This window comes from Amphibalanus amphitrite, unplaced genomic scaffold, assembly GCF_019059575.1.
Source record: "Amphibalanus amphitrite isolate SeventyFive unplaced genomic scaffold, NRLGWU_Aamphi_draft 000014F_arrow, whole genome shotgun sequence".
NCBI classification, from domain to species: domain Eukaryota; kingdom Metazoa; phylum Arthropoda; class Thecostraca; order Balanomorpha; family Balanidae; genus Amphibalanus; species Amphibalanus amphitrite.
Window position 1 is genome coordinate 552,501 of NW_024881510.1, and position 224,871 is coordinate 777,371.

At 51.5% G+C, this 224,871-nt stretch overlaps 11 protein-coding genes, 1 long non-coding RNA gene and 1 other non-coding gene across 31 annotated transcripts in view; 5 read left to right on the forward strand and 8 right to left on the reverse strand.

Annotated features, from left to right (window-relative positions):
• LOC122384143 (regulator of G-protein signaling 20-like) overlaps window positions 1-12,479 on the reverse strand; it is a 58,401-nt gene extending 45,922 nt beyond the window's left edge. Inside the window, exons 1-2 of the mRNA XM_043371190.1 lie at window positions 12,300-12,479; window positions 4,385-4,566 (exon numbers count right to left, since the gene is read on the reverse strand). Coding sequence (XP_043227125.1) covers window positions 4,385-4,563 — 179 coding nt within the window. The 5' untranslated portion in view covers window positions 4,564-4,566; window positions 12,300-12,479. The remainder of the gene's footprint in view (window positions 1-4,384; window positions 4,567-12,299) is intronic.
• A 14,153-nt stretch (window positions 12,480-26,632) lies between these two features.
• On the reverse strand, window positions 26,633-36,165 carry LOC122384155. The gene is made up of 8 exons (XM_043371219.1): window positions 36,032-36,165; window positions 33,485-33,700; window positions 29,986-30,204; window positions 29,665-29,711; window positions 28,372-28,750; window positions 28,039-28,211; window positions 27,456-27,627; window positions 26,633-27,225 (listed from the first exon to the last, which is right to left on the reverse strand). Exons 2-8 carry the CDS (start codon window positions 33,692-33,694, stop codon window positions 26,917-26,919), a joined length of 1,509 nt encoding a protein of 502 aa, XP_043227154.1. The 5' UTR covers window positions 33,695-33,700; window positions 36,032-36,165; the 3' UTR covers window positions 26,633-26,916.
• Window positions 36,166-36,751: 586 nt separating this feature from the next.
• Window positions 36,752-64,490, reverse strand: LOC122384159 (transformation/transcription domain-associated protein-like). Its single transcript, XM_043371233.1, has 30 exons — window positions 64,405-64,490; window positions 62,578-62,801; window positions 62,129-62,239; window positions 61,653-61,841; window positions 61,208-61,402; window positions 60,624-60,785; window positions 60,049-60,289; window positions 59,221-59,425; window positions 58,625-58,795; window positions 57,955-58,249; window positions 55,162-57,684; window positions 53,026-53,918; window positions 50,992-51,136; window positions 50,323-50,577; window positions 49,841-49,987; window positions 49,128-49,337; window positions 48,724-48,879; window positions 46,167-47,855; window positions 45,704-45,834; window positions 45,250-45,409; window positions 44,472-44,699; window positions 43,771-43,974; window positions 43,114-43,281; window positions 42,235-42,486; window positions 41,695-41,883; window positions 41,384-41,480; window positions 40,791-40,999; window positions 40,296-40,460; window positions 39,648-39,807; window positions 36,752-39,322 (listed from the first exon to the last, which is right to left on the reverse strand). Exons 2-30 carry the CDS (start codon window positions 62,755-62,757, stop codon window positions 37,569-37,571), a joined length of 11,484 nt encoding a protein of 3,827 aa, XP_043227168.1. The 5' UTR covers window positions 62,758-62,801; window positions 64,405-64,490; the 3' UTR covers window positions 36,752-37,568.
• Trnal-aag lies at window positions 49,481-49,562 on the forward strand. The gene has a single exon. It is a non-coding gene; the product is annotated as a tRNA-Leu (tRNA).
• A 1,571-nt stretch (window positions 64,491-66,061) lies between the features above and the next one.
• Window positions 66,062-73,587, forward strand: LOC122385115. The gene is made up of 14 exons (XM_043373119.1): window positions 66,062-66,421; window positions 66,725-67,087; window positions 67,334-67,525; window positions 67,895-68,475; window positions 68,638-68,946; window positions 69,152-69,402; window positions 69,846-70,009; window positions 70,321-70,455; window positions 70,830-71,039; window positions 71,403-71,566; window positions 71,908-72,072; window positions 72,360-72,543; window positions 72,791-73,003; window positions 73,271-73,587. The coding sequence occupies exons 1-14, from the start codon at window positions 66,062-66,064 to the stop codon at window positions 73,403-73,405; spliced, it is 3,426 nt and encodes a 1,141-aa protein (XP_043229054.1). The 3' UTR covers window positions 73,406-73,587.
• A 2,862-nt stretch (window positions 73,588-76,449) lies between these two features.
• LOC122384165 (breast cancer anti-estrogen resistance protein 3 homolog) lies at window positions 76,450-80,518 on the forward strand. The gene is made up of 6 exons (XM_043371244.1): window positions 76,450-76,565; window positions 77,580-77,698; window positions 77,925-78,072; window positions 78,343-79,178; window positions 79,521-79,689; window positions 79,879-80,518. Exons 1-6 carry the CDS (start codon window positions 76,563-76,565, stop codon window positions 80,365-80,367), a joined length of 1,764 nt encoding a protein of 587 aa, XP_043227179.1. The 5' UTR covers window positions 76,450-76,562; the 3' UTR covers window positions 80,368-80,518.
• Window positions 80,519-81,900: 1,382 nt separating this feature from the next.
• Window positions 81,901-85,573, reverse strand: LOC122384172 (UV-stimulated scaffold protein A-like). Its single transcript, XM_043371254.1, has 4 exons — window positions 84,972-85,573; window positions 84,079-84,652; window positions 82,903-83,726; window positions 81,901-82,533 (listed from the first exon to the last, which is right to left on the reverse strand). Exons 1-4 carry the CDS (start codon window positions 85,413-85,415, stop codon window positions 82,270-82,272), a joined length of 2,106 nt encoding a protein of 701 aa, XP_043227189.1. The 5' UTR covers window positions 85,416-85,573; the 3' UTR covers window positions 81,901-82,269.
• A 2,031-nt stretch (window positions 85,574-87,604) lies between these two features.
• LOC122384181 (homeotic protein spalt-major-like) lies at window positions 87,605-90,145 on the reverse strand. The gene has a single exon (XM_043371267.1). The coding sequence runs from the start codon at window positions 90,107-90,109 to the stop codon at window positions 87,917-87,919; it is 2,193 nt and encodes a 730-aa protein (XP_043227202.1). The 5' UTR covers window positions 90,110-90,145; the 3' UTR covers window positions 87,605-87,916.
• Window positions 90,146-110,842: 20,697 nt separating this feature from the next.
• On the reverse strand, window positions 110,843-116,608 carry LOC122384186 (zinc finger protein 64-like). 5 transcript variants are annotated; one of them, XM_043371316.1, is made up of 8 exons: window positions 116,387-116,608; window positions 114,810-115,001; window positions 114,193-114,514; window positions 113,603-113,804; window positions 113,210-113,277; window positions 112,798-112,938; window positions 112,240-112,317; window positions 110,843-111,886 (listed from the first exon to the last, which is right to left on the reverse strand). In XM_043371316.1, the coding sequence occupies exons 2-8, from the start codon at window positions 114,999-115,001 to the stop codon at window positions 111,471-111,473; spliced, it is 1,419 nt and encodes a 472-aa protein (XP_043227251.1). In that variant the 5' UTR covers window positions 116,387-116,608; the 3' UTR covers window positions 110,843-111,470. The 5 variants fall into 5 exon arrangements, with proteins under 5 accessions (XP_043227251.1, XP_043227235.1, XP_043227224.1 ...); XM_043371300.1 differs by having other exon boundaries at window positions 116,571-116,598; XM_043371289.1 differs by lacking the exon at window positions 116,387-116,608 and having other exon boundaries at window positions 110,843-110,926; window positions 111,444-111,886; window positions 114,810-115,193.
• A 3,761-nt stretch (window positions 116,609-120,369) lies between these two features.
• On the reverse strand, window positions 120,370-122,978 carry LOC122384207. The gene is made up of 3 exons (XR_006256997.1): window positions 122,790-122,978; window positions 122,225-122,369; window positions 120,370-121,706 (listed from the first exon to the last, which is right to left on the reverse strand). It is a non-coding gene; the product is annotated as an uncharacterized LOC122384207 (long non-coding RNA).
• Window positions 122,979-129,349: 6,371 nt separating this feature from the next.
• On the forward strand, window positions 129,350-154,479 carry LOC122384213 (broad-complex core protein isoforms 1/2/3/4/5-like). 12 transcript variants are annotated; one of them, XM_043371405.1, is made up of 6 exons: window positions 129,350-129,432; window positions 130,571-130,762; window positions 131,056-131,238; window positions 131,485-132,043; window positions 136,581-136,643; window positions 142,823-143,455. In XM_043371405.1, exons 1-6 carry the CDS (start codon window positions 129,430-129,432, stop codon window positions 143,029-143,031), a joined length of 1,209 nt encoding a protein of 402 aa, XP_043227340.1. In that variant the 5' UTR covers window positions 129,350-129,429; the 3' UTR covers window positions 143,032-143,455. The 12 variants fall into 12 exon arrangements, with proteins under 12 accessions (XP_043227340.1, XP_043227348.1, XP_043227309.1 ...); XM_043371413.1 differs by lacking the exon at window positions 142,823-143,455 and adding an exon at window positions 140,583-141,044; XM_043371374.1 differs by lacking the exon at window positions 142,823-143,455 and adding an exon at window positions 144,993-146,334 and having other exon boundaries at window positions 129,354-129,432.
• Window positions 154,480-158,906: 4,427 nt separating this feature from the next.
• Window positions 158,907-221,361, forward strand: LOC122384262 (transmembrane protein 107-like). Of its 4 annotated transcripts, none has more exons than XR_006257006.1 (7): window positions 158,907-158,923; window positions 161,191-161,321; window positions 162,366-162,405; window positions 191,325-191,396; window positions 201,988-202,074; window positions 202,535-202,602; window positions 204,362-204,400. XR_006257006.1 is itself a non-coding variant. In XM_043371463.1 (7 exons), exons 4-7 carry the CDS (start codon window positions 201,988-201,990, stop codon window positions 220,900-220,902), a joined length of 420 nt encoding a protein of 139 aa, XP_043227398.1. In that variant the 5' UTR covers window positions 161,191-161,321; window positions 162,366-162,405; window positions 191,325-191,396; the 3' UTR covers window positions 220,903-221,361. The 4 variants fall into 4 exon arrangements, 3 of the variants coding, with proteins under 3 accessions (XP_043227398.1, XP_043227419.1, XP_043227407.1); XM_043371463.1 differs by lacking the exons at window positions 158,907-158,923; window positions 204,362-204,400 and adding exons at window positions 205,241-205,341; window positions 220,739-221,361; XM_043371484.1 differs by lacking the exons at window positions 158,907-158,923; window positions 161,191-161,321; window positions 162,366-162,405; window positions 191,325-191,396; window positions 204,362-204,400 and adding exons at window positions 200,971-201,219; window positions 205,241-205,341; window positions 220,739-221,361.
• Window positions 182,572-185,766, reverse strand: LOC122384253 (endothelin-converting enzyme-like 1). Its single transcript, XM_043371452.1, has one exon. It carries the CDS (start codon window positions 185,609-185,611, stop codon window positions 183,215-183,217), a length of 2,397 nt encoding a protein of 798 aa, XP_043227387.1. The 5' UTR covers window positions 185,612-185,766; the 3' UTR covers window positions 182,572-183,214.
• Window positions 221,362-224,871: the final 3,510 nt, after the last annotated feature.

Consider the following 224,871-nt stretch of genomic DNA (forward strand, 5'->3'; position numbering starts at 1 on the left):
AAAGATGTCGGAGCGGGTGTATCTAAAACAGCGGCGCTACGCGTCGCCGTTTTTTAGATATTCGCGAAAAACCTAGGGGGGGGGGGCGTAAAAACTCCCCCAGGACGGTGCGGATCAAACGGCCCCTGAGACCTCGGGATGGTGCCCCTGAGACCTCGGGATGGTGCCCCTGAGACTTCGAGATGGTGCCCCCTCAGACCCGGGGAGAGTGCTCCTTCAGACCTCGGATTTCGGAAAAGTGCCGCTGGAAACTTGGAATGGTGCCCCCGGAGACTTCGAGATGGTGCCCCCAGACCTCGCGATGGTGCCACCGGAGACCTCGGGATGGTGCCCCGGACCCTCAAGATGGTGCCCTCTCCGACCTTGGGATGGTGCTCGCGGAGAACTCGGGATAGTACCAGCTGAGAACTCGAGATGGTGCCCTGCGGACCTCGGGATGGAAATAAATGGACAACATTAAACTAAAAACTAAAAAAAAAACGAAAGGTAACTAAAAAACTCGAGGCGAGGGACAGAAATGGGCCTCCGGGAGACCCCGAAAACGGTACCCTATTCCGATAGACCTGGATGGTGCCCCCTTAGGAGACCTCTGGGTTAAAGCTCCCGTCGGTGACCTCCGTGATGAATTAAAAAAAAAACTCCGTGATGGGCCCCGGGAGACCCAAGGGGGGAGAATGGCCCCCATGCCCCCCCCCCTCTAGATCCGCCACTGAAATGATCTGACCCAAGACCTTACCTAAAAACGACCAAAAGCCTTCCTTCATTGTCCGAAAACCGCTGACAGTTGATAGCTCAATGACACCAGAGCCGTGCATAAGGAGGCGTGAAAGCACTCTCCTCATCTCGATCTATTACGAGAGGACCATGTCAGGGCGTGAGAAAGGTGTTCTCAAAATAGATGACACTGTATGAATGAGTAAATAATTCGCGCTCCGTTGTGTTATTGGCGGACCCTACCACCTGATGGGGTGGTGCAGCCGTTTCGTCCTCCACCTGAGATCTCGGAAAGTTACCGACCGATTTTGAAAGTTCGAAGAACGTTCGATAGCCCCACCAGGGAACTACCTTGTTGCCAGGTTTCGTTGACCTAGGTGCAACCCATGATGTCACAGGTCAGGTCAAATGTTGCATTTTTTCACCGATTTAGTCTAAGGAATGCGTTACAGTCAGTTAACACATCAAATAAAAGGCATGATATCGAAAAAATCGATGGAGCGTGGTTGCCCAATACATATGTTGCCTAAAGAGGTCACTGATGCCAGGTCAGGTCACAGAGGTCAGGTCACTAAGCGTCACAATATGAACCCAACTATGCTAATTGCTAGGGTCACGTGATACATGTTTTATGGTCAATTTTACATTTAAAATTCAATGGTGTGGGCTAGACGGCCATTGGGGCCGGTTAAGATTGCGTTCTGGTGGAGGTCAGGTCAAGGTCAGGTCAGAAAAGGTTAAATTTCAGAGTTTATATTTTGCATAAAAGGGGTATCTATTCGATGCAGCTCATCACGGGAAATCCAATGGTGGTCTTTGGCTTGCTCTGTGTGTTCTGTGACGGCTAAAAATTGAGTTTGAAAAATTTACGTAATACATTTTGAGTAGTGTTTTTTTGCCATAACATTGCTAAAAATGGAGCTATCGAGTTTAAGTTTGGCATATCTAGAGCAGATAGTTCTATAACATACCTACAACGCCGCAAAAAAACTCTAAAAATTCCAGCTTTAATTTTGAATGTTGTTGGTATTTTCGGGGTGTTATACTTCTATAGTTTTGATGGTCGAACTAAATTTTTGTTTAGAAATCAGAGTTAACAGTTTTGTGGTGCTGTTTATTTTACATCTTTTTTTCATCTTAAATATTTGTTGTTATCTTCAAAACTGTAAGCGTGACAGCTCTTCCCGCTAAACCTTTTATTGGGTCGAAAATGACAGAACATGACGTCACTCTGACGTCATTTGTGACTAGCCTTTTATAAGAGCTCTGGAAAAATTTGGTCACAAGGTGTAAAAATGATGCCCGGATGGGTCTTGAAAGTTTGGTGGCACTGGCGACCTACGCTATACTTTAGGAGATATGGACTGAAAAGGAGAGGGGGCTGTTTCGCGCCCCCCCTCCCCCCCAACGGGGCTCGAGGCTTTCAGTTGTTGCTCTCACATAACTCTTGGTTATATCACAACGTTGTGGAATTGCAAGTGGCAATATAAGCTTTCTGCCAGCGCCGGACCCGAGCTTAAACATGTAGGCTGAATTTTAACATTTGACTTTAGAATTTTTACCGTTGAGCTTTTTAGAAGTTGTATGAACTGTTCAGCTCCTTTTTTTGGTCCATCACAGCGGGCTTGTGTGTCATTTGTCAATCAAAATCGAATTAAAAACTTTTTATTGGGTCTGGTTATCTCGCCAAATTCTTAACTGAATCGTTTAGTAGCTTTTAATTGGGCACTGCCCACGTTGTCTGTCAAACTTTTTGTGTCAACGAGAAGAGGCTGCTGACATCGTTTGTCGCGGTTAGATAATACCAATCCACGTCCCAGTGTGGCTGCTCGATCGCACTTTCCCTGGCCCACCTCTCCCACCAGGCTAGGTTTTGCCCGGCACAGCCCGCACAGCCGTCGCCTCAGTGCCTCGGGCGGTGACCCGTTCAAAGGGGCTCACAATTCGTATGGTGCCGTGGCTCTCAAACCAACACAGAACGGTGAAACGCACAGGCTAACCTTCCATATAAGGCGAACGGCTGATTCTGGCGCCGGGGCTTCATTCATGCTAAGGCGCCCAATCACAGCGCCGCATTTCAGTTAGTGTCGGGCGCAAAAGCTGCTATGCTCCGCCCCTCCATCACGTGACCCTGCCCTCACGTGGCCTCAGTCACGTGGTGTTTCCACTTCTTGGCGCATGGCGGCGCTAGTCTCGCAAGGGCGGTGGTAGCTTGCTCCCCCGCCGTCCGGGGGTGATGGGTAGCAAGTGCTGGTGACTGTACACATGACGGATCCAGATAAAAAGATTCAGACGCTCTGGGGTTGGGGCAGGCACGCTCCTCAACAAGGGTTCTAATTTCCAAAAACTCCTCGATCTTATGCCTTGCTGTGCACTTCTAAACTTTTTAGTAGGTATTCCATAACCCGCGCCGGGCCAGTGCTCCGAGACTTCCGCGCCGGGCCGCGGAGGGGGTCTGAACACCACCCTTCTAACTCGGCTCCTGGGCCACGTAGCGACACGCAGTAAGCGGCAATCGAAAAAACGTCCAAAATAAGGACGAATACACATCGGTCAATTTTTGGGTCAGGTCAAAAGTCAGGTCACCAGAGGTTACCAAAAGTAAAATGTTGGCTATTTCAACATTTTAGAAACTGCCAACGGCTAACTCGGGAGCCGATAGAGCTACAGCGCCGCAGAAAAGTGCATTCGATAGCTCTTTTAACGCTCTTTCGCCTGCGTGTCCTCAGATTTGACCTCAGGTCCACTGTTAAGCCTCCAGAGGGCAAAAAATCCAAAAATAGCCGTTCTTACGGAACGTGTTTTTTGGGCAATAACTTTTGACTCAAAAGAGCCACGACATTACTTTTGCCAGCATCGTGTTCCTCTCGTCGAGACGCTTCGAATGAACAATGATTCAACCTTGAAATGTCAGCTTGAAAATTTGACCTCAGGTCAAAGTCATGACCTGACCGGAAAAGGCCATGTTGCATATCAGTCGATCCCCATCGTCGAGCCGAACACATCTAAGGCGTTTTCATCGCTCTAGCATGCCTCTATCAGAAGTTATTAACGAAAAACTGTTAGATAGGTATTCGTGACCTTAGATGACCTCGGGGACATAACGAGGAGTCACAGGTGCCATTTTCCGGTTCAGTGTGTCAATTTTACCTGCATCCCGATGTGAGTGTCTAGAATGGCGTTCGTGCAAAAGAGACACTTTTTCAAAATATTAATGGAGAGGTCGCAAAATTGACCTGACCTTAGGTCACCGATATCAAACTTCCGAGATATAAGTTTTGTATATACTGTTAGTCTTATCAATCGCTGAAAGTTTCAAGGCAATCGTTCAGTCGGTGTAGCTATGACGAGCATTCTAATTTTTTTTTTTTCTGAGGTGAGGTCACTTAGCGTGACCTGGTGACCTGACCGTGAGCGACCTGGGTCTGAAATTTTCACAACATGTGCGAAAAAAGATGCACAAACAGGTGTGCCAAAAACCGCAGGGGAGTGTTCAAACATCCCCCAGCCCGGCGCGGGTTAAATGCGAGAAAAGAGTAACACTCAGCATATTTTACGAGCTGCGAGAGAGAGGCAAATGCCCCAAATTCCCCACCATTGAATCCCTCCTTGCAGTATACGACATGCGGTAGATAAGGATAACATCTCCCATTGCCCCACTTGCCCTGACCTGGTACAAGTGCAGCAACAGCACCAGCAGAGGCAGCAGCCACGGCGCGACGACGGGCTTTCCGTTTTCTTCTCTTTCGAATTATTGTGTAGGGGGGCGCGGTCGGCGCCGGTCGGGTCGGTTGACGCCGACCCCGACCCCGACCCCCCGGCCCCACCGTCACCCGGTCGCGACCGCATCGGCTGCAACAGAGGCGCACAGGTCAGGTCAGACACACAGGACAGAGGCGCACAGAACAGAACAGGTCAGACGAGACGGTCAGATGAATTGTACCAGACACCGATGCATGGCAAGGTGCGGACAAGGTAGGTAAGGATAGCAAGCAATATGGACATGGATAAATTGGACATGGAAAGACGCTGTGACATCGATGTAATTATAGACATAAGAGAAATTATCCACAAAGCGTCAACTCAGGTCTCAGGACATGGCTGGAACATGGCAGGAAAAAAGCGTTCTATAGCTCTTGCATCTTTTCACTTTTGCATTCTCAGATTTGGCCAAAAATCAACGACCGTTGATGACCGTTGATTTCCGGTCGAATCTGAGGATGCAGCAGCAAAAAGCTGTAAGAACTATAGAACGTTTTTCCTGTCATGTTCTATTTCGCAAAAAAAAACTTGACGCTTGAGGCCTCTAGTGATGACCGTTGACCTGACCAATGAAATAATTCACTATTTATGATTTTTTATTCTTTTTCAAAAGCTGATCTCTCTGTGTCACGGTAAAAAGGAGGACGTTAACACGTTTTTTTCTGCCCCCAATGCGCTCACCAGACTTGTGCCAAGATCCCAAAAAGATCCGAGATCCAGGATCTGCAAGATCCAAGATCCGGGATCTTGAGGGATCTTGGATCCAGCACTTCAGGTTTTGCCGAGGAATCTTGGGGATCCAGGACTCTGGTCATCATTTTGTGGAGGGATCCTGGGGATCTAGGATCCTGGCTTTTTATTTTGTCGAGGGATCTTGGGGATCTTGGATCCTGGTTTTGGATTTGTCGAGGGATCCTGGGGATCTTGGATCCTGTTTTTTAACAGGAATATTCTACACATGAGTCTATCATGATTAAATGCCTACTAAACCTATCTATTGCTAGCAAATCAAATCTGACGATGAATATCTAGCTAGGAAAACCAATGTGCAAAACATTAGCATGTACAGTACAACTGTTAAAATCACTTTATACTGGAAGGAGGACATACCCTAATAACTAAGGTGCTCAAGGCTTCAAAGTATATATCAGCATAAACACAACTTAGACTTTGTGCGCCGTAATATTAACTGGATTATTTGCCAGCTGACGTCGTATGGTGTCGCTAGCAGAGCTTGCTATATATCAATGATAGATATAAAAATTGGTCGGGATCAGTTTGGCATTGGTTTCGAAAATTTCTGAAATTTACATCACAAACATGTAGGTACATAAAACATTTCTGAGATTTACATCACTAGCATGTACAATGTACCTACAATTATTGTACATGTCCATTTAGTGCTTCTCCATGGGGCTAGTAGGCACTGAGTAAGTTGCAGTCTGCTGTTGCAAATCACAGATGAATCATCCTAAAATTATGATTGTGCGTTGGATCTTGGGGATCTTGAATTCTACAATTTTGATATTGCATGGGATCTTGGGGATCTTGGATCCTGGAAGTCTGATCTTGCGCGGGATCTTGTGGATCTTGGACCCTGAAATCTTGAATTTGCGTGGGATCCTGGAGATCTTGGATCTTGCAAAATGATTTTGTGTGGGATCTTGGAAATCTTGGATCCTGAAATTCTGAAATTGTGTGGGATCTTGCGGATCTTGGATCTTGATTTTTGGTCGAGGCACAAGTCTGGCGCTCACGACAGTAACCCTATCGCAGGTGAAATCCTACAGAAAAAATGTTGAAATCGGTGAAATTCCTGCAATCGCCTCTGCATCTTGCCGCACTCAGCCACCTCAGCGACTCGCTCCAAGGTTTGGCTGGACGAGATATGACCAATAATTGTAACTTAGCCCGATATTGTCCTGGCTAATCCCTCTGAGATGGGTTTGGAGGTCAGGGAACATCAGCTCTTTTCAAAAGCCATATGATAGCCAGTACCAAAGCGCTAGGCAGCTTTGTGCCCATGGTTCTTTTCGGCATATTAAACTCGATTGTGTGCAAATGTTGCCCCATGAACCCCCTCGCTATCTCGCTCCTTATTGAGCCAGAGCCTCGCGTAAAAATACGAGCGTGTGCGCCATTACGAGACGCAGCGACGAGCATACAATTTTAAGGTTCAGGTCAGCTGGTGACCTCTGAGGTCAGGTCAATTGCCCCAAGGTGGGAGGTCCTTTTTGTGAATAACATCTCCAAAATTGTCGTAGACCCGCAATTTTGGCTCCATCGCGTTCTACGTGACCAAATGATAGGCACCTACTTTTAATTTAGCTAGGTTGCCTTAAGGTGCTGACCTCAGGTCAAGGCTTGGTAAAAGCCACAAGGTGATGAAGCTGGTAGAAGGAGGTCATATCGCTAACTATTCAATTCGGCAGGTCTTCCTGAGTTCATTAAGTACTCCCCGAATCGCTAGCTCATATTAATCATATTACACATATATTGCAGCAATAACCCGGCACAGCGTGGCTATTTCCGTACCCAAGGCGCTAAGATCGTGCCCACGACCGCCTGAGGAGGCATTGGATCCCGACCCCCCCCCTTCTCTCTCCCCTCCCAGCTGTCTCGAGAACCAATGGTCGTATCGAGCCCTCCGCGATGCGGCCTTTGAAAGCTCTTCACGAGACCTTCCCAAAACGCCCTTAATATTTCCAGATTGAGCTGGTCAGCTTTCGGGTCAGTATCAGGTCAAAGGTCAGATATTGGGGTACACATGTAATGAATGACGAGGCTTGTAACGATGGAATCCGTATTTTCTGCCTAAGTCTCGGCCAAAGTGATCTCAAAAGCTTAGTGAAAACGCCCTGCGAGCGTAAGGGCTATTCTAAGCACGGGTTTAGGTCAGGTCACCAAAGGTCACTTTGAGACAACCATCAACGAAGGTAGCGATGATGCCTTCTTAGGGATGGATTTTGCGCTTATTTTGATGGTAGTGGTTATTCTTCGTCCTGATCTTACTTGTAAGTACGTACATACATACAAGCATCAATTCGAGGTCAAGGTTAGGTCAGGTTAGGTCAGGCCACGAAGAGGTACCTTTACGTCAGTATGTGACACATGACTTAGGGGTGGTTCTCACGCCAGATCCAACGGTCATAGGACTCTCAGGCTCATATAGGCCCGATGTCTAAACATACCAGAATATGTAAATACATGTAGCTATGCATGACAACATGGTGACAAACACATGTGCTGGAGACATTTTTTACCATTCGAGGGTCATAAATCATGAAAGAAAGCTGAAAAGATGCACAGGTGATGTCCTTGCGTTATGAAATTTTGATTTACTACTTATCCATTATGAAACTCAAGTAAACTTCATAATGAATAATACAATGGAGCAAACAAAAGGGGTAGGGAGTGTTCCAACATATTTCAGGTCTTAACCCGCGACCGCCTGGGGGGGGGTCGGATCCGACCCCCCCCCTCTGTTTTTCTTGAATAACTCACGAACCACTTTCGCTATCTACTTGAAACTTGGCATACCTTCTCCCCCATCAATTTGACGTCTCCAGTGCAATTTTTAAGAAAAAATTTCCAAAATTTTTTGAGATATATCGATTTTAGTGATGTAACTACATGGCGTTTTTAGTCAAAAAGTGGTAAATGTTTAAAAAATCGCCAAAAATCAGGGTTTGAAGCAAATTGCAAATTAAGGACATCAAAAGACGCAGCTCAACGAGTTCTTTAAAATGGCTATCTCGGATTTTCCATAAAATGCGTTTTTCACCCCTAAAAATTCAAAAAACTATATTTTTTGGAAAACAGCTAATAAAATCCAAAATTTTGGAAATTTCCAAAAAACCGGAATATATGTTGTAGAGCTCTATTAGAACATTAGATGCCCCAAATTTCAACTTTCTATCTTGATTTTTGACCCCCAAATTGTAAAAAATAGCTCCAACATGCATAGGGCATGGTGACGTCATAAGCATTTTCGTGAATTAGAGGCACTTCTGAACATCGTATGTGAAAACAAATGGCACCACTAGATTCCTGGGACAAAGCTCGTCTAGAAAAGTGTATTTTTATGTCAAAAATAAAAAGTTGAAAAATTGACTTTTTTTCTTAGCCCTCGTTTAGTTATGTATAGTATAAACGATTTTTTATGCTTTCAATGCACACTTATCACCAGCACAGTGACTTGGGGTCACATATAACCATTACCATCGGATTCGGCGTGAAAAATAAGCCATAAAACATGTGTCGCACGCCCATGTAGCAGAAAGTGAAAACCGTGACCTTTCGTGACCTGACCTGACCTTGACCTGTACCTAGTATGACCCCTATACGCACATGGTACCTTCACTAGGCCTTTGAGGTCATTTTTGGTGAGTTTCGAGCAGCAGCTATCGATTCCGCTGTCCGTAAGCCGATTCATGCAAAACCCCTGAATTTGACCTTTGACCTGACCTTGACCCGAAAGTTGACCTCAATCTTAAAATCTTAAGAGTGCTTTGAGAAGGTCTCGTAGAGACCTTTCGAACGCCGCCTCGCGGGGCTCGATACGACCATTGGTTCTCGAGATAACAGGGGGGGGTCGGATCCGACCCCCCCCCCCAGGCTGTCGTGGGTACGGAAATAGCCCAGGCGGTGCCGGGTTAAAACCCTCGCCCCGTTGGGGGGCCATTTTGCCCCCCCCTGTGGTTTTTCCTGAATAGCAAGAAAACGGCGGCGCGCAACGCCGCCAAATTTTCAGTACCTTCCCGGGCATCAATTTGACACCTTCACACCAAATTTCAAGTCTTAGGTCATCTTAGGTAGGGAGTTATTGAGGTAAAACTGAGGTCATGTTCGAGCAAAAATGAGCAAAAAACATGCAATCTTGAAACGCTCACCAAATCTACAGTTATCAAGCAATTTCAAAGTTCTTTATATGGTCTAGTAGACAAAAAGCGGCGCTACAAAACTGCTATCTCGGATTTTCAAAATTTTGGGTTTTTGACCCAAAAAAATTCGAAAGATTGATTTTTTGAAAAACTAAAAAAAATACAAATTTTTTTCCGAATTTCGAAAAAAAACCGGAATATATGTCAGTCCCTGCGCTCTTCTATATACATACCAAATTTCAGATCGATATCTCGTCTTTTGGCCAAGTTATAGCGAAAAAACTGTTCAAAAATGATGACGTCAAATCTTTGAACTCAATTTGTAGCGATTCTAGACCACGTACGGCAAAACAAAGAGCACCATTGAACTCCCCGTGACGAGTTGCGTCGATTCGATACCCATTTTATGCAAAACTATTAACTTTGAAATTTGACCTAATTTGACCTGACCTTGACCTGACCTTGACCTGACCTTGACCAAAACGTGACCTAAGCTGGCCCCAAAGGCTGCCTGACCCACATAATCGCATTTGTCATGTGAAATGGACCATAAAACATGTATCACACGACACTTTCATATTGTGACCCCCCAGTGACCTGACCTCTGTGACCTGACCTGGTATCAGTGACCTCAAATAGCAAAATATGTGTTTGAAGAACATTTCCTCATCGATGATTTTCAATGAAATGCATTTTACTCGATTTAACAACGCATTTCTTGAAATGCCTGTAAACGGTGAAAATTGGACCTTTGACCTGACCTGTGACGTCATCGGTTTGACCTAGGTCAATAAAATTGGGTCACAAGGTAGTTCCCTGATAGGGCTATCCAACACCGTTTGCCGCTTGTCGCTAGGTTGCGTGGTTCTCGAGATCTTAGGGGGGCCAAAATGCCCCCCCCCCCCAACGCGTTGCTCGGCAGAGCCCAACGGGGCGCGGGTTAAAAAAATCATTTGTTCTATATTAACAAAATATTTGTTGAAAAATACGAGATAACCATTTTGAAGAGCTGATGTTGGAGCATCTTTCAAGGTAATCAGTAAAAGATATGATAAATAGATATTGATAAGGATGAGCAAATATATCTCAAAATACTTTCGATTAAATTTCATAAAAAACTCGTACACAACAACTCACATAGACGAAGAAGAAATCATGATAAGTTTCTCGTTGCTAGTTTAAGCGGTTCACAAGGAACTCAAGAAAAAAAAACAAAGAGGGGCTTGGATGCAGCCCCCTCCCCCGCCGGTCGTGGGATAAGGTACACTTAGAAATTTGAAGAAAGGAAATATCGATTTCAATTCGATGCCAGGCAAAGGACAGGTAAAAAATAGTTAAGAATGTTTGGTTAAAACGTACTAATTTGTTGCAATTGACGTTTAATAATTCGAGACAATTGGCGTTTTTGTCATTGAAACCATCGACATGTAGCTCAATCATTTTGAGTTTAGTTATGTTAGGGTGATTTAGTTATTTTTCTCTCGCTCTTTGGTTTATTTTAGTCGTGCATGACACAATTCATGTGCTAGGCCGATAGGAGAATCAAAGTGCATCAACAAAAGTGGCTGTAACATAGCGGTACACGAACAAATCCCTTTCCATGCTTCTATCCTCAGGATACTGAAATCCTTCTCCTCCACGCCGCAGCCCCCCTCCGGGCTGGACAGGCAACTTTATCTCATGCGGGCTGCTCCCTTGGAGCGGCACCGCTGCTCCTGAGGGAGCGCACCCCGTAGCCGGGTGCAGTGAGTGCCTTGGGGCTGGGTGGCCTGTCCTCTGGACGGGCTCAGCCCCGGCGACTCACTAGGGTGCCTGCCCAGACCAATGTCTCCCCCTAATTCCTATCATCCTTCCGGCTCTGCAATGGTCTTGTCAGACCGAAAGGGCCTAACCCAACAAAACAAACAAACAAACGAACAAACAAATGTATACATTATTTTCTCAATCCATCGAACGGTGGAAGATATTTCCAAATGAAAGAAAGAATAAAAAATTATGCATAGAACCAGGCGATTTCAATAAAGAAGTATTTTAAGTTGAAACTTGTAAGATACTTTGTGAGTAAAAACAAGCTGAATGCTGGTTCCAAGCAATCTACATTTCGGAGGGCGAATACCTTAACGGACATAAAAGAATGAACTCATAAGTTGCCCGACCGACCGAAAATAACATCGACGGCTTATGGTCTACACGTATAATGAATCACTCTTACTTCATTCCCATGGAAGCTTCGTAGATTTGCTTTCAATACAGTTTTGACAAGACTTTCGTTTGACGGTTTTGTGCAATGCTCGTTGCTAGGTGTGTGTATTATTATGCAATGCATGCATATAGGTACACATACGCCGATTCAAATGCTGCTCGGGTCATGGGCGGTGCGCGCGCAATGCTGAGAGCAGCCGACCGCCCCGCCCACATTGGGTCAGCCGAGCCGGTTTTCTCAGCTGAATCACAATGATGCTCGCTGATCAATGCTCAGCTCGACAAAAAGGAACAGCAAATATCAGCTGGGATTATATAAAACACGAGCAAGCTTTTTCGGTAACACAAACCGACTGTAACATCAAAACTGTAAGAAATGTGCATCAACGAAAATGGTTTCAGTCTACCTACATATTTCTCGTTATTTTGTTTTTAAGCTACTGGAGGCATAAGTTACATTTCGATAAATGAATGGCATCCGCCAATAAAAAGCAGAAATCAACAGTGAAGTATTGATCGCAGAAACATGTTTTGTAACAGTTTTGGAACAGCGACCATATCTTCGACAGCATTCGTCCGAGCAGGCGTGCTTTTCTTGGGATTGGACTCGTTTACACGTTCTTACGATTTAGAAATCAGGGAGTCAGAACAACATGTTTAATTATTAATAAAGCAAGCTCATTTAGGAGACAACAGCGACCGAGTTGTTTTTTCATTGGAGCCTGCGCATAGACTCACCTCATTCCATGTTGGCAGAGAGTGCAATCCTCCCGAAAAGTGCGCTCACACAACGACATACCCTGCACCTTTCATAGTGACACGCACACACACGCACACCCAGAATCAGTGCATTTTCACTCGTTCAGCAGCATCTCGGAGGCGCAGTCGTGTCGGCGGCGGCGCGACGGCAGAGCCACCGTTATCGAATGGGGGCTCGGGCGCGCGGCGCCGACGAGGGCCGACAGCGCGCGGACGCCACCTGATCGCGTCGGTGGGGACGTTGCCGTCGGCCGTCGACCACGGTCTAGGTCAATACCTAGTGACCGAACGGCAGCCCGGCGCGGCCGACGTCACTGCTGCCGCCGCCGAAAACACGGCGCCCGCAGGCAGCCAGCAACACGGCACCCACTCGCCACTGACGACCGTCGACAGAACGGCAGCAACACGGCACCCACTCGTCACTGACGACCGTCGACAGAACGGCAGCAGCACGGCACCCACTCGTCACTGACGACCGTCGACAGAACGGCAGCAACACGGCACCCACTCGTCACTGACGACCGTCGACAGAACGGCAGCAACACGGCACCCACTCGTCACTGACGACCGTCGACAGAACGGCAGCAACACGGCACCCACTCGTCACTGACGACCGTCGACAGGACGGCAGCAACACGGCACCCACTCGTCACTGACGACCGTCGACAGAACGGCAGCAACACGGCACCCACTCGTCACTGGTGACCGTCGACAGAACGGCAGCAACACGGCACCCACTCGTCACTGACGACCGTCGACAGAACGGCAGCAACACGGCACCCACTCGTCACTGACGACCGTCGACAGAACGGCAGCAACACGGCACCCACTCGTCACTGACGACCGTCGACAGAACGGCAACCACAGGCACTCACCAATGGCTACCGACAAAAAGACGGCACTCACAGGCACCCACCAATGGCGACTGCCAAAAACGCGGCACCCAGACACCCACCTCTGGGACCGCCAAAAATACGGAGTGGCGTTTTTGGTGTCGTATTATTGCCGTATTACACTCACTACTGGCAACCATCGGAAGAATGACAATTCAAACACTCACTGCCGCAACCACCAGATTCAGGGCACACGCAAACATATAGAATATAATGTTTCAGCAAAATCTGTCGATTTTGGTGGCTTTGCTCTCTGTGAGGCAAACTATTAATTAACCTGAGCCTGGCCATATCTGAGGATATTGAACGAAACTTCGCAACGCCGTCAGTGCCAGAGCAGCTTTCACAGGAAGGCAAACCTCACAAAACCTATATAATTTTCCAAAGTTCTTGCAACTTGCACATATGTACACTCGTATTTTGCCTATGGGCACCTGAGGTCTGATCGGTCAGGTGGCCTCGCCATGGTAAGTACAGGTCTGCGGGTTTTAGCGGTAGGCTTTGCACCTAGAAAATTTAGTATACTTTAGGCTATATCTTCGTCGTCTTAAGCTTTTAAGTGTTGAAGATGCGATCGATTTGTTTGTTCACAAGCCGGTCATGATCGTGTAAAATGGCTTCATCGTAGATCGATTACTGATTAGTTTCTGAGATACCACACCGGAAACCGGAAATGTAAAAGTATAACCGGTATAACCGGAAATGTAAAAGTGCAAAACCTACCGCTTAATCTGCGCGAGAGCCGTAGATGCATATGACTTATATATAAGTCAATGACTTATACAATAAGTCATTAAGGTAATAAAAAACTGCCTTTGACGCCGGAATTGAGTTATAACTACCTACCTGAAGCACATGGAATCGTGATTTCATGCACTCCCTACAAGGTCCGATATCTTACTTTTGCATCGTTGACCTTGCGGATGACATTTAAAACGACATAATGACATCATAAGAATTTTTTTTTGTCAATAGCTCTAAATCAAATGATCTAGGTAGTCAAAAAGTTACAAATAGACTGAGGAAGAGTTGCCCTATTCAAAGATACCTATACACTATGACCTCCTACGACCAGGTTCGTGATCTGAGTGGACTTGGCGTTACCTTGAACTGAGGTCAACATCCTAAACTGACTCTTTTCAAACTTAAGTAGGTATATCATTTTACGTGCCTGAATATGGCGAACACGATGATGCCGAAATGGTGGCTCTGCAATGTGAAGCAATTATGTGCATAGATATACCCACCTACCTATTCATTAAAACGACCCCCTATAATTTGGAGCACTTGCCCAAGAACGCAACTTTTCAGTGCATATATGCAAGATAGTTAAAAAGTCATCCAACGTTGCGTGTTATCTTCTTGTTGATAGAGACATGTCAGAACAATGAAGCACCTTATATTTTTTTCAGGTCGACGATATGGATCAAGTAATATACAACATGTTACATGACCTTTTTCGGTCAGGCCATGGCCTTGAACTTGGGTCAAATTTTCAGTGACCATTTAGGGTCAAATTATAGTACATTCGACGCATCTCAACAGGAGGAAACACGATGTGGCGAAAGTCATGTCGTAACTATTTTGAGTCAAAAGTTATTATAGAAAAAACATTTCGTAAAACGGCTACATATTTTCGATTTTTCCCCTCTGGGGGCTAAACCGTCGATCTTAGGTCAGATCTGAAAACAACTCACATAAAGAACGTTAAAAGAGCCACCGAATGCGCTTTTCCGCGGTGCTTTGGCTCTATTTGTTCTATAGTTATGCGCCAGTTTGTCAAAAAAAAATGTAGAGGCTGGCAAAAATTGACCTGTGATGACCTCTGGTGACCTGACTTTTGACCGGACCTAAAAAATTATCGTCGTACTATCGTCATAATTTTGCCGTATTTTTTCAACGCCGCTTATCTCGTGTCGCTACATGACCCAGAACTCAGAAGCCGAGTTATAGGGGGGGTGTTCAAACACCCCTTCCTCCGGCCCCGGCCCGGCGAGGTTGGCACCAAGCATCGGGCCAGTGCAGGTTAAAATATTATACCCGGAAGACCACTGGGCACTGCACAGTGCACATCGCGTGACTTCATCTCCCTGACGTCTGCCCAGGAAATCCCGTCATCACTTATTCAAATGACCTCATCTGGACATTCCTCATAAACAGAACTGCTGCACTGGCTGAGGGGCCCTGCGCGGCGCGGCTGAGCCCGCTATAAGACCCGACCCGGCGGCCCGGCAGTCACTGCAGTGGCTGCGGTGTACCGTGAGGGCCGCTCCGCCCCGCCATGGCGCTCAGGACGGGTCTGCTGACCACTGTGCTGCTGTTACTCTGGCCGGGGGCTCTCAGCTCAGGCCCGGTCAGTCTGCGGGACATCGTGTGTAACCTGACGGCAGCCGCGGACGGCCCCGGCTCCGGGGAGCTGCAGCTGGTGACCGCCGCCGTCCCCGCCTGCCCGGCCGGCTGGAGCAGCCACGGACGCAGCTGCTACCTGGTGTCGCCGACGGCCAGCTCGTGGCTGGGCGCGGCGGCCGCCTGCGCCGCCATCGACGAGCGCGCGCGGCTGGCGTCGGTGCGCCAGGCCAACCACGGACACCTGGAGGCACTGACTGCGGCGAGCGGCGCCCACTACCTGTGGGTGGGAGGGGTGCGCCTGCGGCCCGGCGGCGCCGACTGGGCCTGGGTGGACGGCGCAGGAGTCGACTACGTCAACTGGGCCCAGGGACAGTCGACTGTGGCCAAACAGGATTGCATGGCCCTCCAGGGACCGAAGAGCGACTATCAGGCGAATATCGGGGAGTGGCATGACGCCGAGTGTAGTCTTCCTGCTCACAACTTTGGCTTTATTTGCCAAATAAATTTGTCTTGAATGTTAATTGTGTATGACATGCCGGTCTTCCTCCCACCCTTAGGTTAAGATATACCATTAGTTTATCGTATTGATATGAGCGCGGCCACGGAAATGCACTTAATTACTTACATATTTTGCTTGCCCATGCAAAGAAAGCACGTTTCCACCTAATTGAGCTTTATCAATCAAACGCGACTTGCATCCTAGCAAAACATTTTAAGTGCACTTATGTACGGCTCTCGCGAGACTAAAGGCGGCCGCACACTGGGCCATTCGGCGTGCGAGATTCCGCAAAAGCGGAATGTCGCGGGCGACATTCCTACAGCGGCTTTCCGCTTGTTTTCAGCAGTTTACAGCAAGGCCATCTATAGAGTTTACAGGACCATTCGGCGGTGCGATTTTCTTCTTAGTATTTTCAGGAACTTTATGTGAAACATTTTATGATAAATATAAACGAATGCAAACTAGGTAAATACATTTAAGCAAATACAATATTTGCTTATTTAATGCGATTATGCTATATTTCTGTACGATTAAGTTTTGAATATCTATTAATTTGACATAATTTCTGGAGGAAGTTGCAAAAAAATAAAGCTCGTGATTGTAAACAACCGTGTTTGTCGACAAATGCAAGAAACCTAAAGACAATTGTGGAGAGGCACATAGTAACCCATTATTGGAATAACCAATGAAGTGTATAAAAACCATTTAACCCGCGCCGGGCCGGTGCGCTGAGATTCCGCGCCGGGCCGCGGGGGGGTGTTTGAACACCCCCCTTCTAACTCGGCTCCTGGGCCACGTAGCGACACGCGGTAAGCGGCAATCGAAAGAACGTCAAAAATAAGGACGAAAACACTTCAGTCATTTTTTGGGTCAGGTCAAAGGTCAGGTCACTAGAGGTCACTAAAGGTAAAATGTCGACTATTTCAACATTTTGGAAACTGCCAACGGCTATCTCGGGAACCGATAGAGCTACAGCGCCGCAAAAAAGCGCATTCGATAGCCCTTTTACAGACCTTTCTGACTAATGTTCTCAGATTTGACCTCAGGTCAACGGTTTAGCCTCCAGAGGGCAAAAACTCCAAAAATAGCCGTTTTACGAAAAACGTTTTTTAGTCAATAACCTTTGACTCAAAAGAGCTATGACATTACTTTTGCCAGCATCGTGTTCCTCTCGTCGAGACGCGTCGAATGAACTATAATTTGACCTTGAAAGGTCAACTTGCAAATTTGACCTCAGGTCAAGGTCATGACCTGACCGGAAAAGGTCATGTTGCATATCAGTCGATCCGCAACGTCGAGCCAAACACATCTAAGGCGTTTTCAGCGCTCTAGCTCGCCTCTATCAGAAGTTATCATCGAAAAACTGTTAGATTCTGTTCGTGACCTGAGATGACCTCGGGGACATAACGAGGGGTCACAGTTGCCATTTTATGGTTCAGTGTGTCTATTTTACCCACATCTCGATGTTTGAGCGTGTCTAGAATAGCGTTCGTGCAAAACAGACGCTTTTCAATTTTCTCCCATTGACTTATAATGGAGAGGCCGCAAAATTGACCTGACCTTAGGTCACCGATATCAAAATTCCGAGATATACATTTTATAGATAGTGTTGCTTTAATCAATCGCTGAAAGTTTCAAGGCAATCGTTCAGTCGGTGTAGCTATGACGAGCATTCTTATTTTTTCTGAGGTGAGGTCACTTGGCGTGACCTGGTGACCTGACCTAAGGTGACCTAGGTCTGAAATTTTCACAACATGTGCGGAAAAGATGCACGAACAGGTGTGCCAAAAACGGCGGCGCTCCGCGCCGCCGTTTCTGAGATATCTGCGAAAAACCGCAAGGGGGGGTGTTCAAACACCCCCCCGGCCCGGCGCGGGTTAATATGGGGAAAGAAGTGCCGCTACGATTTTTTATCAAGTGAAGTCTATTTCTCGGCTGCTCCATCAATAGTTGGTGAGTTTCAAGTTCCAAAATTTCGGGTGTCCGCGGCGTCGCCGCGGAAAAAGCTGAACCGGTCCAGCTTTTTCCGCAACTCCGCGGCTGTCCGCGCGCATGCGCACTCTACCCGCGGACAGCTGGCTGGCAGCGGTCGGCTGGTAATTTTGTCGTTTCGGCAGCTGATTCGGCGTCCACGAAAGCGTAATGTCGCCACGGAATTGCGTTTTTGCGGAATGTCGCCCGCCGAATGGCCTAGTGTGCGGCCGCCTTAAGCGGTAGGTTTTGCACTTTTACATTTCCGGTTATTTCTCAGAAACTAATCTATCTACGATGAAGCCATTTTACACGATCATCATGGCCGGCTAATGAACCAACAAGTCGATCGTATATTCAACTTTAAAGGTTAAGACGACGAAGAGTATAGCCTGAAGTACACTCAAATTTCTAGGTGCAAAACCTGCCGCTAAAACCCGCGAGACTTGTGCCCACGTATTTGCAAAAACCGACTAATTTCGTTGGATAATGGCCTAATAGCGTAACACCCGAGTACTCGTCTTATAGATTCACTATCGTCAATAAACGTTAAACATGTGTTGTTGTTGTTGTTGTTGTTGTTGTTGTTGTTGTTGTTGTTGTTGTTGTTATTGTTGTTGTTGCCACTACTACTTAAACTTCTGCCGAACAAAGCGATATAAATAGCTTTTGAAAAGGAACAAGAACTCGGAAGGATAGGCCGATCCAAAATCGATTCTCCTTCAACTTCCGATGATAAGGCAAAAGTCACAGCGGCCAGTGCTCAGTGGTGCCTGGCGCCTCAACCGAAGGCGGCTTATCTATTGAGATAAGATCAAGTATCAGATGTCGCTGGCGGTTAACTATTGAACTCTGCTCCGAGTTCGAACCGAGTGGACTATCGCGTTCGTGACCACATCCGGCAGGACGCTTCGCCACCTGAAACCCAGCGATATGCCGCTTCACGCATAGAGCTAATGTGATCTGGGGTCGACTAATTGGCGTTTGTACCCGAGGATCACTGTCGAAACGGCCGGTTTTATCAGATATCGCGGTCCGGGGAGGATTAGGACGGCGGGCTGCGTGGGGGTGAGGAGGGGGAACGGGTCTTGGGAGACAGGGTGTGACCGTGGGGCCCCTGATGATCTGACGTCACAATCCTCCCCCTCTGGGAAATGGCCGCGGGGCAGACGCCAGTCTCGGCGACGTCGAGACGCCGCTTGCGCTCTCCAGCGGGTCGCGCCAGTCGCTGAGTGACCGCGAGAGAGAACAGAGTGTGAGAGTGACCGTGCGTGACACCAGACGACAGGGAGCGGACAGCCGTCGTCACCGCTGTCTCTGCCGGAGCCAGTGCTGCCGCCATGGACGGGGCTGGGCGGTCCTGCACCGCCGGCGGCTGTGAGCGGGCTCAGCGTCTGGCCGCGCTGCTGGCGGGCGCCGCGGCGCTGGCCGGGGCGGCGCTCCTGCTCTGGGGGCAGTGTATGCTGGAGCCGCCGCCGGCCGAACGCCTGCCCGCCGAGCTGCTCCAGTCGCCGCGGCCGGCCGCCGCCGAGGTGGCGCGTCTGATGGCCCGGCTCGGCCGGCCGCCGCCGACCGCCGCCTGGCCCTGCGCGCTCAGCGCCTTCCGCTCGCTGCTCGTGGTCGCCCTCCTGACGGCGGCCTGCGCGCTGGTCGTGACGGCCCTGTACCTGCTCATCTGCCGAGTCTCCGGGCACGGCCGGCCGCTGCGGGGGCCCCCCGTGGAGCTGCTGGCCGTCAGTGAGCAGCTGCCGACTCGAGCTCGGCCTCAGCACCTGCAGCCGCTGCTGGAGGAGGGCGTCAGCGACCCGCCGCGCGCCGACTGGTCGAGGAACCTGCGCGGCGGAGCGCGGTACGGCAGCGTCGGCACGACCGCCAGCGCCGTATGACCCGGTACGGCAGTGGCAGTACGACCGTCAGCGCCGTATGACCCAGTACGGCAGTCTCAACACAACCGTCAATAGTGCCGTAAACCGGTACGACAGCATTAGCATGACCGTCAGTACGATCGTCAGTGCCGTAGGACCGCCGACGGCCGCGGTACGGTGCAGCGTCAGTACGACCGTCAGCGCCGTAGTACCCAGTACGGCAACGTCAGGGTGAACTGTGAACGTTAATACGACCGTCATCAGCGCTGTCAGCGCCGTAAAATCCGTCGAGTGTGCGCAGTACGGCAGCTTCAGTACAACCATCATCACCGCGTATGAAGAGCACACAGAGTGCGTTGACTGTGAGCGATAAATTCGACAGCACAGTGCCATATAATCCATCGGTTTTATATTACATCTTTCTATCCACTCGGTGTAACCGGGACTAGTCCCATGATTTCATCTGGGTTAGATCGACGTAGCCATCTTGTCGGCGAGCTCGCCGTTGGCTGAGCGCGTCTCCACCTTGACCGAGCTGTCGGTGACGTCCTGTAGAATGTGACGGATGATGGACCTTTTATCTCGCAGCCACTGGGACAATTCACTTACCCATTGCACCGAATGCGCTTGTCATATTATGCCTACTTTGCCGATTCTGTTGTTTTAATAAACTCCATTCCTAGAAATAATAGTGTTTTGAGTGCGCAGATAAACAAGGAGACATTAGCCGTTTTCACGACGCTTATCTAGCAAAAACACTTCGGGTGATAACAGGATTTTGGAGAAAAGTTGCAAAATTCAAGTCTCTGATTTCAGCTCCGTGTGAGGAAACGTTTACTTCGCCTACCAAATATCAAATTTCATCCGACTTTTACTGTCCATAAGGCTCGTTTAGTACCGTGAGCACAAATGGTCGCTTCGGAGGCCATGGGGGCTAGGTCTCACGTCTAACCACTTGAAGACTCCACTTGCAAGTAATGCCCATGACACAGTGGTTGGGGTCAAGGGCGAACACCCCCTCCCCTCCTGAGGCTACGCATGAAGCGGACGTCAGTCGCCGTTAGTGCGTCATGTCGCACCGTGCGGCGCGGCGCGCTCCGTCACCCCGATTAGATTGGCTCCCAGCAGATACCGGCCCCTATCAGCGCTCGCCCGGGCACCGCGCTGACATAGTGCGCCCAGCAGTGGAGCGGCTGAGGTGTGGGACATACCTGTGGTGCTCGTACTGCAGCCATGGCTACCCTAGAACAGTTGCAGCGGACCCGACTGATTCTTATGGTACTTCTGATCATCAACTCGATCGCGTTGGTGCCGATCGCACTGTATTTGGATCTTTACTGGATCACCATCAACTTCGTGGTGTACCTGGCGCTGGTGATCGCTCTGTTCACTACCACGGCCAAGATGCGGCGCATTCTGATCCAGCAGACTGGCATCATCGGCGTGGTGCCGGCAGTGGTCGTGATGCCGCCGAACCGCGGCGCTCCGGCCGGTCCGCCGCCGCCCGGCTTTGTGCAGCAGGGCACCGCCGGCTACCCTCCGGCCTACGGGGCGCCGAGCGCGCCGGCGGGCAGCGACGCCCCGCCGCCCTACAGCCAGCAGGGACTCTGGAGCACAGAGCAGGCGAGCACCGGCTACGGCCAGCCGTCATCCTACGGCCAGACGGCGTTCGCGCAGCCCTCGCCGGCCGGCAGTCAGCCGCTCGCAGCGTTCAACCAGCCCGGCCAGAACAGCTACTGGAACGCCTCGCAGACCAGCTAGGTGAAGGCCGGCCGGCGCTCTCATCGGCTTACTGACGTACACTAGTGAGAAATATGACAATGTGGTGACTTCTCGGAGGCTTTGAAGCACGGTTGCGCTACACTTTACGATTATTGTTCATATACATAGGTAGTTATCGTGGAGGTATCGCCGAGAAGTGCACGTGTTAAGCGTTGATGCCAGTGTTAAAGGAGTGTGCGTTAATAAGTGCTAAGGTGTGTTAAGTGTATTAGTGCCGATACATAGATGTCTACAAATGGTCTTTGAATTTTGAGTGAAGTGTTGCGAACGTTTTACCAAAGTTTGCTTTATGTAATAGCGCTGTAATTACTCGTATGAACGTCTAAGCTTATTTTGATTACCATTTCGTATCAGTATCCGTAGCAGTAAATCAAGAAATAACATTTTTTATTGGACCAGCGTCAATACAACGTTTTCGAGGCACTGGTCAGTTATAACCGGTATGTAAAACGCCTTTTAAACGACGAACGAGCGAGCGCAATATGCGACCCCGTTATCAACGCATCAACGAGCCCGTCGTTATCAACGGACATACCGACATACAAACCCTCTTTTAGCGTAAATGGTCTAGCCTTTCTTGAAACGAAGCAAGCTCTGCACGTGCACACGCGCAAAAAGCGACCAAAGCTTTAAGCGGATCATCTTTGTAACTGGTCCCCAGCTTTTCTTTTCGTAAGACGATGTCTATTTCGTTCAATCGACAATATAACAGACAAAAGAAAAAGTAGTGTCGACTTTTTATTTTAGCCGAGTACAACTTATATCAAGAGCGAGAACAAAAAAGCTGCACACATTTAGAATGGTCACAAGCGTACGTAAATGTTATACATGCAGTCCGGGTCCGGCCCGGCCCGTTACGGCTCACACGGTGCGGTTCGGTCAACTGCCCGGAGCAAGCCGACTGTACTATTCACACGATCCGTCCCGTGATGTGGTCCGGATCACTCAGTCTGGTCCGGTGTGATCCAGGTCAAGGTATGTTAAGGGTCCCGGTCACCCGATCCGGCCGGTCAGGACCGCTCAGTGTGGTCCGGTGTGGCCCAGCTCAGGGTACAGGGCCCCCGTCACCCCGTCTGCTCCCTGCGCGGCAGACAGGCTGCCGATGATGCTATCCAGTGTGACGGAGCGGGCCGCGCTGGTGACGGGAGCTCGACAGAGCGGACACCGGCGCGTGGAGCGCACACAGTCGGCGCAGAACGTGTGGCCGCAGCCGAGGGTGGTGGCGCGCCGAAACAGCTCCAGGCAGACGGCGCACTCCAACTCCTGGGAGAGCGGGTCCGCCGACTCCGTCAGCGGGCCCGTCTGCCCGCTCCGCCGGCCCGCGGCGCACTGTGAACCGGCGCCGGTCAGACTGCAAGCCAAACACGTACAAAAAAAGATACACGTCACAATTGAGCAGTAACTACTCAACCATAGGTCAACCAAACCGTTAACTTAACGCTTAACTAATTTTTCTAATTGAATAGACGTTATTCAAACACTTGCAGGTAGAGTGCACAACAAAAGTCATTGGACCGCCTGCAGGCTTCAGGTATAGAGTGAACACATGCCGTACCTACCTGGTCTGACTGGTGCCTCTGTGCGGTGCATCTGTCCTCCAGCAGTCGGAGTAGGGCCGTATCCCCCTCCTCGGCCAGGTGAAACTGCCGCAACACTGCCACATTGTGCTCACTGCGCAGCGTGTGACTGAACTTACAGGACGAGCGGAAACACTCCCCGGCCACCCAGTCTCTGTGGACAGGTCACAGGTCACAGGTCACAGGTCACAGGTCGCAGGTCACAGGTCACAGGTCACAGGTCACAGGCCACAGGTCACAGGTCACAGGTCACACTCGGTACAGGTCACAGGTCACAGGTCACAGGCCACAGGTCACAGGTCACAGGTCACAGGTCACAGGTCACCGGTCACACCCGGTGCAGGTCACAGGACAGGGGCAGTGCAGTATACGGGTACAATCTGAACGGGCCATCCTCGGCACGGGCCATCCTCGAATCTCGATACATCGAAAATACATCGATGCATCGATAAGTCTGAACAAAAAAAAAAAAACACCGACTTCTCCTAAGCCTTTTTTCTAAATTTAAATGGAGGAAATTCAGTTGGTCGGTATAATTGAAATGTCTACTTTAGCTTCAAATTCTGATTAGCGTAACACTCCATATTTGTTTCTTATCATCATATCATTTCTTATTTGTTTCTGTTTGTTTCTATCATTATCATTATTGGCATTTTTTTTTTGTCACGGAGCGGCTCACCGGCAGAGGTGCAGTCGGCGGCACGCGCCGTCACAGGCCGGCCGCGGGCAGATCCGCAGGTTGTTACGGTACAGCCAGTCGGGGAGTCGGCCGCTCTGCTGGTAGTAGCTGAACAGGAGCGCTACTCGCTCTGCCTCGCTGTCTGCGTCGGACGCGACCCTGTCCCACACACGCTGAACGAACGGTAACGGTGAGCGGGGGAGATCTCACAGGGCCGCCAGGGGCCAACACAGCGGCCAGGCATCAACATATTGCGGTAAAGAAGCACAGTAATATGCCATATCAGTTGTGTGGCTAGTGCGTATTGCATTTGTTACTGATGTAGACACCCACCTGGTTGTGCGCGGTGGCCAGCGAGTGGCCGCGGAAGCAGCGGTCGCCGTGCGGGCACAGGTCAGCCAGGAACAGCAGGCAGATGTGCAGCCGGTGGCAGCCGGCGGTCTGGCAGCCCGGGTGGCGGTAGCACACCTCGGGCACCTGCGGGGCAGGCGGCGCCGAGGGTCTCCACAGCTGCTCCTCGGGGCACTCCTCCCCGCCCGCGCCGCGGGGCTGACTGTTCTCTCTTCCCTTCGGCTGCCGCTGCTGAGGCTCTCCCGCCGGCCGCTTGCCGTCGAGGGCGTCCAGACAGGCGTCGATGCCGGCTGCCAGCGCGAGGCCCAACGCGGCCCAGTCGACCTTCTTGTCGTCCTTCCCGGCTGACTTTGAGGCCGCGCTGTCAATAGACGCGTGTAGTTATGCATAGTCATGCCTAATGCATATATGCAGATATACGTTATAGGTATATTATTAATACATAGCCGTATACATATCCGTATAGATATACCTAAATATTATCAATATACGGCCGTATACGTAGGTATACGGTCCTCCAGGCTGACTGCCAACTTTATAATGGTTGATCTGCGCTGATGCCAACACAGCCAACTGTTTTCAACAGCCATTTGATGTAGGTATTCATAATTCATCAATACAATACATATCGTTTAGTGTGATACCGGCAACCAAACAATGCCTGTATATGTACCTGCAGGACCGTACATATGCCCGGTGCGAGCGACTTTAGCGAGTGTCATTTGAGCGAACGTCATTTGAGCGAACCATTTTCAGCGACTGGCAACTTAGCGAATATCAAATTGATCGATTATCAAATATAGCGATTATCAATTTTAGCGAAAGCTATGTTTCAGCGACATCTTTTTCGTCGACTACAGTTTGAGCGACTCTCATTTCAGCGAAACACTTCATCGTCCCGTAACGGTATATTTTTTCTCTTTTTTTCTTTTGCGAGCGTTCGTACAACGAGTGTTTCCGGAACTTTTCATGGTTATCCGGAACTGGATGGTGGATGTCACGTTCAAAGTTCAGACATTAAGCTCCAAATTTAATGCCACATTTCTAAAAATTCCAGCGGTTCGATCCCCCCCCCCCCTGCTGTTTGCCAATAATGATGACCAAACGTTTGTTCAGAGATTCATATTGCTTGTGCTGTTTTTCGCGAAATTCCCCCGCTTGAATTTGGATCAGTTCCCCATGTTGTAAAATTTGTTCTTGCCCCAAGCAACGTACGAATTTCCAGATATTTGGGTGAGGTCCCTGAAACATAGACTGGATCCCCCTGTGCCATCCCTCGAGTTTATTATTGGTCCTTGGCATTCCTTCCATCGTCCTATCTCTCACGTTCCACATTTCCAGATCAAAGTTGCAAAATGAGGCCAGATATTTTTGTGGTTTCCAAGCTTAAAAGAAATTTTTTAATTTGAAGCATAACACATACCAAGCGGGTATTCCAAGGGCAAGAATTCCCGAAAAGTAGAAATGATTGATTTCCGTCGCGTTCGGTTTCGCTGTAACTGTGTTCGCTCAATTGGTCCCCCATTGACCTCCATATATTCGCTCAATCTGGTTTCGCTGATTCTGGTCCTCGCTTAAGTTGATAATCGCTGTGATTGAATTCGCCGACTTGACAATCGCTGAAAAAGTCAATCGCTTAAATTGCTAATCGCTGAAAAGGCTTCGCTCAAATGTCGTTCGCTGAAATGACGCTCGCTCAGGTGTCGCAGAACCAACATCCTCGATGAAGGCGACGACCGATGAAGCGCTTCGACCTCCATTTCGTCGCCCTTTCGCAGCTTTAAACGGCGCAACGACTGATATTACGTACCGGGTTGTTACTGAGCTTTGGACCCAACTGGACCCAACAGCCCCCAGATAACACAGCGCAAACGCATTGCTCGCATAGGTACACATATGACGAAATTGGGTAACGAGACAAACCCAGCTATTATCCGGCCAGAGCCCCGATAACTGCCTTACATCATACTCATTTCCATCCTAGTCTGCTGCCTTATCATGGCACGCCAGAAGGACAGGAAGAGTAAAATGAGGGCAAAGGGACGGACTCCTGGGCCGACCCTGGTCTGACCCCGCCCCGCTGCCCAGTCGCCCCCCCCCCCCCCCGTCTCCGCCATTGTCCGATCGCCCCGGCTCGTACCTGGGTGAGCAGGTTCATGATGACAAACCTTCTTTTAGCGTAAATGGTCTATCCTGTCTTGAGATGAAGCAAGCTCTGCACGTGCACACGCGCAAAAAGCGACCAAAGCTTTAAGCGGATCATCTTTGTAACTGGTCCCTAGCTTTTCTTTTCGTAAGACGATGTTCATTTCGTTCAATCGACAATATAACAGACAAAAGAAAAAGTAGTGTCGACTTTTTATTTTAGCCGAGTACAACTTATATCAAGAGCGAGAACAAAAAAGCTGCACACATTTAGAATGGTCACAAACGTAAATGTTATACATGCAGTCCGGGTCCGGCCCGGCCCGTTATACGGCTCACACGGTGTGGTTTGGTCAACTGCCCGGAGCAAGCCGACAGTACCGTTCACATATCGTCCATGATAAGGTCTGGATCACTCAGTCAGTCCGGTGTGGTCCAGGTCAGGACACAAACTCCGGAGTACTGTCTGGTCCGGTCAGGACCGCTCAGTGTGGTCCGGTGTGGCCCAGTTCAGGGTACAGGGCCCCCGTCACCCCGTCTGCTCCCTGCGCGGCAGACAGGCTGCCGATGATGCTATCCAGTGTGACGGAGCGGGCCGCGCTGGTGACGGGAGCTCGGCAGAGCGGACACCGGCGCGTGGAGCGCACACAGTCGGCGCAGAACGTGTGGCCGCAGCCGAGGGTGGTGGCGCGCCGAAACAGCTCCAGGCAGACGGCGCACTCCAACTCCTGAGAGAGCGGGTCCGCCGACTCCGTCAGCGGGCCCGTCTGCCCGCTGCGCCGGCCCGCGGCGCACTGTGAACCGGTGCCGGTCAGACTGCAAGCCAAACACGTACAAAAAAAGATACACGTCACAATTGAGCAGTAACTACTCAACCATAGGTCAACCAAACCGTTAACTTAACGCTTAACTAATTTTTCTAATTGAATAGACGTTATTCAAACACTTGCAGGTAGAGTGCACAACAAAAGTCATTGGACCGCCTGCAGGCTTCAGGTATAGAGTGAACACATGCCGTACCTACCTGGTCTGACTGGTGCCTCTGTGCGGTGCATCTGTCCTCTAGCAGTCGGAGTAGGGCCGTATCCCCCTCCTCGGCCAGGTGGAACCGCCGCAGCACTGCCGCATTGTGCTCACTGCGCAGCGTGTGACTGAACTTACAGGACGAGCGGAAACACTCCCCGGCCACCCAGTCTCTGTGGACAGGTCACAGGTCACAGGTCACAGGTCACAGGTCACCGGTCACAGGTCACCGGTCACAGGTCACAGGTCACAGGTCACAGGTCACAGGTTACGGTCAGCGCGGCACAGGCCACACTCTGGACGGGCACGGGTCATTCTCGAATCTCGATACATCGAAAATACATCGGTGCATCGATAAGTCTGAACAAAAACACATCGACTTCTCCTAAGTTTTTTTCTTCTTCTAGATTTAAATGGAGGAAATGCAGTTGGTCGGTATAATTGAAATGTCTACTTTAGCTTCAAACTCTGATTAGCGTAACACTCCATATTTGTTTCTTATTGTTATATTATTTCTTATTTGTTTCTGTTTGTTTCTATCATTATCATTATTGGCATTTTTTTTTTGTCACGGAGCGGCTCACCGGCAGAGGTGCAGTCGGCGGCACGCGCCGTCACAGGCCGGCCGCAGGCAGAGCCGCAGGTTGTTACGGTACAGCCAGTCGGGGAGTCGGCCGATCTGCTGGTAGTAGCTGAACAGGAGCGCTACTCGCTCTGCCTCGCTGTCTGCGTCGGACGCGACCCTGTCCCACACACGCTGAACGAACGGTAACGGTGAGCGGGGGAGATCTCACAGGGCCGCCAGGGGTCAACACAGCCGCCAGGCATCAACATATTGCGGTAAAGAAGCACAGTAATATGCCATATCAGTTGTGTGGCTAGTGCGTATTGCATTTGTTACTGATGTAGACACCCACCTGGTTGTGCGCGGTGGCCAGCGAGTGGCCGCGGAAGCAGCGGTCGCCGTGCGGGCACAGGTCAGCCAGGAACAGCAGGCAGATGTGCAGCCGGTGGCAGACAGGGGTCTGGCAGCCCGGATGGCGGTAGCACACCTCGGGCACCTGCGGGGCAGGCGGCGCCGAGGGTCTCCACAGCTGCTCCTCGGGGCAGTCCTCCCTGCCCGCGCCGCGGGGCTGACTGTTCTCTCTTCCCTTCGGCTGCCGCTGCTGAGGCTCTCCCGCCGGCCGCTTGCCGTCGAGGGCATCCAGACAGGCGTCGATGTCGGCTGCCAGCGCGAGACCCAACGCGGCCCAGTCCATTTTCTTGTCGTCCTTCCCAGCTGACTTTGAGGCCGCGCTGTCAATAGACGCGTGTAGTTATGCATAGTCATGCCTAATGCATATATACAGATATACGTTATAGGTATATTATTAATACATAGCCGTATACTGGCCGTATACATATCCGTATAGATATACCTACATATTATCAATATACGGCCGTATACGTAGGTAACTATACGGTCCTCCAGGCTGACTGCCAACTTTATAATAGTTGATCTGCGTTGATGCCAACACAGCCAATTGTTTTCAACAGCCATTTGATGTAGGCATTCATAATTCATCAATGCAATACCTACATATCGTTTAGTGTGATACCGGCAACCAAACAATGCCTGTATATGTACCTGCAGGACCGTACATATGCCCGTTCAATGCACAAATTGCGTTTTATTATAAAATATAAACTATTGTCGTCTAATGTGCGGAAAGGCATTCACCTATACCTATAGGTGCATTATAATAGCCAGGGCTGCGGAGTCGGAGTCGGAGTCGGAGTCGGAGTCGGAGTCGGAGTCGGAGTCGGTCGGAGTCGACAGTTGTGACCGGAGTCGGAGTCGGAGTCGGAGTCGATTTTAGAAACCCGAGCCGGAGTCGGAGTCGGAGTCACCGAAAATCTGTCGACTCCGCAGCCCTGCTAGGTCTGCGAAGTCGGAGTCGGGTTGGAGTCGGTCGGAGTCGACAATGCTGCCCGGAGTCGGAGTCGGAGTCGGAGCTGGTTTTTGGAAGCCAGAGTCGGAGTCGGAGTCGGAGTCGCCGAAAATCCATCGACTCCGCAGCCCTGCTGAATACAATACGGTATTGAATATAAACGTTTTAGCGACTTGATAATGGATGAAATACATCACAAAGCATGTGAATGCATCGCCAAAGAACATCAGCCTAACTTAGAGCTTACAAGTTACCTACAAAGGTTGAGTCAGATCATACCCGGATCGTTCCTGGCTGCTCTCCTTGGATTTTAGCAGGTCCGTCAGCTGGAACGAAAACAGTCACGTCGTCATACACACATATATCAATATCGGGATTGGCACCGGATCCATGTCGTCTAGAGCAGATTGGTCGTAAATACACAATAAAACACACCATTTTAACGCATCGCTTTGCTGAGATGATATGTAATAGTTGACTTTTTTACAAATGCAAATGTTTATAAAACAGGCAACAGCTATCGCCGACGCATCACAACGACGGAACACCTGGCAATGTCGGAACAGACGGGACAGCGGGTGGTCCATCTGCCTGTCTCACCGGCGGCGGGTAGTACTGCTGTGACGGCATCTGTCTGGAAGCCTCTGCGCCGATCACCTCCCACTCGTCCGAGCTGGAGCCATCCTCCCTCGGCTCCGTGTCACCACCGCCACCGCTGCTCTGGCGCCGGCGGTCGGAGTCGGAACGACCGCGGGGCCGGTCCGGGTCGCGCAGCCGCTTCTGACGCGCCTTCAGTGACCAGAGGCTCATCATGATCCCCTGAGCGGACGGCAGACAAACTGAGCTTGATGAGCGTCACTGGCAATCGGCGAAAACGTTCGGTGTCACAGCATACCTACTGGCCGACCAAAGTGTGACAGCATACTGACAGCCTGTTGACAATGTACTGACAGTCCGCTGACAGTATTGAGTGCGCTGTGACGGTAGCCTGATCGAACTGTAACAGTAGGTACAGCCCAACGCTAAAGTAATGAGCGGTTTTATCAATCTCAATGGATGGCTTTGACTGGCGATTTTTTTTAATGCGGAGCGATCGAAAAGAAGACGTCAATGGATAAAGTTCAAGCTGCAATGGTGACGATACATGTAAGCAACATTCACAGTTTCATTGTAGTCTGGTTAATCGCCCCTATGCTTTACCCGCGCCCCACTGGGGTCTGTGTATAACACGCCCTACTGGGGGGGGGGGGGGGCTATTCATAGCCCCCCCTCCTAACTCCGAAACTACTGGGCCGATCGTCAAAATTCAAACGGCGTCTGATAGCCCCGGAAACAGGCGCGTAACCACCACTGGGGACACTGGGGACCGGTCCCCAGTTACTTTTCGGTTACTGGGGACCGTCCCCGGTAAAACCGACGACCTCCTCAATGTGTTTAAATAGCCAAATATTGTCTCTAAATTGAAGTGGAGAGTAATATGTAGTCAACGGAAGACAACTGTGGATGTCTTGTTGAGCCCGCGACCGGGTGGGCCCCTCAGCCAACTTCGCCATGGTGGGGGGGGGGGGGGCTTTTTGGTCACACCAGATTATCTCGGAAAGTAAGCAAGCTAGAAAGACGCGGTAAAAAGCAACAGATAGCTCGCTAGAGGATGTTTCGGAATTATTTAGGCCATTATCAGGTCATCGTTCAGGTCACTGGAGGTCACCAAAGGTAAAATGTTCACGAATTTTTGTTCCCGATTTTGACAACTTTTCACAAGTCGGCGCATAAGTCGGGGACTAATAGAGCTGCAGTGCTGCGGAAAGCGCATTTGATAGCTCTTTCAAAGGCTTGTCTGAGCAGTGATCTCAGATTTGACCTAAGGTTAACGTTTTAGCCTCCAGAGGCAAAACTATCAAAAGTTGGCGTTTTTTGCGGAAAAGTATCATAACTTTTGACTCCAAGCTTGTATGATGCTGATTTTACCGGCATCGCGTTTGTCTCGTAAAGAAGCGTCGAATGAACTATAAGTTGACTGAAAAGGTCAACTTGAAAATTTGACCTTAGGTCAAAGTCACGGAGAGGGTCGTATTGCATGTCATTCGATTGGTCTCGTTAAGCTGAACACATTCATGGTGTTGTCAGCGCTCTAGCATGTTCCTATCTAAAGTTATGAATCTGTTGGAGATTTACATGACCTGAGATGACCTCAGGGACATAGAAGGGGTCACAGATGCAATTTTCAGGTTCAGTGTGTCATGTTTACCTGTGTCACGGTGTTTGTGTTTTTGGCCAAAAGAAGAGCATTTTCTTCCATTTTCTCATAATGGGGAGGTCGCAAAATTGACCTGACATTAGGTCACCGACGTGAAAACTTTGATATTCGAATTGTTTACACTGATTACCTCATGCAAAAGCCCGAGTTTCAAACTTCTGGGATGTAAACTGTAGGAATGACAGAGTCACAAAGTTTTTTTAGAGACATGGTTACTTTACTTGACCTGGTGACCTGACCTTTTGTGACCTGGGGTCAAACTTTTCGCACACGATGCGAAATTGAGATATTATAAGCTATACCAAGTTTTGCGGCGGTGCGCGCCGCGGTTTTCCTCACACGCGCAAAAAAAAAACTGGCAGGTGTGGCCAAAAATGCCCCCCTCCCCCACCCACTCGGGCGAAGGCTGATCCTGTAATATAATATTTGGTCTTCGCGGCCCTCCATGTGGTCCCCAGTAACTTTAGACTCGTGGTTACGCGCCTGCCCGGAAAAACTGTCGAGCGAAACCTAATTTCATTGACCTCGAGGTCACCGATGACGTCACAGGTCAGGTCAACGTAAAAATTATTAGCACTTTGGCTTGTTCACATTTTGGGCTCTGGCCGCCGTCTTACAAGTCAGATCAGGCTCATTTTTGGCTTCCACACTCGTGAACAGATGCTCTAGATACCTTGAGGGTACCAAACTTGTACTTTGCTTTTCAGGTCAGGGTCAGGTCATCACAGGTCACGAAAATATTACCTATATCATGCGTCGGTCACGTGACACATGTTTTATGGTCCATTTAGGCCATAGATTTCGAATTTGATGTCGTCTATGTCATTCGAGGTCATTTTGAGTCGAATTTAGCTTAGGTCAGGTCACTTTCAGGTCAAAAAAGGTCAAATTTTGAAGTTGAAATTTTTCAACAAAAAAGGTGTCTATTGGATGCAGTTTGAGCTCAGGAACACGATGGTGCCATTGATATTGGTGTACGATGCCAAATGCGTACTGAAAAATTGATTTGAAAAATTAATAATTGTGAATTTTTTGCAATAATGTGTATAACTTGGCCATTTTTGAAGATATTTAGCTAAAACTTGCTAGAGTTAGTCATAATCATGCGTTCTGTCACATATATTCCGGTTTTTTCGAAAAGTCAAAAACTTTTTGAAAAAATATAAAAATATAAATTTTGAATATTATTATATAAAATTTTCGAAATTTTCAAAATTTTGAAAATCCGAGATAGCAGTTTGATAGCGCGGTCAATTCTGAGTTCTTTCATGCAAAGAAATTGGATCTAGCTTAAAAACTGAGCTCTTGGGAGCGATTGCCGTGGTTCAATGTTTTGCGTCGAAATCGGACGAACATGACGTCACTCTGACGTCATTTCCGGCCGACCTATGGTAGCTACGAAGTTCAAATTTTGACACAAGGTGTCAAATTGATGCAGCCGAAGGTACTGAAAGTTTAGCGTCGATCCGTCAAGAGGTTTGGAAGTTATTGCAGAAAAACGGGAGGGGGGGCTATAAATAGCCCCCCCCCCAGTGGGGCGCGGGTTTGGATTTTAGCAGGTCCGTCAGCTGGAACGAAAACAGTCACGTCGTCAGACACACATATATCAATATCGGGATTGGCACCGGATCCATGTCGTCTAGAGCAGATTGGTCGTAAATACACAATAAAACACACCATTTTAACGCATCGCTTTGCTGAGATGATTTGTAATAGTTGATTTTTTTACAAATGCAAATGTTTATAAAACAGGCAACAGCTATCGCCGACGCATCACAACGACGGAACACCTGGCAATGTCGGAACAGACGGGACAGCGGGTGGTCCATCTGCCTGTCTCACCGGCGGCGGGTAGTACTGCTGTGACGGCATCTGTCTGGGAGCCTCTTCGCCGATCACCTCCCACTCGTCGGAGCTGGAGTCATCCTCCCCCGGCTCTGTCCCACCACCTCCACCGCTGCTCTGGCACCGGTCGGAGTCGGACCGACCGCGGGGCCGGTCCGGGTCGCGCAGCCGCTTCTGACGCTCCTTCAGTGACCAGAGGCTCATCATGGTCCCCTGAGCGGACGGCAGACAAACTGAGCTATGAGCGTCACTAGCAATCGGCGAAAACGTTCGGTAACAGACATCCTGTCACAGCATACCTACTGACCGATCATAGTGTGACAGTATAATGACGGTCTGTTGAAAATGTACTGACAGTCCGCTGACAGTACACTGAGTGCGCTGTGACAATAGGCTGATCGTATATACTGTAACAGTACATTGACCGTATTGTGTCATTATTCTGACCGTCTTATGACAGTATATTGATCGTACTGTGACAGTTGACCGTAACGTGACATTATGCTAATCGTCTCATGACAGTATATTGATCGTACTGTGACAGTACACTGATCGTATGGTATTGTCACATTATGCTGACCGTCTTATGACAGTTTATTGATCGTCCTGTATACTGACCGTATTGTGACAGCATACTGACCGTATTATGACAGTACACTGATCCTTCCGTAAAGGTGCACTAGCCGTACTATGAGAGTTTCCTGAGTTCTGATTCTGACCGTACTGTCTATGACAGTATCCAACCGTAGGACAGCGCCACTGACCGTACGACAGCATACCGAATGTCTTTTGACAATACACTGGCTGCCCCACGCAGTTCGCTGACCGTTACCCGTCTACTATGGACGTCAAACCCCTTGAGACCCCACTTTTTTGCGATAATTTTTAAATGCGTCAACTCTCGTTGACAATATTCTGGCAATGTGTGTTTCAGAACCTGCCGAAACTTTTATTACTAAGGTATTTTGACGCCAAACGATTATGAAAGGTACTTCTCATTCACTCGTAATGTTAAATTTCACGGAACGAATCTGCTGTTTGGGTAGAGGCTACGCGCTCATGGGGCGGAGCCACGTAATGACGTCAGCGCTAAGCTCCGCCCTACCCCTCCGGCGCTCCTTGCCCGGCGACCGGTCACTCGCGTCTCTCGCTCCATTCAGGCTTGATGGTGGGCGGTAGCTGGTAGCGGTAGCGGGCGCTGGTAGATGGCATTTAGAGCAGATGGCGCTGGTGGCGGGGCTCGAGTGTGGCCGAGCCCAAGCCTCTGCCCAGGCCTGGATTGACCTTAACCCTCGCCCTGGCAGGGGGGGGGTCGATGCGACCCCCCCCCCTAAGGTTTTTCGAAGATAGCGTAAAAACGGCGGCGCGCAGCGCCGCCAAATTTGGCACAGCCTATGGGGCAACCTTTTTACATATGACCTGAAAATTTTAGGTCTGGGTGACCTTGGGTCAGGTCACCAGGTCAGAAAAACCGGTACAAGGTCATGGTCAATTTTTAATTTTCTTTTTGCACCTGTCCAACTCACAGTTTTCGACTGATTTCCTTCAAACTTTCAGGATGTGCTAAGTTCACCAAGTTGCATAACATATAGTCCGGTTTTTTTAGGTCACTGACCTGAGGTCAGTTACAGGTCATTACGTCGTAATGTTAAGCCTATGGGAAAATACTAAATTCGGAAAATACTGGAGATATTCGCTTCGTTTGATCTTTTTTGTGCTTTGAAACCACGGTACTTAACAGCAGGTCACTTGGTGCTCCTTTGTTTGGTGTACTTATCCATGGGTCAGGTCAAATGAGGTCAACTGAGGTCAAATGACGTTTTTGCCAATAACTTGGCACATAATGACGCTAGAGCTTAAAAAATGGTATCATTGTGTTCCTGGTGATCAGCCGAATCAAATGATATGCGATATGATGCAATTTGGTTAACTTAAACTTAACTTATTAAGTTAAGTTTACTTAAAATTTAAGAAAAACTTTAAGTACACTTAAGCAAGCTAAAAAGTATATCATTCGACGCGCCTTGACGTGCTGAGTTCACTGGTGCTTTTCTTTTTGCTCTATCTTACTTAGATCAAAAGTTATAAGCGAAAAACTTTTGACCTGTTTTTAGCGAAATTTTTACATTTATACCCCCCAAAACCCCCCTAAATATTGACCTAGAGCAACCAAATTTGCACAGGGGCGAGAACTCCGGGGGGCCCACCTACCTACCAAATTTGGTGTTTCTAGGTGCCATAGGAGCCAATCGCGAGGGGGGGGGGGGTCGCATCGACCCCCCCCCCCCTGCCAGGCCGTGTTATGAAAAATGCCCTGCCAGGGCGAGGGTTAACATTACGAGTGAATGAGAAGTACCTTCCATAATCGTTTGGCGTCAAAATACCTTAGTAATAAAAGTTTCGGCAGGTTCTGAAACATGCATTGCCAGAATATTGTCAACGAAAGTTGACGCATTTAAAAATTATCGCAAAAAAGTGGGGTCTCAAGGGGTTTGACGTTCATTAGTAGTGGCAGCGAATTAACCCCTCTGTGGAAACGCTCACCTGTAGACGAGCTAGACCGAGCTGCCCCCCGTCTGTCTGTCCCGTGGGCCGGCACTCTGCAACTATCCACCGCTCGCAGCGGCTCTCGGCCAGGCAGGCAGGTGGCCTATCGGCCTATCAGCACCTCTGTGTTCAGGCGCGATAGGGCCACGGTCACGACCTCGTCAGGTGACGTCAGCCGCAGCGCAGGTCTGCCGGGGGCAGATGGGTAACCCCAAACGCTTACACATAAAATCCCCATAGACATACGCGGATTTGGCAGATGGGTTGACTTAGCTGCAACGGACACTTGATCATTTCAGGCCTAGCGAAGTTAGAAACGGCCGAATAGGCAAGCCGCTGCTAACTTCAATAGCGAGTAGCGAGTAGCGACAGACCCGAGCTGAATGCTACACGGCGAGTTGGAATTTATTAGAAGCGATGACCGATGAGTCATTCCGTTCAGGTGCGATTCGTGCAGACCTTTGGCCTGGGGCCCAGCTATTCTGCCAAGTAGTGCTCTCTTTCAAGTGCCTTGAACCTTATCTTGAAAGACCGCCAACGAGAGACTTGAATCATAACCGTACGTCAATCGCAGCGATCATTTACCGAATTCCCATGCGTCAATCACAGCGATCATTTGCCGAACTCATACGCCATCTCAGACCTAAGTGATGTTGATTCCACTTGCGAGAGCGAGTTCAAAACTAAGTGCCCCCGAATTATTCCACACACAGGACGTTAGAGAAAGATGATCATGTATTGAGGACAGTACTCAACGCAGGAGATCGTGTCAGGTCGGCTGGTACCGGTCTCTCCCTTCCTGTACGGCGTACACGGCAGGCGGCGGGAACAGAACGGTAACCGACACATTCCATTCAGACACCGGCAGCGCACAAACACAGCAGCTCTCACATGCACACTCACAGCAGCTGCTATCGCGACGAACCCTGCACGGCCGACCACCGGGCGAGCGGGTGGGTGGAGAGTCGGCGTCCTCCCCAGCTGAGGAGGGGAGCAGTCCTCCGCGGCCGAGGAGTCCCTCTCGGCTGAAGAGGAACGTCGAGACCAGCCCTGCGATTCGTCTCGTTGAAGGATACGCACATTTCATTTAAAACAACTCAATGGAACGGGGCACAGCACTAGAGGGGCACCCGTCGCCCCGTAACCCTCACCCAGGACGCGGAAAAGACACGACATAAGCACAACCTCGGGATGGGCGCCCAGCGCTGCCCCAGACATGGAAACGAAGCGACGGCACAATATGTGGCGACAACATACCCGCCATCGCCGACAGTCGCTGCGACTTCCACAGTTACAAACCTGAGCAGCAACGCGAGCACATGATTACAAAACATTCACACACGAGCGACGACTTCAGTACTTCAGTGGCACACCATAAAAACACACAAATACACACAGTCTGATACAATTACACGGCGAAGCAAGGGACGGCGCTCCAACACCGCCCACACGGCAATTCGTGTCTGTCCGTCAGCGGCCCGGCGGTCCGCCCCTGCGTCAGTCGTCACCGGACGCGCCAGCGCGGCCCGAGCGTCTACAGCCACGGGTGCCAGACGGGGTTCATGCGGCACAGGTTGTCGTTGCTGGCGGCCGCTGCCACCAGCGTGCTGGCCTTGCTCTCGGTGCCCTCGAAGGTGGCCAGGCTGTTGAGCCGGCTGCTGATGACGCTCACGGCCTTGGTGACCAGCTGGATGATCTGCTGGCCGCTGATGTCCGGCTCGGCAGCCTCCTGGCGCTTCCTGTGCCACGCGATCAGCTCGTCACGCAGCACCGCGCGCAGGATGGCCGACAGTTTGTAGTTGGGCTGTGAGAGGCAGCGCGCCGCCGCCACCATGGCCGCTGTGAGCGGTCCCATCACTCCCACCTGGGTGACCAGCTCGGCCAGGTTGGGAGTCAGACGGAACGGCACCGGCCGGTTGGAGACCAGCTCTCCAGCCGCGTCGTCCAGCTCGAACTTGAAGTAGGAGACGGCCACCAGGCCCGAGTCCTGGTGGATGTACATCATCTCGGGCGCCAGCCGGGTCAGGTGCAGCACATACTCGGCCAGGCCGAGCAGCGCCAGCTGCAATGTCAGCGTCTTGCGCAGCATCCAGTAGGCGGTGGCGCTGGGGTACGTGAAGGCGGCCCAGTCGCGCAGCAGCGTGCGTGGCACCATGGTCGACTGCACGTCGCGCAGGTTCTCGCGCAGCACGCGGTGGGACGTGCTGCCGCCCTGCGACTGGATCGACGCCAGACGGTCGTAGTAACGCGAGATGGGCGCGTCGTGCTCGATGCCCTTGTGGGTGCAGCGCTGCTTGTAGATGTCCAGGAGCGCCATCGAGGAGGGGTTGTCCTCGATGAGCCGCATGTGCGGCGACACGGCCACCACCCGCGGCACCGTGTAGCTCAGGAAGCGGCGAGACGTCTCCTTCATCTTGGCCAGGTAGTGGTTGATGATGCGCAGCAGCTGCAGGACGCGCTCCTCGCGGCGCGCGTCACTCAGACCGGTGTCGTTCACCACCAGGTACGGGTACAGCTTGCCGTTGTTGCCGCGGATGAAGAGCCGACGCGCCGCCGTGCCATGCTTCTGCACGATCTCCACTCGGGGCATGAAGCGTGCGATACGCACGTAGTAGTGCGAGTGCTTGAGCTGCAGAAACTCGCCAGGGATCTCGATCTCTGCCGTCTGTGCGCTGAAGTTACTCAGCCAGCGGCACTTTTCCTCGATCAGGAACTGCTTCGGCAGGTGGCGGATCTTCACCTCCAGAATCTTGATCCACTTTTTGAGTTTCTGTATGAGGTTGTGCAGCCTCATGGCGCCCGGCTGGGTGAAGTCAAAGTCGGATGTGAACTGGCCCTTCATCCGCTGGAACACAGGGTCCTGGACGGTGGCCTGCACGCGGCGCGCGAACTCGGAGGCCGACGCGTCTCGGCACGAAGACACCGAGCTGCTCACATTCTCCACACCGATACCGAACGTGGCCACCAGCTTTTTGACAAAGTTGAGTGTGTGTGGTGTGATGGGGGCCTCGGTGACGGCGGCGCGGTGGTCGAACGCCAGCGCCAGGCACTTGGTGAGCGCCTGTCGCAGCTGGCGCAGCACCTCCTCGTACCAGTTCTCCCGGAACCAGACCATCTGGTCGACGATGCCCTCCAGACTGGAGAGCACCGTGGGGTGCACGTCGCGCTGGTTGTGCATGATGCGGCTGCAGCGCCACATTGGTGCCGTGGCCCGGATCGAGCCGCTGTCGCCGCCGGCGGCCGACTGGGCGCCACCGGGGCCGGAAGAGCCGGAGACGCCGTCAGTCCCTGGGGACACGGAAACACCGCCGGCGTCACCGCAATGCAGCAAGCGATATTCACGGCACATCTACGGCGCAGTGAGCGGTTCTCAATTAGTAAAAATTACAGCCACAACCTCACATTGTTTGGCAACGGGTTTTCGAGTAAATTATATAAAAGCCCCCCCCCCCAAAAAAAACTCGATTATTAAATGTTTTATTCGGCCTCTCATCTCTGCAAACCATACCAGAAACGCGAACTTGGACTCAATAAGATGCTGCACAAATTACTTGCGAGACATGCATAAGTGTGAGTTTTGCTGCGTATAGACTCGTCCCTGCCGCCCACTTACCGGCGACACTAGCCGCGTCGGCAGATGCCGAGCCCGCCGAGGCCGCGGCCGCCGAGCCGCCCTGGCCGCTGGTCTTGTGGCGCTCCCGCTGCTCTATCTTCAGTGTCAGGTACAGAGTGCGGATCGGGAAGTAGACCGCCTGAGGGAATGTTCTTCCCACCTGCGAGGGCGGGTCAGGTCAGATGATAGGTTACCGGGTCACGACGGTTCATCGGTATGTCAGGTGACATGGCTTGCAGGTCAAGTGTTAAAGTAAGCCGAGCGCTTCGACCTCCATTTCGTCGCCCTTTCGCAGCTTTAAACGGCGCAACGACTGATATTACGTACCGGGTTGTTACTGAGCTTTGGACCCAACAGCCCCCTGATAAGACAGCGCAAACGTATTGCTCGCATAGGTACACACATGACGAAATTGGGTAACGAGACAAACCCGGCTATTATCGGGCCAGAGTCCTGGCACGATAACTGCCTTACGTCATACCCATTTCAATGCTAGTTACTCTGCTCCCTTATCATGGCCCGCCAGAAGGACAGGAAGAGTAAAATGAGGGCAAAGGGACGGACTCCTGGGCCGACCCTGGTCTGACCCCGCCCCCCCCTCCGCCGCTGCCCGATCCCCTCCTCCGCTGTTCGTTCCGCCCCTCGTACCTGGGTGAGCAGGTTCATGATGGGCTTGCCCTCGTTTCTGACGAGGCAGGTGAGCAGCTGGGGGATCCAGGGGAGCCAGTGCATGGGCGGCACGCCAGCACAGTAGTGCTCCACCGCCTCGGCCAAGGTGTTGGCCTCGTCGTTGTACGTCAGCAGCCAGAGCACCTGCGGAATGAGGTAAACAGTCACATATGGACACAATAGACGTCACAGAAGTCACACACACACACACCGATAAGTCGGCGGCCAGAGCACCTAAGAAAGAGACTAACGGTCACACAAGCGGCCATATATAGAAGTGGCATACAGGCCGCACACCGATCAGAAAGTAGCCACAACGAATAAGTCACACAACAGACACCCTACACCCTTCAGCATACAACACCCTGCATCGTAACACATACATCCAACGTACCGCACCTCAGTCAGAGTGTATCCCGCACATCCCACCCAGGCCTACGTTTGCGGGACATCCAGCCCAACACCGGGACCCACCTTGGAGAGGTACTTTCTGCTCTTGTTCTCCTTCTGGTGTCGGCAGGCGTGCAGGAAGCAGGTAATGGCTGACACGCCGGTGGCCATCGAGGACGGGTCGCGGATGAACGCCGCCTCCATGAACTCGCCCCACAGCGCCCAGGCCTTCATCTGGGTGTCGTCCATCTGCACGGCCGCCGAGAACGCCTTGTTGGCGTCCTCCGAGCGCCCTGCCGCCGAGACACAGGGGGACGTTAGAGGAATAAACAACACCGACTACACAGGGGTATGTAGCAGCGCCGTCCTCCGAGCCCAACCTGCCGCCGGCGGCACACACCGATCAGATGTGTTAAGACCACCGACTAACCAGAGATATAACGGCATCAATCACCAATCACCGTCACCGCTAGTTGGTTCTCCACAGAACAGAACGGACTTAATTTCATGACAGTGAAATGTCCACATCAGGCGGACTAAGACAGCAGCTGAGTGTAAATAACTATTATCCATCACAATATCCACGCTACGTTGGGCTGACAACATACCAATGGGGCCACCCCGAACGGCGCTGCTAACCAAGCGCCAGGATGGAGTGGACATTACGATAGACTCACCGACCAGTGAGAGGAACATGCCCTTCAGCGCGTAAAACTCCGAGATCATCTCCTTGGTGAAGTACTTCATGTTGGTGTGCTCGATCACTTCCAGGCCCTGAATGGGAGAATTACACCGGTCAATAAAACCGAAAACTCAGTCCTATGGCCTGTCATGTATGACAGAACGAGGCAGTCGAAAGGCCGATAGAATATCCAGGTGTTGGTGAGCTAGCCTACACTTCACTGCCGTCCTATAACCATTTACGTAGACTAATTTTAACAGATGACACAATATAAGCTGACATGGTGGTTAGTATCGCAGTTCGTACCTCCTGGAGCTCCGTTTTGCTCATGCTCTGTCCGGCGGCGCTCTGGTGGTAGCACTTGACCTGCTGTCGGATCTTCTGGAAGCAGTCGACGATTGGTACCGATGGGATGGTGTGGATCCGGTTCAGACTCTCCAGACACACGCCCAGCAGGCCGTGCTTGCGGCCCATCTTGCCGTAGTGGATGATAGCCTGTGGGGGACACAAGGGGATGAGAGCACGACTCAGTGACAGAAGCCAGAGATGCACCAGATTTCAAGGTTCATCATTCTTTATATAAGCTGATCACATCTGTACACGGTTTATTGAATTTATAATAAAAACTCGTAAAATGAAGGTAGATGGTTACATCATAGCTTGAATCACGTGGAACCAGAGAGACAACATGTTATCAGTCGGTAAGTGCTGTGCTGTATCACACATGGTTCGACTCATTGGAATGTGCGCGGCGGCGGTTCACCCGTGCGAAGGTGTGTATTCCGAGCATACTCTGGTTGTTAGTTGCTGTAGTGGGTGACGATGTGCTAGTAGTGGTACACTCACCTGTGCCGAGGCGTGCACTCCGAGCATGCTCTGGTTGTTGGCGCCTTGCTCGTGCTCGCTGTAGTGGGTGACGATGAACTGGTAGTGGTGCTGGCGCCACGTGAACACGTCGCTCCAGTGGCTCAGGTCGTCAGAGATGACGGGCAGCCGGTTGCGCCACGTCTTGACGATGGCCTTCATGTCGTGCACGGCGTTCTGCCGACTGTGCAGCAGGTTCTGGTGGATCTGTGCCGCCTCCTGCAGCTCCATGATCTGAGAGAACGGGATGAGTGTGTGGTTAAAGGTAGGAGTCGTAGACATCGAGATTCAGTGACAGCAGGGGACGCGTGGGGCCAGAGGTGCGCGTTGGAGTCAATTACACAGCCGAGAGTTTTAGTCACTTCCACGGGGACGTTCAGTCGGAAGTAAGAATCAGAGTCAATAGCAGAAAGTTCAAACCATGCACCCCAATCCACACCTCACAGAAAGACAAAGACAACACACTCTACCGTCCCAAAACAGTACAGTCTGTCTTAAAAGTACCGCGCAAAGTAACGGTGGATCCATCGAGCCTGACCGAGGAAGGACTGCTAAATCTGAGTCACCGAAGCAATGGACATCCTCGTCCATTCCCCAGGTCAATTGGTTCGGTGACTTTCAAATTATAGCAGGCCCTTCCTCGGTCAGGCTTGATGGATCCACCGTCACTTTGCGCGGTACTTTTAAGACAGACTGTACAGTGACACCCTTCAGCACTTCCAAGAGAAGTACAGGGACCCCCCCCCCCATCCATCCAGCCCTTCCAGACGCTAGCCACAATAATCCCCGCCTGTTCTTCTGCCTTCCCGTAAACTTCTCTCGCTTCACCTCCCCTCTCCACTCCACGGCGGGTCACCTCACCTGCTGCGCCGCCTGCAGGTAGGGGATGTGCACGTGCGAGACGATCGAGGGCAGCTTGCGCCACTCCTTCATGCACTGGTTGGTGGCCAGGTCCACCAGCTTCTCCACGTTGGAGAGGTGCGGCTCGTCCGGGTGGCAGATGGCGATATAGCCGCGGTACAGGTTCACCTTGAGGTACAACACACAATAGTTCAAGTTAGTGGACAATAGGCTAGGTACACTAGAGCCACGGTACAGGTATATTCAATGAGACTTATTTCAATGATTCCTATCGTCGTAACTCAGATCGTCATCCGACAAAGCCAAAGGCAACATTGCATAGTACAGTTAGCTGTCATTATCGAGATGCATGGCATGCTAGGTATGACAGCGACAACCATCCACAGCAACAATATTTTGAGCTCCAGTACATAATCGGCATTCTACATGTCTGTTTTTTGTTCATCCCAACACGTTCTGCCCGGTGCCCCGACATTCAGCGCGCCTCTCCCTACCCCCGCCCCCACCCCAATAGCACACGTATTCCCGCATGCCGTCTGAGCCCCTCTCCACCCACCAATGTGCCAGCTCTCCCGTGTTCTACCCTTATTCCACACACCACATCACCGTCCCAACGGCTGGTACTCAGCCTGTTCTCCCGTGTCCCTGACCACTCACCTTCCATCCCATCTCCTTTGGACAGCTGACCTCCACCTGCTGCAGGGCGTCCTTCATCACGGTCCAGCTGGGCACGCGCCAGGCCGAGTCGAGCACCAGCTGAGAGCTGGCGGCCGCCGAGGAGCGTCCGTACTCGAGGAGCAGGTCCCACTGGTTGAGCTCCTTACAGCAGCGGATCCACTGCTCCTCCACCAGCAGCATTTCCTGATGAGAGTGGAGAGAGGAGAGGAATGGTAAATGATCAACATCTCCTGGGAGAGGAGGCAAGAGGGCACGGATAGTGGTCGCCATCACAGGCCAGCTAACTATCACGGGTCAGCTAAATTAAATATCAGCAATCACACTTCTACACTCAGTTGTCAGTGTCGCAAGTCAGGTCATGAGTCACAGATGACCTATCAAAAGTCTGATGCGTCAGCTGGCCCAGTTCAGGTCGTGAACAACCCATCATCGGTCGGGCATCAATGTCACCGGACTGGGGCGTCGGTCTGCTGATAGCTGATGTCAGGGAGTGGCAGCTCCTTCCGTCCAAGTGCTGCGGCTCTGGCAATCGGTCCGTTCAGGGTTCCTAGCCAACGGCCGACTGACCGGCGCGGTGCCAGAGCCCAACCCGACTACCGCAGCTCCCCCTCCCCGCCAGCGCCTCAGTCCGAGATCCCTCCTCAGTCCCCCCCCCCCCGCTCCTGTCCGGCGGCGGTTACCTGCTGCAGCGAGGCCGGCGCCGGGGTGGTGGCGTAGTCAGCCCGCATCTTGCTGGTGGTCAGCTCGTAGGCACCCTGCGCCTGCTCGAAGAAGCCCTGCTGCTCGTAGGCCAGCGCGATGTTGGTCTGGGAGTACTTGGCCATCTTCTGCCAGAGTCCGATCCAGAGGTCCTCCTCCCGGAGCAGTTTGTACAGCTCACAGAGACTCTCCAGGATCTCCAGACTCTCCTGTGGATAGCGCAGAGCGGTAAGGGACAGTCCGTACAGGGACTAGTTACAGCGGTGGTTATCCTCCTCCCGGAGCAGTTTGTACAGCTCACAGAGACTCTCCAGGATCTCCAGACTCTCCTGGGGACAGAGTGGGACGGTAAGGGGCAGTCCGTACAGGGACTAGTTACAGCGGTGGTTATCCTCCTCCCGGAGCAGTTCGTACAGCTCACAGAGACTCTCCAGGATCTCCAGACTCTCCTGGAGGCAGAGCGGAGCGGGCAGTGAGGAACGGTGGACAGCGCGGGGCGGGCGGTGACGGAAGACGGCCACACCGGCAGCGAGTCGTCATAGCGGCGGTTATCTGCAGCTGACCAACGGCGTACAGGTGGGCAATAGCAGTTGGACAACGGAAATCATGTTTTGAATCACGTATTGTTTGATGGAAAAGAAATTAAGAGCGGTAGACTGAAGAGTGAAGGGTCATAGGACATAAGTAAGCTACTGTGTGCGAGCGAGCCACTGTGACGGCCAGTCGACCAATAAACACCACACCCTGTCCCTGACGCACCTCCTTGTTGCTGGAGCTGGGCTCGAAGTCGTACATGTCTGCCGGCTCCTTCTTGGGCCGGATCAGGTGCAGTGAGCCGCTCTCCATGGCCATCTGCTCCAGCGAGAGCGCCATGCGGTACCACAGGTTGTGCGACTTGCCCAGGTAGCGCATCACGCACCTGACACAGGGCGAGGCGGACAGACAAGGGCGGGAGGTCAGCTGTAAACTCGCGCCAAAACAGCGGGAGGTCAGCTGCTTATGCCTTGCGTCAAAACAGTGGATGATCGAAGGTTCTGTACAGTTGATATTCGCACCTAAACACATTCAGATTTCGCGGTACACTAAAGTAGGAACAAGCCGAAATCGTGAAATAATGAAATACGTGAAAAGACAGGCTTTTGAGAATACATTTCTAGGTCCGAAATACTAGTTTAGTCGGTTGAGTAGCGCAGTAGCGACCACCCCGACTCACGGTTTGAGACTGACTGACGGCTGGCACAGCACCAGCGCCTCGACGAACGTGTTGAGTGCCGACGGAGAGCAGTCCTTCTGGATGTTGTGCGCGCCCGAGACCAGGAACGGGACCAGCTCGGCCGACAGCGACTGGCGAGGACATAGGGAACGTCAGGGGAGTACCAGGACACGTCAAGGGACCGCACAGGTAACGTATAGATAAAAATGAAACCAGGTGCATGCGCACAGTTTACAGCTCTTGCACAGTGCACTCCGGGAATGATATTGATGAAACATCGCATGTTTTATTCGAAAATGAAACCGATGATTTTTTTTTTTTTGATTCGCTGGCTCCTGATTCACTTTGATCAGTGATAGGCGATTGACCAATCCAAGAATTGGCCACAAAAACTGAATGACGGTCTGCTGATAACGGAGAGGACAGAGGAGAGTCGGCGCCTCAGAGGACGGGCTCGGCTCACCTGCTGCTGGCGCTCGGTCAGCGTTTTCCAGACGCGCGGGAAGAAGTCGAGCCAGATGCGCTCGGCCAGCGGCTGGTCGCTGTGGCACAGCTGCACCAGGGCGGCCAGGAAGTGACTCGTCCGCACCTCCTTGCCACCCTCCAGGAACTTGGCCTGACGGGCGACGATGAGCTGGAGCGGGACGGCGGGCGGCGCGCCGGGCCGCGCCGCCTCCGCCTGCTCGGCCAGCTCCAGCTCGTCGTTACTGCTGTCGGTGGTGTCCAGGTCAGCGGCTGGCTCAGCGGCGCGTGCCGTCCGGTACTGGTGGAACGCCTGCCGCTCGGCCGCCTCGCCCAGCTGGATCACCGAGCACAGGCTGGGCAGCTGCAGGCTAGCCGACGACAGCTGCATGGCCGTCGAGCTGGCGGTGACCAGCAGCAGCTCCAGACATTGTTTGATCCAGTAGTGGTGGCCGATGTGCTCCCAGTTCTGACTGCACACCACGTACAGAAGTCGCTCGTGCAGACGCCGCTTCATGCTTGTGTCAAACACCTCGAAGAACTTGGCGCGGATGGCCGGCTGGGTGCAGCGGAGACCCGACAGGAAGGCCGGCTCCAGCTTCACCGTCAGCTCGGTGCTCTTGAGCGTGTCGTCGCGGTAGATGTAGTTGACCAGCTCGAGGAACTGCGCCTGCACCTCAGGGTCGTCGGTGAAGCGCTTCTCCACGCAGTGCATCAGCTTCACCAGCAGAATCGACTTCTCCCGCAGCGAGGGGCCCTGGTTGATGGCGATCGGCGACTTGTTCTTCACCCACTCATCCACCATCTTCGTGATGGCTTTCAATACCTTCACCTCGGACGTCTTGTCGATGAGGTTCACCAGGATAGCGCCGATGAAGGATTTCCGCATGTCCAGTCCCATGACTCCCACGCGGTTTTTGACGAGGTCCAGCGCCAGAATAAGCAGTTCGACGGCCACGGGCGTGCTCTCGCCTCCCTGCGTCAGGTGGTCGCGGGCCATTCGCTGCAGCACGCGCATAAAGCTCGAGATGAGCCGGTCCACATAGCAGGGGTTGTTGTGTCCGGCCGCCTTGAGCACGAGCAGCGTTCCGTACAAACTGGAAGTGGTGGCCGCTGTGTTCTTCTCGAACGACACCAGGCCCTCGAATACCACCTTGCTGACATGGTTGTAGAGAGCCTCCAGCTCGTCGTACTTGGAGGAGACGGCCGAACCGGTCGGCTCCGTGGGGAACATGCTCATCAGCTTGGTGAGCAGCAGGTGCACGGCGCGCACCACCTTCTGGTTCTGCGACACCATGCAGGCCGACAGGCCCGCCTGCAGGTGTTTGAAGTTGGCCAGGATCTGGTCGCGTTTGAGCATGCTCAGCAGGTAGGTGAGCAGGTCGAGCGCCGTGCAGATATTGCTGTAGTTGGGCTGCGCCGTGTCCACCGACAACAGCAGCTTGTCCACCCAGGTGATGCGCAGGTCGCCGTGCGGCAGCACGCCCGGCCGCATCGACAGCTTCAGCAGGTGGACGCAGCGGCGGGAGAGCTGCTCGCCCGGCGCTCCCGGCGTGGTCGACGGCTCGTTCACCTGGCAGGCCAGCTTCAGCAGGAAGTTGATGAGCGTCTCGGCGTGCGTCTTGTCGATGCGCCGCAGCGACTCCTTGGTGATGCCCGGCTTCAGTAGACCGCCCTTGGACAGCGACTCCTGCGCCGCGGGACGGGGGCACGGTCAGTGTCAGAACTCAGTAACATGTCAGAGTACGGCGCAGGTGTGAAATGACGGCGAAGATGACTGGGTTATAAGATCGCTTTGGCTGCAATGGTTATTAGACCCAGGCTTTAAGTTAAAGGGACCCTCCCACCTTCAAAAAAGTTTATGAATTGGCATGAAAGTGATGTCGCTCGGTTCAGAAAGAGCGAAAACGAATATCTACCAACTTTTACCGAAAAATATTCACCGGTTTTCCAGATAATAGACTTTTACTTTTGTTTACTTTTTGGGATCTCCGCTGTTCCTAGCGACTTTATTTGGAAGCAATAGTTTGGCAGCTGAAAGCGCGGCACTTGTTGCGCGCAAAGCGGCATAGGTATACCACCGCGTGCTACAAAACGTTTTAGTCAAACATTTAAAAATCGTTAGATATCTGCGCTGACGTCACACATTCAGAGGGGTATTCCTATGCATTTAGCCCCTCTGAATCAAAATGCTGCAATTTTGAAATTCAATATTTCCGATTTAAGGCATTTCTCGATGTTGTGAGTGCCGAAACCGGTAATTGTGAGCCAGGGACCGCATTTTGGCTATCTCAACTCAAATCTAATGTTAAGGTGGGAGGGTCCCTTTAAGCTCTTTACCTAACTACTAATCCAGCAGTACACTAACTGACCAGCCCGAAAGAAAATCAACCAAATCCGGCCAATAGTGAACTGAATGCTCTGCCCGCACTAGCATTACTGACTAGTCCAGGCGGCGGTTTAGTAACAGGGTTGCACATTGCACAAGCCTGCAGTGACATCCGCTCCGGCCAACTAACGTTGACCCACAAAGGCCCGACAGTCCTCATCTGACTGACCTCATCCTCTTTGCGGACGATCTCCCAGCGTATGATGACCTCGGCCAGGTCGACGGCCAGCTTCTTCTGGTCGGGGGTGCCGTTGGTGCTGAACGCCAGCCGCTGCACAGAGTTCACCATGTGCACCAGCAGCTGGTGCCGCACCGGGTAGTACACCTGGTGATGGGTATAGGAGAGTTAGTGCATCATAATATGCGCCAGGAGCATCCTAGAGAGTCTGTCTCTGACCCTAACACTGTCAGCCAGGCTGTCCTGTTCCGATATTGTCTGCGCCTGTCGTGTCCCCAGCATATTCACGCCTGCCGACTCTCCTGGCACTACCCGCGCCTGCCGTGTCCCCCGGTATCACTGTCCACGCCGGCCCTTCCCCAGTCAGTTCCCGCCTGAGAGCTCGGCGTCCGTACCTTGTTGTGTCGCACCAGCAGCTGCAGCATGTGCACCAGCTGCGTCAGCGAGTGGTGGCCCTCCTCCACGATGATCTTCTTGGTCCAGTGGGTGAGCATCGTGTTGCCGTCCTCCATGCGGACGGGCATGGCCGGTGTGAGGATGTCTAGCGCCTGGCGCACCACGGGCCGCGCCTCCATCGCGTGCGCCTTCAGCAGACTGTGGAACACCTGGGCGGCCGCAGACACAGTCACAACAGAGGAGTGGAGTCTGACAGATATAGACCGATGGACACCGCGCTACGTCACGTCATGTCATCTCATGTGAGCGTGAGCTTGCACCCGTAAGCCGGCTCCCAGACCCGTCGCTCAGAGGTAGCGTGGCCGAGCGGTCTAAGGCGCTGGTTTAAGGCACCAGTCTCTTCGGAGGCGTGGGTTCGAATCCCACCGCTGCCAAATCTTTGCTATTGGTCGCCCCCCCCCCCCCAGGCGCAGTCCCGTCCCCCATTCCACCGCTACATCCCACACACCCACCCTGAGTCATGCTCCTTACCCTTCTATCGGCGCCTTGCCATTCAGGAAACCAACGCCAAAATACCCGAAGTAGCGCCCATAGCATGCTTTTATTTTGTCGTACTCCTACGCTCGGCCATCCACGTATTCAGAATCCTACGTTGCGGCTACGCTCGGCCATCCATGTATTCAGAATTCTACGTTGCGGGACCGTTCCTCACCTGCAGCACGATGCGTTTGTGTATGGCGAACTTGGCGATGATGTGCGACAGCAGCAGGTGGCCGTGGTACTTGGTGGTCGGGTCCACGCAGTTCTTACTCATCAGACACGGCCAGGCGAACGTCATCAGACGGCGCAGCTTGTTACCCTGTGGTCGGGCGGATGGGACAGGGTGGGAGGGGATCGGTCAAAGGGTTACCGATGCAACGGAAAACCACAAATGAAAGGGAAGACGGGTGGCAGGGAAAAAATTAATTCCGTCTTAAAAATTAATTCAGCATTAGCCCGTTATCCACAAAAACATCCTTCTATTTTTTAATCAGAGCTAGGTTGAAGTCTATATGAAAAAGCATCAACCACAGAAAGCATCCCATAGCGTGTTGCTGCTGTGTTCCTGTGGGGCAGAGCCTGTCGAAGAGCAGCCTCCGACCACACGAGAATGGAAGGCCAGGATGGAGACACCGGGACGGCGCCGGCTCGTACCTGTCGCTTGTTGTCGGCGTCGTGGATGTGCGGCGAGGCGTGTTCGATGAGCAGACAGGAGAGCTGCAGCAGCAGGATGCGCACGCCGTCATTGGCCGGCGCCGGCCGCTCGGTGTCGATGAACACGCGTATGAACACGCTGACAATGTTCTCTGGGGAGTCGTCCTCGGGCGCGGGCCGCTGGCCAATCAGTTGGTCCACCTCGCCGCGCTCAAACGACACGGCGAAACACGGGATGATGATGTACTGCAGCACCTGGAGAACAAGAGGTGTAATGGGATCAAACACCGGGCAAACACGGGATGATGATGTACTGCAGCACCTGGAGAACAAGAGGTGTGATGGGATCAAACACCGGACAAACACTGGACAAACACGGGATGATGATGCAGTTACTGCAGCTGCACCTGTGTCGAAAAGTAGACATAGTTCAGCGAGCATCAAACAAACACGGGTTGGGGAATGCAAAATGCCAGCTGCAGCTCCAACGCTCGCAAACAAACGAACGAGCGAGCGAACGAACGAAATGAGTTGGTTCATTGGAGCTGACCGACTCACTACATGAGAGAGCAACCAGTGCCGACCAGATTACCACCGCGCCGATCGATTCGCTACCAATAGTTTACCCGTGCTCTCGCCGTGCGTAGCCCACCCTTCATCCGGCCGTACCTTTGCCTTGAGCTGCTGGCTGGTGGTCGGGTCCTGATACAGCTCCACAAATTTGAAGAAGGCGTCCCGCTTCCAGGCCACTGTGTAAGACTGCGCCACGGTGCCCTCGAGGAAGTCCTTGATGAACTGGAAGTCGACAATGTACCTGTCGGGTGCGGAGGGGAATACACTCGTCACTCAATGCGACTCCGACCAAAAACAATATTGAATACTCCGGGCGCGGACCAACCGTCCGCCAGAACAAGGGTATCCAAACAGAGAAACCCGGTATCAGGGCACAGAGAACCCTTTTATTATTTTCGTTATAATCAAGCCGTGCAAGCATACGAGTGACATCGCCCAGAGCCTCTGTCAGCCTTTTGCGCTAAATATAAGAGGGCAACAAGGCTTATTTGCCTCAGATCGGTCTACCGGGCGGAGCCCTGCCTGGCTGCACGGCCCGCCTCTCCGACTGACCTGGAGTTAAGCGGTGCCCCTCTGCCCGCCCATCACTTCGACTGACCTGGATGTGAGCGGTGCCCCCCCCCCCGCCTCCTCTGACTGACCTGAATGTGAGCGGTGCCTCCCTGTCCGCCCGCCCCTCCCACTGACCTGGATGTGAGCGATGCCCCCCCCCCCCCCCTGCCCGTCTCTCTGACTGACCTGGATGCAGTGCTGGAAATCAGGCCGCTTTCTGGTCCCGGCGTTTTATTCTCCTCGCGGGTTAACCCTATTAGTGGCAGGCTCCTGGCTACCCCCTATTAGTGGCAGGGGGGGGGCTGTTTACGACCCCCCCTTGATATCTCGAGATCTAACGGGCCGATTTTCAAAATTCAAACGGCATTCGATTTCGCTCAACGTGATCTACATTTCTAAAAAATAAAAATTAAAAAATGTCAACAGGGGGGGTAGAGGGGGGGGGGGGTAAAAACGGGCAAATTGCAGATACATTTTAGACTGTTTATCACGGCCAGGTTTCTGAACCAATCTTAACGCAACTTTTGCCGATCGATAGAGAATGAACCAGGAATTCACATGGATCCTAAAAATATGCATTTTCAAAAATCATAGGCGGATACAGATCATTGAGATTGGGGGTACACAAAAAATATAGTAAATAAGGTTTTTGTTGGTACTGTTTCTAAAAAGGGTGGTAATGGTCTTGTTATGTTATAATTTTCTTATGAGAGAACGACTAAAATTGTATTGGTAATGCATAGGCGGTGTCAGGGCACCTATGTTGGGAGGTAAAACATAACCCCCCTTTTTGGACGCCTGGATCCGCCTATTATAGCAAAAACGTGTCAAAAGAGGATGCACAATAACTGTATATGTTATCACATGATACCTTTTATTCACTGTTCGTAAAACTGGTGCAGCATCGTGATCTTCGCCCAAATGACTCGCTTCACGAATAGGACCCCCCAATTCCCAGTGCTCTGGAGCCGCCCCTGGTAAAGTTATGAACTTGAAATTTTCAGGGAATGTGCCCAATTTAGTTTTAGGAAAAGTCAGAAAATTTCAGCATCGTAGCTTCAGCGGTTTCGGAGATATTCCCGAAAAACCTGAGGGGTGGATAAAAACAACCCCCCCCCCTGCCACTAATAGGGTTAATCCCGTCCAGCGTTTATCTTTAGCCTTTCGGGACCCAACCAGTGTCGCGGTTGTTTTCGCCGCTCGCCCCAGTCGAGATGCAAAGTTAATAGTCACACAAAGCTTATTTAGGGCCAGCCAAACCAGTCTAGTCTGGGGTTACTGTTAATGTATGCATATAGATGAAAGGAAAAGGTTTTGTAGAATCGATTCATTTCGAAGTCGTATATTCAGAGGCCCCAAATAAACTTCGTGCGACTATCAACTTCGCATCTCGAATGGGCCGAGCGGCGAAAGCAATCGCGGCTCTGAGAGGGTCCCAAAAGCTAAGCGCTAGACGGGCTAACTCACCCGGAGAATAAAACGCCGGGACCAGAAAGCGGTCTCATTTCCAGCACTGCCTGGATGTAAGCGGTGCCTAAGCGGTGCTCCCCCCCCCCCCTGCCCGCCTCTCCGACTGACCTGGAAGTGAGCGCGCGCACCAGCTGCAGCAGCAGATGCACGTTGTCCGGGTGGTGGATGAAGTAGCGCAGCAGGATGCGCGCCAGCAGCCACGGCTGCTGCCAGTGGCCGGCCTCGGTCCGCTCGCCACGCTGATGCTGCTCGTGGTAGGCGTCACTGCACCAGACCAGCTGGTGCGCCTCCACCAGCCGACGCTGGCCAGCCAGCCACTGGTCGTCGTGTTTGGTCAGCAGGTAGACGACGTGCACCGCCTGGTACTGCAGCTCGGACTTCTCCTTCTCGGTCTGAACGGACACAGCGCCCGACACCATGGTCGTCAGACGGTCCACGGACGCCTGTACCATGTCGCGGAAACACTGGCCATCCTCGTGCTGGATGAGGTACTTCAGGAAGCGGCTGTTCTGCGCCTCCTTCAACACGTTCTCCGTCAGCAGGAAGTCGATCGTCTCCTGCGGGTAGCGCGCCAGGAATTTGAGCAGCGGTGCGCGCATGGTGCTGCCGGCGTCCACGCAGAGCTGCGACTCTGTGGTCAGTACGAGCCGTATCAGCAGCTCGACGAACCGGCTGCTGGCCGCCGGGATCTGGGGGAAGATTCCCAGGATGGCCGTGCAGATCTGGTACTCGGGGGTCGCCGTGGGCGCGGTGCGCAGGCTGGCCGTCTTCTCCTTATCCTCTCCGGCGGCGGCGGCGGCGGCCACGGCAGTCTGGCCGTTGCGGTTCTGAATAGCTGTCTCCATCCACTTCCGCAGGTGCTGCACCAGTTGCTCGCACAGCTTCTCCTTGAAGGTGTTTGGGAAGAGCCGCGTGAGGTAGCTGAGACGTGGCACCACGGTCAGGTTCAGAGAGCGGTGGTCGCCCAGTTTCAGCAGCAGCGGACGCATCTCCTGGTGGACCTGCGGCGCACGGCGAGCACGGGACACATCGAGCGTCAGATTTGTGATATCACAGCATAGTGTACAGGGGTGTGCGCTAGAATCCGGAAAAAAGCCAAGGGAAAGAACTGAAGGGTTTATTTGGTATCGCAAGGCTTCATTTCAAAAATTTTACCTTTATAGCGAAGACTGATCCCGCCTCTGTACTAAGGTTCGACTCAACCCCCTCCAGCTCCAATCACAGCCTCCACAGGACGCCGGAACCTGCCGCAGGCGTTGGTGACCTGCTCCCGGGTTAAGTTGGCCACGGCCTGGATAATGGCGGTCCTCAGGGAGTCGAAAATGTTATGAGTTCCTTTGTTGGACTCTCTCTCAAGGACGCCCCACAGATAGTGGTCGCACAGATACAGAAGTTCTTCTCGTAGAGAAAGAAGCGGATCCGGCCGGCAGCTCTGTGCTTCAAAGAAGTGATGAGCAGCTCACATCTCCGAGTCTCCCGGTCTTTATGACTTCTGAGAGCATCTGCCTCACCTCGAGAACGTAGCTCATGATATCGGAGATCCTCGTGAATGGCACGAAGAACTGTTGCCCTGCGCAGATTGAGCCTCGAAGTCACCTTCTGCATGGGCAGGCTCGGACCTTCTCCAATAATGGCCTCGGGCTGCTCCAAGAAGTCCTTATTCCGCTTCTGAACCTCGAATTGGCCCTGTTCCTTCCTCTTGGGAGTCAGAGACTCACTCATCGTCTCTTCAGACTCTTTGAGAAACTTCGCAAAGTCGTACGCGGTCAATTTCGGGAACTGAAAGAAGTCCAAAATTTCCTTGGGCGCGCGGCCGCAGCGGAGGGCCACAAAAATCGCGGTGCGGCGCTCTAACTCAGAGGACATTTCTACTTATTTTGTTTCCGATCAAGGGCGACTGAAGTCACAAAACTATGAGGAAAAGTAGAGTGATATATTAAAAAAGTTTATATGATACACCAAGTTTAAGTTTTTCCGGATTCTAGTGCACACCCCTGTACATTCACACACGCTGAGCGCACCACAGAATGTATGCGGGCTAACTGCAGAGGACTTAATTAACACCACTTGTTCAACCGATTACACTCTTTTAGAAAAAACAACTTAGTCTTAGTCATACAGGTTAGAGCCTTGGAATGTTAGCATCGTTCTCTGGTATGACATGTTACATAATCTATCCATCCACAACTGGATTTTATCATTCTCCTACGACAAAGGACCCCGTACCACGGGCGGAATACTCACCACTTCCATGTCGGGCTGGGCGCCGGCGATGAACTTCTGCATGCACTGGAAGCCGCACTCCTGCAACTCTGCATTGCTCGAGTTGAGCGCCCGGTTGTACAGCACCGAGAAGATCTTGTCGCGGTAGTTGGGGATGTAGTAGCACTCGGCCAGGCAGCGCAGCGCCGACTGCCGGATCGACGTCAGGTTGATGGACTTGTAGCAGGGCAGCTTCAGCAGACTAGCGTCGTCTGCCTCGCAGAGCGAGAAAAGCTCGCTGAAGAAGACCTTGTGCTCGCTGATGTTGAGGTCGATGGTGAATAGGCGCGGCTGCAGGCTGTAACAGAACGTGTTGCCATCCATGATGCCGATCTGCGCGTTGGCCGGCTGCTGTCGGACCAGGTGCTTCTTGGGCGGCACCATGTCGGCCAGAGTCTCCTTGTGCGGCCCGATCAGCTCCGAGGTGGAGCGGCCCAGCAGGCCGGCCAGCAGCTCCAGACTGTGCATGGCCTGCTCCCGCGCTGTGCTGTTGGGACTGGTCAGCTGGCGGACCAGCTCGTTGGTCACGTCGTGCTGCGACTTTGCGCGCACGGCGGCCAGCTCGGCGCCGTCGGCCGGCTGGTCGGCGGCCGGCACCGCACACGTGGTCAGCAGTCTGTCCATGTTCTGCCGCGCCTTATCCACGGCACCGCTGGACACCTCACCGGACAGGTCCGTCATCACAAACAGCAGCGCACGCACAAACACGTACTGGCGCTCCAGCAGCCAGCGCGGCGCCATGAACGACGTCAGCGCCCCGATCGCCTCGCAGCCGCCGAGCTTGCTGTACCAGGCCCGCTCGTAGCAGAGGCCGTACAGCCGCTCCGAGAGGTTCTCCATCAGCGGCAGCTGACAGGCGCGCTCCAGCGAACCCATCACCGTGGTGGCCGTGCCCAGCATCACCTGTATGGCCACTCGGCCCGGCTTACAGAGCTCCTTCTCCTCGTGACCCATGATGTAGGCCAGCGCGTCCACCAGAACCAGCGGATCCATGCCCTGCAGTTTGAGCTGGCGCGCGCTGGCTCCGAACGGTCCTGCCTGCTGCACGCACGCCACCAGTGTGTAGTGGTTGACCACGCAGATCATGGTACGCGTTACCTCGTCACGCAGCTCCCGCACGGCCGCCGCGATGAACATGGCCGTCAGCGCCGTCTGGTGCACAGCGCGCAGTGCCGCGTCCGGAAACCGGCTCAGCGCCGAGTGCGCCGGCAGCACGTCGCCCGTGTGGAAGCTCGGATGCGACAGCAGCTTGTACATGCTGTCGCGATCGTCGTCAAGCGAGATGGACGCCACCAGGAAAGCGCGGATCAGTTTCCACGACTGTCGGCGGTAGTAGGGGTCGGAGGTGGACGACTTGAGCGTGGCGTACGCCGTCTCGATGGCTTTATCGATGGGCAGCGCCACCGGCTGGCGCGTCTCCTGGAACTGGATGGTGACGCACGGGCCGGGCGTCTCGCGCTCGTTGTACTGCAGCGTCTGCGGCTCCACCATCATGCGACGGTTGCCGCCGCCGAATTTCCCCAGCACGCGGAAGGCGTTGTGCGCGATCTGGTCGGTGGGGTTGCGGATGGTGCGCCATAGGGCCTGCATGAGCTCGGCGCGCACCGGCTGGATGTGCTCGTACAGAAAGTCTGGCTGCAGGTTGTCGACGCAGAGCTCGAGGGTACGCAGTCCCTGGCTGACCAGCGTCTGGGAGCCGTTCAGTGCGGAGACGAGCGGGTCCATCAGCATCGGCAGGTAGGGCAGCAGCGACGACAGCCGCACCGGCACCGTCAGGCACAGCTCCACGAACAGGTCCTTCATGTGCTGCTTGTGCAGGCCAGACTGCAGACTGTTGAGGCCCTGCAGCAGGTTGGGCAGCAGCGGTAGGAACTCCTGGTACAGCAGGTCGTGGCTGCCGCCGCCGATCGACCTGAAGAGCGCGCGCAACAGCAGGAAGTAGTTGTAGGGCTCGCGAGCCGTCATCGCCAGCTCCATGGACTTGTTGACGATCTGGTGCAGGTAGGGCTTCAACATCTGCTCGTTGTCGTGCGGCAGGATGGTGACGCTGCCAAAGATGAGTTTGAAGAGTTTGAGGTAGAGGCTGCTGCGCTCCTGGTTGCTGCCCATCTCGGCCATCCGGTTCAGCAGGTACTCGACCAGGATGGTGGCGAAGATGGGCGAGGTGGGCGCGTTGGCCAGGAAGCTGTTGGCGACGATCTGGAGCGCACTGTTCTTGTTGATGCGGTCCACCATGTAGCCGATGGTGGTGCTGAAGATCTCCTGGAATGTGGCCGGGTGCATCATGGCGAACACGCCGGCAAAGTGTTCGAGCACCTCCTTCTCCTCCCTACTGCGGCCGGGCGGCGGCAGCGTCTGGCGGCCGGCCGCCGCCGGCTGCCCGTTCAGAGTGTAGATGTCGAGCGCCAGCAGCGCCCAGTGCACCAGCCGGATGAAGACGAGCGTCTCGGCCGGCGAGAACTGGCGCGACTGCGGCTTCTGCGCCGATACGGCGTCACCGCCCACCTGCAGGGGAGAGCGGAGTCAGAGGAGCACGGCAGCCACCCAACGGGCGGCGAGCAGACAACGGCATGAGACGGCGCAAAGTCGGTCAGCAATCCCATGAGTCCCATATGATGGGATGTTTATTGTGCAACCACTTACATTCATCCCCAGCTTTACTAAGGCCATATTCTACATTTGCTACATATTAAACCATTAGTATGAACCACTGGGATACGCCAACTACGCTGCAATTGTTGCTAATTATAGCTCCCAGCGCCTGTCAGTCCTCACCTTGCACGATGCGCATCCCCAGGTGATGGTTTTCACGCCGCAGATGAGCGTTTTGACGAGATTCCGACAGTCGACCACGCTGTACGTGGTGGCCGGACTGGTGGTGAGGCCGATCCGCGCCGGCGCCGGCGGCCGCTCGCTGATGGCGGCCAGCTCGGCCATCAGTTCGGCGGCCGACAGCTCGGCCGTGGCGGCCGCCGCGTCCGCTGTCGGCGTGTCCGCGCCGGCCGCCGAGCCGTCACCGTCGGCGGAGGGCGAGGTGGAACTGCTGCCGGCGCCGCCCTCAGCCGAGCCGCTGTTGGACGGAGAAACACGGTCAGACGGTAGTCGATAGAGGAAGAGTGCAAGTTCGATGCAAAGGGCAATTATAGAGCTGAGACAACTACCTCTACTTTCGAACACTGCTTTATGAAGAATTCCATTTGTGCTCGGGGTGTTTTAACAGTAGGAAGGAGCTTTTGGTCCATATAATTAGCCTGTCATATTCGCCTTTAACTTGGGCACTCAGTGTCGAAGCTCCCGGCCATAATATTATCTGCTAAACCACTAATACAACTCATCGTAGGTTTTAACAAGTTCATTTGCAAAACCATTCGTACATCAGCCTAAGAAAAGGTGCGATGGCTTGCACCATAGAGCCAACTACAATTCAGAGACTGTCGGTCCCCACCTTTTGGCGATGAGCGCTGGGATCTGTGTCTGGGCGATGGTTTTAAACTTTTGGACGAACACCTCGAGCATTCTCATGAGCAGGGCGTGCCGGTCGCCGTTCTCCATTTCGGTCCTGGTGCGGATGCAGTCCACCAGGTTCAGCAGCAGCTTGCACGACATGGTCTGGATCCTGACGGACGGGGAAGGTAGGTTAGACACGCAGATTAGCCAGCCGAGCGGGTACTGGCTCGTCCAGCCCGCGCACCGTCAGAAGGAGTTCGGGACACAACCCACCCTCAAATAAATCAGAAGGCCTAGTGGCTAGTACTGCTGCACGCTGGACCATTTAAGCTTGCGGACATGTCAACGTCTGCAGCTGCAGTGGATAATGGCTATATCTACACCACTCCAACACGTAAAACATTCAGATCAGTGATCACTACATTTATAGTCCACAGGTCATCGTAATCGGGGCAGCCCGGGCATGACCAGTCGCTGCCGGCCTCCATGACGGTTGTTCCCCTCCGTCCCTTCCCGACCTACTCGGTGACAATGAGCTGGCACTGTTCGCCCACTCTGCGTAGGCCACCGTCGCCCAGCGTCCCACCGACTCACGTGGTGGGCTGCGACTCGTCGTGCACGTTCTTGGAGAACAGGTGGACAGCCGTGGTGAGGTGGTTGAGCGGCAGGTGCTGCCGCACGTGGTGGATCAGGTCGGCCAGCGTGGTGTAGGCCAGCGTGCGGCACGACTCGTTGGCCGTCCAGCCGACGCCCAGCAGCACCGTCTCGTCCAGCAACTTCTCCATGTACGGCACAAACTCTGAAAACACATCGCAGTTCGCACAAACTGTAAAAAAAAAACACTATACAAACTGACAAAGCACACAGTCTCGTCCAACAGATTCTCCATGTACGGCACAAACTCTGTCGGAGAAGGCACACCATCAGACCACTGCCACTTCTCCATGTACGGCACAAATTCTGTGAGAACAAACACACCACGAGTGTAATACCACGGTAGCTTCTCCATGTACGGCACAAACTATGCACGATAAAACACATAACACATATAAAACGGTGAGGACGCCGGAACCGAGTTTGCGGCTTCTTTCCATGACATTTACACGTGTAATGTGCATTCAACCTACATGAAAGTGACGTTAGATGAAAAGGAAACCTCAGAGCAAAAATATTCATCGGCACTTTTGCATATTGATCGGCATATTGATCGCCAAAAGATGTTCATCGGCCAGCAACACTGGCCGACGGTATCAGCTGAGTCCCATACAAGCTAAATAGCTGTATCTAGGACCGGTGAAAACTGTTACACTGTATAAAAGATACGCTACGTCACGTCTAGCTAAGAGGATGCGATCTCTGTTTTGCCACATTACTAACTGAGCAGTTATATCAGTCATTACCAGCCGCTCCACCAGCACTCACTGAGTCGGAGGTCGGTCTGCAGGATGTATCTGGCGGCGATCAGAATCTCCTTGCGCAGGTGGGCCACCTCAGGTGGGCAGAGCATCAGTAGACCGAGCACCCCGCGCACCAGGCTGACGCTGTGCTGGGACACCGGGTCCTGGTAGATCTTGATGATGTACGCCAGGAAACTCAGCGTCTTTATCTGAGCCGCCATGAAGTCGACCAGAATCTCCCGGTTGAAATTGGGCGCCGAGCGAATCTGAAACGAGCGGTTCGTAAAGTAACGCTAAACACGACTGACGCGAGCCCGAATATATTATTTGAATACTGCTATGACCACAACATTGTATAGTTTTAGCTGGTCCTACGACAAACTAGCGGCACTATATTTTTCCTAGGAATCACGTTCATATTACGCATGGGAGAGATAGACATTGGCCTAATGGCAGTGCACCGAACGAGACATACCCCTAGGCCGTAAGAACACTGGCACGCAGTGGCCTGGATGCAGAGTGTGACTGGTGTCACCTAGACAGAAGAAGGGGATGGGAACACTGACGTCCCCGATGGCAGTATGGGGAAGTGACACTGACCTGCTGACTGGGCTGCAGTGTGATGGTCACCATGATGAGCGGGATGAACTCGGCCACGTCCTGGTGCACGTTCTGCTTGTACAGCTGGTACATGAGCACCACGATGATGGGCAGCTCGGCCACCACCTTCAGCGACAGCACCGCCTTCGGCAGCAGGTTGAACTAAAACAGCGAGACGGAGAGCGGAGTCAGAGCGCGGCGGCTGCCGGGAGCGGAATGGACAGCGAACGAGCCGTGATCGCGTTGTGAGTGCACTCATAGGGCACCAACACACACGGGAACACAGTCACTTTCATGGCAGCCAGCAGCCGGCAGCCAGACTGCACAGACCAGCAGCTGCCGCCGTCTGAATCCCCGTCACGAAATAGCCTCTCGGTCCTCCCACCGTGACGACTCGCTTCTTAATCCACTCACTCCCACGACATTACCCCTGGTCGTCAACCAGCCCCGCGTATCCTTTCAGTAAGCTTTACTATCCCGGCGCATCCCTCCACTGTACCGGTGTTCCTTTTCAGTCGGATCAACGCTCAGGCATTATCGCCTGGCATACTACCTGTCCCGGAGTTTCCCTCCCGTTGGCTCACCGTGACGGCGTTTCCCTCGGCGTTGCGTCGCTCCGTGTGCAGCGTGGTGATGGTGTAGGTCTCGCAGAGCAGGGCGCTCAGGTTCACCTCGCTAATGTCCGATACGGGCACACTCTGAGGCCGCTCAAACACCTTGTTCAGGTGGTTCGGCAGCTCCTTGTAGATCGACTTGACGAACGTCAGAAACTGCTGAATCTGTCAGACGAGAGAGGTATAAACGATCAGCTGAGACATATTCACCTAGCTAGAATCTTAAATCGATGAAAATGACATCCAAATGATACTCCAGCAATTTTCAAAATTAGACGGCAGTCGGCAAAACAATAGCGTTTAGCGACGATCCGTCAGGTCATTACATTTAGCGACCGGACGGTGGAGCCAGGAGAGCGTCCCTGGCTCTCACTTCCGTCGCCCCCAAGGCCCACGGACCACTAGCCTCGCTCACCTCGGGTGTGTGCGCCGGCCGGAACTGTTTGTGCATCTCGATGATGATGCGCAGGCAGACCAGCACATTCTCCTCGTTGTCGATCTCGAGCAGCTTGAACATGGCGTTGATGATGCTGCGCGTGTACTGGCGCAGCGCGTCCACGGCCGGCGTCCGGTGGAGCATGTCCAGCACCAGCTTCCGCAGTTGCTGCAGGCACCGGCCGGGTCAGAGCACAAAGCGGGCGGGAGCGGCATGACATGCTCAAAACAAGTGACCTCTTATCAGCCATAGAGCAGATTTCTAGACAGCATGATTCTTATGAAAGTAGGCTCATCTTGGTAAACAGTATTTTTGAGCGCAAGATGTCAACCTTGGGGAAGACTCAGCTCCCTGAAAGAAATCCCCGGACCAGCCACGTGCCGTCTCTGGCGTGCCCGGCTCCCATATAGTCGGCTGCTCCTGGGCCGCTGACGCACGGAGCACTCTCTACTCACCTGCACATTATATTCGGCGATAAAACACGGACTGTCCTCGAGCAGCAGTTTCAGACACGTCTTCACAAAGAGGTCCAGGAATTGCGGGAACGCCGCGTGGTTCACGATGAACTGAAACACGGCACAAGTCAGGTTTACTAACCTGACGGTATACGGTACCTACGGTACCTACTGTATACGGTAAGTATACGGTAAGTATACGGTACCTACTGACGGCAGGGAGCGGGAGAGTGTTGGGTGAGCGGGCGGGCGTCGGTAACGGTATGGCAGACAAGAGCCGTAAATCAGGCGTCCTGGTATCGCCCACGCATAGTCAGTCATTAGCATCGGTCACAACAAGCCAAGAGGGCTCCAAAACTTCCTCACATGACTAATCCCATCACGGCTGTGTCATCTGACCGCACCTGCCCACCATCCCTCCCCTGAGTCGCCGGCCGACGGGCACCCACCTCGAAGTTATCGCTGATCTCCTGTGCGGCCTTCAGTTTGTTCTCATCCTTGGCGTTCGTGTCGGCTAGCAGAGCCACGTAGGAGCGGTAGGTGGCCATCTGGCCGGCGGGGTCGGCGGCGGCCAGCGCGGCGCCGCCGCTCCCGCCGCCCGACTGCGCCGCCGTACCGGGCGTCGCCATCGCCGCTCACACACCCGCGGCCCCGCTACGGCGGGCGGGCGGTCCTGGAGAGCATAGAGGGGAGGTCACTGATTGAGGAGCAGCAGTTTTTATGGTGATGGAGACCAAAGTAAGGTGACATTTGTAAGGGCCTAACCAAGAGGGAATGAAAACTTTTTAGGTCATTTGCTTATGGTGGTTTGTTACATAGATAAATTGAATATTGATCAATCAAAGCTAAATTAATCTTCTTTAAGCAAACTGTTACAAATGTACATGTTAAAAACCTACTAAGGTTCAAAACTGTACAATTAAAAAATGTATGCATGATGATGAATGTCAGTAACACCCACCAATGAGCTAAAATGTGATTACAAATCTTGTGTTACAAGTGTCATGAAACCATGATTTTCTAAAAATGAAATAATCAAGGAACTACTCCCTTCATTGAAAATAGATGCGTACTTGTATGGCATCCACCTTCCTCCTCTGTCACAAAATGTGTAGAAATGGGTTATGTTTATGAAAACTGAACTGTGATTTTCTTTAAATATGTGATATGTATGATGTATGGAAGTCATGTTATGTATGATGTATAGACATGATTATGCATGACTTTTGTTAGGCGAAAGGCAACAAAAAATGTCTGTAAACATGTGCCATTTTTTGGCTCCATTGGAACTTACAACACATAGGTAATTTACAACATCCATTACAACATCCATTGCAATAAAACACACAATTTGAAACAAATAATAGGGGCTGCCAAGTGCCAATAAATATTATTTATATGAAATATTGAAAAGCTACTGATGCATTTTGTCCTCTACAAGCTGTTTGGAATATTGTGTGATAAGCAAACACACAAAACTCAATAGCTTGTATAATAGTCCTCAAAGCAAATCAATATTCTACATAAAAAACAATACCAACGCATTCACCAAACCTCTGTTATAGTGTACGATACTATTGGTACATTTCTAGCAGTGGTTGGCCATCTATCATTCAAGATTCCTTTCTAAATGCCAGGCAAGATTTGCTTCCTTTATTTTTTAGGCCTAACAAGCTCCTAATTTCCAGCCCAGTCAAGTTCCAACAGTTAGCAGAAAGGAACTTAGCAAGCAGCAAGGTGAATGAGTAAGCTGAATCTGTGCCCTGCATGGTTGACAAGGGACAGCAAAGCAATTATATTAACCCTAGAAAAGCACTTGAGATTTTTGAAGCCTCATCTTAAGCTTTTAAGTGTTGAAGATGCGATCGACTTGTTGGGTAACAAGCCGGCCATGATCGTGTAAAATGGCTTCATTGTAGATTGATTAGTTTCTGAGATATAACCTGAAATGTTAAAGTGCAAAACCTACCGCTTTATCTCGCGAGATCCGTACCTATAGCTTACACTCTATATGTATCAAATAGTCATTGCATGACGGTAGAGACAGGTCAAACCCTGAATTAACATTTTTGCAACATGCAAGCACTGTGAACTGAATATAAATATTAATATTATGTACAAAATAACTTTTAGACTAATAACACGTTGCATAGACATTTATGACGCATCCAATAAACCACAATTCTAAGTTCTCCAGACAAAGATATAACTGAAAATGTGTGAGAATGTCACACTGACAAATAACGAGGGGTATAAATTCAAAATATGCTAATTACCTGGGCAAAAAAGAGTAAAAACTTCTATTTAAAACACCACATTCCTTTCACGCAACTCCAGCTCGCGGCAAAACTTCCTGGTGAGTGTTCAATCGCATTTGTATCGCTGTCTCCTTACGTCACTCGCGCTTAGTCTAGCCTTTCTTAGCCAATGAGCGAAGTGTTTGCTGTTCGTGGAAAACTTTGGCCAATCAAATCGGAGCTATTTTTTCCTATCGAATACAATTGGTGCAGCATGCTCTTATTTACATGTACCCTTGGTCTGAAGCCGAGAAAGGACCGCGTAAAGCTCTATCTTCGGTATTTTTCATGCGTCCATATTTTTTTTAACATTCCTGGAAATTCAACATCACCGTTTCAAAGTCCGTATCTATGGTTTCAAACGTTAAAAGTTGTGAAAAGGAACCCATATAGTATACTTTCAAAGTACCTGATCGTATGTTATGATAGTGTTTATTCAAGATTTAGAAAATATAAATCATAATATAGATGAGTTATTTTGAAAGGATTCCAATGACCATTGTTTCACCCTGGTTGGTGAATGATGAGAGGGCCTTGTTTCAGCATATGATGCTACGTGATGCTACTTGGTGCTAAATTGCCATGGAAGCAGCTCCACCCTACTGCTACTATAGCACATTTTGCAAAATGTTCAGCTTTCTATAAAAATCATTAAGACTTCTATTTGGCTGTACTCAGCTTTTGATCACGTCATCTGTCATTGTGATGTGCAGGTATGTGCATTGTGCAGTTGATGGCTTCCAGGTGCTGACTGCTAATTGTTTCCTCTTCCTGTCTTGCTAACCCAAACCAGTTTGTTGTTGGTGCTTTTGATTGGCATGAGAGGCACTGGCTGATACCATTACACCAACTTTCTGCTACCTAATGCATTTGAGCAATTATTACCTGTGCCATTGACTTATTAAGTAGTTGTAAAGTCTAGTTTCTTGAAACCAATACTTTTCAGTCCAATTTGATCACTGCTTTGCTGACATTACCTATGTGGGATGCAATATTTTTTTTTTGTTACATTACTTATTGCTCTGAATGTGATGTTCCAATTGATAATTGCCTTCCCCAACTCAGCAGCTTATGCATTATGAACAAACATGCTAACTGGAGGGTATACGCTGGTTCTGGAGAGACACACTGAAGTCAATCAGTCATCAGAAGCTCTGTTTATCTGAGAAAATATTTCTCAGCAGGTGAACTGATTTACAAGAGGCATCTGTTGTGTACTTGATTTTATTCTCTGGGTGTTTGGAAGCAGCCAGTGGAATGGGATTGAACGGTTTAGTGGCACCCAGAGCATCAGCAGATGATATGAATGTGTGCTCTTGCACCTGTAGCCATGTGCTCAGTGAACAATTCCTGGACACCATGAGCCAGTGAGCTCATACCTGTGCTGCTGTTATGCTGCTGTGTGAAGTGTTGTAGTGTTCAGTGAGCAGCTTATTGATGACATGAAGAGGTGGTAAGCTAATCAGCTCAGAGCTATGCTGTGGTACCAGCATCGTGATAGGAAGTTTGCTGGTGATCTGAGTGCTCTCTGGTGACCTATGCACTGTGGTGCTGGTGCCAGGGGTGGTAGTGCTCGCTGAACGATTCTCCGGTGATCTGAGCACCCCTGGTGAGCTGTGAGCGCCGCACCGGCGCCATGGCCGACGCTCAGTGGACAGTGGACACGGTGACGCAGCAGACCCAGCAGCTGCTGCGGCAGCTGGGGCCGCTGCTGGCCTCCGTGGGCGCCGGCGGCGGCGACAGCAGCGCGGGTGAGCTGCTGCTCTACCTGGAGGAGCTGGACCTGCTGCCTGAGCAGCCCGGCTGCGGCCTGCTGACCGCCCTGCGCGCTGTCGTCGACGCGCAGCTGTCAGCCGCCATCAGCCGCGCCGTGCGCCAGCTGCCGGCACTGAGCGGCGTCACCAGCCGCTCCGCCTGCCAGCAGCTGGGCGCGCAGCTGCTGAGCCGGCTGGCTGCGCAGCCGGACGTGCAGCAGCTGCGGAACCGGCTGACACAGGTTAGTGTTGCGCTCATGTCGACAGCCAGACGACTGTCTCCGCTGGTACGTGGTGTGGCAGCTAAACGTACTCTTCGGAAGTGGTTTTTGTGCACGATGCAGTATCAACTAAATCTTGTATTTCCTTTGAAATGCAGACGACTGTGTTCTGCGGAAGATTGCTGAGTTCTTAGTGATACCTAATCCAGTCACGAGTGTATCCTGATTCCTGATAAGTGTGGCCGAGTGTACCCTGAGGTCTGTGACCGTGTGTGTCCCGAGATGTGAGATCGAGTGCGCCCTGAGACGCCCTCCGTCCGACAGGTGACGGAGGCCGCCGCCCGGGAGATGCTGGAGAACGCCGACGAGCTGCGGGATATGGTATCCGACCCGGCGGCGGCCGGCGGCGTGCGCGATCTGCCGGCGGAGGCGCTCAGCCGCTCGGTGGGCTCCTCGCTGTACGGCAGTCTGAACCCGTCTCTGGTGTTTTCCCCGGCCGACCTGGACGGCCTGGGTGCCGCGCTGGCTCCGGAACTAGAGCCGCAGGCACGCGCCGAGTCTCTGACGCTGCTGCAGACGGCGCTGGCCGCCGGCAGTGTGGGACCGGAGGCCTGGAGCCAGCTGCGGCCCGCCGTGCAGGACGCGCTGCTCGACCCCAGTGATGAAGTGGCCGGTGGCGCGCAGCAGGTGAGGGATAGGTGGACCGGATGGATACGGTTTGAGGAACTGGGCCGGTGAGGCGCCTCGATGGGTGGGGTCGGGCGAGTGACTGGGAGGCTGGGGTCGGGATGCGGAACAGACGGTCGGATAGCTGGGGACGACTGGTGACACTGGCGGTTGGACAGGTGGGTAGCTGGGGACGGGTCGCTAAACAGGAACGGTCGCGCCAGACGCGCTGTGCTGCTTTGACGACACCGCCCTCTCTCTCCACAGGTGCACGCCCGCCTTCTGGTAAGCGAGTCGCACTTCTTCATCAAGGAGGCATACCTTAGCCTGCTTGAGGCGGTGTGTACCATCTACGTGGAGCGGCGGCGACGGACCGGCGCCCACCACCGCGGCCTCAACGTGGGACTCACTGAGACAAAGCGCGCCCTCCAGATTCTGGCCATGGTCAACAAGTACCAGGTACGACTGTCAATCTTTAGTGACAGAGATACCGTCATGAGGACTATGGATGTCCATACCTTCACATCGTGGTCTGAAGTTCATATTTCATTGCGTCTGAATGATGGTGGCTCGGAGAATCAAACTGATCGCATCTCTGTGAATAGATCTGATTGTGCGCGAGTCTGCTTCCACGTATTTCCAACTTCCCTCTGCTTGTGCGCATCTTCCACTATTCGGTGGCAATATGGCTAGGTCTTTTCCCGTGTGGCCTCCGTCTGCCTGCATCGGCCAACTATTGGCTCCGGTTGGTCCGCGTCTGTCCCCTATCGGCTCGATCTGTCCGTGTCGATTTCTGACCGGTCCCGACCGTCGCCCGCCCGTCCCCAGCGGTACGTGACGCGCGCCTGGCTGCGGTTCCCTGAGCGTCACGTGGAGGAGATGATCGACAACACGGTGGACCTGCTGACGCTGGGCGTGCCGCGCGCCGGCCTCTCCAGTCTGTCCGAGCTGTACCAGCTGCCGGTGGCGCTGCTCTGCCTGGCCGACCCGGCCGCCGCATGGTGCCGACACTGGATGCACGCCCAGTTCAGTCGGCACAAGCTGGTGACCGTGCTGCGCAAGTCGCCGCAGCTGCTGCAGCTGCAGCTGACGGTGGTGCAGCTGCGCGGCCGGCCGGACGCGCCGCGCGCCCAGCCGCCGCCGGCCGCCGCCAACGCCGCCCGCGTGGCGGAGGCCGTATCAGAGGCCTGCTACAGTCACGCGCTGCACCTGCTCGTGTGTGTGGCGCAGTACCGCTCCAGCGCGGCGCTGTTCCCCATCGGCGCGCGGCGGGACGGCGGCGCCGGCGGCACCAGCCTGCCGGAGCTGCTCCAGCTGCTGGTGACGCAGGCGTGCGCGGCCGGCGGCGGGCCGCTGCCGCTGGCGGCTCTGGCGCCGGCGCTGCGCCTCTCCGCGCCGCTGCAGGAGGCGTGCGCGGAGCCGGCGCTGCTGGCCGAACTGTGCGAGCAGCTGCAGCGGGCGTTCGCCGGCGCCGCGCCGCGCCGCTGTCCGCCCGTGGTGCGGCTGCTGCTGGCTCTGACAGACGGCGCCGGCGGGCAGCGACTGCTGGCGGCCGGCCGGCGCGCCGGCAGCACCCACCGCGGCTCGGCCGGCATGCTGGCGCGCGCCATCTGCCAGGCGGCGCCGCGCGCGCTCCGCTCTGCCGAGAGCGGCGAGACGGCGGCGGCGTACTCGGCGCTGCTGGCGCGCCTCTGCCGATCCCACCTCGGACTGCAGACCCTTGTCATGTGCGAGCTACTGCAGACACTCAACGAGCGGCTGCACCGACTGGACCCCAACCTGGAGCTGTCCAGTCGCGGTCTGACGGCCCTCAGTGAGCACGTGCTGCCGCTGTGCGGCCAGCTGGCCCGCTACCCTCGCGCCCTCTGCGTCCTCTCCAGGTGAGCTGCCGACTTAGTGCTGAGCTGGCCTCTTCTCTTCAGTTCTGTTCACCTTTTTCTATTAAGATGCTGTCTTCTATCTAAAACTGCCGGTGGATTACGCGTCGACTCCGGGCGTGAGACTGGTGTTGACCCTGGTTTAGTAATGTAACTATCCTGGCCTTGGGCTCTCGGCACTGAGCGGACCGTGCTCCTCCACTCGCAGAGAGCAGCTTCTCTCGCCGACGCTGCGGTGGCTGGGCGGCAGCGCGGCGCGCGGCGGCGCCCCGCTGGAGGGCCTCCTCTGCCTGCGCCGCTGCGCCACGCTGCTCCCCCAGCAGGCCTGGCTGCAGCAGCTGCTGTCGGCAGCTGTCGAGCAGCTGCAGGGCGTCGACGAGGGCTGGCTGCAGGAAGATGAGGAGTCGCCGGCGCTGCGGACGGCGCACCTACTCACCTGCTGGGCGGCCACCCACTGGGGTCAGTACCTAGTTAGTCACTCGTACCGAAATAGACTGGCCTTTTACAATTATACGTCTGGTGTGTATTATTTTCACTCGGCATTATAAGGAGGCATCAAATGCCTTTCCCAAGACACCCTTTTGTCAAAAGTGTAATGAGGCTGAGGTGTTCAAAGATGGACTTTTTGTTGTTTGTCTGTATTGAAGCATGAGACACCCACGAATTCAATTTTCTCTCCCACTACCATTGCATGCAGTTACTGCTCGCCCAAGCTGACCTTGCTTACTGAAGAGGGGGAATGGAGACGACGTCTTTCCAAATTTCATTTTTTCAACGTGTTTCAAGCCTTACGCCGAAGGAAAATTTGCCATTCAATTTCATTTCGATCTTCGACTTCACCCTACCGGCTGTTGAGTGTGCCGCGGTGCCTCTAATCGGCCATATCCTCCGCGCTGCCCCAGGTACGTGGCTGCTGACCCGCTCGTCTCCCCGGCCGCTGCTCCCGCTGGAGCTGCGCTCCGTGTTCAGTGACCCCGGCTCGCCGGCCTGGCTGTGTCTGCTGGCGCTCATGTGTTGTACGCACCTGGATGGGAGGACACTGTTCATCACCCTGACCTCGGGACAGGTAAGGCGCCGACCGGGGAACGAGTTACAGGCTGTAGAGACGGCAGTAGCTGTCAGGTTATCATGGACTCCCGAGATGCCTATTCTCGGAGCTTCCGCTAAATAATATAAGACTTGCACTGCATTTGATCTTCAAAAAGACTGTATACTGCGTAGTGTGCCTATTACTATTGCGCACTGCATCAGCTGTTTTACCAACTTACTCAGCGTAAATTATGTCGCTCTCGCTCATAGTAGCTGTCCATGTTCCTCTCGCTCCCAGTGGCTGTGTTTGTGTGTTTACCTCGCTCACTGTGGCTGTTTGCTTTCCAGACGGATGGCCCGGCGGCAGCCGATGTGCCGGACATCATTGACGAGGCGTCTGTGCTGAGACAGCAGGCGGGAGCCCTGCTGCGCTCTGTGGACCTGCCCACCGACACACTAATACACCAGTACCTGAGACCGGAGGTCAGTTAACGGGGACAGTCCCTGATACACCAGTACCTGAGACCAGAGGTCAGTACGGGACACACTGATACACCAGTACCTGAGACCGGAGGTCAGTTAACAGTCCCTGATACACCAGTGCCTAAGACCAGAGGTCAGTCTCGGAACACACTGATACACCAGTACCTGAGACCGGAGGTCAGTATGGATCACACTGACTCACCAGTACGGCAGTAGAGTCATGTCATCCGCCCCGCGGATGTCTGGGGGCTAGTTTTGGTGTTTTTTTTTTTGCAATAAAAACAGGAAGCATTAATAACCAGATTATTAACCAATTCGGTATTTATTTGCCTGATGTTTACATCACCTGCTGCATCTCCCTCGCGTTCCGTCAGAGCTGTAAGAAGTCGGGCCTGGGCGCGGTGACGGCGGCGGGTCAGCGGGCGGACGGCCGGCGCGCGCTGGCCGCCGCCTCCCGCCGGCCGCAGGAGCTGGCGCGCTTTCTCTCCGAGTCGCGCCACAGTCTGCACGACGCCGCGTGGCTGGCCGCCTGCCGGCGCGCGCTCAAATCGACCCTCACCGGCACCGGGAGCGCCGGCGTGAAGGTACGTAATCAAATTGGACTAGGCTGCCTGAACACGGAAGTCTGAAGCGTACATTGAAGCTTGAGATGTAATAATGAGTCGTGATTTTTTTTAGCATGATAGTGGGTTTGCCGACTGACAGTATCTGGCAACTGGTGGGCGATATGTGAATGAGCCACGTCACTTAGCCCAGGTGACAGTATCTGAGGAGCCCCGCAGAGGCACAGTCTCTGAGCTCGACGCTGGCCCTTGTATGCATCTGAGCCCGGCACATGGGCGCTAAATGACCTTCTAGTGGGTGCGCCCTAAAGCCCCAATAAACAATCGATCCCGGTACCGTTACCTATATCTGAGCCCTGCGCCCCCCCCCCCCCCCGCGTGCAGGAGAGCCTGCTGACGGAGCTGTTGGACCAGCTGCTGGAGATGGACGCCGGTGCGGACGCGGCTCTCTCGCTGCCCGAGCGGTGCGCTCAGCCGGCCGTCTCCAGTCTTACCGAGGAGGATCTGAGCTTCGACACGGACGCCGCCGCCGCCGACCTCGTCATACAGTCAGTAGTAGGAGCAGAACACCGGCGCCGGGCTGAACCGAGCCTACACATGTCCTTGGGTTTTAGCCCCGTGTCGTCGGCTCAGAGCATGACGTGTCCTGGGCTCGGTGAATAATACAGGTCCTTAAGTTCGGGGCCCTTTTCTGGGCTCGGTCGAACGGCTACAACCATGCTACTGGTATTGAGCTTCTATGGCTTATACACCTTCCATTGCGCCGTCTGTTCCGCCAGGTACGGCAGCCGTCACCGGCTGGTGGCCGGCTCCGTGGCCCTGTAGGTACTGTTCTGTAGGTAGGTCCCTGTATAACTGTTCTGTACTGACGCGCCGCCTGTGCCGTCAGGTACGGCAGCCGTCACCGACTGGTGGCCGGCTCGGTGGCCGTCTCGGAGAGCCTCCAGACGCTGCTGCGGCACGCCCGCCGGCTCTGCGGGGAGATCAGCAGCGAAGGAGGCGTGCACTGGTTTGCCGCCGGAATGTTCCTGCTCTACGGCGGAAACCTGGAGCGGTGAGTGGCGCCGGCGCCGTACAATCCTTGACAGGGAGGGGCGGCCCTCTGAAGGAGAGTGGCCAGGCTTAAGTGGTCTCTAAGTGAGGAAGGGGTGGTCAGGCTTTGATGGTTATGTTTCCCTTTCCCAGCGGCCTGTGCCCTGTGACATGCCACAATATGATAAGCGACAGGTTTGTGGGGCAGACGTGCTGTCCTGTCACACAGACCGCACATCCTGTCCGGTCAGCGCTCTGTCCTCACGCCACTGTCTCTCAGCCTCTGACCTCCCCCCGCTGCGCCGCCAGGAGCCGCCAGTTCCTGACGGCCTATTTCCGCGTGCCGAGCTCGGCGTACGTGTGGGTGGGCCGCGGGAACCAGGTGGCGCGATGCCGCGACCTGTGTACTGATGAGCTGTTGCTCTCGGGGCTGCTGCACCACGTGGGCGCGCTGGTGGAACAGGAGCTGCCCGGTCTGCACACGGCACTGCAGGTCAGCGGGGCGGGGCGGAGTGGGACGGCTGTGCCCCCTGACGACTGGGCGACACAGCCGGAAAAAAACCTGCTGGCGCACGTATTTACAGCCACAGCGCGGACGATTTACCACTGATGTGTTATGACTAGCTTCCAGTGTCTGCCCTGAAATATGATCTGCTGTGAAAATCCAGCATGCCCTGTCTTATACAGTCGTCCCGATCAGCTGACTCGCGCCGCTGACCGCGTTTCCTCTGTTCCGATAGGGCGGCCGGCTGCCGCTGAGCAGTCTGTGCGCGCCGTGGCTGCGCCAGTGCTACCTGGGCGTGCTGCCGTGGCCCGAGGTGCGCCACTACCTGGCGCTGACGGTGGCGCTCGGCGCCGACTACGTACTCTACTTCACTGTCTCGGTGCTGCGCCACCTGCAGACGGGCCTGACGCGCGCCGCCGGCCGGCCGCTGCCGCTGCTCGCCGCAAAGGTAAGTCTCCGAAGGGGTGTTTTTAGCTACCAAGGAATGGGCGGGTCGGTACTGACCCGTAGCGAGCGAACTGGGGAATGACTGCGTTCTACTTGTGAGACGAAGTTGTGCGGATGTATGTCGTGAGTCTCTGTAGCACATACAACTTATGTTTGTTTTCCCAGAAGCTGACTGAAACGATGAGAGTGCATCTCCATGACTTGACCGGTGTATGTTTGTGTCCTTCTGGCCTGACTGACGTGGGCGTCTGTGCGTGTTCGCCGCCAGATGACACCCATTGTCGGCTACCAGACTCGGGAGCAGCTGCCGTACATGGAGACCCTGTGTCGCCGCTACCGACGCTCGCTGCTCTCCGACCTGAATGCCTGTCTCAACCAGTACAAATGGGGCTACGAAGTGTGAGACTCACTCGGCAGAGACGCTGTCAGGTCTGCCGGACAGTCTGAGAGTCTGACGGATAGTCGGTCAGTCGTGGGCCCGCGGTCAGTGGAGCCGGGGCGACTTCTCGTCAAGAAGTACAGCCCTCAGCAGACTGCGTGGTATGTATTTTTTGTTTTCGAAAAAACGGTAATAGCTCAAAGACTATGTTAGGGGAGAGTGGGGTAAGATGCCCAGGGTGGGAAAGACGCCCCACCCCCTCTAGCGGGGAAACAAAGAATCGAACCTGGAAATTAATGTTCTTAGCGTAAAGCGGAAGCTTGCCTTGTTAACTGCACAAAAATTTGCGAAGCTCAGTTGGGCAACGGCTGGCTGGTGATTGCATGTTTTTTATTTGCTGCTTTCAAAAAATATTTTGGCGTCAAAACATTGTAAATATCAAAGAAGGTAGATAATTTTTGCGTCCCTTGCTATAGTCGTGATACATTTACATGCTTGTACTGTATCCCAAAGAGTTTGTTTCAGGGTGTAGTTTTATGGCTAAAAAATTGTGCTGATTTAATGTTACTTCGGTACCTTGGGGTAAGATGCCCCCTGTCCTGATGGGGAAAGACGCCCCCCTAAATCCGTAGGCTGTCCTTCAAGCAGCCCGTCAAATCATTTATTACGTACTTGTGATGAGAGACAAAAGCCGATCTGGGGCTATTGAGAGTCCGGTACGGTCGGGTGCTCCCCATGCCGGTCTCTCGGCCCACACAGCGACTTTTTGGGCGGCATCTGACTCTGAGAGCCCTCACAACGGCCTCTGTGGACCCAATTATTGGCTCCAGGGCCCCTCACGACATCCTTTGAGGGCTCCCACGTTGGCTCCACGGGCCGCGCTGGCATCTGAGGTCCCCACGATGGGCTCGAGGGCCCTCAAGCATCATGAAGATCTATAAGGGCCCCGTGGTCTCCGAAGTCCGAACGCCACCACGGAGGCTTGTTTGGCCACGCTGGACTATGATGGCCCTAACGATGACCTCTGAAGCCCCTTACGACTACTTTTGAGGGCCCTTACGATGACGTTTGGTGTCTACTGCAGGCTCGAAGGGACTACTGATTAGTTCAGGCGATTCACGTGCCCATTTATGCCACTTATAGTGCAGGGGGGCATCTTACCCAACGCCAGGGGGCGTCTTTTCCACCCTGTGGGGTAAGATGCCCCCTTTCACTTCTTTGGGAAAATGCTTAATAGCAAAAAAAAGTTATCATATTTCAGGCACGAAAGTGTGATATTTTTGGAGAAAAATCATGTCGGCTTCCGTTGAGACTCCAAGTTTTGGCTTTCCGATCGTCATTTTCGAATAATAAATGACATAGTCAAACCCTGGGCATCTTTCCCCACTCTCCCCTACCAGTCGGTCGGAACTCATTGCACATAGATGCGCCATGCTACACTCCTTCGATTGGGTCTATCACTAAACAAAGTATATGCTTTGCGTGGCAACAAAATGCAAAAGTTTGTTTTGGGGCAAATATAAACTTTTGGGTTTTGTTGCCAAACTGGATGGAAAATGAATACGATGGTGATGCCAATCTAAGGTGCGGAGTCTCGCGTGTCTCGCTGTTACGATTTCCGGGTGACCGATAGCATAGCATCCGCGTTATTCTCGGTTTTGTCGAAAAAAAAAGAATACCTACCACGCAGTTTGCAGAGGGCTGTACGTGAAGGTTACGTAGTTTTGTGCTATGCTTTGTCACGAAATGTAGCTGTGCTACTCAGTGATGACTCATTGATCTCACGTTGTTCATTGTTGTCTAGTCCGTCCATACGCTGTGAGCAACATTCTTATCGTGCCAGTGCGGAAGGTGTCACTGTGTAAACCGTTGTGGTCTGCCGAGATGGTCTCCTGTCTGTGACAGCTTGAAGGGTTACAAACGGTAGCCTGTGGTGACTGTCGGCTGGCTGACTTCTGTCGGTTGCTGTCGGCTCTGTCGACTGCCTGGCTGGATCCTGTCGGCTGTCCAGCTGACCCCGGCTGCTCTCTGGACTCAGGCAGCCCCGGTGGGTCCCCGTTAGATGTTGGTCCGCTCGGGTCCGCTGGGGAGCCTGGGTGGGCTCTACGCACACAGTTATTCCACTGACCGGCAACTGCAGCCGGTCTTTCAGCAGTCTAATGCATTTCTGCATTAGACTGTTGCGTGGAGTGTAAACAAATACCCCACGGGTGTGTAGTCCCGTCCAGTCTGTGCCACTGTCTCGTACAAGCTCACAGGACAGTTTTGAACGACCTACTGGTCACTTGTAATTACCTGTGATTGCACTACTGATATTGTGCTAGTCATTTACCTGTGTCAACGCAAATATTACTAATTATTTTGTGACAAAAGACGCTACCAAAGTGAACGGAGGTCAGTCATGTCGCACTGAACATTGTGATACGGCTTGTGCAGAGCCGCTGAACCCACGATCTCACTCGCATCCGTCCATTGCACTGCTGTGCTGGTGTATTTGAGCCGTCGTACGTAGCCTACAATATATTACACTGATATCTGGCTAGTGTGTAGTGAGAACACTGCAGCGTGACTGCCTATGATGAACTGCTGTCTCGCGCTCGCTAGCTGCGCCCGTCTGTCCACACATGCCAGAGGACATAAAATGCGTGCTGTGTAAGCTCTCAACAACTGCACTATGGAAAGGACTATCCACCACAGTAGTGGAGAAATGTTTGTGGATTGAATATCGGACCATTGTGCAGCATATGCTGTGGAGTGTGGAGTATGGGTTACTTGGAAGTTGGGTCACCATGCAACATGGCCCAAGGGCTGACTTCTGACACAGCGCTCTCACGCCGGTGCGGGACCGAGCCGCCGCGCCGGCGAGACACATTAGCAGGAAATGTTTACTCCGGTTACCTCGACCGGCCGACTCCCGTACCCCCTCTACCCAGACCCCAGACCCTCCCCCTGCCCCCTCGAGCGTTGCCGATAGCGCCGCCGGCGGCGCGGTCATTGTGACGTCATTCATTGATCGATGACGTCACGGACGGCGGCGCGGCGGGCGGCGCCGTATCAGAGGGGGCTGCAGTACGGAAGCGGGCGGCGCCGGGCTGGCAGGGTACGGAAGGCACAGACAGAGTAAAGTGCCGGTTGGCGGTGACTGAGGGACGGACCGCGGCGGTGGCAGCTCGGCTGTAGAATGGTGAGTGCCGGGTAACTGCCAGGGAAGAGGAGAGTGCTGAGGGCCTGCGAGGCTGGGAGAACGTACCCTGAGTAACTCGGGAGAGAAATGATTGAAATTTTATTCAACGTCACATCTTGGAAGCGTTCGACCCATACCCTCAGTGCATCCCCAGTGCATCCCTCAAATCAGTGCATCCCCCGGCAAAGTTCAATCGTGACCACGTCGCGTCTGGCCCAGTCCCCGCCTCGTGCCGTTATAAACTGTGTATATGTCATCTATTCAGTGGCGCCGCACTGTCGTCCGCCCTCCGTGGTCATGCACCAACTGTATCAATATTTACGCACGACCACCGCAGGCTAAACGTGCCCGTCCTTCATTTCAGTGCTCATCACTTCCCATTATCTCAGCAATTACTCTATAGAACCAGGCTGATTTTTCAGCATTCAGCCTTGAATGCCATGAGACCTTCGCTATTGGTCAATGCAACTGTGCATGTGAACCTGTGAATCAATGCATGTGAAGTCTTCCTTTCTGTCTGGTCTCCAGGAAGATCAGGGTTTGGTATCCCACGGCCGTGCCAGCTCACACTCAGTGACTCCGAGCTGTGTGAACACTGACTGCCCGTCCCGTCACCGGCTCCCAGATATTCCCTCGTTGGCTGTACCACTCGATAGTTTGTTTTCAGATAACGTAACTGATACAGCCCCGGCGCTCGGACGGCGGTACGGATAGCACCAGAACGGACGGCATTTGACGGCTGTACGGATAGCCGTACGGACGACTTTACGGACAACAGATAGTGCGGATGGCATTCGACGGTATTATGGACGGATGGACGCACTTGATATTACGAGCAACAGCACGGACTGTGGACTATGGAAAGGATAGCATAAGGTGCCGCTACGAACAGCCATATCGCCAAGAGTACTGACTCGGATGGCAATACGAGCGGCCGTACTGGTACGGACAGTGCCCCGGTTGAATGGACAGCAGTGCGGCGGGCCCAACTCACTCCCGTCCCGCTGTCGTCAGGTGTCACCGCGGTCTGTAGCGCACCATGAGGAGCCGGCCGGGGGTGGGCACGAGCCTACCGGCGTCACACTGGAGTGGGAGCTCGCTCTAGATTCCTCCGACCTGCGCTCACACGCCTGGTGAGTTTATAATATTATCGTGCAACAGGAACAGCTCCGGTCCCAGGTGCGGGATGGCGGAAGAGGCCGTCGTCGGTCTGGTGCGTGAGAGTCACGTGTCCCAGTCATCGGTGCGTCTGAATCTTAGAACAGAACAGTGTATGGTCTGAATAGATCTGCAAGTATCTATACTGTTTAAATAGTGCGCATATTGTATAAATATCATCGATACGTCTGTGTTTGGCAGGTTCCATGGCCGGCTGGGTAGGATGGAAGCCGAGGAACTGCTCTTCTCCGACGGCGATTTCTTGGTTCGGGAGAGCGCCTCCCAGCCCGGAGAGTTCGTCCTCAGCTGCCGCTGGAACGGCAACAACGTCCACTTCATGGTCAACAAGGTTCGTACCTCCGCGGACCATGACGATTCCTAGTTCGTACCTCCGCAGACTATGACACATCTGGCAAGGAAACGTCAGAAAGGAAGTCTGAGACAGCTCATGAGTGATTTTGTGTCAGAGGATGGTGACATGAGGATAATCTCGATATATCGTGGTTGTGGGATATGTCGCAGCCCTTTTCCTAAACACGTCCAGCCCAGACGATGATTCGTCAATCGTCAGAGAGATTATTGCAGACGCGTCGTGACACGACACGAATTCCTCCCTCAGGTGCGGATGAACCCCGACACCATATACGAGACGGAGCAGTTTGTGTTGGAGGACGAGCCGTACGAGACGATCCCGCACCTGATCACCAGCTACGTGGGTGTGGAGCGCGCCGTGTCAGCCGCCACGGGCGCCCGGATCCGGCGCCCTGTGAACCGAACGGCGGCCATCGGCGGCGGTCAGACGCCGGCGCCGGCCGGCGGCCGTCTCAGCTGGCGCCGCTCGCTGACGGGCCGCTCGGGCCGGCGGGCCGACAGCGCCGAGCAGCTGTCGTCCTCGGGCGCGCCGCGGCTCTGCAGTAGTGGCTCGCTGCCGCGCCTCTCGGCCGCGCCGCTCTACCAGAAGCCGGGTCGGCTGCTGGCAGACCAGCGCTCGCCGCCGCCAAAACCGGACCGGTTCGAGGGCCGCGAGTACGCCGAGATCCCGGACATCCCCGAGCAGCCGGCGCCGGCGGCGGTCGGCTCCGGCTCCGGGTCCGGCTCCGACTCAGGACACGGCTCCGGGGACTCGGCGGCTGACCGCGCCGCGGGCAACCGCCCGCCGCCCGCCCCCGCCCTGGCGCCGGTCGAGCTCAGCCCGGCCTCGGCGTTCGACGTGGGCGCGTTCGAGACGATACTGCTGCCGCTGACGCACAACGCGCCGCTGGATCGGACGGCACTGCGTGGCGTCACCATGGAGCTGCTGGAGACGGAGCCGGCACAGCTGGCGGCCACGCTGACCGCCTGGGACCTGCGCCTACTGCATGGAGACGGGCGCGACCGCGGCCTGGGCGTCACCTGCGGCATCGAGCTGCTCACCCTGCCACAGGGCCAGCAGCTGCGCATGGACGTGCTGGAGAGGTGGGTGTAGAACGTGGTGGAGAGGGGGACAGGACCTGCTGGAGGGGCGAGTACAGAGCACGTTCTAGCACAGGTCTCTGCACACCGGTGTACAGCTGCAGCAGTCTGAGATCCGATATTCTCTCTTTCTGCGTGTGAGTGTGCTAGACTGCATCAGTCCCGCTGTGCCTTTCTTTGTTCCAGTTATCACCAGTCACCGCTATTGCAGTCATCAGTCACTACCTCTGCCAATCACCAGTAACTATGTACCTCTCCCCCAGTCACTGGTCACTGTCCCCGCCAGTCACGGTGAGTCACCATCACTAGTTTCACCCAGTCACCAGCCGCCCCTCTCTGTTCCAGATCCGAGTGGTTCTCGGCGTTTGTTATCGCCTCGGTCGTCTCACTAGAGGATGACGACCAGCGTGTGAGGACCATCAACCGGTGGATCGAGGTAGCCATCGAGACCAAAACGGCGCTCGGAAACCTGTACGGGTTCGCCAACGTCGTACAGGCCCTCTGTTCCTCACAGGTGAGATCTTGGCCTCACAAGCTCTGGTCACGCCGAACAAGCGCGGCAAGTCACTATCTCTCGTTCCAATCGTATTGATTCCATAGCCGAGCGGGGACTGAGCACAACCAAGAAGACGAGCGATATTAGAAAACCCTTGGTCGCCCCAGACAGCCCGCGGCTCTGATCAGTAAATCTCCCCGCCTCCAGGTGCAGCGTCTGTACACCAGCTGGCACCAGGTGCGGCAGCGGTTCACCAGCTCGGCGGTGCAGTTCGACGCGCAGCTGGCCCCGTGGGTGCGCCGCGCCGCGCACACCGCCGACGAGGCGCCCAACACGTGCATCCCGCACGTGGCGCCGCTGGCCGCGCTGCTGGAGGAGCCGCTGGCCGCTGAGCAGCCAGTCTCCGAGCAGCTGGACGCGGCGCTCCACCTGCTCTCCGAGGGCCGCCGCATGGCGACTGAGTGCGACACCTACCGGCGCAACGCGCGCGCCGCGCTGGCCGCCCGCCCGGCGGCCGGTGACGGCGACGGCGGGCCGCGTGATGACCTGTTCCGGACTGAGTTCCACCTGCGGCTGCTGGCCGGCAGCAAGGCGGCGACGGCGGCCGACCAGCAGCGGCGCCGCGAGGAGCTGCTGCCGCGCGTCCACAAGGTGCTGGCCGTGCTGGCCGAGCAGCGCGACCCCAGCCCCACGTAGACGGGACCCGAGCCCCCCCCCCCCCCCACAGACCAGTACACACTGCGCACTCACTGGTCCCAAATTCGGCCCACATTCCAACCCCACTTGACTCCGGCCCACAAGGGCTATGCACATATCCCATCACCTCTTCAGGACCGGCATACATTCCGACCGCAGCACCACTGCTGCAAGTGTCGCCCTCCGAGGGGGCTGGGGCCCTTCCGGGCCCCCCATGTGGGCCCACCGGGCCCGACGGCCGGAACAACAACAACAACAACAACCTCAGCACCACTTGACTCAAACCCCAGCCGAATTTAGCTAGTCAGAGATCACTCAGTCTCAGTTCTATAGCACTGAGGTCCCCATCCCACTTACCCCACTCCCGATTATGGACCCACCTCGGTCGACCGCAATCTGCTACGACGGGTTGCGAACAGTGGCGTATTTATTTTGTGATATCTCGAAAAGTGGTGAGGACATGGGAACATGAGTGATAAACGTTTCCAGTCGTGCATGACAGACGGCTTTTGAGATTAGTGATACACGGAGTAAAGTCATTTTGAATTGGTGTGGAGCGGTCATCAAACATTCGCAATGCTTCAATGAATGTTCACGCTGGCCAGTGCTGGCAATGTGATCGATGCTTGTATGTGTACTGTGCAGTAAAGTGTTTCGAAATAGTCAATGTTTTGATGTCGAAGGGATTTTTATTTCGTCCTGCTGCTTCCAGAGCATGCTGTACGGTCAGTGTGTTTAACCTGTTCACCTTAGTCCCAGCAGCGCGCCCCCATCAGCTTGATGAGTAAAGGCCGGTCCCTAAAGTTCCAGTGAGTCTGAACGGGTCGTGCAACTCCCAATGTCTGACCAATGTCCCCCTCCCCCCAGGCTAGGGGCAGGTCACTGGATGGCTGTGAAGCGTGGATGATCATCTTTCACTCGCACAAGGGACGATGTAATCCACCAAAGCCCATTTACAATTAGTCTCGCGGGGATGCTTGCTCCTTTTTACGTGATACGGGAAATACTGACATGGTTCAGAAGATAATATGGCGATGAGCACTAGCAAAGAGCGAGTACACACTCTTCTCCCACGGTAGTTCAAACCTCGACCTGATCTTCAGTCGGATCAAGAAAACGCAACAAACACATAAATGGTGTCGTATGGCCAGCTGATTACGCAAAGTCGAAACACAACAATATCAATGAATGAATTTATTTCATTTGACTTTGGCGTTCAATGTATCACGGTGGCGTTTCAAGCCGGTAAGGCGGTTTTGAAGCGGTTCCAGCCAATGACTCGGTGAACAGTGATGGTACTGTGTGACTGACGGGTACGAATGAATTTTCAGTTTCACAATGCCCCCTCTCACGAGGCAGCACTGCATGTAACTCACTCAACTATATAGTTCAACTACAACTACAATTACTAGCTTAGGCCTGCAATCTCTCGGCTATCTCGGCTATGTAGCCTGTAGAAAATATTCATATCATTATACCTTATACCCGATAAAACTCGGGTTCACGATATCCTCAAATACAACATTTAAAATCATCCTTACAAAAAGCTTTATAGAAGTGGCCAGCGTTAATGAAGTTGAGGTAAAGCATCAGGTATCACAACATTTCAATAAGATACAATGTCAGTGTTTGTCAATATTGTCAGTCAGTCTCGTCAGTTTTATGATGGCGCGACATAAAACGATACACAGTGTCGTGGGCAGAACTCCCCATGACGTGTCAGATGGTCACCCGTGACGCAACACACGTCCGCGTGTATCCCAGCGCGAGACCGACTAACCGCCGTCCCAGGCGGTTACCGAGTGACCACAGGGAATTCCCAGGTGAGGTCACCTGGTCACCGGACGGTCACTGGACTGGAGAGCTGACCGGTCACCGGACGGTCACTGGAGAGCTGACCGGTCACCGGCCCGTCACCTGGTAGTTGAACTGGTCGCCGAACTTGTCTCCGTGCCGGCGCCGGTCCAGCCGGTCCAGAGCGGTCGCCAGCCGGCGCACGGTGCCGGCGCTGAACAGTTTGTCGGCCAGTCGGCGGCGGGCCGAGGCCGGCCGGCGCAGGTCGGTCAGGCCCGGCCCGGGACCGCCGGCCCGCCGCCGCCGCCGGCCGCGGCCCACCGTAAGGTCCAGACCGGTGGTGACGCGCAGCTCCGCCAGCAGGCGCGGGTCCTGTAACGGGCGGGCGGTAACGGTGAGGTGTACACGAACTGCACGCACCGCTGCATCGGCGGTCAAACAACATTTACTTACCCCCAAGCATGTTAACATGAGCGCTACCAAAAGGAGACGAACCACGAAACACTCATGACTCAATATACGCAATGATTAACGGATCGTTCTGTCGTGTTCACTCCTAGGTCGGGTCAGGACTTGGGTCACGTTAGGTCAGGTCAGGGCAATGATGTCTGATACACTAAGGTCAGGTCAGGGCAGTGATCAGCAAAGGTTAGGTCAGTTCAGGAACGTGATGCGCTAAGGCCTGGTCAGGTCAGTAATACATTAAGGTCAGGTCAACGTTAACGGCTCTCAGCCACTCACCTGCCAGTCCTCTCCTCTGGCGCGCGCCTCGCGCTCCTTCTGGCGCAGCTCGGCGCTCAGTGGCTCGCCGTGCTCGTCTCGCGGTACGATGGGCCCGTGCAGCGGACACTTGTGTCGGTCGGCGCGCGGGCACAGTCGGCCGCTGGGCAGCCGCGCGCCGCACCGGTGCTCCACCGGCTCGAACTGGCCGCTGAACTCTGTCACCCGCAGGTCGGCCGACTCGGCCGGCGGCGGAGCCACGTCGGCGGCGCTGCGCCACACGCGCGCCGTCTCGCACTGGTGGGGCGCCGGGCCGGCGGCCGGGCCCGGCCCGCGCTCCCATGTCACTAGGTCGGCGCTGTAACCCAGCCGTGGAGCCTGCGCCAGCAGCCGTGCCCGACGCGCCGCGCGCTCATTTGCCGAGCCGGAGTCTGGCGGCGAGTCTGACCCGACATCGGCCTCTCCCGGCTCCACCGCCTCGACTCCAGCCTCAGGTAGCTTCGCCGGCTTTTCTCCGGTCTCTGTAGACTCTTCTCCGACCTTCGTCTGCCCCACACCGGCCTTTGTCAGCTCTGAAGACTTGATATGCTCGGCAGGCCTGGCCACCGCGGTGGAACTCCGTACGGTCGTTTTCGGTGCGGGCCGAGAGTCTGTACCGGAAGCGGCCCGCGCCACCAGCGCCGACGCGTCCTCGGCATCGGGCACCTCCTCCCAGTCGCTGTCGTCGCTGGAGCTGCCGGCGCCGTCTGTGCGCCTCGAGCTGAGCTGTAGCGCCTCGTACCGGCGCAGGGCCGAGCCGAGCGCGTCCCGGACAGCCATCAGCTGCCGCAGCGAATCGTCACCGCCTGTGGGGGAGGCGGAACAGTCAGCAGTTGGGCACAGTCAAAGCGAGCGGCAGTTACGGTTGAAACAATAGGGCATAGTGTTTGCCATCAAATCGATTTCATTATATTAGAGAGGCACCTTAATTTAAGTGTCGCTTTGCACAAATCGTTTACGACTATCGTTATATGTTAAGTATAGCTTGATGAATTTTCGCTAGGCAAATTACACCAAACTGAACAAAGTCTCAGTTCAGGTCCTTGACATGCAAGACAATAAAAGCACGCCTAGACTCGGTACCGCATGACAATCCGTCTCCGGACACGGTACCCCTCTGTCGCCGGCACCGGCCGGTGGGTCTGTGTCGGCACTCACCTCCGGCTGACTCGGTGAGCTGAATCCACCGCTGCACGGTCGGCAGCTGCGAGCGGCGGACGGCCGTCACCAGGCCTCGCAGCGTCTCCACCACCGCCCGGTTATCGTCAGTGATGGCCAGGGGCTCGGGGCGCGCCGGCAACGTCACCTCTACACGGTGGCGGCCCGAGAGCTGGCCGTGTCCGCGCAGCGCGCTGCCCGCCCAGTTCGGGTCGTAGGGCAGATTGTCGGCCTCTGGTTCACCCGGGTCACCGGAGTCTACTCCTTCCACATTCCCTCCTTCCTTCTCATCGACGAGTCCAGCCACCTCCTCTACCTCCCCGTCACTGGCGTCCGAGTCCTCCCCCGAGTCCGCGCCCGCGTCCAGCAGGGCCACGTCTGGCAGCAGCAGGCTGAAACAGCTCTCCACCTGAGTCATGGTGCTGACGATCTCGTCTCGCCGTTCGCCGATCTCCTGCTGTAGCTGGTCGAGTTTGGCCTGTTTGAGCCGCTCCAGACGCAGCCGCTCGGCGTCGGCCGCCCGGCGCGCAGCCTCCTCCTCCGCCCGGGACGGCAGCAGGTCGCCCGGACGGTTCTGTAGCGACACATGCGTACACATTAGACAGTTAATGAGTGTCAACACGAGAAAACGTTTACCTGTGTGATTACCTCTAGTGATTAAACCTCAGCAAAAAAAAATGTCTGAAGAACTAAAAAAAAAAGTTATGACTTTAATGTCAGTGGATTCCATTGTGTAGATGTAATTCAATGAGGCCGATTTAGAAAGGCAAAGGTCTTAGAACGGTCCACGCCACTTGGCGGCTCGCACGTGTCACAGCTAACGGGCTAGTTACTGCGAATTTCACGTCTACCGGCGCGGCAGCGCCTGCACGGTATCGTGTCTCCTTCCTCACCTGCTGCAGGAACCGGTAGGCCACGGCCAGCTTCTTGTAGCCGTCGGCGTACGTGTCGTGCCAGTGACGGAGCGCGGCGGCGGCGGCGGCCGTGAGGCGGCGGGCGGCGGCCGCCGGCGCCGGCAGCGGGCCCGCCGTCTCGAAGCACAGGTCGATGATGAGCTGGAGGTCTGCCACGGCGCGCTGCCGCAGCCGGTGCGAGCGGCGGAACAGCTCGTCGAGTAGCTGCAGCGCCGAGAGCCGGCGCTCGGCGTGCGGCCGGCGCAGCTGGCGCAGCGTTAGCTCGTAGGCGGCGTCCACCAGCGGCTCCGAGCGGCGGCAGAGCTGGCGCACGCGGCGCGCCAGCTGCGCGTCCAGCTGCGGCAGGCCGGACTCGGTCAGCTGGCGGACCAGCTGTCCCAGCTCGCGCCGTTGCGCCGCCTCCTCAGACGAGCTGGCAGACATCACTGCTGCCCAGGCTCCTCAGATGAGGTGACAGCAGGCACTGGCGCCTGTCTCTTCTATTGGCAAAAATCACAGCTGCCTCACCTGCTGACAGAAGCAGAGAGGCAAACCAATGAGATACATTGTCAACAGCTATGGTTTTTGAAAGTCCCATATTCATAATAATTAACATCACAATCAGTGTTCTGTTTGGTCCTCCATCCCAATCTAAATTAAAAACCAGAAGAACATCATATACAAATAAAGGTTGAACTTCATCAAATGCCTAATTACAAGTTATAGCTTATCAAGTATCTGCTGATTTTAATACAATGCTGTCCTTTCTCATTGTTTAATAGTAGGTAGAGAGACTGTTAATCCAGCACAGTGGTGGTGCAGCAGTGGCACATCAATTGCATGTAATATCATGTTGATGAATGCCCTCAATTTCATGCAAGTGGCACTCCTTGTGATGCAAGGCAGCTCAGGGTTCATCATATTCCTCAATCATTCCTTGAGCGTTTCCCCTGCTAACTGACTCAGTGGATGGAGACCATCAAAGCTACCTAGTTGACAAGGTGTGTTACTTACTAGCAAGTAAAAAAAAAGGTAACTAGCACTTAGTGGACATGCTGGTTACATTCAGAGAACATTTCAAAACAATGACCTGTTTCACAGCATGATTCTATTATTCTAGTCAGTGAATCTGGCATGATTCAGGGGAAAAAGCAGCTGAAAGCTGTGTCAACAATGTTATTCCATTGCTGGTGGATCTGGGGGAGGGAATTTGTTGCAAATCCCAGATCCCCTGCACTTTGCAGCGCCTGAAGGCGGCAAAAATTTGTACTTGTTTGACAATAAAACAAAACTCAAACTTGACAATTCTTATAAGGAAAAGTTTGTTCTAAACTGCAGAGGAGTGCATAAGGAATCAAATCCAGTGACTTTTTGAAATTCAGAATCTTTTTTTAGGGGTATCCCCATCAGCATCCTGGACCACCTTTCTGGATCTACCAGTGCATTTCATAAGGTAATCATTATTAGAGAGGACTAAAGATCACCCTAAAAATGTGTTCAAAGTGTCTGAAATTGTGTCTTATGGGCTAAAGCTCGCCTGAAGCTCTCCATTACCTCATTTTCCTCACACACGCCGGTGCAGCGGCTGCCATTGCACTCAACATCGATGTTTCAGCGCTCTGCCACCAGGGCGGCTGCTTGGTCGCCGGCGCAAGTGTTTGGGAATAGGGAGTAGGTATCCAACATCCATGATACTACCAAGCCTGACTAATTCCATTGCAGTTACTTTGTGTGCAGTTCTTTTAGCTTGTCATTGTTGGAGGCTTTTAAAAAACAGAATACTGGCACTTGGCAGCCTCCGATTTAAGTGTTGATTGTGATAAAAATGGAATGGGACTCAGCCTTTGCTCAGCAGATTTACAGATTTATTGGACTTTGAATTGGAACGACAGGGCCAAGGCCATATAAGTTGACAGGGCAGAACCCAACCAAACTGTCAAACCCAAAGCCACGGTTTATCAATGAGAATTGAGTGCCAAAGCCATCTAGGGGTTACGTTACACATGCATATGCATTTCAAACCATTCTATCGATCAATATACCATATTGTCGATTTATTTAAGACTCACCCAGACTCACCGATAAAAAATACAGACGAAAAATTTTCCTAAAACCGTCAAAACCACACAATGCACACAAGAAAAAAAAAATATTTACACGTCACACAAGCACAGGAATCGCCGCAATCAGCTATCAAGACGGTTTATCAAGAACATTAGGCGCCATCAAGGCGGCGCCATCATAGGCGCCATACTGCAATACTATTCAAAAATAAGATAAAAACTAATATTTGGGAAATAAAAACTCATGAAACTAGTCTTAGAAGGCAAAGTCTGGTTCGATTATTTGCGTTCCATTGGGCAAACAAGAAATGCTGCTACAATATTTTATATTGTCACTCATTATCTATACAAACCACGTAATAACGGTAATAACTGTTGACTCTGCATATTTAACTTCTTGGTTATGAACATAATTGATGATTATGCATGCATAACTTTTCATAGGCGGAGGAACAGAGAGGGGGCACCGGGGCACCGTGCCCCCTTTGATTTTGGCATTTTAACATTAGCCCTATGAGCGTTCCGTTCCGCGTTGCATGATGGTTGCATGCAAAAAAAAAAAAATGGGACCAAAAGTCGGCAGTGCCCGCCCCCTCCCTTTATTGAAGGTGTTCCGCCACCACTGTAACTTGTCGTATTTTCTTACATTCATCAACACTGTAAAATAAACGGGCTATACCATGATACCATGATACACAAAACCACAGTTCCTAAAAGTTCCAATACAAATGAACGGTCTACAAAGTACAATCTAAAAGAAAGAACGTTTGGATGCCTCCAAGATTACTTTGGAATTGATGCCTGAGCCTCTACGTATGCAGTCACTGGTATAGATAAATTTGACTACGCAATACAAACGCCAGCCAATTGCTGGTTAGTGAATTAGTGACGGATACGGTCATCAGTCCCGCAGTCCTCGGCACCGTGCCGTTCGGTGCAGGTAGAGCGGCGGCCGGCGACCTCACCGTGCGGGAGGCTAGTCGCCACGCTCCGGGTCAGGTCCAGCACCGCCGGCCGGCCCGTGCTGACCATCCCACTCGTATCAGCTCGCCGGTCGGACGAGGATGGAACAGTCACGTCTGTTGACCTCATTACCACTCGCGACGGGGTGGTTCGCGGCAGCGACGGCGCCCGTCCCCGGTGCACGCCTACGTGCGTCTTCAGGTTGCCTTTGGTGGTGAAGGCACGGCCGCACACCCGACACCGGTACGGCCGCTCACCGGTGTGTGTTCGGTAGTGCATCTGCAGCGCTGACCGACACGAGAGCACGCGACCGCACACAGAACACTGGCTGCCGCCGGCCGAGGCGACCGGACTCGGCCTCAGTGCCTCCCAGTCGGAGCCGGAGGGGTCAGGCCTCGGTACGGCGAGCGGAGAGCCCCCACCGCACCGCATCACGGCCGCAGAAGCGGGTGCCCAGCCGTACCCAGGCCTAACGAGCTCGGCACGGCACTCAAAGACACGGTGCCGATCCATCATCGAACGGGCACGGAAATATTCACTGGGTTCAACGGGAGTCTCTTCTTGTGGCTCATTTTTTATCGCAAGATCAGTCAGTGTTATCCCGCTCTTTTCGTTGCAGGGTGTTCTGACCCGCTTGATTTTAGCGGTGTCCATCCCTCCTTCTTCGTCCTCCAGCGCATTCGGTCGGAACTCAGTTCGAGGCACTGCGGCGCCCCTCTCCTCTGGTCTCTCCCTCAGCGCAGTGGGCTCTCGGTCCCGGCGTTTTCTCGGTCCGTGGTCTTTCTCCTGGTGCTGCGGCGGCGGCTTCTGCGGCGGCTGCAGCAGACGGCACAGCGTCTCCAGTCGGAGCAGCTGCTCGGCCAGCGGTGGTGGGTTCTCTGCTCTCTTCCCCCGTTGGACCGGCACAGCCGCTCGATAGCTTTCTGAGACTGACGGCAGTGGCTGCTTTGCCGGCTCGTGAAGAGTACGCGCATAAAGCGGCGGCGGGCCGACCTCGAGTGGCGGCGGGCCGACCTCAGGCGGCGGTGTCAGCTGGCCCAGCCGCGCCAACAGCGGCGGGTGCAGCGCGTCCAGGTGCTCCGGTACCAGCTCGGTGCTCATTGGCACGTGCGGAAAGCGCGCCACGTGCCGCTGGAAGTGCACCTTCAGATTGCCCTTGGTGGTGAAGCGGTTGCCACAGATGTTACACTTGAAGGGCCGCTCCCCGGTGTGCGACCTGATGTGGATCTGCAGCGCCGAGTCGCTGCCGAACGCCTTACCGCAGTAGCGGCAGCGGTGCCGGGCCGAGCTGGGCTGCGGGTCGCGCCGGCCGGCCGGCCCGTCGGCGGCAGACAGGGCGTCAGCCAGACTACCGCCGAGCGTGCGAGTGGCGCTATCCAGTACCTGCTGGGTGCTCCTCTGCAGCAGTGCCAGCGAGCTGAGGGGCGCCGAACGACCGGGCTCGGCGAGCGTCACGGTGCTGTCGGAGCCACCGGCCGGCGCCGGGTCTCCTGACCTCGCCTCCCGGCACTGCGCGGCTTCCGACACGGGCGGTGACTGAGCCCGGTCCGCGGTCACGGAGAGCTCGTTCTCTAGTGACAGCTGCTGGCCGGTCGGCGAGGTGCACTCCGGTTTGATATGCGTAATATTTGCCTGGCTTCGTTCGCTTCCCGGCGGATCTCGGTCTGCGCCGACTGACTTCTGTTCCCCGGCACCAGACTCGGTGTTTGCCGGCCGTGCGACTGAGTCGGAGTCAGTGATGCTCGCACCATCCTCTGCGATCGACTCGGAGTCGGAGTCGTGCGCGGGCAGCTGCAGCTGGCTCTGCAGCTGCTGAATCAGTCCCAGCTGCAGCAGCTGCTGGTGCTGCAGACTGAACAGAGTGGACTGGAGCAGCGCCAGCTCGCGGAGAGCTGTCCAGCTGAGCGGCCCGGGCGAGTCGGTCCCGGTCGGTAGTCGGGCGGCCGTCTCCGCGCCGGGCAGGGAGGTAACGCCCATCGGTGGCAGTCCGAGTCCACTGGCCGGCCAGAACATACCGCCAAAACCTGCGGGACATAACAGAGTTACTATAATTACAGCTTCTGCAAGCGAACAACTGCCGTGAGTCAATAGGTACCTAATCCACTCTCCCATTTGGCAGCAGCAAGATATAACTCTGCCTTTGGAAGGTGAGAGTTGTCTCTTCACAGTGGATTGTCTCCAGCCGGCCACATTTTTCCTTCCCCCTCCCCTCTCGCTTGTCCCTAATGCCAACCCGTCAATAAAGATCCTTCTCTCCTGGCTGATTTCCCTCCCTCCCTCTCTGGGAGTCTCTCTGGGAGTCTGAGTGGGAGTCTCTCTGGGAGTCTGCTTGACCCCTCCTCGGATCACTCTCCCTGACCGGCTTCGCTCTGCCTGGATATGCTGGTCTGTCCGCGCCCATATTCCTCTGATCTGACCATAGGCGGCGGAACGGGATGGCACCGGGGCACCGTGCCCCCCTTTGATTTTGGCATTTTAATATTAACCCTATGGGCGTTGCATGGAAAGAATGGGACCAAAAGTCGGCGGTGCCCCCCCCCCCCACCCCCAACCCCTTAATTGAAGGTGTTCCGCCGCTACTGGATCTGACAGTCTGTCCCGCTCTATATGTTAGGTACACTCGGGGGCAGATTGATGTTCCACCACTCCCTGCCCTGCATCGGGTTCCCATGGCTCAGCACTGGCAGCAACCAGTGGTGCCTGCCCTCAGCACTGCTCAGCACTGCCTGCCGTGCCAGTGCTGCCAGTGCTGCCACTGGCAGCAGCCAGTGCTGAGCCATGGGAGCCCGATGGGTAGGGAGTGGTGGAACATCAATCTGCCCCCGAGCCAGCATCGCACGAATGACGAATGCTGCCGCTAAAGCGCTAATTTGAGGGTAATATACTCGATAAATTAGGTACTCACGCATGCTTAAAGATTTCCGTTTATGTGAAGCGATTATGATATCCACTTTTCTAGACGGTCCGGGACTGTACCTACTAAAACCTTATTGTAAACCAACTCATTAGCGGATCCAGCTCAGAGTTTTGGGAGGGGCAAGCCATAACAATTAATTGGTTCGTTCCATGCATCGTTCTAAGCGTAATGTTAAATTTATGCCGTTTGGGAGGGGTAATTGCCCTATTTGCCCTCCTCTGGATCCGTCCCTGATTACCAATTATTAGACTGAGTTTGTGAGAGATCTAGGCACCCAGTGCCCACCTAACTACACATTTTTATCAGTGCTACAGCGAGTGTTGATTAAATCTGTCTCTTTAATACGGTTCGGAATATTAAGTCCCTGACTCCCTGGGGACATGTCCCCTGGGACTTAATATTCCGATGCATCGTCCTCACTGGCGGTGCTAAAGAACACTTACCTACCTATTTGGGTACTAGCTCCAATCGCGTCTGTATAAAATGAATCGGTTCGGGAGAAGCCTCCGACGATTTAGGGACATCTACTTCGTCGGTGAAGGCTTTCGTCATCTGCTGATTAAATCCATCATAGGCCGGTTAACGACAGCCTAGGGCGTCGGCCGTACGCAGTTCCACTGAAATATGGACTTCTCTGATACGATAGATGTTTTCCGCCGAACAATTTGTCTGCTAACGATCGAGCCTGTGAAGTGAGTTGAGAGTCTAGGGCTGTGGAGTCGATGGATTTTAGGGTGACTCCGGCTCCGACTCCGTCTTCAAAAATCGACTCCGACTCCGACTCCGACTCCGGACGGGTCTATTAAAATCCATATCATGATATTGAAGTTCATAATGGAGCTGTTTTCAGCTGAGGTACCTGAGACTATCCCTTGAGCATTCCAAGGCTTTGCGTTGCGAATACATACTCGTATGCTTAAAAATAGCATTCAGAATTAAAAAGCAGGTTCTGGGGAATTCAACGTCTTCTGCTTCATTCGCCGAAAGCATTCGTCTAAAACAGCAAAATGGCCTTTTTTCGACAAAATCTAATTTCGAGCGCAGTATCGTCAATCAAACAGGTGCAGTGCATGACAATGAGCCATGCATCGTTAACTCCGACTCCGGAGTCGGAGTCGGTAAGCTTTTGGCGACTCCAACTTCGACTTCGACTCCGGGCAGAACTGTCGACTCCGACCGACTCCAACTCCGATTCCGACTCCGACTCCGCAGCCCTGGACTTGAGACGGCCGCAACTCGACAGTGATCTGGTGTTGGTGGCCCAGTGTGTTGGGGAAAAAATTGAACTACTTAGCACGCCGACTCGTACAACATTTAGGTGACTAATCAAAATAACAGTGAATTCAATTATAAGTCATTTTAGGACTTAGGTCGTGTCAAAGTCTGGGTAAAAGAGGCCACCAGGCTAATTTCCATGTCTAATTTCCAAGTTCTAACGTTATTTGACGTCTGGCCCATGGCTCGCAAAGTAAAAGAACTAGAACATCACGGAGCCTGCTCTTCTAAGATTTATTTTCACGGATAAGAGCCCACGTTTGGCTAATATGGTCAACGGCTTGGCCTTCACAGCCCACATTGCAAGATCCGTCAAAATTGGCGTTCCATCGCTATGCAAACGCAACCTTTTGACGCAAAGCTTTTACGACATACATTAATTTTACAAGCGTCATCGTCATGTGTCTCTCGGCGAGACGTGCCTATCTGAAAATTGGCCTTAAAGGGACCCTCCCACCTTCAAAAAAGTTAATGAATTGGCATGAAAGTGATGTCGCTCGGTTCAGGAAGAGCGAAAACGAATATCTACCAAATTTCATCGAAAAATATTCACCGGTTTTCAAGATATTATACTTTTACTATTGTTTACTTTCTGGGATCTCCGCTGTTCCTAGCGACTTTATTTGAAAGTGCGGCATTTGTTGCGCGCAAAGCAGCATATACCACCGCGTGCTACCAAACGCTTTAGTAAAAGATTTAAAAATCGTTAGACCTCCGCTGACGTCACAAATTCTAAGGGGGCATACCAATGCATTAGCCCCTTAGAATCCGAAAACTGCAAGTTTGAAATTCCATATCTCCGAATTAAAGCATTTTTCGATGTTGTGAGTGCCCAAACCGGTATTTTCAGGCCATGGCCACCAATTTGGCTATCTCAACTCAAAACTAATGTTAAGGTGGGAGGGTCCCTTTAAAACGTCAACTTAAAAAGATGACCAGCGACCGAAAAAGCAAAAAGGTCCTATTATCTACGTAACATTCGATTCGGTATTGGTGAGCTAAGCACATCCACGGCGATTTTCATTGCTCTAGCATGTCTCTATCACAAGTCATTGTTGTCTGAAATTTGCTGAGCTTTCATCATGACATATATGTAGACCTCAGGAAGTTGAGATGTGAGACGGTCGTTGACTTCAAACGGTCGCAATCCGGCTCTGGCGTCATGGCCCGGTGCGAGAAAAAAAAATAGTGAGCTCAACGACTCGAGCAACATTTAGCTAATGGAAATAGGTACCTACCTACCTACCAGCAAACTTTTTCTACGATAAGGACGTCACTTACCGTCAGCTGATGAACTGGCGTCGAATGACCTGAGGCTGGAAGTTCTTACAAGGTGTGCGAAAAAGACGCGCCCATCAAATGGACTCGCGCCGATAGGTACGAGATATTGGCTAAAACGTTGAGAGTGAGACCGTCATTATCCGTAAACAACGCCACATACCCCTGCATTTTGTAACGGCACATACAAGTGCTGATCTACTACATATTTGTTCCGCGCTGGAGCCGCCCTTGCAAGTTGGCCAGCCTGCTATCCCACGGTTCTTCCCAGCCCGCTCACCTACCGTCGGTCTCCACGCCGCCGACTCCCGGGATGACGCCGTCCCACTCCGGCCGGTCGGGGCGCCGGCTAGGGTAAGGCTGCTTCCTGCGCGACATGTCACCGTCCTCCGTCGCGCCTGTGGAGCCCGGTGACCTCCAGAATACGACAATCGGACACCCAACCCACACCGCGGCGGCCGGCCGACGACTGTTCCCACGCGGCCTCCATCGCCACCGCATAGCGCTGAGAGTGCCGGGCGGGGGCGGGGCGGAATCGCTCCTCCGCCAATCACAGACCAGATAACAGACCACCGCCGCCGGGAGGGCGGGGCCTGTGAGTGCCGAGCAAAATGATTGGCTGAACCAGAGCTGGCGATCAGCAGTTTCCCGTGGGAATATGCCATGATAGGCCTAAGGCCAGATATCAACATTGAACACACAACAATTTTACTGAACGGTCTCGGCGAGTGGAGGGTACATACAATCAAATATTTATGTTCCAATTATCATGATGATTGATGAGTGCGTAGGACTGTGACTTGTAACTTATTATTTAGAGTTCATCGAAGTACTTAGGAGCGGGTACAAATAGGTACACCGTACAAATGTTGCCAACAGACGCGGGGGCCGGGGGGGGAGGAGATTGAGGGAACGTAGGACCTTCCCCAATCCCCTAGCTTCATCCAAACAGAAAATGCACGTTAGTTAGTGATTCACACACGAGTGAACGCCTTTCCAGTTTTGTTGATTTTAAGTTTAAAATTGTTTGAGCCTTCAACACACTGGAAAGTTGTCCACTCTTAGGAAAGGCATGGACAATGGACATGTTAATATATTTATGTATGTTGCGGTTGGCCCAGTCTTGGCCCTTCAATGAACCCCTCCCCACATCTATTTATTTGCCTCCGGTACCTATATCCCACACAGGGCAACTATCACACGACACCGGAGCCGTGTTCATCGTGAACCCTGACAAGGTCAACTTAACGAAATTAAAATGATTTTCAGGAGCCATTATTGAAATATAGCACTAAAATAGAGGAGAGGAGAGTGCGGCTATATGTTGCGCGTCTCGGTTTTCCAAACAATTACCACGCTCCACGAAACTGTTCCTACCTATCAGTTCAATAACTGAGTTCATTCAGAAAGCACATGCAAAATGCAAATCATCATTTCTATGATGCACCTTATTCTATTTTACTTGAAAGACGGATGATCAAAGCATGATTTTCGGAGTAGGTAAATTACGTTCATTGCCCAACCATCTTATGATAGCTGATGATAGCTGGCAGTAGGGGAAGCCGGGGGAAGCCCGGCATAGTAAGCTCTTTTTCATTTTTATTACATACCATACGTGCTGTATAAAATGTTGATATCCTGCTAGCTAGCTAAGTTCATTGGCCGTGTTTTCCCAAAAATTCGGTTTCGTGGAATAAGTATAAGGTTGAGAAAATCGAGTTTTAAAAAAGTGTTGATTTTTCTGGGGTAAGCCCGGCATAGGGGTAACGCCGGCCACCTCCCCAGCGCTTTACAACGAGTTGATGAAACCATTATGTGTTTTCCAAATATTAACGGAGAGTGAAATATTAACGTACTGACTAGCTCTGGACATCTTAGAGTTTATGTCACTACTGGTATTTTAGCTAGCGTCTACTACATATACAGTACAGGTCGATGAAAATCGTGATGCAAAATTGACAAAAAATGTGTATTTCAAAATTCCTTAAAATTTATTTTTCTTTTTACCTTAATGCATCATATTGCATATCATTCGACTCGGCTGATGAAGAAGAACACAGCGACACCATTTTTGAAGCTCTAGCTTCATTGTCTGTCGCGTTATCTGCAAAAACGTAGTTTGACCCTAGTTGACCTTAAAGGGACCCTCCCACCTTAACATTAGATTTGAGTTGAGATAGCCAAAATGGGGTCCCTGGCTCACAATTACCGGTTTCGGCACTCACAACATCGAGAAGTGCCTTAAATCGGAAATATTGAATTTCAAAATTGCAGCATTTTGATTCAGAGGGGCTAATGCTTAGGAATACCCCTCTGAATGTGTGACGTCAGCGCAAATATCTAACGATTTTTAAATGTTTGACTAAAACGTTTTGTAGCACGCGGTGGTATATGCTATTTGCGCGCAACATCTGCCGCAAACGCCGCACTTCTAAAATAAAGTCGCTAGAAACAGCGGAGATCCCAATAAAAGTAAACAAAAGTAAAAGTCTAATATCTTAAAAACCGGTGAATATTTTTCGGTGAAATTTGGTAGATATTCGTTTTCGCTCTTTCTGAACCGAGCGACATCACTTTCATGCCAATTCATAAACTTTTTTGAAGGTGGGAGGGTCCCTTTAAGTGACATGACTGGCTTTGTCTATGATAACATGTTTATTTTCGAAATCTATCTTTGATCTAGGTGAAACCAAACCTGCTCAGTACCTCTTATATCATGGAAAACAGTGGTTTAGTGGCATTGCTCTCGGTTGGGGGTAAGCTTGGCCACTCGCCCGGGGTTACCCCAATGTGCTAATTTTTATTTTAGAACAGCGATAGGTATTCGAAAAAAAATGTCATACTTAAGCCAGCCTGCCTCGTCACCCCTCACTACAAACACTTAAACGGTCCTTACATAACATTCGTATAAATATTAGTACTGTATGGTATAACATTAACAGTGCAACATATCTCACTTTTTAGCTAAAAACCCTTAAAATATCATTTTTGCGCTATAACTTTAACAATATGCAATTTTTGTCAGCCTTAACTTTTTTGCTGGCGTTACCTTAGCTGCCACGCTGAAAGGACAAACAGTTGAGCATTTTATTGTGAATAATTTAGCCGGAAACGGGGTGGCCGGGCTTCCCCCGCGCCCGGGCTTCCCCCGGCTTCCCCTACCTATTAAATATTCTAGGTCTGATATTCTATTTGCAGTGGTTTCCGCATGCGCCAGGATGGCCGATAAACGATAATTATCGCTGTTAAGTAAACCGTTTATCGTTATCGTTTATCGCTAAATTTTCAAAATTATCGCTCATCCACTTATCGCAAGTTACAAAAATTATGAGCGATAAACGATAAAATGTAAGACGGGATGATGGAAAAATAGAAGACGATCGACAGTGTATGCCGCGCGACAGTACATAGGTATGTGTGCGCAGCCTGTTGCCATCTGCGAAGTGTAGGTATAATAGATCTGCAAATAAACTTTAAGTACACTTATTTAAGCTGTATTTTTTATCGCTCTTGTTATCGCTGTTAAAAACAATTATCGTTATCGTTGTATCGTTTATCGTTTCGTTATCGCTGTTAAAACAATTATCGTCATCGTTTAATCGTTTATCGTTTCGTTATCGTTGTTAAAAAATATCGTTATCGTTTTATTGTTTTATCGCTATCGCTGTTCGTTTTTGGATTTTTTTATCGTTTATCGTTTATCGTTATCGCAAACCTTTCTTATCGTTTAACGTTATCGAAGGTCCGAAAATTAGTTACCTATCGCGGAAAGCACTGCCTATTTGATATCCTGATCGATATTCAAGGGTCAAGAGGTCATGTAAAATTGTCTCACGTCACGACGTGAAAGTCATGAAACGCTATGGTAGACGTAGGATCTAGAGGACGTTTACGGATTTCACGGATTACGGTCATTACATTTCGGCCTTTTATTTTTATTGTTTTTCTTTATAAAAACTAAAGAAAAACAATAAAAATAATTCTTGTGTTCTTAAGAATTATTTTTGTGTTCTTCACAAAATTATTCTTGTGTTGATTCTTGTGTGTTTGTATTGTTTTAATTTCCGAGAGGGTGTCGAAAAAGTCATTTAGACGAAACGCGTCCACCCAATGTGCTGTGTAACCCGTCTCAATATATATAAAAACTATAAAAATAAAGCGTCAGTGTATCTATGATCCTCTGACATCTGATTGCCTATTCACGTCAATAGAGCGCACCGAGCCGTCCTCTCGCCCGCTCATCCCGTTCCCTTCCGTCCATTTCTAGATCATAGATGTCCGAAAGGCGACGCCCGCTTACGACCGCGTGACCCCAGGCCCTTCTACCGTGCCGCACCCGTCGACCGCCGAGACGCGACTGGGCGATAGAAACAGCAAACACTTTTAATTATCAAGAACGTCGAAGGGAGCTTCCATTGGGAGATAAAGTAAGAAACATATAGATATAACAATAGGCCCGGGCAGCGCTTGTCGAACAGCACTGCGGATCCGAAGGTTGGGACTTTAATTGTGAAAAACCGCCCGCCCGCCGCCAAACGCAAATACACCGCAAAACGCGCAAAACGCACGCCTAAAAGCCAACGCAAATGCCGCAAAAAAACAAAAAAATCGCCCGCCCGCCCAAAACCACAGAAAAAACGCACAAAATGCCGCAAAAAACGCGCGTCCGCCGCAAAACGCAAACAACGCAAAAAACGCAACCCACGCCGCCGCAAAAAAAAAAACGCCCGCATCGCCCACCGCCAACCGCGAAACGCCGCAAAAAACGGCCGCACGCCGCGAACCGCAAAACGCCGCAAAAACGGCCGCCCGCTGCAAACCGCTAAACGCCGCAAAAAACGACCGCCCGCCGCTAACCGCAAATAACGGCCGACCGCTGGCAACCGCAAAACGCCGTTAAAAAACGGCCGCCCGCCGCAAACCACAAAACGGCCGCCCGCCGCAAACCGCAAAATGCCGCAAAAAAAAAAAACGGCCGCCCGCCGCAAACCGCCGCTAAAACGGCCACCCGCCGCCAAACGCAAACAGCAAAAACACCCGCATCGCCCGCCCGCCCGCCGTCAAACACAAAAACCGCAAAAAACGCAAACACCGCCGCAAAAAAACGCCCGCAACGCACGCACGCCCGCCGCCAACCGCAAAACGCCGTAAAAAAACGGCCGCCCGCCGCCAAACGCAAACACCGAAAAAAACGCAAACACCGCCGCAAAAAAACGATCGCCGTAGGCAAAACGCAAACACTGACGCATTAAGACAAATATGGCGCCCTGCGGCAAATGCGGTGCACTCATATCTGCCGTTTAAGCAGCCATCCCTTAATTACAGCGCATCCTAATCGTCCAATGTTCGACAAAGTTACGCACATTTTGCGCTTTGCAGCAAAAATGGCGCTTTGAGACAAACGTGGCGCACTGCAAAAAAAAACATGGCGCATTCGTTCATGTCGCTTAACAATTCATCCACCCACCAAATTCTAGCCCAATCGGACTTAAATAGATATAACAATATTAAATATTGTAAATTGTTTTGGTCACGCTGCTTTAGAATTGAAGTTCAGAAGGGCGAATTGGAAAATGAGATATGAATGCCATATTCCTGAATTCAAGGGCGCGGGAACTACTTTCAGCCTGGTGGGGCGTTCCACGACAAATCGACAAGTGCCCTGCACCCTCATATTTTATTTTTTGCTTAAAATTGGTCTAATGGGTTGTGATGGGCGGGGAAGCCAGCTGTGGCAAGGAGTTTTTTATTCGAACAACGGTTTCCGAGATATAGCCTCGGGCAATTCCTGGAGGTCACGCTGCAACCCTATGCTTGGCGGCTTATAACTCAGAAGTCAGAAACTGTTGGTTTTCTATGATAAAAACTTTATATGGTTCAACTCACAATCAACCAACAAACATTTTCGCTATCTTATATTTTCAATTTTTGAAAATTTTGATCACGTGACCTTTTGAACTATTTTTCGAAGAGTGACCTTAATATTTTCCCCACTGAAAGTTAGAATTTTGTCTGATGACGATTAAAGCCTTAGCAATTGTCATTCATATGAAATAATAAAAAAGTGGCTATCGCCCTACGTTGACCTCAGTTCAGGTCATTTTTATGACCTGTCCATTATTACGAGCGGGAGCGTCAGCGAGATCTCGAGAACAAAGCAAGATAGCGACAAGCGGTAAACGGTTCAGGGTACACACGGATAAGGTCTATAATTTTTACTGAGGTCATTTTCAGGTCAGGTCAAAGATGACGTCCCAGGAGCAAAAAGGAAGTCAAAATTGCGGCACTACATATACATATGAAGTTTTTCTCGAATAACTTTCAAGGTATCCCAGCTAGGAACAAACTAATAGCACCATCGTGATCCTCTCGTCGATCCGCATCGAAACATATGTACCTATGTTGACCTCGAAAGGTCGAAAGGTCAAAAGTTGACCTTAGGTCACGTGACCTAAGGACAACTTTTGACCTTAGGTCAACGCAGGGCGAAAGCCACTTTTTTATTATCGCATATGAATGACAATTGATAAGGCTTTAATCGTCATCAGACAAAATTGCAACTTTCAGTGGGGAAAATATCAAGGTCACTCCTCGAAAAATAGGTCAAAATGTCACGTGATCAAAATTTTCAAAAATTGAAAATCCGAGATAGCCAAAATGTTTGTTGGTTGATTGTCAGTTGAACCAATTCAAGTTTTTACCGTAGAAAACCAATAGTTTCTGAGTTATAGGCCGCCAAACATAGGGCTGCAGCGCGACCTCCAGGAATTGCCCGAGGCTATATCTCGGAAACAGTTGTTCGAAGAAAAAAATCCTTGCCACAGCTGGCTTTCCCGCCCATCACAACCTATTAGACCAATTTCAAGCAAAAAGTAAAATATGAGGGTGCAAATTTCATTTTTTATTTGTCGATTTGTCGTGGAACGCCCCCACAAATCTAGTTTTCACATCGGTTTTAGGCCACTTATTTTTCATCCCTTGACTTTTTCAACAAAAAAGAAAGCATTTGGATTTTCAAAAAATACGATATTCCGTCTCAAAGTTGTGGGGCACCGACCCCACGGCCCCGGAGTTGGGGGGAGGGGGAGGCAAGCAGCCCCCACTGCCCCCTGCTCCCGCGCCTACGTACATATGTTCCAGATCAGCACCTACGAAATCATGGCTAGCTAAATCCCTATTTGACCCTCGACGTTTCAACAATCAGAAACATCCAAAAGGTCATTTGAGGTCAATTAGGCTAATGTTGACCTTGGCCTCTTCCCATAAAAAATCGGCACGTCTGTCTGTTGTTCTATTATCTATTTACATAATTTAAATATCAAACATTTATCAATATTATAAAGGTTTCGACAAAGGGCGAAAGTTGGTTAAATGTCGAATAATAAAGGGGAGAGACGCCCCCCCCCCCCAAACGGCCACGGGTGTGTCCGAGCGATGTTAATCCGTGCCCTGGTGGGGTCTGTTTATAACGCGACCGGATGGGAGGGGGGATATTTATTGCCCGCCCCCTCGTATATCCGAAACAACTAAATTAAACGGATTCAAGAAACTCGAACAGCATTCGATAGCCCTGAAAACTATCGGGGAAATTTACTTTCATTGACCTCGGGGTCACCAATGACGTCAAAGGTCAGGTCACTGTCAAAGATGAAATGTTTCACCGTTCACGGGTCTTCTAGGGAATGCGTATCGAAAATCATCGATAGGGCGTCAGTTGCCTAGTACCATGTTGCTAATAGGGGTCACTGATACCAGGTCAGGTCACAGAGGTCAGGTCAACAACGGTCAACACATGAGCCGAATTTTACTAGGGCCGTGTGATGCATGTTTTATGGCCAATTTTTCATTTCCAACTCAATGGCGTTGGTAAGACGACCATCAGGGATGGTTTAGGTTACTTCCTGGTGGAGGTCAAGCCAAGGTCAGGTCAAAAAGGTCAAATTTCAAAGTTAATATTTTTGCATAAAAGGTTACCTATTCAATGCAGCTCATCACAGGGAATCCAATGATGATCTTAGTTTTGTTCTAGGTACGTGGTCTATAACGGGTAAAATTGAGTTTGAATGTTTGATGTCATCAATTTTGATCAGTTTTTGTCATAACTTTGCCAAAAATAGAGATACCGAGCCCAAATTTGGCATGTCGATAGCAGACTAATAGGTCTATACCAGACATGTGCATGGATCCGAGTGATGGATCTATGATCTCAGTGGATCTCGAAGCAAAGTACAGGTTGGGATCTATGATCCCACCGGATCCGGCGTGAAAAATACATCTTGGATCTATGATCTCATATGATCTGACGATAAACTAAGAACATGGATCTATGATCTGAGTGGATCCCACCATGCACCACATTTAAACCATGTTTTATAGGGTTTCTATGTCAATAAGTGCCACAAAACTATGGATTATGACGTGCAATCACATAAAATCACTAAAACAGTATGTTTGTGAGTTGAAACAAGTGTTTTGGGGGGATATATGTGTTGACCAAAAATAAGTGAAGATCTATGATCTCACTGGATCTCAAGCAAAAAATGAGACTCGGATCTGTGATCCCTACGGATCTCTCGATAAATTACAGAGCTGGATCTATGATCCCGTCGGATCCGAGATCAGGATCCGTGGGATCAGATCCCAGATCCATTTTCTCGGATCCATGCACATATCTGGTCTATACCATGCATTCGTCATTTGTCGCCAACCTATCATAGGCTCTAGGACAATTTTTTGACACATTGTGTAAAAGGGATGTACGAGAGGGTACCGAAAATTTCGCGACGATCGGCGCAGAAGTTTTAAAGATATAGCGAAAAGACGGGGGAATTACCCCCCCCCCCCCCCACCCGGCCGCGGGTTAAGAGGACTATGCATTCGGCAAGTGGCATGAGTAAAGAAGAATGTTCTACGTCCTTCACTGAGCAAACTGCAGACGTCAAAGGCCCCGAGAGGCTACGAAGTCCCTCCTCCGACTGCCATCGCTGGACACCGGCAGGCATTGTCCGTGTCCCATGATTTAACATCAGCGGCGACGCAGCGAGCAATCATCCACGGAAGGAGCCCGGTGTATTTATGGGCCCGATCGCGTCGCGCGGGCTGCTGATCTCCGCGGCATACCGCGGCCATTAGTGTCCCACGCTAAATCACCGTACAGACCAGGCAGAGTTATTGCGACCGACCCTGTGACTGGCTGCGAGTGCCGCGACTATTGAGTATTGGGGGGTCTGTGCCGGCCTCGCCATGCAATTGGGTCTTGGGAGGGGAGGGGGGCATGGCTGAAGTTCCTCGTCTTATAACTATGTATTAGGGGAGAGTGGGGAAAGATGCCCAGGGTTTTACTATGTCATATATTATTCGAAAATGACGATGGGAAAGCAAAAACTTGGAGTTTCAACGGAAGCCGACATCATTTTTCTCCAAAAATATCACACTTTCGTGCCTGAAATATTATTACTTTTTTTGCTATTAAGCATTTTCCTGAAGAAGTGAAAGGGGGCATCTTACCCAACAGGGTGGGAAAGACGCCCCCTGACGTTGGGAAAGATGCCCCCTGCACTAAAAGTGACATAAATGGGCACGTGAATCGCCTGAACGAATCAGTAGTCCCTTCGAGCCTGCAGTAGACACCAAACGTCATCATAAGGGCCCTCAAAAGTAGTCTTAAGGGGCTTCAGAGGTCATCGTTAGGGCCATCATAGTCCAGCGCGGCCAAACAAGCCTCCGTGGTGGCGTTCGGAGACCACTGTGGGGCTCTTATAGGTCTTCATGATGCTTGAGGGCCCTCGAGCCCATCGTGGGGACCTCCGATGCCAGTGCGGCCCGTGGGGCCAACGTGGGAGCCCTCAAAGGATGTCGTGATGGGCCCTGGAGCCAATAATTGGGCCCACAGAGGCCGTCGTGAGGGCTCTCAGAGTCAGATGCCGCCCAAAAAGTCGCTATGTGGGCCGAGAGACCGGCATGGGGAGCACCCGACCGTACTGGACTCTCAATAGTCCCAGATCGGCTTTTGTCTACATCACAAGTATGTAATAAATGATTTGACGGGCTGTTTGAAGGACAGCCTACGGATTTAGGGGGGCGTCCTTCCCCATCAGGACAGGGGGCATCTTACCCCAAGGTACCGAAGTAACATTAAATCAGTACAATTTGTTAGCCATAAAACTACACCATGAAACAAACTGTTTGGGACACAGTACACGCATGCTAATGTATCACGACTATAGCAAGGGACGCAAAAATTATTTACCTTCTTTGATATTTACAATGTTCTGACACCAAAATATTTTTTGAAAGCAGCAAATAAAAAACATGCAGTCATCAGCCAGCCGTTGCCCAACTGAGCTTCGCAATTTTTTGTGCCGTTAACAAGGCAGGCTTCCGCTTTACGCTAAGAACATTAATTTCCAGGTCCGATTCTTTGTTTCGTCGCTAGAGGGGGTGGGGCGTCTTTCCCACCCTGGGCATCTTACCCCACTCTCCCCTATGTAAGGAGCCAGCGAAAAAAAGTTGGGAACTTTTCAAAGTTGCCACTTCATAATTCCTATAATACCCTCAATATTCATTGACACCAAATCTTTGCACCAGTGCTGCCAGTTTCTGGGTGCGTCCCTCCCGTACCGGACCATCTGCCTGCCCTTGGGATCACGGCAGGTGCCAACAGTGCCGGACACGGCTGATTGTCGACACTCGGCACTCGCGGCGGCCATGCGTCTTCCGCTGTCTCCCCCCGTTCGTGTCACCTATCTCGTTAAAGTGGCGTAAATCAAATCCTGGCGGCGATATGATCGCCAACAGCGGCCGTAACTCAGCGCCGCGTGTCGCCGCCGCGTAATGCGCCGTGTCCGAGACGGGCCTCGGACACGGCCCGTGGATAATGTGGACGACGGTCGACGATGTGGACGGCGGTGGTGGACAATGTGGACGGCGGTGGACAAAGGTGGATGGCGCGGTGGTGAACGGCTGTGGCGATCGTTACCGTCTGTCGACCTTTTTTGGTATCACATCTACTCGCCGGTCACCCTTCATCTGCGCCGGGGCAGTCCATCATGAGACGGCTGTCTGCTCTCATACAGCGGCCACAACAGCTCCCGCGGCACCCAGAGAGACTGCCAGAGCCGTCTCTCCCGTGTGTAGCCACCGCTGCCCGTGTCCATTCCCTATACGTCACCCGTCACCGGGTGTCCATGTAGCATATCGTCCTACGGTACTGTCGTCTGTCATTCCCTGTGTGTATCTATCACTGCAGTGAGGCCGGAGTGCAACTGGGGTGCATCCCTCAGATGTCTGATTCCTGCTGCTGTCAGTGTTTGGACTGCCCTCGCCCGGGTCCCGGCAGTCGGCCCCTCAGCCGCGGCTCAGCCAGGCAGCTTTCCCCGCAGCCCCGGCTCAGCCAGGCAGCTTTCCTGCAGCCCCGGCCCGGCCGTCCGTGTCGCAGCGATCAGGAACGTTACCCGACACCTCTCACGTGGTCCGCCTTGACCTGCGGCCCGGCACCAGCGCATAAACAATCGTAATCACGTATTTATGACGCGGGTTTCGGGTGCTGCAGCCCGGCCCGGCCCGGCGCATATTCACCGCTTCAAAATATTGGGCGTCGATGTGTGGCGCAGGTGACGCGCCGGTGCGCCGGTTTGAGTTAGTGCGTCGCGCCGGCGCCGGGCGGGCATTGAGCGGCGGCGGCGGCGGCGGGCTAATCCCGAGATACCGCCGCCCTCCGTCATAATGGCTGTCCGGGGCGCGAGTTACCTAAGTGTGGAACTACCCAGCGCCGAGCCGGCCGGATGACGTCACACCACGGCCAGTGCCGGCGCAGCGGCAGACTGGCCGAGATTGACATGGTCTTAACTTGGCGAAGAGGCATCGGACGCCAAACTTCTGCTGCAGCTATAAATCACATTTCATGTGTTTCTTCCATGTGTATGAGCTATTAAGTCCTTCGAATACCTAATGTGTAGGTGAGCGTACCTGCATTTAGCAGTGCGTACTATGCTATGTGGATTGAAAACTGGGGGCACATCCGACACACTGCGCAATGGATTCCGATATTGCTTGGCTGATTCTGGCTTTGTGTCTTCGCACGAACCATTGAAAGGGAGGACGTCATTTTTAAAGGTTGTCAGGTGCACTCAAACGTTTTAATAAGCAACTGCTGATTGAATTTCTGGCGAGGGGTGGTGGAACGTTCTGTTCACAATTGAGTATCTACCTACCTAGTGCCTACCGACATTGGCAAATAACTTGGTCGCGGTCAATTAGGCATGATTCACGAAGTCCTTTATCTTTTATTAGACTTATTAAGCCCAATGTGCAACATTTGCGTCTTTTCGCGTTGCATTGGGTAGCAAATGAGAAAATCTGCCTCTTCTCCACAGCCCTCAATTCAAGAAACCGTCCTTTTCCTTATCACACCATTCCATAACATAATTTTCAAACATAGGTATCCTCCCCACAAAAAAAAACTGAAGCAGTTTCCTTCGGCTCCAATGCGCCGCTCGCCCAGGGAGACGGAAGTGTTATATTCTCGGCGGTCCAGTCTGCATTCTGCAGCACAATTAAATTTGGCGGACCCCCAGCGCACGACTGAACGATTCGTATTGTTGTGAGTGACTGTGACGACAGCAAATGAATTCACTGGTGGTTTCGGAATAATTAACAGGCGGCGCAGCCCAGTGCCTCTTACAATGAATTACAGTGGCGAATGCACTATTGCAGAGAAGAAATGGATTGAGCAGATGCCCAACCTCGCTGTATTAGGTATCAACTAAACATTAGATACGCTTTACATTTTAATCAGGCAATCATGGAAACAAACGACTTGCGAGTCGCGACCCTTCCACCTTACATTACTCGGCAGAATGTCCCTGAGTCGGCTAATCTACACTGCATCTCTTCAAACCCTAAGTATTTTACAATTTACCACTCAGCTATGCAACAGGCTTATAATTCACTGCTAAAGTCTCAACTCCTTTTCCCCTATCATCTTTTTGGCACCGTCAATCGCCATCTGCGCTGCCCACTGTCCAGCAAATAATCCGGCCGTCTCCAATCCTCTGGCAGGGGCTTCCAAACTCAAGCGAACTCGCCGAAGTTTCGCCATTCAATGCGCAGGATCTGTACAATTGAGTTTGAGAGCCTCTGGGTTGGCTCGGCGCGCCTGCGCTGCGCCGTTGGTCCGGCCAAGTAGGCGAGTGACGTCATGCTATAAGCGTCATCCCCCGACCAAAGTCACCAATCAGAGCCCTAGAATCGACTTGTAGTTCCACACTTAGGTAACTCGCGTCCGGGGCGGCGGTGGGTCTGGCCCGACCACCCCGGCGCAGCCCGCATGATTGACGAGAGGTGGCACAGAGTGGGACAGAGTTGGGAGAGCGGAGACCGGCGCTGCGCGCGCTCCTCTGTCTCACCGGCCGGCCACCGGCACCGAGGCACGACGTAAAAAGGTGTCAATAACCCGCTTTCCGTGTACCTGTCCTGATTATCTGAATTCTGAAGTAAGCATTCTTTGTCAACATTGCGAGCGCATGACGAAAATGTTGGGAAATAACCCGTAACCGTTTAAGCGAACACCCGACAAATTACGAAGACCGGTTCTCGAAACGATTGGCGCCCACAAAAGTCGAATCAAAGAACCACTTCCTCTCCCTTTTAGGAAGGTGAGAGCGTTGTAAAATGAACTACTGCTTGTCGCCACTCACAACTCGCACACTGACAACTAAGGACCATCCCAGTCTAGCCCAGCGGCCGCGGCTATACCACCTATTCCCGGCCCGATGAACACACACATTTATCAGTGTTTGGACAGACAGCCCCCTACCCGTTCTGAGGGGACCTGGACTGCAGACAGGGCCGTATGTGGAACCACCATCATCGGAGAATCACGGTAATTAATTATCGTCATCATCTGACCGGCGCTCCTCTCTGGCGCCGGGTCCGGAGGGAGGGAGGGAGGGGAGGAAAGACATCCGTCGCATGGAATATCCACACACTCGCACGTCCATAACGAAAAATAAAGAATACGGCAAAAGTGATTTCTCCTTGTTATTGTTTGGTTTTGTTGGTTTAGGCCCTTTCGGTCCAATGAGACCATATCAGAGCCGGAAGGATAATATGAATTAGGGGGAGACATTGGTCTGGGCAGGCTAGGGAGACGCCGGGGCTGAGCCCGTCCGTTAGAACAGGCCACCTAGCCCCCCCCCCTCCCCCAGCACTCCCTGCACCCGGTTATGGGGCTCCCTTCGGAGCTGCGGTGCGCCCCAAGGGAGCAGCCCGCATGGGATAAAGTTGCCTGTCCAGCCCGGAAGGGGGGGGGGGGGGGGGTTGCGGCGTGAAGATAGATACGATGGAACGGGTGTCATTTTAGTGTGCCACCTTTGAAAGATTTCCCATTTTATTTTTCCTAGGATAAGAAGCTTCTGTTTTTACCTAATATCGCAAAAAAAATCAAAAATGGGCCTGGAATAGTGCCTTTTTCGCCTTAAAGTTTATCGGTTTTTAGATATGTATAACAACTGTAGTGGGCTCACCTGCAAACAGGCGTCGGGCAACAATCGCGAATGCGGCGCACTTGTGACAATAAGCAAAGGTCATTATAGTGTTACGACCATACGACGTACGGGAATGAGTTATCAGCTGTCTAATCGTAGACAACACAATGTCGAGTCTTAAACTGTAAGCCCGTATTGGTATTGTTTCTTTTATTTGGCTGTCGAACATAATTTATGGTTTGAAATATGATTTTATGTAAAATAATTGATATGAAAAAGCCGTCTTATAAGTTATGACCCCATTTCACCACACGCAAGTGGCAGAAATGACAATGATCAGCTGACGCATTTTTCTTGGCCGAAGTCAGAGCGCGCAGCCCGACGCACCACCACCGCACCACAAAGTATGAGCAGAAGCCGCGCCCAAAGCCAGGGCCCCGGTAACGTGAGGTAGCCGAGTCGGGGCAGCGTGCGCTGACCCAAGCCGGGGCCGCAGCTTTGGGCGCGGTCTACCGCATCCCCGCGGGCAGCCCCGGGCTATCACATGACACCGGGAGGACGCGCGGCTCCGGCTTGGGTCAGCGCACGCTGCCCTGACTCGGCTACCTCACGTTGCCGGGGCCCTGGCTTTGGGCGTGGTCTACCGCACCACCTAACAGGCGTGTTCGAAACCGCAGGAGCTGATGATGAACGGGTTTATCGAAACTTGATTGGATGAGCATATCGGTAATAGCGATTTCAGTGTGTGCATTTATTGTTCATAGTGGTGTGAAATGTGGTTGGGGTACGACCGACAACCCGTCGGGGCGAATTTCGCACTGGGGTACTCAAAATTTGAAGAATTTAAGACGTTTCCATGAGTTTTGAAGGTATGGATAAGTTCTAAAAATCCGGTTCTCCTTATCTGGGCCATTAACTCCATACGGTCCAAGAAAGCTGGCACACTACCTTTAAAACTCACATATTCATGGCCAAACTTCTCTAGCTGCTGCACACAACAACCGAATCCTATCATGTTCAATGGACGATGCGTTCAATCAAATTGAATTACGTTCCAAAAATTTACGAAAGTCCAGAGTACGAGGTAAGTTTGTGACGAAATGCACCAGTTAGCTATTACCATCGGGTAAGTGCGCTAGTCCGGTCAATTTAGTGGGATTTACGCTAGCCCAAGACGCCGTTCAACAGCTCATTTCGATATAAAAATGCTACTTAATCAAGGCTTACGAGTATGCAAACTACATGATACTCTGCGTCCAAGTCGATATGATAATGAACACAACTTTCCCCGGTTAGTTTATGAATAGTGTGTCAACTAATCAGAAGGGCCTCTTTTGAAGGAGACTGATCCGAGGTGAACCGGATTAAAACGATAATCTCGGGGCAAGGTCCAAAGAAACTGTACATCACTCATCAGCCTCCACCCTGTACCTGGACAGTGGCACCGATTTCTCCTGGGGGCCAGTATTTTTTTCGATGTTCTTCCTATAACTATAGTAGGACACGCTTGATGAACCACGTCGAAACGTTCACAAGTTTTCACAGGCTCTACAGGTTACCTAATTCTCACTTCAGGCAACTAAAAGTTCTTCCATTTTCAAGAAGAGATGCGATGACTTCACAGCCGAATTGTTATGTTTCTTCGACAAATTAAGGAAATGCAAACCTTAGGGTGAGCTTAACCCGCGCCCTGCTGGGGGGTGTTTGAACACCCCCCCTTGTGGTTTTTCGCGAATATCTCAAAAACGGCGGCGCGGAGCGCCGCCGTTTTTGGTACACCTTATCATACATCAATTCTACACATGTTGTGAAAATTTCAGACCAAGGTCATTCAAGGTCAGGTCACCAGGTCACTTGAAGTGACCTCACCTCATAAAAAGTTTCAATGTCTGTCATAGCTACACCGAGTGACCGATCGCTTTGAAACTTTCAGCGATTGCTAAGAGCAATAGCATGTACAAAATGTATATCTCAGAATTTTGATATCGATGACCTAAGGTCAGGTCAATTTTGCGACCTCCCCATTATAAGTCAATGGGAGAAAATTGAAATGCGCCTCTTTTGGACGAAAGACATTATAAACACTCCCAAACACCGAATTACAAATGGTTTAGACACACTGAACATGAAAATGGTGTCCGTGACCCTTGCTTATGCCCTGAGGTCATCTTAGGTCACGAATGATATCTAACAGTTTTTCGCGAATAACTTTTGATAGAGGCGTGCTAGAGCGATGAAAACGCCTTAGATGTGTTCAGCTCGACGATACGGATCGACTGATATGCAACATGACCCTTTCCGGTCAGGTCATGACCTTGACCTGAGGTCAAATTTTCAAGTTGACCTTTCAAGGTCAAGTTATAGTTCATTCGATGCGTCTTGACGAGAGGAACACGATGCCGGTAAAAGTAAGCTCGTACAAGGCTTGGGTCAAAAGTTATTGCAGAAAAACTGTTTCCGAAAAAAATCGGCTATTTTTGCAGTTTTTGCCCCCTGCAGGCAAAACCGTTGAAGTTAGGTCAAATCTGAGAGAATTACTCAGAAAGGGCGTTAATAGGGCTACCGAATGCGCTTTTCCGCGGCGCTGTAGCTCTATTGGTTCCCGAGTTATGCGTTGGCTTCTTGGAAATTTTCGACATTCGACCTGGAAATCGGCGAAATTTTGCCTTCAATGACCTCTGGTGACCTGACCTTTGACCTGACCAAAAAATTGACCGAAGTGATTTCGTCATTATTTTTGACGCTCTTTCGAACGCCGCCTTCCGCGTATCGCTACGTGGCCTAGGAGCCGAGTTACAAGGGGGGGTGTTCAAACACCCCCCCCCCCCCCAGCAGGGCGTGGAAATCCAGGACCCCCAGCCGGGCGCGGGTTAACTGACACCAACCGAATTATAACAAAGATATATTACGGGTAAAAGTATTCCACTCACAAAACCATATATCACAATGAAAGACATTTTGTACTGTATGAAGCAGACATGTGCATGGATCCGAGAAAATGGATCTGGGATCTGATCCCACGGATCCTGATCTCGGATCCGTCGGGATCATAGATCCAGCTCTTTAATTTATCGAGAGATCCGTAGGGATCATAGATCCGAGTCTAGTATTTTTGCTTGAGATCCAGTGGGATCATAGATCCTCATTTATTTTTTGTCAACACAGAAATCCCAAAAGATCACTCGTTGCAACTCACAAACGTTCTAATTTAGTGTTTGTATGTGATAACACGTCATAATCCATAGTTTTATGGCACTTATTGACATAGAAACACTTGGAAACCTGGTTTCAAATGTTGTTCATGGTGGGATCCACTCAGATCATAGATCCATGCTTTTGGTTTATCGTCAGATCCTGTAAGATCATAGATCCAGGATAAATTTTTCACGCCGGATTCGGTGGGATCATAGATCCGAACCTACAATTTGCCTCGAGATCCACTGAGATCATAGATCAATCACTCGGATCCATGCACATGTCTGGTATGAAGGCCATTTCTGGCGGTGGCTAACCATGATCACGTGGCATCCAGCGGGTTGGCGCTGGACGGCACTGACCGAGGCGCGGCGGGCACCGGTAACAGCAGCTCTCCAGGCTGGGCGGGACAGGACGGCACTGAGCGGGGGGCGGCGGGCCCCGGTAACTCAGCTGTGTGGTCGGTGTGCGCCGATAGGTCTGGGCAGGACTGCGCTCCGGACTCCGCTCGCGGCACGGCGCTCGGAGCGGCGATCTCAGATGCCGGCAGGGCGGTCCCGTCGGGCTGGACCGACCCAACAGCCGGCCGAGCCCCGTCCGAATGTGTAGCGAGGTGTACCAGGTATGCCTCGTTTCTGACAAACGAGCAGGTGCACTGGTCGCACCAGAAGTTGGCCGGCAGCGGCCGGGCGTCCCGGCCCCGGCCGCGACGGGTGGCGGTGGTGGTCCGACGCTCACCTGTGAGGGCAGATGGTGGACGGTCAGCTGGGGAGCGAACCTTCCACTGGTATCGGACGGCAGCGGGCCACACAGCTCAGACATCAAACAGCAGAAACAGACACCGATCCGGTCCAACACCGACAGGTGTTGGCAGGTATCGGTGTCCAACACCGACAGGTATCAATGGCGCGAGCACGGCAATAATGCAATCAATGAGTGGTAATGCAAACAGTCATAACAAATTCATAAAAAGTCAACGCTTCTTTAATTCTTGATTCGGAAATAATGTTTCATTGCATAGTTCAGCTGACAGCATGATTCCGATTACCGATACCTAATGTATTTGTTACATATGGGTGCTTTTCACCTACCTGTTGCTGCCTTTTCCGGTATTTTATTTCCGTCCTTATCGATGCCGTGAATGTTTCGCAGATGCTTATAATAGTTGCCTGTAAATAACGACACTTTCAGCAATAGATTAGTGGTATCGGACCTATAATCTGGCGACAGTTGTCCCTAGAAGCATGTGAGACAATACAACTAAAAAAGACGCAACAATAGGCAGGTAAAAATAACACATTGACAAGTAGATCTAACGTTTACACATCAGCTAGGGAGACAATGACATATTTCAATGAATTGAAAATTCCTGTAAGCAATAGTTACAAAATCAAATTTAGAAAGAAAGCACGGCTAAAACGAATTCTGTAACATGCAGCCAGTCGTCCCACCTTTAATAATCAACTGGAGAATTCTACAATGTATGAACTATGAAAGACCTTGCCCTACTGCACCGACCAACGTGACTACTGACAAGGGCACTGCCCCGCCTCAGTGAACGATTCGGCTGCTGACAGGGGCGCTGTCCCACCTCTGTGGCACACCGACTGCCCCGGGTGTGTAGGTGGCGGTGGTGTCCGATGCCGTACCTTTGAATGCCGACGCGAAGCTGCACAGCTGGCAGCCGAACGGCTGGTCGCCCGTGTGCAGCAGCTGGTGGCGGCGCAGGTCCCAGCTGGTGCGGAACGTGCGCCCGCAGTCCGGCTCCTGGCACGGGTACGGACGGTCGCCTGACGACGGAACGGGGAGCCGTCAGCTGATGTGGGACCGGGGAGGCGTCAAATGTGGGACAGGAGCCGTCATATGCGAGACAGGAAGGGGGAATGTCAAATGTGAGACAGGGGACACCTACGAGACGACAGGAGCCTTACCTGTTACCATGTGGAAGATGGCAGGGAACGGTCAATGTTGGAAAGAGGAGACATCACGCAGTCATTTCCATTGCACGACAGGTCAAAAGGAGAACGCCATCCACGGGAGAGGGTTTGCAATGCATCTTACCCGTGTGAGAGCGCAGGTGGACGGTAAGCTGATGTGGGTGTTTGGCTGCGTAACTGCACACCTGGCAGCTGAAACGGGGCAGAGACGCAGACCAGTTAGCGCCCCGGCGTTACCAGCTCATCGGTCAGGACTGGAAACGGAGGCACGCCGAGCCCGCTGGTGAAACGGCGCACAATGGCAACGACCATCTAGCGCGTTTTCGCGAAGAGCTCATGGAACAGTTCATAATGACATTAATTCAGCAATGCCACGCTAATTATATATCCAAAGAGCGCTGTAGGTACAAAATGCGCTACTACTACGGTTTCGGATTTGCCGACAAAGCCCGGGGAAGTAGGAATTCGTGCTCAGAATCCGGCCCGAGTTACTATCAGCAGAGTGCCCTGTCCGTACCTGTGCGGCCGCTCGTCCGAGTGGCGGTCGCGCATGTGTTTCTTCACGTGGTGTCCGCTGGCGCCGCGGAACGTGCAGCCCTCGACGGTGCAGGCGCGGCGCCGGCGCGCCTCCGGCTGCCGGTGCGCCAGACGCTCGTGCTCGGCCAGCTTGTCCGGCCGACTGTAGAGGGCGCCGCACACCGAACAGCGGAACTTCTCGTCTGGCGGGACGGCGGCGGCGCGTCAGGGCGGAGCATCAGGACAGTGTTGGGGTCTGGGAAGGACAGGGCGGCCTCAGTCGCACCGACACTGGTCTCCCACGCATAGACGATCGAAGGTAACCAGTGCACGGCACCGCAGCTTGATGCTAAAACAGGTGGCAGCTCAGTTTATCGAAACAGTTTGCAGCCAGGCCAAGTGCCTCGTTTAGCTAATCGAGTACTCATGCGATACGTTACCGTATCGAAAATTAGCTTCCGAGACCCATCTTTTTAAAATTCACCGCTATCGTTAATCACGTTCAAAGAACATAATCATACTTTTCTCTAGCTAAATCACGACGATTTGCTGCAATTAGGCCAAAATAAACAGTAGCTTAGTGCCACTTACTGGTGTGTTTGAACTTGTGCCGCACCAGGTCCTTGGGGAAGGCGCACCGGTGCCCGCAGATGTCACACACGTGGTTCCGCGGTCGGAGTCGCTTCTTCCGCGGCGGCGGGTCGGCGGCGGCGGCCGTCTCCGCCGGCTGAGTCACCTGGACAAGCAGCTCGAGCGGCGCGCCGGCGGCGGACAGCACCGGTACGGACACCAGCGCCGGGTGGGGCAGCTGCTGGACCGGCGCGGCCGGCGACTGCACCGCGGAGCCCTCGGAGAGCGGCAGCAGCCCCGGCTGCCCACCAGCGTCCTCCGCCGGCCCGCACACCTGCACCTGCTGCCCGAGAAACGGCAACTCAACTGGCAGTGAAAACTAACAAGTTTTTAACCCCCTACACCCAAACAAGATGTCTGTTTATCTAGGCTGAGCATTAATAACATGCTGGATGTTAAGCTGTGTCCTTGGGCCCTGGACAATGTCCCTCTATTGTTACCAAATAGCCAGGACTACAAAAAATCACCCTCTACCTAAAACTCACTACCAAAAGTTAGCTAAACCTAATAAAGAGATGAAACTAAAACATGAAACATCACCATGGCATGGAATGTGTAGCTGGAAAGTAGATACTCACAGCATTTAGGGATACTTCTGGGCTGTGTCTTACTGCCAAGTGGCAGTGATGAATCCTATGGTTAACAAAGGCATGCAGGCTTGAGAATTGCATTTGACATTTGCTGCAGAAGTGTAGATCACCATAGATATCTTCAAATTGGGATCCATTTATCAAGTCCAGCAATGTATGCTGCTGATGTGCCATTTTCATCTGGGGTCAGAAAATCACTTCAAAAAAGGTATAGCATATTCTCTACAGGAAAAGAACAGCAAAGATGATGGCCTCTACATTCTACATCAGTAAATGGAGAATGATAACAACAAATCAGTGAAACAAGTCAGTGAAATCTCCAAATGCTTCAAGTTCTGTTTTCAATTGTTTTAGTGTTTGCAGCTGAATACACCCAGCGTGACCATTAAAAAAAAAATGAGCCTTTCCACTGCAGGACAACAAATGCATAGTGATAGGGATGTTGCTTGTTGCTGTTGCATTCCGCACTCGGAATGGGGCATGTAACCGCAAGCCGGGCGCAAGGCCTATGTCATTTTGTCTCACACGGTAGCATTGTAAGATGGGAACATCTCGATATACAAGGCTGTAAAATATATGCCTAGTACCAACATATAAAGGCAGTAGGGGAAGGTGGGGTAAGACGGACCAGCTAAGGTTTGAGGCCGCATATCTTGCTACACTGCTCTCGTAATTCATATTATTTATAGTCTTCGGAATGCTCAATCTTCCCTCTGTTGATATGTGTAAAGACTAAATTTCAAATTAAAGACATCTAGGTGGTGGATGCTCTTAAAGAGGGACATGTCAAAAACTCAGACAAGAAAAAACGTGGGGTAAGACGGACCACTCAGCAGTGCCTGCTATCCGTTCATGTGTGTTACACTTCTGCTCTGTACTCTTGTAAGAAAAAGTAACCAGAATGGTAAAATAACAAAATGAGCCTTTATTCTTTACTCATGTGTGATGGAAGTGCAGCTAAAAGCTGGGAACATGTGTGTTGATTGTCGTTAGGCATGAATGCATGCTAACTGAGCACTTTCATGCATGGCTCACATGCAACAAAGACTCCTTCCTGAAAAATTAGCTTACTTAAACTTGTGTCAATGTTTTGGGAAAAAATCTTTCCATATGCAGAGTACAATGGACCACCACAGGGTAAGATGGATCACAGTGGTCCGTCTTGCCCCAAATCTAAATTCTGTCATTATCATGAGGTATATGTCAAATAGCCCAGCATTGCAAAACCTTGCCTTTCCTAAAGTGTGATGATAACTATGTTTATAACTTTGTTCTTCACAGTAAAGTGCAAAATAGAAACTAATCATGCAAGAAAGGCGCCGTAATTGAATCACCCGTAGACCTCTTATATTAGATCGGTTTGACGAAAAACAACATTTTTCTCAATAACTCAAAAGCTATGCGTCCTAGCAGCATGAGCTCAAGGTGGCCATTGTTATGAAGGAAAACAAACATAGTGAGTGCATAAAGCAGTAGATACCAGCAGCGGTTCAGCCGGGAGGGCTGGTGGTCCGTCTTGCCCCGCTGGGCCGTCTTACCCCACCTTCCCCTAGGTAGGCACCTACCTACCAACCTACCTATCTACAGAAATTAATCAACAAAACACTCATATATTTATAGTATTTAGCACCAACATGATATTTCTAAGGATTCAAAAATGAAAATATTTATCATGGTTTTCACTTGAACCATGATAAGGGCCTTAAGGGCCTACTTTAAGTAGGCCCTTAAAGTAGGAAAATTACAGACTCATATGTTATGCATTGCATCTGATTACACTTCTGGCGCAAAACACATGCAATATTCCTTGCTTGGGTTGTTTCTTGCTTGTTCCTAATTTGATGACGTCATTGATCCAAATTCGGTCAGAACTTATCTTTTATCACTAGTCAATTTTCGAGGTCAATAACGTTAAAGTCAAATGTTCAAGATTTTCCAATAATCTTGCTTCATTATTCCTGCAAACTTAGAACGTTTGAAACTTTGATAAAAATAAAAGATATTCGAAGGTACGATTCAATGGGGATGTTCGCGCTAAGAGTTCCGAAAAGTCTCGCCAGGTGGCAGCACGGTATGCTTTGGACACAACGCGCCGGCCGGGCGGCATATTTACGTCTGGACAACGAGTTGCGTTGGAGAGGCCGGAAATAGTGGCGATTTCAGGACCGCAAGAATGGACCGTCATTGGAATGATTCTTTTTTAAACCGTGCACTGTTTTCGGCCGGAATTCAATAGTTACTACAAAATATTTTGTAATTACGTTTCCACCAAGAATGAATGCCATCAGGGCTAAATTTTCAATATTATTGCATTTTGTCAAGAAGCATATAGTGCTGTGATATTGCAGTTTTAGCGCGTTTGTTACAAAATATGAAGCGAATAAGCGTCAGTGTAATTCATCAACAGTGCCAGAAGTTAACTTGAGGGAAAGCTATGCTAATTGCTCTTGTCCATCCACTAAAATTTATTAAATATTTTGCTTTGTGTATTCCAAAAGGAGAGGGAACTATTTCATTTGTGCCTTCATGTCAGAATTGAAGGTGGATCATTAAACTTTCAACGCAGTTTACAAACAAGCATTTGGTCTTTCTCGTTTATAAGCAGTGGCTAAGAAAAGGTTGATCAATCCTGAAGTTCAGTCATCGTACCTCAACTTCGCAGCAAGATCCCCCAAGGACAGAGGATATATTGTATACATGTCCTGTAAATCAAAACAAACAAGCATTTGGTCTTTCTCGTATATAAGCAGTGGCTAAGAAAAGGTTGATCAATCCTGAAGTTCAGTCATCATACCTCAACTTGGCAGCAAGATCCCCCAAGGACGGAGGATATATTGTAAACCTGTCCTGTTAATCAAAACATTTTTGTGCCTTCAAAGGCTTAAGTTACCTGTGGTGTGTTCGGAGTTAGGCTATATGGCCGTTTTTGTTGTATGTTTATGTGGAGATTGAATATAACTGTGACCCTGTGCTTGTTTGTATACTTACGGTCAAACAGGGAACAGCACATTCACATAACATACTCACCTAGCACCTAACTCATAGCTGTACCCTGCAGGATCTACTTGTTCATGTCTCAAGCATTAACAAAGCACTAAAGTAGCTTAGTAATCATTTCCCACATTTTCTGAGCATCTAACATGACATACAGCAGTGCAGAGCAGCTTCAGAGAAGAAACACTTTAAATGCACAGACTCACACCAGCCACCCAATGAGCCAGTTCCTCAGTTGACTGTTTCCCTGGACACAGCTTGGCAATGTGAGCTAACTTTTGGCAAGTTGAAGGTTAGCAGGTAAGATTGAGTTAGGGTGAGTACCTACCTATAACTGGGTGCTACTGCCATGCAGGTCTTGGGTAGGCTGCAAATATGTGTGATGATTGAGGTTAGGTCAGCTGTCAGGATAGTCAGGTTCAGGTATGCTCATTGCTCAGTCACATTTTTATGGACATTTGGCAAATTGAAAAACTAACAATCTGATCTAAGCTAACCCGACTAAACATACACAACTACTGAGTACTGACTATAGGAACTGAGCACCTAACTACTTGTGCCTACATCTCATACCATGTCAAAGTAGAGTTCCTTGGTGGAAGATTACCCTCAGTACTTTTTATCCCAGCCCTGTGAAGAAAACTAATACTTCTAAGCTCTGAGTCACTGCTGGCCATCCACAGGAAGAAACGCTGAGACTGAGAGCTTTGCCATTGTATATTGGACCAATAATGACTATCACGAATGACTATGAACACATAATATGATCACATCGTTGCATGGATTGTCACATTGACAATTTTACTACAATCCTTTTTTCAAGAAATATAGTGATGATGATTAACATCATAATCAACATAAAGTGGATCTAGTGATCCAAGCTTTCTCCTCCAGTAGCAATGGAATGATCGCATGTTTCATTTGCCAGACACTGAGTACCTGATGCACATTACAATCTGCATAGCATCTAAGCATAGTAAAACTGCCCAAGTCCATTCATTCTAGATTTTAACTTGATAGTTAGCACTAATTTATCTTGCTGTTGTAGTTATCATTCAATATTCATACCAATACATCAATATGCGCTCATCAGTAAACATTTTCAGGCATGATCCTGCTCAGCGTGCTCTTCAGTATTGCTCCAAGGTCTGCAATATTATAGCTTGTTTTTGGACAATAAGCTCTTTTAATTTTACTTTTTCTTGCTGATATATGAGCCCGATCAACTTGCGTTTATCAACCAAAATTTCATAACTTGTTCAACTTGATATTGATATTGCTCAGTAGCAGGCACGTACCCAGGATTTCGCCCAGGAGGGGGCCACCTGCTTCCGAAGGGGCCCTTAGGTCACCCGGGGCCCCCAGGCCGCCCAGGCGACCAGGGGCCCCAGGCAACCAGGGGCCCCATGCGACCAGGCCCCGCTACCAGGGGCCCCAGGCTATCAGGGGCCCCATGCGACCAGAGGCCCCCATGCGACCAGGCCCCCCGGCTACCAGGGCCCCCTAGGCGACTAGGGACCCCAGGCAATCAGGGGCCCCATGCGACCAGGCCCCGGCTACCAGGGGCTCCCTAGGCGACCAGGGGCCAGGAAACCGGGGCCCTCGGATGACTGCAGGGGCCCATCGGGTCATCAGGGGCCCCTCGGGTAACCAGGGGCACATAAATGAAACTTTAATATAATTTTTTCTTCCTAGTAAAAGACGTTTTATCCAGTGTTTGAAAAAATATACCGGGGCCTGAGGGGCCCCCTGAGCGCCTTCGGCGCTCAGGAGGGGGCCATGGCCCCCGTGGCCCCCCCCTTGGGTACGTCACTGCTCAGTAGTCAGGACCTCTGTCAGCCTCCTGGATACTTCAGATTGTTTTCAGTCAACATGCTTCTAAAATATGATATAAGTCAATCTTAAGGGATTCAAAACATCCAACAAAACGACGTACAAGAGCAAGAAAACCACCAGATAAACTAAAAAATGGCCTTGGAACAGAGCCAAGTGGTGCGCTCCATTTGTTTGTTTACAATGATTGTAGTGCTGATGTATTTTTAGGATTCTGAACGTCGGCTTATAAAAAATGAAACGTTTTTACAAAAGTTGTAAGGCAAGTAATATTTATCTGAAAGAACTAAAATATTCAAAAGCCAAACACTATGAAATACATGAATCAGAACGAAAAAGTAACCCAAAAATCCAGCCTAATCACCGGCTCCTAAAACTGCAACACAATCAGCACTTTTCCCCGCAACTCGTTGTCCAGACGTAAATATGCGGCCGGGCGCGGGCCGGGCCGGGAATAACACTGCGGGCGGCGACGGCGGCCGACGCGCCGCGAACGGAAACTGCGTTTCATATCTTTTTCAGGTTCATCATTTTGCTAAAATGAGTAGCTACAGTTGATTTCGATATTAGGAAGACAATGACGCGTGTGAAAGGCAAACTACTACATCGTCATTGAGTGGAAGGAAAGGGAGCTGATCGAATGGTCACCAAAAGCTACGGAGTACGAAAGATACGATGTTATCACATATTTTAACTTACACAGTTGAAATTAAAAACCTTATTACATTCAGACATATATTCACACGCATGAAACAATCGATTTGCAGTACACATTCCATGACAAGAACGCATACCTACGGTCTTAAGTTGACCTCTAGCGCTCGTCACTGTCAATCACATCCCTGTATATAGTTTGTACAGACTATTGACTTAACCCTTCATCCGGCATGCGTTCATTCTGTAATGATGGGCAACGAATCACCGGCGATTTCTGCGTGGCTCTACATGACATCCTCGTCCGTTCCCCAGGTCAATTGGTTCGGTGACTTTCAAATTATAGCAGGCCCTTCCTCGGTCAGGCTTGATGGATCCACCGTCACTTTGCGCGGTACTTTAAGACAGACTGTACCTTCTACCAACACGACTGACTGATTACAATCTGATGCGAAAGGGACAATATCTCGTCGGTCTTCAGTTAAAGTTTAATATTCAGCGACACAAGTGTGAAGGCTGCCTGGAAAACTTGCAACAAACTAAGTAAACTAAGCTTGGCTTGTAATGGGCACAAAATTGTAATAAAGAGGTACTTAACAAATCCACAATGTTCTGTTCAGTCAAGTAGCCTTCACATATGAAGCATTGCTATGAATACTCTTCTAGAGCTGATTGATAGCTTTTGAAGGAAGGAGCTGAGTGGCTGAGCCCTACCATTCACCACTTATCACCTTCAACAATTGCTTAAGGCATGCAGTTCTCTATCACTAGAAAATATCTGACAATTTGCTGGCTCTCATTTGTGTATGATGCAACACGCTTTACATCAGTGATACTATGACCAGGGCTGCGGAGTCGATGGTTTTTCGGCGGCTCCGAAGTCCGACTCCGACTCCGACTCCGGCTTTCAAAAACCAGCCCCGACTCCGACTCCGACTCCGGGCAGAATTGTCGACTCCGACCGACTCCAACTCCCGACTCCGACTCCGCAGACCTAGCAGGGCTGCGGAGTCGACAGATTTTCGGTGACTCCGACTCCGACTCCGGCTCGGGTTTCTAAAATCGACTCCGACTCCGACTCCGGTCACAACTGTCGACTCCGACTCCGACTCCGCAGCCCTGACTATGACACAAAATGTTGAACACTAGCATAGGTTGCAATGTAGATCCAAGGTGTCCCAGAAGCCAGAGCAAAAATTGACACCTTAATCAACTTCATGATTGTGGCAAAATTCCACTGCTTGACTACACAGAGCACCAACTGTTTGCTCCTCTAAACTTTCACCAAACGAAGTGTTGGTTGCTGATGTCATTTGTAGCAGCAGTGACACTGGTAACTTCAAATCACAGGATCTGGTAGCATCCATGCTCTTGTATCTGGATCTTATCAATGCAGCATTGCACCTGTGAATAAATGAAAAATGGCATTAGACAGGGAAAGATCTTGGCAAGTCATAATGAGATACATATGTTTAGCACGCATGGATAAAAGGACATTATATACTGAAGCAATTAGCAAAACATTGCAGTTTAAGCACAGTTGAAATCTGATATGATGAACTGGATACAGTGACTTCATCAACACCCATGAACTTTACACAAAGTATTTGCAATTTTGAAATGCACTATTATTGCAGTTACCTATACAAATATTCTAGGTGAAACTTTATTTTAAAAAAACAACAAAAAACTTGGCCTTATTTAGTTGCTAAAAGAACCGAGTGAATATTCTAAAATAGTGTTCACTTCAGTGTGAATCAAAACTTAGAGTAAACAATAATTTACCTGATGAAATGAAGATATTATATCAATAATGAGTAGCTTTCGGTGGTGATGAGTTAAAAGAAAACATTTTGCAAGAAAGGCTATCAGTTACTTCTGGATGATATACTGCAGTGCACAAGCTGTTCACCAACTCCTACCTGGTCTTTCAGTGGAATCCCTCTGTATGCACCTCAGAACTTCATCCGCAGGGCTGGTTCCTTCATACGCAGGTCCTCTGCCTTCCTTGATTCCTCGGACTCCATCCTGACAACTCCGCACCAGAAACATTATTGCACTGGGCACCTGTAACACCATAAAGGTTGATCAATACTTGTAACAATTCATAAATAGTAGGTAGCTTAGTGTTCTATTACATACACCTTCTGGTTGCTGGTGTCAAAATAGTAATTTGTCTTTTTCCATCATAACCTTTAGCTGCTTGCAATATCGTTGGTACCAGACAAAGTAGAACACTGCTAAAATGCTTGCAATTAATCTTGAATTTATATAATCATTCTCAGCAGCATGTATCATCTTTTAATGCCTTTCTCAAAGGGTGCAGGTCAATTTCCTATATTGTTATGCCCATAAACTTATACAGGTAAATTACCTTATATGGGCAATACAATATCCAGCTATGAGTTAAGTTAGACTATTTTATACTCTTAGTTATGCTCGCCATAAAAAAAAATGTCGGGAAACGTGTTACATCGATGGAATTACCGTTTGGAGTCGGTCTATCTTCGGCTTCTCGCCTCTCTTCGGCTACGTCAATTGAAGCCTTTCTAAGTCTCCTGTCCTTTGTAAACTTGCCTTTCCATGTTTGTGACACTTGCTGAATATAAATTCACAACCCATCTGAGCAAAATTCAAATCAATTGCTATCAAATTCACCGAAATTCAGTCCCGAGAACCGACACCGCACGGACTCCACACAGTGCAAAACACAGTGGCGCATTCGGGCTCTCTCTATCGTCTGGAGGTTTCGAAAGATGCTCTCCAGAGATGGCGCTAGTAAGTTTGGCTGACATGACGTCATGCTTAAAAGTGATGGGTTTTGTGAGAGCAAATGTAATAATAGTTGAAAATTTTGGTTTTTTGCTTAATTGAGAAAAAATAAACATACAATTGTTCAAAACAGCGTTTTTCTCATTCATCCTTCATTGTTTTAAGAGGAATATAGACAGTTTAAATCTTTTTTCCTGACCGCAATTCGCACACGCACTAAATTAAAAGCTGGAGTTTTGTGCGTTCGTAAATAGTGATTTGAGAGAATAAATTGACAACAATCGTTTGCACTTTTGCTTTACAATCATTTTTCAATGCAGATAAATGCATAAACTATTCGAAAATAGGCATATCTTTGAAATATTATGATTTTCCACAAGCAACTTTTTCCAAAAACTTGAACTACTTACAACTGACGAACGCATCCAATAATCTGGATGTCTTAGGATGAGTTCGTCATTTTTTCTCAAGGAAATACGATACAGTTTAAGCTACTTTACCGATTTATTAGGGTACTTTTGCCAATGAATTAATAAATAAATGACAACAATTAATCTCATTATCAACCATACTCGGAAGAATTTTCTTCGCATAAGCGCGAACACATCCACGCTTTCATGAAAAGTAACGCCTGTAGATGTCAGGACTGCTGCTTTATGTTTCGCAAGGTGGCGCAGCGCGCAGGGTACCGACTACCGAGGCTGAGGTCTCCAGACTCTCCACCACGATTTAGCTTGGAAATGGCCAATGGGGAAGGTCTCACCCAAGAAAAAAACGACGCCCTTTTACACAGCTGCATAACGAGAATGAATTATTGGCATAGCTGACCATACGTCCCCTCCCCCTCTCCGCCCCAGCTCAATTGGAAATATCGCCTTGACTAATTTCTCACTCTTCCCAGTAAACCTTAACATGCATGATGCAGATGTCCACTGCGTAAGTCGTGTGCTTGCGTAAGTGTGCCAACTATATAGTGCTGCCTACACTCTACAGTGCCTACTGCTTCCACCATTGTCGTTATAATTGGTGATTCTCAGGTCAAAAGTTACACAGTGGTCTCAGAGAACAATCGTTTCAACAAATTAACGATTCAAACCGTTGCATTCTACTTATATTCCGGTCAGTTCTGCTACTAAACAACTCCGGCAAAACACTCTTTAGGTTATGTATTAGCGAACCACCACACAAAATTCGCCCAATCAATGGTCAGTTATTACTGCTGGGCTGAACCGTCATACGCTATATAGCCTATTGCAGTCAATATTTTCAGAACGATACCGACTGACGAAACACAACGTATTCGCGGATTCGCACATACGTTGGCACCCAGGTGGCTTGTCAGCAGCCGCACAAATTGAGATGGTACACCGTAAAGCATGCCTTTCCACACAGGCACAAGCACAGGGACACAAATTCTCAAAATCCAAACTTATTCCAATACTGGTCAAATACTAATAGGCATAAAGTTTTGAGGTTTTCTCGTGTTCATTCTTCTTTCAACACACGCGGCAGACTGCAGCAGAACATCGCACAGAGCTGCGCTGGATGCAGTCATGAGCTGGGACACGGTTTGTGACCAATGACCGATCGGGGGTGCCAGCCTCCTCCCGGCACGCGATGCACTGGCCGCCGCGCAGTCGATGTCGGGGCACCGCCGGCATTCGCCGACAGGGTTCCATCCGATTCGGTGTATTGGTGGCAGCCCGAACAGTGACCCACGCGAAGCTGGTGAACGTCGATGGCCGATGAGCGATGCCCTTCCGCGACCGGCGGTGGCAGTCGGTCCCACATCAAGAACAGATACCAGTCATGCGGTCAGTCGGCGACGGCGCGGTCGCGAGCCGATCTGATGGTCGCGCGGTGGGCGTTGCCGACGTCCACCGGGACCGTCGACTGGGGGAGCGCGGCCGCCTCTTGGCCGCCGCCTCTGGTCGGCGCGCTCGTTGCGCTGTGGGACGGCATCCACTGCAAGTCGTTCACTGTGAAGCGGTCGTTTGACCGGACCTGGCAGGCGGAGAAAGGGGGCCTCAGATGAAGTAAAACCATCCCTCAGGCCAGCTTGAGCTGGCTCTCCACCTCACCATGTTAGATAAGCGGACACCCTCGTGATCATCGCAGCGATGATTGCCAATTGGTGTGTCATTATGGGAGAGGATGCCAGCCTCCTTTGCAAGATAGTCTGCCTTTAATATAGTGCAGCCCGATCCATTGCCTGTGGCAGCAGACTGGGCTTGATAATGCAGTGCAGGACACACCAAACGTAAGCGGCCATCTGTACCCCCAGCGCAGTAGGGCTGACTCAACCAGAGTTGCCCTCCCCCCACCATTCTATGCACGTGATAACTGGATGGGACATGCCATGGTCAGCATCTGTTCAAAAGCTGCCCTAAGCATGTAAAGCTCCACTGGCATGCTCGAGCATGGTCACAGTCACTTCTCACTTCTCAGTTGAACTTCCAATGGAAACCCATCACAAAGTAGAGATCAGGGCGCCTTTCACACTGCAGCACACTCAACGACTGAGGCACCATCTCATCACTTGCAGGTGGTTCTTGCCAGGAGCAATGCCAGCCACACACATCACGTGATAACAGCAGTGTACAACTGCAATCTACAAGCATCCATGTTCTTTCTGGTTTTCTGCTGTTGAGATCCACTGCCATGCATGAACTTGATGGGCTTTTGTTGCGCTCCTCCCATGTGCAGACAGGTTTCTGCTGAAACAAAGCAAAGCAAATGTGATTAATAATGGCCCTGTTTCACCATCCAGACACTGTGTGCACTGGTAGCTACGGCATACCATAGCATCACTCAAATGACGTTGCATGTGATCTCTTAGTTTATGATGAATCGCGTTTGGAACAGAGTGAGATGTTCTGAAAAACCGTACCAAGAACAGAGGTTTGAGTTCAAATACTGCTAGCATGCTGCTGGTGCTGGTACCGCAGCGTGCTAGCGTTCTGGGATGCTGTCATATAGCTTAGCGTCACAGTGAACTTTGTTGACACTGCCATGGCAACCCAATGCTCTGACACACGCAGCGCACTGCAGTGCTCTGCCGTGAAACACCACCCATGAACGTTGGTTGCATGACCAGGATCGGAGCAGTCAGTGGCGGATCCAGGGGGGGGCAAAATAGGCATTTGCCCCCCCCCAAACGGCATAATTTTAACATTACGCCTATGGACGATGCATGGAAAGAATCGATAAATTGTTTTGGTTTGCCCCCCCCCCAAAAAAAAAACTCTGAGCTGGACAGCATCAGCATTGACATGTTATATAAAATGAGGTTTAGACTTCAGGTGGTCCCGGGTTCAGCACAAGGGGGCAAAAAATTGTCAAAAAATATTTAAAAAAATACCTGCCTTCAACAACACCTCATCTAATCACATATCTCAATACAATCACAATCAAAAAGCAAAAACCGTTTGAATAACAATGCAATATTTTGCAACCGCTGCACCATTACTGTCACGTACGCTATCCCTAGATTGGTTGCTGGTAAGTAGTGGTTGTCGTCATCAACTCGTCATGCAGCAGCTGATTGGGATGGGCGGGGCCTATTTTTATCCAGACGATAGAGAGAGCCCGCATTCGCCGCCACAGTTTCTGTGTCCAAAGAAGGCAGTGCTGCCACCTGGTGAGGAAATAAGCCGAACATCCCCATTGGCCAAAAATATGACGTCATAGAACTTGATTATAAAGGTATTTTATGTGAAAAGTTGCAATGCAATACAGCATATTTACGTCTGGACAACGAGTTGCGTTGGAGAGGCCGGAAATAGTGGCGATTTCAGGACCGCAATAATGGACCGTCATTGGAATGATTCTTTTTTAAAACATGCGTTGTTTTTAGCCGAAATTTAGTTCTTACCATAAAATATTTTGTAATTAGAGTTTGGCCGAGAATGAATACCATCAGAGCTAAGTTTTTACTTTCATTGTATTTTGTCCAGAAGCATTAGTGCTGTTTTGTTGCAGTTTTTGCGCGTTTGTTACAAAATATGAAGCAAACCTGCAAAAAAGTTCCAAGGTGAAGATGATGCATATCACAATCATATTGACCTCAAGTTCATCCGTTCCTTCCATGATTGACTAGACAGATTTACACATTTCAATTTTATCTTGGATCAAAGGTGTTCGTGTGATCAGTGCCAACTGCCAGAGTTTAACTTGAAGTCCATGTCCCTCCGCTAAGAAGAAGAAGTTATTAAATATTTTGCTTTGTGTATTCCAAGAGGAGAGAGAAGTGGGAGCTATTTTCTTTGTGCCTTCATGTCGAATTGAAGATGGATCATTAAATTTTCAAGGCGTTGATCAACCAAGCATTTAGTCTTTCTCGTACATAAGCAGTGGCTAAGAAGAAAAAGTTAATCATCATACCTGAAGTTAAGTCATCTTACTTCAACTCAAACTTTGCAGCAAGATCCCCAAAGACAGAGGATATATTGTATACCTATCCTGTAAATCAAAGCATTTTTGTGCTTGCAAAGGCTTAAGTTATTTGTTGTGTGCTCGGAGTGAGGCTATGGGCGTTTTGTTGTATGTTTATGCGGAGATTGAATATAACTGTGACCCTGTGATTGTTTGTATATTTACTACAGTCAAACAGCATATTCAAATAACATACTCACCTAGCTCATAGCTGTACTCCCGCAGGATTTGTACTTGTTGATGTCTCAAGCATGAACAAAGCACTAAACTAGCTTAGTTATCATTTCCCACATTTTTCTGAGCATCTAACATGGCATACAGCAGTGCAGAGCAGCTTCAGAGAAGAAACACTTAAAATGCACAGACTCACAACACAACAGCCACCCGGGTGGCTGTTTCCCTGGATGTGGTTTGGCAAGGTGAGCGAACTGTTATCAAGTTGAAGGTTAGCAGGTAAGATCGAGTTAGGGTGAGTACCTAGTACCTATAACTGGGTGCTAATGCTATGCAGGTCTTGGGTAAGTTGCAAATAAGTGTGATGATTGAGGTTAGGTCAGGTTAGTCAGGTATGAATTGATCAGGTCACATTTTTATGAACACTTGGCAAATTAAAAAAAAACTAACATGACCTAATATTAGCTAGCCCAACTAAACCTACATAACTACTGAACTATAGGTACTGAGCACCTACCTACTTGTGCCTACATCTCATACCAAGTCAAAATAAAGAAGTTCCTTTCTGGAAGATTACCCTGGCAGTACTTTTTATCCCAGCCCTGTCAAGAAAACTAATACTTCTCAAGTTCTGAGTCCCTTCTGGCCATCCACAGAAAGAAATGCTGACAGCTTTGCTTTTGTATATTAGACCAATAATCACCATCACGGAACACATGATATGATCACATCGTTGCATGGATTGTCACATTGACAAATGACAATTTTACTGAAATCCTTTTTCAAGAAATGCAAAGTAATGATGAACATCAAATTAAACATTATAAAGCTGATTTAGTGATCCAAGCTTTCTCTTCCAGTAGCAACAGAATGATCGCATGTTTCATTTGCCAGACACTGAGTAATGCACATTACCATCTGCATAGCAAAGTAAAGCTGCCCAGGTTTGTTCATTCTAGATTTTTCACTTGGCAGCTAGCACTCATTGATCTTGCTGCTGTAGCCTGTAAGTAATATTTCAATATTCATACCAATACATCAATACGCGTTCACCAGCCAACATTTTCTGGCTTGATACTGCGCGTGTTCTTCAGTATTGATCTCCTGCAATATTATAGCTTGTTTTCGGCCAATAAGCTCTTTTAATTTTACTTTTTCTTGCTGATAGGTGAGCCAGATCAACTTGTGTTTATCAACCAACATTTCCTAACTTCAACCTGATATTACTCAGGACTCACAACTCTTAGCCTCCTGTATACATCAACTTGGGATTGTTTTCAGTCAACATGCTTCTTTAATATGATATAATTAAGTCACAAGAGATTCAAAACTTACAACAAAACGACATACAAGAGTTCGAAAACCATCAGATAAAAAAAAGGCCTTGGAACGGAGAAGAACTGAGCGAATTGGTGTGCTCCATTTGTTTGTTTACAATAATTGTAGTGCTGATGTATTGTTTTAGGACTCTAGCGGTTGGCTCATAAAAACTGAAACATTTTCACAAAATCTGTAAGGCAATTAATATTTCTCTGAAAGAACTTAAATATTCAAAAGCCAAACACCATGAAATACAGGAATCAGAACGAAAAAGTAACCCGAAAATCCAGCCTAATAACCGGCTCCTAAAACTGCGGCAAAATCAGCACTTTTCCCCGCAACTCGTTGTCCAGACGTAAATATGCTGCAATACAAGCTGGCGTTCAATGGAACTTGAGAACGGCCGCCATTTTATTGCGAGGATTTAATGGTTGTTATCTTTCGAGTGTGTTTGTGTTTTGCGTTATTGTTTGTGTCAAAGTTTGTTTTTTATTTTGATGCTGCTGTTTCAAAGTGTTGCCGGCTTTCTTAAGTTTTCCAAAAGATTTTCGAGGGTGTGCCGACCTCCACGCTTTTGCGCGTCCGGCGTCCCTGTTGTAGAAATTGAAACGAAAATGAAATGATGAAGGACTGGGACTGCCTTCAGCACCCATTGTTTTATGTTCCTAATTGTTTTTAGATTTTTTTTATTTGGCGGGCTTTTTCACTTTTGCTTAAATCAAAATGTCTAGTCGCTTTTTGGTACACTCAACCTCGTAATGCTGACTCAAGACGTCTGAGGCTGCAAAACCTGCAACAGTCTCAATGAGCTGCACCTGAAGGGCTGTGGGATTGACAAGTTTGCACCAGCCTGTGCCAACCTTCACAAGGTGTATAAATTTTAGTTAAAATCAAACATTGTTACATATGCTTTGCAGACTGGCTTAAAGCCCATTTATTTGGTTGGTGTTTTTTTCCATGACTCAATTCAAATTTGAGCTAATGCCAAGCTTAGACTTTGTAGAATAATTACCTAAAATTATTTGCAAAGTTTTGTTAGTTTATTCCCAAGAAGTTTTGTTGTAGCTGAATTTTTCAGCAGTTTTTTTTTGGGGGGGGGGACTAGACCAGGAAATTCATTAATTCCATAGACATTTTATTAAGAAATCAATTAATCCTAGCCTACCCTAAGAATTAGGTCACTAGCCCCTACATCCTACATAATAGTTGCCAACCCTTCCACCTAAACTTTGGTGCAAGGTGACTTTTTCCTTGGTCAAAGAATACAGTGATATTTTTCATTTGCCCACAAAGCACTGCTCACACTACAACCCCATCCCCCACACGCAATACACACTCTGACTTCCTTTTGATCTTTTCAGGTGGTTATTTAACCTGTGACTACTGACTGGTGCCACCGACTGCAGGCTGTCAAGCTAGGGGAAAATATGTAGCATGCTTTGGAGCAGCTTAACTAAGGCTCTTATCTAAAGAACTAGCTGGTGGCTCAGAAGTTATATTTCTATTGTTTTCAGAGGTAGAAAATATAAATTTTTCAGGATGACAATTAAGTGTTCTTACTATTCCAGGGCAAAATGGCAGCACTGCAGAAGTTTTGTCTCAAATGGAATAATTTTCAGAATAGTGTGACATCAGTTTTTGAGAATCTCAGACAAGATGAAGAGCTTGTTGATATAACTTTGTGCTGTGAGGGCCAGAAAATTAAGGCTCATAGGATGATGCTTTCAGCATGTAGTCCATACTTCAGGGATCTTTTGAAGGTGAGTGTTGCTAATGCCAGAACAGGTTCATTGTTTGCAGTCTGTTGTGCTTGTCTATCTGACCGATGTCCGGATGTATCTGCAACTTTCTGGAAACCAACATAAGGCCTCTGACTCTGACTGTGAAAGATTCATGTGCTGGTTGAGCCATACCTAGCTAAAAACCAGTTTTTGTGTAAATAGATCATAGTTGTCACTCCTATTTAATGATAACAGATAATTAATTCAGCAGTTATGTTTACCTATGTCTCCACTCTTCAAAATCCTTTAACCTACTTATGTTCTTTTGGCAGGAAAACCCGTGTCAGCACCCAGTGTTTTTCCTGAAGGACACGTCCTATCCGGACCTGGCAGCTGTGGTGGAGTTTGTGTACAAGGGAGAGGTCAATGTGCTGCAGAGCCAGCTCGGCAGCTTCCTCAAGACTGCAGAGATGCTGCAGGTCAAGGGACTCTCAGGAGATGATGACGATGATGGGGTAAGTCTGTTGTTTCCTTTCCTGCTAAATTACCGAAGTATTCTTACAAAGTCATTTTATTGGACACAGCCTTCTTTTAGCCCTCGCTAAACATGGAACATATTTGACATTTTTGCTTCACACTTAAATTATCTATGTAGTGTGTCAATTCTTGAATACCTATCCCTAAAAATATGTTGGTACAGAGCCCGTTATTGGTGCGGGATTGCAGTGACAGTTCTCTGACAGCCCTGACGGGTGTTCCAGCCGGGCCGGCCGACGCCCACTGCCGTGGCCGCCTCGCCAGCGGAGCCGCGGGGCATCGAGCCGCGGCCGCGCCCGGCCAGCTCGCCGCTACGCTCCCGGGTCCGCGAGCCGCCCGACTGCCGGCCCAGCTCGCCGCGCTCCAAGCGGCGCCGGCTGTCGGGCAGCGACAGCCGGGTCGGCTCCCAGTCCCCGCTGCCGCCCGTCTCCTCCGCTCCGCCGCCGCTGCCGGCTGCGCCCCTGCCTCCCGCCACCATCGACCTGGAGCCCCCGCCGGCCGCCGCCGCCCTGGAGACGCCACTGGACGCCCGGCCGGTGGCGCACCAGCCGCCGCCGCCGCCGCCGCCACCTCTGGCGCCGCACCACAGCGCGCAGCCGCACGGCGACGACGGCTACAACATCAAGGTGGAGAAGGTGGACATCCCGGACGGCGACGACGACGCCAGTCTGGAGACGGCGCTGGGCCAGGTGTCCAACATGGAGGCGTCGCAGTTCGAGGGCTCCGACCACTCTGCCAGCTCACACGACATGGCCGGCCTGCTCAGTCGACTGTCGGAACAAGGTGCGGGACGGGTGGGCCGCGGCGCGTTACAGCCAATTTTCCCTTCCAAACCCTAGCTCAGCGTGAATATCGTATACATTGGTCTGATTCCACCCAAAGAATGGCCGTTAATGTTAAACTTTAACTTTTTATACGATAGGTCTACTCAAGGCCGTATAAGAGAGGTAGAATCATCCCGTGATTTCCAATGGACCGGTCGCTAAGCGTTAGCGTGACGTCACTGGTGGAAACCGGGCGGCGCCCGGCTCCAAGCTGTACGTCGGGTACATTTGGCACTGTATAGTTGTTATTACTGAACGTAACGACAACTAATGACTCTTGATAACTTTTTACTCACCTAAAGCTGATTTCCTTGCCGGTACATTGCCGACCCGAGCCCCAGGGTTGACAATCATGGGATATGGGTCGGATGGGCGACCTCGCGACGGGAGAAGGAACGAATGCAATTGTTGTGTCCCGCACCGCCGATTGCATTCTCTATCTGCACCCGGGGGGAGCAGGGGGCACGTGCCCCCATCGGATCAGGGGGCCTCTCGGGCCTGAGGGGCCTTGCGACGCCAATTGGCGGCTGAGGGTCCACGCTGGCATCGTTCGACTCAGAAGGGCCCCACAGGGCTCGGAAGAACACCTATCGAAGAGCCACACTTCCATAAGAGCCCCACACCGGCTTTTTAGTGTCCCTTGTCGGCCTTTGAGGGCCCCTTGCCGGCTTCTCAGGGCCTATTGGCGACCTCTGAGGGCTAATTGCCGGCCTCTGAGGGCCCTTACTAAACACCTACAGGTCACTCCGTTTTGGCAGTTTTTGGCGTGTTTGAGGACGTAAAGGACAGGAGCCGCCGCCCGGCACCGGGCAGGCGGCGCCGAGGGCAGGCCTCAAATGGCCAAATGGATGACATGCATCGCTGGGAGGTAAACACGGGAGTTAGCGCTAAGGCCAGGAACGGTTCGTTATCGCACAAAGATAACTGAAGTTCTGGCCAGCGGGAAACGGACGGGAGACCGGCGCAGCGACCATCGTGGGTTGGATGAGGGCTGGGACGGGACGGGAGAGGAGAACGGGGCGGTAAAGTACACACGGCCGGGCCGCCGGCAGTGATAACACCCTAGAGTGACAAACAGGGGAGGCGGGCCGACCGCGGTGCCGCACAGACAGTCACTCGCCGCGCGGGGGCGAGAGGAGACGACGCTGTGCGGTGAGGCGACCCGTCCCCATCCCCATCATGCCACCTAACCTCGTCTCACTTTCCTTTCCTCGCCCTTTACCGTCTGCCCTCGGGCGTGTTTGAGGACGTAACTGGACAGGAGCCGCCGCCCGGCACCGGGCAGGCCATTTAACGGCCTATCAGGGACCAGCAGCTCTAAGGGTTCCACACACGCCTGCGATCAGCGATGACCCCCTAAACCAATGGCTGAAGGCCCCACAACGGTGCCTATGAGGGCCCTCACCGGCGGCTGTGAAGGCCCCACACCGGTGCCTAGCTGAGAGCCACACACTGCCACCTCTGAGTGCAACCGGCACCCCTGAATGAGGTCCCGAAGCCAGTGCTTCTTAAGGCCATATATCGGCGGCTCTGGGGCTCAACGCCGGAGCCGCATCGGACGGCCACTCACCGGTGACTTTTAAGGGCCCACACCGACGACTCTGAGGGCCCCACTGGCGTTTGAGTGTACCTTGCTGATCTCTAAGGACTCCACAGGGCTTCCGAAGGCACCGCAGACCTCTTGAGAACCCCTTGTCGGCAGGGGCGGATCCAAGGGGGGGGGGTCACATGGGTCATGGCCCCCCCCCCCCTTGAGGCCCGGGGGCCCAAAGACCTTCCAGGGGCACCACCGGCCTATCAGGGGTATCACAGTCCTGACAGGGGCACCACAGGACCGCCAGGGGCACCACAGGCCTAGCAGGGACACCACGGGCCTGGTGCCCCTGGGCTCTGACAGGACTGTAACGCCCCTGACAAGCCTGAAGTGTCCCCGGCAGGCACGTGGTGCCCCTGACAGGCCTGAGGCGCTCCTGCAAGGCCGGTGGTGCCCCTGGCAGGCCTGTGGTGTCCATGGCAGGCCTGTGGTGCCCTTGCTAGGCCTCTGGTGCCCCTGACAGGCTTGTAATGCCCCTGGAAGGACTGTGGTGCCCCTGGGCCCTGACAAGCCTGAGGTGCCCCTGACAGGCCAGAGGTGCCCTTGCTAGGCCTGTGGTGCCCCTGACAGGCCTCTGGTGCCCCTGACAGGCTTGCGGTGCCCTTGGAAGGACTGTGGTGTCCCTGGGCCCTGACAAGCCTGAGGTGCCCCTGACAAGCCTGAGGTGCCCCTGACAGGCCCGTGGTGCCCTTGTTAGGCCTGTGGTGCCCCTGGCAGGCCTCTGGTGCCCTTGCTAGGCCGCTGGTGCCCCTGGCAGGCCTCTGGTGCCCCTGCGCCCGGAGAGGACTGGTGCCCCTAAAAAGTCTGAAGTGCCCCTCGGCAGGCCCGTCGTGCCCCTGACAGGCCCAAGGTGCCCCTGCGAGGCCGGTGGTGCCCCTGGCAGGCCTCTGGTGCCCCTGGTAGGTCTGTGGTGCCCCTGGCAGGTCTGTGGCGCCCCTGGCAGACCTGTGTTGACTGGTGCCCCTGCTAGGTCGCTGGTGCCCCTCACAGACCTGTGGTGCCCCTGGGCCTTGGCAAGCCTGAGATGCCTGGCTATGACAGGCTCGTGGTGCCCCTGATAGACCAGTGGTGCCCTTGCTAGGCCTGTAGTGCCCCTGGCAGGCCTCTGGTGCCCCTGCTACCCCTGCGCCCTGAGAGGACTATGGTGCCCCTGAAAAGCCTGAAGTGCCTCTCGACAGGCCCGTGGTGCCCCTGGGCCCTGACAGGCCCAAGTTACCCCTGCGAGGTCGGTGGTGCTCCTGGCAGGCCTCTGGTGCCCCTGGCAGGTCTGTGGTGCCCCTGGCAGGCCTGTGTTGACTGGTGCCCCTGATAGGCCGCTGGTGCCCCTCACAGGCCTGCGGTGCCCCTGGAAGGACTGTGGTGCCCCTGCCCCTAGGGGTGCTCATGGGCCCAACAGGCCCGTTGTGCCCCTGACAGGCCTGTCGTGTATACTTGCTAGACCTGTGGTGCCCCTGCTTCCTGGTAGGCCTGTGGTGCCCCTGGCGGGCCTGTGGCGCCCCTACAAGGCCGTAGGTGCCCCTGACAGGTTTGTGGTGTCCCTGGAAGAACTTTGGTGCCCCTGACAAGCCTGAAGTGTCAAGGATAGACCCTTTAGACGCCAGGGGCAAGTTCGTCGGACTGACAACGATTTGCTTACCTGATAACGTTCCTGATAAGTACTCATTACTCAGCGTCCACAACATATATACACATAGCACATTCATATATACTTGCTTACAATTGGTAAATGTGGTTGTGGCTAAGAGGTAAGATACTGACTAAAAATAAAAAATAAAAATAAAAAACTGAAAATGGGGGCACCACCAAAATGAAGTGGACGAAATCCGTTGAGTTTTTAATTTTGGGTATAGGTAGGGGCACCACTTCGATTCATGACCCTCCCCTTGGAGTTTTCCTGGATCCGCCCCTGCTTGTCGGTCTTTGAGAGCCCCTGTCGGCCTGTAAAGGGTTCGAGCCAGCAGCTCTAAGGGTCCCACAGCCGACTGTGACAACCCCACACTGCAGTGTCTCTGAGGGCCCACAATGGCATCTGTGATGACCCTCACCGGCGCCTCTGAGGGCCCACAGCGGCACCTCTGGGGGCCCCGCACTAATGCCTCTGAGAGCCTCACACCGGTACTTGTGAGTGCCTCCAAAGGCTTCATAACCGGCGGCCCTGAGGGCCCTACACGGGTGATTTTGAGGGGCTTACCGAAGGCACCACACAATCCCTTAGTCTCGCTGAGCTTCTATCCCAATCCCATACCGGCTTCTATCCCAATTCCGGCTCAACTAATTAGCAGCCCCCCCCCCCCCTCCATGGATCAGCAGCGCCGCGCCGGTACCGGGGGCCAGCGCCATCGGGGCGGCAGTCGGCCACGCGCACTCAATGGTTAGCGCTTAGCACCGGCGGCTAGCGCACACTCGGTGTGTTATCGGCCGTGAGCCGCTCCAAAACGGCTGCAGTAACTAGTCGATATAGGTAGTAAGCAGATGCAGAGATGCAGGTGGATTGATGACCGACAAGTTTTTGTGTTTTACGAGGGTGAAGGGTCGAAGTCGGCTGCTAAGTGGTGAGCGAATTTTATCAGATGCCGGTTCACCATGACCTTTGTCCGGGTCCTCGTACCCCGGCGCACTCTTGGAGAGCCGAATCACAGCAAAAATCCATCCACCACTGTATCTATACGGCTTACGCTTTTCTGAAAACGTCTGCGTTTGGCCTTCTACGGGCCCGGCCGGCCGGCCCCGATTGGCGGTCCTCCAGTGACGTCACTGGTAGTGTTAAGCTGATTGGCGAATAATACACGGGCGGTCCCGGGATGACAGCGCCCTGGGTCTACTTAGTTGAATGTTCCGTCCTTCACACTATATATGTCCAACTGCGCCGGTGTGTGTATGACCGGGTTCCCTGTGTCCTCAGGCGGCAGCGGTGACCTGTCTGTCGGCGGCGCGGCGGGTACCTCAGAAGACGGCTCGTCACAAGGTAGGTGCCGCTTCTGAACCGGCCTGGGTGCCGCCACACACACAGACGCACAACGAACGCCACACGCCACTACATTGACATCGGGGCGGCGCCTGCTGCCGGGAAGACTGCTGCTGCTAGCTCGGCGGCGTCGCATGATGTCACTGGCCAGCCGTACGATGGGCTAAACTGGGCTGTAATTTTGTAAAGTCCTTCATCTTTTATCAAATGCTTTCACGTCCGTTTGAGAATGGATCATTGTTTGTTCCATCATAGTCGGCCTCTTGTGTATACAGCACAGCTATATCAAAGTTCGTAGTCCAAAGCCATGAACTCAAAGTAATTCTGTTTTTGTTTTTAGTTGCATAAATTTAGGACCATGCTTTGCAGTTGATTTATTCGGAACTGACTTATCTACGCAGAATTTCCAATTCATCACTTATGCCTTGTCATTTTAGTCGCTGCCCCATACGGGATGCCCAAGCATCAAATGCTTTTTATATTGGGTCATTTGCTATCACCGCGAGCGACTAAGGAATATGTCACTCGCAGAGTTGATGAAGTTTGTCCTGACTAAGAGCAGTAACGTTCACCTATGTTCATTCATTGTTTTTTTTCCGCGATATTGAGCAGTGGCAGCAGCAGTCGTCCCGTTTTTTTCTAACCTTGTGCGTGAAAACACCACCAAAATTTGGTATCAGATTCTGAATTATTCATTGTTTGTCTGCTCTCCCTCTCTTTCTTTTATATTCCTTTTCTCCTCGTCTTTCTCTTTATTTTTTATCTCATTTATTTTGGCACGTACCTCAAAATTGTGTCCTCTGTTTTTCCCTTTGCCCTTTGCTTTTGTATTCAGTTATCTTTTTCTTACTTTTCTCTTATTCGTATTGACATATTCCATGTTCCGTAGGGCAGACAGCAAATTATTAAGACATGGCGGGCTGGGACACTTGGGACCCACCACCAGGCCATAGACAAGGGTACACCATCCCACACTGGCGGCACCGGGCTCTCTCGTGTTTCTGCTGTGGCAGCGTGCTGTTGATGTTGTTGGTATTCTCGTACCCCCTGCCTAGTCGCCTGCTCACTGTGATCACATGATAACGTAACGGTAAACGCTTCCCAGCTAACGTAACGGTAACTGACCAGTGTGCCCGAGCGTTTGTACCGTGCCGTCACTGCCACCGCCGCCGCCGCCGCCGCCGCCGGTCCGGCCCGCCGCTCAGCTGGGCCGCGCTGTCCGTCCTTTGCGCCTCGGCCGCTGCTGTCCGCTCAAACCGTCCCAGTCCGCGCGCGGCCGCTCCGGCCCGGTGCCGCCTCCCCGGGCGCGCCCGGCTCCCCCGGCCGACTGCGCCGCTCCTCGTGTTGCCGTTCGTAGATCCGGCGGGCCGTCCCGGGCCGCCCCGTGCTGTACGAGAATACCATCAACAGTGTCCGTGTGCAGTGCGTGCTGTGAGAGTGGGTCGGACGGGCTGCGCCGAGCAACGGCGGCGATTCCGGCGTCCCGCCCGGCCCGGCGAGGCTCTGGCGTCCCGCCGGATCGCTACCAGGACGTCTGTGGGCCGCAACAAGCTTTTGTTCCATGGCCACGAACGTCCGTCATATCAGTTATGGTCAGATATCTCCATCCATGCTTACCTACCGCACTCAACAGCAACTCTGTGTGTGGTGGCTGTATGGAGTGGCTGGCTGGGCAGCTCTATGGATTCTTCCGTACACTACAGCGGATAGACAAAAGCTGAAAGTTCGTAGGCCGGTCCGCACAACGGGGCTCCGTCTGGGTGATGAGGGGAGTTATGGGAAAGTGCTAAATGGCCCAACGACAGCTGAATACTGACAGATGGAACGGAAACAATGCGAGGAGAGGAGGGGTATGGAGGGGGTCCGGGAGGCGGCTGGAGAGGGTAGTCTCGGACACTTGGTTGGAAAGCGGGTGGGGTCCCGTGACGTTTTTGGGTGTACCACAGTACAATCTTTCCCGCATTTTGGTTAGATGGTCTGAACTGGGTGAGTGGGGTATGAGTCTGAGCTGGACTGGTAAAATAAACGATATTTTTATGAGGGATTCGCCAATAAGTGCACTTATTAGTTATTGGTGATTTAGCAATAATATGGCTAATGCCGTAGAAGAAAGGTGCCATTGTTGAAGGGCGAACGGGCCTCGGTTGGGAATATTTTCTATATTGACAATCATTGGTGTATGCACTATGACATCCATCACTTTTTTAAACAAACTTCGTGCTCAGAAAAAAAAGCAAAGAACAAAGAATTGAAGCTACTTCGACACAATGAAGGGATAGCTATTTTGAGTCGGCTGGCCGGATGACACTCTCTGATATGGTTTGACCGTGATAGAGCAGTGGAACACAAGACGTACCGCTCGTCTGAAGGACTGGGGCTCCGGATGATTCCAGCCCTCCGCTTCCACGGGTCTCGGAAGGACGGGCGACCGATCGGGTCGGCTGAAGAGCCCCCAGTTTTCTGCTCTCCGCTGATTCTGGGAGAAAAGGCCGCTGATGGAAAGAAGAGTCGGTGAATCTGTCGTAATAAACGTGCTACGAATGTTGTGCTTATCATTGACTGGTTAATTTATTCTGGGATTAGATGGCAGATGCTAACCTCTTACAAGCATGCGCAGTCTTCTTGCTGCTGCCCAAGCATCGTCTTATTTAAAACCTAATCATGAAAAAGATACAGACCTAAAGAAAGCAGAATACATAATTATTAAACATCTTTTGTAAGAGCTCGTGAATTATCTTATCCTATGAAAGACTGCGCTCGGCCACAGCCTTTAAAATCCACATATTTTACATCGACGCTTATTGGATTGTCCGGCGCCGGACTTGTGACGCAGCGCTGCACTGCCCAGATCCTTTTTTCCTCCTGGGCCGCCGTGATTCTCCCTCCTCGCTCTCTTCTGCCTCATCCCTCTGCCTTCCTGGCTGTCGCCGTTGGTGCACCTGACTCGCTCGGCGGTCCGTTCCGGCGGCGAGGGCCGGTCTCGGAGGGGCGGCGCTCGGCGGCGGCGGCGGACGGACCGGCTCTCACGCGGCGCCGCCCGCTCTGTTTGCAGCCGGAGACGCCCGGTGTGACCTCTGCGAACGGGAGTTTGTCAGTACGGCCGCGCGCCGCCAGCACGTGGCGTCGGCGCGCTGCTTCGTCTGCGGCCAGGTGGCGTGCGGCCGCGGCCTGCAGGGCCACCTGCTAGCGCAGCACCGGCTCATCTTCCCGGCCAAGTGGTGCCCGGCCTAGTGGGACGGAGCGGGCAGACCGGCGGCGGCGGCGGTGGCGGTGGCGGTGCTGACCCCGTCTGCCGATTGATCCGACTGCTCGCCCTGATGGTGCGACGGAAGGCACACGGCTCGGTGGAGGCGCGCCAAGCGCTAAATTTTACGGAGACGACCGCGGCAGACGGACAAAAGCCATAGTTTATAGCTAGACGGTGACAGGAGCGGCTTGTAGTACTAGATTTAGATGTTACGTTTGCTTCCTACTTAGCAGCATTCTCGGAGCGATTTTTCGGTAGTTTCGGTGTGCGTCCCCATTGTTCGACTGACTGCTTACGAGCAGTAACCCGTTTGATCTGAACCGACGGGGCGCCTATCCGTGTCCCTGTGCGTGTGTGTCTGTGTGTGAGTGTGTGGCGGTCGCGCCGGCCTCTGTACCGCCCCTGTGGTGTTACAGGGCCCTTCACGTGCCCGCTGTGCGGTGGCGTGTACCGCCACGTGGACTCGTTCCGCTGCCACCTGCACGTGCACGCCGGAAAGACGCAGTGCCACCTGTGTCAGCGCGTGTTCAGCCGGCGCACCCGGCTCAACGCCCACCTGTCGTCCGAGCACGGTCTGGAGAGCGCGTACTCGCCGCGCGTCTCCAAGGAGCCCTGAGCCGGCGGCGCGGCGGTGTGACCTCGGCGGCGCGGCGGTAACGGCAGCCCGTCTGATGTGCCGGCGCTGTTTGCAGTGTACCGGTGTGAGCTGTGCGGTGCCACGTACCGGCACATCGACTCCTACCGCTGCCACATCTCCATGCACGCCGGCAAGACGCGCTGCCACCTGTGCGGTCGGGTGTTCAGCCGGCGCGCCTACCTGAACCAGCACCTGCGCGCCGTCCACCAGGTGGAGCCGCCGGACGAGCGGCGCCGCGGACCCGCACGGGTCCTGTAGCGGCTCCGCGCTCCTTGTAGTGGCGCCCCTGTCTCCTGTAGCGGCGCCCCGGCTCGTACATTCGCGCCCCTAGCTGTGCGGTGGCGCCCTGGTCCGTGCAGTGACGCCCCTATCTCCGGTAGCGGCGCCCCTTCCCCGTGAACTGATACATTGCTCTGTGTGGCGGCGCGGCTTCGTGTCCTGTGTGCATGCTGAATGTTTGTGACGCCCTCTGTATGTAGCTCTGTCTCTTTAGTCGCTCAATAAACGGGAGACGGTATAGAAGTGTTTTGATGGGTGCGCTGGGGGGGGGGGGAGGGGAGGAAGCGAGCTATGACTATGGCATCAGCTATGGCTACCTTGAGGGGATTCTTTCATTGATATTCTCTCGGTATCTTGCCGAAGTGGGATGGCCAAGCTGGAGAGAAATTAACGTCTTGCTATCGGTAGAATCAAAGTGCGAAGAACGATGCTCGATAGTCTGTTCGCTGTGGAGCTCCGTTGGTGCATTCCACCTGCTCTAGCCATATTGTTACTGGAACTGAATGCTGATTGCATCCTAATTGGAGCTATTAATCGGGGCTGGCACGGCTGTTTTTGTTGGGCGACCGTAGACCCGTAGATCTCCGTCTCCGTCTGCTCTTTGTGCTGGTTCAGATCTGGACTCTGCGCTGAAAACATCGATGGGGCACTGCCCTGTTGTGACGGTCCTCGGATGTTTGACCAGGCTCGGTGGAACGGACCCGGGCCGCTGGCTCTCTGGGGCGGCCAGCATTCAGTGCCGGTCTTCGATCTTCGCCCGTCTTCGATCTCTCCGCACATCTTTTCTGGTCTATTCGGCGATCTCCGCACAACATGCTGAAAGAACTGATCGATAGAACTGCTCACCTTGGAGCTTCCCTAATATTCCGCTTATGCACTTAAGCTATGAACACATTTCGTTGTCGGTTCGCCCTTGACTCTGGTGCCGGAACGACAACGGAGACAAATGTGCGTGGCCGTCGTCTTCTCATATAGGCTTCTTTTCAAATCAGACCCCGCACATGAGTTTTTAACGCCCGTTTGGGGCTGTGGTTTTTATCGTGCTTTCGACTGCGCTTGAGCTGGTGGATGAACTTCTGCTGGCATCTTGAATTGGCTTTGTCAGCAACGCTACCAGTGACCTAAAGTGTCTTGTCTGGTTCTGGTCCATGCTGGATACTGGATTACAATATCCTCATCCTTTTATCCTGGCGTCAATCTGTTGCGCATATCTTATTCCTACTGCACTAGTCCTAGCCTATATCAGGGCTGACTAGCCACATTCTGCTGGGTGCAAAATGCATATACCTATAACTGCTTAGCAGATTTGAGCGCACAATGTATCGCACAGATTCGCGATCATCTGAGTGAAAATATTCAGACAATGATCGGCCGTACTCGTGCAGAAGGCAGACGAGTTTGCCGGACACCTTGTGTGTCTTCGGACGGACATCGTGTGCGTATGTCCGGGTCTTATGACCGTCTCACCGTGGACGATTCTGGCGGCGGCGGCAGTGCCGGCTGTGTGGCCGCCGTGTTTGGCTTTAGCCGCAAAGAGACACTGTCTGTGACCGCGGACGGTCGGCTCCGGCGGCTGGCGGGCGCTCTGTGACCAGCTCGCGCTGTGTTTCAGCCGCCGCCGCCGGGCCCCGGACCGTGCACCACTGTCCCGTCTGCTGGAAGCCGTTCACCCACCCCAAATCGCTGCTGCAACACCTGCCCGTGCACACGGGGTCCACCACCTGTCCCGTGTGCGGCCGCGTCTGCGACAGAAAGGCGCGGCTGAACCTGCACATGCGCAGGTGTCACCCGGAGTACGCCGACGGCGGCGGCGGCGGCGGCGCGGGGCCGTTCTAGTGGCCGGGACTGTCTCGGATTGTGCCGCGACAGTGCTGAGTGTCTGGCCGGCCGCCGCTGCTGGCTGGGAGCGGTCGGTGGTGATAGCCGGTGGTGTCTACCCGTTTGTGACGGCCGATGGTGTCGGCCGGTGGTGACGCTGCCCGCTGGTGACGCTGGCCGGTGTCTGTGTGCCGGCAGCGGGCGGCGGCCGGACTCCCCTCCACTGCTCCGTCTGCTGGCGCGCCTACACCAACCCGCAGTCGCTGCAGAAACACCTGCCCGTACACCGCGGACACACCACGTGCCGCGTTTGTGGCCGCGTGTTCGACCGCGTGGCGCGGCTGAACGCTCACGTGCGCGCCGCTCACCCGGGCTTCACCGGGTCGCCCGGCTTGGACCGACTGTGAGACGGGCCTTCCGGGGTAGCTGTGAGACGGACCGGGCTGGACTAACCGTGGGTCTGTCGGACAGGGTCGAATTAGTTGTGGGTCTGCCAAACCGGACCGTACTAATTGTGGTTCAGACCAGAGCTGTCTGTCGAGCTATCGGACCGAGCTGCTCCGACTTTGTGAGTGCAGACCTGGCCCGACCGAAACAGTCTGATTGGGCCGGACTGGACTGTAACTGTGAGCGCACCGGCCGAATGTGTATGTCTTATCACTTATTATAATATGTTTTGAAATATCTATCGAGATGTCGCCCCATTCTTTGATTGTCAAAGAAATATATGTCTCCCATGTCCCACTTCAGCGACTTTTTGGTCTTCTGCGGGGTGGATATCGCCGAGGATGCAGTAATCATTGAAGCGATGCATTGACGCTACACTATCACGCAACACGCAGCCGGTTCTAGGAAACACTGAGGCGCGTTTATGTATCTGATATTTTGATCCTTGCGCCGCCGGATGACATGGCGTGTTGATTGATGTAACCGAAGCAATGAATTACAGGTCGGTCTATGAAACGATTTATGAACTGGTGTTTGTGAAACGCCTCTTCGCTGTTTCCTTTTCTTTTAGATGCTCTCTCGGAATCTACATCTCCCGTGGCCGGCTGGCCTCAGCGGTTCGAGACCCCTCCTGCGGATCATTTCTCTCCAACCGGACCTCCATGGTCCGAGACCTTACCTCTCTGACCGTGAGACCTCAGCAGTCAGCGGTCCCCCTCCCCGTCTGGTGGCGGCGGCGGCGGCTTGCGGGCGGTGTCGAGCCCGGCTCCGCTGACCGGCGGTCCTGTGGTGTCTCGTCGGCAGCTCTGGCCGGCCGGCCGTCGTCCACCTACCAGTGTCCGGTGTGCAGTCGGACGTACACGCACCCCAAGTCGCTGGCGCAGCACCTCCCCGTCCACTCTGGCGAGACGACCTGTCAGCTGTGCGGCATCACCTACTGCCGCCGCTCACTCTACCACGGACACATGCGGCGCGTCCATGGCGCTCCATGAACGTCCGAGGCCCCCCACCCCCATGGCGGCCGTTGCGGCCCTGAGCTCCCGCGGCCCCCCTGAGCTCTAGCTGCGGATCCGAACTGTCCGGTGCTCCCTGAGAAGCACCGGCGCCCCGAGTGAACACGGTGCCCCCAGAGCTGTTGTTGCAGCCCTTGAGGCGCATTTCACGTTGTTGCGCTGCTCTAAGGAAAGTTGACTGTTCAAGGCTTGGCTTTTGTTAATGTTTTCGGGAAATGACAGTGAAGATTGAGAACCTGAGTTGGAAGGGATGGCTCGCGTTCTGAAGGCCAGTCGATGAGGAAGATGTTTCAGTTACAAGATTCGTTTCAGTTAGTCCTGGTGGTTATTTAGTCAGCGTTTCTAGCCAAGCTCTTAGATCCTTGCATTTGAGAACCGGCGCTGCCTAGGCATAGTTCTTGGGGCGATATCGGACCCATCTTTGCCGTAAACGTTGCGAATCTAGCTCGTTGATTTGGTGTTTCCTTAGAAGGTTTCCGTTTTTTTCTGCATGATGTCGCAGTCCTCGGAAGAAATTGCCCTTGTGCGATTAACTCTTAGGTTGACATGTTTTGTGGCACTGAGCGGTTTTCAGAGGTTGCCCTTTTTGTTTGAGCTGTAAATAAAAGAAAGTTTATTCGAGCTGTTGTCGATGATTCGATGAGAATAATTTTCCACGACTATCCTGACGACTCCTACTCTCCTCGAAAGACACGACTCTGTCTTTGTCGTGGCAAGCGGTTGCCGGTTGCCGGTTGCCATACCATGCCGTGCTTCGTCCAACAAAGGATTGGCACGGGCGTGAGATGGTTTGCTGTATCCTAGTGGCGCCCCACCAGCTCCTATCATCCGGCGGTGGCGGTCCGGCCGGCCGCGCGCGCGGCGCTCTCTCGGCGGAACTCTCACCGTGCCGTCTTGTGTGCCGGCAGTGCTGAGCGGCCTCACCTGTTCGCTGTGCGGACGAGTCTACTACAACATATCGTCGCTGCGCAAACACTGGCGCTCGCACAGCGGCGCCACCACGTGCCGGCTGTGCGGCGTCGGCCTCAGCCGCGTGGCTCATCTGCAGCGGCACCTGCGCAACGTGCACGGCCTCAGCCGGGAGGACAGCTTGGGCTTGTGCGACGAGGTGCCCGTGGTACCCGCAGACCGGCCATCCCTGTCTTTTACCGACGGACACCGCATGCGCTGGCACGAGGAGAGCTAAACGGGCCAGCATGGAGGCCCTGGCGCGGCGAGGAATAACCGTGCCAGTATGACTGGCCTCTGGAGGCCCTGGTACGGCGAGGACTAACCGTGCCAGAATGACTGGCCTCTGGAGGCCCTGGCACGGCGAGGACTAACCGTGCCAAGATGACCGGCCTCTGGAGGCCCTGGCGCGGCGAGAGCTGACCGTGCCATTATGACTGCTGCCTGAGGCGCTGGCATCGATGCCTGGCCAGGACATATCAACTGGCGAGGATGATTGGCCTCTGGCCAAAGGGTCTGCTTTAGTGGACAGAGGGGCGAGAAAGGGGGGTTGAAAGCCGATTGACGAGGAGCGAAGGGCGAACCGGTCACTGGGCGAAGGGCGAGGGCTAACCGACTGACGAGTGAAGGACTGCTGGGCGAGGGATGGGGACTGGCCGAACTCTGGGCTGTGGGTGGGTGGGGGTGGAGGGGTGTAAAGGCTGACCGAGTGGCTGAGGGTTGAGTGAATAGTGAGGGCTGATCAGCCGCTGAGTGGGAACTTTTGCTATACAAAGTCGTCTCTGAGTGTTGGGCTTCTTGCCGTGATTTCCGTAGACACGAACGACCACAGCTGCAGCGAGCGGCGTTGGTCCTTTCCTAGCTCGCCGGCGCCGGGTGGCGAATCGGGCTCAAACTGCCGTGACGTTTTTACGGCTGCCAATCGTCAGATGCTAGGCTGAGGAACGGAACTATCAACTGACCCGGTGGGTCAGCAGGGCGGTCTACCTGGAGATTCTTTGATGGCTCCCTGTAGCTGTTGCGGCGCTCGACGTTTGCGGTAATTTCTGTTAGATTGTAACCTCCGATGTGCCACTTTTTTCTACATTTCCTCTTTTGAAATGAGTTTTGAGCGCGAATCAAAGCCATAAACTGATTGTTTCAAGTGTATCCCTTTCCTGCTAAGAGTCGCCAGGGCTGGGATTTGGTGAAGTTTGGTATTTTTGTCCTGTTAGACGATGTACTTATTTGGCATTCCAACTGCTCATGGATGTATCTGGATGTTTCTCTGTATTGAAATAAAAAATGAATCAACACTACCAATCAACACTTTCAATCAACAGTAACACTATCAATGACCTGAGACTCTGTCACTTACCGGCGTGGCCGGTGGCCGCTGGCGGTGTGCTCGGATCGGACTCAAGTGTCCCGGCGGTGGGGCCATTCTGTACCCTATCCCAGCGGCGCGGTGGGACCGCTCTGGGCCGCTCTGTACCCCATCCCGGCGGCGCGGTGGGGCCGTTCCACGCCCGCCCTGTCCCTGCGTTTGGGCCGGTCCGCGCGCGCTGTGCCGTCCGCCCGACCCCGGGCGCTGCTGACGCTGTGCCGCCTGCCGGCAGGGGTCCCGGTGGCGGCGGCCGTGCACCCGTGCGACCAGTGCCCGCGCCAGTTCCGCAGCGCCATCGCGCTGAGCACGCACCGCGCCGTGCACCGCGGCGAGACGCGCTGCCACCTCTGCGGCGTGGTCTACTGCTCGCGCTGGTACCTGCGCAACCACCTGGCCTCGCGGCACGGCATCACCGCGTCACCGTCCGGGGCCGGGGCCGCGCCGCAGACTACAGCCGGTGCCGGGACTGCGCCGTACACGACGGCCGGGGCCGGGGCCCTGTCGCACGCGCCCACCGGGGCGCCGTCACCGGTCGGTGTTTCGCCGCCGGTGCAGATGCCGCCACCCGCCGGTGCTCCGCCGTCGACCGGGGTGTCACCGCCCGCCGGGGCGCCGTCTCCCTCCGGTCCCGGAGGACCCCTCTGAGCGAACCGTCTGATCGGGAACCGCGGCGCTGCGGCTCGAGCTGCTGTACTACGGTTATCAGGCTTTCTAAAAGGCCAGGTTTACCGAGCGGCATTCCCGATAAGAGATGCCGAAAACTGCAATCCAGGTGGATGGCGTCGCTACTCCGCTCACACTCGTAGTACCCAGGGCACTAAAGTGTCGTAGTAGCTATCCGTAGGTGGTCTCAGCTTGTAGACCTTATAGTTTTATGAAGGTGAGCGGCCTGTCACTCTACTCTGGTGGTACCCGCGTGTAATTACGTATATGTCGTAACGGCATTACGCTCGCGGTATGATGCCAGCGAGCTCTCAGCCCTAAGGCCTAAGCCCTCAAAATTACAGCAAGCTATGCTCGTGTCGAGCAGCGAAATGTAGATATGCTTATTTTATTTCTCTTGTTTCTAGTTTTGCTTCGTAGTGGCCAGTGCCTGCCCTGACTGAATGTCTGATGAACTCCTAGACTGAGGAGTGAAGACTGTTCTGATTTGTGAATAAATTGAACCTCTTTACCAGCCTGTGATCGTTCAGTAGTTCACGCCTTTCTAGCCTCCATTACCTACCTGCGAGTGATTGTTCACTCGTTCAGTGCTAAGCTGGTCAGTATCCGAGGGGCCTTTCCCCTTCACGTCACTAACTGCCAGTGATGCTGGGTAGCAGAGTCGAGCAAAGACTATTGGGTCATTTCACCCTGACATTGGGTCGATTGATGGATAATATTGACGCGAATACGAAACGATGGGCCTTAGTTGCGAAGATACCTATTCCATGTATCTTATTTCTGTTACCACTGTCGAGTGCACGGTACGACGGTCTCCTATCTCTCCTGGTGGCCGGATATGGACGGCCTCCTATCTCGGCTATCTGACCTGGTGCGAGCGGCGTACCTATCTCAGTTTGGTCGGGTACGGACGGCCTCCTATATCCCCCGCTTGGATGATACGGCCTCGTAACTTCCCTGCCTGGACGGTACGGAAGGCCACTTATCTTCCCTCTCTCGTCCAGTACGGACAGCCTTTTTCACCCCCCCCCCCCCCCCCTCCGGCATGATCGGGTACGGGCCGCCCTCTTCGCTGTTGTGTGCGTCAGTCTGGTCTTGCCTTGCCGGCTTGAGAACCGCATTGGGAAGCTGGAATGACATTACCTAGCTTGCGTAACCTGTCCTAAGAAACAAACAAACCAAGCACTTCTGAAGCCAGCCACGGGAGCCTTACCCCCTTTACCTGCCTAACCTGTGGATGAAAACCCGTTCCAAGCAGATGTCCGAGCTGGGTGGGCGGCGGCCGTGCGGCGGCGGCGGCCGACGATACGGCGCGGCGCCCGGTGCGGCCGATCTGACCTATGTGTCTGTTTGTGCGTGCTGCCGGCAGGTCGGCTGGGCCGCTCCTGGCTGCCGTCCTGGGTCACCGCACCGTCGGCCGCCGCCGCCGCCGCCTCGGCCGACTCGGCGCTGCGCATTCACTGTCCCACGTGCGGCCGCGACTTCACGCAGGCCTCGTACTCGCAGCACGTGGCCATGCACCGCGGCCGCACCACGTGCCACGTGTGCCAGGCGGTGTACGCCACGCGGTTCGGCCTGCGCCGGCACCTGGCACAGCGGCACCCGGAACACTCGGCCGACCGGGCAGAGGGCACCGCGGCTCCCTAGGCGCGCGCCGACGGCAGGTAGGCAGTGGCACTGCCGTGGCGCCGCCGGCCACAGACCGCACCGGTAGTCTGTGATACGCCCTGCGCTGGTGCCATGCTGGGACGGCCGCTGGAGTGGGATTCGGTCGGCCGAGCCGAGAGCGCAGCTGGAGTCGGGACTCGTGAGGTCGTTTCGGCCAGCTGTGTGCCGTGGCAGCCGTGAAGTGCGTGTCGTCTGTTGCTGTGCCAAAAATACGCCATTATTTCTGTGCGCTGGTTGCGGAGGGCCGGCTGGGTGATCAATTAGCGCTGCTGTGGTGTAGGGAAGCTGCGGCCGAGATGCCTTCAGTGTCGACCAGCTCGGTCAGTCGACCGCTGCCAGCTGCAGCTGCTACTAACGAGGTGCGCGCTACAGCCGCTAACCGCAATCAGCTTACCGTGCTGCCGGAGAGGCGGCTGATGCCCTCCGCCGCTGCCCCGATCGGGGGCGGCCGTCGCTTGTGATTTACTGGCGAAAGATTCTTGTGCATGTGCTCATTTGTGAAATGAGTGAAATAATCCAACGTTTCTGTTTTGATTTAAGTGATAGGTTTTTGTTTTGATTGATGCGCTTACATGTAGTGCTTTCCGTTGGAAAAAGCGATGAAAGAATGGCGTACACGTGCATAGTAAGTATAGTGGGTTATTAGATATAGTGCGAAATAGAAAGCCTGAGTTCAAGCACCGCGTTTGCGTTCTGTTTTGTTCACTTGTTCAAGAGCATCAGTGGTGCTCATTGGCATGATACATGCAATATGCATCTACGGCTAACTAGTTATACAGAAAAGTATTGTCCTAAAACCCGTAGGTTACTTGGAAATGAGGACCACTCTCAAAAGTCGGTGTCTGCCTACGTGCGACAATTCTTACCTATTGATGTGAAAATCAACAGCCACTGGGGCTTAGTATTCGAACCAGACATAACTTTAAAGTCGTCGTTTGTGATTTTATTGTAAGCCAGATATCATCGATGCTATTTAGCCTGTATTCCGTGCAGGGCGTTGAAGGGCGGGTACAGTGCCAGGACTCGGTAACTAAAAACGACACTCAACACACGACATCGGTTCCTCACGAATCACTCCAGACACGGATTTCATGCGACACTACAACTTCTGGAACTTGCCGTATTAGTATTTACTTTCTATTCTGAAAATAGCATAGCTCATCACAAAACTGCTGTAACACAAAGGCATGTCGTGCAGTGCAGTGTAAGAGGAAGTGTCTGGCTTGCGGAGGGCGGTTCGTTGCTCCAGAATGGTGAAACAGTCACAACCGTCACGTGCTTCCAGTTCAGGCCTGATCTATTCAACCTCGCTGGCTGATCGGATTCGGATTGGTCTGCTGAAGGCGACCCACCATACATAGTGCGCTGGTAAATCTCCTTCGCTGAGGGCAGCTCCGTACTGCTGAGCTCAAGCTGACTAGGACGCCGAGATCAGGCCGGCTGAGGCTTTGAGATCGGGCCCGACCGGGGATATGAGAATTCGGGCCGGTCGGGATTCTGAAAAAGGGGTGGATCAGTGATCACTGATCAGGGCGATGAGATTGGCCGGACCAGGGCGCTGTGGTACTTACCGGCGGCGGTGGGTCACCCATGGCGGTCGTTCCGTCCGGCGGCGGCGGCGGCGGCGGCGGCGGCGGCGCAGCGAGCGGTGCTCTGCTGGTATACCGTCTAACCGAGCCCCGTTTCTAGGCCGGGTGTCGACGGTCCGCTTTGAGTGCGAGACGTGCGGCCAAACGTTCAGCCAGCGGACCAACCTGTGCCACCACCGGGCCGTCCACCAGGGTCGCACGCGCTGCCCGCTCTGCGGCCGCGTCTTCAGCCGCACCTCGGGTCTCAGCGCACACCTGGCGAGACGGCATGGCGACCAGCACCAGGCGCCCGGCGGACCGCACCAGCCCTGTGGTGACCGGGCAGTCCCGCACCAGCCCGGTGGTGACCGGCCGGGTCCATACCAGCCCCAGTGGTGACAGAACGCGCGCGAACCAAACCCTCCAGAAGTCACTGTAGACTAGCGTGCACCATGCTTCAGTGGTGGCCTGCAGGCTCATGATGCACAAGTCCCAGTGGTGGTCGGTCGGGCACGCACCAGCCCACTGCAGTGGTTGCCGGACGAACCGTACCAGCCCCTCTCCCTATAGAAGTAACTTTGCGACGCTGCGTGCTGTGTTAGGATCGATACTGCTCTTTTAAAGCTCTTTCACTAATGTGTCCTCAGTAGCAACCTACAGATTAGCCTCTGAAGCCAAGAGGACGAAAACCATCAAAATTGGCGCTTTATGAGATAACATTTTTTTCTGCAATAGCCTTTTATACAACTCGTGTACGTCACTTAAATAACTATAATTGTTTCTTTCCTAATAATTAATTAATTGCCGCTGCACTGTGTTACAATGTGTGCCGTGGCTTTGTTGCGTAGTTACGTGCTGTGGCTATGTGCCTTACTGTGGTTGGGTGCCGGGCTGTATCGTGCCTATGATAATGGTCGTGTTACCCCATGACCGGAGGGCCGTGTCGTGCCGTGTCGCATCGCTCTCTGAGCGTGGGTCCGGTCGCCGTGTCGTATCACCGTCTGACCGTGGCCCATACCGTGCTGTGCCGGGTCACCCTCTGACCGTCCACCAGGGTCGCACGCGCTGCCCGCTCTGCGGCCGCGTCTTCAGCCGCACCTCGGGTCTCAGCGCACACCTGGCGAGACGGCATGGCGACCAGCACCAGGCGCCCGGCGGACCGCACCAGCCCTGTGGTGACCGGGCAGTCCCGCACCAGCCCGGTGGTGACCGGCCGGGTCCATACCAGCCCCAGTGGTGACAGAACGCGCGCGAACCAAACCCTCCAGAAGTCACTGTAGACTAGCGTGCACCATGCTTCAGTGGTGGCCTGCAGGCTCATGATGCACAAGTCCCAGTGGTGGTCGGTCGGGCACGCACCAGCCCACTGCAGTGGTTGCCGCACGAACCGTACCAGCCCCTCTCCCTATAGAAGTAACTTTGCGACGCTGCGTGCTGTGTTAGGATCGATACTGCTCTTTTAAAGCTCTTTCACTAATGTGTCCTCAGTAGCAACCTACAGATTAGCCTCTGAAGCCAAGAGGACGAAAACCATCAAAATTGGCGCTTTATGAGATAACATTTTTTTCTGCAATAGCCTTTTATACAACTCGTGTACGTCACTTAAATAACTATAATTGTTTCTTTCGCGAGACGCAATTGCACCTATGACCTAATTCTGATGTTTAAAGGTCAATTTGAAGCCTGCAGCATAAACTAGTGACCTGATTTTATAGTAACCTGAGGCGGGTGGAAGTTTGTGCCGAGATGAGGGTGACTGACCAGTGACCTCTTCCAATTTCACACCGGCTTGGTTTTGGAGGCTGGAGCCGCAACAGACGGTGGAGGTTAAGTTCACCGCTTAGGCGGCGGCGGATTTGCTGCGCCCGGGCACCTCAAGCTCGGCACAAACTTCCGCCCGTGCCAGGGGCCGAAATTGTAACACGGCTTGCAAGCTTGATGTGTCAATAAAATAATATATTGAGCCAATAGCAGACCAGTGTGCTACTCGGTGAACCGGCGCAGAACGTATGGACCGTTCGACAAACTAATGGACGGGTCGATCGAAGGGCTAAAAGGCGGCTGGACCGGTAAACCATTAGGGACGGTGGTCGTTGGACGGGCTGTGAGCGGTGAACCGGCACGCCACGTTTGGCCGTGGAAGCACATCTTAAAGTAAGACGACATTGCAATTTGGATCCTCTGTTTTAAGCCGAAACGTGGATTTGTATCACCGAATGGCGAGACGAATGACCGGGCAGATTCAATAGTCATCAATACCTACCTATACTGGCTACTATTGAGCAATATGACAAATGGGCGGGAGTAGAGCGGCCAAGGAGCGGCATTACAGGCCAGACTGAAACGGGCACGTCTGTTCGGAACTCAACATCAAACGAAACATTGGGACATTGGACTTTAACATCAACATCGGGACATCACAGCTGTTCGCATCTGAACGGGCAGGGACACTCTTTTGGCTATCTGTTTTGGGAGTTTTCATGAGGGCGGAATCTGCTCCCCAATGGGTCGCGATTTGCCAAATTTTATTAGGGGTACAGAACGTTTTAAGTTGGGATATTTTGCACCAGCACGTCTCTTACCATCTGTCAAGGATGCCTAATTCTCGGCCGCTTGGCTCAGGGACGCTGTAAAACCCATGCAGTGGTACGCTAAAGGGACCCCTACCTACCGAAAGAAGTTGTTCTTGATGCGCCGGGACCCTGTGCCCGCTGGCCGCTGCACTGTGTTACAATGTGTGCCGTGGCTTTGTTGCGTAGTTACGTGCTGTGGCTATGTGCCTTACTGTGGTTGGGTGCCGGGCTGTATCGTGCCTATGATAATGGTCGTGTTACCCCATGACCGGAGGGCCGTGTCGTGCCGTGTCGCATCGCTCTCTGAGCGTGGGTCCGGTCGCCGTGTCGTATCACCGTCTGACCGTGGCCCATACCGTGCTGTGCCGGGTCACCCTCTGACCGGAAGGCCGTGTCGTGTCGCCCTCTGACCGGGTAGCCGTCCCATGTTGTGTCGCCCTCTGACCGGAGGGTCATTCCGTTCCGCAGGTCTGCTGGGACTACCCACCTGGATCGGTCGCCAGGCTCTACCTCCCGGCAGCGGCCACACGTGCAACATATGCGGCAAGACGTTCACAATAAAGACGTCGCTCATTCACCACAGGAGTCTGCACCGCGGCGAGACCGCCTGCCCGTTCTGTCAGAAGGTGTTCTCGCGCAAAAGCAACATGATGACGCACGTGCGGACGGTGCACGCGATGGCGCCGGGTGGCGAGCTGCCACCGCCGCTGGGTCCGGTGACCGGGGGGCCGCCAGCGCTGCAGCAGTGACCCAGTCGCCTCACTCCAGTCCGACAGTCGCCAGTAACGTCTGTATGCGGTGTGTGTGTCCGTGAGGACGAGGTGGTGAGCTGACCGACACGGTGTACGGGTGTAGGTACGCTACTGGTGGGGTGGCACCGACCGAAAGGGGCCGACCGCAAGCGGAAGTGCTCGTAGGTCGAGCCACCGCTGTTTCAGGTTCAATTTATGTACCTAGGTATAGGCTGAGGCATGTTAGATACGCCGGTAATGGAAAAAAAATCGCTGTCAGGTGTTGTAACCACCAAATTCACCTCCACATTATGGAGCTGGATTTTACCGGCAGCAGGTATTATGCCCATTGGCTCTTTGTATTGTGTTTTCTTTATACTAACAGTGAATTTAGTCCGAGGATTACCTAATGATTTTATAATTAGGTAATAGGTACGTAATGAAATGTATGTATGTATGTATGTATTGATCTAAAATCCATCCACATAACATGGTTTTTCAGGATTCAGCGTCATGCACAATACAGTAAAATGCAAGAAGGCAATAGGCACTGGCAGATAAAATAAGACAACTAATTGCACTAAAACCGGAATAAAACACAGCACCCCAAGACCTCAGGCTTCGCTGGCCGCCACTGCGCGGCGAAACGCGGTCAGCGTGGGCTGCTCCCTGACGGCCGGCGGCAGCCGGTTCCACGCGGCAGCAGCGCGGTAACTAAACGTTCTCTGTGTGGAAGAGAGCCTACACTTCTGCAGCTCCAGGGCGCCAGCTTCTACAGAGCGTGTGACCCGGCCAGACACCTCAGAGCGGGACACAAACATGCGGCGGATGGAGAGAGGGTAAGCTGGTATGTGGAGCGCCTTCCACACCTTCAGTAGGTCCCTCTCCCACACCAACCGCTCCACTCTGGGCCAGCCCAGGGATGCCAGAGCCGGCCCGATCCTCTCCCGACGCCGCACGCCTGTCACGATCCGAGCACTGAAGTTGATGAGTTTTTGGATCCGAGTGAGTTGATTTTTTGTGGTTCCGCCCCACACCGAAATGCAGTACAGAATGTGAGGGAACACGTGGGTCTCAATGAGTAACTTTAGCGTTTCCTGGTCAAAATGGTGGCGGAACTTGGAGAGGGATATGAGGAGGGCATTGCACCTCCTGACGATGTGACTGATGTTGGCGTCCCAGGCCAAACACGAGTCGACAGTCACCCCCAACAATTTGATGGTTGGTGACGGTTTTAAGACTGACTCAGCTATGCAGATATGAAAGTTTTCGATCTTGCTGAGAGTCTGGCGGGTTCCGATGAGAATGAAGTCGGTCTTTTGAGGGTTCATTTTAAGAGAATTTGAGCTAAACCAGTGTTTCATGACATCCAAGGAGTTTTCGACACGTTGTTTTAGTGATGCTAAATTTTGAGGGTCAGGACGCGAGTGATCGAGCAGCTGGGCATCGTCAGCATATGCGATCACCCGACAGTCCGGTAGATGGCAGTGCAGGTCGTTCGTTAGCAGGCTGAAGAGGATCGGCCCGGCTATGGATCCCTGCGAAATGGATCATGATTAGCGATTGCTGAGTGTGACAACTAATTGTAGAGCTTTATGTGTGTTTACTCTCTTCGACTGCACTCTTGACACAAATAAATGACACGCGTCATGAATTAGGCAAGTATAGTCGTAGTCGAGCATTTATAGATACAGCTGACGACAAAGGCGCACTGCTCAGTGATAGGTAGGCCGTAGGTACTTGTTAGCGTAACACTCACGTCACACGCATCTTCCCTCGGAACTCGAAAGCTCCCTCGTTTTTGTACCTAACACACGCGTGGAAACTGGAAAGTACCTTATAACCGATCCGAGCCTTCTGTGCCCCGAGCAAATAAATCATACCTACCTGCAGTCTGCACCGTTTCAAAGCTCGTGACCCCAGGTGACCTCGGTGACCTCAAGAGGTCAACTCGGCATTGACGCCTATTGCAGCCATTCTATAACTCAGAAACTACTGGGCCGATCGCGACGAAAACACCACCAGTCGAATCAGCGTATGCGATCTCATCAGCCGTTTCGAATATGGTGACCTCAGGTGACCTCAGTGACCTCAAAAGGTCAACTTTACGTTTTCGCCTATTGCAGCCATTCTATAACTCGGGAACTCCTTGGCCGATCGCGACGAAAATACCACCAGTCGATTCAGCGTATCCGATTTCATTAGCCGATTAGAATATGGTGACCTCAGGTGACCTCGGTGACCTTGGGAGGTCGCATGACCGTGTTGTGGCCTACGGCAGCCATTCTATAACTCAGGAACTACTGGGCCGATCGCGACGAAAACACCACCAGTCGAATCAGCGTATGCAATTTCATCAGCCGTTTCGAATATGGTGACCTCAGTTGACCTCAGTGACCTCAAAAGGTCAATTTTACATTTTCGCGCCTATTGCAGCTATTCTATAACTCAGGAACTACTGGGCCGATCGCGACGAAAATACCACCAGTCGATTCAGCGTATCCGATTTCATTAGCCGATTAGAATATGGTGACCTCAGGTGACCTCGGTGACCTTGGGAGGTCGCATGACCGTGTTGTGGCCTATGGCAGCCATTCTATAACTCAGGAACTACTGGCCGATCGCGACGAAAACACCACCAGTCGAATCAGCGTATGCAATTTCATCAGTGTTTTCGTGTTTTCGTCGCGATCGGCCCAGTAGTTCCTGAGTTATAGAATGGCTGCAATAGGCGTCAATGCCGAGTTGACCTCTTGAGGTCACCGAGGTCACCTGGGGCCACGAGCTTCGAAACGGCTGATAAAATCGCACCCTCTGATTCGAATGGTGTTTCGTTCATTCCGATCGGTCCAGTAGTTCCTGAGTTATAGAATGGCTGCAAACATAGGCGTCGCCAGAGATTTTCGGTTGGGGGGGCAAAATCAACTTTTGTGTCAAAACTTGCCTTTCCCCAGTCTTAAATCACTCGTTTTACATATCATTCGACGCGCAATGGTGCGAGGAATCCCATGGTGACAAAGGTTTCCTTCTAGGCTAGCTATGACATGTAATTTTTTTTACAGAAAAATTCGAAATTTTGAAATTTCATAACAAAACGACTGGTAGAATTATAGTGGCTGCGATTGCCGACGCACTGCAGAGGGCCCCTGTGCAGACGCTCGACGCTCATGATCATTACCTACCCATTAAGAGGTGAAAAACGCTCCATTTGATCGGATCACCCTGCTAAAACCGCCATTCACGCATGCATGCAGAGGTTTTACGTGAAATGCATAGGACTTAGGTATCCCAGCCGCCGATCGTAGCTGAGTTGGGCATTCGGCGGAGAGTGAATGTGTGAAGTGTGAATCGGAAGTAATTCATCTTTGCTCCAGTGAGAGGAGGTGTTTTCTTCACTCGAGTGTGAACATGTTTTGTTCACTCGAGTGTGAACAAAAGTTTCTCGTTTTTCGTGTAAAGGGAAGCGCTGCAAACGTGAACAAAAACTGTTAAACAGAACCAAAAGTTACGCACGGCATAGCGGCAAGGGATCCCTTAGAGATAGGTTTGTGACTTCCAGGCCATTTCAGGCCACTCAGGGTCAGTGCTGACTCTCAGAAGCCTGCTTAGGATCCCGGAGATCGACGTGGGTCACCTCAAATATTTACGCGTACGTGGTGCTTTAGGGCTTTCCGAGCCCAAGGTGGGGTCCTCAGAAGCCAGTGTGGGCGGCGGGCGCTAAGAGACTAGGCCCAGGGTGAGCCTGGAGCCCTCGGATAGCAGTGTGAACCCTCGGGGTCTATGTCGAATCCCTAAGGACCCTACGTAGGGACATAATAAACATGTGTTGCGGACCTCAGAGGGACACGTGAGCTGTGACCCCGCAGATGCCGGCTTGGGGTTGGCAAAGTCTGTCGCCTCAAAAATTTGGCTGAACTATCAGAGGCCAGTTAAGGTTCTCAGAAATGTTCGAAGGCTCAAAGATCCCTGTATGGGCCCTCAGAGAACATGGACACCAGTGGGGCTTCAGAGGCCGGTTTGGGCCCTCTGAAAGCTTCTTTAGGGCTCAGTGGAGATCCTTAGGAGCCTTTGTTTAAAGCAAGCTCATGAGCCCTGCGACACTTGTACGGAACTTGAGCCTGTCGCAGACATTTGACGAGAGTTGAGCAAGGCCCCGAAGATTTCGTTTCACGCTTTGAACGAAAATTGTGTCAGCACTCCAAAACTTATGAAAATCAGCTGTAAAATGTAATAAAGAACGAACTAGGAACATGTAATGAATCACATCATTGACATTTCCGAGTCTGGACTTGGAGTCTTGAAGACTTTGGCGACTGCGAGTCAGACTCTGGTTTGAACTGCACGCTCCAACCGAGTCTGACCTCACAGGCATTCTCAGAAAGGTACCCCCATTTTTCCCGACTCCAAAATCTCATCGGATCTGTATCGATCTCAGGGGGTGCCCAGTCCGAGGTTGGGGGGCAAGCTGCCCCGCTTGCCCCCCCCCCCCCCGTGGCGACGCTAATGGCTGCAAGGGTGGCGGTCGAATAGTGTTGTCCTTATCTCTTTTTTTTTTTTTTAGTGGCCTTATATATCCTCGGCCTGGCGAGGAGGAGGCTATCCGGCTCGTGAAGCGAGACCGGTGGCCACTTAGCCGTGTGTGAAAACTCAAAATGCAAAAATAGCATCAAAATAGTGCTGCGTTTATTTTGAACCAGATGCGCCATGACTGCAATTGAAATTCCTGTAGATGCGGTGGCGGCAAGGCTATATAAACCTATAAACCAGGTAGAACGCTCCGGGAAAAAAGTTGGAAACAATAAATTAGTTGCGGCATTCCCTGATGACGCGAATGTGGGTCAGCGGCCGGCGGCCGGCCGCCGCTAACACTGTATGAGGAGGGATGCGCGGAACTTTTGCTTGTTGGTGATTGCGCTAGGCAGTTAAATGGTAATGTTAGGATATGTTTCGAAAGTAAATTGAACGACGCTTCGAACGCCGTCAATGAATTTGCGATACGACGACTATTTGTTTAGTTAGAGCCGGCGAACTTTTACCTTCCGACCGCGCGCGGAGGCGATATGGTGCCACACTGGCGGTTTTTACGATAGCTCAAAATTCTTTTGAGATAAAGAGATGAAATTTGACATGTCCTATCTTTTGATCAAGCTGGATCTTATGGTACAAGTCGCATATTTAAGGTAGGTCAGGTTGTTGACCTATGTTGTCGCTCGTGAGCCTCTGCACAGTCCAAGAACAACGCAATTTCTGAACACTCAGTGCCACGAAATCCTTCACAGAAAGATGACACTTGGCAGAAAGAAGAGTTGTCGGTTTCTTACCGTTCGTATGTGTCGTGTTTTCACAAGAGTTTAGTAAGGTCAGGTCCGTCACGTGACCTCTCCTCATAACTCAATAGGTTTACTATCAATAGAAGCGTTTATCAATCGCCGGAAATCTTAGCCAATCCCACTGGACACTGGATCCATACCCACATAGGGCCCTCCTGACTGGCCACTCCCTCTGAAATCCACAATAACATTGGGCTGCGGCCACGGTTATGTATTAATGCTTTTCACTAACAGAAATACAACTTCAACCAGCACAGTGCACGCCGCCACAACAGTCCGACCCACGTCCCTGATATCGAGATCGACTAGCTCCCGGCCGGATGCACATACGCGGAGCCAATCAGTCCGAATGTGACCTGAAGCTTACAATTGCTGTGTCGCATGGCGCATGGCACAGGACGATTCCTAGCAGCTGTCGGCTTGAGTGGAGAAACAACACGTTGCGACACACCGCGCCGGCGACAGAGCTCAGCAGGGCTGGTTGGAGGCTGGAGCCGGAGGTAAGGACGGACACAGGCACAGACATTGCAGGACAAATAACAGGATGTCAGTTAGGGATATAATTCAAGACGAATGATTCAAGACGGACTGAAATAATACACATTTTGCTCACTTGGATACCAACTTCAAACTTGGCGTTTATGTATAGCACCATGGAAACAATGGGCACACAGGAAAGAAACAAAAGATGAGGGTTTTTTAACTCAAGGAAGTAAAACAGCCCGAAGTGCAGACAAGCACATACTTTTGGTAATAGCTATCAGCTGTCCTACTCCTCTTCTCCCTTCATCAACTACTGGACACATTTGAAGCATCATATATAGCACCAATGTCCATAACCAAAGCTTGCAAGTAGTTTTAACTTCTATGAAGCCAAGGAAAATGTGCCTACATCATGCATGTAAACTCAAAATTACACATGCATGACAAAGGAAGCTTATGTAAAGAGAATAGTTGACAAAAGCATCTCATGGTTAAAATTATTCAAAACTGCACACAGGGCAAACATAAAAAGCAGCAAGTGTACTGTTCTGTTATGCTAAGAAATAATCCAAAACAAAATACAATCTTTTCATGTTTGAACTAGTTGTTCTTCTATGCCCCTTCATCCATATCTTGATTACAGATGGGCTGTTACTGTAGGCTGATGAAGTGACACTTGATTGCCTTTGTGCGAGTTTCAGTTGCAGCCTCCTTGGTACTGCACTGGAAAGCAGATTGAATTGAATGCCTCTGAAGGATAGGAATACAGGCAGGGTTAGCTGTAGTAGTGTCTATGATAATAGACATGACATTTTTGTCCTTTGACATACATTTGTTGAAGTACAAAAAGGTACAAAATAAATTGGTTTGTTTCAAGACACGCACACTGCACAAAGCCGCACAGACATTACACAGGCATATGAAATTGGTACACATAAAATTTGATGATTCAAAAGGTCAAAACTTGCAATAATAATTGAAGTAAAAGTTACAATCACAATCATTTGATTTAAAATGACTTGACATAAGTCACATGACGCAACGCTCCTATTCTTTTATGCTTTCATTATCCTCCACATATCAACCAGCTTGATACCAGGCTGTGCAATAGTGTGTACATAACCCCATGTTGCCATTTTATTAGAGCAAGTGGGGTTACAACAACAATGCTAATGTCAAACCCACATCTGCAACCCGTACTGCAGTTTCAATCACCTTACAAGCACACCTTCTGGCAGTTTGATACGCAAAATGGTCATTACTACTTTCCCCTCATATTCAACACATATTCCCTTTATACAGATACAGTTTAGACCTGGTTATGGCAAGCACTTTCGAGAAAAAAAATGATTTAAGTCCAAGACAAAGGTCGAGAGAAACAACACCAACATAAAACACCGACTATGTAGCACTAATACTGTCAAATTCATAAAAATATATACATGAGTCGATCAGAAATTCACTGTAGATTTCGAAAATGGTGTCAAATGCCACTCAAATACCCCCATTCGCATGTACGAAGCAATAAAACACTGACCTTCAATTCCGCGTGCCATTCTCCATAGGCCACTGTGTATTAAATAACGCGTTCACTGATAGCAAAAAATGAGACCCACATATGACGCGTTTGCTACCAGCCAATCAGCGCTCGAGTTACCGAGCGCTGATTGGTGGAGAGGGCCGTCGTCAGCAGCTAATTACACGTTGTTTTCCTTGAACATGTGCGTGAGCGCTGATGCTGCTCACGGGCTGTTGCCATTTTTCGTAATGCTGAAGGCACGGGAACGAACCCCCCTGGGTGGCGGGAGACGCGCGCGGGGAAATTCAATTTATATAAATAAATCAAGGCCCTATATACCGAAATAGATGACATCTTATGAAGCTTTATCATGAGAATTGCATACACGGTAAGGTTCTTTGTTTTCTGATGCATGCTTCTTCTTGTTTAGTCGGCACTCGGCTCCATCCAGTGGATACAATGCTGGGTATTAGTAGAGCAGTTGGTAATTATTTAACAAGAAATAGATAATAGAAAAGGTAAAGCTGTAGGCCTTGCATCTTTGAACAAGTCTGTTATCTCAATTCAAATTCTCTTACAACTTCTTAGTGATCAAGGAGAAGTTATAACACATCCAAAACTTTGTTGACGTCACTACGTCACAGGCTCAAAAGAATGGAAGAATGGTCATAAAAGGATGAAATTCACCTTTGAAATAAGTTTCAAAAATTCATTCATCTTTAGATAAATTCGGAATCCCTGTCTGTGAAGTGGGGAAGGTCTGGATCAGGATTGATTTGCAGGTTTCACGTTTAATGTATGCTTTCCTCAGCATCAGCATAGACTGAGATGGATACAAGGTCATATAACCTATAAGCTGTTGAGTAGGAACTTATAAAGCATTAAAAAAAAATTATGTGTGAAATTGACCGTTGAATTAGGTACATTATCATAAATGCCTAGGTACCTAACGATTCATACAACTAATGGCTGTGTAAATCGTAGCTGTTGGTTTTCCTTGGCAACTAAGTTTGTGATGTGTTATAACTTCTCCTTGATCACTAAGAAGTTGTAAGAGAATTGAGATAACAGACTTTTTCAAAGATGTAAGGCCTACAGCGGCTACAGCCTTACCTTTTCTATTATCTATTTCCTGTTAAATAATTACCAAAAGCATCCTTCAATGTAAAATACAGATATAAGGTACCTGTTTGGTAATAGCAAAGCAGGCATCATGCAGTCCTCAGAAATATGGAAGAGTCCAAGTGATGAGGCCCTTGAGAGGCTACTGCTTACACATGAAAATCTTTGATAATAAAGCTTGGTTTAATGCTGTCTGTTTGCTGTTTGCTGTAATGCTGTTTTCATTAGGTGCAACTGTGAGACTTGCTATTTAGGTGCCTACTTTTTATTTTTACTTTGATAACCTGCTAAATTAATGCATTTTTTTCAGTGCTGAAGTCATAGAGGCCACTGCAAAGGACATTATAAGGGTAAGTTCATAAGCCTGCTTTCCTGTTTCTAATCCTGTTTTTGTGTCCAAAATGCTCATGACCAAGTTCCTTTCAGATTCCTTTATGCAAGGCCATTTGTTGTGCATCACCAAATTAAACATATGCAGCAGGGCTGCGGAGTCGGAGTCGGAGTCGGAGTCGGAGTCGGTCGGAGTCGACAGTTGTGACCGGAGTCGGAGTCGGAGTCGGAGTCGATTTTAGAAACCCGAGCCCGAGTCGGAGTCGGAGTCACCGAAAATCTGTCGACTCCGCAGCCCTGCTAGGTCTGCGGAGTCGGAGTCTGGAGTTGGAGTCGGTCGGAGTCGACAATTCTGCCCGGAGTCGGAGTCGGAGTCGGAGCTGGTTTTTGAAAGCCGGAGTCGGAGTCGGAGTCGGAGTCGCCGAAAATCCATCGACTCCGCAGCCCTGATATGCAGTGTCCCCACAATCGCTTGGGTTGTATGAATGTTTGGTTTTGTGGTTTTACAATTGCTCAGTTTGTGTATCCAGCACAGTGAAGTCCTAGATTGGGAGGGGGGGGGGGGGGGCAACCTAGTTGGGTTTCATGTCCCTCGCATACCTATATTTTTGGTGAAGTCATGCTGGTATTGAAAAGGGAAAATTAAACAAATTTTGTGAAACAAATCAAAATTGTTTGAAATTGCACCATGATGCATAAGTGAGTGAAATCGACAAGTGTTTGGAAGATGAAGAAACTTTGGCCTTGCAGCATCTTATAGGCATTCAACACTACTTGATCTGGTGGCTGTACCCTCGAGATCCTTTAAACAGATACTTCCATTTAACTTTGTCTGACTTTCGCACTGCCTTCCCCGTTCCCGGTTCACTTTGCCTCGCCATCACGGCGCTGAACACGTGCGGTGCTACACGCAGTAGACATGTGCAGCGGTGGTGTCTGTAGGTGTCGCCACTACCCAGGACCTAGTTGTCAGGCGGCGCTGCCATCGCATCTAGGATGGATTTCGTTCACCGGAGCTGGCGTATGTCCGCTGATGCCACTTTCCTCATCCATGATGAGTGGGTAGATAATGGTGATTATTCTCGAATGAAATCAGACCCACATGCCTGTGACGGTATTAGTGTCCAATGACCTCAGGCCCGGTCTGTGAGGTGATATTGTTATCCGTTGATCCAGTCCAGCATAAGCCATCACCGTGGAACCGTCCGTATACGCGTCATTTTTGTGGACTGCGGACACCGTTCAACAGCCGCCTTACTTGTCGGGCTATTCACCGATGCATGGCGGCGGTGGTGATTTATTTGCAGTCCGGATCTCATGTAGTCCATCTTCTGATCGTTTTCAGTGGACGGATCTGTGATCTACCCACTCTCCGTGGAATCGTCCACAGTGACGTCATGTGTGAGAGTCTCATCCAGCTGTCCACTGTCGGCCGGACCGCCGCTGCGGAAGGCGCCGTCCATCCGTCCCAGCCGGGGGGTGAGGGGGGGGGGGGCACGGTTTGAAGGTCACGCCGACTGCTCAGCAGAGTGGGTACGCGGGGAGGAGGAGGGGATGATTGCACTGCTGTTTTGCGTGCGTTCACTGCTGAGCTAGCTGTCGTGTTTGGACCGGCGGGCTACTTGCGCTGTAGTGACATCATACGAACTGGGCCTCGTTTCATAAAACTCTGCCGTAACTTACACCTTTCCGTAATTCACACCCTTTCAAACTACGGAGCGCAAATAAATCCGTTTCACAAAGCCACAACTGGAATTGTTTACACCTCCGTAACTAAGCACATTTGCGTAGTTACCGTAATTTATCAAGCGTCCTACAAATTACAATTTCATGTCAACACTTATTTTTTTACGAGAATTTATAAAACAATTATGTTGAATTTAAATCTTAAAAATTATGTATGAAAAAACAAAATTGATATTGATGGCAATCCTTTATTAAAACAATATATTAAAAACAGCAGAAAGCCAGCTAAGCAGAAGTGCCTAACTACGAAAGTGGCGCGGCGCGGCGAATAAACAAAATTCCGATAGTGGCCACAAAAAGCGACTGGTACAGAAGATTTGCAGTTTCTTTTTCTCATTTTGGCTGTTCTTTCTTCCTCACCGGGCTCAACATTATAAAATATATTAAAAATTAGCGTCGAATCTTCACATTAATTCAAAATCACGCAACATTTTTGTGCGTAGTTTACACCACTGATATCAAGAGCTTGATAAAATATTTGGCGTTAATTACGTCGTTTTATGAAACCCAAATGGCATCAATTGGTCCGGAATCGAGCATTTGCCGTAAATGAAGCTCCGTACTTTCGATGGCGTGAATTACTCCGGTCTCCGGCTTTATGAAACCGAATTGGCATCAAATACGCCAAATCTGGCATAATTGACGGAACGCCGTAAGTAATTCCTTTTATGAAACGAGGCCCTGGTTAGTGGACTGAGGACATCAGGCCGAGCGTTGCGAGCGTCACAGGATATAGAGCATCAACTCTCTGAATAACGAATTTTCACAGACGGCTCTTTCTAATCGTGCATGTCGATTTGACAGCTGATGCAAGTAAGAAATCACGACACATGCATGACCTGCGATATTCACGCGAAATCTTTAACTCAGATGTTACGTCGGTGAGTTGTCAGTTTTTATTGGGTCACTACTAATCCGTTTTCCCGGAGCATGCATGCAAGATGCAGATTGCTTAGGTAGGTAAAACTAGAACAGCTAGCTCACACAAAGAAGCTCATCTCCAGCATAGTTGCTCTCTGAATCTCGGCGTTGCGACGCACGCTCCAGCTGTTTGAGCGACTTGTCGATGATCACCCAAGATAAGAACAGATGGCGGACGCTGGGTCCTCCCTCTCAGCTGAATTGCGCTGATGGTCACGTCTCATTGCCCGCCTCCCTGCGGGCAAGGTCAGCCGGTTGCCTCCGTGCAGTAGACGCGCAGAACGGCCCGCTTACCTGGCAGTACCTATCCGTGGTTCCGGCTTTCTCAGAACCTGACAGCGACGGCCCGGATCTGGCGCAAACGCTGCGCACCCACCGGGGGCATTGTCCGGTCATGCAAAGGTGCGCGCCTCAGTTGGTATACAAGGCGCTGGCGTATTTCCATACGGGAGGTGACTGACGGCGGCCACCAGGTGTTGTGACCGCATACCTTCCAGGGCCTCACCAGGCCGCGGGGTGGACTCGGCGGAACGACCTGGCCCGGGTAGCGATAGGTGAGGGTGTGAATTCCGAATGTAGTAGGTGGACAGAGGAGTTGGGGACAGAGCTGGGTAGCAGAACAAAACAGCTGCTGAGGAAGATGGGAAAAGGAAGATTGTTGGCGTCATCAGAATGACACAAATTACAGACGCGAGGCAATATGAGCTGGGGGTGGAGGATGTGTAGTTGTGAGAGCAGGGCCCAGTTTCACCAAGCTCTGTTTGGGGTAGTTTCGGCGAAACTACCCCAAACCAGTTTCACCAAATGGGGTAGGTTCTGATTGGCCACTTCCAAACTACCCCATGGAGTAGTTCTTATTTTACCCCAAATTTGCCATGCAAACAGATGCTCACGGTCCGTGAGCAACTGAACAAGCCAATCAATCAGCTGATTATCGTCGGTTCTACCCCAAATATCCGACCAAAATTACGGCAGACATTCGTGGGGTAATCTGTGAATATGATACCAATTGTGAGCAAGAATTGACAGTAAAATAGTAATAAGAACATAATTTATTGAAGTCCAATCACCTGCCACGTTTGAGTACGCATTATTCATAGCATACCTACTTCAAATTTCCTCCAAGTATTTTACTGCATGTAGCCTGCGCTGCACATATGCTTGTGATCTACAACACCAAAAGAAGCATTATAGATGTCGCCCAAGCTGAATGCCAGGAATTTTACTTTTTTAACTATTAAAGGTTTTCTTCAACAGTGACCTTGAATACCGGATGAGGAAGCCTTGAAATGTAAACAATAAAAATGCACATTCTTCACGGTGGTTACATGCTGCGTCTTGTTGAAATGATCCAAGTACTTGTGTGATCTATTCAAATTATCATTTGAGCCTATATATGGCCTTGATTTGAGGCATCTATGTATTACGGTCAATGTGCAAATATCCAGCAAATATCAAGACGCTAACAACTGAAATCAATATAAAAATGCCGTACCTAAATCAGCAAGAGGATGTGTCGTGCATACCTAGGTAATTCTCATTAGAAATAAAAAGCATATGGTGCACGAAATTCGTAAGAAGCAGTTGTTAAAAATACCAGGCCAAGTGGATTCGATACTTTCCATATCTTTTTTTTTGTCGCTGTTGTGCATATCTCAATTAAGTTGCGTTATGTGCCGTGCATCTGTAATGTATGTATTTTGTAATGCACATTAGAAATAAAAAGCATCTGGTGCAAAAGATTCGTAGTTAAAAGTCGTCAAAAATACCAAGCAAGGTGTATTCGATACTAACACATGCACTTATTTACTAAAACATTCTAATTATAAAACACTAAACATCTAATCTAATTTAACATCTAATCTAATCTTAAATATCTAATCTAAACATCTAATCTAAGCATCTAATTTACTAAAACACTAATTAATATTAAAACATTCGATACTTTTCGATAATAAAACTAGATAAATAGATATTCGATAATGTAACCTATCCATCAAGATTCGCGGTTGTGCATTGCATTCCTTTCTCAATAAAGTTGTGAATCTTGGAAACTGAGGTGCCATGGTGCCATCGTTACCAAGGTGATTGGTAGACAAATACAAGAAGCCAAATCGAATGTGTTCTTCATTTCACGCCGTCGTGAAATGAAATTCTCGACCAATCAAAACGTTACGTTGTTTTGCTGATGCTGCTTGCTTAGCAAACATTCACAAGAGATGCCGAAACTACCCCATGGGGGTAGTTTGAGCTGGTGAAACTGGATTCTATCCCATGGGGTAGAATGGAAATCTACCCCATGCCGAAATTACCCCACTTGGTGAAACTGGGCCCTGGAGCGCGGGGCTGTGAAACGGTATTTGAGTTGAGGATCGGACCAAGATACATACATTGAAAGACATCGGACACGATCGGCGTTGATCGGAAGCTGTAAGTCGGACCCGGCTGGTGTTCGGGCCTAAGTAAAAACCATTGTTCAGACCTGGCTGAGCTGGGAGCCGCCGGTCGGGCTCGTTGGAAGCCCTGTGGGAGCCGCCGGCGGGAGCTCCCGCTGGACCCGGTGAGAGCCTCCGTCCTAACCCAGTGGGAGCCGCCGGTCGGACCCGCTGGGAGCCGCGGGTGAGACCCCGGCGGGAACTGCGGCGCCGGCGGTTCGAGCTGCGTCACGGCGGCATTGCTTTCTCCGGCGGCGTGGCTCGGTGACGCCGGTCGTTGAGCAAGGGTCGATGGCCGCGCCGCTGGTCCCAGAGCGGGGAAAAGGCCAGCGGACAGAGGCTGGCCGCAGTTCCGTCTCACATTGCCCGCGCGCCCCGCCCATGCACGCAGGGCACACCGACTTATGATGACAGATTGAGATGGTGTCGTCCCGCTGCGGGTTCTGTCATAATCGTAGTCAGTAAATGCCCCCAAGTAACCCACTGAGCCATCGAATCATGAAGCATCTTTGTCAAAATTTGCTGCTGTGTACTCAAAACCCCGTTTGGCTATCAAACATGTTCGGTGCTGCCTATAAGGCCAATCATTGGCCGTTACCCGACGTTTCCGGATGGGTGATTTTGATCGATGCATCCTGGTACTGATTGTCGAATACCATGTGTCGGTAATTGCCCACAGAGAGGCAGAGGTGTGGTAGGTGTTCAGAGCGTTGTAACAGTGATAGAGTACTTCGGTCCGTCGTATCTCCGTGTCCCATATATGGCGGGTCTTCCCCTAGGTAGGTAGGTAGGTAGGTTGTGCTTACGGGCCACCACAGGATCCTGTATTTGGGCCCGGTTCTGTCGTCCGTCTTGGGTTTTGTTGTTTGTCTGTCCGTTGTCTTGAAGTATCCGTCCACGTTGTCTTCTTGGCTCGTAAGGGTGGGGTGAGGGGTGGGTCAGGGTGTCCTAACTATCTCCTCCCGGGTAGCCGGATTGTCCCTTCTATTTTTTTTCATTGTCTTTTTTTTTGCCATTTTGCCATTCTGGGTCTTTTATTTTGATTCTCATTGTTTTGAATGTTTTTTTTTTTTGTCTTCCCCTTGTCATCCCTTTATTATAAAGTTTAAAGCGCTCTTAGAGTCTGGTCCGTGTCCCCTACGGCGTGGGATCGCCTCGTTCGATCCATGTCACATGGTGCCACTAATCGCATCTGATAGGCCCCTCTAGTCGATTGGTGCCCGGTGGTGTGGCACGGCCGTCAGCAGTGCCCGCAGCACGGTCCGACAGCGACCACTGACCAGTGGCAGTCCGTCCAACCGTCCCTGGGGACCTGTCACCCGTCACTGACCGGAGCGACGCGCCCCCGGGCCGATCCTGCCGACGTGAGCTGACTGGCTGAGGCACCGATTGGACTGCTGAGCGCTGAACAATGAACATCCAAGCGGCCCTCGTATTTCAGCCCTCTCCTTTGACAGCCTTTATGTCTTTCTGTCAGTGCACGCAAACTGCAAATACTTGTAGTCCATAGGCACTAAAGCAATAACATCAAATCACAAATGTCACATGCAACACAGTGTTCCTTTGAGTTATGCCATGTCACATTGAGTGCAATGCCCTCCAGTCACTGGAGAAACCCATGAGACTGAACTCCGGAAATTCCGTCTGTACGTACTGGTATCTCATTGGACTTGGACGTCATCGCTATGAGTTGGAGATTGAGCTCAGTGCGAGTGGTGTCCCAGTTTCCACGAACCTAGCAGATACACACTACACAGACTTGCCGTCGCCGCCCTGACCCGCACGAATCCCAACCAGTGCCGACCGGCTGCTGAGTCAAACATCGATTCTATTCTATGGTGCCCTTGGGATGGATAATAACAGCTTCTCAAGGGTGGCTAAGAAAGATAAAACTTTGCGCTCATAAGTGATATCCGAGATTACCATCGCGAAGTGTTGTCTCAAGTTTTGCTGCGGCCACCGCTGCAGCGAAGTAGCTGGTACCTGTATTGATGTTTCCTAAGTATACCGTAAGGTGGGGCTATTTGAGACAGTGGGGCTATTTGAGACAGTATTTAAAATTGTTATAAAATAAAAACTGTTTGAAATTTATGCTTAATTTTTGCTCAGGCGATTTACTGCTCGATTCCACACCTTCCTGAGCAAAAATATCACACAAAAATCAAACGATCTTCATTTTATAGCGATTTTAAATACTGTCTCAAATAGCCCCACTGTCTCAAATAGCCCCACTTTACGGTAAGTATTTTTACATATTTTTCTTAATTGTGTTTTGGTATGCAATGCATACAAACTTGTACGACCGGGACTTATCGTATCTTGGTCGTCGTGGTCTTACCGCGTTAGAGAAACTACCGACTTGCTATTTTACCGCTGCTCTTTGGGAACCTAACGCTAACACGCAGAGAGCACGCACACAGCGGGCTGGTAGTTCGGGGACAATGACCTGTGAGTGTGTGGGGCCGGCGGCGGTCACGGCGGGCGGTGATCGTCCCGCGCTGGCCGGGCCGCTCATGGCCTCGTTTCCGCCGGCCCGGCCCGGTGACCCAGTGAGCCGAGACGGGCGGACGGCCGGACGGACCGTACACTACACATACAAAGAGACAGACACATACTGAGAGACACAGGTCCCAGTGAGACGAGACGGACGGACGAACTGACGGTACACACACGCACGTACACGGACAGAGTCACTGACACAGACACAGATCCCAGTGAGCCGAGACGGGACGGATGGACGGACGGCTCATACACACAGACACAGACACATACTGAGACAGACAGGTCCCAGTGAGCCGAGACGGACGGACGGACGGACGGACGATACACACACACACACAGGTCCCAGCCTCGTGAGAGAGACGGTCTGTGGCACACGCACACACACACATACGGACACAGACAGACTTACACAGAGACACACAGTTCCACAGGTTCAAGCCCCGCCCTAGAGTCGGTACGAGGACACGGACAGACAGAACATTGAACAGGACACCAGCAACCCTCGTCGGTTGCCGGATCTCCAGTCTAACAATATAAAGTCCTGAGCCGTTATCTCCAAGCGACAGTCTGAAAAGCCAACGGGATCACACATCTGAGTTAAAATAAGGGCCACCAATTTCATCCCTCTCCTGGCGAAAGGTGATGCAAATATGTATTGTGAACCCGAGGCCGAAAAGGTGTCGGCTTTTTTAGTCATTATTTACCATTAGTATATACAATTTGACCGGTAACACACAAGAAATGGAATCATGAGAGACATAAATTGACCGCTTTTGGGCAAGAAATGTGACCTCCCAATGATTTATTTCGGGACTCACCGGGGGAAAGTAATGTAATTTTCCTGTCATTGACATCCTTTGACAATTAATCAAATTATGACCCCGGCAAACAATGGCATTTGACTTGACGTTTATTCAGTCGTTCGTCTACATGACCTACGTGCGCAATATCCATGATTGGATGTAATTTGGTCGGGCGGGTGTTACTGCAAGCCATTGTGACTCGGTGCCTGCTCTGCCCGGTCCTCAGAGCGGAGGTCACGCGGCTACGGGCGTCCTTTGGACCGCAGATGACCCGAGATGAGCCACTTCGAATGCATCTCCATAAATTGGGCGCCGCGAAGTGGCCGCCGACCGCCGCCATCCAATCTATTCTGGGGACTATGCGCCGTCCGTGTACGGTTAGGAGACGAGCTCGGCGGGAAGGGCGGGTAATCCTTGCTGGAGGACGATCCTTGTCGGAGAGAGATGATTCTTGCTGGGGATGGGGGTCCGTGTTGGGTGGCCGGGAAGGAGTGATATTGTTAGAAGGGACGGCACTGCTGGCACGGTCACCCGTCCTATCTGACATATCTAGGATGGCTGGCGAGTGACTCGGTTGAGGCGCTGATCACGAGACACGAACAGGTCACTATACTCGTAGAGAAAACGTGTGAATTGGACAGGCTTTCCATCAAGTGCATAGCCGGTTTGGACCCTGTCAGCTCGATGGATATTCACTTTATGCTGATCGTCTGGATGGATGAGTGAGAGGAGGGGGCTGCTTACTGTCAGTGGTCAGTGTCGCGGCTGGCCCCAGTCCCTCGTCGGCCGGGGACGGGCGCATATATTTCGGGAATTATTCAACCAATTTTTAGGTCAGCCCTAAAAGTCCTCCGCTGACGTTTATTAATGTCATTTATGGTTTGGTTCATCGTGCCATGGTCTTAGTTTTCCTCCGGCTATTTTCGTGAAGCTGCTTTCTTTCGCCGTACATTTTGCCATTGTTATTTGTCTCGTCAGATTTCACCCGCTAAGTGTAAGGTCAGCCGGCGGTCGGTGGCTGTTTGACCGTGGCCCGGCGCTGACCGGTGTGCCATGGCCCGGCGACCTGCCCGGATGTTTTTCGGGGCTCCGTTTGCAGTGTCATGGTCAGCGGGGCGTCGAGTATGATGCAGTGTCATGGCCAGCTGAATCCCGGCCGTCTCTGGGGCGGTTTTTGCCGGCGGCGACGGGTGCCGTCTGGTGGCCCTGTCCCCCTGCCCCGCCGTCCGGGTCGCCACGGCCGAACAGCCGCTGACCCACTCCCGGTCGGCGTGACGTCGCCGAGCTGTCGCGATGGTCACCACTGACATCCCCTGGCAGTGAATGACTGGCCTCGGCTCTTACAGTGGCGCACGGCGTAACTCTTGGGCGAGATGCCGGGCTAGGGTTGCTTGCGAAAGCATACAACCGCCGCGGGTAAATCAGCAGCTCGAATACAATTTCCTGCCCGGTTGTATGATTATCATAGCCGACGATGCACTTACATTGCGCCTGTGCGGATAAATAAACACCGGCACACTCCTTCTGCGCAACTACGACGGAATTTCAGACCTACTTCGCTGTACCAACGGTGTCATTTCATATACACACGGCGTGATAGTGTACTCTCTGCACCTACGCTGCCGTTCGGTTACGCCAAATAAATCCCATTTACTACAGCGCCGACGGTCGTGCCGTGGCGTTCGACTTTGGCCGCTCGGCTGTGTATGAGTCCCGGGTCTGGCTCTGAGCGGTGTGTATGTCTGTTTTAATCCGACGGGCTTCTGGCGGGCCTCGCGTGGGCTCTGCGTCACGTCACTGGCGACCGGCCGCCGGCTCGCCTGCCTTATTGGAGCATTATTTTTCCGGTTGCGAGCGTTGCGGGCTGGGTTTTCCCGCAGCCGGTTAGCCGGTAGGAGCGGAGCCGTGGCGCAGGGAAGCCGGCACACCTCAACAGCTGGCCGCGGCGGAGTGGTCCCTTCAGCTGCTCAAACGACACCACTATGTCCGACCAGTCCGTGTTAGTGTCAGTCAGCGCAGACATACGCCGGACTGACTGAGAAACACACGGCCGCAGCTCTGTGTCCGACTGTTTCGACCTCTCAGTGCTACCGCTCGTTGTGACCGGTGTCGCGGCGTATCACGTGATGCGGGTGGCCCCCGGGCCCCAGTCGGCCGCGGCCAGCGCTGTTTACACACGCCACCAGCACAGGCCCGCCGGACGCGCCGCGCGTGGCCGCTGGGCCCAACCTGGCCGCAGCTGGCCATCCGAGAGCCCCTGTCCGCCTCCCAGACTTACGTAATGCACCAGTCGAAAAATATTCGTATATTAGGACACGAGCTCAATCCTAAATGGTTACGTGCTATTGCATTCAGTCGAGTTCTTTTCTTTCGAAACGTGGTGTCTTTTGGCATGGATTCGGCGTGTGGAAGATTCTGGCCTATTCCAGGAGAATCCGGTCATGCGACTGGTTTTAAAACTCGGCAAACCGGCTCTTGCAGAGTGGCGTGGAGAGGTTGGCGGTGGACGACGCTCCGTCAGGCCGACCGCAGGCTTTGTGCCTCCATCACTCGGCGGAGGCCCCTGCAGCGGCCTTGAGCCGTTCCATGTCTTGTGGCGTTAATGATTCGCCGAGTGGCAAGGCAAGGGTGGCCGGTGGGATGGGCTACTAATGCTCTAAACAGTGTCCGTCGGCGGCGGGGCCTGTCGTCCGCACCAGCTGCCGGTCAGGCCTTGGTGGACGGTCTGACTGCCGGGCCTGTCCGGCTGGCTGTGTGTGACCGGTGCCCTCAGCACCGTTTTGTAACGTGCTTGATCAGGTGCCCTCAGACTGAATGTGTGATATGGATTGCCCGGCGCCCTCGGCCTGGCTGTGTTATGTGTAATGTGGATGGCCGGCGCCCTCAGACTTGTTGTGTATGACCCGGCACCACCAGGCTGGCGGTTGTTATGACGCCCTCAGCACCGCAATGCAGTGCCTCCGTTCCGTCGTTTCCATCCTCAGGATACTGAAATCCTTCTCCTCCACGCTGCAACCCCCCTCCGGGCTGCACAGGCACTTTTATCTCATGCGGGCTGCTCCCTTGGAGCGGCACCGCTGCTCCCAAGGGAGCACCGGCTAACCCGTAGCCGGGTGCAGAGAGTACTGGGAGAGGGCTGGTCGGCCTGTCCATTCGGACGGGCTCAGCCCCGGCGACTCTATAGGGTGTCTGCCCAGACCAATGTCTACCCCAAAATCCTATCATCCTTTCGGCTCTGAAATGGTCTTGTCAGACCGAAAGGGCCTAACCCAGCAAAACAATGATACAGTGTACAGTGTATATAACAATGATACAGTTCATACAGTGTAGCGTGTATGAACCGTCGCCCCCGACCGGCCGTATATTATCTCTCAAATGAGCTGGCGTCCCTACTGACTTGTAGTGTGTAATGTGTATAACCTGACACCATCATGCGGGTCCTTTATGGCCTGACGCTAACGGAGTGTGTAGCTGAAGGCACTGTGTATGCATGTAGGACAGGATGGTGTACGGACAGGACCGGACAATATACAGACATATCTGGACTGGACCGGACAGTATACTGACCGGAGCGGACATAACTGGACATTGTATGGACCAAAGTGGACAGGACTGGACAGAGAAAGGTTCAGGGGGGGGGGGCACCATTGCAGCTGGATGGTTACGCGGTGCACAAAAACAGTGGCCTTATCAAGCTGTTCACAGCACGTCTGCGCTTTGTACGGGGGCAAGCTTTGTGTACACAACTACTATGAACGTCAAACCCCTTGAGGCCCCACTTTTTTGCGATAATTTTTAAATGCGTCAACTTTCGTTGACAATATTCTGGCAATGTATGTTTCAGAACCTGCCGAAACTTTTATTACTAAGGTATTTTGACGCCAAACGATTATGGAAGGTACTTCTCATTCACTCGTAATGCTAAGGTCAATTCAGGCCCGGGCAGAGGCGTGCGCTCGGCCACACTCGAGCACCGCCACAAGCGCCATCTGCTCTAAATGCCATCTACCAGCGCCCGCTACCGCTACCAGCTACCGCCCACCATCAAGCCTGAATGGAGCGAGAGACGCGAGTGACCGGTCGCCGGGCGAGGAGCGCCGGAGGGGTAGAGCGGAGCTTAGCGCTGACGTCATTACGTGGCTCCGCCCCGTGAGCGCGTAGCCTCTACCCAAACAGCAGATTCGTTCCGTGAAATTTAACATTACGAGTGAATGAGAAGTACCTTTCATAATCGTTTGGCGTCAAAATACCTTAGTAATAAAAGTTTCGGCAGGTTCTGAAACACACATTGCCAGAATATTGTCAACGAGAGTTGACGCATTTAAAAATTATCGCAAAAAAGTGGGGTCTCAAGGGGTTTGACGTCCATAGTAGTCCTGCTTCATACATTTCTACCGCGCTGAGGAAGTTGAATTACGTGCTGGACAGCCTGCATTTCCATATATATCACGGAAAGTTTGTACTTTGTGTTGACTCGGTGATAGCGCCGATTTATTAGTGGGCTGACGGGGGACTCAGCGTATGAGTTGGTGTGGCTGATTTGTTTATTGTCTCTGATGATAAGCAAATGCCCTGTGTGTAGGCTGGAAGTCGTATACACGCTGTATCGTGTCTTCTGGCTCTGATCAGCCTGTACTTGTCCTCGGTTTGACAGTCTGACTGTGTGTGCGGGACGGAACGAGATGCGAGCCACCCACCACCGCGCCGGCGGGGAGCGGAACGGCCCGGGGGCCACCGCTGGTCACCGCTCACTGGCGACCCGGGATCAATCACTGGTGACCCGGGTCAGTCACCGGATGCGTGGGGCCAGTCACTGGATTAAAGGGACTATCCCACCTTCTAAAATGTTGTTAAAACCAGTTAAATTGTGCCCGACTTTATAGATTGGATGACCAGGAACACGGTTCTGGCATTTATTTTTCATTAAACATCTTAGGCTTCCCATATTCCAAACACAAACTTTCAAATATGTGACGTCACAGCCCAAAATTACCTCCTTCCCCAGGCCACATTACTGTCATAAAGCTGATTCTTTTTACTCTGTATAGGCACCACTACAAAGTTCAGACCAAGTTTTAAGCGATTTTTCAACGAACAAACCCATTTAAATCAGAATGACTAAACGAGGTGACGTCACACTGACGGTCGCTCCATGTTGAAGATAGGGCCTTGTACAAGGCCCATTTTCAAATGAAGGGAACGAATTTCTTCAACACCAAGAGGCCGCGGGGGTTGCAACCTAAATAGATAGTGGTTTCTGAACCTCGCCGCAAACTTGGCTATTTCAACTCAAACCCCATGTTAAAGGTGGGATAGTCCCTTTAACCCGGAATAGCTAGACCTGATGACCCGGTACCATTCACTGGTAACCCGGAATCAGTCAGTGGTGACCCGAGACCGGCCGCTGCAACTGGTGACTTGGGTCAGTCACAGGTGACGGGAGTACCTAATTTCCTGACGACCGGGGACCGCTGACTCCTGCCCCGGGATCACTGACGAGTGCCCCGGTCGGCCGGGTGCGCTCTGCGTCACGAATGTGTCCACTGTGCCGCGGTGCGATATAGCGGCCCGGCCACCGGACACAGGCGCAGCGGCCGAGCCGTGGCCGGCCCGGCTGCCCTTGCTCGACCTTGGAGGAGCAGGCAGTGGCGGCGCGGCGCGCGCGCGCGGTCAACTCCGGCGACTGGGCCCAAGCCGGCCAGCGCTGACCGTCTGTAATCCCAGTCGGCCTGTGCCGGCGCACGCGACCACTTACCAACTCACACAACTCGCTGCGACGGCCACAACTCAGCCGGCGCCGAGCTGCTCACGGCTCGTTTTCGGCGACGTCCCTGGAGTGATGAAGTGGCGGAACGTGGCGGAGAGCCCTGCCCGGGGCGGCCCACTGTCCACTCCGCGCCGGCAGCGACCCTGTCGAGCGCGGATCGACCGCAGGTCACCGATCTCCGGGTCGGTATCCGCAGTCCGCATCATACAGCCGCCCAGAACAAGAAGCCAGCGTGTGCTAATATGGCACGGGTGGCAGGTGCTGAATCTGATGTCAACATTGATCCTGCGCTGGTCCATTAAATCGTGCTGGTCCGTAGCGATACCGGTTCGGTTCGGTGTTTCGTTGGGTAGGTACTCGTTCGTTGCTGTTGCTTTTTAGATTAGATATGCCGTGTAAATGGACGGCAGATAACCGGGCTTATGGTGCTGAGTCAGGCGTCACCACCAGTGCTTCCCGTCCCGCCCTTTCCACCTGTGTAGCGCTGTGCCCGTGGGTCGAGTGCCCGGTCCGTCCAGCCGCCCAGACAGCGGCTACCTGCCGGCTGCCGGCGCGGTGGCACCGGTGTTTGTGCGGCCTTCTCGTCTCCCCCGCGGCTCGGTCCGTGCTCGCCGGGGCCCATCCCGGACACGAGGGGAGGGACGGGACCGCAGGTGAGAGCCGCCGGCGGGCTGCACCGCCCGCCAGACGACCCGGGAAGGGCGGACGGCGGGACGGCGCAAACAGCCACGGACGGCGCGTCCCGAGAGCGGAGCCCGCCGCGTCCCGACCTGTCAGCCGGCAGATTTCCAGTGACTGGAGGTGAACCAGGCTGCACGGGCCATCAATGAAACGATTTGCCGGGAACAGACGTTCGCTGTTTTGAGACTTAACCCGCGACCGCCTGGGGGGGGGGGGTCGGATCCGACCCCCCCCCTCCGTTTTTCTTGAATAACTCATGAACCACTTTCGCTATCTACTTGAAACTTGGCATACCTTCTCCCCCATCAATTTAACGTCTCCTGTGCAATTTTTAAGAAAAAATTTCCAAAATTTTTTGAGATATATCGATTTTAGTGATGTAACTACATGGCGTTTTTAGTCAAAAAGTGGTAAATGTTTAAAAAATCGCCAAAAATCAGAGTTTGAAGCAAATTGCAAATTAAGGACATCAAAAGACGCAGCTCAACGAGTTCTTTAAAATGGCTATCTCGGATTTTCCATAAAATGCGTTTTTCACCCCTAAAAATTCAAAAAACTATATTTTTTGGAAAACAGCTAATAAAATCCAAAATTTTGGAAATTTCCAAAAAACCGGAATATATGTTGTAGAGCTCTATTAGAACATTAGATGCCCCAAATTTCAACTATTTATCTTGATTTTTGACCCCCAAATTGTAAAAAATAGCTCCAACATGCATAGGGCATGGTGACGTCATAAGCATTTTCGTGAATTAGAGGCACTTCTGAACATCGCATGTGAAAATAAATGGCACCACTAGATTCCTGGGACAAAGCTCGTCTAGAAAAGTGCATTTTTATGTCAAAAATAAAAAGTTGAAAAATTGACCTTTTTTATGCTTTCAATGCACACTTATCACCAGCACAGTGACTTGGGGTCACATATAACCATTACCATCGGATTCGGCGTGAAAAATAAGCCATAAAACATGTGTCGCACGCCCATGTAGCAGAAAGTGAAAACCGTGACCTTTCGTGACCTGACCTGACCTTGACCTGTACCTAGTATGACCCCTATACGCACATGGTACCTTCACTAGGCCTTTGAGGTCATTTTTGGTGAGTTTCGAGCAGCAGCTATCGATTCCGCTGTCCGTAAGCCGATTCATGCAAAACCCCTGAATTTGACCTTTGACCTGACCTTGACCCGAAAGTTGACCTCAATCTTAAAATCTTAAGAGTGCTTTGGGAAGGTCTCGTAGAGACCTTTCGAACGCCGCCTCGCGGGGCTCGATACGACCATTGGTTCTCGAGATAACAGGGGGGGGGGGTCGGATCCGACCCCCCCCCCCCCCCAGGCTGTCGTGGGTACGGAAATAGCCCAGGCGGTGCCGGGTTAAGTTGATTTAATGTGATCTGTAGCAGTTTTAACTTGCAGAGGGTCGAGGCCACTATTGAACGAAAACTACTTGCCAACGGAAAGATGAAGGCAAAGACATTTCTTGCCATATGACCATTGACTGACCATTCACTATTCAGCACAGCCATTGGCTCTGCCGTCTTGCCCGCTGTCGTGTGTCCTCTGCTGTATTTATCGCTGACCACTGAGCGGCTGGATGAACGGCTGTCGACCACATGAAGACTCGTCTGCGAGCCGACGCATTGTCTTAATCCCGACTTGTGTAGTGTGCACTCTGAGGGATCGTAACCGGCGACGCTCCTCCGAGTCGGACACATGTTGGTTTCCTATAGTCCGTTTTAGCACAAGTGCTGTTAGCCCGCTGAGTTTTTGGTGTACGTATCGGGAACGTGCTGTAAGCAGAATATCTTGAATCGACGGGGGTGATTCCGCGTAGTGCGTGCCTTCCTTGTTTTGACGCAATTCATTAATCCTGTTATTTTCCGTATTAAGTGTGAACGTGTTTAGTTCCAGGTTATGTAAGGACAGGCCAGTTGAATTCGTAAATGTCAGTGCATAATGTAAAATACACCGTGGGCCAAATATTGAATGCCACCCTCATAGATAACAGTTGAACTTCTACTGTTATCTATGCCACCTTATATGATTTTTTTTTGTCATTTCAGTAGATTTCCCCAAAATTATCCCGTCTTGTTGACCTCAACTGATAAGCCATGGTATTTCTTTTGTGATTGTGTTTAATTGGAGGAAATTTCAACTTCGATGGTCGTTGGTGACGACCTCTGCTGATCTTACCCTTCACCTGTCTTGAGGACAAGGAGGAGAAAGATTATGAAAGAGTGCTGCATACTTTCGAATGGCCTGGGAGTATCAGCTACATTTGCTGGTGGCCCATCGCTACGTGTCCAGACTCTAGAACCATCTCCACAAGCTCGTCTTTTGAAAGTTATGTGTCATGCGCTTTTGCACAATACACCTAAGGATTTTGCACAGACGTGAAGACTCGTGCCATACTCATACTACCCGTATCAATCCTGCCGAATTGGTCTTCCAAAGTTCCACAAGAGCAAAGTGTTTTGTCGACTGTCCCTGCTCCCACTTCCCTCTTGCACTCACGTGTTTACATATAATGAATTTAACCCTATTAGTGGCAGGCTCCTGGCTACCCCTATTAGTGGCAGGGGGGGGGGGGGCTGTTTACGACCCCCCCCCCCTTGATATCTCGAGATCTAACGGGCCGATTTTCAAAATTCAAACGGCATTCGATTTCGCTCAATGTGATCTACATTTCTAAAATAAAAATAAAAATTAAAAAATGTCAATAGGGGGGGGGGGGTAGAGGGGGTAAAAACGGGCAAATTGCAGATACATTTTAAACTGTTTATCACGGCCAGGTTTCTGAACCAATCTTAACGCAACTTTTGCCGATCGATAGAGAATGAACCAGGAATTCACATGGATCCTAAAAATATGCATTTTCAAAAATCATAGGCGGATACAGATCATTGAGATTGGGGGTACACAAAAAGTATAGTAAATAAGGTTTTTGTTGGTACTGTTTCTAAAAAGGGTGGTAACGGTCTTGTTATGTTACAATTTTCTTATGAGAGAACGACTACAATTGTATTGGTCATGCATAGGCGGTGTCAGGGCACCTATGTTGGGAGGTAAAACATAACCCCCTTTTTTTGGACGCCTGGATCCGCCTATTATAGCAAAAACGTGTCAAAAGAGGATGCACAATAACTGTATATGTTATCACATGATACCTTTCATTCACTGTTCGTAAAACTGGTGCAGCATCGTGATCTTCGCCCAAATGACTCGCTTCACGAATAGGACCCCCCAATTCCCAGTGCTCTGGAGCCGCCCCTGGTAAAGTTATGAACTTGAAATTTTCAGGGAATGTGCCCAATTTAGTTTTAGGAAAAGTCAGAAAATGTCAGCATCGTAGCTTCAGCGGTTTCGGAGATATTCCCGAAAAGCTGAGGGGTGGATAAAAACAACCCCCCCCCCTGCCACTAATAGGGTTAATCACATGACAAATATAGTCAGCCTTTTGAATGACATTGACGAAACATTCCGGTGTCCGAATTAATGTTGCTCAACGCTTTTTAAATTATCGGACTGGTTGTGAGGAAAAGACGGATTGACCCATCTATGCTCTCTGATTGTCTATTTTAGGGCACTGGAAGCAGTGTTCTGAAATTCGATTTTGGTTGGTGAGCTGATGAAGAAGAATAAAATCCTAGGAAGAGAAAAAAGGAAGTAAATATTTACATTTTAAAGCATTTTTGCAAAGGCGCGTAACGCCATTTTATCGCTCATCGATAGAGCAGAATTTCATGTCAGGATCTTGACAGCATCTGAAAGAAAATGATGTGGATGCATCAGCTGTCAGTTGTCACATCATAGGTATTTGTAACGTGGCTGTTCGAATGCACGAAACATTCTTTTTTAATGATAAATAATGCCATTTTTCTTATTTTATTGATGAAAACATTTTCCCATTAGGCTTGTTTTTCTATCCAATATTCTGAAAAATACAACACTGACTGGAAGCGTAAACGTTTTCTATTAATAGTTAGGGGTAGACTTACCAAGTTTTGTGTCGTTTTCGCCTGAGCATTAACGGGTGGTGGTTCTGCATAATCGAGTACACGAAGCTCTGGTGAAGTCAATGTGAAGGATACTCCAACGGGCCAGCCTGACAACTCCACAGAAGACTGTAACGGGCCACCTGGACTGTTACGTACCTACTCGGGAAGCTCCAACAGGTCGTCTGACCGCTGCTCGGGAGACTCCAGCCCATAGACGGCGGAACGGGGAGGGCACCGGGGCACCGTGCCCCCTTTGATTTTGGCATTTTAACATTAGCCCTATGGGCGTTACATGGAAAGAATGGGACCAAAAGTCGGCAGTGCCCCCCCCCCCCCTTAATTGAGGGTGTTCCGCCGCTACTGCTCCAACCTGTCTACCCTGGAGACTTCAGCGGGGCACCTGTGACCTGACCTGACCACCGTGCGGTCGGAGGCTCTTAGCAGGCCACCTGAGACTAACGTGCCACCTGTGACTCGACCGTCGTCCGGTCGGGAGACTCCAACAGCTCTTCCTCATACCTGGCCCGCCCCGGAGACTCCAACGTTGCATGGCACAACACCTGAACGGCGTCCGGCCGCCACTCCATCCGTCGTTCGCCGCTAAAGTAGCTATTCACCGGCTGTGCGGCTTCTCCCGAGCTGCCAGTTTCTATGTACGAACGGAAAATTTCGCGTCCACTAAGCCTGCTATGTTTAGAGAATAAGTCGCCTTTGGGTCAGTATCCGACGATCGGCAAACGGCTTCTTCGCTCATTAAATCGTCCAAAGTGCCCAAAGCTAGGCCCGTAATTGAGTTTCAAACGTTAGCGTTTTGTTGCTCGTATTCACGCTGTGCAGATTGAATTATTCGAACTTGATTATCGGTTAGGCAATAATGATCAAAGTGGTATGAATTTCAAACGTTTCGGGGACGTTTTATAGGTATTTTTACTTTAACCGGCGGCTGATAAGACGTGTTTAACTGTCGGTGAGTGGGATCCGTGTAGTGGCACGGTACGACTGGACCAAGGGGAATTTCCGTGCTAGTGAGATTGGCTCGCTACACTGTGTATGCAATTACGTAATATGTCGTATGCTTCGTCGCTTGCACATACCTACGCACCTAGGGCGCCGCCTTACACCTTACAAGTTCTGAAAATATCAAAATTTTGCGTTGTTGCTTTTAAATTGCTTTAAATTAAAATGAAATAAAAATAAAAATGCTTTTAATTAATTTATCTCCCAGCGTAAATGAGATGTCAAGTCCTTTGCCCCGGCTGGAACGAACTTTGAGGAGTGGCTCAATATTTCCTGTCTTTCATAAATGTTGTGAGCGAAAAGTAACACCGTGGGTCATGTAGACACTTATGTATTTCAATGATTTGGGAAGACACGATAAGACACTTATACATATTTCCAACTATTGACATTTCACGCTGCGCAATCTGACGCACACATCCAGACACCGCCCACACTCACACTCACTCGGGGACCCACCTCATAAAATAGCTCCATTGACACTACTAGTGCGCCACAGCACTCAGCCGACCTGGCGTTCTCGGCCTATCGCCCCTTCCCGGACACTCTGCCGTGCGCACCATTATATCTCTGTTCATCTATATGTGTCTGGCTTGGGCTGGCGCTGGCTCGCCGCCCTGTGCCGCCCCGAGGTCCGTCCACAATCACAGCGCTCTCCGGCCGTGGGCGCTTCGCGACCGCAGCCTCCGCCACCCGGCCATCGGCGGCGCCCTATTTTAGCGGCCACGCGGAAGCGCCGGGTCGGGGCCGCGACCGCGCACCGGTCCCATAACGGTGCGGCTGTGCCACGGGCGCCGCGGCCGCCGCCGGTGCGCCGGTTTTGCACACCGGACGCTCCGGGTCGATGAACTGGGACCTGCGGGCCGGCCGGCCGAGATATCCGCACTGTCACCGGCCAGCACGACACAGTCACCAGGCACTGGGTATCGGCGGCGGATTCCGCGCGCGCGCATCACACCTACTCCAAGTTGCACTCTTGACTGGCATGAATTGGTGGTACGGACGAGCACTTGTACGCTTCCCTGAAGTTCGGGTTGTTAAACACGAGATTGTTGATGAGCTTGGGATGCGGGAACTTGTGGAATGCGGCGTTGAGTAGCACCTCTAAGTACTGTTGGTTGTTCTGGCAGCGACTCTGCGCGTAGGCGAGGAAGAACGACTGGTCGGTGGTCGTGTGCTTCATACCGGGCAGCAGGACGGGGCTGCTCGACGACTTGGCCTCCAGGCGCTTATGTAACTTGTAGGCCAGCTGCAGCGCGAAGTGCTGCGCCTGCAGGTAGTCCATAGAAGGACTGGGGTCGAGATGCACCAGCGGACGCATGAACATCACCTTGCGCGTTCCCTGGTTCATCTGGAAGCCGCGCGGGATGTGCGTCTGGTACTTGTTGAAGCGCTCGTGGATGCAGGTCTTGTAGTTCTGGTACTTGTTGTTGGTCTCGGTGTCCCACCAGTTGGGAGTGCGGAAGGTGCGATGGTGCAGCAGGAACGGCTGCGCCAGGACGCTGTAGATGATGGAGCCGAGGCCTGCCGAGTTGGTGTAGCTGGGCCTCTCGTGGTGGTACCACGGCTCCTGCAGCGCGCCGTAGGGGATGTTCATGGCCTGCAGCAGAGGGCTGAAGGTGACCTTGACGTCAGACGGCTCCGATTTGATCACGTAGCCGTTCTCGGCGTCACTCTCATCGTCCGGTGTGGTGCCCTTGGTCTTGTATTCGATCGACTGGTACAGATAGGCGGCCTGCAGGTTCTTGAAGAAGTCTTTTGAGTCCAGCGACAGTTCGCGATAGTAGTCGTTGAGTCGATCGGTTTCAGCGATCCACGGCGTGTGCCCGTACAGGACCGTCAGGTTGCGCAGCACCTCCTGCGACTTGGCGCGTGCCCCCGCCGTCATCCAGCCGAAGCTTTCGTTGAGCACCTCGCGGGCGTCCTCCACCAGCGAGCGCACAGCGGACACCTTCTGGTCTCCGATGTGGCCCGAGATGAAGAGAGCGCGCACGGCGCGACCCATGTAGGTGCGCAGCAGGTCGTAGCATATCTGCTCACGCGGCTTGGTCTCCCGTCCATCGATGCTGTGCTCCAGCTCCTGGCCTAGGATGGAGTACTTGGGTCCGAGCGCCGGCAGATACTGCCGGATGAGAGCCCACATCATGTAGTGATGCATCTTAGACTTCGGCGTGTCGTTGATGAGGCTGTTGATGCCCTGCATGTACTCCCGGCTGGGGATGTGCACGGATACAGAGTTTGTGATGGCTCCCTTGCCGAACAGAGCGTCCATCAGCTCCTGCCAGTCGATGCGGTCGGTGAGACCGCTCAGGTCGGTCAGGTTCACCTTGTTCCGCGGGCCCGGCAGAATGTCTAGGATGCTCGGCGAGAGCTTTGAGATCTGCGTCTCTACGTCGATGATGTCGTCGACGATGTCGTCGATGCACGACTTGCTGCAGTTCCGCTTTACGTTGGAGTCGAGTACCATGCTGTCACGTTCCAGCAGGCTGAGTACGCTCCTCATAGTGCGGCGGTAGTTGTCCATGGTGCTGTTGTACATAGGGTCGTCGGACAGGTAGGCAGAGCGCTGGCTCAGTCCCAGACGAGGCAGCCGGATGATGATCCGGTCCAGCTTCTGGAACCAGATCACCACGAAGAAGAGGCGCACACGGTGCACCTCTCGTGTGTTCTGGAACGTGCGCAAGAAGTCCCAGCCCTCCTCGCTCCACGTGCCGAACAGTTCCATGCCGCCCATCGAGTTGATGAGTTCCACCATTTGGGAGACGGTGTTCTCGTTTTGGTCGTAGGCGTTGATGCACGAGGTATAGAAGGTGCGCGCCTTACTGGTGGCGGAGTCGTCGTCGTGGAACTGCGGCTGCTCCAGCAGCTCCTCCAGTCGGCCGCGGTTGTAGTCCTCCAGCATGTTGCTGACGCCGTAGCTGATGTGGATGCCGCGCGGGTGCTTGATGCTGAACTGGCCGCACGCATACTCGTAGAAGTCCTCGCAGGGGTTGGCCGAGTAGTTCATGTAGCCGACCATTTGTGCCGCCTGCTGGATGCAGGAGGGCTTCTCGCACTCTGTGCTGGTGAGCGCGCCGGTGCTGGGCGCCGCGCTGCTGCTCGGCGCGCCGCCGCCGCCGCCGCCGGCCGACACGGCGATGAGCAGGATCAGAAACAGCACGGCCAGCACTCCCAGCGCCACCGTCAGCACCTGGTACAGCGTCAGCTTGGAGATCTGAAAGCCGCGCACGATCCACACATCGCGGCCGCCGCTGCGCGTGTCCGAGAAGAGGAAGTTCTTGTCGCGACACTCGGCACTGGCGGCCTCGACGCCGGCCAGGTCGTTTGGCGGCGGCGCGGTGCGCGACGTGTCCATCTCGGGTGTGTGGGGGCTCGGCGGGCCGCGCTGCACGTGCGTGCCGCTCTCGGACACGTCGCAGAGTGGACTGCCGGCCGCCGCGGCCGTCGCCGGTCGGACGCTGGCCGCCACCTGCGCGCCGCCTGGCGGCCGGGGCTGCTTGGTGGCGGGGCCGGCGGCGACCGGGCGGCGCCGGCGCACACTGGTCGGAAACGCCCTCACGAGAGGCCACGGGCGATTCCGGAGTCTCGGATTATTTTTTATATAGATCGATTTGAAATTGATCAAATTATTATACTTAGGCCAAAAAAACTAATCCGGGTGCCGAAAATAGCTGTAATCAGCCCCCGAAGATGGGGTATCCCAGAACTCGGAAACTGACGCGGAGCAAGAGGTTTCTTGAGCCGGATATTCAGAGTCTTATTGCTGATAGACACCAAATTGAAATCCCACATATTATGCATCAAAATGTTCCTTATGAAGTTGCCGACTGGTCAGTGCAAAATTTTTGGTATACTTTTTCCCTAACTAAGATGTACTATAGCTTTTTATGAAGGCTTTCCTACAGTGATTCTGGAATATTACTGCAAAGTTTAGGTAAGGAAACAACAGGTAGTCCCATCTAGTTCCACTCTGATTTTTTGTGAGATGAAGTAGGATTTAAATTTACACCAGTGCAACATAAAAGCTAATTGCGCATATTTGCGCAAAATTTGCAGGAGCCGCTCTTCCTACCCAACTACCGCCCGCCCCGCCCCAGTTTCGGCTCGGCCGCCGCGCCCGGCTTACGCTGACCTGTGTGGCCTGCACGCATCCATGCGTAGTTGACTGGTCATTGTTTATGAATTTTGTGAAAAGCGCGTTTTATGTATGCATTTATGTATGTATTGACATCACAAGCCTTCCACATATTGCGTGGCGATTACGGTTTGCATTTAGAGAGCCTTGCTATTGACAACCATCACTCGGCTGAAGAAAGTGGAAATTGAAACCTTCGTGAATATAAGACGCTGCAAATATAGGACACCTGTCACTGACGTCGGGTTACCTTGGGCCGTCTTTTTACATTAGATCACAATGCCGGTAGGTATTTAACCCTGGCCGGAACGATTGGTTTTCTACATTGACCGGGGAGGGTTGGTACAACTCCTTCGCCGTTTCGCCTCTAATTGAGCTAGAGCCTCGCGGAAAAAAACAAGCTTGTGTGCCGTTATAAGACGGAAAAATTAGGTAGGTACTACCCGATTTTAAGGTCTTGGGTCAGCCAGTGACCTCTTAGGTCAGGTAAGTGCCACAAGGCACGGGCTCGGTTTTAGGTTAATTACTTTGCCAAAAATGGTCGCACTGCCGCGATTTTGGCATAATCGTGTTTGTCTAGCTCAGACGCGTTGAATGCTATACTTGGTGTTCGGGTGAAGTCAACTTAACCCTCGCCGGCACAGGCCATTTTGCGTCCTTCGACGGCACAAGGGTACGACCCTTGTGTGTACGACCCTCCCCCTCGCGTTTGGCCCCTTATCGAGCTAGAGCCTCGCGGAAAAAAACGAGCGTATTGCCCGTCACGAGAGGAAGCCGATGATACCCAATTTTAAGGTCCTAGGTCATCGGGTGACCTTCCAGGTCAGGTCAATGACCCAAAAGTCGGGAAACTCGCGGGACTTATTCCAACGTCGTAAAGGGTGGCTGTTATTTTTTGTCGAGGTGCTGATCACGAATATCATGTTAGTTATGATCATAGATAATGTCTTCATGCATTTAGGCCAGGTCGGGTTAGGTCAGGTCAGGTCAACCGGTAGGGGTTGTGACGGGTATTCGTAATACGAGTCAACCGCCTCTGACAGCTTCGTAACATGTTACGAAGGCGCCAAAACTACTTCGTAAATGTTCAAATGGTTGCTAAATTAGAATTCAGCTCCAAAAACTAGCCTAGAAACATGTAAAACTCGAAAAAGTGAACCGAGGTCACCCGAGGTCACCAAAGGTCAATGACCTGACCTGACCTTCAGGTGACCTTGACACCCATCCTAATGTATGGGAGCAACATCAAATCACATGTTTGAACGTTTGAAACCACGAAAAGCTTGCAAACGCGCGGCTAATGCGAGCCGACATACGCCGAATCGCGATTTCGGCCAAACATGGTCACGGAAAAGAGGTCACAGGTCAAAGGTCATTGGGGTCAGGGTCATGAAATTTTTAGGGTAGGTGTAAAATTGATCAATGCGAGGGTACTGAAAGTTTCGTCGCGATCGGCCGCTTTTTACGCGAGTTATTCGCGAAAAACCTTGGGGGGGGGGTTGCATCAACCCCCCCCCCCCTGTGCCGGCGAGGGTTTAGGTGTTAACCTCGGGTCAAGGTCAGGTCGGAGCCCCTCAGGTCATGAAAATGGTTGAAGGAGGTCATATCGCATATCATTCGATTCGGCAGGTCTTCCTGAGTCCAATGGTGGCTTTCCCGACTCTCTAGCTCCATCTGATCAGGAGTTATTGACGAAAAACTTACATGGCCTTAGTGACGTCATAAATGACGTCACGCAAAGTCAACAATGCTTAAGTCAAGCACTGGACCTTGCAAGGAGTGCATGAAACCATTCTCGGTGCCCGAATAGCAGCTCCCAATTTACCTTGTTGACTTAAAGTGGTGCTAGATCCTGTATTATACTCAATTATGACGTCATAACTTAACAGATTCACGTCATATATTTAGGGCTTAATATCCAAATGATAGCTTACATATGGAAGAGAAGGTATGCAAAGTTTTATGAAGTTTGCTTCACTAGTTGTGGAATAACAAGCAAAAAAACTTTTGCGGAAAGGCCGCTGGCCTCTCGCTGGAGCGTTTCCGACCAGTGTGCGGCGGCCGGCGGCGGCAGAGGCCAGCTGGCGGCTTGCAGCGCCGCCGAGCACCTACCTACCTACCTGTGCCGCGCGCCGCTCGGTCAGCTGGGCCCGACCGGCCCTGCCGCCGCGCCGGGACCGACCGACCGGACTCGGCGCTCGAGAACCAGACAGTAATAGCCGGCAGCCTCAATATATTCGGTTACAAGAAATCCTCAATCCTGTTTTGCTACTTGTTGATTCGTACTGCGGCGAAGCTTCACATCTGTCAATGCCGTGTTTTCCTGCTCTGCCATTTTTAATTAAAGGTAGGATTACTCAGCAGGTTGCTGCTTATTTGTACGGCTCTGTAACGCGGTTGCGGCGCAGTTGACCGGCGCGCTGGCGTTCCGCCTGTTTGACTTTGTTTATTGGCGAGCCGCCGCGTAATTGGTGTGCTGCGGTTGCGGCCGGTGGCTGCCATCAGTGCGGCCGGTGTGGGGTCATCAGCTGACCTGTTTACACGGCCTGACGTCGCCGGGCCCCTGCGGACTACCGGGAACGACAGAGAACACAATCGTTACTCGTCATTCATGAACATTGAACAATGGGCTCAATTATTCACTTAACATAAATAATTTTATTCAGCCATGGCTTCTAGTTAGTTTTAGCTATATTAGATGATTTGTGAATCCTCATGCCTTTCAATTCGGCCCAAGAAACTCCGAATGTTTATCCGGGAATCGATTTAACTTTTCACTTTGCTGTTAAAATCATTAGCAACGTAAGGTAGAAATTAGAAAATAATCTAAAAATCAAAACTTACATTTTTACTTCAGGGGCCGCCCCTGGCGCGGGAACTGCTTTCAGACGGGGGGGGGGGGGGGCACACCATAATAGAGATCAACATAGGGTTCCCCCAAATCTAGTTTTCTTACCGGTTTTAGGCCACTTATTTTTCATCCCTTGACCTTTTCAACAATAAAAGAGAAAACTGAAACAGTTGCAAAAAAGTGCGGTATTCCGTCTCAAAGTTGTGGGGGCACCGCCCCCACGGCCCCAGAGTTGGGGGAGCAAGTTGCCCCCACTGCCCCCCCCCCCCCTGGTTCCCGCGCCTATGGGGGCCACTATAGTGCGGTCCGTTCTTAGTGTACTGGCTGTCCGACCGTCGAGCAAATCCTTCACCAACTTTTTGTGATTAGATTTTTAGGTAGGAAGTCTGAAATAGGCGTAAGATCGATGCCTGCTTGGATACAAAGCGAGTTGATTGGTATTGGTGGATTTAAAATACACATTACACAATGTACCTATTCATGATCAATAGGTCAATGATTCGCTGCACCTGGGCGTTCGTGACGAGTCCCGAGTCGGGACGTGATAAGTCAGTCTAAGGGTCATTGTTTGCCATGGCCAGTGCGTAATATCATTCTAGGTAGCCTGGTCTCAGCTTTCAACATTGCACAGAACTGAATTTTTATCACGAGTGTCCACGTTCAGTGTGACCTGATGACTGCGGCTATCGGTCATGGGTTGTAATGGCGGCTGGCGAATGGCGAGTCTTCGTGCCGTCTGTGATTAGGATCCGGTCCGGATGCCCTCCCTCTCCTCTCCTCTCCCATGGCGGGGCCGGCGGCGGGGAGCTCTCGGCCCATCCTCTGCAGCTGTGGTCACGTTCAGACCACCTCGGCCCCGCGGCAGCCGGCCGCGGAGCGGCGCCGTCCATTTCTCGGAGCGTGACACCCTTTGTTTGAGCGGCGCGCGCTGGCGGCGGGGACGCGCCTGGCGTGTCGTCGTGTCGTGTCAGGCGTTTCGGCGGACTGGGCCGCCGTGACTGGCTCTGGCGGCGGTGAGGGGGCCTCTGGAAGGGGTGCAGCCGCCGGCTGGGGGCCGGCCGGACGCCGGCGGCCGGGCGCAGCTCTCTGACGGCTGCGCTCGGTGGTCCGTATCGCTGCTGGGTCTCCGGACAGCGGAGATCGGCGCAGCTGACCTGCCGCCGGCCGCACAGCCCTCCGGTCCGGCGCGGCGCACCCGGGCTGCACCGAGCTGCACTGAGCGGACGGAGCTGCACGCTACTGCGCCATGAGGCCATGCGGCCACAGTTTCCTTTGTCTTAGGGTGGGCTAGCCTAGCCACAAACATTATTCATACAATACAATAATATTCGACAAACGCTTTTCGAGGAACTATCCACAATTCTCAATCTTGACTTTCGAACTTTGCCAACATCCAAACAACTTAAGATGCTACTTCATGGCGAGTTACTCAACCCGGGCAGCGGACGAGAGGTGGCAAGCTGTTTCCAGAAATACATAATTAATTCCCACAGATTTTGATCACCAAAACTCCTCTCGGGCGCGTGGGGCGGCGGCTCCCGGCGGCTGTTCCGGGGCGCTGTGGGCGGGTGTCCCTCCTCGTGCGGCGGTCGCTGATGTGCAATGAACGCGAGACATTAATGACTGATTGTGTGTGAATGTATGATGCGTATGATGGAGTGTAGTGTAACTGTTTGAAAATGCGATGTGTGTGTGTGTGTGAGCGCGCGTGTGTGAGTGCATGTATGCACGTGACGCTAATAATAGTACACAACAATTATCTGATACGCCAAGAATTGTTACGTGTGCGCGTGCCAGTACAAGTGATTAAGAGTGTGTGTTTGTATGTATGTATATAGTGTAAAGCATAGGTACGAGTCTGCACGTAAGCTTGTATGTTTGTGAATGAGTGTGCACGGAGAGAGGTGCCCCGAATTAAGCCTTGAGCTTCTGCACCAATCTCCGATTTACTCTTTTGTTCCAGTACTTTCTGTTCAATAAATATCATCATCATCATTCATATCCAGAATGCCAGAGATGAGATCGATGTAGTAGTCTTTTGGGACTTTGTTAACGCCTGACGATGTTTTCTTTGTGTTTTAGGTGGCGCTGTGACCAGCGGCTACAAGACGACGCTATCGGATTATCGAGGGGACTACCTACAAAGCATTCCAGGTATGTGGCTCTGCCAAGCTACCGCTTGTATGTTGTATGTGTCGATTGCCAGTCCAAATAGCTGACCTCAGTACTGACAGCTGAGAAGTGACCTCCCACCTGATCCCGGTGGTATCCCTACCCCCTAGTGCTGTCATTTGGATGATGGATGCTGCAACAGCCTCTTCTGAGGTCACCTCCGACAAGCCAACCGTGTTTATTTTGGGGACCATTCGATGACCGCAACACCTGCACTTGGTGGCCACTGCACTGGCTAGCCGGGATTACCAGTGTTCTGGGGAAGGGGCGCGGAGAACGGCTGTCCTCATTACGGCTGCTGTGTGGGCTTTGGTAGGGCTTGGTACAGGTCTGTGGCCCTGCAGTGAGTGGGCTGTGGGAGAGCTTAGCTTTAGCCTGGGCCTGGGCCCTGATGGTGGGTGGGAGGGCTCAGCGCTGAGCCGTGGCCCTGCCTTTGAGTGGAAGGGCTTAGCGCTTGCCCTGCCACTAAGTAGCCTCTGCGGCTACTCATCCCGACTCTGTCGGCCGCAGCGGCAGCCCCGCGCGCCCAGCCGAGAGGCACCCGTCCGCCGCGGTAGCACGGCGCATCAAGGTGACCTCAGCGGCTGCGGCCAGGCGCGTAACCACGAGTCTGAAGTTACTGGGGACCACATGGAGGGCCGCGAAGACCAAATATTATATTTCAGGATCAGCATTCGCCTGAGGGGGGGGGGAGAGGGGGGCGTTTTTGGCCAGACCTGCCAGTTTTTTTGCGCGTGTAAGGAAAACCGCGGCGCGCACCGCCACGAAACTTGGTACCTATAGGTTATGATACCTCAATTTCGCATCGTCTGTGAAAATTTTTACCCCAGGTCACCTATGGTCAGGTCACCAGAGATCAGCTATACCAACAGAAAAATAGCCGCCTGGCGCAATTTTTCTATAAAAAAACGCTGACGAGTTTCACCAATCAGGCGAAAAATATCCGCCGGCGTGAAAAAATATCAGCCAGAAAAATAGCCAACGAGTTTCACCAACGGCAAATGCGGCATTAATGAAACGCTAGCCTGGAAGCTAAGCCGTTGACCTTAGGTCAAAGCTAAGAGCATTTGAAACAGCTATCGAATGCGCTTTCCCGCAGCACTGCAGCTCTATTGGTTCCTGACTTATGCGCCGATTTGTGTGAACAGTTGTCAAAATTGGGAACAAAAGTTCGTGAAAATTTTACCTTTAGTGACCTCCAGTGACCTCAGCGATGACCTGATAAAACATGACATAGGTAATTCTTAAAAGATACTGTAGTGAGCTCTTTGTTGCTTTGCTTTTTACCGCGTCTTTCTAGCTTGCTTACTTTCCGAGATAATCTGGTGTGGCCAAAAAGCCCCCAACCCCCATGGCGAGATTGGCCGAGGGGCCCACCCGAGCGTTGGCTAAACAAAACATCCATTGTTTTGTCTTCCGTTGACTACATATTACTCTTCACGTCGATTTAGAGAAAATATTTGGCTATTTAAGCAAACTGAGGAGGTCATCGGTTTTACTGGGGACGGTCCCCAGTAACCCAAAAGTTACTGGGGACCGGTCCCCAGTGTCCCCAGTGGTGGTTACGCGCCTGGCTGCGGCGCGCACACACAGACACAGCCGGCCCCTCCAGGTACTGAATATGCCGACTCACCGCTCGGCGAGCGAGCGCGGGCTGGAGAGCGGGGAGATCCCCTATACCCGCAGGTGACCCGGGCGTGCCGCGACTAGGGACTGATAAATGGCACTGCGCTGGCAATGGGCATGGGGTATTGCGACGAGGGTCGGGCAGGGATGTGTTCACTGTGTTCGCATTAAGAAGGATTTTCCCCGTTGACTTAGCACAAACAACGACGCGGTCGTAGCTTTAATTTTCGACTTGTGTAGCAAATAATGTGGTCAATCGATGCCCCAGTTTTCAATACAGTGCGATTGTTTCTCTGCGCGTCCGGTGTTCCTGCCCCGCGGTGTCGGGACGGGTTTCCCCGCGCTTCCCCTCCTGTAGCGTGCGGTAGTCTATGCCGTGTGACGGTGTCCGGCCAGCATTTGCATTGTCTACTGAGCCGCATCAGGCTCAGCACGATGCCCAGTGACCGTTCGGTGACCGCTCATCACCGAACAGAGGCCCCCTGTACCGCTGAGTCGGCTTCGCCGTGTGGACCCGGCACCGGCACCGGTACCAATGGAAGTTTGTCCTCCGTTTCATATCCGCTGTGCCATTCTGACCGTATCGTGCTTGTCCGCTGCATCGTGTGCCTCCCGTTGCCTGTCTGTTGTGCTGTTTACCTACCATTTGTACCGCTCTGTGCTCTGTCCGCCGTGCCGTGTGCCTCCCGTCGTATGTCGGACGGTAGTCTGCCGCTCATGCTGTGTGCCTACCATTCGTCTATTCGTGCCGCGCGCCTGTGGGTCTGTCCGCTGTACCTTGTCGCTGTGCCGCCGCACCATACCGGGTCGTCGTCCGCTCGACACTGGCCTGGGAGCGCGGCTGGCTCACTGGGCGACGACGAGCGCCGCTCGCTCCGGTCCCGTTTCGCCAGCCGAGGACAGTGCCGGTGACCGGCCGGCGGACACACTACCGGGCCGTTACACAAGGTCAGGTGGGGGCTTCTCGTCAAGAGCTCACATAGTGGGACGGCCGGTCACCAGAGGTCACAGAGGCTGCGCGGTCACCAAAGGTCACACAGTGGGTCGCTCGGTCACCAGAGGTCACAGAATGGGCCAATCGGTATTTAGAAGTCACCTTGCTTCACAAGATGGCTATGCCCCTAGGCCTAGAGGTCACAAAATCATTTGTCCTTCCCTACGATTGTGACTTACTAAAGCGCTCCCATGGATTTGTAACGTGATTTACGAAAAAGAAATCCACTCCGCTGCAAGCTTAGATTGGTGTACCATGAGAAACAGTTGTGCCGCGCGGGGTGCGCCGCCTGTCGTCGGCTGTATGTCGCGCTGCAGTGCATACTGTACCTACTTGGCGGATTTTAACTGTGCCCCGATGGAAACAGAACGTTGTCATCTCAGATGTGTGCCATCAGCGCTCGGGAGTTTAATGATCTCTGGCAGCGAATTTCTTCTCTGGCAAGATATCTTAGATCCGGGTTTAATCAGATGGACAATTCGATGACTTCAATGGTTCACTGGTTCCTGAGGCTGCTGGACAGACGTGCAGCAGCTGCTCGGGCTCACGCTCTGCTGGCGCGAACTACTGTTTTCTCAGCGCTCTCTGGACTGGGCCAAGGTTGTCATGACAACTCTCTAGGATCACCGTGCAGCGCTGGTCTGGGCCAAAGTCTGGTGTGGGGGCCGGCTAGGGGACGCTCCTCCCGGCGCTGGCCTGGGCCGGGACCCACGACGGCGCCGGGATTATTGGGACTGTCTTTTTCAGCGCCGGTCAGGGTTAAGACCCGTGCTGGAACGAGATGTTTCTCGGCGCACCAAAATAACTAGCTAAAAATAAATAGCTAACTAGCAAAATAACTAGCTAAATTTAGGTAGAATCGACAAATCATTTTTTGTAGTAAACCAACAGACGATGGTAAATTATCTTGGTCCAGGCAGCTCATGGCTTAAACCCACATGTAGTCGGTATAATTTCTACTAACGCGACAGTCTGAGTGGATGTCCCATTGTCCCGTATACAAGAGAATCTAAGTAAATCGCAATCTACCTGCACAGGTAGTTGTTTTGGTGCAAGAGGCTTCTGCGCGTCTCGACCTCCCGGCGCGACGCTAAGCCGCTGCTGTACTGGGCTCCCTGTCCGGCGCAGTGTCCCGCCGAACCGGTTGGTGGTTGCAATGTCAAGGTCTTCGACAGCCGACCTTCTCGGATAATCTCCGGTGGCGATCTCCACACAAAAAGTGCCACAGGCGGTGGCCTGGTGGCCTGACCTGACCCTCGCCGCCGGACTGACCGGGTGGCGACATTGACACCATTCACCCGACGGCCCGCTTTTTATTGGGACCACTATGTTATGAGGGCGATACTGCTGACACGTCCGGCACTTCTGTTTATGCCTTCGAATGCTGTTGTTGTGTCACAGGTGACGCTGCTCCTTACCGTTCCCTCAGCCACTACTTAGTGGTCATTCAGCCTCGACAAGAAGGCAAATCCAGATTCTTCCTAAATTTAAAAGATATATTTAGAACTCTACAGATCTTTTCTTGTTCTCTTGATTTGAAAACGAACTCAGCTCTACATATACATGCTATTTCATGTCATGCCGTGAGTGATACCTGCCGAGGTGATCTCTCGATATTTTCCAACTCAGATGTTCGTTCAGTTTCGTGCTCGCTATTCTTATGACGGCGTCCAGGACGGTATGGTTTCGTCGCAGCTGGAGCGGCTGACTGGCCACGGCGTTCGACCGGCCCGGTAACGTTAATCACGCCATCGACGGGCAGGAATGTATGGCATCGTCCCGTTAGTCGCCCAGGAAAACTGGCCCTCCGCCATGGCCGTGCGAAGCAGAATAGGGCGATGCAGCGATGGGCTGGCTTACTGCCGACCGCAATGGATGGGCTCCTCCAAAAATGTTTGTTTTGCATCTATTTAACATTACACACCTGCCATGGTAAAGCCTTATCCATTTGACACATCAGGGAGGCAGTATTTTTGTGATGTGTATCGAGCAATGTTACGTAATGCCTCCCCTTTTAGCCACATAGGCATAGCAAAAGGAGTGCACCGTTGTGTTAGTGGGGTGTGTTAAAGATGTGGTGTTATACGTAACCTTTACCTATTCAAGTTTTGGAAAATGCACTTAAAAATATCGAGATACTCGTGTTGCTTGTAAAATAGCATATGCTTGTTTTCAATGAATGCTCCCTCGAGTCATTATCCCTCCAATTTTTAGGTAGGTACCCAAGGAGTTTGCGACATGCCAGTACATACAGATGGTGACTTTTCTCTTCCATAAAACCGACATGATGTGGGCGGCTGAGTCGGTATTTGTCACTCATTTTCTTGATTTTTATCTTGAAGGTGCTTTTAGGAAAATACCTGAGTGATCACGGATAGAATCTGAAACGAATAAAGAAAAAGATAAGGAGATTCATTCAAACATGTCAACACGTCCCTTCTTCATCCCGCTGGAGGTCCGACATAAGAGGTTACGAGCAGTATAAAACGAATGTTTTATGACCATGGCCAATGTCCACTCGTACCGCGCCCTTATCCTTACCGAGTCCTCCATCACAACAGAGCGTTCTTACCATCTCAGCCGAACGTCTTATCCCAAGGACCATCCCAACCGAACGCTCGAATCATCCCAACTGAGCTCTCTTCCATCCCAATCGAGCATTCTTACCACCCAACCCGAGTGTTCTTACCGCTCCAGCCGCCTTGTGAAGAGGAGTGTTCCACGTTCTTACTCGCCCAATACTTTTCCTCTGAAATAGCCGAAGCCTATATTGCACGTCGCTCTGCAGCCATGCTTTTTTGCACACATTAGTGTGTACCTCGCCCTCATAACATGGTAATCGTAAGTTGGAAGAAGAAGGTCGAGATAAATCCTCCCTGTTGCTTACAGCAGCCCTGGAATATGTATTGTAATGGTGATTATGTAATGTCCCGGTCCTGCTTTCTTCGCTCTGTTCTCGCTGAGTTGGTGGGAGTGACGGTGTCGCCGCTGCGGCCCGCCGCTGTTTCTCCGTGTCACTGCGGCTCGGCTCATGCCTTCGCTCTCCCTACCGTCACTTTCCACGGCGTTCGGCCGTGACGGCGTGACGGACGGCGCGTGACGTGCCGTGACGCCGTGATGCCGTGACGCCGCTCTCCGGGGCTGCTGAGCGCCCGTCTCGCGCCGCGTATCTGCGGGGGCGCTCGGCGCTGCGCTCCGCGCCCGGCGACCCCGGGAGGCTCTCGCTGTCGGTGGTCGCCAGCCCCGTACCGTCGCCGTAAACAGTCCATGTCCTGCTGATACGAGATCCAGGCCCAGTTACCGCGCCTCGCCGCAGAGCCATTCACAGATTTGCACAGACTGCTGAGTAGCTGTCTCCCGAACTGGAGCGGACGGTTCATGAAAGTCCCGCTCGCCGCTCCGTCGCTGGACCGCGCAGCTATCTGATTGTCCGAGATACGCTGGTCTGATATCTAGGCCTTTCAGGCGATCGTGATTACTAGCGCCTCGCTATCCCAGTCAGGCTGGAAAGAGCGGAGGGGGGGGGGCGGTGGCAAACGCCAAAGTTGATGATCGTGAATTCGCTTATTTTCATGCACTGTCATTGACGGGATGTTTACCCGCGCCGGGCCGGGGGGGGGGTGTTTGAACACCCCCCCTGCGGTTTTTCGCAGATATCTCAAAAACGGCGGCGCTCCGCGCCGCCGTTTTTGGCACACCTGTTTGTGCATCTTTTCCGCACATGTTGTGAAAATTTCAGACCCAGATCACCTTAGGTCAGGTCACCAGGTCACGCCAAGTGACCTCACCTCAGAAAAAATAAGAATGCTCGTCATAGCTATACCGATTGATCGATTGCCTTGAAACTTTCAGCGATTGATTAGAGCAACATTATCTATAAAATGTATATCTCGGAATTTTGATATCGGTGACCTAAGGTCAGGTCAATTTTGCGACCTCTCCATTATAAGTCAATGGGAGAAAATTGAAAAGCGTCTGTTTTGCACGAACGTTATTCTAGACACTCTCAAACATCGAGATGTAGGTAAAATGGACTCACTGAACCGGAAAATGGCAACTGTGACCCCTCGTTATGTCCCCGAGGTCATCTCAGGTCACGAACAGAATCTAACAGTTTTTCGCTAATAACTTCTGATAGAGACGTGCTAGAGCGCTGAAAACGCCTTAGATGTGTTCGGCTCGACGTTGCGGATCGACTGATATGCAACATGACCTTTTCCGGTCAGGTCATGACCTTGACCTGATGTCAAATTTTCAAGTTGACTTTTCAAGGTCAACTTATTGTTCATTCGACGCGTCTCGACGAGAGGAACACGATGGTGGCAAAAGTAATGTCATGACTCTTTTGAGTCAAAAGTTATTGCCGAAAAAACGTTTTTCGTAAAAACGGCTATTTTTGGAGTTTTTGCCCCCTGGAGGCTAAACCGTTGACCTGAGGTCAAATCTGAGAACATTAATCAGAAAGGTCTGTAAAAGGGCTATCGAATGCGCTTTTCCGCGGTGCTGTAGCTCTATCGGTTCCCGAGATAGCCGTTGGCAGTTTCCAAAATGTTGAAATAGTGGACATTTGACCTTTGGTGACCTCTGGTGACCTGATCTTTGACCTGACCCAAAAAATGACCTAAGTGTTTTCGTCCTTATTTTGGACGTTCTTTCGATTGCCGCTTACCGCGTGTCGCTACGTGGCCCAGGAGCCGAGTTAGAAGGGGGGGGTGTTCAGACACCCCCCCCCCCGGCCCGGCGCGGAATCTCAGAGCACCGGCCCGGCGCGGGTTAAAAGCCAGGTCGCAAAGGGTCGATGGTCTACATGGACGGCAAAACCTCCGCTCCTATAATGGTCTCCAGAGTGGTCCTGCAGACACATGTTGATCACTTTTGATTTTAAGCACTGCTTTTACATGCCCGAGACTAGGCGCTGCACATGCTGTGAATTGAGCCGTGAATTGAGTTGCATCTGTTTCGCTTTGGAAGGGCGGTGAAGTGGTGCGCTCCGAAATACGTCATGCTCCATGTTTGCGGCCAGTGAGAGTGAACCGTATGTAGATGGCTGTCAAACCAGAGCTTTGTGGCGTGTATTACGTGTCTTGGCTGACTGAGCGCACATTGTTACATTCACCGCTTCCCGTGCCTGGCTCGTATTGAGGGCGCCTCGTGTTCATGACTGGGAGTGAGCTCACATTATCACCACCCCCCGTGTCTGGTTTGGAATGAGGGCGCCCCCTGTCTCAGATGCTCAGAGCTAGGATGTTTCAGATGGCTCACAGCTAGGGCTTCAGAGTCAGAGATGGCTCACAAGTCACAACCAGGGCGCTTCATGTCTCAGACTCAGGGATAGGGCGCCCCGTGTCTCAAATGGCTTACTGCTAAGGCTTGGAGTTGGGGCGCCTGATGTCCCGGCTGATGCGTAGTTCAGTCTGTCTTCGTCGAAGCGTTTTTTTTCCAGTGCTCCTTAGGTCGATTATCATCAAAATCAGCCGAAAACTGATGTTGATTGACAGCACCCGTCCGCCCGAGTGTTTGCATACCGGAGACCATCTGGCGTGCCGAATACTTTAATGCATTGCAATAGCCAACGCATTGCATGTGTATTGCAGCACCCAACTGTGGTCAAAACTGTTGTCATTCCATTCACTGCAATCTGGCGAGAAAAAAAAACGGGCACGATCAGTGGAGTGGGTTAGACTGTTGGCGCCGAACCAGGCAGACGGTGCTGAGCGTTAATTGTCAGACAGACAGACCACCGTTCCCCATTTACCTGACCACCCCGGTTCGTGGGCCGACCGGACCAGGGCCGCGTCATCCGGTAGGTGACGTCAGCCGGCCGCGCCGGTGGCGTCATCAGCGCGTGTCCTCCGCTGCCCGGGCGGATCGCTGGTGGACGCGCGCAGCGCTGTCGGCGGCGGCGGCACTGACACGGGACCCAGTGGATGTGTTTAATGACCCTCTGGAATGTGGATGGATGGAACCCAATGAAAGAATTACACAGTGGGGGACGGAGAACTGACCCTTTTGGCCCTGCGTGGGCTTATCCCTGCGATTTTGAACGGTGGACAGGGGGCTCACCCCTTTGATTTTGGACTGCGCGGTGGACGGTTTACAAGCAAGACTGTGGACTGGAGCACGCCGCAGAGTTGCCAGTAGCTTGGTTCATCTAGCAGGGAGGCTCAGCCGTGGACAGTCTTCAGCCTATACACTCCGCCACAGAGGCTGTCTGTCGAACGTTTGACCGCGGTCGGAAGAGGTCGGAAGAGTGACCAGCCGGTAGTGCGGGGAGAGTGGTCACGGTCGCCGCTCTGTCCCGTGCCGTGCGCACAGTGCTGTCACCGCGCACAGACCGTCACGTGAATGGTACCACTTCCGGGGCTCGGTGACGGGTCTTTGTCACGCACTGATGTCACACACATCACGTCACCAGCTGATGGCCTGATGGCGGGCGGCCGGCCATGAGCAGCCCGGGTAACGTTAATCTGTGAGCTGGTTTAGAGCGCAAAGGAATCACGCGTTAGTGGCTGCTTTATGGGTGGGGTAGGCTGGTGTGGCAGACTGGGGAGGGATGGGATGGGACGGGTCGGGTGAGTGGGTGGGAGGGGACGCTGGATGAGCCAGGGGTGGAGGATGATTTAGAAGATAAAACAAGGTTAGTGAATGGGATGGGATACCTACAGCTCCTTTATTACTTTTTCAACCACCGTCAACGGTGTGGATAAAGACACTTCACGTGTTCAGCGTACACACTGGGCATTGTGCGATGCGCAAAGCACATTGCGTGCTTACGTCCGTCGCTCATTACGGCTGTATTGGACGCCAAACAAGATGTAGGAATGTGGTGTAGCGACCCAACATTCCGTCTAGGGTGATGAACTGCGCAGCGCGCGTGCATATGGCCAAACATGCAATTTGAAATTCGAATAGCGTGCGCCAAAAAGGGCTCCAGCCGATTTGATATCGAGCTGCGCTGCGGCGTAGCGCGATGGGGCCTGCGCTGCGGCGTAGCGCGATGGGACGATTTTCTGGTGCCGTCAGTGCTGACATCTGTGGGGGAAAGGCGGTACTTTAGCGAGTCTCCTTTGGTAACCCAGATGTCACTGGTGCAGTCTTCGAAGACTGCACTTCAAAGCCTGTCTGGTGTCTACACAGGCTGCAGCAATTTTGATATTGATTTTTGCTTCTCGTCTGATCTCAACTGTGAGTTGGTTAGAGCCGATCGGTGGGTGAATCAAGGCCCTATCTGGCGAATGACCTGATACCTACCAGGCTTGTCCAAGGCCCAGGCTTCTCAGCCTGGTGTCTGGTTGGCTGTTCACTGTGGTTTGAGCCCACATGTCTCTGTTCAATTTGATTGGTTTATTTGTGAACTGTTTTACAAGCTCCGCGCCCGTGGCTTACTGACTTGTGCCCTCTGTGATCTGATTCTACCTCAAAGTATGTGATTCACTTGACTTGTGTTTGTCTTTCTACTGCAATCAGTCATCACCCAGTGTTGTGGTTTAGGTAATTGTTTCCACTGTGAGAAATGTGAGCACTCGGTGTGTGTGGCTTACTGACCTGTATTAACTTTGGTTTGATTCCAGTACCATTTATGTGGATCACTGATCCAGCTAGAATGAGCTGACTTCACTGTGATATGATTTCAGCCAGTTGCCTATGAATGGCTTACTGACTTGTGTCCACTCTGATTTCAGTTGTGTGTAGCTTACTGACTTGTCTTACTCCAGATCGGTCTTTGTGGGTTAGTTACTTATTCCTGCTTTAGTATCATACCAGCTTGTTGTCTGCGGTTTACTGTCGTCTTATCTGATTCCACCTAGGTTTCTGTGGTCTACTGACTTGTACCCACTCTTGATTCCAGCTTAATTTTTATTGTGTTTCTGATCCCTTTTATCTGTTTTCAGCTTTATACCCATGGTTTACTGTTCATTGTTAACTGATATCTTTCAATGTCTGTCGTTCCAGATGTTGCGACTGGACGGTCTGGTGCCTGCTCGCTTCCTGAGCATAATGTCTCATCTGACTCTCACCATGACTCTCCTAATGGCGCGGGTGAGTCAGTGCTCTGTGGTGCTATATCAATATTGGATATTCAGTTGTTGACCTGAAAACTATGTTGCCGCACCTTGAACAGTGAACACTCATTCAGCAGCTTTTGTCACCAGTGTAAAAAAGTGTTTTGCTGGATTTGACAACCAAACCTACATTGCAATCGAATGTTGTTGGTGTGCTCTCCTTTGCCGAACAATTTCGTGCGTTTAGAGACCCCATCAGCCACGACACGTGCTAGTGCAGTGGGTCCAGAAATGCCCTCAGCAGTCGCGTGTGTGAGAGGCGCTGTGTCACTGTAAAGGGGCACAGTAAACTATAGTATGCCACATTGCGGATACAGGGTACGCGCCATGTCACATACGTATGTATCGTGTATGACGTAGTACAGAGACAGCAATGTGCACGAGTTGTGACCTGTGTGGATCGTGTCACGAGTGGCGCCCGTGTCTGCCTGTTTCAGGAGGAGAACGTGAGTGCCTGCCTGCCGCTGGACTACACGGACGAGGAGTTTCAGACCAAGGACACAGAGTGAGTGGCGGGCAGAGGGCGCTGAGGGGCCGCAGGAACCGGGAGGGAGGTCTGGGGTAATCCTCCCAAAAGGGGGAGGATCATTTCGTCGGTTTGGATCGACGGGACAAGATTACTTCTTGCTTCTTGAGAGTATACTAGATCATCTACTGGACTGGACAAGATTGTGGTGCTGGATCCTAGGGCAGGTTGAGCTTGCGAGGACCATGGACCGGTTGGTTGACACTTGACAATGGACCGGGTGTTCCTTGTGTACATCCGTTCCGTGCTTCTATCCTCAGGATACTGAAATCCTTCTCCTCCACGCCGCAACTCCCCTCCGGGCTGGACAGGCAACTTTATCTCACGCGGGCTGCTCCCTTGGAGCGGCACCGCTGCTCCTGAGGGAGCGCACCCCGTAGCCGGGTGCAGTGAGTGCCATGGGACTGGGTGGCCTGTCCTCTGGACGGGCTCAGCCCCGGCGACTCACTAGGATGCCTGCCCAGACCAATGTCTCCCCCTAATTCCTATCATCCTTCCGGCTCTGCAATGGTCTTGTCAGACCGAAAGGGCCTAACCCAACAAAACAAAAAAAAAAAACTTGTGATTTTTGCTTCACTTGTATCTCATCGCTGCCGCGAAACCCGTGGGCGGTCGTCCCGGTCGGGCCATTTGTCTACAGCCGCGTTCCTGTGCCTCCTTACGACTTAGCATACGTTACGTAGGAACACCACCCAGGCCTCTCCTATAAAATCTGTGTGAAACCTGGGTCCCAGTGCCGCTGTGGTCTGACCAAGGTCCGACTACTAGCGCCGACCTGCTGGACGATCCGCAAACTATTCGCTGCCGATACCATTACGCTGGGGGGGGGGGGGGGTGGATGGTGGCGCTACCTTCTCCGGGGGCTCAAGCCCTAGTTTTAGACTTAACGACAGGTGGCGCTGGTAGGCTGATTTCCTGCTCACTTGGGTGGGCGAATAATTAGACGTCGTCGTCAGAAAACGCCGAAGTAATATCATATATAACATGAATATAAACATTAGAGGATGTCCAACCAAAACCATCCCTTCACTACCAGAGGCACCCTCTGAGCAACAATGGACCGTTTTCGAGTGTATTTCCGACCACCAGGGCCGGGGGAGTTTTATTCCTGTCAAAGTCCAGGTAACTTACGAGCAAAGGCAGTACTAAACGATGAGACCCGAAGAGACGATTCGAATGAACTTGAAATTGATGCTTTTAAGTCAATTTACAAGATCATAAATGTCAGACCAGGGTCAAAAGTTAGAATCAGCATTTCGATAGTGATCTCAAGTTAATGTTTCAAAGGAATAAACGGCCCTCAAAATCGGATAATACTGGCTAGGAAAGAAATAAGATATTCAGGAAGTCCGACGATGTGCTTTGGGGCCAAGCTTAGAAAAATATATAATAGAATGCATTATGAAAAAAGACCCGAGGCAATATGAAGCCAGTATAAAACTTAGCCGTTTCCCAGCGAGTCTTACGACGCGCCTTGACATTAAAGATTTGTTTGATAGTTGATAGGTGGCAGTGTTTGTTTCGCTGTTCGGAGGCGACCGTGTTTGTTATGCTGTTGGCAGGCTAGCCGTCGCACTGACCGTGGCTGCGGCTCTAATGCTGTTGTATGGCCTCACAGCCGGTGTTTGTGTTTTGTTGCGCTGTTGGCAGGCTGGCCGTGGGACTGGGCGTGGCTGCGGCTCTGATGCTGTTGTATGGCCTCACAGTCAGTGTTTGTGTTTTGTTGCGCTGTTGGCAGGCTGGCGGTGGGACTGGGCGTGGCTGCGGCTCTAATGCTGTTGTATGGCCTCACAGTCAGTGTTCGTGTTTTGTTGCGCTGTTGGCAGGTTGGCAGTGGGACTGGGCGTGGCTGCGGCTCTGATGCTGTTGTATGGCCTCACAGTCAGTGTTCGTGTTTTGGTGCGCTGTTGGCAGGCTGGCCGTCGCACTGACCGTGGCTGTTGCTCTGATGTTGTTGTATGGCCTCACAGTCAGTGTTCGTGTTTTGTTGCGCTGTTGGCAGGCTGGCGGTGGGACTGGGCGTGGCTGCGGCTCTGATGCTGTTGTATGGCCTCACAGTCAGTGTTCGTGTTTTGTTGCGCTGTTGGCAGGCTGGCCGTCGCACTGACCGTGGCTGTTGCTCTGATGCTGTTGTATGGCCTCACAGTCAGTGTTCGTGTTTTGTTGCGCTGTTGGCAGGCTGGCGGTGGGACTGGGCGTGGCTGCGGCTCTAATGCTGTTGTATGGCCTCACAGTCAGTGTTCGTGTTTTGTTGCGCTGTTGGCAGGCTGGCAGTGGGACTGGGCGTGGCTGCGGCTCTGATGCTGTTGTATGGCCTCACAGTCAGTGTTCGTGTTTTGGTGCGCTGTTGGCAGGCTGGCCGTCGCACTGACCGTGGCTGTTGCTCTGATGTTGTTGTATGGCCTCACAGTCAGTGTTCGTGTTTTGTTGCGCTGTTGGCAGGCTGGCGGTGGGACTGGGCGTGGCTGCGGCTCTGATGCTGTTGTATGGCCTCACAGTCAGTGTTCGTGTTTTGTTGCGCTGTTGGCAGGCTGGCCGTCGCACTGACCGTGGCTGCGGCTCTGATGCTGTTGTATGGTTTACAGTCAGTGTTGGTGTTTTGTTGCGCTGTTGGCAGGCTGGCGGTGGGACTGGGCGTGGCTGCGGCTCTGATGCTGCTGGAGCTGCTCGGCTTCTTCCTCGGTATCTCCATGTTCATCCCGACGGCGGCAATGATCTGTATCCTTTGACGCGGCCGGGGACTGGCACCCGGCCCCTGACGCAGCGGCTCGCAGCAGTGGCTCTAACACCCCCGGCCCCCACTGAGAGCTGCCGATAGCTGTAGGTGTAGTGATTGAAATTGTATTGTACTCTAAAGGTTTTAAGCATGCAGCTCTCATGATTTCACACAAAAATTAAATCATCCGAACGATAATTTGATGAAAGTCTTCAAACGACCTTCGACAGAACTAGGGACTATTACAGGGTGTCCGGAAATTGTTTGCACACTGTCCATATTCACGTATCTTGCACGTGCTCCCGCCAAACCGCTTAGGGATGTTCGCAACCCCGCCCCCGGGCACCCCAGCGTGTCAGGTGATCACGTGACCCAGCAGGTGACCTGACCCCAGCGGCAGTGAGTGGCCACTGGTCGCTTTCCGAGAGGTAGTCTTCGCGCGCGGACCACATATGAGGAATGGTGAGGGAGCACACTTTGGCGACGCACCACCGCGCGGTTGGAATGGTTGAAACCGGGATGACGGTAGGTGATGTTGCCCGACAAGTGGATGTATCTCGCCGGACCCTTCATTACTGACTGGTTCTCGACCGCAGCGGTGCAGCACTGAAGAATCGCAAGGGCCGTGGGAGAAAAACTGTGCTGAGCAGAGTGGCCAAAATCGTGCTCGCTAAGGCCGTGCTGAAAAGACGCCAATCGACGCGGAAACTGACCAAAAAGCTGACTGAGAAGGGTCAAGCGGTGTAGAAGACCACTGTTCACAACTACATGGCCAAGTGCCTGGGTCTCAAACCGCTCAATCTGCGCCGGCAGCCAAAACTGGCCGAAGCCCAGAAGCTGAAGTGTCTGGTATTTGCCCGGGAGCAGAAGAACTGGACCATTCAGGACTGGCGGCGCGTCTTGTTCAGCAATGAGTCTGTGTTCGAGCTCATGCACCCGCTGAATCGCCAGAACGAGCGCGTCTGGGCGCACAACAGTGCTGAAGTACCTGCCATCGACACGGTGAAGCAGCCGCTGAAACTCATGGTCTGAGCCATGATGAGTCATTGAGGCCTGTCAGAGCTCCACATCTTCCCCCGCGGTCAGACCGTGACGGCCCAGTACTACGTGAAGGAGTTCTGAAGAAGTCTGCAGCGTCCGCGATGAGCGGAAGAGGCAGACGGGGGCGCCAACACAGGTCGAGCTGCTCCCGAAGATGTCCCGAGGCGATCTTCCGGCAAGACGGTGCTTCAGCTCATCACGACGCCAGCACTCAACGGTGGTGCTGGGACAACTTCCCAGGGCTTTGGGACAAGGGTGTATGGATGGGCAACAGCCCTGGTCCGTCTCCTATCGAGAAATTGCGGCTATCGTGCAGAGCGAGCTCGACATGATGGAGCCGGCTATCACCGAGCAAGCGCTTATCAGGAACCTCCAGCGAGCGTGGCTCAGCATTAGTGCAGAGACACTGTATAACCTGATGTGTGGCATGCACGACCGTATGAGGGAGTGTGTGCGATTGGGTGGAGGGTATATCGGTAAATAAACCATGACCCATGCATGTTTTGTTTCTTTGTTAAGTGGACTAGAAGAGTGCGCAATCAATTTCCGGACACCCTGTACATAAAGTAAACACGAAGTGCCTTGATGTCATGTTTAACCCGCGCCCCACTGGGGTCTGTGTATAACACGCCCTACGGGGGGGGGGGGGGCTATTCATAGCCCCCCCCCCTCCTAACTCCGAAACTACTGGGCCGATCGTCAAAATTCAAACGGCGTCTGATAGCCCCGGAAAAACTGTCGAGCGAAACCTAATTTCATTGACCTCGAGGTCACCGATGACGTCACAGGTCAGGTCAAAGTAAAAATTATTAGCATTTTGGCTTGTTCCTATTTTGAGCTCTGGTCGCCGCCTTCAAGTCAGATCAGGCTCATTTTTGGTTTCCACACTCGTGAACAGATGCTCTAGCTACCTTGAGGGTACCAAACTTGTACTTTGATTTTCAGGTCAGGGTCAGGTCATCACAGGTCACGGAAATATTATATCATGCGTCGGTCACGTGACACATGTTTTATGGTCCATTTAGGCCATAGATTTCGAATTTGATGTCGTCTGTGTCATTCGAGGTCATTTTGAGTCGAATTTAGCTTAGGTCAGGTCACTTTCAGGTCAAAAAAGGTCAAATTTTGACGTTAAAATTTTCCAACAAAAAAGGTGTCTATTGGATGCAGTTTGAGCTCAGGAACACGATGGTGTCATTTATATTGGTGTACGATGTCAAATACGTACTGAAAAATTGATTTGAAAAATTAATAATTGTGAATTTCTTTGCAATAATGCGTATAACTTGGCCATTTTTGAAGATATTTAGCTAAAACTTGCTAGAGTTAGTCATAATCATGCGTTCTGTCACATATATTCCGTTTTTTTCGAAAAGTCAAAAACTTTTTGAAAAAAAAATATAAAAATATAAATTTTGAATATTATTATATATAATTTTCGAAATTTTCAAAATTTTGAAAATCCGAGATAGCAGTTTGATAGCGCGGTCAATTCTGAGTCCTTTCATGCAAAGAAATTGGATCTAGCTTAAAAACTGAGGCCTTGGGAGCGATTGCCGTGGTTCAATGTTTTGCGTCGAAATCGGACGAACATGACGTCACTCTGACGTCATTTCCGGCCGACCTATGGTAGCTACGAAGTTCAAATTTTGAAACAAGGTGTCAAATTGATGCAGCCGAAGGTACTGAAAGTTTGGCGTCGATCCGTCAAGCGGTTTGGAAGTTATTGCAGAAAAACGGGAGGGGGGCTATAAATAGCCCCCCTCCAGTGGGGCGCGGGTTAATATTTGCCTGAAACGTCTATGACTGATTACTATATAGTAACAAAAAAAAAAAAACATGTTTTACCAACATATCATCACATACTCAAAGGAAGCCATTTAAGCTAAAAATGTTTTTTTTTCGAAACTTCGCTCAAGCTGCTCGAGGTAGGTAAAAGCGCTCGAGGTACAGGGTGGAAAGTAATTACGCGAACATACTTTTTCGTCTTATAGCAATGGAAAAAGCGGCGGTGACATGAAAATTTCATCTTTTCATATATTCCGCACATGACAAAGGCGTTCAGGCATAATTGACATGAGCATGTCAAGCACTGTTGGCCAAAGCTTAGTCCACGCCTCCTGGAGCTGTCTGGTGAGGCAATCGATGTTGGTGGCTACTAGCAGCTCTTAGACGCTCTCCTGAAGAGTCGCCTGGATATTTTTGATCAAATTGAGGTCTGGGCTATTCCCAGATTGACCATTATATGCCCAGAAGAAGAACGGGTTCTCAAAGCACCAGTCTTGCGTCTTTTTGGCCGTGAGAGGAAGGACTTTATCAATCATGAAGAAGATTTTCTTTGCGTCGGGCACAAAAGTGCGCTCAATCATTTTGCCCCTTTTGGTGCATTGATGGATTAGATAAAGAGACTCGTCTGGAAGGATGTTCCACTAGTTGTATACTTTATTTTTGGTGGCCTTGTTGGTCACTACATGCAATTCTGACACCATCCGGGCGCTCATAACACGCTGATGTGTGTTCCTTTGCCGGATGTTTGAAGGTTGGGACGGGCGGGACATCGGACGCATCAGCAGCCCCCAACGCGTTGTTCTGCAGGTTTGACGGATGAAATAGCTTCGAAGATGTCTCACCCAACCACAAAGCCAGCTGCCTGTCCTCCTCTGTTCAGGTTTGGCGGTCTTTAGAAAACTTAAATTGACTTAAGGCCGCCGTCCACTGTGCGGAACGCGTGCGTTCCGTACGGAATTTAACACAGAACCCTATGGGCGCATCCGGTCCGTACGGAAATCGTGTGCGCTCCGTCCGGACCGCATCCGAACGGCAATCAGCTGTTGATTTTCCGTCAGCTCTCCGCATGCGTTTCGGATGCGGTTGCTACGGAGACGGAAGAGTGATGTCCGACGCGTTGAACTTTTCTGCGGAAAACGCATCCGGAACGTCCGGAACAGACGTGGTTTGGGGCCGTATCGGAGGCAAACATTGTGAATTGTACGAAGAATTGGAACTCGATCATCATGAAGTAAGTAAAAATTATTTCCTTAGAATGGCAAGAGTATTCGCTGCTGGTTACTTGCAATATTTTATTTGGTAATAAGTGATAGGAAACATTTATTAGCTCTCCGCATCCGGACCGCATCCGGACCGCATCCGGACCGGATGCGGCCAGCTTGCGGCGACATTCCGGACGGACTCCGGACGGAATTCCGTCGCAGTGGACGGCGGCCTTTAAATTAACAATTCTGCTGTTAATTCATGAATTTTGGCCATCTCGATTGTTTGTACGGCTTGATTTTCGAATTTTCACGGACTTATGTATGAATCGTGATATCTTAGATCGGGTACCCGGCCAAAGTAAACCATTTCGCCTGTTTTCGGGTCGACTGTTGTCGTTTGGTCGCGGAAATGGTGACCACCCATTCGGCGCCTGAATTCGCCGAGGTTTTACTGCCGCCAACGGCTTTGCTTTTTAAGTCCTCTTAAGTTTTATCATGCTTCAACCAAACGTGTAATTGAGTAATGCTGGTGCCGAGACCGTTCCGAGTCCCTTCCGCACCAATCCAGCCAAAATAATCACAAACGCTTTCCCTGGCAACTTCAAATTGAGCTCTTTGCCCATTTTGGTCTTGAGCAGCGTATGGCGTCAGCACCACTCGAAGCCGAGAGGTGTTGTAGACCTTCCAAGTCATTTTTCAAAGTAAGGTCACTTTTGTTAGATGAGGCGACAACAAACACGACCAGTCATGTTCCATAACAGCCCGCGTTCATACAAAATCTCCACTGACGGGCGAAATTGTAAGAAAATACATGTTCGCGTAATTACTTTCCACCCTGTAGGTAAAAGGTTTTTGTTTAGATCATATAACCAGTTTTTCTGCTTACGTGAATTTTTGTTTTCCTCAAGAAAAAGATCCGAATTTGGGATTGAAGGGAGTTTGCAAACAACAACTGCTGCTGTTTGGAATGCTTTTGGCAAAGAAGTACTGTCTGGGCGCAAAATGACCACCGCAGTCGACGCGCCCGTAAACCCTAATGAACGAAGATGTAGGCTGTCGATTGGTCGGGGAGGATACTTATCATTGGTGGACGCATGCATACATATTGCACATTGCGCATTCGCCGCAAGGCAGGACTGGGTATGTCCAGTTTGGCCCTGGCTTGGTCCACATCAATGCCTCGGCTTTCTCGCGGTACACATTGATCGTGCATATAGTTTGTCGTTTTGTGTCTAATGTCCTGGGTATTTAGATCTTTCTTCTGCATGTCATACAGGATCATGTAGATAGTTTTTTTTTTTTTTGCTGGTGGTGGTGGTGGTGTGTGTGCATGTTGTTGGAATTTGGGAGGCGGGTGCTTCAGCTGATGTAAGCTATCAGTGTCCTTATTGGTGATGTTGTTGTGTACTGAGCCGTGGTATTTACTGGATTTTCCCTTTGAGCCTTTCTTTTTACCCACCGTAAAGTGGGGCTATTTGAGACAGTGGGGCTATTTGAGACAGCAAGGCAATGGTATAGTAAAATCGCTGTAAAATGAAAACCGTTTGATGTTTTTTCGTCATTTATGCTTAGGCTGATGTGGAATTGAACAATGAATGCTCTGAATAACCTTTTTGAAAATTTCGAAAAGTTCTGAAAGAAATTTGCAATAAAATACGAAATACAGAAAAACGCACAATTTAAGTTGCTCGAAAAGGACCCCTACCTGCAACTTAAAAAAGGTGAAGTTTTAACAGCTTCGCCACTGTATCTATCGCTACTACCTTTTTGCTTATAGGTTAAGCACATTTTTCATGAAAATATTATATATTGTTAACGGTACTGCCGATTGCGTAACCCATTGTCTCAGAATCCCGATGATGCCCACCTGGTCAAACCTCAACAGATATGCCAAATAGCTGATGATAACGGTGATGCGATGCACCCGAGAAGACTTGCCGCCATCTACCTGAAGTGCATCGACCGTTCGACATGAGCAACACCGGTGAATCGGTCGTGGTCATAAACGTGCAGTGGGTTCATGGTAGGTAATTTAAGCAGCAAGCAATATTTACATGTTCGTAGTGTAACATAATAACCCTTTAGCTGGTGACCAAACTAATTATTCTGATGAATATGTGCTTAAAATGTGCTTCATCAGTCACTGACTCATTCGACAATCAACATATGTCTACCTTGGTTGACCAAAAAACACCATCGAATGTTACTTAACACATGAACGTACTGTTAGGTGAGCCTATCCAAGTACTTGATGTGGTAGGGTAACCGGCCAATTGATGCGGCATGCAGCGATCGAGGAAAATCGGCATAAAATCAAAACCGTTTAACATTTTTCTGTTATTTCTTCGCATGGAGATGTACAATGGAACAAACAATCATGCAGACCATTCACTCAAATGTTTTGGGAAACCTTTTGCCTTGTTTGATTCATTAGAGTGTGCTTCATAAGGTAGCGAGACTGTCTCAAATAGCCCCACCGACTTTCGGTATATCTGTTTTCACGTCACCGGGGCTATATACAAAAACTTACTTTCAAAATTTTACTGTCGATGACTTTAAAATGGTCCTTGATGATCATCCCGTCAGTTTGAAAGCTATGGGTCACACCATATTATGATAGCCTTAGCATATAGTGATGCAATTTTATACCCTACCGAAATGAAGTGTCCTACGAAAAAGGAAAAGATTGAATATAAAAGTCATATAACAGTCTTTGAAAAAACAATTTATGCCAAAATGATCAAAATTCAATTTACAAATGCATGGCGTTTAAAAAAATTATCTCTAGCGTGACCGAAATTCTTTAATTTCCTTGCAACTAAAACTGTCTCAAATAGCCCCACCCTATGGGGCTATTTGAGACAGGCTTTAACATAAAAAATAACCTCAGTCATTGTTACTAGCTGAACCAAAATACACCTATATGAAAGAGCTCACAGAAAACTACATTTTTGCAATTTACATGCTATAAGAAATATGAGCCGTCTTAAAGGGAGAGGCAAAAAACTGTAAAATCCGTTTCAAATAGCCCCACTTTACGGCATCGATTAATTGCTGTTACGCCACGCCACGTAACATTCACTTTCACTACCGTGCGACACCCAAGCATCAACCCAGAGATCCGATCTCAGGAGCCACTGCACTGCTCAGGGAGGCTTCCGATGATTTGCACATTGCATTATTCATTTATTTTGATTTCATTTAATTGGTTTTATGCTTTATTTTCTTCCGCGACATTTGAATATATATTAACACATGGTTTCCCGTGTGTAAATGGTTTTAACGCACGACGTGGATGGATTGGAGCACGAGTGTGTTAATGCACGAGTGAAACGAGTGCATTAACGCACAAGTGCTCCATTCCATCCACGAGTGCGTTAAAACCATTTAGGCACGGAAACCATGTGTTAAACTAATTAATACATGCTTAACGGTGCGAATTTGAATTAAAATTAAACTTAGTCCACGACACTAAAAGGGCCTTTTATGGGAATTCTAAGAATAAAGTCAATGCCCCTTCCGAAAAACTTCAGTCGAGAAATTCATCACTGCACGCGCGTGCACCAATTTAAATTGGTGCACGGCTACCTTCGAATTAATGCACGATTAATCTCCAGTGAACGCACCGTAAAGCATGTATTAATATCATTTTCTACACATTACGTAGCTCGGTTATTACTTATTATAACCCAAACTAGCCAGACTTTTACATACGTGTATGTGACTGACTTGCCAACGGGTTCCTTCGTTCGTGCTCCAAACTCGAGTTAATTTTTTTCCAATATTCAACTAACGGCTGTTCGAACATTGTATCAACCTGACATTCCATCTATGATATTGTATCGATTGACGTTTTTGAGTAATTGCCAAACCCTTTTCAAGGCTCTGAGCGGAATACTTGGACGCCTTTTGAAACGTGTTGTGGAATAATCGAGCCACGAAGCAGCGAGTTTTTTTTTTTTTTTGCAACCACGGGCAACTTCTTGGAGCATATTTTGTTTTTACCTAAACAGAGCCCATACATTGCCTGAATCTTGTTTATGAGATTTTTTTTAAATAGATATATTTATTTGTACCTATATACTTTATTGAGACAGATATGGATAGACGCTATTTTATAGTTATCAAATTAGTTATAGTTATAGTTATCAAGTCGTCACAAGTTCTTCATGAAATGTTTCGCTATTTGATGATTACAAAATCCCTAGAACGATTCGTTTTTTTTTTTTTTTTTTTTTGGCTGGTTCATACCATTGATGGTGCTCTGCAGCTCAGAAGATCAGAATGGGGCTATAAGTATGCATGCGTCGTGTTCCATTCCTCACGTACCTACCTATAATACGTGTAGGGGAAGGAGGGTGAATTGCGCCACCTTAACGAAAAACGCTAATTGTAAGAAAACCGCTGGAGATATAAGCATGCACTGGTAACCATTTCAAAGAGGAACTCATTGGCTACGATTTAAGAGCCTCCCGATCAATTGAGAATGTTTCGTTTGCTTCTGACAGCTGCTTTTTCAGAAACATGCAAAAGGGCGCATTTGCCAACAACTGCTGTAAATTGCGCCAGGGGGATGGCGCAATTAGAACCCAATTGCGCCCTATACTTAAATATGGCTAAGTGATTGAGACGGAATGCATACACCCCGGCAGTCTAATGTCATTGCGGCTTACTTAAACATTTATAATGTTATTCAGGCTGGTTAAATAATAAATGTAGATATAAATCGCGATGTTTTTTGCCCAGGTAGATAACTTTACATGTGTCCGTACGCTTGTAAAAGTGCAACAAAAACGTTTACTGTAACCGACTAGATATATGTGATCGTATGCGCCTATACAGTTAAATTTCCAATCGTTTCTCGCAAAATTAATCATTTTATCGTTTTGAAAACTTAATGACATCAGTTTTTAGTTTTTTATCATAGCTGTCACTTCTCACGCCTAAGTCCATGTTAAAAATGTCGTATTTTGTCCATTACACCACAAACCGTAGCCTAAATGGCAGCTGCATTATAAGTTTGACGAGAGAAATAATTTGCGGACTGACGACAGCGGGCTGCTCCCTTGCCTGACATCAAGCTCCTGCTTTATTGCAATCAGTTAAAGGAAGGGTGCCACCTTTTGGACACAACGCAGTTTTTACAAGATTAGCCTCACATGAACCTAAAAACCGGCTTCACTTACCTATGCTCGAGACGGTCAGCATTGAATCCGCACGTGAAGTTATCATTTGCGAGTTTTGCTGCCAGCATTCGGGCAGGCAAAAATCTTCAGCACTATTTCCTCGTCGTGTATTATATAATAAAATAAAATACCTTTTTATTTATAAAACATGAAATCAGCAAAGGTATGTATAAAAGTTATACTTTTGAAGCATGTTTTATCATTTTGAAAGGGTATATTTTTTCTTTATGGTATACACTTAAGTTTTAAAATTTTAATTGGGAAGTTTTTCTAGTAAGTTGCATGAAGGGTGAAGGGTTCCATAGATCTCTTAAGCATTGTAAAGGAAAAACCTTTACTCGACTTATTTGATGTTCTTTTCTGATGTTCTTTCTGATGTTCTTTTGATGAAACCTTTAGTTCAAATCATGTTATCTTCTTCCTTTTTATTTGTTCATCTTTTTGTCTCAGTTGCGCCATCAATGCAAATGGCAGAATGATATGTTGCCATGACAACAGGATATGCCAGCCGGCCTAGCTGCCACATAAAACGACCTTGAGTTGTAGTGGTGATATAAACAACGATCTTTTTTTTTTTGGCCAATGTATTAAATGCAATGTTTCGGTTTTTTGTATATTGTGGACGCGCTAACCACGTCTAAAAATTCAAATAAGTAAAATAGATTCATAGAACAAAAATTTCGGAAGGTGGCACCCTTCCTTTAATAATGCATTCATACTGTCGTGATATAATGACTACACTATTATTCTATTTGCGCCCCCTGGCGCAATTGCCATGGGCGCAATTAAAATTGAGGTACTTTTTAATAAAAGCGTAGAGGTTATCATAAAGATGTTGAAGAATGTTTACTGTTTCAGTGAAATACAATGAAAAAATGGGGTTTCTTTCTAAATATCACTCTGAAAATCACACAAATATCGCAAATTTTTATAGCCAACGGCTCAAAATACTGCAAAAAAGTTAAGAAAACGCCAAAACATCTTTGATGGCGTAATGAGCCTTGCTAATTGGCTTCATCAGAGAGTTTGGGCCATAAAATGATCTATCCAGTGGTGAAAATAATGTTTTCGAACACAAAAATCTAAACATGCCACTGAATCCGTGGGAATGTTGGTGGGCGCAATTGGTTAGGAGGGCGCAATACACCCACTTTCCCCTACAAAACATAACTATAGGTGCACTGAAAATCCTATGGGGATTCAACCTGAGAGGGATAAATTTCTATCAGAACCAGGTGAGGGAGAGGACAATGTAAAACTATTTTGGTTTAGGAAACACCAGATCTTGGCATGCTATGGCTAATTAGTTCTTTTTGCTTTTTTTTTTGTTTTAATGGCTACCTGTTAAAGTTAAGCAGGGAGGATACATAGCATCGGTTATATATTAATTATTATATTGTATTGATGTTTCCTGTTCTTGTTTTTATTTGTGTTTGAAATGTTTATTAAAAATTTGACAGAGAGCGGAAGTGGGACGATGTACCTACCATTGCTTATAGCTAAGGGCTTTCCCCTTTTTGTCGGAAAGAAGAAAAACAATTTGTCGATGCTGTCACATATTTTGTTCTGTTTACCCAAGGCCATGGCATCGATGATGGGAATTTCTGACGGGAAAATTGAGTTGTTTGCGCTGAGAATGCCTCCGTGAAGTTAACCCACATTCCTCTGAAATCGTGTGACGTGTTTTAGCGCCCCAATTTTCCTATAGAAGTTTTCTACAGTTAAAATGGCACCGAATCTGTGTTCTTGAGACTTTCATGTGCAATGCAAGAAGCAACACAAACACAAAATAGCCTTTTGTTGGGGACGTCCAGCATTCGGCACCATTGAAGACGGAGTCGTCAGTCGATATTATAGACACGTGATAAGGATTACACATTACGTTTTGTGGTAGGTACTCTTTTCAAAAGGATCCGTTCTATTCTGTTTTGTACAATCATATTTCTCATAAGAATAAAAAGCTGCGATTTTTCGAAGTTCTAACAGACCGCTGTGATGTGCGAGACGCTATATAGAAGTGGGCGGAGATCAGCACTGGCGGATCCAGGGGGGGGGGGGGCCACCGGGGCCATGGCCCCCCCCCCCCCAAAAGCCTGAAAGGGGGGGCCAACATATCTTTTGGCCCCCCCCCCAAAACGCTTGAAGAAAAATTAATGTGAGATGGTTGCGTAGTAGATACCTACTAGAATCAGCAGCGTGATTCAATAGCGTAGAGAAAGTCAGGGGTGCGGGAACTACTTTCAGACTGGGGGGGGGGGGGGGGGCACACCATAATAGAGATCAACCTAGGGTCCCCCCAAATCTAGTTTCTCACCGGTTTTAGGTCACTTATTTTTCATCTCTTGGCTTTTTCAACAACAAAAAAAGAAAACATTTGCAAAAAGGGCGGTATTCCGTCTGAAAGTTGTGGTGGCACCGCCCCCCCACTGGTGGATTCAGGGAGGGGGCCACCGGGGCCATGGCCCCCCAAAAGCCTGAAAGGGGGGGCCAACATATCTTTTGGCCCCCCTCCCAAAACGCTTGAAGGAAAATTAATGTGAGAAGGTTGCGTAGTAGATACCTAAAAGTTAGAAACACCGGCGTGATTCAATAGCGTAGAGAAACTCAGGGGTGCGGGAACTACTTTCAGACTGGGGGGGGGGGGGGGGGGCACACCATAACAGAGATCAACCTAGGGTCCCCCCGAATCTAGTTTTCTCACCGGTTTTGGGCCACTTATTTTTCATCCCTTGGCTTTTTTCAACAAAAAAAAGAAAACATTTGCAAAAAATGGGGTATTCCGTCTGAAAGTTGTGGGGGCACCGCCCCCACGGCCCCATAGTTGGGGGGTGGGCAAGCTGTCCCCACTGCCCCGGTTCCCGCGCCTATGGAGAAACTACCTGGTTTACTAGCTTCCTTCATAAAGTGTCGTCATGTCTTGTCGTCACCCGAGAAGGTCTTATTGCATACATATCGATTGAACTGTCAAGTTAACAAACTTGCTCTGGCAGCCTGACCTGACATGACCCGGCAATTTTTCATTCACGGAATATGCGCAATAATTTTTTTAGGAACACTCACTGAGTTGGCGTTGAAAAGCTTGTTTTGTTTGGTAATTGTACAAGAAGCATATCAGGGACCTTTTTGTCCCTTCCCGTGAAACGGTAAAAGACTTATTTCGGTCAGAGCTCAGGCCAATCTCTAAGGGGTCAGTCGGGTCACTTATTTCTTAAAAGGGTCCTTACGGCATCCAAGGACCAATTCCGGCTTTTGAGTGCACCACATCAGCATTTGATGCTGCGACAGATGGTGAAATATGAATATATGTTACAGGCCGTATGAAAATTGTCCGTTTGCAAACGGCCTGGCCCAGTCAGGGCATATGAAACAGCCTGAAAACACCGGCCGTTTGCAAACCATGACCTGAAATATCAGACCGTTTGAAAACGGCCTAGTTAGTTTCGGCCTAGCGGATCCAGGGGGGCCACGGGGTCATGCCCCCAAGCCTGAAAGGGGGCAACATGTATTTTGGCCCCCAAAAACACTTAAGAAATATGAATGTGAGAAAGTAGCGTAGTAGGTAGAAACTACCGTATCATTAAAAATATGTGAGCTTGAGTGTTGGTCTCGTCTTCACCCAAGAAGTTCTTATTGCATACTTTGCCTCTCGATCGACGCGTGAAGTTATCGTGTAAGTTATCATGAATCCGATCGCGACGAAACTTTAGCACCCTCATGTTGACAAAGTCTGAAAATTTCATGACCCTGACCCAAGTGACCTTTGACCTGTGGCCTATTTCTCGAGACTATGTTTGGCCATGTTTGAGGCCATGTTTGGCCGGAATCGCGATTCCGCGTATGTCGGCTCACATTATCCGCTCGTTTACAGTCTTTTCATGGTTTAAAACGCTCAAACATGTGAAATGATGTTGGTCCCAACCATTGTGGTAGGTGTCAATGTCACCTTAGGGTCAAGTCAGGTCATTGACCTTTGATGACCTCGGTGCACTTTTCCGAGTTTAACATGTTTCTAGGATAGTTACGTTTAGCTGATTTTGAATTTAGCATTTAGCAACCATTTGAACATTTACGAAGTAGTTTTGATGCCTTCGTATCATGTTACGTAGCTGCCAGTGGTAGTCGGACATCTGCTACACGGACGCCCATAAGTACTGGTTGACCTGGTTGACCTGACCTGGCCTGCCCCGACATGGCCTAAAGGCATGAAGACATCATCTATGATCCAAACTAACATGAAATTCGTGATCAGCACAAAAAAAAATATATTACAGCCTTACTTTAGGAGGTTCTGACAGGCCCTGATTTTCCCGTCTTTTGGGTCTGTGACCTGACCTGGGCGGTGTTTCACGGCACGCTGCCAGCGCTGTTGGCACTTTTGGTTTCCATGGAGACATCAACTAGCCTATACCTACAACACTACCGAAGGTTGACCTTAGCTCGCGGAATGCGCTGGCAGCGGCTGGCAGCGCGACCGTGAAACACCGCCCTGGAAGGTCAACCAATGACCAAGGACCTTAAAATCGGGTATCATCGGCTTCCTCTCGTCACTCACAGGCAACACACTCGTTTTTTTCCGCGAGCTCTAGCTTGATCAGGGGCCGAACGGCAGAGAGGTTCAACCGACACCTCCCAGCCCGCGAAGGCTGCGCCAAGCACCGACCCGGAGCGGTGGTCGACAAAAGCAATTTGAAGTGTTTTCAAAGTAATATTAAGGCACGGGTTGAGTGGGCTACCATTTCTCTCTCTATTTTTTTTTAGTTTAAAAAAAAATTATCGTTTCAGGGCTGTGACGAAAAATAAGTGGCCTAAATCCGATGAGAAAACAGGATTTGGGGGTACCCTAGGTTTGGCTCCTTGCACGAGTTGCCCCCCCCCCCCAAAACGCAAGTCTGGATCCGCCAGTGGAGATCAGCGCTAGACGTTGGGCTGGAATTGTGTTAGATACAGATCGGGAACGGCGGTAGGCTCAGACACTCAGAGCTACGGGGGATACCAGATTCAGATGTATGGATATGGATGTAGATAGCTTGGGTGCAGATAGCCGTGTTTGTACACGCTGTGGGATGATCCGGCCGTGGGACCGCCGAGCACGCGGACTCTCTGTTCCGGAGATGAGACCATAGGTGTGCGATGATCCGACTGTGAGACCGCCAGGGACGCGGTTCGTCTGTTGCGGAGATGAAACTGGCGCGGCGTGATGAAATGTAAAGCCGCAACACACGGCTCGCGCCAGCCATTTTATCGAATGGGTGAAAGCTAAAGGATTCATTGTTTTCAAAACCGCAGGAATGCATGCAGCGATTGAAGCTCCGCTTTAATTGATGCAGATCGTCTGACTCTTTGAAGACTTCGTGTCGATCCGGCGGATACCGCGAGAAATCGGTGTCTGGGCCTGCCGCCGAAACATATCCTTCCTGCTACACGGTGATTCCATTGTCAGGCTTACGGACGGACGTGTGTTCCTGGTCGGGCGGATTGCAGGGGGCGGCGGAGTGCTTCCGTGCATGGCATGCGCCCTAACAGTGTTAGCACTCGTAAGCCGGCATGGCATTTCTGGTTTCAGCTCGTATTGCAAGAGCTTTGCTTAGTCATAACCGGAAGTGCGTGCGTCATAGGCTTTATCCTCTTCGGCTTCTACCAGTTAACATTTTATCCCGCATTTTGTATGTTAAGCTGGGCGTAAACCCGGTCGAGTTTTGTAATAAGGTTCTTTCTCGACTTTTCTTTATGATGCTGAAGTGTTCTAACGCTTTATGTGCGTATAGGAGTATGCGATACTCAGTTCCCAACAACTCGTACCCTGGATTGATTTATAATAACGTTACTGATTTCGTGATGCCTATCAAGCTGATGTTCCATGCGGCAAAAGCTGAACTTAAAAAGAACTAATGCACTTGAACATTAAAAGCAGGTGTAGCGACCACCAACATCGCTTTCAGCCCATCATCTGGATTACAGTTTCGTTTCATGTTATGTCCAAGATAAATTGCTTCGCTTCCGTCAGATGGCCACCTTTTGGAAATGGAAATAGACATAATAAGTTAACCTTAATTTTAGCTTCATAAATGCCTTGATATATATATAATGATATGTTTTGTATAATTATGTGTTCTCCATGTCAAGTCAGTAGTGTGATGCGCTGCTCGACTGGTGCCATTTCCTTGACGGTCGGCCCTCAGCGATCCTGTGCCACTCGTCGGCCTCTGTGGCGCTGGCCTACATGGTGTTTGACTCATGGGACTGCGACCTGCACTGGCTGATTGTGGCGCTGTGCTCAGCGCCGCCGGCCGTGGCCGAGCTCTGCGCACTGGTCGGCGTCGGACTGCTCAAACGCGGCTGGTGAGGGCGGGCCGGCCAGCCCTCTAACCTCTGCTCGGCAGATCTGCGCCCGGCCGTCTTACTTGCGCCCAGCATTGGCTTGCGCCCGGTCACCGGCGCTCTGACCCGGGTCCGGTCACCTGCCGTCTGAGCGCACTTGGATAGACTGTGCCGGAGAGCAGTGAAGTGACAGAGTTGTCCGTCCTCCGCTCCCCAAAGTCAGTGCTTGTCACTGCTATCATCGTGCTACTTCTGTCACCGTTGATAACAGTGCTGTATACTATCTCCCTGATCTCAATGGTCGCCTGTGGTAAGTCGAAGGTGCCGAAATGTGAAAACGATGCCGTCCTGTACTGTCGTGTACCTACTGCTCTAGTCAGCACTCCATTCATCATCAGTCATCATCAAACATCACTGTCACGAGTGTCGCCTATGTTGTTTTTGCACATTTATGTAACGTTTTCAATAAATGACACTGAAAGTGCCTTTCCTGACTTTTTGTTTGTTTAGTGATAGGTGGTCGCTGTATAGTGTTTGGTGCACAAGCCCTCTCACCTGGTTGCAACGTACCCATGATAGTCACTGACATTATAAGTCGAGTGCAAGGCCCTAAAACTACGGGTCGAATGAACATTGCAATGGAGTTTGAACAAATTGAGACTCGACCAGCATACCTCTTGGTTAAACAGAGTCAAAAGAAGAAAAGTATACGCCAGTCAGGCACAGAGATGTCGAATGGGAGGGGTGCCGTGTGCTACCGCAAACGAGCACTTCTCTCGTGGGAAGCAGAGGGAAGCGTGTTATCCGGTCCAAACCTCTCACAGATATCAAGACAAATCATTTGGACATAACACAAAAAGTCACCTTGGTGACGAAACGATACGAAACTATGTGTATTTCTAGAAGCTTTGGTAAGATAACGTAATCCACTGATGAATGTATTGGCCAGCGCGCCGCGGCGCTGCAGCCGGTAATGATTGACGGCGTGTAGCGCCCGCCTATCGCCATGTATCGCGGTCGTTAGTCGTTACCGCCTGGGCCACCGCAAGTGACAGGCAGCCGTCAACACCGGTGCCGCGCGGCCACCCTCATTCATTAACGTCCACCGGCGCTGCCAGCCATTCGTCTTTATTAGCAGATTACTGGCGGATTGTAGTGGGCTCGTTTGATCTCGCGGCGTGCGACGATGTTCGCCATATCTTACACGGAGGGGCTTCCTGTCTGCGCTGCCGAGCCGCTGCCTGTGATGTCGTGGGGGTCTGATCAGTGATCTGTGATCGCTGATCTGTCCACCGCGCGGGCGTTGATCGTTTGACGGGTCTGTCAGCGGCGAGACTTTGAGCTGTCAATTGTGGCCGTTTGACTGGTCTGCAGCGCTTGTCGTTCGGGTTGGTCGGTGGAGATTTTCTTACGTGTCCGTTCGCAGCGTTCTTCGTTTCTGTCAGTGGTGACTGTTTCGTCTGGTGCTGCTGACTGCTATGTGTTCGGTCTGTTAGTTAATGTCGTTTGGTCCGCCAGCTCTGCCATTTGTTGTGTTAGTCGTTGTCATTTGGTCGGTCTGTTGTGTCCGTTTGGCCGGTCTGTTGTGTCCGTTTGGTCTGTCAGTTGTGTCCGTTTGGTCTGTCAAAAGTGTCGTTTGGTCATCAATTGTGCCGTTTGGTTAGTTGTGCTCTTGTGGTCTGTCAGTATGCAGTGGCCTTTACAATCGTCAGTGGAGACCGGGTCTGATTCACCTGATTTCATAAAAGCCTCGCATGGCCTCTTTCTAAGATGACAGAAGTCGCGCGCGTATGATTTAGCAGACATGCCGGTTATGAAGGACAGGCAAAAGTGTGCCATGCGTTTACCACAGTAAAATGAAAACATGAAGGCCTAATCTTTTTGGACTTTGCAGAGCACTCAGCTTTGTTCCAATATATTCGGCTAATGTCGTCTGACTGAGGTCAAGCCAGTGGTTCGGGCTGGGTCAACCGGCGGCGGCGGCAGCGTCGTTCCCCTATCGGTGACACAGCGCCGCGTCGGTGTGAGTCTCCGTGGGCGGGCTCCACCGCCGCCGCGGCCGCCCTCCAAGGCTGCTCGGGCGGCCGCGACGTGTGTTGTCACCGCCGGTGATATTCCGATAGCCGCGCCAGTGCGCCGGTGGCGCCGCGCCTGACGCCGACTGCGCCAAGTTTGACGCCGCGCAATAATTGCCGCGCGGTGACAGTCGTAATTGGTCGGCGGGCTGCTTGCGGCACCGGACTCGGCTATCGGTGGCGGCGGAGGCGCTGCTTTCATCTGCCGCGCGCCGTCAGTAGGGCCAATTAGGGAGAGGCGGCGGCGAACGGAGGTCAGTCGGCGCGTTAGAGCCGTGACCTGACCGGCCGCCCCCGCGGCGCACCGGGCCGGGCCGCGGCTAAACACTGTACGGGGTTAGACCGCGGTTAAACACGGTCCAAGGTGCCCTTCTCGAGTAAATTGTTTTGCCACCGCGAAACTTATCATTTTTATCCGATTTTGCCAATATTTGGAAACCTCACCATGATCATTTCATGATTGAAATATTCTTTTAGGTAAATTAGATAATCTAGGATCGTGCAGTACGATTTTTTATATGGATTTAGTCCGAACCTTTTGATAGGAAGGATTCACAAGGACAGAGCCACCGCTAAGCGAAGCTTGTTGCGGTGACCCTGCCCTCTACCCTCCGATCGCGCAATTCCAGTTCTACGGCAGAATTTAGAGTCCAAAGTTTAACGTGCGCACATAGCCGCGCACGGCCGGTCCCCTCACTGACTTCGCCTGGCTACGGCCTGCCACCAACCGCAACCATACCTGTCAGTAGGCTCATAAATGTCAAGCGCCCGTCGCGCTTCGAACCCGGACTGTTATAACCGGGAACGCGTGCTCTCACCACGCGGAGTCCAGCGCTCTACGAACTGAGCTACGGGACCGGACATAATGAGGAAATGAGGTGTCTTTTTTATGAGACCCTGGTAAATGATTATGTAGTTGTATGATTTACATTTTGATCGTCAACAAGTAAATCCAAGTGCACGTGAAGCCAACCGGCGGAGTTGTCATGCCTATGGATATTACGGTCAGGTAAGAAGGTCTACCCACGCGGCGCCACCTATTTATGGATAATGTCTGCATAAATAATTTGATTTTAACTAATTCTGAGCCTGTAACCATGCAGCGACGAACGGTAAGTTGCCGTGACATTCCTAAAAACCACACTTCAGAAGTACTTTGGGTGAGGACTGTCGACTGAGGTCCAAGTTGTGCACAACTCATTCGGTAATTTCCCAGTGGCGTGCCGCGGCTCGGGTCAACGTGTGGGTGTTCGGATGGTTACGCCTACAGACCACTGTGTTAAGGCATCCGGCTGAGCAGTAGCACATATGATAAACCCACACGGGTCAGCGCTCAGCCAATCCACGGCTGGGTCATCTTGCCGACGGTACTCCTATCGGTACTGTAAACGGACCGGAGCCGGTAGTTACCAATACCAATACCAATACCAATTTTTATTCAGGCAAATCCACTCAAAGTGGCTATTCCTTGCCATCAGTCAAGTTGTGAAATGCAGTGATATAAAAAGACATTCACACTTTCCACATGCACATAAACTAAAACGGGCATAATGAAAAGGGAAAAACTAAAATAAGACAATAATGACGACGACAGCAAGTAACTAGTAGTAAAACACGCATTCCTATGTTTCCCTCGTGCTAATAAGTCGCTTGAGAGTGTGATTAAAATTGGCGACTGTCATCGTGCGCATTTCCACTGGGAGGGCATTGTACAGCATCGGTGCACGGTACAAGAACCGGCGCCTCCCAGTCTCCGTCCGTACACGTGGCAGACGCAGGTCATCATCATGTCGAGTGCTCCGTTCTCGTGCCTCACGGTTTGTTTGGAGTGAGGATGAAAGCGACACTGGTGTGTGATGCATGCAAATTTTGTGGAGTAATGCGAGCGTATGAAATTTAAATAGGTCCTCCGCATCGAG

Bases quoted from the DNA above. Each gene is read 5' to 3' on its own strand.
- LOC122384253 (XM_043371452.1), bottom strand. From the start codon at position 185,611: ATGGACACGTCGCGCACCGCGCCGCCGCCAAACGACCTGGCCGGCGTC.
- LOC122384155 (XM_043371219.1), bottom strand. From the start codon at position 33,694: ATGATGAGCCTCTGGTCACTGAAGGAGCGTCAGAAGCGGCTGCGCGAC. The intron at 30,205-33,484 runs GTGAGACAGGCA...CCGTCCGCTCAG, and splicing joins AGCAGTACTACCCGCCGCCG to GGGATCATGATGAGCCTCTG. The intron at 28,212-28,371 runs GTGGGTGTCTAC...CCGTTCGTTCAG, and splicing joins TGGCCACCGCGCACAACCAG to CGTGTGTGGGACAGGGTCGC.
- LOC122384165 (XM_043371244.1), top strand. The intron at 78,073-78,342 runs GTTCGTACCTCC...TTCCTCCCTCAG, and splicing joins TCCACTTCATGGTCAACAAG to GTGCGGATGAACCCCGACAC. The intron at 79,179-79,520 runs GTGGGTGTAGAA...TCTCTGTTCCAG, and splicing joins CGCATGGACGTGCTGGAGAG to ATCCGAGTGGTTCTCGGCGT.
- LOC122384186 (XM_043371316.1), bottom strand. From the start codon at position 115,001: ATGAAAATGGCACATCAGCAGCATACATTGCTGGACTTGATAAATGGA. The intron at 113,278-113,602 runs GTACGGACAGGG...GCCCCGTTTCAG, and splicing joins TCGGACGAGCGGCCGCACAG to CTGCCAGGTGTGCAGTTACG. The intron at 111,887-112,239 runs GTAGGTGAAAAG...CTGCCCTCACAG, and splicing joins ACCGGAAAAGGCAGCAACAG to GTGAGCGTCGGACCACCACC.
- LOC122384181 (XM_043371267.1), bottom strand. From the start codon at position 90,109: ATGGGAGAGTGGATTAGGTACCTATTGACTCACGGCAGTTGTTCGCTT.
- LOC122384159 (XM_043371233.1), bottom strand. From the start codon at position 62,757: ATGGCGACGCCCGGTACGGCGGCGCAGTCGGGCGGCGGGAGCGGCGGC. The intron at 49,988-50,322 runs GTACGAGCCGGC...GCCCGACCACAG, and splicing joins ACGCCGACAACAAGCGACAG to GGTAACAAGCTGCGCCGTCT. The intron at 45,835-46,166 runs GTGAGCCGAGCC...TGTCCTCGCCAG, and splicing joins TGACCGAGCGCCAGCAGCAG to TCGCTGTCGGCCGAGCTGGT.
- LOC122384213 (XM_043371347.1), top strand. The intron at 130,763-131,055 runs GTGAGTGTTGCT...TTCTTTTGGCAG, and splicing joins ACTTCAGGGATCTTTTGAAG to GAAAACCCGTGTCAGCACCC. The intron at 132,044-136,580 runs GTGCGGGACGGG...CTGTGTCCTCAG, and splicing joins CAGTCGACTGTCGGAACAAG to GCGGCAGCGGTGACCTGTCT.
- LOC122384172 (XM_043371254.1), bottom strand. From the start codon at position 85,415: ATGTCTGCCAGCTCGTCTGAGGAGGCGGCGCAACGGCGCGAGCTGGGA. The intron at 83,727-84,078 runs GTGAGTGCCGAC...CCTCCCCCACAG, and splicing joins GCTCACCGAGTCAGCCGGAG to GCGGTGACGATTCGCTGCGG. The intron at 82,534-82,902 runs GTGAGTGGCTGA...CGCCCGTTACAG, and splicing joins CCAGAGGAGAGGACTGGCAG to GACCCGCGCCTGCTGGCGGA.
- LOC122384262 (XM_043371463.1), top strand. From the start codon at position 201,988: ATGTTGCGACTGGACGGTCTGGTGCCTGCTCGCTTCCTGAGCATAATG. The intron at 202,075-202,534 runs GTGAGTCAGTGC...TGCCTGTTTCAG, and splicing joins TGACTCTCCTAATGGCGCGG to GAGGAGAACGTGAGTGCCTG. The intron at 205,342-220,738 runs GTATCCTTTGAC...GTCGGCCCTCAG, and splicing joins CCCGACGGCGGCAATGATCT to CGATCCTGTGCCACTCGTCG.
- LOC122385115 (XM_043373119.1), top strand. From the start codon at position 66,062: ATGGCCGACGCTCAGTGGACAGTGGACACGGTGACGCAGCAGACCCAG. The intron at 68,476-68,637 runs GTGCGCGGAGCC...GCGCGCCGGCAG, and splicing joins TCCGCGCCGCTGCAGGAGGC to CACCCACCGCGGCTCGGCCG. The intron at 73,004-73,270 runs GTAAGTCTCCGA...GTTCGCCGCCAG, and splicing joins TGCCGCTGCTCGCCGCAAAG to ATGACACCCATTGTCGGCTA.